Genomic DNA, 288,358 nt, shown 5'->3' on the forward strand with positions numbered 1-288,358 from the left:
TTTTTTATATTTTTATTCTCTGAATAAAGAAACAGTGTTGCCTAAAGGACACCCGACAGACACTTCAACCCATAACAATCAAGACAATGAGATATTCTCTTGACGTAATTGTCTGCTCAATTTGTAGAGCGGGGTTTCGGATTCTGGAGACCCAAGTTCAATTCCTACTTGGTGCGCTAGTGCCCTTTGGTATTAAAGGCATTAATAATAATATAATATTCTGCATTTATATAGCGCTTAATACATCGGAATGACGTCTCTAAGCGCTTTACAGACATATTAATCCTCATTACCTGGTCCCTCGGAGGAGACCTTAAGCCGTCGGTCCTCTGGTTGCTTGCTTACAAGCATTCATGCTTTCTTAGCAATCAGGTAAAAAATCACCACCATTTACCATAATTGCAGTCATAAACCAAAATGGTTCACTATAGTACATTCACTTCTCAGGATTTACATGTAGACGTAATACTAGTTACTACATGAATATACATGTACAATCATTAACATGATGTACTAGTACAAGAGGTGAATGCAAATCATACAATTTATGTGGGTTCAGAAAATCAATGTTGTATTAAAATGCTAGAAAAGATACATTTCTTGATGAGCAATCTTCATTTACAAAGAGTACAGGGTATTCCTTTGGTAATCATTGCTACAGTATGATACTCGATAAAATGGACTTTAAAACCCTTTATCATCTTCAAAGGGCAAATAGCTCTGTGAAAATTTGCCTACTGAAACTGAACATTTCCTCTACAGAGTCTATGGGAATCTGAAGATTTGATGCACCACGCGTTACTCCCCCCCATACCACATTGTTTAGCAACATCTCACGTCCACTCCAGTACATTCCTAGTCTTAGACACTGTTCCCTTTTCTCACTTCCTTCCTAAATCTAGTTTAAAGCGATCTTCCAAACCGGTAGAGAAAACCACCTCGCGATGTAGTTTTCAAGATCGCTTTGCCTCGTTAAACTGGTTTTAGTGTGAGGACACAACCGTTCGGGAAGCAATATTTGCACGTTTTGAGCGCCCTGCTCCAAATGACAGGTGTAGACACACAGCGGTTTCGAATTTCGCACAAAACGTGTCACCCCACTGATAGCATTTCCATAGCAACAAGATCACTTTATGTGACGTGATTTTGAAAACCACTTTCTGTGTGATCAAGTGGGAACAATAGCAAAGAGATCTATCAAACTGGTTTCCTGAATTGGTTTCCAGTAAACTAGTTTAAGAAAGCGTAGTGAGAACGGCCTCTTACGTATGCAGGGCGTGTACGTAAAATACAGAAGATGTCAAGAACGAAGAAAGTTGAAAAAACATGATCTCGTATTGGGAGACGTGCAGGCCACTGATGTTGTAGCGATTTTTTAGGAAGACGAGTGGCAGAGGGAGAAGGAGCGGGCTGATACTCATTATTTAAGAAAACAAGGGATTAAGGGATATTTTAACTAAAAAAATTGGGCACAATTGAATGTTGAAACAAATCACACAAAAGTAATTTTAAACTTTTTGTTAACCCATGTTACCAATTACATGTCGTCATTTAGATTTATTCCAACAACTTTAGTGATGTATTCGATTTTGATGAGTGAAAAAGGTAACAACTGCAACTTTCAGACCCTTTCATCGATCAAACTAAAATTAAATGTCAAATATTCTTATTCATAATATAAAATCAAAATCATCTCATACTTCATAAAAAGAAATAATTCCATTGCAAATTAACCAAGCCATATGAGCTGCAAGAATTGCTAAGATGCTATGAATATCATCCATAAATTACCATGTCTTAAAGAGCTTCATGGTAATATCCCCTTTCTTCTTAAGTACATACATGTAGATGCTTGTGTTGAAAGTGAGTGGGATAAGTGGTATTGGCATCATGTGACTCACTGTGGAGAAACAGAGTAAGACAGAAAATAGAAAATTATACTTATATATTAATGTTAATTAACCTTATAATACAATGTTATCATATTAGGTTAGTGGTTTCCACCTGCAAAAATCAGTCATTAATTAGTTTTTCAGAGATTATTAAAATATATTTTTTATTCATTTTATTATTCATTCATTTATTTACATATCTATCAATCCATCGTTCGATCCATCCATCCATTCATCCACCCACCCATCTATCCATCCATCCATCCATTCATCCACCCACCCATCTATCCATCCATCCATCCATCCACCCACCCACCCATCTATCCATCCATCCATCCATTCATCCACCCACCCATCTATCCATCCATCCATCCATCTACATGTATCTATCTATCTATCTATTTTTTTTTTTGGGGGGGGATATAGAGAGAAAGAGGGAGAATGCAACCATTATCCATTTCAAGAGAAAAACTGAACGCTGAGTGGGATTGTCCTTTAGGCCGATACGGAAAGTGTGCAGCAAGCCGTTGAAAATATTCTTATTTCAGACGCTACATGTAGCATAAAATACTGTACAGAAGAGTACAGCAGCCATTATACTGTACCACTGCATTGTTTTGATGGGTGATATCATGGAAGGATAATACAGTGAACATATATGAATTATTTTCAGAAATCCATAAAAGAAACCTCATTGCTTGTAAATATTGATTTTTTGCACTCAAATTAGCTAAATTATTTATCTTTAATTGAGTGTACTTTCAATATTCAGCAGCCATTATACTTTACCACTGCATGGTTTTGATGGGTGATACCGCAGAAGTATAATACAGTGAACATTCAATATTTACAAACAATGAGGGGTTTTTTTGGGGGGAGAGGGGTGGATTTTTCTAACAAAACAAACAAGAGCAATTAAATTTGTATGCATTTTGGTAAGATGGAGAGTGCGCACGAACTCCATGCATCTTCTGTGATATTACGAACCGGCTCAAACCTAATTCTCTGTCAAATTTTCAAACTTTATTTTTTGCATATTCTGAAAGCCCATGATTCACTGAATTGTTTTGATAAAAATCAGATCGAAATTTGTACTATTTAAAGAATAAGAGCGTATTTGAATTTCTTGCAAACCAGCTCAACCCCCCCCCCCAAACTATTCTTTGTGAACTACAACTAGATGCTGCACGTATGTGGTTTGTGCCTCTAAAAACATGCCCATTGCATGAATGATTTTATGAATTGGCTCAAACCGTGGTTTTTGCCATAGTTTGCATGGTGCATGTAATTTCACGAACCCGTTCTTTGTAAAAATTAGCAGCTCCTTTAATGAATACGTGTGCTTCATTTCAAATATTGAATGAATATGAATTGCGAAAAAATTTTGCATATCATAAAAGAATAGAATGTTTGCTTTGAATTGGTATACATGTACATATTGATTTGGTTTCTTTCAAAGCATGAATTTAAGAGTGTCTGAAAAACATCAAAACTTTGAACGCGATTATCTCGAAATTATATTTTGGAGAGCAGCCGAGGTTTGAGCCAGTTCGTAAAATCATTTCATTTTCTCAAAGTATTTTTGACAAAGTGGGTTAACCCCACCTATTGCACAGGATTATTTGGACCAGCAAAATAGCAGGGTTAACCAAGTAATTGTGGTGCTAGTGGACACTAGACTTCTTTATATTTTCCTACATAAGCCATACAATGACTCATTTCAACAAATTTTATCAAGATTTCTTCTAGTCTAAAAGTATGCTTATACTTGCCCTTCATTCGCAATCATTATCTAAAGATATCCCAAACCAAGATGGCCATCAGGATTGTAACATTTCCTTTACTTTCAGAACTAGATATCAAATAGGAAGTAAACAATACTCATAAGTAGCTCAACAATTCCCTGCACAATGTCAAATAGGCTATGTAGACCTACGTACTTATTAGGGCTTATATGTTTAATGCATCCCAGAAAAAGGAAATTGGGATTCCCATGTTTTTTTCTTAAATATGCATAGTCATATAATTAAATTATTCTTCTTTATTTTGATACCTCATATGTGATGAACACTTCATGCATTAATGAGCAAAACAAGTTTGAAATTTTAACCAGGTTGCGCAGAAATATTGGACATGATTAGTTTGTGATACGACAAATGTGCTTATTTGACGAATGGATCATTAGCATTTCTTTTGTATTCTTTGTTTAAGGTTCTCTCATTGATCCCTGAAATGCGAAAGTATTCAGATTCACACGAGTTTCTGCGAAGATCGTTTTTTTTCATATGCCTCAGTATTGTTTGTAATCTGTGTAAACGATTTGCTAAGCTGTTGATTTCAAATTAGAAATGGGATTCTATTCCTCTGCGATGAGTATCAAATTCATAGTACCGGTAAATACAATAATAATTGTGAAATCTGTCTTTGAAAACAGGTTTTCTTCTTGTGGGACGCACTGTATATAGGTGAGAGCTTGTATTTTCAACAGTCTCACATACATATAACCTAAAGTATATCCCACTTTAAGCATGATGCTAAGTACAAGAGTAAAACAGAAAGCAATCAAACTCCCAGGGCCAATCAAAGGGGCATTGGGGCCAGTCAACATGGTATTCACTTACATGGATTTTAATGGTCTTGGATTATTTAAATGAAATGAAATAATTTATTTCCACAGTAAAAGAAAACAATACAAATACTAGTATAGGCCTACAAATAGGCCTACAAATTAGGATACACAATAAAAAATATAAAGAGTAGGAGGCCGTTCTCATTACACTTTCTAAAACTAGTTTACTGGAAACCGATTCAGGAAACCAGTTTGGAAGATCGCTTTGCTAGCGTTCCCACTTAATCACACGAAAGTGGTTCTCAAAATCACTTCACGGAAAGCGCTCTTGTTGCTATGGATACGCTCTCAGTGGGATGACACGTTCCGCGCGAAATTCGAACCGCAGCGTAGGCATTCCACATACAATGTGTGGAGTAGCGCGCTCAAAATGTACGAAAATCGCTTCCCGAAGAACAGTTGTGTCCTCACTTACGCTAAAACCAGTTTAAAGAGGCAAAGCAATCTTGAAAACTACATCGCGAGGTGGTTTTCCAAACTGGTTTGGAAGAGCGCTTCCAAGACCGCTTCAACTGTTCTCACTACGCGTTAAACTAGTTTCCACTAAACTAGTTTTCATTAAACTATTTTTAGGAACGGAGTGAGAACAGCCTCTAGGAATAAAATGTAATACAAAGAATACATCATTGTGGGGGAGCCAAAAAGGAGACAAAAATAGTATTAAAACATGGCATCCAACATAAAGTGAACAGTAAACAATTTCTTAACAGTGCAAAGTAAAATCTGAGCCCTGTAGTTTAAACAGACAAAGTGATTTTGTGTCTCGCCCACTTATGAAAATAACCAGAAATACTGTGATTTGCGAGGGCACGCAACAGAACTGTATCGAAACTTCATTGAGAAATGACTGGGATGGAATTACACTTGTCATAAGAGCCTTGCATGTAAACTTTAGTGTTGACCTGAAAAATGACCTTTGACCTTACCATGTGACCTCCGACTGCAACATAACATGCAGGTTGCCTAAGTATATCTACCATCCAAGTTTTGTTGAAAACTAAAGTGACTGACGATTGCGGAGTTAGGTGTCATAAGAGAGTCTTGCATGCAAACTTTAACGTTGACCTGAAAATGACCTTTGACCATACCATGTGACCTCAGACTGCAGCATAATGTGCAGGTACCCCAAGTCCATCTACCATCCAAGTCTGGTTGAAAAGCGACTTACGGTTGTGGAGTTATGTGTCATTACAGGTTTGTGATGGACGGACGACGGACGACATTTGGATCGCTAATACCCTTTTCATAAACCTATCCTCCAATTAGCCGCCTAATACCCTTTTTACACAGGCTAAAATTTCCTTAACCCCGTACTATAGGTGGGGCTAAATTGCCATTTAGCCCCACCTATAGTACGGGGTTAAGCTTAGCCCACTTTCTTTTTACACAGCATTTTTGCAAAGTGGGCTAACCCCACCTTTAGTACGGGATTATTTGGCCCTGCAAAAAAGCAGGGTTATCCCACCAATTGCGGTGCTAAGAGCGATAGTACGGGGTTAAGATCGCTAGTTTTAAATGAAAGTGGGCTAAGCTTAACCCCGTACTATAGGTGGGGCTAAATGGCAATTTGGCCCCACCTAGAGTACGGGGTTAAGGAAATTGTAGCGTGTGTATAAAGTGTACGAGTGAAGTACTTGTACTACGAATGATCAACAAAAACCACTAGTCCGGGGTTAGAGAGTTTCGTGTGTGAAAAGCAAGCATTCCTTATCCGGGGTTAGAGAGTTTCGTGTGTGAAAAGCAAGCATTCCTTATCCGGGGTTTTCAATAACAATTTGGCATGTGTGAAAAGGGACAAAAAATAGTACGGGGTTAAGGAGGGTACGGGGTTAAGGAGAGTACGGGGTTAGCGATAGTCCGGGGTTAAGAAAATCCTGTGTAAAAAGGGTATAAGAGTAATGCGGATAATTCAATAAAAATTGCGTTCACAAACTCCGAAAATAAGCCGCATTATTTTTACAAGCGCCCGTCCTGAAAAAGGCAGATAATCGTCATGACAACTGGACACGCCCCCTCCGATGCGGTTGTGTTGGAAATGGGTGACCTTGCGACTGCACCATGGCAATTATCCGCATTATTTGGAAATGCGTTCATAAACTCAAAATCTTGTCCTGATGCTGCTATTATGTGGATAATAGCAGCATCAAAATAATGCGGATAACTCTGGTCCTCCTCCAATTTAACAACCAAATTATGCTGCTATTAGCCGCATAATTGGGTTTAAGAAAGGGGTATTAGTCTCGCCTTCACCTCTGGTGGGCAAGACAAAAATTAATGCCCTTGATACATTTACATTCACATTTAATACTGAGTGGCACAGTCTAACCAACAGTTCATAACCCCAAACAATATTCATTGCCCAACATATCACCATCGGGAGCACATGACTTTCATTGCCTGATGCATGTATGATAAGAAATAAGATTATCCTCTTTCATTTAAAATAAGCACTCTCTTCAGCAGGGATTAAAAAGTGTGGCCGGAGTGGTGTATGGATGTGTTATATTTTCTATTGTAATATACATGAACATAACACAAAATAGGATTTGTTTCATAGAGAGAAAGGTCTAAATCCAGAGAATAAAAAGTATTCTCTACAATAATTTTGCATCTTTTCAATCTTGCAATCTGTTTCTTTTTGTATACAATGAATTGATGCAAAAACAAATTTGGCAATGTTTCAGCCTTGATAATAAAAGTGATATTTATATGTGTATATGTACACATAGATACACTATCATCAAAGTTCTGAATATGTACATGTAGATGCATTTTTAAAAAGAATATGATTGTAAAACATCATGTAGTAACATATGGACAACAAATCAGTACATGTATGGTTACACAGAAGAAACTGAACATTTAAAACAATCGATACTGATAATTAAATACCAATACGACAATACACCAGACGGTGGCCTGTACTGTTTCCAGAAGAAGACGAAAAAAGAAATAATGCAAAAGACCTGCAATCATTCTTGCATCTGGTAGCCCTTGCATCTAACATCTGTCCGATGAAAGTAAAAAAGGGAGTAAATGATATTGGCAAAGCAAAATCAATGTAACTCTTGTGTTCTCATTGTGAGCGGTATAGACACCTACATGTACATGTAGGGCATACATAGATAGGGCACAAACAAAGAACATGACACCAAAGAGCTAACCTCTAGAAACCACTATGAGATCATTTGGAAAAAATCCAAAATTGTGCGGAAACATGGGTTAAAAAAGTTGAACAGATGGTAAACTTTCCCTGTGCTATACCATGGTGGGTAGTGCCTTTGTTGATTATAACAAAATGATAGTATACCGTAGGGTCACAGAATACAATTACCATCCATATCCACATAAATCCCTCTTGGCAGCATCGTATTTAGGGTTAATAAAAGACAAACCATATCAAACACATTTCACACAAAAACAAAAAATACATAATATTCATAAAGCACATTTTTAAAATTAGATATTCAAGGTGCATAAGAGCAAATTTTAGAAAGAAAAAATACATTACAGGTTGAACTTTAAAATGACGAAAATATAACTGAAATATCTGTCAAAAGCATGTATGTATATCTTGAGGTTGTCCCTGAAAGAGGTCACCGATGTCTGGGTTTTCAAACTCTGTAGAAGAGAATTCAACAGGATCAGATGCTAAATAAAAATTATTATAATTTTTATTAATAATCAGAGATCTAGGCAAGTATTCTGAACCCTACTTTAAAGTCTGGTCTTAAGTTGTGGTTTAACTAGTGGAAACCAATTGTGACAGGCATCTCTAACAGTATGAGTTCAATTCATCAGCTACAATTAGACCTTAAATCAGTCTGGAAAGGATAAATACTGTAGCTGTCTTCAAAATTATTAGGGAACAACTTGAAAAAAAAAACATTTTTCATAGTCTTAGTTAAACCTGACTTCAAAAATACAGGCCCTAGAGTCTAAAATATTCAATGATTTACCCGGAAAATTAAATTAGACAACTTCACTTTTTTTAAGTTTAACTTTTAAGTTTAATTTCTGTATTCAGAACCATGCTCAAATCCACATCATCAATTACAAGTATGCACAATTGTAAGGTAATGAAATGAAAAAAATGAGGGCAATCACGGTCAATTTCCTCTCATAGGCCCCAAATCAATCATTATTATGTGAGCTGTATGTTAATAGTAAACAGCACTGGATGTAGTGACAGAGCTGGGTCTTTATTAATCCATATAAAGAAAGCCATGATTCAAAGCGTTCCCTGACTACCAATGGACGTTGAAAAGGTTAATATGAACTTTCTTTAACACCCTATATTCATCATCAATGTTCATTGAACACATGTTCACGGGTTGCATGTAGTCTACATGTATCAGCGGTGTATCCATGGGGGCTTGAAAGAACTACATTTGTGTTACAAAATGCATTTTGTTTTGTCCAAAAGAAGGCAGGTTTAAAACGTGGAGGTTTATGGTTCACCATGTATAATGTAAAGGGAAGGAAATACAGGCAGAAAAGGCAGGTTTAACAAAAGAAGACACTGGGACCTGGAACTATGAAGTCCTTTCTTTTCAACTGTTTCTTTTTGCCCGTCAGATTTTTAGGAAGATACTGCCTATGCAGCCTACCCATCTTAAATTTGAAAACATTATTTTCATACTTTCAGGTTTTGGGGTCCAAGTAAAATATCAACCTATACAAGTCCATGGTCAACCATTTCTTTTTCTGACCCCTCAGGAACTCCCCCCCCTGAATTAACAAAATCCTGGATTTGTCACTATCATAAATATCCGTATCCAAAACACCTCAAAACCTTAAACATGATTCATTTCAATGAGATAGTTTCAGCACATACCCTACTAGCATAATGTAATTGTCGAGTTCCTGGGTTTATGATTGAACAATTCTCAACAAGAGAGGGCACTCTCACAGATTTCAGGAGAAAAATCACACAGTGCATCAAGTAGGCCTATAAACGGGTGGCAAAATCAACCGTACACCCCTAAAAATTCCATCCTGCATTCCTTGTGGGCACAGACTTTACTCGCTAGTCCACAATATGTGTCCAAGTCTACAAGTACACAACAAATGGGACAGTTACTCCTGCCACACACAGTCTTTTTTAAAGCAGCAAATAAGTTTCTTATTCCTTGATCAATTTCTTTAAAACTTTCACCATTGTTTATCTTATCTTTTCTCCTTTTAAATATAAAAATCATTTGTTTGTTGGGTGGGGGGGGGGGGCGCAAAGGTTTTACTTCCCCTTGGTATTTTGCACCTTCATTTTGAAGATGTTTGGATAATCAATAATGAATTCATTTTGGGATCATTGACATCCATTTTTGATGTCTTGAAATCAGATTGGGTGAAGGATGTGTCTATACATGATTGGCCAAAAGAGATACCCAAGCCTATACAGGATTTCCTTTCTCTTAGGGGGGGGGGGGGGTGTATGTAAAAAAAAATCACTGCAGAAAATTCAAAATTTATCTCCCAAAAATTTGAAATATGAACCCCTCCCCCCAAAAGGTCTAACATAAAAAACAAGCACTTACATAAGAATTGAAAATAAGTAAATTAAAGGGTATCAACCCTCGCATGATCATAAATTTCTTTCAAAAATCATCAGAAGGGCATACCTTTCTAAGGGGAGGGGGGTGTGTATCCTGAGAAAGATAACTGGAGAATGAGTAACTAGTGAGTGTTCATAAAGTGGGAGTGTCACCGATCAGTGGTGAGAATATCTACAATGTACACCACACTAGATCCTAACCATGAGAAGAGGCCATATGCCAAATATATGGCTGTTCCCAAAAGACAAAGAAAGTGGATGAACTAAAAATTAAATTGTAATAGCATCAAGGTTATATCAATCCTGACTCAGAAAGGGATTCACCATGCATAGTAACTCCCTGGTTCAGTAAATCCATCTTTTGTCTATGGGTGCATTTTAAAAGGAATGCAGCAACCAATTATTGTCTGCTACCAGCATCTCCTGTTGATATGTGGGATTTAGATAACGCCAACTCAAAAGCACAAAGATTGATAATAATTGATCACCCTAACCAGCCTAGATGTGGCCATACGGTCCTCACACATAAAATGGACAAAGGAATACAGCATTTGCTATTTTTGATGGGAGAATTTCATTTGCACAACATTGTGTTCACTGTATATGTGTGATGAAGCAATAAGGTTTTCTATTTGTCTCATAACTCTTTGCATACATGAACAATGGAAGCAGATGGTAGCTATGTGGGAGTCTTAAACAAAGGATATGGATGGTATTACTAGTAAATCAAATACGAACAAGGGTTTTTTAATTATCATTATCATTATCATTTGTTTGGCATCACCTGTGCCTGGGAGGCGAAAAGCAACCTGAATCACTGTGACCCACAGGTCTCTCCTCCCATATAACTGATAGGGGGATTGCAGGTGGACCACTACACCGGGGTTTCCCCTACTCTTATTTGAATAGTGCAGAGGGTTCTTAGCGTGCAAGGTGGTGACTCTCCTCTACATGGAGCCTCCACTTAACATCCTATCTGATGGACAGAATGTTTTCCACTGTCAGTCAAGGCGATGCTGCACCAGCCCAAGTTTGTTCAATCTTGAGATTTTAGCCCGATCGGCCCTCTTTGCGATTAATCTCGAGATTCAAGAAACCCTGTCTCCACCATCACAAGAAGTTCCCACACGAGCAATAAAATAAATAATCCTGAGTGCATCTGCACCTGCGAATTAGCGGGTAATTCGTAAAATAGCGTGCTATTTTGCAAATAATCCCAAGAGCACGATAATTGCGTAATAATATGAATAATCTTGAGATCGGGATAATTTGCCTGATCAGAAATAGCGCACTAATTTGAAAACTCGGGCTGGTGCAGCGACCCTATAGTCTGCATCTATGGAACAGGGGAGAGATGTTTACACACAATCGAACCCTCAACCTTTAGTTTGATAGGCAGACACTTTACTGACTGAGCCAACTTCGCTCTCAATAATTAACGTAATGGGGGAGGGGGGGTCATCTATATCCATAATTGGATTGTATTGGTAAGCAGTTAAAAAAAACACATGAGGAGGAAGTAATTATATCTTTATGTGAATATTTAATTTCTCAATGAGAAAGAAACCTGTAGGTAAAATGGAGAAAAGTCTCAATTACTGTATAAGCTGTTATTTTTGCGATCGGCCGCGAACTTAACAACTTGCAAAAATATTTACACATTTAGTAATTGGTGCCAATGTCCCCAACAGCAAAGCATTGCTATTGCAAACATCCTGTATAGTGAAAATATGGAATTGAGCACCTACAATGTATATAAAAAAACAAGTTAGAAAAAGTGTGGTTAGTACAGTAATTCAAAAAGTTGGAAAGAATTTCACTTTTTTATTTCTCAAAGAAAATCAGAGCCTAAATTATCTCCTGACATATGTCAATATGTATTCACTCACTGCAATATTAGAATGCATTTTCCATAAAATAATTTGATTTTATTGTCACCTAATTGACTCTATACACATGTATATATATATATATTGGCAGCTACATGTATTTGCATACATTAATATTCATAGGTCACATGACCAGAGGTTTTGTTCACAAATTCAACATTTTTGCACTGAAACCAACTTAAAAAAAAATGAATCTAATAAAAAAACACAACTTCCAAAGATTACTTTTACAGACCAAAATGTGACATGAAGAGTTTTCAGAACTAAAGGTAAGAAAAAAGGTAAATTCATGACAGTTTCTTCATACTTTGTAACTGTTTTTTTACAGGGACATATTTATGTACAAAAGACATGTGAGCATGGGGTTTTTGGGGAGCATATTTTTTCACATCTTTTGCACTATATTTGTTTCTGAAATGCTGTGAGTGTGTTTAGTACATCTTCTGATTGCGAATTCAACAACCCGCGGCAATGTCTGTACGCAAAAATAACAGCTTATGCAGTAACTAAAAAGACTACATGCTAGCCCCACCCCCTTACAATTTGAAATTTGAATTGGGAAAAGTACTGGTAATCTAAAGGTTACAATATTTTCCTTAAATCTCAAATAGCCATCACATGCCTTGTAAATATCTGATAATTAACATGATTCTTATCTCCTTTTTCCTACAAAGAGATACCAGTATTATTTCCCTAATAATACAGTCTATAAAATACTCAAATATACATTTGTGCTGGTACACATGTAGCCCTTATATTTAAATTTATATTTATCATGGCAGGGCTGGTTTGAATGGTCACTTTTAAACTCGGTACTGCAGAAAAATTATTACATGTGTTTGAGCACATTATACAATAAGCGAATAGGTATGAGCATAGAGCTGTTAGCTCCCGTGGTATGAGTGATGATGGTGTGAGATTTCACATGAGGTGAAACAAATACCGGTACCCTCTATTCAACCATAGGGTCAATGATTCAACAAAGCATAGCCAAGTTGAATAGTCTTTTTCTTTCACTGAATACAAAAAGTTGTGTCACTGCATGAATAAGAATCTTCGCTTTTTGTGTTGGTTAGCACCTTAGAAATTATAAAAAAACGTGAACAATAATCAATTTTCCCCACGTTAATCTACATGTAGAAAAATGAGAAAGATAATTGAGAGCAAAAAGTAAATTCTCTCAAACGCACATCTGATCTGCAGCAGTATGTGCATTTAGCTGGTAAACCATATGTGTTTTGCACTTGCACTTATTGCATTGTATTATGATGTTAAGACTGTGCAACAGTACATTTAGGATGGATCTTGTGCGATGTTTGACATTCAGCCTCTCATTTGCTTGCATACAACAAGCTAAGTAGGTGCTGTACAATATCCAATTGATCTGTTTTGTAAATGATTGTAAAACCCCATCTGTTAAAAGTACATTGCATTTGGTGACTTTTGGTCTAATCTCCACTTTGTCTAATCTGAGTATATACAGTTTATAAATTTAGATTTTCCAGTAGTTGACTAATGCATACAAAAGGTGATTTATTAATAATCAATTAAGATTTATCTGTTCTTGGTTGATCAGGGGGCCATTTAATTAAGCTGATTAAGTTAAGACAACTTTAAAAATGACTGGTGAACCTTTGTGGTAAATAGTATACACCACAATGTTCATTAGCGATGGTATAGCGCGTAAGAATAGTTTAAACCAGTCGTTTTTAAAGTCATTTTAACTTACGAACAACTTTATGAAACACCCACCTGGTTGTACATGTAAACCCCTTCTAGATTCCTTGAGGGCATACATGTAGACAGTCACGTCACTTAGGTGTTTACAAATACAATTTAGAGTTTTAAAAAACAACTATTCTATAAAAGTACAAGTGTGTTAAAAATGAAAGATAGAATAAAATCATTTAAAGGACAAGTCCATTTCAACAAAAAGTTGATTTGAATAAAAAGAGAAAAATCAAACAAGCATCAAAATCAGATGTAAAATAAGAAAGTTATGACATTTTAAAGTTTTGCTTTATTTCACAAAACAGTTATAAGCACATCCTAGTTGGTATGCAAATGAGGACTGATGACGTCGTCCACTCACTCATCAACCGACTCATTTGCATGTCACTGAGTTGTTCAAATATAGCGCACTTTCCATCTTGATTAAATGGCGCTACAGAGCAGAACAAAAACTTTACATAGGCCTATGATACATGTCTAAACAATAAGTCAATGTCTATCAAAAAGCACAAAGTGAAACACTGTGTGAATATTTCAATTGCATTTAGTAAGCATACTATCTTGGGTTTGAATAATGGTTTGGAAAGCTTTAGATTGTTATAATCATGAGAAAAAAAACATGGAGAAGATTTAATTAAACTGTTAAGGTTAAACCTGATGGGAGGGACAGTAGAGGCAGCGTGACCCCTAACAGAAATTTAAATTGAAAACCCTTTTCTTTAATACTTACAAGATTATTTTTTCCAGAAAGTGGTACTTCTGTAAAGGCGACTCCTTTTTTTAATTGTCAAAAAAAGTTTGCCACCCAAACGAGTTTCATGAAGTACACCACAGGTTAAAGGAATCAAATTTTGCATGATAAATGACTTGCATGATAAATGACTTGCAAGGAAAATACCTACAGGCTCAAGTAGTGATGTCACTACAAATAACCATGTTGTTAATAATCCTACTCTGAAATGAATTTTTTTTTTCTGGTGGTTAAAACCCTGAATGAAAAGCTGCCCTTAGCTGACCAAGACAAATCCAGCTAGGGTCGAATCTTTGAATCCCTCATGAAGACAAGATTGTTTCCTCATTCAAAGTGAGGGGACATTTGGAACAATGACTTAAAATGACTACCATAAAAAAGAAATAGTACCGGTACAAGATTATCACTATCAACATCCATTTTTGCTTTTTAAATGCAAAGAAAATGATTGAATATTGATTTTTTCTATAACATTTAAGTTGATGCAAGCCTCTTGAGAAAAGGTAATGGTAGATATTCGCTTCCATCTTTCCTTCTCCTCTTAACCCGTTCTCTTGATTATCTCACCCTCATTTCTTTCCTTGCTCTCAATGTATCTAGGCTACGATTATCTACGACAAAACCATAACTTACCAGTCTCTGCTGTATTTTTTTTCCATTTCTACTGTATTCCAATTTTTTTTTTTAAGGATTGAAAACTGAGTGAGATTCCAGCAGGAAGATGTAGCTCAGAATTCTAAGGTACCCGGTAGCTTTAGAATTACCCCCTAACCTAGTCCGACCTGTAGCTCCCATTGATTCTAAACCACTCCGTGAATATAAACTTACCACTCGTATTCAGCCATTGTTATCTCTCTGCAAACTGGTCTTCCGTAGATCTAGTACTTTACTTTTTAGTCTTTGATTCCTCAGATAACTGTTTGCAGAAAATCACTGAAGAATACTAACATTAAGGGTAAAATCAAGGGTACAGTCCAAGATAAAACTGTGAGATCTTGCTCACAAATGTTCAAAAAGATGGAGTCTCGATGCCACTATCTGCAGTAGTACTAACGTTAGTAGGCTAGTAGATTTAATGTTCATTTCAAACATTCAGTGTCCTTTCATTATCCAATCATTCATTCAGATCTCATTATTTTACAGACAATTAATGTATGGCTCATTGGCTGCATAAAAAGGCTGAGGGCATGCTTCATTCAAAGTAAATGAATTTAACTCTTCATTTCACTTCTACGATGTAGAAGAACTAGGGATCTACAGTCAATGTCTATGTCAATAAATTTTATTGCCAAATGGCTATTGTATTTCTCCGATTCCGAGGCAAGCCATACCGTACAGCTCAATGCATCCGGATCACAACAAACACAGCACAGCACAGCCACAGCCAGGCACAGGGAGTTCAGGCGAGAAATTCGATGAAACAACTATCCAAGACTGGAGAAAGACAAGGTCTCCCGATAAAGGACTGATGCAGGATTGATATTCAGTGGTACCCTCATGAATAGTCTCAAACGGATGATTTTAAATACCCCCAAAACTGAAAAAAAGGCAATCCTATCGATCCGGGACCGCCGCTTACTGGTGCCCATTTAACCTTTGTCCTATGTCTGCGCTGCCCGCGCATGACCTCCACATAATGCTCACTGCACTCGTACCGTGGAAGCACAATGCGCGCTCGGCCCATTGAAATGCGATTGTTTTGTTTACATCAATCAGCTGTGCCACATGCGAAACCTGTTATTTGAGCACCGGCCATCGTGGCCCGTATTCTAAACGGTATCGGGTTTAAATTAAACCCTGGTTTAAACCCGGGGGGGGGGGCACTTCCATTCACGAGTGGATACCATGCGCGACCATGGGGTCTCGAAAAGCACCTTACACTGTTAGAAAAAATAAAAGAAGTTCCTGCAGCAGAGTCTCGAGAACACCTGTAATCTTACCGAATTGCGTAATAATCATTCTGTAAATTCATAAAACAAGAATTTTTCTGCAATTTAACAGAACAGGTCTGTTTAAAAAGGGGAAAAGGGTGTTTTATTCAAGGAAATTTGTAAGATTCCATACATCAAATACCAATTCCCTGTAAGATTACGCAATTCGGTAAGATTACAGGTGTTCTCGAGACTCTGCTGCAGGAAATTCTTTTATTTTTTCTAACAGTGTAAACACGTAATTTCCATATTCTGAAAATGCATTCCTTAACAAGTATTGGCGTGTGAAACTCTACCCTTAACAAGTATTGGCGTGTGAAACTCTACCCTTAACAAGTATTGGTACAAAACGATACTCTTGGCAAATGTTCCCTGAAATGAACCCCTCAACAAGTACAGGAATGTTTTATTGTTACGGGTCCTTCGGCCGTCGGCTTTACCTTATTTAGTTTAGTACGACCCCACCTTCTACACCTCGCGCAAATCGGACTCTAAACACGAAGTGTTAGGGCAAAAACGATATCCTTTATAAAACATTTTAATTTTGTTTTATCATCCCCGCAAATTCGACCCTAAACACGTAATTTTCCTAGCGAAATGGATACCCTTTTTTTCATTATTTTTGTGTTTTTGACACCCTTATCACGTTACGTACGTAACGTGCCCCATCGTGAAAAAGACATCTTTTTACATGTTTTTTTGGTCGCGCATGGTATCCACTCGTCAATGTAAGTGGGCCCCCCCCCGGGTTTAAAGTTGTTATTTAAAGGTCAAGTCCACCTCAGAAAACTGTTGATTTAATTCAATAGAGAATAATCAAACTAGCATAACACTGAAAATTTCATCAAAATTGGATGTAAAATAAGAAAGTTATGACATTTCAAAGTTTCGCTTATTTTTAACAAAATAGTTATATGAACGAGCCAGATACATCCAAATGAGAGAGTCGATGATGTCGATAAAACATACTAGAAATAATGGGCCCCCAATAATTTTAGCTCAGTGTCAAACCTTGGTGGTAGTTAAACCTGACTTGTTTAAATCACAATTTGATTATTGTGAATATTTTCATATCCTTTTCATGATTTGAATCATAAACTTCATACTGGTCAGTGTTTTGGATTGTCAACCAGGCAACCTGAATTCACATCCATGCTCTCAATTGATTTCTGTGGCCCTGATATAGAATTATACTTGATTGGTTGGATAGCTGAACGGATGCTCTGGGCTGAATGAAAATTAAAATTAAGAGCAAAATGCTGAAAGCGAAGTTATTGAATATTAAAGTTTAGCAATATATTGTGAAAACAGTTCTATGCACGTCGTGATGAATATTCATTAGGCGGGCTGATGATGCCACACATTTGCGGCGGAAGCAAAAAAAAATTGTGTAACTGACATTTTGTGATGGACACATGTAAAAAAATTTGACAAGCAAAAAAAAAAGGTCATCAACCTAAATTTTAGGGGGGGGACAAGAGATATTTTAAGGGGGGTCACCAGAATTTAGGGGGGGGGGGCGCAGGAAACAAAATTGACAAGCAAAAAAAAAAAGGTCATCAACCTAAATTTTTATTATAGGGGGGGGACAAGAGACATTTTAAGGGGGGGGTCACCAGAATTTAGGGGGGGGGGACGCAGGAAACAAAATTGACAATCAAAAAAAAAAAAGCATAGGCGCTTCCGCCGCCTATGTATGATGCCACATCCCCACTTTCCTTTTTCTTATGTTCTTACATGAAATCATAATTCTTTCATTTTTTCATACATGTGTGAATATGTCCCCCTTATAATAAAATAAGTTGCAGCAATGAATATCTAATTCACAATTCATCACTTTTTATTCCAATATTTTTGGTTCTTGAAGGAAAAATTTTGAATAAATTTATTTCATATAAAATGAAATACAATTTTATCATGAAATAAAGATGAGTGCTACAATGATACCGACTATTCCAGCTTGTATTAGTCTGGGTAAAACAATAAATACTGGTAACTCACCCTAAATCATATCTCTTGTAACCACATATATCCGTTTGATTTGGCTGAAATTCAACTGCTAATATATTGATGTAGAAGAGGTTCATCATGGTGAAGGATTGAGTAGAAGAAATAACCAGTTGTCTCACGATGTATCAAACGTAGTTGGAAAGCGATGTTTCGTCTGCAAGCTGCTAGACTTCGTCAGGCAATGACAGCAGCATCTTCACTTATTGCCTGATGAAGTCTAGCAGCTTGCAGACGAAAAGTCCCTTTCTAACTAAGTTTTTACATCGTGAGACAACTGGTTATTTCATCTACTCAATGTTAACATGTTATTCACACACATCTTGCATATACTGGTCTGATTGTTGCGTATCATTCAACATATGGAAGGTCAACTTTTGCATAGCCTACAGTATACTTTTTTGCCCCTTGAAAAGATTTGAGACAAAGAATCATATATATGTAGAAGTTTATATATTTACTATACACATATGTATTTACCAACTATAATACAATAAGAGAATGATGCAAGATTTCAATATTGTAAAACCTTAAAGGGGAAGTTCACCCTGAAGAAATTTTGTTGCAAAAATATCAGAAAAATAATAGAAAATATTGGTTGTTGTGAAGTCATATACAAGCAGCTGCCCCATATGCTATCATGGACCTACCAGTCAGAATGGTAGGTCCATGATGCTCTGTAATGTATTTACAAAGTGCACAGATTTTGATATTTGTAAAGATCATTACAACTAATTTTTTTTCTTTTGAGGGCTGGGATGAGATAATATACATGTTGATATACTGATGTTACAATAAAAACCAGTTTCAAGTTTTTGAGAAAATTACATATTATTGATGTTTTACAAGATAATATATGGTTACTAACTGCTGGCTTATGACACCACAAATAAAAAGAATCAAATTCAAATAACTTTTTAAACATTTGATGGCTTTTCTTCAAACCTTCCATATTTTTTACTATTTCTTCTGCTATTTTCACAATCATCTTTTTGTCAGGGCAAGCTTTACCTTTAAAACTTACATTAATTAAGACATGAAATACGTTTATTAGAATCCATTCAAATAATGATGATAATATCATGGAGTTACTATACACCTCCATAATGATAAAATGCATTATTAATATAATGCTTACTACAAATCTCTTCACATATCATACAAGTGCCCTGTAATTAAAAAAAAATAAGAAGAAGCATGGAAGATTATGGGCCAAGAGTTCCTGTACATAATTTAAATCCATTAAGATATTACTTAGGAATACATATACAAGGCTTTTACTATTTCAAGTTAAAAACATGGAAAATCAGAGTATGCAAAGTTCTAAATCATCTATTAGTTATGCATCTAGTATATGAAAAATTACTATCATAGTAGATAGACATCATGGGGTAAAACAATTTACACTGTATAAGGATATTTGTGCCAAACTAAATGTGTTGGTTTCCAGTAACATTCTTCAAAATAAATTGGGTAGTAAGGTAGGAAAAATAATATTTTTCATCTCATCGTGAAATGTTATTGTTTCATTTCTTATGACCGAATAAAAGTGGAGTTTTCAGCACATATAAAGCCATGAAAGGGAGATGATTGTTTATGCTTTCATTCAGTGATCTCTAGATAGAACTTTAGCTTTAATAAGTCGACATGTAAAGTAAAACATTAGTTTTCCAGAAAGCTACTTTCACACAGGCGGGCAAAAATATACAGTATTTCATTTGAGTTCTTTTGCCATAAAATTTAATGAGTTGCACCTGCTTTATTAGGGTCAGACGAGTCACCGGAAACCTATATATATATATTATTTTTCTGCCTAAAATACTACATTTATAGATTAGTTTGAACTGCACATCTTTCTTTAATTTGAAAATTATTATATTTCTTCACAAGTGACATCTAAAGTGATGTAAAGGGGGAGATAGAATATGTCTGAAAAGAGAAAGAGAGAGAGAAAAAAAAGGGGGGGATCTATTTTATAATACAAACATAATTATTGTAATATATGATACGTTATCATAGCATAAAACATTCCATACATGTACCAATATATCATAAAAGAAAATAAATGAAAATAAAAAAATGCAAATTCTGAAATTTGATGCAACAAACATTGAATCCTGTGTTGTTCTAAGACATATTAAATATAAAAATATGATAAATTTGCAAATAGAGGAGTCTAAGAAAAAAAAAGGTTCCATTCCATACATGCACAGCAGAAGAATGGAGATAAAAAGCTTACACTACCAAGAGGTTTGATGAGCACATTTTCCACTGATTGCCTTTTTTAATGGGGGGGGGGGGGGTGTTGATATTAAGTCCATGTCTTTCTATTGTCTGTATTTGGAAAACTGGGGAAATATATCACAATTCTTAAGGTGAAAAAAAAAACATTAGAACAGGTGTAATCTATAAGTGGGTTCCACCTGTCACATGTCAGTCACATGGTGATGAATAATCTGGAACTGAATAATTCCAGTCTGCATGGAATAGCATCCATAGGAAGATATGGTGTATTAGAAATCAACATAATTTTCTCTTTCATTTCTAAAGGTTTGATGTTCTGAAGTTCAAATGAGTTGTCCAGAAGCAATGACTATTCATGCCATCCACAGACCATAGGTATGAACTTGATCATAATGATAGTATGTCCAAAAGAAGACAAGTATCAGAAAAGAACTTCATTTCTCATTATATCACTGTCAGGCTGGGGTGTATAGAAGATTATTCTGTAAAGAAAAGGATGGTATATAAATATGATTTGTTCACAGAGTAATACAAAAAAAAAATCAAGTGACAAATTAAGTGTTAGATATCAATGGGGTGTGTTAGAACTCATTCATATTAAAGGTAAATGCTAGTTTTGGTAACGATATCAAAATGAGTTCGTACAGAATCCAATGAAATGACAACCAAAGTGTCTGTTTGTATAAATAAAACGCATGTGCCAAAGGATTCTGGAAGAAATTGTGTAATTGCTGAGAAATCAGCAAATAAACACAGGATTCGGGTAGAGCGTCGGGCCCGACGCCCTAAGCAATAATTATACATTGTCCCACATGCGCTTATCTGTTTTGGTTATTTTCAGTGTGAACATTTTTCAGCGTAGATTTCAAGATTTCACAAAGTTCAGTTTATGTAACTGTACCAGATCTAGATCCTCGATGATATACTGACAATTAAGCCTTCTTTTACAGACTTTCTCATGAAATCAGTTTTTACTGCAACTACTGGAATTTCTCTTTAAGGTTTGTTCCTTGTCATAGAATATTCATGTTTTCACAACTACATTTTGTACAACTCAATAAAATTCTTTTAATCATTCACTTGCTATTCAATGTTTTACATGTTGACTCTGCCTTAGGCCCTTAGTCATTTATTTTATCAAATTATCTTAGTTTCAAATTCAGACCACAATTTCAAACATTTTCCCCATCCATCTTCTAGTAAAAAAATGATAAAGTGTAAATGCTAAGAAAATCAACTTACCCCAATTATGTTATCAACCGTCTTCGAAGGTAAGCCGTTCACTTTGTACAAATCTTCAATCTAAAAGACGAGAAAATGAAAAAAACATCACAATTAAACTTTGATTATGTCAATATTAATCTATTTAACAAATACACTCCTGTCAGGTCCCAACATTCATCCAACTCTGGTTCCCTAGTTGTTCTTAAATCTGTAAGGGCATGGGGGGTAAGGGCTTTTGCTCACACTGACCTTGTGTTCACTGGAATGATCTTCCCCTGGTTGTCTGTGAATGCACTTCCAACACATTTTAATGTTACCTTGAGATGGGTCTATTCAATGCTTCCTACTATTAATTGTTCTTTAACTGCACCTTGGGCACTCTGAAGAGTGGATTTGACGCATTACAAACCCCATCTATTATTATGTCAAGTACATGATGAAGAAGATGAAGATATTGAGTTTGAATTCTTCTTATATACAGTGAAACCTGTCTAGGACCACACAAGGGAAACACTAAATGTGGCATTTATATACAGGTTTGTATATCATTTTTAATAATAATCCGTTTTCATATAGTGCTTACATCGGAGCAACGTGTCTAAGGGCTTTACAGATTCATCATTACCCCGGTCATCAGATTCAATCAGTAACGCCCACACACAATGTATGGACATCCTCCACTCCCTGGGGAGTATCCAAGTCAGTCACCAGTGAGGCGCACACAGTACTGCACACAATGAATTTCACATCCTATCGGGTACCCATTTAGCACCTTGGTGGCAAAGTGTGGGTAACGCCTTGACAAAGGACACCCGACAACGGTGGAATTTTAAGACACGACCCTCTGTTTACAAGAAGAGAATCAGAACCACTACACCACAGCTCCTCCACCCTATAATGGTCACTATAGGCAGGTGGCTAAAAGGGGGTGGCTGCTAACAAAGAGCCTCACAGATGACTCCAAACTTGACACGATATCAATCGCCTGATGATAATTGACTCATCCCATCTAAACATAGCAGAATATGTCTTCAGATTATTGCTTATACTTCTACAGAATTGAACTCAAACTGAATCAATCTTGATGACATTACCTGAGTGTAGGCTCCAAAGGCTTGTCTCCAGCTGTAGATAAGCTGTGCTCGTTTCTCTCCGACACTCTGCAGTGATTTCAGCTGCTTCACTGTCCCTTCATTCAAAGTCTTCAAGATCTTATTCCCTGTCAAGATTTAAAGAAATAAAGTTAAGTTGGGAACCAGGTAGAGGTGACGTCAACTGTAAAATGAAATTAAAAATTTTAAGACTGATTTGGGATCTTCAATCGACTTGCAATTAATTGCATATATCTTGCAGCATTCCCCTCAGGCTACCTAACCATTCCCTCATGATGTTAATATAACAGATATGATTTAAATTGCACTAAGTCCACTCTGTGGTGCTCAATGCACAATGAAAGACAAGAAGAAAATATCAATAGCAAGAAATAAAAGAAAAGACTCAAGAAAGCAGCATTAAGTATGTACTATATAAGTGAATCAAGAAAAATGCAGTCTCATATAAGATAGTACTTCAATTCATTTTGAGTGTAGAGTCTACTGTTGTGCTCAAAAGTTTGTTAACCCCAAAATACAGTCCTTCATGCGAAGAGCTGATTGTACACAACAACACTACAATTTACGGCAAGCCAAGCGAAACAAACTTTATTGAATGTGATATTTTTATCATTTAACTTCACAATTCAAATATATAAAACATGACAGAACATGAACACTTTAGATATGTTCATTTTATGGTGGGATTCACTAAATTTTAAGCATCATTGTATAACTTACTGTGCTTGGCTTGAAACTCAGGATCTAATTTAAGATGCCACTGGTTCTCCGTCATCTCAGTCCCACCTGTTGAAGATGATGTCTGGATGAGAAAAATAAAGAAACAAAAAGTCAGTGCAGAATCATAAAAAGACTTGTGAAAAGAAAATCATACATGAGTTGAGTAAACTTTCTTAGTAACAAAAAGGTAGAATAAAGAAAATAACAGTGAAGTTTGTTGAAAGAAAATATACCAACCCTGTAGTGTGTGTAGATTAATATAATTAATATTGCATCAAACAAAGCTATGCAAGTTTTCAAATACATATCTAAAAACAAAACAAGGTAAAAAGCGAATTTGTGTCTCGCCCATGACTTACGGTTGCGGAGTTAGGTGTCAGAAGAAAGTCTTGCATGTAAACTTTAACACTGACCTGAAAATGACCTTACCATGTGACCTCAGACTGCAGCATAAGATGCAGGTTTGGATCCCTAAGCCTCGCCTTCACCTCTGGTGGGCAAGACAAAAAGTACTGCAACAACTATCAATAATCAGCTTTATTCGTACCATGTAATTTGATGCTTTCTATTTTATGAAATCGAGTTTACTTAAAAGAGTACCAATTTCACCTTTTGTGAGATAATTGATTCAGCTTTCTTATAAATATAAAGCCTGTTTGTTTTACAACTAAGTTTCTGAGATGGTCTTAATTAAAGGTTAATAATTTGAAATAAAAGCAAACATAACTCTACTCAAAATTTAATTTTGTTTTGTTCTAAAACATAATAAAAACACCAGTAGTTCTTTAATTAACAAAATAATGATATCACGGGTAATTTCTCAACTGAAACTATGAAAAATACATGAAATCATATAAGGAAATAAACTTACAGATTTAGAGACAGCTTTGACAAATTTGACAGCATTAGATTTATTAGATGACTTGGTTGTATTTTCTTTGTCTTGTATCATGGGCTTTGTGTTTCTATCTTTACTGTGAGATGGTGGTACATTACAGGTTGTTTGGCCAGTTGAAACTGTAGAGGAACAAACGTTAATCATTGTTAAAAGGTAATGAGATTCAACTTAGTGGTGTGTCATAAGGGCCATTTTATAAAACCTGAGGGGTGTATCATAAAGCTGTTTGTAAGTTGAGAGTGACTTTAAGAATGACTGGTAAACCATTGTCAATGATCATTTTGGTGTATACCTTTGGTGTATATCTTATCTTGTTACCACAAGATAGGATCACCAGTCATTCTTAGTCACTCTTAATGATACATCTACCTGGGGGCCGTTTCATAAAGCTCTTTCCTAAGTTAAGAACAACTTTACGAACAACTGGTGAACTTTTCTTACACGCTAAACCATTGCCAATGGTATATACTATTTACCAAAAGAAAGGATCACCACTCATTCTTAAAGTCGCTCTTAACTTACGAATAGCTTTATGAAACACCCATCAGGTCCTAGTCTACTAGCCTCTTACCTAGATGGTGGCTGCAGTTATTTTCTTTGCTGTTGCAATTCTATATTTTATTGTCCTGCTTGAGTTGTTGTCTTATTATCAATTGTCTGGTGGAAGTTTGTCATACAAATAATCTTCTCTGAGCCAGAGTAAAATCAAATAGTGCCCGAAGCAAGATAAGAGGGTACAGTTCATTCTGTTTATAATCATTTAATGCAGCAGCAAAGAAGCTGCAGCCTGAACTACAGGCAAGGTCCTGAAAAAAAAAAAGGTTGGGAACCAGTGTCCCTGACTGTAGCATTGCAGCACTATTAATACAAATGATATACAGAATAATCAGTGAGGGATTAGGGAGGATTAGTAAGAGGTAGTGAGAGAGAAAAAGATAAAGAAGATAATGTAGAGAGGGATCGAAGAGTAATAGTAATGGAAAAGGGAAGATACATGTAGATATTGGTTATTCTCCTCTACCTGATATTGGTTTGACAACAGCTTGAGGTGGTGCTGGTCTGTTTGGATCATTCAGTGTGAAGGTACTGCGTCTATCAGGTTTGATCTCTTTCTTCTGGTTCATACTGCTTAGCTCTCTCCTCATACTCTTCACCTCACTCAGTAACTTCTTAGATGTCTGGTGTCACAAACAAAGGAAATTGGAAGCCATGTCATGATTAACAATATACCATTCCCCTCCGACACTGTAATCTTGAAAGGGAATTAATAACAAGCATTTATTTAGCACCATCTATCTATATATAAGATATTTCCAAGGTACAATGCTCCTATCATCTAGGCTGGAGCTGCCACTGCTCAATGCATTCAAGGAATTACTTCCAATTCATCTCAACTTGGACGAGTAAATCGAAGTGTTAATAAATTTCTTGCTGAAGGAAAACATTCTGGGATTTGAACCCACTAACTTCTGATTGAAATATGCATGTTTATAATCATTACCCCAAAGAAAACACAATAAATAGTCATCACTCATTGAAGTGTTCTCATTTAATAATCAATGGAGTTTTTGCTTTGTACTTTGTATTACTATGCTGTCTCTTATTGAGTATTATTTTCTTTTTATTTAATGAAATAAAATAAACTTACTTTTATTTACAAATTTTAATATAATTTAATGCATGTTTTACAAGACTACATTATACTAACAACTTACTGGGGTTTTAGCTTGTGTTTTAGTTTTCTTCATTTGTTTTAGAAGATTCTGTTCAAGTGATTGCAGTCTTTGATGAACACTGGCCTCAAAGTTTGCTTGACGGTCTAGGAGGGGTCTGAAAGATGAAACAAGGAAAAATGTTACTTGGAGTTCAATTTTTGTATGAATAAAAATGTTTGAACTGGTAAACAAGAAGTTAATTCTGTCACAACAATCACACTGCAATCATAATATCATGAAGTCTTCAATCTTATATTATATTTGACATGTTTCGATTTCCATTTTACAAGGTTTGATGGAATAGAAGGCGGTTCAGACTGGATGAATAAATTTATCTAGTACATTGTTGTAGTTGTTTTAGCTTATACGGCGCGTATCATTCAGTAGTGAATATTTGCGCTATGCAGGTAAGGTAGTCTTTAAAATGTCTGTTTTTAAATCTTTAGATTTGAGTACAAGGTTCTTACTTCATAAACAGAGTCAGATGGGAAGAGGGCAACCAAAGAACACATGGAAGAAGCAAGTGGTTGAGGAGAATAGGAAGGTTTGGTTGAGGGAGGAGGATGCACTGAATAGAGTAAAATGAAGAGGGTGATTTCTCTGAGTCTGAGATGAATCCCGCCACCCCCGTTGTGGGGATTAAACCAGATATAAACCTAGATTATTCCGTCTATATACCCTAACCAGATTCCAAGGCTGCAATATTGAATGAAAATCAAACCGATTGCAATACATATGTAAAAAATAAACCTGCTTACTTGAGCATGGTGTCTTTGGTATCAGCTACTGGTTTGCCATTGACATCCAAAGCTCTAGTCTTGGTATTCCTGGATGATGATTGGACATCTTCATGTTGTCTCTTCCTAGACTGACCGGTGGTGATAGGTGGGGCAATGATCGTCTGTGTCGTCTCTCTGGTGAAAGGTTTGTTGATGATCTGCTTTGACTTGGCAGCAAAGTGTAGGGTAGTGTAGGTGTCCATGTAGTTCTTTTCCTCTGGTGCTATGTTGGTAATCATACAGGCATGGGAACTACCCCCAAGAGAGTCCTGAGGAGAAAGAGGGAGGGTGAGAGACAGGTTAGAAAATAATGTGATGAGTATTCAGGGATGAAAAAAAGAAAATATGATCATTATGAAATAAGAGAGGGGGTACAAATAGATAAAAGGCTATGAATTTTCAGGATAATGATTATCAGATTATCAACATGTAGTCTAGGGAATTGCCACGCATCAATATAAAGCTCACATTGCAATAAAGAGGATTAACATAAGTTTCGGCAGTTAAGATAAAGGAAACTTTTTGAATTTTGGAAATTAGGAGCATATTTATTTTTTGTTGTTGAAGGAAACCATGTATTTAGGTTCTGAATCTTGATCTCAACCCTAATATTGTAATTTAAGATTAATTTTTATTGGGATTCATTTCAAATATTCCAAGTTTAATTTTTGAATTTCACTTTTGTTAATGGACAATACCTTTAACATAATCATAACAACAAAGGTTGAAATATTGGTGAAAAATATCATTAGGTGAAATTATTAACTGATTTCTAAATTTTGCAATTGTGCATCAATGATAACAAACCTGAAGCAATCTTGTCAGTTTGCTGTCTCTGTATGGAATACGTGGCTGGATATAAAGAGAAAAATATCAAAGAAATATTTTAGAAAGGAGTTTGTCATGAGACATCACAGAAACACAGTCCAATCTAAAATAATTTTAAAGTTATAGCATTTTCAACCTTGGTATGTCTTCCTCCCATTTGTTTGAGTGAACAAGTCAATGGAATATCGTGCAAGATAAAAAAAGTCACTGACAATGGGGAAATATCTTTGCCAATTGGCTGAATAAACAAATGTTGGAAAAATAAAATTCTTTAGTACATTATACAATGTCATGAATCTGCATGTGTGACTTATAATAATAACAATATTCTCTATGTAGTGTAAAGTTATTTGTTACACGTGCAATTGGGATATTACTTGGCACTTTTGTCAAAGCAAAGTTATTTAAAAGAAAAATATATGGTCTTGATCCTGGGCAGAGAGCTAATTATACAAACAATAACAATATCAAAGTTGATATTAAGTGAGTGCTCTTACTGTAAGATAGAAATTTAAACATAATTTTAATTACCAGTCTCTGGTTGAGGGCATCAACAACTTGCCCGAGTACAAACAGAGATGTATTAATGGCACCACTCTCTTTCAATCTGTAACAATAAGAAATAGAATAGAGCCATATTACCTACCACTGCATGTTGTAATGTCTCTCAAAGCCTTGGGCAAACCCACAAAATGATTAACCTTTTTTGAAGTCCGAACCATTTCATTCTCCATTATTACTTCACTCTAAGAACTACTCGAGCCATGACAATCTTAGAAAAATACATTTTCGTGTGAAGTAGAAAACATAGAAAATCATTTCAGGAAAGTCTCACATATAGCATGTTGAACATACATAAAATTGCCCAATAGGTATAAAGGAGGGTTTAATTATCTAATTCATTTGGAAAGATATCATTAGAGAAAAAAGAAAAACCATAGAAGCATACATGAAAGTGTAGACAATAATGGACAAACAATAACAAAGTTATAGTGTAAGGATTTCAATCTAAATTTAATAAATCATTAAAATAATTATGATCTCCAATTCAAAATATGTGAAAAATATAAAACATCTAAAGGAATTTAACACACTGTTCCTGGAATTTCTGGATAGATAGATATCAAAATACAGTAACAATTTAATTTGTAAAAAATCCTGTTAGACACTAAAAGCAGGTCAAAATGCTTGATATAAAATATATCAGACTGGTATCATATTTACCTAATTCCCTGATTACCAGTCTTCTTGTTATTCTCACTCCCAGCAAGATCAATAAGGTACAGTTTACCAGTCTGAATGTGATGCTTTGATCCATCTCTTCTCTCTTTTATTATCTATAAAACAAATGCAATCAATCTCCCATTTCAAAATCATTGTTATATCTCGAGGAACATCTGATATAATTTTCAATTAAACAGGGAGCCGTATCAACTGTATAAATATCAATAATTGAAAACATTTATTATAACATTTGATATTCAATTATTGATGGTTTATGCTACAGATGAAACAAGTTAATTGGGTTTTATAGAATCATGTCAAAAATTTGCTGACATGCTTCACTCTAATATAACTACGTAGAAATTGAATAGCATATATGGTTTAGTCTAGACTGAATACAAGATTTCATCTCCTGTATTCAAAACTAATGACATAAAAAATGTACCAAAGTCATGGCAAGTCCTATTTTAACACAATTCTTCAACTGTTGAAGTTCAAAAGTGAATACATAGCATACATAAATTAAAAATTAAATTTGAGAGATGGGCCAAATATAAATTGGTCTAAACCAATAAATGAGTTTGATACTTTACTTAACTTGAGATTGATGTAAAAAATAATTTTCTTACTTTGAGAAGAAGAATGGAATGACTTCGACTTGAACGACTGTTTAGTTTAGTAGCTGCTGTAGTTCTGTAATGAAAACAAATAGTGACGGTTAGGTCAGATGTTAAAGGTAAATGCTAGTTTTGGTAACGATATCAAAATGAGTTCGTACAGAATCCAATGAAATGACCACCAAAGTGTCTGTTTGTATAAATAAAACGCATGTGCCAAAAGATTCTGGAAGAAATTGTGTAATTGCTGAGAAATCAGCAAATAAGCACAGGATTCGGGTAGAGCGTCGGGCCCGATGCTCTAAGCAATAATTATACATTGTCCCAAGTGCGCTTATCTGTGTTGGGGATCTTCGGTGTGAACATTTTTCAGCGTAGATTTCAAGATTTCACAAAGTTCAGTTAATGTAACTGTACCAGATCTAGATCCTCGATGATATACTGACAATTAAGCCTTGTTTTACAGACTTTATCATGAAATCAGTGTTTACTACAACTACTGGAATTTCTCTTTAACTAGTGAAACTTGAAAATGTCATACATTTCTTATTTTACTTCATATTTCATCAAATATGCTTATGATTTTTCTCCATTTACACAAATCAATTTTTCATTAGTAGACCTGACTGTCAAGATAATTTGTTTCATTGACAAGGCTGACAACCTCTGTGATTAAAAATATGAATGCCAATTTAGGATTACCAGTAACATCAATTCTTTCACACATGTTCAAGCAGTTCAATTGCAACCTTTCCTTCACAGCACCTCGGGCTCTATAGTCATCATATTCTACTGAGTTTGAAAATGTACCTGTTCCTACTAGCTGGTATGAAATACTTGGCAAACTCATTGAAGTTGTTAATTGTTTTCTCAGCTAGCTTTGGGATAAAGATATTCCTGTTCCTGTCCTCTCGTATTGTGAGGTCATGACCTTTTGGTTCGAGGAGATCATAGATCTGTAATATTCAAAGAAATTCAATTGAAAGGATGAATTGCATACAATGAAGATGCATTAATACCAGATTGTGTTGTGCACTATTCTAATACACAGTCCTGTTCTGTCCTGGTCAGTAACACTAAAACTATCAAGTTATAGTTTGCTTACTTTCCACAATCTGATAAAAATACAAGTATAAGAACATTCAGAAATACATTCAAAATACACAAGGGTACAACATAATAAATATAACATTTAATAACAGAAAGTGATAATAGAAGATTTGCTCAAAAATTAAATGGTGAATAATACTCAAAATTCTAATTTCTGTCTAATAAGGAGTTTTAGATTGTTCAGATAAGAACAGGATAGGAAACCCATCCATTAATCATGAAGTTAAGCAGCCTGACGCACTGTTGACTATAGATGAAAAGATCACTCTCAACAAATACGGCAACAGTAAACCATATGTGAATCATGTTTATAAGTTTTGAGAGCGTAACGAGGGAAAGAACTTAATGGTGACAGAAATGCTGTCACCATTGTAGGAATCCACTAAGCAAATAACTCCCAAATATCAAAGAAAAAGACAGCTCCTCTTTTCCCCCTTGATAACAATTTAGACTTCAGAGTCTAATTAATGCATTACCTTAGAAAATATCAATAATCAAATTTTTTCTGACTTATGATTTTCATACAGATCGAGCATACTGATCTTATGATTTTCATTACAGATCGAGCATACTGATCTTAAACAAATAGGAGTAATGCCGAAAATTTGTTAAACAAATCAAATTATTGTATCAAACACTGTTTTCCCATTATAGCACTTCATAAGACTGGCATACCTTTTCTTGGTAAATCTCCAGATATGAGAAGGACACTGCATACGTCCATGTTCCTTCTCCTTGTGGTTTGTCCTGGCTGATGACATTAAAGATATGATTCAATGACCTTGGAATGACACCTGGATCGTCTTCGGTTCCAAGCATGGTGTAGGTCTTTCCTGACATACGAAAAAAATAGAAATATTAGGGTTATATGATATTACATCTTTGCATAGTTTATTCCAGCTGTAAAAATCATATGGTGACTTATAAAATGGGTTCAATAATCTATAAACCAATGTTATAGACAGTGTGAATGCAAGTCAATGTGCACGCAATTTTATGCAAGCTTTCCGGCAGTGTATTTTTTGGTTGCAGCACGGTTCATTTATTGTACTTTACTTTGCATTTAGGGTGCATCATTTCCCCCCATAGCACATAAACACTGAGAAGCCATATGAAATATGAGTACTTTCTAAGAGAAGGCTACAAGGATTGTAATGTGCTAACTTAGGCGCACATACTAGATAGTAGATACACCTGTTAAGTCCATCCCAGGAATCAATAGAGAAAAATCAAACAAGCATAACACTGAAAACGTCATCAAAATCGAATTTAAAATAAGTTATGAAATTTCAAAGTTTTACTTATTTTTCACAAAATAGTTACTGTATATGCACAACTCAGTGATATGCAAGTAAGAGTTGATGATGTCCCTTACTATTTCTTGTTTTTTTATTATTTGAAACAATATTTCAATTTTCACAGATTTGACAATAAGGACCAACTTGACCGAACCCTGAAATGTCACAACAATGGTAATTCTACATGTTCAGAGAGGAATAAAACTTTGTTTCACAGAGCAACGAGGAGATTAGAATATTTTATATATAAAATACAACAGAAATAGTGAGTGGGTGACCTAATAAGTCCCTTATTTGCATACCGACCAGGATAACTGGTCAGGATAACCATGTAAATATACCGACCAGGATAACCATGTAAATGGTGAAATAAAGTGAATCTTTAAAACGTCATAACTTTCTTATTTTGTTTTGCAAAATTAAGTAAAAATTCAAAATTTCATAACTTTATTTCACATCCGATTTTGATGAAATTCGCAGTGTTATACTTGTTGGATTTTTCTCATTTTATTCAGATAAACTTGTTGTATATTCACTGCAGTTTCAACGTTACATAACAATATTCTGATATCATCATTGTTTCATGCAGCCATAGCAAATAATTACATGAAAAATCTTTCTTTAAATGCTAACCTGTGCCTGTTGGTCCATATGCAAACACACTAGCATTTTGACCATTCAGCGCATGGGAGAGTAGTGGCTTTACACATCTATCATATACTGTCTTCTGTGATGCCTTGCTATCCAGGTATGCATCAAAATCAAAATGAAGACTTTGTTCCGAGTCACGCCAATTCCAAATCTCAAGAGATTTATCAGAGACACCGCGAACACATGGCTCTTTACATTCATCTCCATGGGCCTAAGTAAAACAGAAAATGTTATAAAACATAAATGAAAAAACAAAATAAATTAGAGATGATTAGCTAATTTAGCTTTGTAAACATTAACATGACATAAAGAATTTGCAGACTGTTGAGAATAATATAATTTGTGAATAACAGATAAAAAAAATATTAATATGTTCATTAAAATACAAAATTAATTTATTCCAATTAAAATAGTAAATCCTCTTTCTATTCAAGAAAAGTAAAACTAGTTTACCTTTGATGCAGGTCTGAGACGAATAGCAACATGAACCCTGCTCCCTTGTTTGGAAGACATCGTCACTGGAAATCTTTGAAAGGGAGATAAAATAGATGAATTAATAGATGATTCAGGATTGTGATAGACATTCACAACTTTGTTGGTGATCACTGAAGATGTCAGTCCACAATGGACTTGATGGAAGACAGTACCATTACCATAAATAGAACAACAAAGACCTTGCATAACAAAATGGAAAATTTACCTCAATACCAATGGAACTTACAATAACAGTCTCAAAATTGGTGATTTAAAGCCATAAGTAACTTGGGGATCACATTCTTTATTCACAAGAGCACTCAAAAAATCTAATTTTGAACATTTTTGTGAAGGCTCTATTGGTGGAAAATGGCCATGAAGGCTTTATTGCTACAAAAAAAGTCTTCAGTACAATCAAGATTGCATAAGAGGTTTTATCTATCAGGGGACCATTTCTCAACACTGTAATAAGTTTAACTTCTTGACTAAATCAGAGATAGTGAGCTACTTGTCCGCTAACCGTTTCACGAAGCCCTTTATACCAATCTCGGGTACAACAACCTCACTAAATATTTATGACACCTCCAAACCTGTCATAACTTCTTTCTTAGTGACGTAGTGGCATCACGTGGGTAGACTACGACATGCAAAAGTGCCTAGAAATTTTAAAATTATAATCTTACGTAATCAATCATAGAGGTTGAAATTCATCACAAAACAAGTGAGATAATGCATTCAATGATAATTTTAGTACAAAGAAACTATAAAAACTGTTGGTAAACGCCACAAAACCATTCATTTTGAAATAGTAAAATAATCTAAATGATAAAGATTCTACCACATCAGGCCATCCATAACTGGACTAATATTTGTCCTTTTCAGACCCATATTAACATTTGGATAAATTCTTTCTCTTACTTTAATATGCATAGAATTTGTCAAATCGTATGTTTCGGTACCAAAGATTAAAAAAGTTTATGTTAAACTATATTTTGATGTTTGGAATCATAAAATACCAAATATCAATTTACAAAGAAAACCATAATGGTTTACTTTTGTAAACTATTAAAATTGGATATCCCGGGGTTACCCATCTCAACATCCACATGTGATTTTTTAGTCATGAAATTAATTATTCATTATGTAATTTTGTGACTAAGGCTACGTCTCGTCTGCTCTTTTCACCGATGGTATTGATATCAAGGTATTCTAGTTAGGAAGCCTTTCATGAAACAGGTTTAGCAAGATTGAAACTACCTCCGTGGTTGGTGGATTAAAGTCTAACTTGTCCAGATGTTGAGAAATGCGGGCCCCTGCTACATGTATTTTACCAGAAAAATCTGAAAATTCAGACACATCAAAGTCATCACCACTATCAGAGTCTACAACTGTCAATCTTAAAGTTAAAGCCTTAAAGTCAAGTCCACCCCAGAAAAATATTGGTTTTAATAAAAAGAGAAAAATCTAAATCTAACAAGCATAAAACTACAAATTTCACCAAAATCGGATGTAAAAGTTTTTTTTTACATTTTAAAGTTTCGCTTATTTTTCACAAAACAGGTTTGACCTGCGAACGATCGCGATCGCATGCGATGTTTTGAAATCGGCCGTGAATAATACGTATGAGGAAAAAGATACTGGCCCCAAATTACCAATTTTGAGGATAACTGGATATACGTTGTTCAGTTTTCTTTTAAATATTATTAGAATATTGTTAGAATACGTAAGACATGGAATAGCCTAAATAATAATGTTGTCACTGCCCCAAGTGTGCACAGTTTTGAAGCTGCCCTGGATAGATGCTGGAAAAATGAGCCAATAAAATATGACTACGAAAGCCCTGTTCCCGGAAGTGAGCCAGCCATCTTGAGGAGGAAAAACCTAGAACTGAATACAGACAGAGGCATAACATGCCTACATTCAGAAACTTCCCTAGGTATTATTAGGCCTACTAGTACTACTACCAGTACCAGTGTCACTACCACTACCAGTATGCTTCTCTTTGTTTTCAAAGGACATTGAGCAAATATTCTAATGAAAAAAAATATGATAAGGATGGATTTCCATATACTTGAGATTGATTGGATCAATCGTAACTCTTTGACTTTGTAATCGGGGCCCAGAGAATGCGAGATTAATGCGGCAGCGCAGCTCAGCCCGAATTAAGTGACGAGGTCCCCGGCCGGCCGCGGGCGAGACCAGAGACAGACGCTAACTTCAGCTTTCAGCTTCATCGCGGCGGCCTCAACTAAAGCTAAAAGCTGCAATTGCAAACGAAAGCAACGATCGATGTTCTGTCAATGACCAGACGATCTCTAACGTAAAACGAAATAACGTAGAAATAAAATCTACCTACGATATAGCAATGATACATTGGTATAATGTTTAAAAGCTAGCATGTCATATCATCACCGATTTCTCACCTGGCTGGGGCTCGGACAGAGAGGACTTGCTCTAGACCAGAGTTCAACTTCAAATTCACGCGGTATGCATGAATTGCGCATGCGCGGCATTGTGTTGTCGGTGTTATTATTGCCGCCACTATTGCCATCTCATGTATACCGGTATGTAATTCTTTTGCACATGTATCCTATTTGGAAATTACAACATCGTGATAGTGTAATTCGATTTATACAGGAGGTATATCACAGTCTTATATATTCGATCGGTCCTCTCGTGGTCGCAGGTCAGCAGTGAGTCGAGCTGAGATGTTGGTCGGTATCTCCTTGCTTGGATCTAAGAACGTTTGCAATTTGGCCTCCATCATATCTATGCTGAAACACAACAATACGTGGACATCTTAATGTTTATTGTTAGATGTGAGATCATAGTTTTAGCCGGGAAGACCAGATCGCAACTAACGTTACACTGCACTCTGCAGTCACATTTTTGTTTATGGTAAGACCGAGAACCTAGATTAGAAATTCAATGGGGGGAGGGGGGGGGGGGGCTGATTTCTATTTTCTGTGCGCCAATCAATCTAAATCATGATATTTTTCATTCCACTGAAAATTCTTCGCGTCAGCTACAGCTAGCGGAGCATAGATAGGGACACGCCATCGGATCAGAGATGCCAAGTTCATGAAGTTCAAAGACCAGCTATATGCGTGAGATTTTCTGTGAATTCTGAGTGAGATCACAGACATTGTGTACCTGTATGGTAGGGGGTCCTAAAGCTGCGCGGGTCCTAAAGCTACGCACCACTCATCGCGCGCGCATGCAGTTTTCAATGGCAAATGCGCACTCTGTGTGTCGAACTGTGACTGCAGAGTGATGAACAATTCCTATTAAATTTTTTCTACAGAGGCTGCAGTAAATCTCTAAATGCAGAGAAAACCAACAACTGTTAGGAAGTTTGGAGTTATATTCGCTTTAATTTCATTTTATCCTATAATAATTTGAATATATTTTAGAAATTGAGGCACAGGAAATACTATTTTTTTGCATGATAAATCGAGTGCGTAGCTTTAGGACCCCTTCTACATCGGGCGGCGAAATCAAGAGGTGTTCGAAAAACACGACGGGATTTTCGTATTAGTGAGTTTTGTGATATTTTCTACTTGGTTAATGATCTTTAGAATGTTTGCCACAAATTAGTGAAATATAATTTGTTGAAATATTAAAATTGGGACAGTTTTTATTGTTTGAAAACAAAGTGCGTAGCTTTAGGTCCCCCCATCATACAAATACAATGTATGGTAGGGGGTCCTAAAGCTGCGCGGGTCCTAAAGCTACGCACCACTCATCGCGCATGCAGTTTTTAATGGCAAATGCGCACTTTGTGTGGAATTGTGACTGCAGAGTGACGAATGATTCCTATTCAATTTTTTCTACAGAGGCTGCAGTAAATCTCTAAATGCAGAGAACAACCACAACTGTTTTGAATTTTTGAGCTATATTCTCTTTAATCTCATATTATCCTATAATAGTATGAACATATTTTAGAAATTGAGGCACAGGAAATTCTATTTTTCTGCATGATAAATCGAGTGCGTAGCTTTACAATGTAGGACCCCTTTAGGCCACAAGTTAGCGACAGATAATTTGTTCAAATATTAAAATTGGCATAGTTTCTATCGTTTGTAAACAAAGTGTGTAGCTTTAGGTCCCCCCATGGTGTATGGGGATAGGCTGTGATAGTTGTGTGAGACAGAGATTTGAGGGGATGAACAAGAGTCCAAAATGCTTGAGTCTCACGCATAATGCGTGAGACTTGGTAGCTCTGCACTCTGTCGGATGGACTGGCAAAGTGGCATGTTGATGTTCCTCTAGACATGATTGACAGTGACAGCGATTGAACTTTGAAGCTGTTGACACTTATTTTGAATACCCCGGTAGGCAAACTAACTTTAGCAGAGATGCCAAGTTCAAAGACCAGCTATGCGTGAGATTTTCTGTGAATAGTCAGTTTTGACTATTGTTGCCTTGTAAAATTGCTTTCCTTTTTTTTTTCAAAAACAGAATAATTTCTTTTTTGAATCTATTATCATCAGTTAGGAAAATAAAGGAAAGAGAGGAAAGAAAAGTTCCTAGGAAATCGTCCAACAGTGCAAGACCACCTCTCCTGCCCTGTACAGCACGTTATCCTGACAAGCCCGCTCGAGGTGCATTTCCAGGGCGTCTCAGGAGTACAAAAAATTGTATTCCCTCTCAAACGTGAGCAGGGGGGCGCACTATCCGATAACTCGTACTTCATTTGAATTTCCGCAAGTGAAATTTATGTCAAATCAGATCAATATCAATGTCACAATGAAGAAGAACCTGGCTGATCCTGTACTGTTTTTCATCGGAATTCGCTACACCAGTCAATTTCCTCTGTGTTAAAAGGCTGCTGAGCCGAGTTCCTATTCAAAATTTACCCATTTGGGGAGGATTTGCCATGGCTGCAAATGTAAGGATGTACCTGTATGGCGTAATTTCAAATGCATACATGTATATCCAGTTGTCGTGTGTCCGGACAGGTTGTGTGTCCGGACGATCAATTTTAGAAAGTCATTCGGAAAAATTTACAAGCAAAGTTTCATCAATTTTTAGTACAAAATGTTTGGAAATATTATAGAGAATAAAATAGAAGATGATTACAACTATTGAATTCATGTGTTTAGTGTAATCCAAAGACAAAAAAGAAGGCTTCAAAAATATTAAGTGTCCGGACACCCGACCCCCCATCCTACACAGGTTTGTGTCTCACCTTGAATGATTTTTCATTTGGGCAGTCATTTTCAGATTGAAAAAAATTGGTACCCCATGTCAGCGCACCCATTCACTTTGCACACGATTCAGGTATTTTGATTAAAAAGGCAGCATTTTGAGGCTGTCACATGAAATGCCCAAAATTCATTATTTTTCCATCATTTTGAGTCGTTTTCTTTTAATGGATATATGTCTAATGTGGTGCATGTGTAAATTTTGTGATCGTTGCATATCTTCTTTTACTAGAATCGCAAAGATATGCATGTGCGCAGACAAGGGGGACTGCGCAGACTAGGGGGAACTTGCCATACTATTTTTCAAATCACCACTATATTGATCTCTAACAGGTAGTCTATGATACTTTTATTTTTGACAATTACAGGTGAATTATTCTACTTGTCTGCCAGGTAAGAATGTCTGAAGCAGAGAAGTCTCCTGATACTCTTTCTCAGGAGCAGAAGAAGGAAGAAGAAATGAAATGTGACATGGCCCAGGAGAAAAGCACTTCTGATGTAGGTGACATACATGTAGAACATAAGAAAGAAGATGGTGTGATGACAAACACACAAGAGAAGGATGAGGCAAATTTGTTAGAGAAGTCTAAAGCAAGTGGAACAAATACAGAACAAGTTGCAACTCCAAGTGTTAATCTAGAGGAAGCATCAACAGTGAAAAGTGATTCTGGACAGGTCCATGGTACAGGTCCAAGCATCAAGGCTGAACCAAGTATTCTTAGTGATGGTGCAGGGGACTCAAAGGTAAAAGAAATTCAAGGAGACACTGTCAATGAATTGCCTTCTGAAAGCACATCTGGAGGCAGTACAGTACCTGTCATTGCAAAGGACTCCACTGATGAAAAGACTGTAGTCATAATTGATAAGATTCCATTGGTTGAAAAAGTTGAATCGAACATAAGAACAGATGCAGGGGATACAAACATAGAATCTACAAAATTAGATGAATTGAAAGGCAAGGACGCTCTTTCTTCACATGTTGAGCTTTCAGGATCGACCACCGAGTCTTTAGACACTGCTTCATCAAACCAACCCCTATCGAGTGAAGAAGTACGTCCTGCAATTGATATCAACAATAAATTAAAGACTAATGAACTCCCAATATCAGATGTGGAAAAGGAAAGACTGTTGACAACTGAACCAGAAATTGCTCCTGAAAACAAGAAAAATGCTGATACAACTAGTGATGCACAGAAAACAACTCCTGAAATTCCTGTGGCCAACAAAACTGATAAAATGGAAATTGATAATGATCCCAGTTCTTTGACTAGTGTTGTTTCCAATTGCAATTTACAAAAGGAAACAACTTTGCAAGCTCAAGGTAAAATTCAGGAGACAAATACTCCAAGTGATGTTAGTGTGCAGAACAGTGTGGTTCATCATGGTGAGCAAAAACTAGAGACTTCATTATCACATAGTTATTTACCACGGAAAGAATCAGCCATGGCTAATCTTCATAAGATGGATGTAATGCCACATGAGGGAACAAGCTCAAAGGCTGTGCATGAAATAATTGCTATGAATTATGGAAGGTTGGACACAGAAAGGATTGTTCCAACATCAGTGTCATCAGACAGACTAAATCTTGTTCATTCATCAGCTCCCTTGGTGGAAGGAGCCCCTGTTTCATCTTCTATTCAAACCACTGTCCCTGTTCCTCCAGAAAAAGACAGTCTTGTGTCTTTACCAGTCAATGTAGAACAGTCTGAACCTGTTTTTCAGCCAGATTTGTCAGTGCGTGCTCCTGGATCTGTTCTCACAGATTCCAAGATTGAGGTCCAGGAATCTCTGGATGATTGGGATATACCAGCATCTGATGAAGAGGAAGATGACGGTGAAAGTCAAACAGGTATGATTGATGTCATCATCTGGGCCCTGTCTTACAAATCCTTGCGATTGATCCGATCAGTCTCAACTGTATGGAAATCCATCCATACCATAATTTTTATACAGGAAATTTGCACAATCTCCTTAGTAAGCAAAGAGAATTATACACTGAATTTTTAAGAAACATTGAATGTATGAAAAAACATATTTTAAAACATTTTGAACAAACATTCATTTTTTTAATGTCGGCATTGTTGGCTTTTGGTTGATCGGATCAATCGTAACTAAATAGTAAAATGGGGGCCCAGGTCTGTATAATATTACATATTTTTTTTTTTTTTTTTTATTTCAGCTGTAAAACCAGGATATACAATGTGGCAAACTGGCAATACGTCCTCCCCAATGATTGTCAGACATCAAGTAATTTTCACATACCACTTTTTTCAGCTAGAACTTATAGATTTGAGATAGTAGAATTAAATTTTGATGAAAATACTTGTACCTTTCAAACATCAATGAATATATCATCTCTCATATTTATGGGAAAATAAGTTTTTAAAAAAATACCAGAACCAGCTCAAATGGCAATATCAATTATTAAAACCATTCAATAAATCAGTTAAATGACATTTACATTTCATTTCTGAATTAGATGGTTCGGAGAAGAAGAAGAGAAAGATTGTGAAGAGAGGTTACTGGGAGCCTCCTATCGATGTGATTGTTGATCTCTATAACAAGCTTGATAAAGATGGTATCCTAGAACTGAGTTGGAAGTGTCCTGGAAGAAGACCTCCTAGTGAAGAAGGTGATAAGGAAGAAGAGAAAGAACAGTTAGAAGATATACAAGATGAGGAAGCCATGGAGATATCTCAGTAAGTACATAGTACTACAAACTGTTCAAAGTAATTAAGGTTAATGCAAACATATTGGATGAACAGTTTATGCAGGGTATTTAAATTCATAATAGATTACAATAGAAATCACCATTCATAAAGTACATGTAATTAAATGGAATTCAAATTAAAAAGCAAATGTGAAATGACATTAAAGATGAACTACATGTAGAAAAGGAAAATACTAAAGAAGCTGAGAAGGGGTAAAAACCTCAGGAAGAAAGAATACAGTTAAAGAGAAATAGCAAGGAGAAACAAAAAGATATGACTTTTATGGCAATATTGTGAAACCAAGTCCAACTTATTTGTTTTTTTTTTCATAAGGTAATAAATCAAAAGGTTGATAATAGGTAATAATGGAAGTGCATTGATTGTGCATTGTGATCAATCAATTGTAAAAAAAAAATTATTCTACAATCAATTGCTAGGCTTGGTGTTACTGGTTCCTGATTAGCTTTTCCATATCAGGTTTTTATTAATGATAATTTTTAAATACATTGTTTCCTGTATAGGGAGGAAGACCCCACAGAGTTTGATTTTGACATGGATGTGGAATTAGATTCATCAGTACAAAAGATGACACCAAGAAGAAACATTGGTAAGCATGATTTATTTTACCAGGGGGGGGATGGTTCACAAAGATTCAAGCCTGACTGTAAAAGGAGTGGCTAGTTGAGATGTATTTTAGTTACCGTACGATGATGTAAATGTAGTGGTGGGTCTTCATGGTCATTTTTGTCTCACCTGCGAAGCAGAGTGAGACTATAGGCGCCGCTTTTCCGACGACGGCGGCGGCGTCAACATCAAATCTTAACCTGATGTTAAGTTTTTGAAATGATGTCATAACTTAGAAAGTATATGGACCTAGTTAATAAAACTTGGCCATAAGGTTAATCAAGTATTACTGAACATCCTATTAGAGTTTCATGTCACATGACCAAGGTCAAAGGTCATTTAGGGTCAATGAACTTAGACCATGTTGGAGGAATCAACATCGAAATCTTAACCTGAGGTTAAGTTTTTGAAATGTCATCATAACTTAAAAAATATATGGACCTAGTTCATGAAACTTGGACATAAGGTTAATCAAGTATCACTGAACATCCTGCATGAGTTTCATGTCACATGACCAAGGTCAAAGGTCATTTAGGGTCAATGAACTTTGCCGAATTGGGGATATTTGTTGAATTCCAATCATAACTTTGAAAGTTTATGGATCTGATTCGTGAAACTTGGACATGATAGTAATCAAGCATCACTGAACATTTTGTGCAGGTTTCAGGTCTCATGATTAAGGTCAAAGGTCATTTAGGGTCAATGAACTTTGGCCAAATCGGGGGTATCTGTTGAATTACCATCATAACTTTGAAAGTTTATTGGTCTAGTTCATTAAACTTGGACATATGAGTAATCAAATATCACTGAACATCCTGTGCACGTTTCAGGTCACATGACCAAGGTCAAAGGTCAATGAACTTTGGCCGAATTGGGTGTATCTGTTGAATTACCATCATAACTTTTAAAGTTTATGGATCTGATTCATGAAACTTGGACATGATAGTAATCAAGCATCACTGAACATTTTGTGCAGGTTTCAGGTCTCATGATTAAGGTCAAAGGTCATTTAGGGTCAATGAACTTTGGCCAAATCGGGGGTATCTGTTGAATTACCATCATAACTTTGAAAGTTTATTGGTCTAGTTCATAAAAAGTGGACATAAGAGTAACCATGTATCACTGAACATCTTGTGCGAGTTAGAGTAGTATTCAAAGTCAGCACTGCTGCTAAATTGAACCACGTGATGCAGGTGAGACGGCCAGAGGCATTCCACTTGTTGTAAAATGGCTCCTGATGCCGTTGCTCGATTGTGACCTGGTGCACTGATAAGAGATTAATGAAAAATGTAAATTGATTTTGATACAAACTTATTTCACTTTTCAAATGTTTGCATGATAATGAATTCAAACCATGATGAAATTGAACTATGGAAAGATGTTTTGCATTTGTTATTTCTAAATTTTCTTGTTTGAGAATTTATCGGCCTTTAAAATTGTCTCCTTTTCAGTGCAGGCCAATATGTTTCCTCCTTAACCTTTTATCTTCCCACGTTCTTCTTTTCCCCTTCCTCATATTTCTTCCCATGTTCTTATTATTCCTCTCTGCAATCCTCCCCTCCTAATGTACTCCTCTTCATCCTGATTCTCTTGATCCCCTATCACTTCTTGGGTTCATCCTCCTGATCATTTCTTTCTCCACACTGATCTTGTCCTCATTCTTTTTTCTTCCCATTTTTTCTTCGCATTTTCTCTGGTTTTCTCATCATTTTCCCGATCGTTATCACTTCTCTTCCCATCCTCCTCTTCTCCTCCAGTCCACAGCTTCATTCTTCTCACCCCGTCACTTCTTTTATAAATCATTCTTCTGTTTTTTGGTCTCACCTGCATAGCAGAGTGAGACTATAGGCGTTTTTGGAATTACATCATAACTTAGAAAGTATATGGACCTAGTTCATGAAACTTGGCCATAAGGTTAATCAAGTATTACTGAACATCCTATTAGAGTTTCATGTCACATTACCAAGGTCAAAGGTCATTTAGGGTCAATGAACTTTAAATAGGCCATGTTGGGGGAATCAACATCAAATTCTTAACCTGAGGTTAAGTTTTTGAAATGTCATCATAACTTAGAAAATATATGGACCTAGTTCATTAAACTTGGAAATAAGGTCAATCAAGTATCACCAAACATCCTGCATGAGTTTCATGTCACATAACCAAGGTCAAAGGTCATTTAGGGTCAATGAACTTTGGCCATAATGGGGGTATCTGTTGAATTACTATCATAACTTTGCAAGTTTATTGATCTGACTTTTGAAACTTGGACCCAAGAGTAATCAAGTATCACTGAATATTCTGTGCAAGTTTCAGGTCACATGATCAAGGTCAAAGGTCATGTGAGATCAATGAACTTTGGCCGCATTGGGGGTATTTGTTGAATTACCATCCTATCTCTGTAAGTGTATTGGTCTAATTCATAAAACGTGGAAATAAGAGTAACCAAGTATCACTGAACATCTTGTGTGAGTTATAGTAGTTTTCAAAGTCAGCACTGCTGCTATGTTAAATCGCGTGATGCAGGTGAGACGGCCAGAGGCATTCCACTTGTTTATCTTCTTTCTTCCCACCCTCATTTTCCAATCTTCATTACTCCAGTGTCCATCCTCATCTCTTGTCATCTTCTCCTGACCATGTTTTTGTTTTGTGTTTCTTTCCATCTAGGAGGAGGACAAGCCCAGGGCAGTGGTAAGAAGAGAGTAGCCAGGATGGACAAGGTCCTCAACGATATCTTCAGACATCGTAAGATAGACACCACCACCATGGTAGATCCTGAGAAGAAAGAAAACAAGGAATCTGACCAAGCAATGGATACCACTACATCCCCCATCCTCACACCAAACAGACCTTCTGATAAGTTTCACATCCGTAGTGATCTCTGATTGTACATGTAAGTCTATTGCATTGGATGGGCCAAGTTTCACATCCATAGTGATCTGTGATTGTAAGTCTTTTGCAATGGATGGGCCAAGTTTCACATCCATAGTGATCTGTAATTGTAAGTCTATTGCAATGGATGGGCCAAGTTTCACATACGTAGTGATCTGTGATTGTACATGTAAGTCTATTGCATTGGATGGGCCAAGTTTCACATCCGTAGTGATCTCTGATTGTAAGTCTATTGCATTGGATGGGCCAAGTTTTACATCCGTAGGGATCTGTGATTGTAAGTCTATAGCTATGTATGGGCCAAGTTTCACATCCGTAGTGATCTGTGATTGTAAGTCTATTACAATGGATGGGCCAAGTTTCACATCCATAGTGATCTGTGATTGTAAGTCTGTTGCAATGGATGGGCCAAGTTTCACATCCATAGTGATCTGTGATTGTAAGTCTGTTGCAATGGATGGCCAAGTTTAACATCCGTAGTGATCTGTGATTGTAAGTCTGTTGCAATGGATGGGCCAAGTTTCACATCCATAGTGATCTGTGATTGTAAGTCTATTACAATGGATGGGCCAAGTTTCACATCTGTAATGACCTGTGATTGTAAGTCTATTGCAATGGATGGGCCAATTTTCACGTCTGTAGTGATCTGTTATTGTAAGTCTATTGCAATGGAAAGGCCAAGTTTAACATCAGTAGGGATCTGTGGTTGCAATTCTAATGATAAGATTACAATGGATGGGCCAGGTTTCACATCTCTAATGATCTGTGAGTGTCAGTCTAATGGTAAAATGACTGTAAACTGAAAATTTGTTCACTTGTAGATTCATCATGCACATACTGTAACATGTGCGGCTATGTACCTGTTAATCTCCCAAATGACAGCAAACTATTTAAGCATTAAGGGGGTGAACCAACCTAAATTGAGTATGGTAATGTGCAAATATCTGTTGTTTCTATCCTCCATCAAGCCAAATGGCTCATATATTTATGTTTGAAAGGCTTCATTTTAGGAAAAGTTTGCCCCTGACACAAGTTTTATTTTCATTTAGAAAAGTACAATAAATGTATTACTGAATGTTTGATGAAAATCTATCTAATAATAAAATAGTTAATTCTAGTGAGATCTCATGTGAGCAGAACCCTATGTGTCATGTATAACTTCAATACATTCCCAATTTTTTATGTATTCATAATGAAAATATTTATATCTTAGAATCATGTATGTGTCTAGTAATGTATTGAATACATGGGTGATCTCACTTTTGATTTTTCTTGAAGAAAATGTAGATTTCTGAATATTTTATCAAATGATGTATCGGGGAGCTACTCTCATGTGACATCACACACACACACAAAATAAACCTTTAATTTCAAAATATGCTCTTTGAAAGACTTGTGCCAAACTGTCAATGTTTTTTTCAATTTTTGTTCCAACCGACATGACATCAGGATAGACCTCTCGTTCAATAGAGTAGGAATGTGTCAAAGAGACCTTTTTTTTAGTTGACTATTTGTCTATCAAGAAAGTTTTATGTGGTGATGAAAAAAGATCAGAGTTTAGAGGATATGAAATTGGTATCATAACGATTATGGGCTGACATGTTACCATAGTAACAGACGGACAGCTGTGCTTCGCTTCCAATCAAAACCAAGGAAAATTTTCAGATGAATGTTGATGAAACATGTTCATCCTTCAGGATAAAGAAATAAGCAAGATATGAAAAACTAAAGGATAATATATGAACAAATGTTTTATAATTTGCAACCCTTTGGAAGGATTACTTTAAATGTACAAAAATATATGTAGAAGTTGTGGTAAAAATACAGGTGTGTATGAAAAATCAAGCATTGTTCATAATAAGGGAGAAATTTGGCATCATCATGGACTTTGTCAACAATCCATTCATTGCCATTAAGTTATTGCCAGTGACAGCTTTCCTCTCCCATTGAATTCAAATAAGGTCAGATATTGGAATGAGCAAATTATTTTTCACTGTAATATTTCTGTAGTACATGTAGGTCATGTATTGGACTGAATGGTATTGGTATAACAATGTAAAGCCCTTACACAGACTGCTTTGTGAGTGCTTTCTATGATTTCATGAAACACTGGTTGAAGTGGGAAAATCATTATATCTAGATAAATAATAGTAAAATTAACAAAAACACTGAAAATTTCATCAAAATTTAGTAATAAAAACTAGACAATTTTGTTTTCAATATTTTCTACTTGTGCCTAAAGCAATCCCTTTGATTCTTTCCCTCAAGTATTTCACTCTGTTAACAGTTTGGTACCCCCCCCCCCTTTCACATAGACAGCCAAGATAAATTTCAGTTGCCCCTCCGTTATCTGACTTAATATCTATATCTTTAACTTTATGAGATCTTATTATTTCTTCAAAGATCTCTTATTTAATCAGTTTATGGATTAACATTATTTTGAGATGGTGTATAGTAATGCATATCGCCATTGTTCTCATGTTCACTAACTCTGTGATATGTTGTATTCATTTCTAGCCACTTGAATGATAATACATGCGTTGTGTGTTTGGCTAAATAAACAATTGATTTCAAAGTATTAAATGTGAAGGTTTTATTCTACAAGCCATATTCCTTCATGTTACACAAGTTGTGTACCATACAAGATGAGGTGCATAAAATGCCAATAGATTGATTAAATTGAAGATGTATTATAAACTCAATTGTAATTAATGCACCAGTTGTATTAATTTCTAAGTGTTCAGAGACAGTTGAAATTACTGGTCAACAGATGTAATTTTAAAATTGCAGATTGGTAATTCTTGTGAGCCTTTCAATGGAAAATCAGTTTGAGAGAGAGGGGGAGAGAAAAGCAAGAGAGAGAGGGAGAGAATGGGGAGGGGGGATGAGTGATGGGCAGGAGGTGGGGATTACGATGGGGGAGACAAGGAAAAATTAATCATAAAAGTTGGCCTGGAGGAGAAGAGAGGGAGGGGCAAGCCTCAATTTGATGCACATACAAAAAATATGTATAAAGGATAGGTTTTGCTTGTAAAGAAAGTACACACACTTGTTAGTGTGTTGAAATGCTAACAATTTGTTTCAAAATTAAAAACAAATAGGTTTCTGGATTTGATCGGTTCTCTATGAAGTTATTTTTTCCAGAGGTCTATTGATTGGTTTGGACTTCTGTGCAACAAAGAATGCTTAAATCAGGACAGGGTTGTTAAGTATTGTCTTGGGTTAAAACGGCAGGTTTGCTGTACCTTGCCAACTTTGTATGAGTTAAGCTTGTGTTTGGTGAAATAAAATTTTAAAAAATAATTAATAGGGCAAAAATTGCCAAATAAACACAAAAAAGGTTTTTTAAGTAATTTAATGGTGTAGACATGACCGCCCTTGAAAAAAAAATAGATAAAAGGAGAGTGTAGAGGAGAAGGGGGGCCGTCTTGAGCAACGAATCACAGGGAAATGATAACATTCTAGGGCATTTATTTCAACTTGTCTGCATTTCTGAAGTTTTCTCTTTCATCATTCCAATTGAATGGGCGTAACGAGTCAAACATTGTGAGGGGACCAAACATGACGTTATTAAGGCAATGATTTTTTTACCTTAATTATTAATTTAAAAATCGAATTTTCTGATAGACTTTGAAATACCATTAAAAGATATCTTATTTCTCCCCTTTCCTCATGTTCCCCTTTTTTCTCCCAGGGGAGCGTTTCATGAACGGACTTGTCAGACGTTTTATCCGACAATTACCATAGTAACAGTGCTTCTCAACCAATCAGAATCCAGGAAAGTTGTCAGATCTGACAACTTGTCAGACGAAAATATTGATGAAACGCCCCCCTGGTTATGATTTTTTTTTTGGGGGGGGAATGGCTGGTAGGCCATTTTGTTAGTGTTCTACTTTTCCCTCTTCAAGTGAACCTGTCATTTATACTCTCTCTCTAGATGTTATCATGGCTAGTTTTCTTCTCTCCTTCCCTTGAGCATGTTGAGTCTTTCCTTTTGTCCATAATTTCTCAATTTTTTTTTCACATTTTGTCAGATTTCCATTCATCTTGTCTTTACATCCATTTTATCAAGGCACGGGCTCACCCAGTAAAAGTTGGAGATGAGAATCGCACACCACCTAAAATATCTCCATTTGGGAGCACCCCCCCCCCCCATTTATTATTTTTTTTGCTCGCCAAAGTTTTCTGGAGACGATATGCCATTCATTTTGGAATGATTAGGCCTCCCTTTTCTTTTGGATTTTTTGTTTTGTTTTTTGCTCCTAATCGCCTATCGTATAGTCGTATCCCTGGTGGATCATATCTACTTTTTCCCCTCTCAATTATCATTTCCTGCTCCATTACCTAATTCATGTCACATATTTTATGTGATTTCTTAATGAAATTATAAAAAAGTAACAAGACACAAACCAAACATCTCGTGCCAAAAAGGGCCAAATTAAAAGGGGATTCAGCCCGGGCTTCGATCAGTCTATGGTCCCCGGTTACTGATGATTATGCATTAATTGTTATTTCCCAACATCCATTTTTATATAAATCATTCATGGTCTATTTTAAGAATGATTTGACATGGGAGACGCCCAACCTTATCATCAACAAAATATCGTGATTTTTCTTGTTTACTTTATGACTAATTTTTGAGGATTGCACGAAATACATCCTTTTCATTCATTGCCAAACTTTTTAGACTGTACTCCTTTTTAGTACAGACACGCGACTTCACAATGCATTCTTCAATATGCGAGAAGGGAACAGAATCAAGGGTGTGTGTGCGATACATGACGTCACTAGTAAATACGAGTTTATCGTATGTGTGGTAATGAGAAAACCGGAAGATGGAGTGACAAGCTGAATAAAAAGTACGATATTTCAGTATAAATTTATATTCTCGTTGTTTGACGGATGCTAAATGAAAATTCAACATTTATAGATGTCCAGTGTGCACCTTAGATCGTTTCACATCAACGAAAAAGACAATTTTCAACATTCCAAAATCACACGTGATGTCCGCCGACGCTGGGGCATCGGGCTCAACTAATAATGTAGTTGCTGCAACCAGCGGGGTGGTAGCGAATGCTCCGCGGCTCGTCCCGGGGGCGTGCTCCCCGGCGAATGCGGTAGCCATCGCTCCACCACCCTCCGTCCCGACCACATCAACTTGCACTGCTGCAGTGAAAATCAGAGGCGCACCAAGCAAGTATGTGAAATTAAACGTTGGAGGAGCGTTGTTTTACACAACGATTGATACCTTGACGAAGCAGGATAACATGCTACGGGCAATGTTTAGTGGCAGAATGGAGGTTTTGACAGATTCAGAAGGTGAGTTAGCATCAGCCATCACTAAAATTTAAAAAAATAAACATTGAATTAGAGGGAGACGTCTACTACATCTAGGTATGTTAGAGCAGTGAGTGGGTGGCATAATAATTGATAGAATGGATCTGCAAAGTCACATGTGTGCACTTGTACTCTGCAGCAATGATTGCCAGAGACATGACAAAATGCTTCTAATTTCAATTAAAATTATTAATACACAGCATTCAGCAATGAGAAGAAGAAGAGGGGGAAGGAAAAGCCGGACAAATGCCGGAGGGGGGGGGGGAGAAGGATACAGACTGAAGAGAATTAAGGAAGAGAACGTGGTTGAAGAAGAGAAAAAGGATGTGTAGAAGAAGTCTTCAAGTCGAAGGATAAATATTGAATCTTCCTCTTGTAAATCCTTGAAAACTGTTGCTATATTTAGTAATACTACAACTGCCCCTCATAAAAATTAGATTGTGTACTGTACACACAGTGTACAACTCAGTTCACTGCTCATTGAAGGTTAGCATTCTTTGCATCGGTAACTCTTTACCATCATTTCATGTACACAGGTTGGATCCTGATAGACCGAAGTGGGAAGCATTTTGGTATCATACTCAACTATCTACGAGATGGTCACATCCCATTACCAGAATCTGTACAGGAGGTAGAAGAACTTATGGCAGAGGCCAAGTATTATCTTGTACAAAGCATTGTTGAACAGTGTAATAAGGTCCTCCTCAACAAGAAAGATGAGTTCTACCCTGTCTGTCGTATCCCTGTCATAACATCACAACGTGAGGCACAGATGCTCATTTCAAACTCTGCAAAGGTATTATTATTATTACAGTGTATGGTCATATGTGATTAGTTGCTTTTGTTTTTTTGTTCCCCCCCCCCAAAAAAAAAAGGTTGGATTTTGAATCAACTGAGAAATCAAATGAGCATAATGCTGACAATTTCAGCAAAATTGGATGTAAAATGAAGAAATTTTTATTGTAAAAAAACAGTCCAGATACACAACTCGGAGAGTTGTCAATCACTATTTTTTTATTGTTGTAATTATACAAGTACTTCATACTTAATAGATATGACAGGAACCTCTTGATTGGACCACAAGTTGGGATAACAATGGTAGTTCCAGATTCCAGACATCATTGGTCCCTTCATTTCCATACCAACCAAGATTTGCATATAACTTTTTTGTGAAATTAAGCAAAACTTTAAAATGTCATTTTTATTTCATCTGATTCTGATGAAGTTTTTAGCATTAAGCTTTTATGATTCAAGTTTTGTCTTAAGGTTGGTTTGGCCGTTAATCAGTCCACAAGTAAAATGAACTTTTAATTGGTTCCTTTGTTTATTGAAGAATAATTGATTAGTTTTATGAAATGACAAATGTACATTGTTCTGTGCAAGCCTTGTGTGTAGCCAAAATTGTTACAGGTTGCCATTAACTGCTAACAGATTGCATGTAAGTCCAATTTGCCCACAGAAAAGATTCAAACATGCTTAAAAGTTGTTCCAGGTGAGCTAAACACGGTTACCCAAAGGGTCCATGCAAAATACCAGTAGAAGACAGATAGCCATCACAAGTCACACACAGTTAATCTGCTTGAAGTATGCAGAAACCTTGTGGATATCTAGCTATGTTTAAAATAAGTTATCTGAGGGCATTCCATGTCCATAATGCGAGTGAATTACCCGCAAGGAACAGTGTTTATATTGTGAACATACAGTGGTGCTAAAACATTAGTGAACTCCACCAGAAAATGAACATATTTAAAAGTGTTCAAATTCTGCCATGTTTTAGATATTAGATTATGAAGCCAGCCCAGGGGATATAATATTACAGTCAAAATTGTTTGTTTCTCTGGGCTCGCCGGACATTGTAGCATTGTTTATATTCAACACTCAGCATGAAGGAGTTCATTTTCTTGTGGGGTTCACAAAATTTAGCACCACTGTACATGTACATGTAGCACCATTGTGTATGCCCGCTTAAATCATGTTGAGTGTCAGAAAATCCCAGATTCCCTGCCAGCAACTCACCCATGTAGCTTACACAGAAGGATGTTACGGGGGCCTTTTAAAACTGTAATTTTTACAATGTGGAAAATTTGGGTTAGTGAGCTAAAATACTAACTGTGTAGCTGGGAACTTGATTCCCACTTTATGACACTAAATTTTTGCAGCACTTGTATGGAACAACTTATGGCAATTTGACATTTGACCTGCATAAAAGTGAAATCATACCTTCAGTACATGAACTGGTAATAAAACACCTCCAAATTTAACTTAACTATGGTGTAGTTGTGTTGAAAAAATACATTGTAATAATAATTTTTCCTTTATAATTGTATTCTTTTACAGCCTGTGGTGAAATTAGTTTACAACAGACAAAACAACAAATATTCATACACAAGGTGAGTTTTTATTTTGTATTTTGGGGTTCTGATTTCTTAATTGTTTTGCTATAAAAAAATAAAAATCCATGAGTCAGATTTCCAGGTCAGACTTCCTGGAAATGGACTACATCTTCAAAGTTACAGATCCATTTGATGTTTTTGGGCAAGGAATAAGGATGACATATTAAGCTAGACTAAGTGTCATACATGCATCTCTACATTAATTTCCTTCAGTATCTAGACATAAAGTTGATGTTGGTGTTCATCTAATTGTTTTTTTTTTTCAGCAATTCTGATGACAACATTCTGAAAAATATTGAGATGTTTGACAAGCTTTCTGTTCGCTTCAATGGCCGTGTGACATTTGTAAAGGATGTATTTGTCAATGAGGAAATATGTTGCTGGTCTTTCTTTGGGCATTCCCGCAAGGTAGCAGAAATCAGTTGTACATCCATAGTGTATACCAGTGAGAAGAAACAAACCAAGGTAAGAATGATTTACTTATTTGAACTCCTTAGCATGCTACCTTGTCTCATTTTTAAGGAAGAAATGCACATTTACAATGATGTGGTTAGACCTGGCACAAGTACTTTACTATTCTACCAAACTTTGATTGCTATTATTATTAGCCCCATGATAATACTGTATTGCTGGAATACATGAATGGTGCACAAGTCTAGTAGCTGCTTTTGTTTTTTTCACTTGTAACTCAATTCCCTTCAGTACTTGCTCACTTACATTTAGAAGATTACTAATCTTTACTGTTCACAGTTGTACCAAAAATGTTTCAAGACATAGATCGATTATCAAATGCTTCAATTTCTCTGATTGTAAAATAAAATAACTCATTTTTTATGTTGAATCAACAAACCATCAATGTGATACTGAAGACATAACAGTTGGTGATTGTACTGGATGGTAGCTTTAACACAGGTAAACCTACATGTATAAGTATAAATTTGAATGTACTACATGTTATTATAAATGACAAAAAGTTGGGTCAGAGACGATCACTTACTCTTGATTACCAAAATTGATATTCCATCATATTTTTTCAGGGTATTTTCAATGTGATACATTACTCATCTTTCAATGTAAATGAGGTTATGGCTAAACATATTCTCTCCTTTCAGGTTGAGTTTCCTGAAGCACGTATCTTAGAAGAGACTCTCAATGTGCTGCTCTATGAGAGACACACAGAAAGCGAGAGTGACCCTGCTATTTTACGCCAGATAGGCTCTCTGGTAGCGGTTGGAACGTCAAGCTGTAGTGATGAGGATGAAGATCATCCAAGGGATATACGTCTACGTAAGACATAGCAATCAGCCGCATGGGGCTGGAGATTGGAAAGCTACCACGACCGACGCAAATCATTGTAACGGGAATGAGTAGGATGAGTGACGTCATATAAAGCATCTATGGGAGAGATTTAAGAAAGCAATGGTCTGTTCAGTTGGCCCACTGATTTGCTGATCTATTTTATCATTTATGCCTCTTGCTGACATTGGATTTTCAAAGCTTGTCAGGATTGTTTGCATGTGATCAGAGTTTGACTCTTGAAGTCAATGTAACAAACCATAACAATGGGTGAGGATGTGATTTAATGGATCATTAGCAAACGTGGGTTGCTATGTCAAAAGACCATTTTTTCTGGGGGGAGCATCAGATTAAATGTTAACTACATGTAGAGAAATAAAAACTCCCAAAGTGAGGTTTGAATCATGAATTATACAAAGTGCTGCAAACAAAGTTAGGTGTATCAATCATCAATTCAAGGCTAGCCATAGTTTTTCATAGTATTATTTGCATGGATTTATCCTTATTTCTTATTACATGTAGTTTCCTTTTCTATTTTATTATTTTGCATGTATCACATATATATATTTTTTTGTGAGTGAAATTTGAAGAGGATCTTTGTCCTTCACTTGTACAAAATACTAAACAATGAAACAATACTATGTGAGGAGTTCAGATGTTTGTCTTAATGATAACTAGTTATCTGATTTATTTTACATCAATGCAATTAAAAAAAGGTTTTCAAGTATTAAGCATTATATCCTAACAGCATTTGCAGAATTATTATCGGTTTCTCACCATATATATGTAGTGATCAATATTTACAAGGTGGGAACTGGTCTCTAAAAAGAATTGTAAGGAAAAAAAGAAGAAAATTTAACCACCCCTGGATCATCTGAACTATTTTCATGCACAAATTAGTTTATTAAGAATAAAGAAGATATTTTGGAAAGTTGCAGTGATCATTTCAACTAACATAAATGGTAATGAATGATGGTTACTTACACATGTATATCTCTGCAAGAGAGGGAGAAATATGTATAACTTAATAATAGATCCAACAAAATAATGGTATTCTTTTTCAATCATTGCCTTGCCCATCAATTCAAAGCTCTTTATAGTAGAAGTAAGTCTGAATTCTGACTCTAGCAAGCATTTTATAAACATATGTAAGATAAAGGACTCAACAACTTAATTTGCAGATTGCAATCTATATTTTTGTTTGATGGCAGGTTTAAATTTTTGTCTTTCTAACATCAAATTTGAACATGCTCAATGTTGCATACCTCTTACAGCTATTTTCAGTATCTCTCTAAAAAGAAGCTATTTGATATCAAGGTGGACCTTTCCTTCATTGTGATATAAATTCATTTAATTTTATTAATTTCCTTGTTTCCAAAGCGAATAAAGAGAAAGATCCATGTTTTTATTCTTTTATCACTTTCAGCCTTATATCTAAAGTAGAAATTTTGTTACACTAGATCATTTACTCTCCATCATTAATTTAGCTTTTTCTCTGCTTCCTTCTTTCCTTTAATTACCTGTAATAATTTCACCCTTGCATGAAGTCATTCTATCTTCCTTTGGTGTAGTTTCATTTGATTAACAATTCATAGTCATTTATTTATATATTTTATTTAGAAGTACACCAGGCTAGCGTAGATAACATAGCAAGCACATTAATGATTTAATAATTCATAGGTATATATACCCACTGGTGGATCCAGGGAGGGGGGGGGCACAGCTGGCCCACGAGGCACAATTAAAATTTGTAATGTGAAGATGCTGTTTTAACACAGTGTGCCCCCTCTTGAAAACGAGGACCATTTTTTTTTTTTTTTTTTTTTTGCTTATCAAATATCAAATTTTCCTGGATCCACCCGTGTATGCCGTACATTAACATAATAGGGTGAGTGAAGATTATATCAACAAATGAGACGGGAGAGTAGAGAAAAGATGAACAAGAAAGACAATCTAGAAATATTAGTCACTATCAGAAGTTGGTTTATATCTCTGGCTCCATGCACATATATTTGAGAAAACAGGTTTAAAGGAACACCAAGAAATTATAAAAAGCCCCTTCTCCCTTTTTGCTATTGTTTTGTTGATGTGTTTTCAATATTTGTCATTTTGATACTTAATGTAACATGAGACATTCTCTGGTCAAAAGGAAATGACTTGTAAATTGTAAAACTTAAGATAAAATAAACATTACATGTACTGGCAGGATAATATGCATGAGATCTACCTTGCTGCATTTTATTGTAAAGAAAAGTATTAAATCAAGTCTCTTGTTGAATTCTTTTCATGATTTATAGACATTATGATCATAATACTTGTATGTTTGCAGTATACTATTTTGTATCTTCTGTAGAGGGCACCTTACTATAAATTTCTTGGTAGTTCCTTTAACCTGGTTGGTAGCATCATTTTAAGATGCTGATACATTGTATAAAGTTGTTATATAAGAAGGAAGAAGATGTTACCTTCTTTGTCATTCACATGTTTGTCATGTCTTGTTGAAGATTTTGTTTCACCATTGTCCCAACACCAAATCAAATCTTAACAGTCAATCATAATCCTACACATCACAAGGGGGTCTTATACCCCCTTCCTCAACATTTCCCAATAGCAACCTGATACATGTATGCATTTCTGAGGATATGGAACATTGTATGTCAATCCCAAAATCAATTAAAAACATGATTTCATGTACAAATGCAATTAAAAGTTTGTTTCTAACAAAAATTCATAAATGTATCATTCTTCTTCATCACAGGTGAATCTGTTCAATGGATGTCAAAAGTCTGATTTGTGATCTGTCCATTGTAATGTAATTAATATTGGTATTGATTGAACATTGTATATTGAAGTTGTTATGTGTAGGAACTAGTAACAAGCACGTATACACATTCACATTGTTACAAATATTTTTCTATCAATTTGTCAATTATTTGTAAGAAAATAGAGTCGGACATATTTGCTGATTTTCTTGGATTGAGTATTAGAAGAAAAGCATGAGAAAGTAAAAAAAACCAAAAATCATTGATTCTGAAAAATAAGGTCAACCATAGACTCCAGTCCTTTGACTTACGTGGAATTGACTCTAGCTTGGTTGATCATATGACAAGAATGATTGCTGAAATATAAAGCTCTTGATGATCTTACTAGTAAGACTGTACATAGATATTTGAGTGTTCATGGTCATTCAACCAATGACAATACAATGTATGTAGTTGGTCTTGTATTTTTTTAAAGCAAATGATTAATATTTCTATGGATTGGAATGGAGTCGGTTTTTTTTACAACTGAAGTATGATTTCTTTATGCTCTTTGTTATTAAGTATATGATACAGGAGAAGAAGTATACAAAAATCTGCTTTTGAGAGTACCTCTTCCCATTTTGGTGATACAGAGTATCTTGGTTCTTTTCATGTTATTGTTACAGTAATTACTTTCCCTTTACCTTTTATTTATTCTTGTCCTACTAACCCCCAAACAATATCTTTTAAAAATGGTTTCATGTATGTTAATTTTCCCTTCTTATGTCATCCCTATTCCTTACACTCATCCTAATCACATAACATGTACTTCTTTCCATTCATTATTAAATCTTTGAGAAAGGGGAGGAAAACATTAGATCATGACGTAAATAGAATTTTAGAATTATTTTGTTTATATCATTGATGTCACAGTCTCACAAAGTTCACCCCAAAAAATTACTTTTCACCAACTGATGGTATGTATCATGGAAATAACAATAGTTTTAATCAGTCTGGTGTCCGTTTTGCTAGTTCAACTTATACAAGATTCATCTAATTTTGCAGGCAGCATGATTATTATGAGTTCTGTATTGTTTATTCCTCCTTCCCTTTTTTGTTGACAGTTATTTTGCTCCTTGTTAATACAATCACATTTTATAATGTACACCCAGCCTTGCAGATATCAAGAAGACATCTTGTGTGCATGAAAAGTCTTTGGAAAACCCTTTTTTTTTTTGGTGTATAAAAATGTTTATGTTTAGTGATATATGTTCTATTGAATGTACCCAGCTTTCTCAAATTGAGAATATTGAGAGATATTAGTGTGTGCGATGTGTATCTAAGAGGATGGAATGAAAATGTGTAAAGATATTTCTTTTTATTAATAAAATGAATTATGCTTGAATATTTGAAAAGCAGTTTTTCCAGTTCTTATTTTTATTTAGATAGTTCATATATTTTGTTACTCAATGAGTGGTGATATGATACATGGATAGTACCAGGTGAATTTAAAGAGTGGAGCCTTCACTCCCCGATGACATTTCTTTTTTGCTTGTGATTTTTTTCTAGCAACAGAATTTCTCTCCAACAAGCCTGTGCCCCCCCCCCCTCCTTAGAGCCATAATCTAAATTTGTAATGTAATAATGTAAATAGCCCAGTTAAAATAGGATTAACCTATGGAAGCTTAAAAGTTCCACCGAGATGTTGAGATAATTATCTCGGGAAGTCGACATCTTGATAGCAAAAGATAAGATGACGAGATCCTGGATCTCATCATGTCGACATCTTTTAGAAGAGATGATGAGATGACAAGATCCTGGATCTCATCATGTTGACATCTTTTAGAAGAGATGATGAGATGACAAGATCCTGGATCTCATCATGTTGACATCTTTTGGAAGAGATGATGAGATGACAAGATCCCGGATCTCATCATGTTGACATCTTGTAGAAGAGATGATGAGATGACAAGATCCTGGATCTCATCATGTTGACATCTTGTAGAAGAGATGATGAGATGACAAGATCCTGGATCTCATCATGTCAACATCTTAAGAAGAGATGTTGAGATGACAAGATCATCTCATCATCTCTTCTACAAGATGTCAACATGATGAGATCCGGGATCTTGTCATCTCAACATCTCTTCTAAAAGATGTTGACATGATGAGATCCAGGATCTTGTCATCTCATCATCTCTTCTAAAAGATGTTGACATGATGAGATCCAGGATCTTGTCATCTCATCATCTCTTCTAAAAGATGTCGACATGATGAGATCCAGGATCTCGTCATCTCAACATCTCTTTTAAAAGATGTTGACATGATGAGATCCAGGATCTCGTCATCTCATCATCTCTTCTAAAAGATGTCAACATGATGAGATCCAGGATCTCGTCATCTTATATTTTGCTATCAAGATGTCGACTTCCCGAGATAATTATCTCAACATCTCGGTGGCACTTTTAAGCTTCCATATTAACCCTTTCTAGATTTGGAAATGTGACAGGCAATTTAAGTGTGCCCCCCCCCCTTTGAAAGCGAGGACCTTCTTTTTATTCTTTTCTTTTTTGGTGGTCAAATTTTCCATGGACAAAATGACCTTCAATTTTAGGTGAAAATGTGCCCTCACACCCCCTTTTGGAAAATGCTGGATCCGCCCCTGCCCATGATGTATTTTTCATGAGTCATTACATCATAAAATGAACCATTAATGTTACAATGTTCTAATATCTGAAGGTAAGTGCATCTGCACATCTGTTATTTTGTTTCTCCGTGTGTGAAAACTTAATAAAAAGTCGCTGAGTTTGTAATTGTCTCACCATATCTTACTGAGACATGAGAGAACGATAAGAGGGGGGGGAGAGGAAGGGGACAGAATTATAGTGTGTGAAAGATAGGGGAGAGGGTGATGACTGAGAGGAGACAAATGAAAGAAAATAAGAGAGACAGTGGAGGAAGGCTAATTGAGAGGTTGATCATCAATTTGTTTTCCATTCAATATATACATCATCTCACTTCTACATAAATATTAGAGGATGGGGAGTTGAGGAATTCATGTATGTATAATGGCTTATAGGACAGCTCCTGCTTGAATGTGACTTTACAAAACTTTGAAAGTTCATTCAACTCTAATATTCACCAAGTTGTTACTGTCCATGGATATTTTTGTTAAACATTTGAAGGTTTGGTATATAGGGGAAGGCGGGGTAAGTTGAGCATAGGGGCAAGTTGAGCCACCACCCCCAGGCTAATAATGAATGAGTCAGACATTGTGGTGGTGTCATGTGTTGATGACCCATTGCATAACCCATTAACCCCACCACTTTGTTTTCAACTTTGAAACAAAAAGTACTTTTCTAGAGGGAAAAATACAAATTTCAGCCAAAAAGTAAAAAAAGGTGTGAAATAGATACCGGTAAGTGCTTTTTACCCACACACGTCTTTAAATATATTATGGAAATAAGAACAATATTGTTAGTCCAGGTATGGATTCTCATTTTTTCATAGTCTTTTACATGATGAATGCATAAGAAATGTGTGGATGTGAAAATATCACAATTAGTTCGGACTGGGGTAATTTAAGCCAAATCAACATGGGGCAAGTTGAGCCATGTTGATTCTTAAGGTGATGTATAATAAAAAAAAAAATCAAAAACGTAAAAAGCCATTGATATGCAGGCAGAAAGTAGCAAATTCACATGACAGTTCTTATACTTTTAGATGTTAGTATTTATAGAGAATTAGCAAGTGAAAAGACTCTAAATGAAAAATTGACATCCTGGTTCTTCCCGCATACATTTTGTACATAGTTTTTGTGGCTCAACTTACCCCATACGGTGGCACAACTTACCCCATATATGGGGCAAGTTGAGCCATTTTACATTGTTTTTTTCAAAGGTCACAATGACTTTCTGTGTGGGGGAAGAATGTTATATATAGGTGAAAAACATTTCCCAAGAATCAAATTTAAAGGCAAGATACTTATTTCTACAATGCTACTATTCATATCAGTTCTAACATGCAAAAAGTGTCACAACTTACCCCGCCTTCCCCTATATGTTTGTGTGTGGGTGTGAGTGTATGTATGCCTATCAATCTCTTTTGGAGCGTAGTTGTGAGAGTAAGGCTGGTGACTCCCAGGAATGGCTCACATCATTGAAAATTGTGCACCACATAAATTATCACCACATAAATTATGCACCACATAAATTATGCACCACATAAATTATCACCACATAAATTATCAGCTATGCCACGGCCCCATTACTAAAATTTACTTTTATGGTATCTTTGCCTTCCAATGGTGACCACCGACTATGGTTACAATGTAGAACAGCCAATCAAAATCAAGGATTCCAAAGACCCCCCACAGACACACCCTCACCGACTCTGTCTTCAAAATCTTTAACACCAAAATATAAATGCAATATGAAGCTGAAATTAATTATTCATATCAATAAGTTTATATAAATCATTTCCCTTTCAATTGTAACATTACAACCACAATGACCAATATATTTATGATATAAAAATCAATATTTCTGCAATATAAAATAAAAGTTTACTAAAATACACTTTAGAACTTTAGACATTTACTCTGAGATCACCAAACATGTACATAAAATGTATATGACACAAACACTATTATGGTTTTAAGGGCTCAGTTCCCCCTTCATCGCATGTGTGTTTTTTTTTAATCGGTATAAGCATGTACTGCATATATAGTGGAGCTAAAATATACATCTCTAAATTTCCACAGATATTGCTCATTTTCAAAATAAAACATAATTCTCTCAGCAGAAACATTAATGCTACCATGATAAATCAAACAGATAAGCACATCAATGATCATGCTCTTTCTACACATCTTATTCTCAATAAGATTCATTGTCTTTTTAAAATACAAATGTTCACTTTAAAAATATGATAAAAACTTAATATGAATATGAACTCAAAAATTACAAAAATACAATTGTACCATTGAGCTATTACAGAGACAGTACATACACCGATACAAACATATTACTTTATTGCATGTCAATTTTACCAAACTCTAAATGGGAGTTGTTTTTCACGCAGACAACAAAGCTAAACATGAGCGTATTACACAGAATCAAGAGACAATGAAACTAGTAAAGAAGTTATCAATCTCACCATATATTCATCTGCTTTGTATTCATTCTCATGATTTCAAACAAATTATTCATGTTTTAAATTTCTCTCAACTACCAGAATAAAAATGAATGAAAGAGTGTTAGATTGTGTGGATGTGAACACAGTCTACTGATCATGTGTGTTAACATAGTGGGGTGTCTATATTAACTATGCAGCAGCCTAATATGTCAACATGTATATCCAAAAACATGCAATCATCATTACCGTCAAGTATCAGACTATAAAATCAATTGAATGTTCAGGTTTCTACTCTCCTGAAACTAGCAATATATTCACTCTAAATAACAAGTTGAACACCTCTGGCAGTCTTGCCTCATTACACGATTCAAATCAGCATTGCTGAATTTCAAAACGACTACACAATGTAGAATAATTTACAAAAAACACCATCATATGAAGATAAAATACTCTGTTCATTGACCCTAATTGATATTTGACCTTGATCGTGTGACCAAAGACTTGTGCAAGATGATCAGTGATACTTGATTACCCGTAAGCCCACAAAGTCCACATTTCATGAACTAGATCCACAAACTTTCAAAGTTACAACTGTATGATGGCAACTAAAAAAATATCCCAACACAGCAAAAATTCATTAACCTTGGTAATGTGACCTGAAACTCATGCAGGATATTCACCGATGGTTAATTACTCTTATGTCCAAGTTTCATAAACTAGATCCATATATTTTCAAAGTTATGACATTAAAAAACTTAGCCTTGGTTAAGATTTCAATTTGATTCCCTCAACATAAGCTAAGTTCAATGACCCTAAATAACATTTGACCTTGGTAATGTGACCTGAAACTCACAAGGGGTGTTGAGTGATACTTGATTACTCTTATGTCCAAGTTTCATGAACCAGATTCATAAGTTATGATGGAAATCAACAAATACCCCAACATGGCCAAAGTTCCTTGACCCTAGATGACCTTTGAATTTGGTCATGTAACCCGAAACTCGGGTAGGATGTTCAGTAATACTTGCATATCCTTATATCCAAGTTCAATGAACTAGGTCCATATACTTTCTAAGTTATGATGACATTTCAAAAACTTAACCTTTGCTTAAGATTTGATGTTGACGACACTGCTGTGCAGCTGTCGGAAAAGCAGTGCCTAACTAAAGTCTCGCTTTGCAATGCAGGTGAGACAAAAATGGCACCATTCATACAATTCCAGTGAAACAGGTTTTATACCTCAAACTGGGACACTGCATTATAAAAAAATACACAAAAAAAATATAACTTTTGAAGGTTTCCATGGCGAAGAAGAAAAGTGTAGTAGGTTTCACGGTACACCATGTATCTTTCTTGGGCAAATGTTGGTCCTGAAAAGGACCAGCCAATTGAGAATGGGTGCTCCTTTTCAGGACCAACATTTGCCCAAGAAAGATACATGGTGTACCGTGAAACCTACTACACTTTACAAAAAAAATGTTTACATGTGTACTACACTCTTCAAAACTAACCATATTAGTGTATACGTCTTAAGTAAGCCACTTAAATTTGTTAAATTCAGCATAAATTTTGAATAAAGCTTGAATTTCTTCTTTTGTTTTTACCATCTGGGCTAGACAGCATGTTCTGTGGAGCGTTGTGGCCCAGTGGATTAGTCTTCGGACTTTGAAACAGAGGGTCGTGGGTTCGAATCCCAGCCATGGCGTAATTTCCTTCAGCAAGAAACTGATCCACAGTGTGCTGCACTCAACCCAGGTGAGGTAAATGGGTACCGGTAGGAAGTAATTCCGTAAAAAGCTGTGTGCGCTATGAAAGCCTAGCTAAGCAGGGTAATATAGGAGCGCCTTGAGCACCTAACAAGGTGGATATGTGCGCAATATTAATACCCTATATTATTATTATTATTAAAAGTCAATTATTCTCCTTGCATATGACCATGTAAGTGAAGAGACATCTATATAATATGAGCATATAATGTTAGCGGAGTATGAGCAAATTATGTTTGCAGTGTACCAGTCTGAAAGATGGTGACAGGAAGCATTGGTCGATCACTAGTCAACCACTCAATTTGACTTGGCTCTACTACTCAGGATATACAATCCCAACTCTTAATTGACATCGGGCAAAGGCAAGACTGTAAAAAGTAAATGTTGAGTATGAGGTTTATATCATCACTAAGAGAATGCCCTATTAATCTAACCCTCTCAAGATTTGGAAAACACGTGACAGGCAATCAGTTTTGAGAAAAATTTATGATAATGAAGCAACCAACAGAGCTATCCCCGTCTAAACTTTTCTGAATAGGATCTCCTCAAAAATATTTACTCAAAGTAACAAATATCATATCAAATGTGATTATCATGGCAATAGGGAATGATTTTACAGGTATCATTGAGATTTCTTAAACCAGGACGTGTAACATCAAACATAGCAACTGATTGTGGGACTGATTTTTACAATTGATCATACACAATAATCAATGCAAACAAACCTAGAAATCAAACCAAGATAAATTACTAAGCTTCATGTAACAGGGCCCTAATCTGGGCAGCATTGTCTGGATTCATTCCTGAAAAGATTGAAGTAATTTCTTCTGATCTTCTTTTCCAAACCCAATGGATTCAAGATAGTTGGGAACACTGCCGTATCTGATAGAGAAACACAGAGATGGTTAATGGTTAGAGGTTTATTAACTTCAGAGTCATAATAAACGTATACCTGTATTTTAGAATCTTCCCAATGTATACCTTGGTATCTGACTGCTGAGAAAGCATGAATACTAGACCAGTGGGCTGTTTCATAAGTTATGCATAAATACGCCTTACTGATGTCTCTACATGTATCTTGTGCTGAATGAAATACCCCCCCCCCCTTTTCCCCTGTTCCAATATCATGGGAGTGAACTCTTGACAAATAAAATTTTTTTTGTATTTAATCTTAACAGAATGAATTTCAACTGTAGCTGTTGGGAAAAAAAATAATGAGAATCTAATGTAGCACAAAGGTCACCATTAGTGAATCAAAAATACAGATCTGAGTTGTACGAATTGGGATATCCTGTGGCCGGCCATGCAGTGTAATCAGGGATCATTTCACAGTGAGTATGATTCTATTACATATTTTATCTTGATAATCATGAATCAAATTTTACTTTTTCTTGCAAGTTGGCTATGTGTATCTGATTGTTATTTTCTTTTTAGTTTTCTCAACCGAGGCCCAGTGAAAAAAAAGATACAACCAATTAGTAGGTCTATGAAATCCCATTAAATTGATCGATTTAGGTAACAAGGCCCAGGACCTGTAATCAAGGTTGCAGGAGGAATCAGGAGTGGGTACAGGATTTACCAGAAGGAGGCACATTTTTATTTCAAATTTAAAAGCAAAGAAGAGAACAATTACCCTGTAACAAATTGAGGGAGATGTGTGCCTAGAGTACATTGAACTTACGTTTTATGAATGTATTGAAGCAGACCGTCCATGGTTTCTCTTCTAGCATGTGTAAAGGATTCATCCATTCTAGTTCGTCCTACTATCTCTTGATGAACTCTAGGCCTTATAGGATCTAATCCAATCTTTGTGCATAAAAACATATAAAAAAGTTGTTAATATGTATAAGGTAGAGATATGCAGAATTCAGTTTCAGTAACCTCCCCCCCCCAAAAAAAAAAATAAATAAATATATGTGTGTGTGTGTGAGAGAGAAGTTATACATGTACAACCGCTTTGGCTTTATTTAAATATTGTGTGAAATAAATGGATGAATAGAACAATGGTAGGCAATATATTACGAGACTATGATTTCCAATACACTCTAAACAATGCTTTCATCAATAGCCCTTGAAATCACTGTACTGCTCCTGTATCTCTATCTCCTCCTTCTTTCTCTTCTTCTTGTTCCTCTTCCTTCTTCTCTTTTCTCTAAAATAAATCATAATGGGGTACAAAATCGTAGAAGACAATACGTGGTGAAAACTACTCACTTCAGAAAGGGCATATTCCTCTGCAATGTAGTCATCAGATTTACCCAATAATGAAAGAACCATGGCAACCACAATTCCAGTTCGATCCTTTCCATGTGCGCAGCTTACCAAGGCTGGTAAGTTAGATGGGTCAGACAAGATACGAAGGGCTGCAAGGTGAAAATATTGGAGTTAGAAAATAGATCACAAATAAATCTGGCATCCATGTAACAACCAGTACCGGCCGCACAGAAGAAATGTAGTTAGCCTAACAGAGTACCAACAGTAAGCCCAGTCACACTTTCCTGATTGAATACCTTTATTTTATAACATGTTGTTGTGACATCAGGCACCGCTGCGACATTACTGGTTGTATCATGACCTCTGTTAGGCATTAGCTCTAACAAAGTTTCTGTACATTACAGTTTTAAAAGTGCTGTAATTTATCCGACAATTTAATTATTAAGCATTCAAACAATATCATGACAATACTGTACTCCATGTGATAGAAAGACAATCTGAGAAACCCTTCACTAACAATTGCCTTCAACCCAAACCAGGTGTAGCTATTTCTACACAAAAATACCAAAGTATTAGACACAAATGATACCAAGTTTGATGTATTAGTGAGTCAAAACCTAAGAAATAAGATTCAATTCAATCTACAAAGAAGTTCTACCTAGGCCTTGTGTAATCATTATTCCAGTAGAAGCAGTCCCAAAGCACATCTATAGATGCATAATTGCATACATCATGTACGTGTAGTTTTTGTAACAACTTGGAGACTCACAGGACATCCTACACTCCTGTGCAGATGACAATTGATGTCTTCTTTGATGAGAATAACACAAACTGGCATACCAGTAATACATAGAAGAGGGGAACTGTTCAAGGTACCAGGCCATACTAAAGCAATATTAAAAGATAATGCTGCATACTAGCGCAGAGAACTCCACAGGTTAATGGCATGTCTTGTCTTGTAAATACTGCACTTGAACGCCTCAAACAGGCTATAGACATACAGGCCATTCATGCAATCGCTGCCGCTAGATATTCCTTTTACTTGTTTTTGCTCAGCTGTTCCTTAAATAGCATACTACATACTAGTACACTACACCGTCCTCCTCCTGTGAAACAAGATTTAGTCAAGCAGAACAAATTACAAAAACAAAGACTGGAGATTTGGTCTAACTACACGATGAACACTATCATCATCATCATCTGGTATACGGGAGTGAGGTAAACCTGTAGATCTCCCGGTCGTCAAACGAAGTCATAACAGATAACAAATTGCAAAACTGACATATGATGCGTGTGTGTGGATGTCGTCATGGTACATAGAACTGTTTGCTTTGCCAAAGTTTATCCAAGCCATTTTTGAAAGCGACAATATTACGTGCAGATATAAGTGCTTCAGGCTTGGCATTCCACAAATAATATGTTGTAATAAAACATTGTTTACCAAAGGATGTTCATTCCACTTACCTAAACATATCTGTGTGCCACTGAGTTCTATCATATCTATGTAACTCGACAACAAACCAGCAGGATTGAGAGTCTCTTTGGCAAAATATCGGATGAAATATCGGAAATGGGTACGAAACAGAATATCCACAATGAGGTAGAGAATGGAGAATAATCTTTTATACAGAGGAATTCGGTTGAAAACCGTCCAAACAAAGTGAAGCTTGAAAAAATCCAGTAGAAATCTCTTCCTATTGATTGCACTGTGATTATCACTCAAAGTTTGTGAGTTCTTGATTTCCTTATTCTGGAAACCAGACAGAGATTTCACTGGCTTCACATTCACAGAAATTTGTTTTGTACTCTGTCCTGATCCTTTTGCTTTAGGAATAACAACTTCTAAAATGGTAGAATTCTGATCATAAATTTTGTCCCCATTCGCAACTTTGTATTCAGACTTGGAGCGAAAGTCAATCACAGATTGAATCCTCAACTCTTTGAGTTTCTCGGTGTCAGCGCGGCTGAGCAAGTCTTGTCTCGAAGACCGATACAGCTTGCCCCGGGAGTCCACCCGCCTGAGGTTTGGTAGTGTCTCGATGGGAATTGCCAAGTCCTTCCAAACTGGCGAGGTCACCGGTGGCAAATTTCCATTTTCGATCATGGTGCAGCTAAAGAAAAGGTGTTGAAAACATTCAGCAGAAATAGATGAAAATCAAAACCCAATCTTCTCACGTGCTCGAGAACATAATTTTTAGGCTAACGTTAGGCTTAGGTCTTGCGAAAATCAACTGAATGTAGGCCTACTGATAAATGAACTCGCATGATAATCAGCTGATCAGCTCCGGAAAAAGAGCCACGCCCTCTTACGTTTAAAGCACCGTAACGACAAGAAATGAGGAAGTTGGCTTTTCTAATATACAGGTATAATCTGGGAGAATTTCATCAACACTTTCGTCCGACAACTTTTCTTGATTATGATTGGCTGAATGACATTTTTACCATAGTAACTTTTAGATAAAACAGTACTTGTCGGATAAAACGTCTGACAGGTCCTTTCATGAAACGCCCCCTGAACCAACTATCAATGAAATCTTAGGTCCTAAAATATATTTTTTGAGGAGATGAGGCGAGGTATAGTCACTATTTGACCGACATATCTCGATTATGATAGCGAATCATTGTGAGAAAAAAAATATATCCATGAAGTTTATATTTTGAGATATCAGATACATGATGCAGAAAAAAGAGAGCCTTTGAAAAAAAATATACACAAAACTTTTAGTCAAAGAATGTTACATAAAACGTAATCCTTCATATCAATATATACCATGAACATGATGAACGATCTTTTCTAACCTGTATCATAATTTGTGATGAAACGAAATCTTCAGTATATCTGTTTCGTCGGTTGTTGAAATCTTCTACACATACAACTTGTGCATCAGTGAATGCACACCTCCTCCCCATATTATTATATTTGATATGTTAGTCATATTATTGTTTTGAGTTTGGTTCAGTATTCTCCTTCTTATAATATTCCTCATCTAATTATTTTTGAATTTCTTAAATTGTTTCATTTCTTTCTGACTCCCATCCCCTCTATTTTCGCTCCATCCCTGGAGTCGACTATTGCTCTATCCTCCGTCGTTTCTATTTCTCTGACATTCAAACAATTGTTTCTACTTCCAAATCTCGACTTATCACAAATTTCTCTTGAATTAATTTTTTTGTCGTACTCCTAAGTTTTGCTATTTTGTTTGTTTTATATCCATTTTGTTGATTGTATATTAATCTTATGAATATTGAGTTATTTTACTGATTATATTTTGTCCTTCAGGACCATGATGTAAAACAACCATTGTGCTGATACATGTTTTTATCCTGAATAAATATTTTGAAATAAATAAATAAATAAATAATGCTAGATCGATGTCTTAATAGACCATTGTCTAAATATATTAAAAAAGCATAAACAAATAGTATTTACATGTAATACAAATGAATGACAGGTTTGATTAATTGGTAAGGTATTATTGGACTTTAAACTTAATAGATTAATCTTTGAACTGAACGAATCCCCCTATCTGGTCCCGTTTTCACAAAATGGATTAACAGTTTCTTACGCAAAATATTATAAGCAAACCATACCTCTGACTTTTCAAGTTTAAAAACAGAAAAAGGGGGATTTCTGTAATAAATGTTACTTACAAACATTATGAAGGTTCAGTTGATGTATTCGTAAATAGAAGTACTTGGATTTGAAATTTTTGTAAATACTAAGAAGCATTTTATTGAGAAAAATTTCGGAAGTATTCTATTGTGAAAACAGGGCTTGAAATACCAGGTAATGTCAATATCTTGTAATTTAAATGCAAGATTGTTTGAGAACATGAATCAGTGAACAATCTCGTTCGGAGTAGGGTTCATGTATACGAACCTATTTTCCATGTTTTCTGTTAAAAAGTTACCATGAGAATACATACATCTTAGCATGATAAAAAGATTGAAATTAATCATGCATTTGATTTGGATTCTGGTTCATACAACTGCTCTTTTTAAAATTTCAAGTGCCGTTGAAGGGATCGTTTGCGGAACTGACGGTGAGCTCCTTTTTTTTTTTACAAAATAAACTTTGTGTTTCTTTTATTTTATCCCATGGATCCTTCCTCTATGCATGGTTCTATATTAATGATCAGCTGTACCACCATAAACACATTTTACCGTTAATGCACTACCTGTCAGATGGGGGCATATCCCCTCAAAGTTTCATAACCTTTTCTTTCTTAAAGATTATCACAAAATAAGATTTTGAAAATTTAAAATTGAAGGCATTTTTAATTTTGTACTGTCTAGTACAATGTATAGGCTAGGTTTCATATATAGGCCTGAAATGTTAGCATCTGTGTATATGTAATAGACTTTATTTTCGTTTTCTCGCCTCTGCTTTCTCGTAGCTTTTCAAAAATGATATACGCCATCATGACTGATCCACTATTTTTTTTGGCTCGTTACCTCACTACAACCTGCTTGTATTAATTCACTACAGAATGCTCACCGCCTATGGTATACGGGGGTGGCACCCCCACATTTACCCCAGCCTCTCCTTGCATAAATAATGGTACCATCATTAACGTCACGTGCAATGGGATACTCTTTGGCCAATCAGAATGCGCCTGTGTGGAATCAGACTATGTAGATCCACCACCAACGTGTGAAGGTAAGCACAGATGAGCGGGGTAGGGGACCGGGGGGGGGGGGGCAGTAAAGGGGGGTATTGGGAATGAACCGACTACCCACTACCGATCCCACAAAACTAACCAACCAACCACCCATCCACCGAATTTTAGTAGGATGTCCTGTGAGTCTCCAAATTGTAACAAAAACTACACATACATGTAGATCTGCAGTTATGCATCTATACCAACCAACCAACCAATCAATTAATCAATCAATCAATCAATCAATCAATATTAGTCAAATTATTAATCGAGTGTTCTCCAGATTAAGAACGAGGAGAAAAAAAATGGAAGAACTGATATGCGTGCACATGAGACGAAAAGGAAAGTACGTGAAACAACTTAAATTATAAATCATCTCCGATCTATTTGTTTTCCACAGAATATTACTGTTCCAAACCAGCCGCACCTGACCATGGATTCGAGATCGAACCAAATGATGAATACGTTCTTTACGATGTCGTCTCTTTCTCATGCGATGATGGTTTTATTTTAGGAGGAGCTCAGTCAGTAATGTGCACAGGGAATGGTGATTGGCATCCGTCCATCCCTAACTGCTATGGTATAACAATATTCTGCACTCTTAAAACAAATCAGTCAAATTGGATAGATCAACAGTCAGCTGGTTTTGGTTTACAACTATGTCTAGTCATATTCTAGTCAGAAATATCTTTGTTCTAGTAAAATACGACCAGATAGTAAGCAAATATAACAGTACACCGAGTAGCTCGTCGTTTTTTACTGATTTGTTTTAGAGTGTAAAGGGTAGGCTTGTAGGGTCGGCCCTCTGTTTTTTTTTTGCAAGGTGAATAATGGAGATTGGTCTATATCAATGTAATCTATATTAATCATGTCAAATCTAAAACCGAATCTGACTAGAGTTCTCAAGTGTACCCTTTTTTTCTCTGTCGGCTACACAGCAAAAACTGTGGTGTTAACCGGTGTACATATAGGACCACACCAGTTATTTTACACCGGTGTTAAATTGACAGTGTTAGTTTAACACCTATAGGTGTTATTACAACACCTTCGGTTGTTACATTTACACTCTTTGGTGTTATGTTCAATCTCTAGGGTGTGGTTTCAACACCTCAGGGTGTGGTCCTCTATTAACACCAACTGGTGTCGGTTTAACACCACAGTTTTTACAGTGTAACCTTGAGTCATTGACCATGTCTAATAGGTTTGACTTTCAAATTGAGGGACTTCATCAAAAGTTTGGCTGGATGAAGAATATATTCTAAAGAAAGTTGGATTTGGTAAACATAATTATTCCCGTTTTGTTGATAGATTATTGAAAATATGAGGCTGGTCTTACCAGTGAATAGAAATAGGACATTGTGTTAGTTTCGTCGTCGTTGTACAATTTTATATTTCAATATTATTTTTTCTCTTTTACAGAAGACTGTGTAACACCGTTTGTTGCCAATGGAAACACTAATGTAGCACCCGGTATTTCTGTCCATGATCAAGATCAATTGAATGTATCATGTGACATCAGCTTCACTCTAGAAGGAGTGAATCAGGTCACGTGTCATGATGGTGAATGGTATCCAGCTATTGGACACTGCTTCAGTAAGTTGCTATAATAATTGGAGCAGGGGCGGATCCATTTTTCAATAACAACAACGACGATGAAATGACTTGTCGCTGACAGTCGCTCAAGAAGAACGTATTTTTTGAAGTAGGCCTAATAGGTCGGGACGGGGGCCGCAGTTGGGCCCGCTCATATCCCTGGGTGGTGTTTCATTAAGCTGTGCGTAAAGTTACGCACAACTTTACGAACGACTGGAATATGTTCTTATACATAAGTCAGCTACATAGGGATATATCATATAGCACAAGAAAGGGTCACCAGTCGTGCGTAAAGTCATTCGTAACTTACAAATAGCTTTATGAAACGGGCCACTGGATCCGCCCCTGGATCGAGGTAGAACAATTTCGTGATTCATCCAATATTGACTAGCTGAGATTTTAGGTTGATTTCAATCATTCCACTCCAGGTTAGTGTTTCATTAACAGGGGCCGCGGAACCTGGGGGGGGGGGGCTTCATCCCCCCACTTTTTTTCCAAAACCGTGTACAAAAACGTAAAGTGACCATATGATTGTGATTTTTTGCATGGTCAGCCCCCCTCCACACTTTTGGCTCAGCCCCCACTTTGAAAACCGTTCCGCGGCCCCTGATAAAGCTGCAAGTAAGAGCGACTTCAAGAACGACAGGTAAATATTTCTTACACGCTAAATAATCACAAATGAACATAATTATCATTTACCACGTCCAAGAAAGGATGACCACGGGGGATGACCAGTCGTTCTTAAAATCGCTCGTAACTTACGAACAGCTTTATGAAATGGCATCCAGGCTGAAAATACTATCTAAATGAATAAAAATGAATAGAGTAAACTCTATTGAATATTTCATCAGTGGCGGGGGCTAGGGGCGAAAGGATATTTCTCCCTTACCCCCTTCATTTTTTCCTTTTATTTCTCAGAGGTGTAACTTTTCGAGGGGAGAGGCGTCTATAAGCCCCCAATCTATACGCCAGTGACACGTTGAATGGCACTTTGCAATTATCTTACTTTTCTGTCAACCATATCTCTACATACAGATAAATGTGAATCTCCAGTGATTCCCAATTCAGACCATTCGGTAAACCATGGTGACGTCGATCACGGCGACTATGAGATCATTACATGTAATACTGGATACACGTTTGGATCTGGTTCGGATTATTCTTATCCACTGACGTGTAATAATGGAACATGGGACGCATCAATTCAGTGTTCAGGTAATTACTCATCATGAATATCCATCCATAAAAATGAAATTAGTATAATGTAAATAAATATGGGCCTATATTAAAACTCTTGTCATATAGCGCAAACTTTCTTGAAATCTCTTAGCACTATAAAGTAATTGAAAAAGCCCGAATAATTTTCTTCTTTTTTTGTGTGTATTTTTTTGTGTAAGGCTGACTGCAAGAGGCGTGAGAGTGTGTGTGGGTGTGTGCGCGCGGGGGGGGGGCTGTTCAAAGGAGCAAGATAGCAAGTTGGCCTAGATGGATATTAGGGCATTTTGCCTAGTTTTTAGCGGCAATGTTCAAGGGGAATCGTTCCTTTGGGTAGATTTCTATTTTGCATATTTGCAAAAACAATAATAATATATATAAAAAACCTTTTCTTAAAACGATAGGCCTATGACTTGCAAACTCGAAAATGGATTGTTCTACCGTTCTAGGTCTGACTGTTTCTTATCATATCCAAGTTTATTCTGCCCCCAAAGTTTTTTCCTTATTTTGTCTGGGTTGGTTTGGTGGTTGAGAAAGTATAGATGTTATACATGTAGATTACTCTTCGAGCAAAAGTATGAATTTCATTAACGATTTTATTTTCATATAAGGAGGCGGGGCTAGCCACCAGACTCCACCCCGCTCTCACTCTCCACCCCTGGAAAAAATGTGAAAACTTTGATGGGGAAATCGTGATAGTATATCCTTTGATGGGGGTGGGCATCCCGGCGTCACAGATTTTGGAAGAGTATAGATCCTCTTGTGGGCTATTTAGTAAATTCTTTGATCTACCCTTAATCACACCTCCCTGATTATATCTTTCTTCTGATCTATCTTGTAGCAAATTGTGATAGTCCTCAATTTCCAGACTCCATGATGATTACCCCTGTAGCTCGAGTGGATGGGTCCTACTACCACAATGACGTCATTACAATCACTTGCGCTCCGAATCATGAAGTTATCAATGGACCACGATCTGCAAGCATGCCATGTGATAATGGACAGTGGACTCCTACTCTTCTACCTGTTTGTAAACATATTAATGATAGCTGAATTACATGGGCAGAAATCCCAGGGGAGACGGGGGGGGGGGCGTCCCCCTACCCAAAATAGTAGGGGGACACAATATAAAATGCCCCTCTACTATTTTGGTCTGTTATGATGGAAAGAAATACATCTTTCATACTCGAAATAAATCATGTATTTTGGTCGAAATGACCTAACATTTGTGGTGATAACCTTTTTTATTTTTTTGCTTGTCAAATTTATTTTGGTCGAAATGACCTTACATTTGGGGTGATAACTTTTTTTTTTGCTTATCAAATTTTCTAGTCATTGGTCCCCTACCTTTAGGGAGAGATTTCCGCCCTTGGCTAATTACCAGGTATGGATCAGGGGGGGGTAAGGGGGAGGGGCACATGACCCTCCTTTTGAAGAACTTTTTGTCTTATATATTAGCTAATTAGCTCTCTCTTCTTTGAAGCTGGTCAGTAATTGTTGTCCCTCCCCTTTTCAGGCAAATCGAGGATCCGGGTAATTACTTATTAAAAGCAGATATCTCAAAGGTCATGATATCTAGATCATTTTGTCAAAGTCAAGAGAGCAGTCTTGATTAATGATATTATAAGAGGACTGCGAATGATAGATCTGAAATCTAAATTCCAATCCTTACATTTATCATGGTTGAGTAGATTCTTTGAAAATGATAATGATGTACCGTGGAAGTTTATGTTTAGATATTGGATTGAAAAAAATTGTCCTTTTTTATTAATTTTGAAAACAAATTGTTTCAGTAAAGATATGTTGAAGTTGTGCGTAAAACAAAAGGTACCCGACTTTTATATAGACTGTCTCATAACTTGGAGTGAACTTAAGTATATTCAGTTTCCAGATATTGTTAATGTTAAAAATCAAGTTTTGTGGTATAATAGTAATATCACACATGATAGAAAACCCTTATTTTTTAAAAAATGGTTTGAAAAAGGCATTATAACGATTAATGACATTGTAGAAAATGGACGATTTCTGCCAAGAGAACATATTTGTCGAGTGCTTGGCTTAAATTCTTTGTTAATTGACTTTATGTATTCGAAACTGAAAAATGCGATACCAAAAATTTGGATCGAAAGAATTCTAGACATAAATTATGCAGATAACGATGAAACAAATTCACAATACGGAAGCGACGTATTCGAAATTAGAACGCTTGATTTTATTAGACTTCAATCAATGAAGTCTCGCAATTTTTATAGTTTATTGTGTGAATTTAAGAAAAGAGAACCGGCTGCTTTAGCATTCTGGGAGGGTAAATTGAACCTTGCAATTGATTTTGACTGGAAAGACACATTGAAATTTAAGTTTAAGACGTTGAAAAACAATAAAATAAAGCAACTCAACTTCAAAACTCTTCACAGGATTTTACCGTTTAGATACAACTTGTGGAGGTGGAAAATTGTAACAGACAACTTATGTATTTTCTGTAAAACAACAGAATCTTTTGTTCATGTTGTTTTAGAGTGCCCAAGCGTAAAGCTTTTCTGGAAACGTATTGTGGATTTGATTAATTTAATGTTTAAAGAAAAAATTATATTAAACGAAAAATTATTAATAGTTGGTTTTGATTTCACACATGAAAAGGCAACAGATATAAATATAGTCCTTGTGTATGCTCAATATGCAATCTATTTGATGTATATGATTAATTATTTTCAAGGTAAACCATACAACAGTTGTTCTATATGGCATGTGTTTAAATATGAAATTCTTTTAGACGACATCTCGGATGTTGTCTCTAAGACCCTGGATGGGCCTGGATGTTAATACATGTTAACTTGGCAATTGAATGAATAAAAAACCTCTGACACGAGGAAAAGAAAAAAAAAATCTAGATCATTTTGAAATATTCCCTTGGAAATTGCCCATTTACAAGCAATATTGTGACAATATCATGAGAAATAAGTTTTCAAACAATCATAACACACTTTATACTGTTGACACAAATTGAATCACATTCTAAAACAAACATAGTTATATGAGAAGGCTAGAAAATAGACCTTTATTATTTTGCAAATCATGGAATAAAAGTTCCAAATATCAAGTAATAAAATACAATTTCACGTACAAATCAAATTTATTTTCATACAATTAGCAATGTGTTCATAACCCTCATTTAACATAACCTTGAAGAAAAGGAAGAGTTGAAGTTCGTGTGTAGAATTTAGCATATTTATATATCACAATCATGGTTTAGTCGCTAGCATAAAAGTAACCTTGAGTATACAAATAATGAAATAAGTGCATTTATAACATGAGAAAATTTAACTGACCAGAAAAGAAGCGCCTGTCTTATGACTTTGTGACAATAAATATCCAAATATTAGTTATGTGCAACTGTTACTTTATCATAATCATTTGAATATTTTCTGGTAATTTCTATTCTTTTCAAATTTTCTTTAATTAGATCAGTGATTACTTTACTATAGATAATCATAAAAGAAACTATGAAGAGACACAGCAGACAGTATTGCAGGTAATAACAATTTGCATGAATGATCTGTTTAGGTGTTACACAGGTTTTACAGAATAATAAAATTGAATTTCCTTACATTTTGTTGTTATAAAGACTCATTACAATTCGTAACTGAATTCATAATCAGTATGGATATATGGATCAAAATGTCATCCATCTTCAAAATGATAAGTGAATACTTTGTAAATTCAACACTTTGGAAGCACCTAATTTCAGTGCTGATTGGGAGCACAATATGTCACATTCTATCAGAAAGTCAGCTCACTATACAAGCTCCTATGAGTGTAAGTCAAACTTCATTTTACTAATATGCTTAAGTGTAAATCTTTCTGTAAAGGATCAACATTTCTACTTCCTCAGCCAGGATGATCCATTTCATAATAAATCATTAATTTCATGATTGAATCAATAAATACACAAGAAAATGTTCAATGTATGTGTACTTCTTCCTAATTGACAAAATCTTGTAAGAATTTCCTTATGAATATCTAGTCATGGACTATCTTTAAAAAATAGGCAGTCTACAGAGTGTAATCATCTTATAAGTACTGTTACAACATACTGGTACTGAGCATGCAAAGATTCTTCATTTATAATTCTGAACCCTTTAAGAGAAGGCAACATATTTTGTAGAAAAAATAGTTTTTATTGCATATTTACTTTGGTATTTTTGTTGAATCTTCAACTGTTTAAATGAGGCACTTTCTTGTTTCATCAAAAGCAAATTCACAAAAATATTCAATACAATGCATTGACTAGACCAGAGAGATAGACCAGGGAGGAAAGAGAGAGAGGGAGGAAGAGAGAGAGACTCGAAGAGAGAGAGAGAGAGAGAGAGAGAGAAGATGAGAGTGAATACATTCTAAAAATAGAAATATGATCACCATTATTTCCTACTAAGATAGAAATATTTTATTTTTAACAATTAAATGATGAAAATATCTAATTTGATAATTTGTAATGCTATTCTACTCTTTGGTTGATATATACTGTTTATGGTACAAGGAAAAAGTGTGTCTAATTTGTTGAAAACATATTCCTTTTTTAAATTCATGTAACACTCATTTGGAACCCTTCAGTCGTTTGCTCACTAGACTATCAACCCAGGAAATCGACATTAAGTAGATGAAAAACACCTTGGATAAATGAAATAAGGGATTTTTTTCATACAATACATTTCATAATATTCTGAATAAAGTGCAAAACAAGAACAATCTATATCTAAATGACCTCTATTCTTGTTATAATAACCAATAGACTGATATAAAATCCAATGAAAAAATTGTTACCTCTCTGTCAGTATAAGAGGTTTGGTTGAAGTTGATCAATATCTATCTGATAAATGATTGACTTAAAATCAATTCGTATCTTACAATGATATCTGTGACCTTTCATTTTGTCATCCATAAGAAAGATAGGATGGACGGACAGACTATCTGACAAAATACAATTTGCCATCTAAACTTTTCAATAACTCTGTTTTCCATGTAAAGGGCATATTGTAGAATATCAATGGAAAATGATTGAAAAATATCCTATAAATGTGTAATATGAATGAGATGTCCTACCTGGGTATATAACAATGATACATACACTTTCCCATATATTTCTGAACTAAAAAAATAATATAGCTTTTTGCTGAGAGTCATGGTATTAACATTAAGTCAAACAAAATGTAATATTTCAGAAAAACAATTTTCTACCATGTTCAATCATTTAAACCATCTAATAGCAGGCTTGTCAAATAAAAAATATTTATCATAATAGCCTCTTTAACATATGACAGTTTGGTGAAATTATTGCTCCTTTCATTCTTAAAATGGTAAAAGGCACTTAAAAAAAGGTTAAAAAAACAACAACAGTTCTTCACAACAGTAAATCTGAAAACGGACAAATACGTACAACAAAAAACAAGCCTTAACTTTATTGCAATAAGATAATGGAAATATTTCAGCTAAAGACAAATCTATAATAGAAGATAATATGCCAAACATTAATATTTATTTTGATGAATGATATATGAGTTATTCTTAAGAAATTCATCCTTGTAATTTTTTGTAATTTAAACCCATTATCAAGTGATGAACAGAAAACAAATGGAATGACCTCAGTGGGTCTCATATACACAATTCTTGATTGGCAATAATCCTGGTTTTGTGAACTGGAAACTATGTCACATTCTTTGAAACAATATTCTGTACTTAGTTCATTATGCTGGTTACATGGAATATGAACATATAGGTTTTGTTTCAATGTATATGATGATAAAGAACTAGTCTACTGTGCTTAATACAGAATGTTATATCATTACCCCAGCTGTAGCTGCGTTAAAAGGAGCATATTAAGGATACCCTACTGTCAGATAACAATTAATCACCTGGGTTGAGAGCAGCACATTGTGGACTGATTTCTTGCTGAAGGATATGAACACCTTGTGTAGGATTCATACCATCAACACTGTAATTGAAAGAAAAGAGTCAGAACCACTACACCATGATCACTATTGATATTGCCTATATTTCACTATGCAGAAAAGACAAATATAGACATAACAGTTAACACTTATGACAAATAAAACGTTAGTGTGTTTGTAAAAAAGAGAATAGATGTATCAAAGGTATGCTAAAACTTTCTCTATTGAGTTAGAATAAACCAACTTTGAGTACATGTGACCTTCATTCTGTGGGTAGTAACACAGCAGTACTTAGATATTGAACATCATTGCTTGCATGGGAATTAAATCAGCGTCAATAGAATATGAGTTTGTAAGATCTTCATCATGATCATCATCTCGACTGGGTTTGACAGGTGGAGGGGTTTCCCTTGGTAATGGAAGATCACTTGGTGATGACGATCTAGGTGATGAAGAAGCTTTAGGTTTCCATGGTGATGTCATCACTAGCATCTCTCTTGTGGTGCTGGAAGATCGTGATTTAGATCCAAAGAACCAACTATCATTTTTCTTGCCTGACGTTGCATCATTATTATTATTATTACGACTTGGAGTGATATCTGAATGTCTTCTCGGTCTCTCAGCTTGGCTATCTCCTGGTGTAATACTGCTTTCTAATTGGACAGATTGACTAAGAGGATCTTGGCTGGATGCAATCAAATCATCCTCTTCAAGGTCTAGTATTTCCCATTTTTTCAATTCCTCCTCCACGTCTGTCTTGTCTTTCCCTCTGAATAGATTCGCAAAGCTGATAAAGAAAAAAATGAGAAAAAAATATAAGAGGAAAATGTGGTACATGCTCATTACTCTGAAGTTTTGTTTTATGTAGCCATCTTCAAAAAGGCTACAAAATGGCTATAAATGAACCCCTATGCTGCTTCATATCACTGCATAACTATTTACTTGATAATACACACAGGGGTGATACCAAAGAAGGGGGGATTGTAGCTCTACCATATGGAGGGAGAAAATGAAAGATCAAAAATAAGGTCTGGGCCATGTACAGTAATAATTACTAAAATGAGAAAAAAAATGTCGCCTTAAGTTGAAGGTTGCCTCCCCCTGGCAATCAATATATCATGGTAACCCCACTGTGTGTCTTAAAGATGAAAAGTCAATGAAGGAACTTAATATGTGTATACACGCCTCTGAGGTGTAAGCATCGTTTGTACATCGGTAATCAAGCTAATATCTTCCAGTGTATTGCCAAACAATTCATTCTTCAGAATACAAGCAAGTACAAGGAAATAAAAACTAGATAGCTTCAGAGAAGGATGATGTCAAATATAAATATGATTGATTCGAGTGCCCCATTAATGATTGTTTCACTTTCAAAAAGTTCTCTCTGAACATGTGAATATTGTAATAGCAATAGTCTCAATATACATCAGTCTATCAACACTACTAGTATCATTATCAAGAATATTCTACAACCATATAATTGTATAACATTCTTGACAATAATAATTTATCCCAATCATTATTAAACTGTGCCTTTGTGACTACTAGCAAGACCTAAAACTCATTTCATTTTATTGTTCAATAGTTCAAGCATGATAACCAAATCCAAATAACAAAATAGTACTCGTATTAAATAATTCTAGCAATAATAAAAACAAATAAATAATTAATGATTCCTTAAATTTAATCATAGGGTTATCACATTCCTACATGCATCATATCAATTAGTTATCTCTTGCAAACATTTATATCAATCATGCTCAGACAGGAATAACATCTGTGGGGAAAACCAAACCACATGGAAAGAAAACCATGAATCATGAACAAGCACTGGAACCTACAATATGTTTGTCACGTAATCACAGACTGTGCTGTGTTTATAAGCTAAATCTAAAGTTAAATTCCTTTAAAACAGAAATATTAAGTTATTATAACATGATTTGACAGATTAAATTTATCAGTATGTTCACCAGTCAAATGGTTAAATATATCACCTGCTTTAATAGAAACAAAATATTCAAATCTCTGCAAAACTATTTTAAAAGTGAAACAGACAGAAATTAGCACTTTTTCTTCTTCAGTATATGAAAACAGCCCATTGTTGTTCTTTCCGTGAACAGATTCCCAATTCATTATTTTTTATTTGCACATTGGACCTTAAACCCACTTAAGTATTTACTTAACTCCTGCAGCTATTCTGCCCTAGTTTGACAAAATGAAGCATGTATACTAGCACCAAAAGCATAATATTCTCTTAAAGACGGAAATGTGTTTATGATCTTCATGAGCATCAATATTAGCACAATGTTTAACCAGGATTATCTCATAACAGTATCAGTGATTCCTTATAAGATTGTGAGATAAAAGAAAAAATCAATTTGTAAAATGCAAGCACATTATAAACACAATTTCAGTAAATACCTCACTTACTCCCTGTTGTCGAAATAGGGCAGTATTTATAATTATTCTTTCAAATTCTAAGCAGATAATCATGGAAAAAAGCCAGTAACAGACCTATACTGCTTTCACTTAATAATTTTTATCATTGCTACATTCAAAAGACATGTAGAATTGATTTCATTTTTTTGTTATTGTCAATTGACACCACATACTGTTATTGAATTAACATAGAAAACCTAGTTTAGTTTATGATTTAATTTAAATAATACAAACTCATCATGTGACTGAAAGTAAAACTACTGACAATGATGTAAATCAAACACTATAATGTGAGAACTGTGACTAATGAATGCAAATGAGAGAAAGTGGGAAACCCACTATAAACAAAACACCATGAAACGAATAAATCCTGTCTATGCTGTTGTTATGGTGTGTACATTGTTAAAAACATAATTCTATTACGAACATCATGAGATTGGTAGCCTTAGTGCCAGACACTCTTTGTGATATTCAATAGAATTACAAGATCAGGAATGTTCCTTTCCAAATTATAATAGTTATTTAAGTTAAAGCATACATACATGATGACAATAGAATAAAGAATCATTTCATTAGATCACATTTTAAAGGCTAATCACCGTTGTTTTCGTAAATGCATAAAATAAAAATATTAAGAAATGAATATTATGTATTGAATATCTTTGAAAAAGTTGCAGCCTTCTGATAGTTACAGATATTCAGAACGTAATGTTGCAAAAGTTTTTTAACATGTCAACTAAGATAGCTTATCGAGTACTTGTGAAAAATTCAATGAAAATGAGTAAAATAAAAATCAAATCATATTTAAGAGATTAAACATCTTAAAGTACAGCACGTTTCAAGCTAGCTCTATTAGATTATAATGGCAATCTCATTCCCAAATCAAACACAAATCAACTAACTGAAATTTAAAAAAAAAACATAATAGCACTAAATAATAAAGAAAGGTAGCAAGTACATCTTGCAGAAGATAAACATGAGCTTTTTCATCGAGAATCAAAGAACTAAGCCACGTCTAGCCTGCATCAATGCAGCAACAAAAAATTATGGATTCATAATTTACAGCGCCACCTATTGGCCATTAGTGAGCAATCAATTTGCATATGATCTGATGCATGCATGATAAGTTCTATTGGCTTCAAGGGTTCAGAGTGCAATTTGGTCTGTTCCTAAATATTAATCATATCATCATTGACCCCTCTGGGATCTTTTTTTGTAAGTATGTGATTAGCAGTAATCATTAAATCTTTTTGCAAAGATTGGACATCATCTAAAGTTCTTAAATCCCTGCTTGCAACTAGTGAAACTGTTAGTTTTTAATGCACTATGAATTATACATGCAGCTGTCTGGTTAGAGCAATGGAAACAAATCTTAAATTCATTTTTTTTTTACCCTTACACTGAGGAATAGATTTATTTTTTGCCAAGAATCAGTTTATCTTTGTGATTGATGTACATAATGGCTTCAGCAAATCTGTTCATAAAAAAGAAAATTGTTATGTTACACAATTGTGTACGTGCAAGTACAATACTGATAAATACTACATTCCAAACAATCATATCTAAAAATATCTGTCATACCAATAGTTTCTCTTGAGTCATGAAGTTGAAATTCCATCAAGTATGCTCTATAATAAAATTCTAAACAACAAAGTGAAAGTTTTTTTTGTTAAGTTCTACAAGCTTGAAACATAAATTAAGCCTATATCCTATGATCTCTTTTTGATATTCTTCAAATTATCATCACACAGAGTGGTGTAAATAATGAAATGATGTTGATCTCCAGGATGGGGCAAGGGGAAGACGAGGGAAGGGGGTCAGGGATGGAAAAGGAAAGGTGAAAGGGAAAAGAAGGGGAACAGAAAAGGGGTAAATGAGAGAGCGGGATAGGGGGGGGGGGGCATATCTGGCCTGTGCCCTCCACCCTTTTGAGAGCCATAATTAATATTTTGTGGTAAATGTTGGGCACATGCAAGTGAAGACTTTTTTCTTTATTGCTTGTCAATTTTTTGTGTGACATAAATCACCTTTATATGGGAGTGAAGACATTTTGTCCTTTTTTGGAGGGGGAGGGGAGAAGGGGCTTTTCAAAATTTTCAGAACAAAAATGCCCCCCCCCCAGAAATCCTTGATCTGCCAATCCTTAAGTGTATGCTTTCCAAGTATTCTTCTCTTTTATTACTGCAGAATTTCATTAAATTTTCATTTCTTTCATATTGCTGGTCTTTATATCTTTCATATATTAGTTGGATTCAGCATGTTACCAATTGCAAAGGAACTTTTATATTTACATTTGTTTTCTGTTAGTATAATTATCCCATTCAATACAACTGGCATGTCAGAGTTCTTATTAATGTGAACTGAACTCACAGATAATTCCAATGGCTTTCAGAGACATTAATCAATTTTGTGCGGTATCTCTGTGCATTTTGAAGTGCTTTGAAAATAAATGATACTGTGTTCTCTTATTTCATTCATACAGTGCACAAATAATCAGCAAATCAACATATCATGGTTATTCCTGACATCTTCTTTTACCTAAATCATGTTACTGTCTATGGCTGTATCATCAAAATTACACGATGATTCAAAGCGATCCAACTGACTTCTCATGTTTTCATATACAAAAAAATCATCAAAAGAGAGAGTAGGTCTATACTCATGGTTCAAGCCCAATCTAATTATATGTACTCATAAAATAAAGAAGGAATATACGTACAATTTTCTGATTCCTGATGGCTTGTTTTTGCCAGAGTTTTCTTCTTGATGACACGATGAGGGAGTATTTGCCATGGATCCTGTCTGGTCTTCTTCAGATCTGTAAAAAACATTAAGACGCACACAACCAAACAAAAGAGAAACAAAAAAAATGTTCTGAATATAGTCTCAAAAGACTGAAAAAAGTCTCTTTTCCTCCGCAATACAACTACTCAATCAGAACAAAGTAGTGGAATCAACTTTGTAACTAGCCTTTTCAGTATTATTCTAATGGCGCATTTAGATTGACGACATCTGAATTACAGACTCTACTTAAAATCTAAAAGCGGAATTGCAATGAAGAAATAGCAATTTGGAATGTGGATATCAAGCATGTTTCTATGCCAAAGTTCCTTGCAAATGCTACGTCTCAATTGTGTACTAAGATGCTAAAACTAGGTAAGTAAATGAAATGCATTTTAGAGCGAAATATAAGAAGGCTGTTTTACAGAAACTCCCACCAAAAATGGTAATACCAAATAATGATATGCAACATTTAGATAGCGGTTGATACATCGTTTCTACGCACTGCATATTATTACTCCAGCTTTAGCATTTAATTAATTCCTCCAGTGTACCCATCAATAATTATCTCACCTGGACTGGGTGTGACAAATATATTTAAAAAATAATAATTATTAAAAAGATCTATCATTGCGATTTGAAGAGGTTCACTGGAACAGATGGCATAATCATCATTTCAACTTCAATAGTTTAATTAGGTTTATCAAAATGAATGAAAAATGAATCTCACTTGTAACTTTCCAGTTCTTCTTCTAAAGCTACTACTTTAAGATGCATCTCATCTCTCTCTATAAGAACCTTCTTGAGTTCATTCAAAGTGAAACGAGGTCGATCAGGATCCCGAGGATCAAAACACACCTTATTCTCTCCGTCTTTATTGTCTACCTGTAAAGGAAATAAAGAGTTTATGAATGTGATTAATTATTATGTATTTAACATCTTTAATTGAGTTCATGATTTTGTCTCTGTTAACATTCATATTGTAGGCCTATAAATATTCAGATTTCTGAAAGAAGATTCTTTAAAAATATAAGATTGAGATTGAGAATAAACTGGCTGAAACCATTGAATTCTAATAATATAATTGGTTTAAAGGAAGATACTTTGACTTCAAATCCAAGAAAGCAATGGAATAAACCTCTTGCAATTATACGCTTTCGTCAAGTTCTGTAATTACAATGATAATATACCTATCATTATTTTATCATTATTTTTTTAATATTCCTTATTTTTGTTATTATCATTATTATTAATGATAATAGTCAGTATACTATAGCCATATCACATAATGTAATTATGTCTATATCCATTTCAGAATAAAAAGAAAAGAGGTATTAATGAAAGTTCACTTTCTTAGATTTAGGTGTGTTTTTTAAAGTAAGTCTAGAGAGCGTTTTTGAATTTGTTTAGTGTATCAATTTTTTAGGGAATATGGAAGGTTTTCTATCAAACCTGTTGTGATTTTAGAATGTAAGGATACTTTCTCCTTGACATGCCTGTAGAATATAGAACCACTTGCCTGAGGAGTATCCTTCATAGTGCCATCAATATCATCAGTATCTGCCATAGTCTTCTGTTCTATCAGGTTCTTATTAAGTCTCATCACATCGACCTGTAGGGTGGACTTCTGACGGATCAAGTTCCTTGAGTGACTCTCAACTAGCTCCTGTTTCCGTCTCAAGTTGCTATTTACTTTGGCAAGTCTATCAACCTGTTGCTGCAACTGTGGGGATGAGGAAAAAAGAGAGGGGGAGGAGGGAGAGAGAGGGGAAAAGGGGATAGGGGAGAAAATGAAGGGAAAATCATTGGGGGAATTAAGGGTATAAAGAGATAGAAAAGAGAAAAAGAATAGAAGGGAAGAAGGTAAACCAATAAAATCATAATAATATCTTGGAGTTTTTTTTCCCAAGAAAAATCTCAACTTATTACTGCAACAGTGAAAAGAGCATATGCAACAATATACCAAGGATTGATATAAGACATCCTTATTCATGCACTTTGTCTCATTCCTTTTTAAAAACACAAAGACTTTTAAAAGTAATTTTTGGTGTGTTGAACATCCAAAGAGTGATATGCAGTATGGTAAACTACAAAAAGCTACCCTTTCTATCATATTTTAGCAGGAGCACATTTAAAGAGCAATAAAGTTGAGTCCCTCAGCTTTTACTCTCTAAAAGGTCCTGGTAGGTTTTTTTTATTGTATAGGATATTAATTTAATAGGCCTACAGGAAATTAAAGCTTGTCTAACTCTGGTAGAGCAATATCAATTTCAATTATATTGCATTGTCATCCAATTTCTACTTAAAAGTAGTGGCCATAATTTGTTTAAGTCTTCCATTGATTCTTTGTGAAAATAAGGATTTTACATTTTAGGACATTACTTGCCACCCCTCTGTAATGTTTTTATTTTCATTCTAAAACACTTTGTACACTTATCTTAAAAATTTAGTGACAGTCGACATCATAAAAATGAAGAGCAAAACCAGAAAGCAAAATAAAAATCATGAAAACAGAAACAATTAAGATAACAAAACCTCCATGCCCCTGGAATAAACTAAACCATAGTACTTTAAACATGAAACTGAAAGATATTTCGTCGCATGCACCACGAACCGTCCTCTCTGCGCAGATACAGTGCGCTATCGCACCTCGCGATTTCACCACGAACCATCCTCTCTGTTACGATGCCCACTGTGGCGTAAATAATTAACTTGAACAAAATGTAAAGATACGAGATGAAACTTTGGATCCTGAAGTATTGAACAAAGACACCAGTAAATAATTTGCTCTCCTTGTAGGTGCACTTATTGCTGGTTTTAAAAAACTTTTTTTTTAATGCGTTCTCTGCAAAACTAACTTTCGCATCGAAGTGCGCAGAGAAGACGGTTCGTGGTGCGTGCGACGATTTGTCTGGGAGCATGTTTCACTTGTATTAGTTCTAAGCCATGACAGACTAACCAGTATAAAACCCCCTTCGGAGGTGCATTTACACTGCAGAGAATAAATATTCAATATCAGGTATATTGAAAACTGAGTATTGTGATATTTTCAAAATGAAAATATGAGAAAATGAATTTTTACACTGAGGAATTGATCTCAAGTTTATCTTCCGGATAAAAGAAATAAAAGAAGGATATTGATCGGGAGGGGGGGGGGACTCAGGTATAAGACAACCTGACATATTTTATTTTTTCCCATTGAATATCAGGTTAAAAATAAGTCTTAAATCAGTAATAAATCATGAAAAGACAACTCTACACAAGTCATAAATTAAGCTGCACTGTGGTCTTTCAAAGACACTGCAAAATATCATTGTTGTGGAGTTTGCTGGAACATAGTTTAAAGTCCAAAACATATGTACTGTAGTTTATCAAACTTGTACGGTACAAAGTTTAACTTCTAAATTCCTCTAGTAAACCTGGCTAAATTTCAAACATGCAAATTGAAAGTCTGGGCATATTTCCAAATTTTCATATTCTATACAAAAACAAAATCTGTGAAGTATTTATGGCACATTTCAAAGTGCTTAAACTTAGTGATATTTCAAAGTGTACCCACTCATCAGCAATTATCAAATTGTGAATAAATACTGGGTTTTCTTTTGGGGGGGTTGACAGAAGAGGGGTCTGATAATTAATTTTTTACCAATCTTAATTGTTTAAAGGAAGATAGAAGATGTACTTGTTGATCACTATCTTTAAGATCTTACCTGATACCCAACCAATGACCTTTATAAACAATTTGATTAGGGTTTAATGACACACATGTATATCTCATTCCACATCAATCCTATACAACACAGATTGGTATACACATCTATGAATTTCACTTCATGGCAAGTAGCAAGATAGCAGCGGATCAAGGATTGTTCAGCAGGGCAGTCAACAAAACACAAAATACTCTTTCTTCCAAAAAATTGTGACTATAAAGGGTCAACACTACTACACTCCTTCCCCCAATAAAACTAATTTCTGATCCGATGTCTTCATTTTTCAATCATATTTTAAGTTTTATGGGGAGGGGATAGGATTCCTAGATCTGCAACAGTATACAGAGAAATAGGCCCTAACCTAAATGGCCTACAGAGATTGAATGTCATACAATGCTCATATTAGGACAAGACAATTTTATTGGCAAATTATGTCAGCATTTCACAGCATTAATATGTGGTTTTGGAAAAATTATATTTTTTGTTAAGTTATACTTAGTTTTCCTATTCGAAATTGGCTGTTTTCTTCTTTGTGGTTTTTCCGGGGGGGGGGGGTCACTTCCATTGACGAGTGGATACCATGCGCGACTATGGGGTCTCGAAAAGCACCCTTAACACATATTTTCCATATTCTGAAAATGCACCCCTTAACAAGTATTGACTTGTGAAACCCTTCCCTTAACAAGTATTGGAAACAAAACGATACCCTTGACAAGTATTCCCTGAAATGAACCCCCAAACAAGTACAGCGATATATCATGGGTCCGTCGGTCGTCTGTTTTACTTTTACACATCATTTGGTTCAGTAGGCCCTATCTTCCACATGTCGCGCAAATCGGACTCTAAACACATAGTGTTGTGGCAAAAAGGACATCCTTTATAAAACATTTTAATTTTGTTTTATCATCCAAATTTGACCCTAAACACGTAGCTTTCCTAACGAAATATTTTTCATTATTTTTGTGTTTTTGACACCCTTATCACGTTACGTATGTAACATGCCTTATCTTGAAAAAGACATCCTCTTTACGTGTTTTTTGGTTGCGCATGGTATCCACTCGTCAATGTAAGTGGCCCCCCCCCGGTTTAAATAAAAATATTTTGCTTAATTACGGATGTGGGAAAAAAAGACTGAATACAGTACTCCATCGTGAATACCAAATTTGGTACTTGTTCCCTCACATGGTTTTATGTTCTGCATGTTGACTGGGTCTCCAACAGGTTAAATATGTGATACTCCAGAGTCTCTGATACCGTGTTTACACATTGACTCGGCTCGCGTGTTGAATCCGCGAGCCGGGTTGAAGACTGCGAAGAAGGGATCAGAGATCGCGTTCATAAATACATATGAAAAGGCGAGTTCAACACGGCTCGCGGATCTCGAACGGAAGAAGAATTATGACGTCGCAAATTAAAGGCGGGAAATTCACCGCCGGAATCAAATCTTGTCCGTGCGAACAACAACAATGCCAAAAGTGAAAGCGCGCGCAGTGACCTAGGTCAAGAGAGTTCGACACGGCTTTCTGTTTACACACGAAAAAATTGCCGAGTCTGACTCGGGTCGTGGGTTGAAACCTTCGATTTTGTAGGATCGATAAAGCCGTGTTCGACACGGCTCGCGGATCACTCTGATCGCGTTTACACAGCATAAAATTGCCGTGTTGAGCACGGCTCTCGTGTTCAACCCCTGAGCCGAGTCAATGTGTAAACACGGTATGAATGGAGTTCATAGATAGACACACTCCCTGTATGGGATGGTCATTAAGACCAAGATGACCATGGGTCAATTAGTCTCTAATTGAATCAACAGTGCAAGAATGAAATCAATTAGCCCACTACATGCTGCTACTACTACATGCACTACTACATGTACTACTACTACTACTACTACCACCACCACCACCACCACCACCACCACCACCACCACTACTACTACTACCACTGTCACAACTGCTGTTACTACTGCCACTACTGCTACATGTACTACTACTATTACTACTACTACTACTACTACTACTACTACTACTACTACTACTACTACTACTACTACTACCACCACCACCACTACTACTACCACTGTTACCCCTGCTGCTTCTACTGCCACTACTGCTACATGTACCACTACTACTACTTCTACCACCACCACCACCACTACTACTACCACTGCTACCACTGCTGCTACTACTGCCACTACTGCTACATGTACTACTGCTACTACTACTACTACTACTACTACTACTACTACTACTACTACTACTACTACTTCTACTACTACCACAACTACCACTGCTGCTATTACGACAAGTACTACTGCTACTATTCATTAATCTAGATTACTAGTACTCTGTCATTAGGAAATAGGCAAACAAACCATCTATAGGCAAAGGAAAGTCCAGGATTACCATGGGGGCCAGAGCAAAACATGACAAAATATTTTTAGAATCCCTTCAAAGGGAACATTTTCTTGCAAAAGCAAATAATAAATAAATAAATAAGGAGGATCTGGATATGGACTTGATGGGTAACTGCAGGGGATGAATTCTGATGTATCAATGATTCAGGTTATCTTCTCCAAACAATGCATCTCCTTCCTGCACTAAGCAAGGTTTTTAGCAATTCATTTCCAAGCTGATCTAATCTACTCCAAATAGCTTCCTTTCATTTCCCTAAAAATGGTGTGAAGTTGTCTCTATTTTGACATCAATCAATCAGTCATTTCCTGATCGACATTACTCCCTGGTTATTGATTTCATTGCATTTGACACTTCAAACTGCCCACCCATTTTCCTGGTAATCATTAAAATTTCAATATGAAAAGCCTAAATCAACTGGTCAAATTTCAATGCATTAAGTACAAAGCTTTCATAAAGCCAGGATCAAATCTTGTTTCTCCTCATAATATAAACAATCATTCATGCATTTATTTTCTGAAAAAATTATATGCATAAAAATAAATTTCATTTATTTTTAGTCAACTGATATGCAGAAGTAGTACAGGAGCCAAGATAAAAATGATCAACTTTGTTTGAAACCCGATAATAATATTTGAGGTTGATAAAAACTGGTTAATTGGTAGAATTGGAATTGTCATTCATTGCCATTACTGTATAATACAGGTTCTAATTAACCACATCAATGATGCTGTCAACATGTATTAATAACCATGGGAAACTAATGCTGAATTCAGGTGGCTTGGTATAATGAATGATTAATTGGCTTAATGAATATATACATGTGGTCACAGTGTGTTCTATAGATAATCTACTATTAATGAAAAGGACGTTTTTACCAGCAAAGGCTGCAATTGTTATTCATTCCACACACAAAATAATCCAAATAATAATTGTGTGTGTATGCCACATGATGTAGGCCTACATGTTGTGCTTGGGTATATGGGAGAAGATTTTATTCTTTTATATTTAATTCATTTATTTATTGAATAGATGTATTTTTCAGTTTTCCAGTATTCTTTTTTTCTTCATTAATCTATTCATAAAGAAACCACAGCCTAAATCATCGGAATTACTACATAATCCTAATTTCTTTCCAGAAAATATCCTTAAAAAATTGAAACAATATAATTTTGATCAATTACCCTATTAAAGCTTAATCATTAAGATTAAATCTGAAAATTTTATAAAACCGATGATAGGCCTACAGCTAGGTATAACTACTAGAAGAATAAAACAGTTATATTAATAAAAACAATTTAATAAAAGAAACACAGACACATGAAAAAAATGAAAATATAATTAACAAGGTCACGGTATCGCAGAAAAATAGAGAAAATATTGTAAATATTTACACTTTACAAAGTTTGTCAAGTGCATCAATGGTATTTGAGGGTGTATACATATAAGCACTAATTAAATGCAAATTGTCTCAATTATTCTGTATTCCCATATTCAATCTCACCACAAAACCACAAATAACGTCAATTTGTACAAAGCAATGAAAAACCTGTTCTTATTATTCTGTGGTACTCCAAACCACAAACATCTGACAGCATAAATAATTTGACTACAGTTGAAGATCCTGCTTGTATTGCTTATAGTAATATGCATTTCATTGTGTCTGTTTTATATCTCTATGAAACTCTCATACAATGCCTGAATTGACCTTTGACATTTAAGTATATGCATGGAGAGGTAGAGTAGAGAGGTGTAATGTCAGAATCAATAACAGCATTAATCAAAACATAGGTAAACCAGACGGTATACCACTCTAACCCACTCTATAGGGAGCTAATAGCTTGTCAGCATGTTGGAATCTCATCTCTCATTGGTTATTTACAGAATGATACTGTATGAATGCTGCTCCAATATAAAGAACAAACAATAAGTAATAAAGTATATTGTCAAGGCATGAATACTGAAGTCATGGTCACAATGAAAATTGTCAGATGCTGCATGTTTATTTTCAGAATATATACAAGAAGAGTCTGTCATCAGCTATGTTCTCGTAACTGTACATTTAAAAAAATCTTTTCTGGAATAAATTGGACAACTTCGTATTTCAAAAAGTACCTCATCCATTCAACCTTCTTATTCATTAGTTTCTATTTCTCTTATCTCTAATACCTTGGTCACATATGCTCTACGGCGGCCGTACGGCGGCCGTAGATACATGAATTCGAGAGATTTCTGCGGCGGCCGCAGTAAATTTTCGGTGGCCGCAGGGTCGACGTACGGCGGATTCCTACTTTTTACAGGCCGTAGGGGTGGCCGTAGAATTTTAACTCGGAGTTATAACATTTTTTCTTTTCTACGCTCGCCGTAGAAATTAGACTAGCCGTAGGCATGGCGTAGAACGGTCTACGGCGGCCGTACGTTGAGCGTACGGTGGCCGTGCGGCTGCCCTCGTGTTTTTCTTTCCTCCTTTCCCCTTCTCCTATTGTGTTATCTGCTCGGAAGCCACCAGGCGCGTATTCAGAATTTTGCACCTCGGGGGCCCGCCCTATAATTTTGGCCCATATGCATGTGTACTTTTCGGAAAAAAATGGTGACCCCTCCTCGTCAGGCAAACAGGTGCCTTAAATGCATGTTGAATTATCTTATTTCATAATCACATGAAAAGGACAACTGCAGACAACTTTTTTAATTATGACTTAATAAAAAGCAAACTATCCATGAATATGATATACTGTAATACCACTTAAAAAAACAAATGTGACCAGGAAGCACAGATATTGCCCTTTCACTAGCGGCTAACTTGGGTAAAATATCATGGTGAGTTAAATGCTGATTTTTGTTGTTGTTTCCTAGGGTGTAGTTCTTACTTAAGACTAACGTGTTTATTAACATCTTAACTTTATTCATACAAACAAGTTAACATGGTTATAGGGAGATTTATTTCATAAGTCCAAATAAATAATGCGAACGCGATTTTTGATAGCTTGTGTATAGACCTGAAAATAGAATATTCTGAGAAGTTTTGTAAGCATGAGCAGGATGGGTATCTATCTATCTGTCAGGGCGAGCTGATGATTGTCTATATTCCAAAATGACCCAAAGTTTGGAAATTCTAAGCATTATTGGTAATCATGATCAGGATGGGCACTTAAAAATTATTCGATTATATTCCGTTCCAAAACTAGACATTCTAAGGAATTTAGGTAATCATTAACATGATGTCATCTAACTAATCATTCGATGCGAGCGCGAATCACTACAAAGGTCGAATTGCCCCCCCCCCCCTCCCTTCCTAGGTCGAACATATAATATTCAGATCAGTATCAAACATTAATTTGGCGACCCCCTTCCTAAGTCGAACATCAATTTGGCGCCCCAGCACTTTTATTACTCCTCCCCCTTTCCCTTTTTCTCTTCTCTCCTTTTCCCTTCTTGTTTCCTTCTCTCTTTCTTTTCTCCCTTTTCTCTTTCTCTTATTTCCCCCTCCTTTTTATCTCCCTTTTCTTTCCCTTTCTTTCCTCCCTCTTTATGGCGCCCCCTTTTCGCCTACCCGAGGCCCAGGCCCCGAACCCAAACTCCCTCCCGCCCAGAATACGCGCATGGGCATGGTGCGACACTTTGAAAACTTTCTGAAATGAAATGTCTAATGTAAAATATCATGATGGTATTTCTCACTGTATAGTCCCCCTGCGGCCGCCGTGAGGGCGCCTTGCGGCCACCTTGCGTCTGCCGTAGTATTTGTCAAAAACCTACGGCCAGCGCAGGGTCGCCCTAGGGCGACCGTACGTCATGATTTCAAGGGCTACGTCAGCCGCAGATTTCTTTTCTCCATAAATTAAAAAATACGCCGTGCGGCGACCGTAGCATATGTGACCGCTAGAGTAAGTGGCCGTGGAAATTCTGAGGCGACCGTAGAATTGCTACTCGCCGTAGAAATTTTAGAATCTACGGCGGCCGTAGCAAATGTGACCATGGTATTACCAGACCAAACAAAATCCATTACATTAATTCCCATGACATACTGTCAGCTGGTTTAAATGCTCCATTACTTGAATTCAGATAATAAATCAATAAAAAAAAACTTACTGCTTCAACATCCTGATTCCTTGATCTGAGCTCATTATCTTGTGCTCGTATTGTATCTCGTTGGTTATCCACCGTCTCTTTTAACTTTAACAACACCTTAAATGTCTCTTGCTCCATCACTAGAAAAAAGTATTATAGATAATTTAGAAAAAAAATAATTAACAATGAATTACAAATATGCAAAATGAAATTGTGATAAATTAATATGTAGAAAAACAGGGGCTGCGGAACAGTTTTCAAAGTGGGGGGGGGGTCGACCATGCAAAAAATCACAATCATATGGTCATTTTTACGTTTTTGTACATGGTTTTGGAAAAAAAGTGGGGGGGGGGCTCCCGCTGCCCCTGGAAAATTACTATCTTGTATTAAGCAAGATCTCGTATAAAAAAATTGAATACACACTCAAAAAAAAGAAACACAGCATAGGAAAGGATAGTATCTTCAACTCAAGCTAGGATGTACTACTGATCAATGGAAGGTGAGGTTGTGGTAAGAAAAACTTTATTTAGTTCTTGATCTACAGAAAAGGTTTGTTTCCTGGTTATTGTTACACTAATGACGGGGGAAATGTAATTTTAAAACATGCATCAATTGACAGTAAGATTTAATCTTAATAAACTTACATTTCATACAGAAACACAATACTCACATTGAGAGGAAAATATAGAGATGGGAGAAAGACATGAGGGGGTGGAGAAGGGGAAATAGATAGAGAGAGAGAGAGAGTAAGAGGGGGTGGAGGAAGAAACATATTTTAACAGAGTAATAACAACAGTATTATACGTCATGCATTGATACCAACTCTTGGAGTCAATATGTGCATCACTAGGATGTGTTTATTTCCTATTCACAGGATTTCCCTCTGATAACAGATACATGTTATTATTTGTGCAGTAAGTCTGACCTACTCAATCAAATAAAGCGTGACCTACTCAATCAAATTAAGCATGACATATGTCTAAAATGAATTAATTAGAACTACATATGTTTTTGCCAAATTTCTTTCTATGAAACTAAAAAAAAATTCTACAGTTGTTGGATAATGAAAATTGAATCTTCCAACTATCAATGATATTGCTTTAAAGTAAATAATTAAGCCTTACTAAAAATTATGCTGGTTATTGGTCACATCATTTTAAGAATCAAATTTGTTTTTAATGTTTCCCAATATTTTATCAAACCAATAAATCTATTCAAATACCATGACCAAACTAAATCTTAATAAATTCTGTGAAACTGTCTGAAACCATATCTTTTATCCTCCCCGAACCCAAATACATTTAAATGATATGAATGCACCTTCACCTTACAGTGTAAAGTAATTTTGGTTGAATCATGTAAAGAGAGATATGAGCCTTGGCAATGCTGTATTCAATGTATATGATTGGATGTGATGCCAAGTACTTTGTCAATTCAACAAGTACATGTAACTCAAACTTCCTGATAGGTAACTAGGTAAAAAGATTCAGGTCAATAAATTATGTTCCAGATGAAGATTTCTAATTTGATTTTATCACCTACAGACCAAATACATAAATACCATTAAAATATATATTCAACAACATTCAGTACATTTCCTTTTTTTAATGTTTGGTTTGTCTCAGTAAATTGGTGATGATGATGATAATAATGATGATGATGATGATGATGATACTAGTAATGACGATTATTATGGTGACGATGTTGATGGTGATGATGATGGTGATGATGGTGATGTTGATGATGATGATGTTGATTATGATGTTGATGATAATGATGATAATGATGGTAATGACAACGATTATTATGGTGACGATGTAGACGGTGATTATGATGATGATTTTGACGATGGTAATGACGATTATTATGGTGACGATGTTGATGGTGATTATGATGATGGTGTCATGGTGATGATGATGGTAATGACAACGATTATTATGGTGACGATGTAGACGGTGATTATGATGATGGTGATGATGATGTTGACGATGTAGATGTTGATGATGATAATGAGGATGATGATTGATAATGATAGGATACATAAAGGGTGTTCTACCTTTATCTTGTTTGACTTGGCCTTCCTTCTCATTAACTTGTTTCTTTAGTTCCTTGTTTTCTCTCCTTGCCTTATTCAGGAATTCCTTCCATTGCTCTAGATCTTCAAGATTCCTCTGCTCCATCTTTTGCAAATCCTGAGGAAACATAGTTTGGAGCAGAATATCAACACACCCCACACATGATTCCATACATGATTGATTCACAACTATTCCAAGGTTTATTGATCAGGCTGCTATAGATGACCATGTTCCACCAGACAGTTGAACATGATATGCACTATACAACAACTGAATTGTTATCATTACTATCATTAAATGAAAAGTCCACCCAAACAAAAAGTTGATTTGAATAAAAAGAGAAAAATCCAACAAGCATAACACTGAAAAGTTCATCAAAATCAGATGCAAAATAAGAAAGTTATGACATTTTAAAGTTTCGCTTAATTTCACAAAACATTTATATGCATATCCTGGTCGGTATGCAAATGAGGAGACTGATGAATGTCACCCACTCACTATTTTTTTTTGTATTTTATTATATGAAATATATAACATATAACAACTTCCTTCTCATTGTCAAGTGAAACAATGACTAAATTGTCCCTGAACATGCAGAATTAGCATTGTTTAAAGGAAACCAAAACCCAAGAAGAGAAGTAATCTTATTGGAAAGAGTAAAACGAGAAGAACAATTTAAAAAAAGTTTCATCAAAATCGGTTATGAAATAAGCAAGTCATGGGATTTTGAAAACTCTTGTTTTACTTTCTATGGGCATCCTCAAATTGGCAAACGTGCTTCAAAATGGCTGATTTTGTGGACAACTCTCCATTTGTTTTATACACAAATTTTCAGATTTTCCTCATTATCTTTCAAATTTCATCTTACCTCCTTCTGAGCACAACATATGTCATGGGAAAATATAATCCACACCATATATGTCAAGGTCATGAGGAGATAATGTGAAATATGTAAAATAAAGGGGAAAATCAGAAAATATGTGTACAAAACAAATAGAGAGTTGTCCACAAAATCAGCCATTTTGAAGCACGTTTGCCAATTTGAGGATCCACATAGTAAGTACAAGACTTTTTAATCGCCCATTTCATAACCGATTTTGATGAATTTTTTTTTTTAATTGTTCCTCTCATTTTACTCTTTCCAATAAGATTGCTTCCCTTCTTGGGTTTTGGTTTCCTTTAATACTATATAGTATACAGTATGCCTATGATTCAGTAAACTTGGTCCTTATTGTCAAATCTGAAAAAAAAATTGTATAATTCAAACAGTAAAAAAACAAAAGAAATAGTGAGGGACATCATCGAATGTCTCATTTGCATGTCAATGAGTTGCGCATTTCACAGATCTGTGAAAAATACATAAGTGAGACTTTGAAATGTCATAACTTTATTTTACATCTGATTTTGATGAAATTTTCAGTTTGTTAGTTTGATTTTTCTCTATTTATTCAAATCAACATTTTCTGGGGTGGAATTAACCATTAATTAAAGAGAGGATATGGTAGAAATAAATTTGTGATTGAAAATCAAATTTACAATTGACAGATATATTTTAATGAAATCAAATCAAAATTATCAAATGTTTTCTGTTGCAAGCAGACCACCAATCAAGTGAGAATTTGACATTGCAAAATAACAATTCATTAAGAACTAAAAAAATGATTATAAGTACTGCAATTGGTGTCTAGCTCACACACTTGCAAATACATGTATAATGTAATTAGATATTTTGCAATTATCCATTTCAAGTTCTCAACACATCATCAGTAGAATATTATACTTGAAATAAGAAGGAATCAATGGAGCAAAATTAAACAAAACTGATAGATACTTCTATCCCAAAACAAAATCGCTCAGTTATAATTATTCAAAAATTATACTAAAAATTATAAAATGACACTGTCAACTAAAATGAAAGAGTCCCATGAAAAATGTACTGGACATTATATACTCACTGCCTGTAAATGAGCATTTTCCTCTGTTCTTCTTGACAATTCATTTTGGCAAACAAGAAGTTTTTCATTCAGTCTGCTCACTTGTTTCTCAAGTTCTGTCTTCTCGTTTACAAGAAGTTCCAAATGTTCCAAGATTGAAATGATTTTGAGCGTGACATTACTCGCACTCTCCTCCCCAAACTGTTCGATTAGCTGTTGACATTCCCTCCCCGCATCTGCGGCGAGCTCATACACCTTCAACACAGTCATCTCATCACCACCCGGTCCCGTAGTGTTATTATTATCTAAAATCTCAGTCATGGTTGCTTGTCTTTTCTTCCTCTTTAATCACCACAAAGAAATCTGAATTATTAAATCATGCTCTGGCGAAGGTCTACGGATATTTCCATTGGTACATCATTGAGTAAATCAGGCCAAACTTCCACTAAAAACAATCAGCTAGCTCCAACTTCTGAGTCCAAGCCAAAACGAAACAACCAAATGAATGTAACAAGTTAAACTGATACGACAGACGAGGGTGTGCTGTTTGAATAACTTTTTGGTCTACTCCTAACTTATTCTGCTGCTAGCTCAAGTTTAGTGTACTGCAAGTTGTGGTCCTAGTATTAATTCGGTGATGAAGTGGAAGCTTAAATGCGGGCCTAAATGAAAACTTCGCCAGTCACTTCCCTATGATTGTAGCTGAGTCAAGCTCTCCGCCAAAGTATTCTCTCTGCAGTTTTGATCTTTGCGCGTACTGTGTTATAATACACACGATAAAATACCGGTGATAAAATCAATAGAAAGAGCGAGCGACCTTGTATAAATCACGTGCACCTTTGTTTACCTTTTCCTTATTGAGTTGCGCAATGACATCCAGTGATCTCCCACTTGTCTCCCTCTACCCACCTCTCTCTCTGAACGTGTGTGTTTCTCTCTCACACACACACCCTCCCTCCTTCGCACTAAAACACACACACTCACGTACACACCCCATTCAGATTATAGGGCCTATCGTAATTCGCGAAATAAACCAAATGAAATACAAAACAAGTCCCAAATAGACATCCATAAATACATTAGAAGACATTATTAGGTTAGACGACAGGCACATATAATTTCATTAATAAAATAACATACAAAATTATGATAAATCATATCAACTTCTGAATAGAAAAAGATCGCAGTAGTTTGAGTTGATTTTTAAAAGTTTTTTGTTTTTGTTTTGCCCAGATGAAATGCAATTTAAGTCGTTTTAGAAAAAATACAATGTAATATCTCGAAGATAGAATAAAATCTAACATAATTAATTTTCACAGCCTTGAAATCAAATGAAATTTGATCACTCTTTTGTCTCCATTTGTTTTATTTCTAGTATAAATTACATTTTGAAATAGTATATTAATTTATGTAATTTATTCATTTATTCATTTATTCATTTAATCACTAGTATTGATTCGGCACTTCAAAATAAATATTAATGTCATTTCATAAAGTAACATAGAACATCATATATGTACAAATGCAGTATTTGCAGTCCTCTCTGAGTTCATCAGCTAGCGGCCAGGAAAGAGAATAGCAAACTTAGTTCAAGTTTATTTCAATTCTACAAAACATTATACATGTCATCAATGAAGTAACAATGAATTAACAATGATTAGAATGCAGAAGTGAGGTGATCTATCAAAAAGCACAGCTAGACATAGATCACCTGTAAAACATAAATTATATACGTTGCTAAGATACATAAGACATACACATCAGGGAATAGAATAGGAGAGAAGAAAGTGTAGGGGGCAGAAGTTTAACCCTATCTATGCCGGGGTATTTTGGGAGTTCATATGGCCGGGGGGGGGGGGGCTCCCAGGCCCCCCTTAAGATCTCGGCCATGCATCGACCGCGCGATCGCGCCGAAAATTGGCATGCAGGTTACCTCGGACATTATCTACAAGATTGTGTAGTGATTTATTTCATGCGAATCGCTAATATGTGATTATGCTTATTTATGCGTAATTAGTATGCAAAATCATACTTTTTCCTCTAACTCCCTAAATAAAGCTCCAAATGTACTAATTTTTGGCATAGAAACTCTTTGTGGTGTTCTTAGCAAGTGTAAATAAAAAAAATGCGATATCAAATCATTTTCTTATGTATTATATTGTTTTGTGCAATTTCTTATGTATTTCTTTGTTTTTTTACCTTTCGTGTTTCATTGGTTTTTTCAATGAAATTTGTTGGGGACACTCTGTGATCATAAAAAGCATAAAATAAATGCATTTAGACCAGCAAAACCAAAAATAATCATACATTTATGAATTTTGGTTGAAAACACAATTTGCATTGACTTTGTACACGAAATCACGTTTTTTAGCTATTTACGGTCTGACATGCACTTACATAATGTTGCGTAATTTCGGAACCAGGTACCCGGATGACGTAAAAGTTGGTCTCAAAAGTTGCGCAAGGCTTGAAAGTAAACAGTCAGCCAGCGGCGCGGTCAAAAAAATTCGCGCGGCGAAAATATCGTGCGATTCGTTGGGGGGGGGGGCCTCGGAGCCCCCCCCCGACCTAGATAGGGTTAAGGAGTGGATTAAAAGAAGACGGCAGAGCTAGGAGGTATATCGAAATAATGAAAGTGGGGAGGAGAGCCAAGAGAAGAAAGAATGAAGAGTGACGATGCATGGGAGAGTGAAATAATTACAAATGTTCAGGATGTACCTAAATTCACAAAAACACGCGCACATGCGTGTAATAATAAACATGATCACTGTCATCTAATGGTCCCACATCCCAACCAACCGATGCACTGGGAGCACTGGTTTGAATATAGCACGAAATCAAATACGGTGACAATTTTAAAATAACAATTTAAAAAATGACAATGCACTAATGCACTGGGGACATGGGTAAAAATATAGCACGAAGACAAATAAAATGACAATTTTATTATATGGATTATTATTTACAATTGCTCTTTAAAATGTATTTATAATCTTCATAATCTATAGTACGTCTTCTTTCATGTACCTATTTGAATTGTAATACTTTTGCTTTTTATACGTAATAAACCATAAATTGAACTGAATTGAAATGAGCTGAATTGAATCGCAGTTTAGCTCTTGATTATACAAGTCAAGCAATGATCAATAATCATTCATGTCGAACGAGACCGATAGATGGCGTATATTAACATCGTAATTATCGTTAAAAAAACAACATCTTTCCTGAAGGAAAAAAAAAACTTTCCTGAAGGAATCTCATCAGTGGCTTTTCATTTCATTATTCACATTTCACAAACTATTATAGATAACGTGGGAAGCCGATTTGGAAGCACCCACAGGATATTGTCTGATTAATGTAGCTAGAAGACGCGACACAAACAGTTACTTTGACACGGTTGCCCATTTATGAAACACTCCATTTTTTCGTCGCCGTCAACCCCCTCTTCCTTGCTATCAGTTGCTATACGTAGAGAAATATATCATTTTCACCGTTTCTCCTTTCCTTTTTATTTCTTTTTCTCCCTTTTTGCTTTGGTCGACAAACAATGGGGGGCCGGGGGCGGGGGGGGGGGGTGCCCCCAATCCCTATCTGTACTCAAACGTATATGCAAAGGCTTTATAACGATATCTGTCTATTGTAAGTTCATCACTGATACGCCCGCTGACACTCCAAGAATTACAGGTAGGAGGAAAATCAACAGGTAATTCATTGTCGCTGAGTGGCTCGTATTTTGAAAGGTAGTGGGTTTACTGTCAGACCAGTCGTACCATCCATGGTCCTTGGGACGTCGTCGTCGAGTTCGATGACGAAACGGTGGAATATGTGAGAGAATAAGATAAAGAGCTCTGTGCGAGATAATTTCTCGCCTGGGCATGCACGACGACCTGTGTGGAAACAAAAATAAATTATGTCAGTACAAGGGATGAGCTTACTTCCTTCTCTGAATTGAATCAGTTATTTAAAAAAATATATATATTATTATCACCTTATTTTTTCCTCTTTTCCTTCTCTTCCTTCTTTTTTCATCGCCCTCATTCTCCTTCTTTTCTCATTTTTCAAATTCTTTTGATTTTCTTTTTAATTATTCTTAATTCTCCTTCTTCTTCTTCTACTTCTTCTTGTTTCTCTTCCTCTTCCACCACCTTCTCCTTCTTAATTTTCTTCCTCTAAATTCCTCGTCTACTACTGATTCAACCAATAATAGTGATACCAATGGTGGTGACGATAATGCGTATTAATAATATCGATGATAATGGAATTGTTTGTGTTGGTGTTTGTGTTGATGGTGGTGGTGATGATGATGATGATGATGATGATGATGATGATGAATTGATGATGACGACGACGACGATGATGATGATGAAGAAGATGATGATGATAACTTGATGATGATGATAAATTGATGATGATGTTGATGGTGATGATGATGATGAATTGATGATGATGATGATGTTGATGGTGATGATGATAATGATGATGAATTGATGACGATTGGTATTGGTGGGGACAGGGGATGGTTGTGGTGACGATGACGCTGTTGATAGTCATGAAAGTAGTGGAGATGATAATGTGATGTTTGATGTGATGGCGGTGATGATGGATACTGATGATGTTGGTGGTGGTGATCGTTATTATGTTGACGATATTTGTTGTCTTTTGAATTCCTAATATATTAGAGTAAAAATTGCGAGACATGATAACAGATGAAAGGTCCGGAGAGAAGAAAGTGTTGATTGTACAACACTCCAATTGTTCTCAACAATGTCCTCTGTAACCATAGCAACATATTACAGGAACAATATTGGATTGAGTGAATTTGTATTGTATTTTATGTTGGAAATAGAGTCGAATTTTTATTTGAATTTTGACATCTGTCAAAATGTCATAATCATTTATGTGTTGAAATTAGGGGTTCACTGTATGAGCAATACTGACAAAGGTTTAGAATCCTGATAGCCATACCATCACATCTTAGAATGAGTATTATCTCAATAAATTTCAGCTCAATCGAATGAGATTCATTTATTTATTTTACTTACCAACACCAAACTCAACGAGACCAGCCTCTCTCTTTCGATCAAACTCCCCATCCTCATCAAGAAATCTCTCAGGTCGAAACTCCTCAGGCTCATCCCATAGTGTTGATGATGAACATAAGAAATGTGTATTTGACGCCACATAAGATCCTTGAGGGACGCCATATCGTCCAACTGTTACGTCACATCGTGTTCGATGTGGAATCTGTATCGGCAAGAGGCCACTCAGTCGATAGCATTCGGCCATGGTGGCGAGGACGTATGGTAAAGATCCTTGGTCGCTGAGCCCCGGGAGACGGTCTCGTCCGATAACTCGGTCCAGCTCTTCTTGGACTTGGTGTTGGACAACTTGATGCTGGGAGAGAATGAATAGGTACCAAAGGATGGTAGTGTTTGTTGTCTGCCATCCTCCTATCAGTATGTCCCAGGTGAACTGAAGTAGATTGATGTCGTCAAAAACACCAATATCCCCCTTGATAGACAAAGAGATAATTATAATTTAAACATGCTAACTGAACATTCTTCTTCTCGATCTGAGTCCTCAATCATATCCTGATGGTGTCATTTCATTGCTGGATATCTAGCTGATTGACTGCTCAGGCTTGTTGATCTATCTGTGACTATGATCATTGTATTTCATCTTTACACAGTGTGTAAACTACTCTTTTCGAATACAAATATCAATTAGTGATTAATATGGCTAAAACTCTGATATCATTAATTTGTTTTATCTTGTACATGTTGTTTGTATATTGTAATTATTGTAATTCATCCGTCTGGACTGCAAGAATTGATATTTTTTCAAGAAAATCTTTTAATCAATCATTATCACCATCTTATTCATTATCATCACTGACTCCTACCACCACCATCCTAAGTAGCTCAATGGTCGTGCCAGGGAAGTGGGAGTTTGATTCCCTGGTCGGCCTGAATCTAATAACTTTTATGAGAAGTGCATGCCTCTGCATTCTGAATTAAAGTTTATTGTCATTGCTGCAACTCATTATTTTTCTAAGATTTTTAAAATAAATATGTTATATTCTAAGAAACATATTTAGATATCTAAGTAGCAACTACATGCACTGTAAAAGCTGTGGTGTTAAAACTGACACCAATCGGTGTTAATAGAGGACCACACCCTGAGGTGTTAAAATAACTTCCTAGAGATTGAACATAACACCAAAGTGTTAATTTAACAACCATAGGTGTTGTAATAACACCTATAGGTGTAAAACTAACACCACCAATTTAACATCGGTGTAAAATAACTAGTGTGGTCCTCTATGTACACCGGTTAACACCACAATTTTTGCTGTGTAGTATTCGGTAGTGGGTGTTCGGCACCCTGCATCAGTATGAATTAATTTGTCAGTAGATTACAGAAGACTTCCCATGTTAAGCGTTATAGTAAGTATTTTAAGTTCGTTTTTTATGACTTCGTCTATTAGAAATAATATGATTAAAAGCATCCGTACCTTTAAACGTCGTTCATGTTGCTCTAACAAAAAACATTCGACCATATCACTAGGCTCCGCGTTAGGGTCGAAGTGTTTCCGATGATCCACGACTGACTGCCGAATAAAATCGAACATTTCGGCAACCGCTTCGTCACCCCTCTTACTGCCTGCAGACGGTAGATATGAGAGTTCTGGAACAAGTGAAAAGATGGCCCCTGTCCCAAAGTATTCAAAAGTATCATCAGCTAGTTGAGTGAGTCGGAGAAACTCTTTATCATTATAGGAATATCTTTTCCCCATTGTCAATCTGGTCGTTATGTTTGCGACAGCGATGTTAACAGCATTCATTGGGTCAAAGAACTCGTCATATTTCGAATGGAAATTATCGAGCAGCCTTTTGGCTTCCTCAGCAGCGAAGTTCTCAAAGCTATTTGGACCAAGTTTCATTTTTCGCAAAATAGAGATCAAAAATCTTCTTAGATCCTTCCATTCAGGTCCCTCACTTGCAGCAATGATGCCTACACCTAGTTGTAAACAAAATGAAAATAAAATGAAGAGGGTATCACTGCAAAGGTAAAACAATTTTTCAAAAAAAACTGATAATTTCTTTTACGAAGTCACATGCGATCCACTACAAACTACATATTTTTTAAAGAAAATTTGAACTTCTTTGACCTCATATCATCAGACACATCTTTATTCATATTTGATTCTATGATGAAATTATTTTCAGTTGTCATGAACCATTGAAAATGGGAATTTATTATGGGGTAGCTTCTTATACATGTCACATAGATAATAAAAAAAATCACAACTCTATTCTTTTATCAGTTTATGGGTTTCCTTCAACCTTCATTGATAGTTTACTTCTTTTCGTATAAATAATTTATTGCCACTTAAGACTTTCCTTTTCTATCTTATGATATCAATAGTAGCTTGCGGTTGGTGATTTTTATTTTGATTCCTGATGAAAAGCTACAAACTTTCTTTAATTCTGAAAAAAGGGAAATGAAGAAAAACCCTTGGCTAGCTCCCAACAGTGAGGAAACGCTATTATTTTGTTTCTACCTTATACATAAATAAAAAGCTTTTATTTCATTTTTTGTTGTTGTTGCTGTAGAAAACTATTGATCTGAATCTTGTGCTTTAATTCATCGCTTCATGATAATAAGGACATGTTAAATCAATTAAGATCATGCTCTAATATCGTTTTTGTTAGCTTCTTAAAAATCGATTAATATCAAATTATCTAAGAATGTTACCTTTATCTTGATGTATACCCAGTGCTTTATTACACGGTGGAATTGTAGCCATGTCATTGATATCTGCATTCTGAAACGTTTTCCGGATCACAGGTAAACTACTTAGAATCACGAATCTCGTCGAAAATATCCTAAAAGTAAAAACATCTCCAAACTCATTGGCCCATTCATTGATGATTTCATGTTGTTTCTTTGATGTTAATAAGAACTGATGAAGATTTCCGATGATAGGTAACCCTCTTGGCCCTGGTGGAAGTTTTCCTTCATTCCTAACACCTCCTTGATGATGAGAGTATTCCGAACTACGTTCATTAACATCACAGTGGCCATTACATTTTCTAACTCCTGATGATAACTTCGATAGATAAAAACGTCTTGAAATGTAGGTCAGGCTAGTAAAAATTGTTAAAGCTGTAAGAACAAGAGTCAACATATTTTTCTCCAGAATTTACAAAATTATTGTTATAAACACAAATATGTATCTAGAAAAAATAGGACAGATCGAGAGGTATCATGCAATTGAAATGACCAGTAAGAAATAATCACTACCTGTATATTATTTGATTGTTTGTCTTTTAGTTTTAAGACATGATCGAGCTTCATGGAGCGGGCTTACCAGCAATTACTGTAGACGAATTTTTCCAAGATAGGCAATAAAGACCTAACACCATGACATAACAAAGTGAAATAGATCTTGTTCAGGGGTTTATCTGTATTATTCTCCCTTGCATAATGTAGCCTTTTATTATATATAGCACGTTTCGTGCATGCAACATGATTTTCTGCTGGTGAATTTTAGATAAAAGAATGAATTTTCAATTGTCTACCAGCCATTAGCATGATAATTATGGTGTTTTAAAAAATTTCTCTCATATAAGTGGTTTAGTGGTACGCTGAATTTAATCCTTAGGCATATTTAAAAAACGAAAAATGTATTTAAAAGCCGCATATAAGAATTGATTTATAAAATGATTTCTCAATTTCAGTTAATCACCTGTTTTGTTTCTGCTCAGCTCTCTTTAGTATTGTTCTCCATTCTCTTCCATTAATTTATCCCCCTTCTTCTTCTTCATCTTCGTCTCCTTCCTCTTTTACTTTAGTTCTTCTCCTTTAACCCCTCGATTTTTTCATAAAAGAAAAAAATAACAACAATTATGGCATATGAGTTTTGCAAAGTGCAGAAGAATTTGGCTCTTCTTCTTCTGTTACTTCTTCTTTTTCTTTTCCTCTTCTTCTTCTCCTCCTCCTCCCTCTTGACATTATCAAACAATGTCTAAAAGCTACCACGATGTCGTTAGTTCCTTCTAGCTTTGATCTTCTGCAGAAAGTGCGGGTGTGCAATAATAAGAAGGGTTATTGAATAATCACACTTCTTAATACACTTATCATTGCCCATGAGTTTTTATGTTCTTATGAGATGAGCATGATTATATAAAGTGCCCTGTTTCATAACGCTTTAGTAAAAAAAAAAATATCCTAAATAGGAAATGTCAAGTGATGATTATTTAGACAACCCAAACGCATTTTTAGAGGCTATCACCACTTCTGAAGTTTTCTTTTATTAGACCATCCTTGTCATTGATTGAAATTCAACAATTTACTCCCTCTATCAGCGATAGACTCCAAATCACTGACGACGGTAAGTCAACTAACGATGTTAATTGATATCCATTTCAATGATTGGAAAATTATCTTGAAGTTGAATTCTAGAATGTTAATTCTGGAATTCTAACTTATTTGTTTTCTCCTCGCTCTGCTTTTCAACCATTATCATTGTCACTGCAGCAGTGTGCAGTGAAATTAATGTAATTTTTTCCTGTATATATGTTCGATATTCGATATAATTCAGATTCTTCGTGATGTTTCATTTTTCACTTTGGGTTTTTTTAATCCTTTTCTACACACACTCCCATAGGGTTGATGTTGTGTATACAATCATTGACGCAACTATAATGTATTCAAAGTAATGTTTTGCACGAAGAGTTGGTACCAGTTTCTTTTTAATTCCTAATTAATAGTCTGTCTATTGCGATCTGGCTTGATCAGAGTCCTTATAGAGATAGGAATATATAGAGCCAAAAAGTTCAGTTCGTGATAAGTTTCCAGCAAGTGAACTCCCCAGTCTTAAAGCCTCCAATTCGTAAGTTCTTTAACAATTTCTCAATTTTCTGTTTACTTATTAAGAACATGTAGAAGATGTATGAATACTATACAGGTCTATGCGCATTATATATTTTTACAAGTCATATACATTTACCCAATAACCTGGAGATCCGTAATTTCTTGATTGCATCAATTTATCTTGGTAGTTTAGTGGTTTATAAATGTCAAATATTGTGTCATTAGTAGTGAGAAGTTTGGCTTTACAGTTATTTTTCTTGGTAAAGTAGTATAGTCCAATATCATAAGTGAATGTCCTATTTAGTCATAGAGTTTGATGGCAGTGACATTTTTTTCTTAATGCTGTGATGATAATAAACTGTAAATTATAAGCATATTTATAATCTGTCAACCATATATTATTCTTTCTTGATAATTTACTGAATCACCAGCATGATCATGATTAGAATCTTATTCCTAAGTTCTTCAAGCTACACAGCAAAAAATGTGGTGTTAACCGGTGTACATAGAGGACCACACCAGTTATTTTACACCGGTGTTAAAATTGTGGTGTTAGTTTTACACTTATAGGTATTATTACAACACATTTTGTTGCTACATTTACACTCTTTGGTGATATGTTTAATCTCTCGGATGTAATCTTAACACCTCAGGGTGTGGTCCTTTATTAACACCAATTTGTGTCAGTTTTAACACCGTCGCAGTTTTTTTTACAGTGTACATGTATTTAGCTATAGCATCCATTATCATTTGGTTTCTCAGCTTAAGTTGTGGTTATTCTTTATAGCTATTTATAATACAATAGTAATTTTACAAGAAATAATTCCACGCATGTTGGTTTTGTAAATACATAGTGAATGTGAACTTATCAGCTTGTATTTCTATATGTGAACATGTAACTCAAAGTTAGTTTTCTATTTTTGTTTACAGTACATTATCTTGGGATTCGGATGGAATGTTGGAAATAAAGATTTTCGCAATTAAACATCGATCCCACAAATAAATTTCTTGTGGAGGGAGTGTTGTATTTTGAAACACCTCACTGCAAACCAAGAGGCGTAGTGAGGCAGTCACAATCATTATAACATCATATAGCCATTCGATTCGGATAGGATCATGAAACTTTTTTTTACTGTGCAGTATTAGATCTTGCGAATTTTCATATTTAAATGCAATGATTTCTTTTTCAGCATTTTGTCATTTATCTGTTTCAAATCGGTGCAACTGCATGGCCCAAAGCCTACTTCTACTGAGCAAATGAGCAGTGCTAAGGTTCAGTATCGACATGTAAAAATGCACTGGGTAGAATGTTGAGTTACAGTTTTCATGGTGAAGCTTATTTTCTATATAATATATTATGTGCTATAGTGAAAGAAGAAAAGGAGAAATACTGCGCTTACATGACATAGAATGTAGACTTTGCACTTTAACTAAATAATGTTTGATCCTATAACAATTATAACATTTTTTATGATGAATTTTCATTCACTCCTGCTGATTTCACACAATACTGCTGGAAGAAATGAAAAGGTCTTTTGAAAAAAAAAATATGCCCATGAGGTAACCACGAACATAGATTGGCAGAACTCTTTATAATTATCTCCACGCTCAGAAAGGATGAAAACATTATATTTTAGTCTCCCGTGTTACCAACAAAATAATAAAAACAGAAGAATATAATCATGATCCGATAACGTATAACACTTCATATTACATCCTCTTTTCTCATGTTTGATATAGTACACCAATATGAGTAATAACAATAATCTACCCGCTGGCCTGACGAGTATTACAGACGATCTTGAACGATACACAGATACTTTCATGAAAGGCTTCTGGCCAAATTCAAGTGATGTCGCTGTCATCCGATCGTGGCTCCGGGATGAGCTCGATGATGCGGTCATAGACGACATCGCTCAAAAGTTTTCACCAAGTCACCAGATTAATGTGATGGGCGTTGGGACTGGAGATGGTATGTAGATGTCAATGACGTATGTTTTGGTATTTGGATTCCATATTGTAGTTTCTTTGCAAAGAAACTTTTTTTTTTTTGGGGGGGGGTAAGAAATTTAATCCTTTATTTCTAACTTCTGCCTCTTGCCTTATATACGCTCAAAGGATGGACCTTCCTTTTCAGTTGTGCGGGGGCTAGACTCAATAAGCTTTGCCTTTTTTCTTTCCAGGTGACACTATTATAACGGTTTGATTATTGTTGTGTTCAGATTTTCTTAATTAGGATATGCCACTCCCAAATCAACAATAAGTCGCCCTACAGTATTTTCAAGATTGCTATTGAACTTGAAAATGACATCATAAGCTTTGAAATCATATAGAACTTGTCAAAATTGAACAACAATACCCCACACAAGTACTAAATTTAGATTGATGTAGAAGGCAACAAATGACAGTCTAAAAAAAGTGCAAAACTTTGAGCAAAATCGCAGGGTAAGAAAGCTTGGTCATTTATTACCCAACGATGGATAACATTTATTAAACCCAACTGTTTATTTTTAAGAGTGTAACTTTCAATAGCTTTAATTAATATAAAATCAATAATAATCATTATTTCCGGTTTCCTGTTCTTCATGTTCTTGCAGGATCAATGGATAGTATCATCATCGGAAAATTTCGCGAGGTATTCGGAAATCTTCGGTACACCGTTATCGAGCCCGGTAGTGTCATTGAGCAATTTAAGAACACTGTGCATTCGAGCGACGAAATGAAGGAAGTGACCTTCGACTGGAAGAATAAGACACTTTCCGATGTTTGCCGAGATGATGCCATGAAGTTGAAGAATAAATTCGTATTCATCAGTGCTATTCATTCGGCTTATTACTTTGACAATCTTGTGGATTCTTTGTCAAATCTTCTTGACTTTCTGGTGGATGGGGGATCTTTGATGATCATAGTTAACTCAGGTAAGAAAGACAGTAGCCTATACAATGCAGCAGGCCTATGCAAAGTGTTTAAAGGTCAAGTCCACCTCAGAAAAATGTTGATTTGAATCAATACAGAAAAATCAGACAAGCACAATGCTGAAAATTTCATCAAAATCGGATGTAAAATAAGAAAGTAATGACATTTCAAATTTTCGCTTATTTTCAACAAAATAGTTATATGAACGAGCGAGCCAGTTACATCCAAATGAGAGAATAGATGATGTCACTCAATCACTATTTCTTTGGTTTAATATTGTTTGAATTATACAATGTTTCATTTTTTACGAATTTGACGATTAGGACCTCCTTGCCAGAAGCACAAAATGTTAAAATAATGGAATTCCACGTGTTCAGGGAGGAATGAAACTTCATTTCACATGACAATGACGAGAAAATAAAAATATTTCATATTTAATATAACAAAATACAAAAGAAATAGTGAGTGAAGTGATGTCATCAACTCTCTCATTTGGATGTCACTGGCTCGTTCATATACATGTAACTATTTTGTTGAAAATAAGCGAAACTTTAAAATGCCATAACTTTCTTATTTTACATCCGATTTCGATGAAATTTTCAGTGATCTTGAATTTTTCTCTTTTTATTCAAATCAAGTTTTTTTGGGGTGGACTTGTCCTTTAAGATCCAGATCTACATACGACGATTGGAACAGACCTATATACGACGAATGGAGTTTCCCATTACCGGAATATGGATTCCAGAGCGCATTTTTAATTTTCGTTCCGATTTTGTCATAATTATCATTACTTATATAGGCGTCCAATTTTTCTTAGTGGTTACAACTCCTGTCTTTCGATAAGAGGGACATGGGTTCGAATCCCAGCCATGGCGTGTTTTCCTTCTGCAAGAAAGTTACCCACACTGTGCTGCACCCAACCCAGGCATGGAGGTGATTGGCGCCTCATCAAGGTTTCATTAATCATAAGAACAGAAATAATATCTTAAGGATCTTATGCAGGAATGGTTTATCTCATGATTATATGTCATATAATGAATAAACAAACATTACTGTTCAGCTTTTACACTAGATTGCACCCTTTCTTATTGTATGCATATATCTATAATCTTCATATTTATCTAACTAAATATTAATCCTGTTCAATTTTATAATTTCAATATGTTTGCAAACAGATGATAACACACTGGTAAAGTTCCTCAACAATCTGTCCTGGAGAGAAAATAACACGCAATCTCGATTGGCCGAAAAGATTGCTCAATTCGCCGAATCAAAAGATCTTCATCTTGTGACCTTTAACCTTCCAGCCAGAATCAACGTCACTTCCTGCTTTGACCAATCATCCACAGAAGGTGGGAAACTTCTTGATTTTCTAACTGAAGTGGCGTATTTTCGAGAGACAGCATCAGACGATATCAAGAAAGAAACGCTGTCTGTGATGAGATCATTATCGACTCAAGATGAGGATGGAAAACTCTACTTTGGAACAAATTGTAAAGCTATGATCTTGACTAAGAATCGTACCGTTCATTATTGATGTTTCAGGGAGTTAACATATTAAAACCATAGAATCTATAGACTTTATCAGAACTCTCAAGTCGTTATGCAGAGCAGACGCGCTTGCGCGTTTCAAGGAATATGAAGACGGGACGAACTTTGAAAGAGTGAAGAAGCTTATTAGAAGCTTAATTTGCCTACTCTTGTTTATAGACGAACTAGGGGTGACATGATAGAGACCTTTAAGATTCTTCACAATTATGACCCTCATATTTCCCCATGTCTGTAACTCAATTCTCTCATCAGTACAAGGGGCCATGCGCACAAACTTTTCAAGATTAGAGCTAATACGAATGCACGTAAGAACTTTTTACATTTAGAATCTGCAACTTATATAGTCTTCCTGAGCTTGTAGTAGAGTCTAAGGATGTATTACAATTTTAAAAGAGGGTTGATTTTTGGTGGCGTAATGCAGAATTTAAATTGTATTACCCCTGGACTGCGCCAATTATTTAGACGTCACTGTTTATCACCAGGAGCTGGACATAGAGGAACAGAAAATCCTGTGTCCAGGACTGAAACTTATATAACCTTAAACAACCTTATACAATCAGGAATATTTATTTATTTATTTATTAGAAAATATTTATTCAGGATAAAAAGATCAGCTGAATTACTGTTTTACATCAATGTCCCGATGAATATCTTACCGGGTATCCATTTACCTCACCCGGGTTGAGTGCAGCACAATGTGAGATGTCGCTCTGCGTGTATATCAAGATGGGACAACACCTAAGTAGTCATGTAGAGTACCAATGTGTGATTTCAGTCATATTTTGGTAGCACCAGTGGCGTAGCTAGGATTTTTTTCCTGGGGGGGGGGCACTGGGGGGGTCCTTGATTTTTCAGGGGGGCACCATTTTTCCGGTTTGTGTGTATGTGTCACAAGGGCGGATCCGATTTTCGCCAATAGGGGACGGGGCCCAAAATTATCTTCACCTATATTTTCCCCGATCAGTCACTTCTTAGTTTTATTCTTATAAAACAACATAAACATACAATAATCTCATAAGCCTTATAAAAAGTGCGAGCGCGAAGCGCGAGTAATTTTTTTAATTCCGTGTATTTTGTCCTGAAAATTTAATATTCTGGGCAATGTTATGTGTGATCCTGAACAAGATTTGTATGTAACTAGATGGTTACTGCGAATGCCAAGCGCGAGCAGAAATTTTTCAATATCGAAAACTCTTCAATATCGAAAAGGGATTTGTTAAGGACTGCTTACAGTTACCCACGTAGACGGTATATATTTCAATAATGCGAGCGCGAAGCGCTAGCATTTTTTTTTGACATTCTGACCTAAAAACAGGTCATTCTAAGCACTTTTTGTATTTATAAATGGGATAGGTATGTAATTAAACATTTCCTTCAGCAAGAAATTTATCCACATTGTGCTGCACTCGACTCAGGTGAGGTGAATGGGTACCCGGTAGGAAGAAATTCCTCGAATGCTCGAGCGCCCGATCAAGGTAGCCGTGCTAAAGCCGGGGTAATAATAGCAGGGCCCGCTGGGAGAACAGTTTTCGGAACAGAAGTGGCTACCCTGGGTAAATATGCCGCTATTATTATTATTATTAAACAATTGATGCGAGCACGAAGCGCGAGAGGAAGAAAATTGAGATTTTAGACCTAAAAGAGGGACACTCTTCATATTTTGTAAATCATAAATAGGATATAGTTAATTTCGTTTCATTGATAATGCGATCGTGAATCGTAAGCAAACAATTCTTGATATTCTGATGTGAAACTGGATAATTAAAGTACATTTAAATAAAGAGCATACAGGCTATCGCGCATGTTTTAGATTTAGACCTAGAATCTGGGCATTTTTTATACATTTGTTTAATGGAACATTATGGAATACACGTAGACAATATGAACTTAGCAAATCAAACAATGTGACCACGCAGCGTGAGCTAAAATGCTGATATGTAGACCATAAAACTGACATTTTACAGCTGTATAGCAATTAAATTTGTAAATGTCCGAGCTAAAATATGTTTTATAATTTATATTGACTTCAAACCTGGCTCCATATCTGCCTATTGAGCAAGATATGAATCTCATCGAACAGGCAATTCTGGCGCGATGCGCAAGCAAAAATTTTATATAGTAACATGAAAGATTTTTTTTTTTGCAAGTCTTCCCTTCACATTATTTCATTCACTCGTCTTCCTCTTATTTTCCTCTTCATTCTTTCTTCTTCTTTCTCCCTTTTTTTTTGCTCTGCCAATTTTTTTTTCAGGGGGCACCTGGGGGGGGGGGGCACGTGCCCCCAGTCCCACCCCAGGAGCTAGTCCACTGGGTAGCACAATGATTAAAACTTTCACACATAAATTTGACTCGTTATTTATTTTGCATTTATTCATCTAATGTACAGAGAAAGCAATAATGTTGATAAATCACAAATGCTATAATGCATGAAGACCCAGACCGGAGCTAAAAGTGAAATTGACAAAATGGAAATAAATGACGTAATATACTACACAATACAACAATACATGTAGTTATATGCCTATTCACCGTTGATAGCTGACTATTTTTTCTCCTGCCTCAAGACCGTGACGTCATGTTGTGATTCCATAATAATATTTGTACACATAAAAGCTGGGTGCTTTTTTCGACTATCATATTCGAAATTCTTTTTAATTTGCAGAAGAAAATGGCTCTGACTATCATTCGGTGATCAAATGGTTGGAAACCTACAACTCTTCACCTGTTTTTGTGCCCGGGTTTTGTGCCTAAAATTGGAAAATTTGAACACATAATCTGAATGCAGATATAATTGGAAAGCTGGGCCAAATAAGCACAAAATAAAATACCTCAAAGGTAGTCCAAATCTGTCTATAATATTAGTTCAAGCTTGCAGGGAAATTTATGATAATCTCTGTGTGATAAGTGAAGAAAATAAAATACGTCTTTTGAAAACCAGAAAAATCACCCAGTTTTTCTGTGCATAAACCTAAGGAATCACAACGCTTCTAAGAAGTTCTAACACAACATGATGTCACGATCTTTAGGCCGGTGAAAAGCACATAAAACTTATTTTAGAAACACGATTATTGGAGTTACTGTATTCTTAAAGGGATGATCCGGGCTGAAATTATTTATATCTTAATACATAGAGTATAATTAACTGAGCAACATGCCGAAAATTTTATCAAAATTGGATAACAAATAAAGTTATTGAAGTTTAAAGTTTATCAGTATTTTGTAAAAACAGTCGTCATGAATATTCATTAGGTGGGCTGATGATGTCAAAGCTCCACTTTCCGTTTTATTATCTTATTACATAAAATCATAATTTTTTCATTATTTCATATTTGTTGTCACATGGATATACTCAAATAAAACTCACATCAAACTTGTGCCATTCAGTATGATATTTACAATTTATTTCAGTTAATTTTGTTTGATTTCCAATTAGAAATAAAGATGGTTTCTCACTGATAAAATTCAGGACAAAAAAAAAATACGATGTAGATTCTCAAAAAGAGATATCACTTATTTCCACTTCAAATTTTACCTTGTCTCGAGATACCCAAAACTGATAAATATCTCTACAACTGCCTTTGATCGACCTGTTTCAATGTTTCATTTGTCTATCTTCAACATACCTTCAAAATACCTTCAAAATAATTGGTTTGTTTTGCAATATCACAACTCACTCTATGAAGGATCCTGTACTGATCCACTCATAACCTGAATCACATTCAAATATAATATAATCAATATAACACTTAACTCCAACTTCTCGACCCTTTGTTCTAATCACCTATCAATATTAAACATTTCATTTTCAAAACACTGCGAACTCTAGTCTTGAGGACGCAATGATGATGATTTTTTTAAATATGTCATATATTTCTTCATCATGAAGAAATATATGACATATTTAACTCCATGCAGTTTACCATTTCACCAAAAACATCATAAATTCAAATATAATCAACTTCGCTGTTATCATCAGAGTTTTCTTTCTAAAACTGTCTTCTTTTCCTCTTAAACATCATTTGCCTCATCTCAACACTAACATCAACTGTGAGGATCCTGTATTGATCCATCCACGAACACAAGTATTTATATTCAACATCAGTCAAGGACTGAGATAAAAATAAAAAGCAACCTATGTTGAAAGTTCCTCTATAAAATCAAGTTTCTAAAATAACTTAACAATTAATGTCCATCGGACTATCATTCTCATCAGTGTTCATAGTTCTATCAATCATTCCTGCTTCAGTTCGACAAACAATCACGTGTATACGTCACCAAAATCAATGGTATCTCTTGTTCGTTTACTCTCGGTGAATCTCGGGGAATCTCGTTGTCCTTCGCGACTTTCGGAAATGCTCGGCTTCAATGACTAGAAGTCGTCAGGGAATTACGTCCCACCTTGGCACCATCTAAAATTTAAATAAACCAAAAGCTTTTCTACAATATATCCTAAAACAAATATTTCTTCTCTTACTTGTAATTAACATTTAAATCCAATTCAAGCTTGTCTGATTTTCATACATTTATTTATCTCAGTTTTTCAAAACATTTGATTACTAACTAGTATAAACTTCAACTTCAAATGAAACTTTTCAACAACATTAAAGTCTCTATAAACCCAAGAAAATGTATATTGATTTCTACAAAGCTATCACAATAAATCACATTATATTATACACGTTATTTTTCTTCTTCCTTTTTCTTTTTGTATAACAAAAATTTAAGGATGGAAAAGTCATTTACACTCACCGATGACTTTCAGCAAAACAGGCTCAAAAAATGATTTAAATACTGCTTTCTGACCTCATGCAGGTAATAATGATTAGCAGCTCACAAACTGGAAAATAGGGCTGCTCAAAAAGAAAATAAGCCTAGAGATATGCCTTCAGAATGGTAAGGAAAAATTGTAATTTCTCTACTGGCTTCAAAACTGCACATAAGCTGTGTGCTCACCGAAGTTAAAAATGGTGTCTGCCAAAACCTAATGGAAAACTACTGCACACACACCCTTGCCCTAAACTATCCCAAGCAGCTGGTCAAAAGGAATGGATCCCTGCCTGGGACAAAAGGGACCTATCCAAGCACGGCATGGAAAAATCCACTGCCCTGGACAAAAGTAACTATTTCAATTAGCTATGGTCATCGATGGCAACCTAAATTAAAGAAGCTCTGCTCAGTGAAGAATAAAATCAAATTCCTGTCTCTTTGCAACCTGGCTAGAGTACAAGATAAGGTTAAATAGTATTGCTAAAAAAAAAAGGGACAAATAAATAAATAAAAAAATGTATTTTCAATGTGACATTTGTGTGAATAATATGACTCCTTTATAATGAGATAAGTTGCAGCAATAAATATCTAATGCACTAAATCAGTTGTCAATCCAAGTTTTCTAGTTCTTGGAGGAAAAAAATTGAATAAACCTCATTTCATATAATAAAATACAAAAGAACAAGTGGAGATGTGACATCATCAGTCCACCTAATTAATATTCAAGACGACTGTTTTCACAAAATATTGCTCAACTTTAAAATTCAATAACTTTGTTATTTGATATCCGATTTTGATGATTTTTTTTTTGCATTTGCTTAGTGAATTCTACTCTATTTATTAAGCTATACATACTTTCAGCCCGGACCATCCCTTTAATCAAAATACTTAACTGGTAAGCGGTGAAATAACATTGCACAAATCTTGCATTTCAGTTTTAAGTGGTTTCTAAGCTTTCGATTGGTAGATGATTTGTCAATTTCATTTTTGGGCTCGGTCTGGGTCTTTAATACTTTATAACGTTCCAGAAAAGAAAAAAACGTTTGAGGGAGCGAAGCCCCTGAGTTCCAGAAAATTGTATTAGCGCAAAAGAACTTAATTTCTTGTGCATTTAAATAGGCACATAATTTGATTGAAGTGCGTCATCACACAATGCTAACATAGATAAAACTCAGTGCAATGAGCATAATGAGGGACTTCTATACCATTATTGTCAGTTACCATGGTAACATAAAGTTGCATATTTAGATCACACTGATGGGTTTGCAGACTATTTTTATCGGTTCTGATTTTTTCTTTTTCTCTTTTACGTTTTCTGCGACCAATCAAAATGCCGCCCCCATATTTTACATTCATCTAATTACCAAATTAATGCTAAAACTGTGGACTGCCATAATGTACTCGTCTTGAACAAATGTAAATGGGGGGGGGGGGGTCTTCTAAATAGTATTATTTTTCTTCATTTAAAAAAATGTAATGTCTGAATAAGAGCCTTATCCACAAGCATTCTGCTACTAAGCATTCCTCCACATTTCCGTTTCGTGTAATTATTCATGTAGCATAATTATGATCATATTAAGTGAGAGTGCTTATTATTATCACTTCATATTCGAAGTATGCACGTTAAGGTTGTAATTATATTAAAGTTTTGTAACGTCTTCGATATGTGTAAATAAAACCTAAATAAAATGAAAAATTAATTCTCTCTTGATTTTTTTGTTTGTTTGTTTTGCGTCCCCTCAAAGTGCCGCCCTTGCTCCCAAGGGCAATTATACCCTTTCCCCCCTATATACGCCAATGAAAGGTTTGTGGTGGGAGCAGCGAAATATAGGATTACGAAACGTATGCCTAAAATCATGCAGTAAGCAAACAATTTCTTGAAAATACAAACATTATTTACTTTGTGGGAGTGCCGTAATGACCACCCCCATCCCCTAAAAAAATGAGGGGGCACAGCATCGCACGCCTGGCAAAATTTCTTAAGGATGACTGTATTCCTTTTCCTTTACTTTTTCTTTCTGTTATCCTACTTTTCGATCTGTGTGCATGGCAGCAAGCAGCGGAATGCGGAAAGGGCAGTGCTTAACATAAAATTTACAAACCTAACATTTTAATATTTTACTGAGTATTTTCACAAAATGAACAAATTTGTGCACATAATCTTTCAATTTTACTTTAAAAATGCAAAGCCAATAACAAGCTTGGTCGGTACGCTAACTGCCTATCGAGTTTCTTGCCCCCCCCCCCGAAAGATCTTTCTGCGTATATGACCAGTGTGTGCATTGCAATATGGGGTTCTATAGCTGTGCTTTCACAGTTATCACCTTCCATGCCTTCTGTATATTGTATTTTGTAACCAACACGAATGTCATACTGTGATAAATGATTTGAAAATAAAATTGAATTGGATCTTGAACTCACATGATTTCGCAACGCAGACTAAAGGTTAATGAATGACTGAATGGATTACATCACTGCTATTTTGAGAGAAGTGGGGATTCCCCGTATCCATCAACGGTGCTTGTATACTAGTAATACGTGCATGTGGCGTTGGCGTCATTGGTATTGGTGCATCCACATCAAGGTACCATCATTGGTAAGTAAGAGGGTGATTAGGCCTATATCTATTATTTTATTTTATACCATGTTCACATTTGTTCTACGGCGGCCGTACGGCGAGTCGAAAACAGCCGTTTTAACATTTTTGTACCAGCTAAATGTAGGTGGCTTGAATAAAAATTGATAAAACGGCTATTTTCGACTCGCCGTACGGCCGCCGAGAGCAAATGTGACCAAGGTATTACAATCACACGTCTTTCTCGTGATAGGCCTGTTATGTTTATGCTTTACTTCTAAAATCTGCTTCAATTTTGTAATTATATACATACAGTGGCGTAACTACGGGGGGTATGGGGGCACGTGCCCCCCCCCCCCAATCGGCTGACCCCCCCCAAAAAAAAACGGGGAAAAGGAGAAAAAGAGGAAGAAAGGAAGAGAAACTTATGGAAAAGAAGACATTGTTCATTATAATGTTATATCATATCATAATTATGTTATATTACATAAGAAACATTTTTTCATAACTTTATTTGCATAGGGCCTATGTCTTCATTGTTCCTGGTGCTCGCATTGTCTGTTTACCGAGATATATAATCCTGTTATACTACATAAAATCTCCCGTTTTCAAGTCAATATACACCAAACTGCCAAATGTATTTCCTCGCACTTCGAGTTATTATTGTTTTATGTACAATAGTATGCTTCTTTTTCATGACTACTTAAAAGTGATGGCCCCATTTAAGGTCTTAATATAAAACATTTACTGTCCGTGCTTACGTTCGCAGTAGTGGCTTTGTGAAATATGCCTGCTCTCCATGAATTCCTAGAATCAGTCCTTAAAATGTCCCTTTTGCTGATCTGAATATCAAAAATTTTCAACTCGCGCTTCGCACTCGCATCATAAATTTGGTTAGTGAACTACGTGTGGTCTTCGTGAATTCCTACAAATAAGCCTTAAAATGCCCCCTTCAGGTCTGAATTTTCTAAATTTTCACTGTATATTTTACATATTTTACCAACGTTTTGCCTAAACTATGCAACGCTTTTCTTACTTTGACCGTTTTGTGTTTCTGTTATACACGTTCTCTATTATGGAAGTAATTTGTGTATGATACCAGGAACAAGACTCGTACAAAAAAGTGTAAACCTATTTCATGTACATGAATGATGGTCATTGAATGAATGAATAAAACTTTGACTTTCGAATTGTTTTCTGAATCAGGACTGCATTCATTTTTATTATTGGAGCGTATCTGTATATACTTCAATTATTTACCCCGTGCAATTCCAAATTTTATCGGCATAAAAATTAACTTCAATATATATTTTATTGTCATCTTGTTAATATATAAAATTCCTTTCGTATATCGATTGAAGTTTACACTGTTATATTGCTTTTGTTTCCTGCTACACTACTTTTTAATGATAACATTTTTTGTATGTATTTGTGTGTGCTTTTTTACAAAAATATTTCATGTGTATTTGTTGTCTTTATTATACAGGACCAAAATTCAAAACAGTAACTTATTCTGATCTCACTGTCCAGCTTGAATGAATTAATGAATAATGAATAAAAATGAAAATATATGGAGTGTGTGATATCTGCACGGTTAGATATGACGGGTATTATTATTTATCATGAGTTGGGGATTCCCCATATTATCGTGCGTGGTCTCCATGAGCGAGCGATAAACTAATAGGCTGGCAATGTACATTATATTTTGCCTGCCGTCAACACATTCAAATTTGATCCGCATTGAAGGTTCAAACCTGAAAAAACTACTGGAATTCACCACACTCAGCCAGGCGAGCCGGAACACTTCAAGTTTTTTTTTTTTTTTTTTTTTGGGGGGGGGGGCAAAATCCCGAAGGGGGCACAATATTTTTGACAGCGTGAGATACCGAAGCGTTCGAGCGGGAGAGGGTGTGGCGCCCCCACGGTAAGGACTTTGTGTAAAAATGGTGTATAAAAGTTGCGTTTCCAAGAGCATTCAAAAAATAAATTTCTTGAGAATTAAACATAGAATTCACTACGAAAGACTATACCAATAATTTATGAGAACCTATGAAATCTACGCGCAAAACGATCGCTTCGGAATGTGGTTTTCATGTCTGATCAATTAAATTACATATTACGCTTATACTGACTCAAAATAACAGAAATGACATTTTTCATGCAATATCCTTTCAGAAACATTTATTTATGTACATTTACATACACGGACGACGCGAGAGAGCACAATCATCATTAGTTTCAAGTAATTCATGTCAGAACAAGGAGTGTATTAAGCAGAATAAGCGTAACAGAAACAAAAGAAATTCTAATGAATGTCTTTTCAAATTCAAAATGTCATACTGTTCTGAGGTGGCAGACGTCGATAAGCACTTAAATCTCCATTCTATGCAAATCATTTCTGACATCAGCATTGATAGTCCCTGATTATCCATGCAAAATCTTCTTTTTTCTTTACATAATTTCTGGTGAAAATGTGACCATAACTAGGAAATGATGAATATCAAATTCCAGGAAATGTTCACTTGTAAATTATCATGAACTGATTAACAAACTACAGCAGTTCATAATGCACATTATGTAACATTATTTAGAAGAAAACAATTACATTCCAATAGCGGATGTTGTTGACGGTACACCATGTGGAGTATTCGAAAAAGTGGATAGAGGAAGAAGTGAAATTGATAGGGGAGTGGACAGTTGATAGTTGAGTATTTTTTTGATTAAATGAGCATCGTCCTGAAAAAGACAATAAACCAGAAAAGGTTGAAGATTTGAAGAGGCTTGAGTAGTTGATAAATGAGTACTCCTCCTCTGCACTCAATTCGCCGACTCAAACTAGCATGTTCTCATTTATCCAATAATCCAACTACTCAAGCCTCTCTAACTCTTTTACAGTCATTTTCAGAACTACACACATTTTCAAGAAATATTACTCTAGGACCTACTCTCAGTATTTATCTTCCAATTTCTCGCCTATCAAAATTTGATGATTGAGAGTATGTCCTAGAGTAATATATGACGACCTCGAGATGTTATGGTATCTGGGCTTGACAGCTATGACATAGATTCCATATTTTGCTAGCGTTCAGGCGCGTTAGTGATATCGGGTCCGGTCTGAGCGTTTCTGGGCGACCGCGCGTTTGTTAGCCGACACAGCCAGCATGCATTGGAAAACCACTTTTAATTTGCCATTCGGTTTTAGTTTGAAATGTATTCATAAAAGGTTAAACGTTATCACACTGTAATATGATGGACAGGGGCTTATCAGAGGTATGTTTCACAGAAGGAAATGTTCGTCATAAGACGCGAGGCTTACTACGATATGTAATTGTAATATTGTAATTTCATTTTTTACAATGGAAATGACAATTTTTAGGCAGAAAAGTGCCTTCATCGTTTACTTTTGTCCTTAAACATGTTAGATAATTTATCCTTTTTAGGGGGGCACATGGGGGGGGGTAAAATCTCGTTTTGCCCCCCCAAAATTGTATGGGGGGGCAAGTGCCCCCCTGCCCCCCGCTTCTGGCGCCTATGCACTCAGCAGTGGCGTACCGTGGGTCACGGCATGGGGGGGGGGCAACAGCAAAATTTTCGAATCACTTAGGGAGCGCGCAAAGCGCGCTCAGTTGCCGTGTATACTGACCTAATAGAGACATTTTTAAGGACATGCAGTGCCATTAAACGGATATGTATCTCACTGATGAAATAATGCGAGCGCGAAGCGCGAGCTGAAAATTTTTGATATTCAGACCTAAAAGGGACATTATAAGCAATTCCCCTCATTTCCATTTCCATTTATGCTCTATATTATACTGTTGTTTTTTTTACGAAGTAAGAATGCCCTTCTGTAAAATTGTATTTGATTTGTATTGTTTTATATTACTTTGTATTATGTTTTGAATGGAAATGAAATAAAAAAGAATTGAATTGAAATTGTAATCATGACGTACCTGTCTCGCTAAACAAACAATGCGAGCGCAAAGCGCGAGCTGAAATTTTTTGTATATTATTTTTTACTGACCCTAACTTAGGAATCTATTAATAGTGTACATATCTCAGCATTGTCATCTAATGCTAGTGCCATCCTTTGCTGATTTGTTAGAATTACATCTAAACTCATTAAGCACTTTTTGTAGTCATTGTAATCTAATCATACGCATCTCACCAATCAAATACTGCGAGCTGAAACCGGGCTTGTTTGTAGTAATTCACTAAGACCGTTTTTTTTTTTTTTTTTTTTTTTTGGGGGGGCGTGCCCCCATGCCCCCCCGTACTTACGCCACTGACACTCAGTATCGTTGTCATTGCATGTAATTCAATCATCAAGGAGATGTCACTCCGTTTAAAAATCGTATTAGAGTCTCATAATCACATTGAACTTTATATTCTTAACAAATTTTCAATTACTTCGATTACTTTTTCATTTGAATATATGTTTATTCTATGAACCAGTAACCCAACTGCAGTAACCATGGCAGCCGATTCCAAAACGATACTTGACGGCATCTTCAGGTTAGATCGTGGATCTGATCTAACTCAAAAACAACGAACTGATCTGTACAGAGCAATGTCACCTCCATCACTGGTAAAGGCATTCTTTAATGAGGATTTCACTAATTTCAGGTAAAAAGGAATATTCATGTCGATAATAGTACAAGGGGAAGTACTGCATCATGATATTAACATTGTTTATTGGTAACACTTCCTTATAGCAGATGCAGGTTTCTCATCATTAGGAATATATTTCTTCTTGAACGAAAATAAACTCAGTGAAATACGTCAGTCTTAACTATTCATGATAGAGAGGAGTGTTTGCAAAGTGCAAATAAATATATCTAATTAGAGAGTGACATCATTATCAACGAAGATGTGGTTGAATGAAGTCGTTGATTCCTTAAAACTTCATCCAAATGCACCTTCACTTTTTTTAACATAATGGGCATTTTAGAACGATGGGAATTTCATGCCTGCATGGTGATAAGAGTAAAATACACTCTTTTATGAATCAAACCTTCTAGTAGCAACAACAGTGAAATATTCTTTCGATCTTAAAATTACAAATGTAGTTGTACTTTTTTTTGTTTCTCGTGCATTTTTGTTAAAAACATTGAATCATTATCAATTATTTTGTGTACTTAATCAAAGTATACAAAAGGCAGTAGGTCCCTTCGTTCTATCAATAAAAATGTCTTAACTGACAAAATAAGCAAAAAATTATTTATTTTTTCTTTCGTGATAGCTCCTTTTCAAGCTCTGCCCCACGTCTGTGGAATTTTCGTCCACATTCCTTTCGTTCTATTACCAACCATCATTTAGATCCAATTTAAAGACCTAAAAAAAACATGTTAAACCTAACTCCATTTACAGTGGCCTTGATATTTGAAGTTTTTGTTATTTAATTTATAATTAACTTTTTTTTGTATATTTCAAATTTTCTAGAATGCAAAGCGCTTTTATAAGACTATAAGTAGTTGTTATTATTATTACGAGATTGAAATGCCCTATTCCATGTCAAGGCTTCTATGAGGGGTCTCCTGTCTCATAATTATACTAATTCATGAAAACATCAATAGCTTAGGATCAGTAAATTATAAATACGATTTGGTCTGCAATCTATATTCCTTATCTTGGAATACCAAACATCGTTGAATTTTATGACATCCCCTAAATATACCAATGAAAATGTGCTTCATAGTAAATAAGGCAAACCAAACAATGGATCGATATTACTTCTTGTTTAAAAATCATAGATTTTCAGGGTTTCGTCAAACTTTTTTCAATTGATTTCATGATGATTGTAGTCCGCTATTGTCTAATTGTACATGGTCTTTTATTTCAGAGAAAAGTATGCAGGAATAAACATAGAATCACTGAAAGAAACATTCAAATTACTTGAAGGAAACATCAAACTCCAAGAACAGGTACGAATAATCCTTGAATATCAAAATAAAGGGATAACGAATAAACTATATGTGTACTGGTACTCCTAATAACAACAACTACGACGACGACGACTATTACTATACTATACTACTATACTACTACTACTACTACTACTACTACTACTATACTATTACTACTACTACTACTACTACTACTACTACTGCTGCTGCTGCTGCTGCTGCTACTACTACTACTACTACTACTACTCTACTACTACTACTAATAATAATAATAATAGGCATTTATATAGCGCCATCTATCTAGAAATATTCTATTCCGAGGCGCACAAGAAAAGAAAGAATGAGAAAGTTTGGATGAGTGTCAAAGTGCCAATAACTAATACTGTTAGAAAAGATAAGATTTCAGTTTGGATTTAAAGGTCTCCAGTGATTGTATAATTCTTAAATTTAATGGCAAATTATTCCAGAGAGAAGGTACTGAGGCAGAGAAAGCTCGTGCACCATATGCTACACGTGTCTTGGGAGTCTTAAGAAGTTGCTGGTGTGATGATCTCAGGCTTCTAGCTGGTGCATAAGGCGTGACAAGGTCTTGTAGATATTTTGGTGCCAAACCATTAAACACTTTCCAAGTGAGAAGTATTTTAAATTCTATACGCTTCCGGATTGGCAACCAATGTAACTTTTGGAGAATTGGTGAGATGTGTTGATATTTTGATGTACCAGTTAAAACCCTGGCAGCTGTATTCTGAGCATACTGAAGTTTATTAACATTGCGTGAGGTTATATTAAAAAGAAGAGCATTTCCAACATCTAATCGAGATAGTACAAATGAGTGTATAAGCATAGCAGCAGACTTATGGTCAAGGACTTTCCTAATGCTGTTAACATTATGAATATTATAGTATACTGATTGACATATTTTCTTTACTTGTGCATCCATAGACATATGTTCGTCAAATACGACACCGAGATTTCGAACTGATGACAAGGCTTTAATCAAGGAGTCCCCAACCTGTATAGTCCGGTCCTTAATCAAATGACTTTGTGATTTAGAACTAATAATCAACAAGTCTGTTTTACTTTCATTTAATTTCAACTTATTGTTTAGCATCCATGACTGCATATCATCTATTGTATTTTGTAAACGAAGCCTGGCAGACAACTCACTAGCAGGGTCAGTTGGATCAAATGACACATACAACTGTGTATCATCCGCATACATATGAATGTCTATGCCATGTTTATGCGCAATTTTTGCAACTACTGCTACTACTTTTTTTACTACTGCTACTATACTACTACTACTACTACTACTACTACTACTACTACTACTACTACTACTGCTACTACTACACTGTTAAAGCGCGGTTTGAAATTTTAAGCAGGTTGTTTAAGCCCGTCACTCTGCAGGGGCGGAACCAGCATTTGCCAATAGAGGGGGGAGGGGGGCGATTTTTTTTTAGCCATGAGAGTGCGAAATTTGTTACATTTATGGCCTGAAAACTTGACATTTCAAGCACTTTTTAGTTAGTATCCCCCGTGTGTTTCTCGCTTGTTTTGTATTGTACTCATTCAATGCGAGCGCGAATTGCGAGCAGAACTTTGTCATTGCTAAACTATCATGAAATGTGGGTTTTAACTAGTTTGTTATAGAATTAAAATTGAGATCTACATAAATTACCAATCAGAATGCGAGCGTGCAGCGGTAGCTGACACGTTTTGAAAATCAGACCTGAATAGGGATATTTAAAAACTTAATAAGATACACGAAAATAATATGTACCTTACAAATCAAATTTTGCGAGCGCGCAGTGCGAGCAGAAAATATTTTTGATTTGATTTGATTTGAATTTATTTCTGCACTCAGCATAAATATTCAACATATCATCTAGGTGATACAATTGAGTTTTACAAAACAAGTTAAGAAATAGTCATAACAAAGCAATGAAAAATTCATATAAAAAAGTAGCAATATTCAATGAAAATAAAATAACAGTTTAAACGAATGCAGGAGACCGCCATCGTGAGCGGTTAAGCTTGAAGATGATGGCGGCCTCGTAAAATGGTACATAAATTTCTTTCATTGATCAAGTGGGTGCAATGCAGGTGCAGGTGCGGGTGCAGTAAAGGGCAGTTGAATAATTAACTTGAAGAGGGGGATGCATATGATTCAATGGTTTTTCTTTTAATAGTGGCTTTAAATGAGTATATTGTTGAACATGACTTAACGTTGTTTGGAAAGTTGTTCCAAATGTCGGGACCATATTAATATCCAAACCATACAACTGACATCTTTACAGAGCACTTCTTTAAAAATCTATCTGTAAATCAAACAAAATAATGAAAGTTCGATTTCCGAGGTGAAATATGTTTTGTATATCGTCTTCCAAAATTGATATTTTGAGCTCCATACTGAGCAAAATATGTAAATCCACTAAACAGGTAATGCGAGTGCTTAGCGCGAGCACAAATTTTATAGTGACATGAAACATTTCTTTGTTTTCCAAGTCTTCCCCTCATCATATTTTGTTCTCTCGTCTTCCTCGTCTTTTTTTTCTCCTCTCTTTTCCCTCCTTTTTTCTATTTCTTTCCCCTTTTTGCTCGGCCAATGGGGGGGGGGGGCATCGGCGCCCTGGATCCACCTATGCTCTAACATCATGGTTTAAATTTTGAAACAAGTTGCTAATTTTTCTCTAAACAAGATGTTGGAAACGTTTAAATAATTTCCCCCAAAAGTTTAAACGATTGTGTAAAAGTTGAGAAAACTTGACGGGTTTGAACAGCATGATATTTTTTACTGTGTACTACTACTACTTATCTGCATATATTCTACTGTTATCCTTAATGTTTATTTCATGATTAATTGACTGCAATATATATTTTTATTAGTTCATTTACTTCTTAGTATTTGATTGTGAGAGCCTATAATAATTTATATATTTTTGACCAATTTTGTAACAAATATCATTATTTCGGTCAACCTCGCATTAGGTTGTATTTGCATAATTATCGTTTTCTTTTAACAAAATCGTTAATGTGATAACAAAAAATGATATATATTTTTGCCAGTTGAAAATTTTTTTGGATGGATTTTTATTTTTCATTTTTATTTTTCTTCTTTATATCTCAACCTTTTTTCTTGTCTGAGTATAAAGGGGAAAATATTGCCGATTGTTTTATACAGGTAGCAGAAGTTATCCTTGTACACCTACGAGATATGCGACCAAAACTCTGCAAGGATGAAATCGAATCCGATCTTTTACGATTTGTTCCGATTGTACTCGAGTGTCCAACTTTCGACAAGCCAGATGAAGAGTGGGGTAATCGTATCATCGAAGAATTGGCGGTTACCTTGATCTACATGGATGACCGGGCGAAGACCAACTTTAGTGTACTGGGTAAAACATATCTAAAGTTTGCTTGACTGCAGCATTGGATGACTAGTTATACACTCTAAAAATATTGGGCAAAAGTGCTCCATTAGGGTAATTACGTGTCCAACCAACAGTGGGCATTTTTATTCATCCAGTGTGAGGAACATTAACCCCATTCTAAAGTAATTGCTGCTTATTTTTAAAACTTACTAGACAATATGCTTCCCGAATTGGGTAAAATACTGCCCCAAATTGGTTGGACACATTACCCTCGTGGTGGTAAAAATTGTACCCAATATCTTTTTACAGTGTATAGCTGCAGACCAATGGCGTATGAAATGAAAAAAAATGTCTTCAAGAGGGATAAACATTATACCCCCCCCAAAAAAAACAAAAAACCACACATCCCCATTGAAAATTCAGAAAGCTAATAAAAAACGAAGTCAAATGTTACCGTGAGTTAAAAATAATTCAGACAAGCAAACAAGGGCAAGTCAGACTCTGGCCACCCCAAATGGTACGTTAATGATGTAGACTGAATCAAAAATTTAAAATAAACCTGAAAATTGTAATATTGATAAAGAATTTCACAAAATAATCGAAATTTTGATTTTTTAAAAATCTCTTTTCATTCTTTACAGTGCGTTGGTGGGAGAATGATTCTGATATGTTAGCTAGAGTGGTCAAGGTCTACCAAGAGGCATACATGAATCTACTCAACAATTTTACAATGGACATTCTTGATTTGAGGCAGAAAAAAAACATACATTTTGCCGCATTGCGCATCTTGTACCAGGTACATATTTTTGGAGAAAAACTGTAAAGTTTCAATTTGAATTTGAATCAATTAGACCTATTGACTAACCCGGCGCAAGTCAGTCCGAGAATTATTTTGATGCGTTTTGCAACAAATTATTATCATACCAATTTCCTGTAATTTTTATTATGTTGTCATACAACGTGTTAGCAAGATAAAGTACAATGACGACACATAAGACGACTTGGGAAAATAACGTGCCTCTTCATCTTAATTTCGAGTTTTGCTCGGCGACGTAAACCGTAAAAAAAACCCTGATTTTACAGAAAAAAAGAAGATTTTGCAGAAATGAATAACAGAATCATTCTGTAAATTCATAAAACATGAATTTTCCTGCAATTAAACAGAACAGGTCTGTTTAAAAATGGGAAAGCGGTGATTTATTTAAGGAAATTTGTAAGGTGCTATACCCCAAATACCAATTTCCTGTAATTTTACATGATGTAATGTATAAAGATTACGTAATCTGGTAAGATTACAGGTGTTCTCGAGATTCTGCTGCAGGAACTTTTTTAATTTTAGGGATAAATTTTCTATGGAGGATTTAAGAACAGATGAAATTAACCACCCCCTATTATTGCTCCTGAACGCAGGCTAATCCTCTGTATTCAGCTCTAAATTATAAATTTATTTATTCGGGTTGGCTGGATCATGTATACGTCGTTGAGCGAAAACTGGTAGATTGGTAGAAAAGTGTTAACTGTTTAAGCTTCCGTGAATATAAAAAAAGTCATCGATCAGAATCGCCCAACTTGACTGGGACAAGAGATGATATGGTTCTATTTAATACACGATGCTTTTGAAACTATTGACAGTCACAACACACTCCAGCTCTATCAAATCAATTATTATACCATCGGTCGGTTCGGAGTACAGGTTTTGTTAAAACACGAAAGATGGCTCCTTATTTTCACTTACAGGTGAATAAATCACTTGGTTACAAGATTCCAGTCAATCTATTCTACATTCTACAAAAAGATACTGACAGGAGGATTGAGGAGAGCTTTCTACAACGGAACTCTTTGTTGCACATGGTACATGTATATAAATGAGTCTATAATTTAAAGATTTACGTTGTAAAAACCGTGTTATATGCTACCGTTGCATGATCAAAGAAAATGACTATTTATTACTATGTATTATTTATGTACTTTGCTTTTCTAAGAATGGTCTAAGCGCTAGCAAAATAAAAAATACAATGTTACAAGTATAAAATGAAACCTGATAACCCTAAAAGTGTGGATTGAAAATAGAAATATTTCAAGCTCTTATTAAAATAAAGAGAGAGACGGTGATTAATTGCCGGAATGGCATGCATGGTATCCAATATGGAAGCGGCCGGCCAGTTCTGTGTTATCTAAAATAGATGGCATGTTTCACTGATCTGGCTTCATTATCATATATTTCATCAGATTTTCTCCGTGCATTATGATGTTTTTTCAATTCTATTTATTTTGGTTTACCTTTTGTTTTCTTGAGAACAAAGGGATATTTACTTTATTATACACTTAAGTTTCGCTTGATGTAACTTTGTCTTTCTCTTAATAGGTATTCTTGGCTAAAAATAATCATATCTAGATATGTAGAATGAAAATTTAACTAACAAGTCTTGAAAATTATATGCATGTCGTCATTAATATGCCTATTTATTAGGTTGGCCGATGATGTCACATCCCCACTGGATGAAATCTTGAAACAATAACTAATGCATTAAACATGTTAAATAAGTTGTTAGTACATTTTATTTCAGTACATTTTATTTCTTGGAGGAAAAAAATGATAAACCTAATTTGTAATAAAATACAAAAGAACAAATGGGAATATGACATCAGTTTGCTCATTGAATATTCATGAAGACATGCATAGAGATGTTTAACTGAAATAATGCAAATCTTTGAAATTTCCTAACTTTGTTTTTTTTTCTTTTGTCCGATTTTGATCAAATTTTTAGTGTTTTTTTTAAGCATAGAGTACCCGCATTATATTCTGCTCATGCTTATCTGACGACAAATTCTGTTTTCTTTATATTTTTATTTTCAGGGTCAATTTTCATTTCTACTAGATATACAAAGGAAGTGGAATATGATGCGTATGCACTTTGATTCTACATGTGGGGTAGGATAACACCTTCATTATATTCTTTATCTGTTATCTCCTATTTTTGAATGAAATAAGAAAACGTGTAAATATTTGCAGGCATTCGTCATACATTACTATATACGTTTCAGAACAGCTTCAATTATTTTGATTATCTATTTTAATTAATCAATAAGAAGAAAGTGTTAGAAAATATATAAATATCGTCCTAAGGGCTGGTTGATTAGCTTAATAGTGCAACACAAGTAAATATGTAGCTACCTGTTGTTGTTATTTTACTTTTGTGTGACTAACCTATATTATTCCCTAGAAAAGAAGTTTATCTTAATTTCTAGGGACCACACTTTAATAAATAACTTTGTGTCACGAAAATTAAATCACTATCTTTTCCCTTTTTGTGCACGAATATCTGACTTCATGAAATCTGCACAAGACAGATATTTTCATTAGTTTGTAAAAACAAAGAGAGAGTAAGGTTCCGTTTTAAACAGATTAACTCCTGACAATTTCAAACACATTTCCTGGCACCATTATTTTGTTTCTTCATCCTACAGCGCCACCACAAACAGATTCTTTTAAAGATCAGACGGGAGTTCGAAACAAGTTTTGAACCAGGATCAACTTTGTGGTTGGAAATATTCATTTTACCTTCTCTACATCTGAAACCGGCACACCTTCAGTTCGAGATAGACATCGAAAAGATTGTTGAATCGGCGATCTCAAAGATACAAAATAAGAGAGAAACAGCTCTCTTACTCCCATTCGAAGTCCATTTCAAGGATAATGTGTCATTGGGAGTAAATGCTGGTGGACCAATGAAAGTAAGTAAGAAAGTGAGAACCATGCAGCCCAAATGAATAGATCGTCACAGGACTTTTGATCCCTTTATCTAAATATCATGGCGCCAGTCCTGAATCGGTTGGCCGAGACCATGATGGGAGGGGTTAAAGGGGTCTCATTATCATGTTGTCAGTTTAGATATCAAAATTCAAAGGGGGAAGGGATTCATCAATTTGAAAAGATCGGTGACATGACCTTTCTTTCATCTAACCACTGAGATGTTTCAGTAATTGTGGATTTTCTTTTATAGAAATATAAAAAACAATAATAATAATAACTTTTATTCATACAAACTATTTCAGCTGTAAGCTAGGATTCTTTCAGCAGGTCCTACATAATAAAACATGTCACAGGGCCGCGGAACGGTTTTCAAAGTGGGGGGCTAACCATGCTAAAAATCACAATCATATGGTCATTTTTAGGTTTTTGTACACGATTTTGGGAAAAAAAGCCCCCCCCCCCAGCCCCCCCCCATTTCCGCGGCCCCTGTGTCATTTTTACCCTTCCCCATTCCCATAAGTCGCTGAGCGCCTTACAAGAAGACAGAAGGTCCCATTTTTTAAGTCTTTTGGTATATAGCAATGGTATAAATTTTAGAAAAATGACATTTGTCTGATTCGATGTTTTTCTCATCTTCTATAGGAATTATTCTGGCGGTTCTTTAATGAAGAGTTATTTAATACTCAGAAGCACATGGTCTTCAAGAAACTCACCGACTCTCCATCGTCTACTACATTGTGGTTTAACAAGGTTAGAATGAAATCATCTCTGAAGCAAACTTTCCAATATGCCCCCTGTTACAACCGATAATGTCGCAGCAACGCATAATGTCGCAATCTGCGACATTATGCCAAGAGCGTCCGACGCATAATGTCGCAGTCAACGCATAATATCGTTGTTTTTCTAACGCATAATGTCACATGTCGCAACGCATAATGCCGCAGCAAATCGTCAACGCATATGATGTCACATGTCGCAACGCATAATGTCACAGCGGTATTTTATTCAGGACTCGAGCTACAGATAAGATATAAAACATGCTTTCACTTAGTATTTTGAGACACGAAAAAGAGAATGAAATTATTTTGAAATCAGGATTACTCTTTGTATGGATATTTGTCGCTTTATTGCCATTTCGTCTACTGCCTTTTCCCCACTATCGCATGGTCTGATATCATTTCGTCTACCATTAGTCGACTATCAACATAGTCCAATAACCATTTCGTCTAATTACCATCTCGTCTAATAGCCAGTTGGTCTAATAGCCGTTGTGTTTATTATCATTTAGTCTAATTGTATTTTTTTCAGTTGGTCCAATATCCATTTTGTCCAATATCATTACGTCTATTACCTTTTGGTCTAATAGCCAATTGGTCTAATAACCACTTGGTGTACTCTCATTTTCGTCCATGTTCCATTTGGTCTAACTTCAGTTGGTTCGCTATCACTTTGTCTAAACCCATTTCGGCTAACAATCATTTGGTATCGTTGCCATGGGTCCAATCACCATTAGGTCCTATCACCGGTTCTAGGACAATTACCCCCCAGAAAATCACCTTCCGGACAACCACCTCTTGACATTTAGCCTCCGAGGACAATTACCCCCCCCCCGGACAATTACCCCCTGAGGACAATTACCCCCGAGGACAATTACCCCCGACAATCACCCCTGGACAATTATTTCACAGACAATTACCCCCCCCCCCCAGCAAATGCCCCGAGGACAATGATTCCCCAGACAGTTACCGCCAAACCATTACCCCCCGGAAAATCCCCCCCACCTTCTCTCTGGCATCGAATCAAGCGTGACCCCCAGGGGGAAGGGGGCACTCGACCAAAAATGTGGTAGGGGTGTGCCGCGGGCAAGACAAAAAACGGGGTCCTTGGAACGGATCGCTAGCGTGTCAGTGCTGATGCATCCCTGTGGAACGGACATGCGTGCATGATGTAGCTAGCCCGGCGGCACGTACGCCGGGTGCGCTCGCGCAGAGTTGATGGTCGGACAGCGCTCTGCGGCCGCATTTCACCAAAATTGCAGCTCATTGTTTTTTTTTTTTTAGTAATCTTTTATTCTCTTCTCTCATAAAACAAAATTGAACATAGTAAAATATAACATTCATTACAAAGTTTGATTTGAACTTACAAATATTATGGTTACATTTGACAATTCTTAACAAAAATAATGTCGTAAATAAATTCTAAATCAATTCAATTTGTTGTAAGTGTCTGATGTACATTCTTTTCTCTTACATTTTTATATATACATAATACATATGTTAATTGAAGAAAAACAAAGTGCAGCCTAAAATCGAATTATTCACCATTTATCACAAAGAAAACTCTGTAAAGAAACCTGTAAGTTTATCAAAATATAGGATTTATGAGAAAAGATTTACTATCTTCGGACCTTCCTGCACACTCACATCCCACCCCATCACACTCAAAACCGATTCACGCACAAACACCCCCTGCCCACACACCCTAACACACACACACACCCACACCCGCACACACACCCTCACACACACATACCTCCACCAGATCAAATGCATTTCATCTGTCCGCATAAGTGTTAAGGCAGCTGTCATGAAAATAAGTGCCATGCATTTATTAAAAACAAAAACAAATGGATTCGGAGTGCCTCGTCATCATGAAGTATGAAAATTGTCCCACTTCCTCAGGTGACCGGATAATTTTCCACGTGCCTCTGCTATTCTTTTTTCCTCCTTTTCATTTTCCAATATCTTTTTCCTTATCTCTTGAGGGGTTGGGGGTCTTCTTTTAGCCTTACTATGCTCAAATATCATAAATTTAATTAGAAAGATAATATGATTTAGTAATTGTTCCTTCCCTATATCAAAAACCTTAACTCCAATATGAATATCCTTCCAATTAACATTTTCTATTTGACGTAATTTAAATGAACAACCACAGTCTTTTCATAAAGTTTTTATGTATTCGCAGGTGAAGAATATGTGCTCGTATGTCTCTTCACATTTTCCACAGAACGAACATAGATTATAATTGTGTTGATAATTTAAATCTAAACAAATATTTTTTAGTATATACAAGTTCATACAGCAATTTAAATTGAAACTCCCTTAACTTGCTATTTAAGGTAGCTACCATAGGTCTTAAAAATATTGTATCAGTATCTTTTTCAGAAAAGTCATATATTCTTTCAATGTTTTTAACAGCGCCTGACCTCTCAGATTTCATGTTTAACAAAGCTTTATAGATTTTCTTTGATGTAACATTAGCTATTGTGTTAACATTTCCATGAAACATAAATTCGAAATTTAAAACTGTGTCCCTGCATGTGTCTGTTTTCTTCAAGAGACATTTCCACGTTGCTGGAATATTTTCATATACTGTGTGGAGATATTCTATCTCATCTTCTTTTAATCCCATCCTCTGGAAGGCTCTAGATGATTTAAAATTACCCCTGTCATCAACTAAATGATGTATTTTATAAATATTTTTAAGAAATAAGCTTTCTTCAAATAGCATATTTCCGTCCAAACGAATAAATTTATTATTGAAGAATATCTCATTTCTTTTTGACGCATTTCCTTTTTAAGCAATATTTCTTTCGTAGCACCCCATATTTCCAACATGTTTATGTAAAAGCTTGGTAAGGACAATCTGCACAAATTTAAAGATATGTTACTAAAAAGTATTAGTAAACCTCCAAAATTACGTGTCCTATTTATAAAAAATCGTTTCCATCCTATTTTCGAATCTCCGAGTATGAGTCTCTTTAACCACATAATCCTTTGTGCAAATACAAATAAGTGAAAATCTATCATTCTAAGCCCTCCTTTTTTCGTAATCCATGCACATAATGTTCCTTTTTATTTTGTCTTTCCCATTCCATAAAAATTCAAACATTAACGTTTCAATATCATGAAAAACCCAAGGTGGTACTGGGGTGAGTGACGATACAAAAATTATTTTCGAGAGTGCAAATGTTTTCAACAATTGAATTTTTCCCATTAGAGTGAGATCTCTCTGTTTCCACCAATTCAACAAATTTTTAATTTTGCTTAAGATCTCTTTATAATTTATCCTTTCCTGTACCTCCACATCCAATGAAAAAGTTATACCCAATATTTTAATGACTTCTACTACTTTACCAGAAGGCATTCTAACGTTTTCTTCGGAGAGGGGGCCTAACAGCAAAATAAAGGTTTTGTCTTTATTTATTCTCAAACCTGATATTTTTTCAAATTTTTCAAAGGTTTTTTCTATGTTATTTATTGATAATGTATCTTTTATGAAAAGGGTCATATCATCTGCATAAAGTATTTGTTTAACTTCAAAATCACCAAAGTGAATTCCACGTATATCGGAATTTTTACGAATCGAATGAGCTAAGACCTCGATACATAAAATAAATAAGGAGAGAGCGGGTCCCCCTGCCTTACTCCCTTTTCAACGCAGAAATACCCTGTAGATATGCCTCCATTAAAAACACAGCTTGAGGCTTTATTATATAATGTTTTAATCCACCTACACCAAGATGCTCCAAAACCGAAATGACGTAAAACATTTTGTAAAAATAAGTGGGACACAGAGTCGAATGCTTTTTCAAAGTCTATTGCCATTAAATAGCCAGGAATATTATTCTGTTTCGTAAAAAAATCATGTCGTCTATTAACCTTACTGCCTCTCCTATATTTCTGTCTTTTATATATCCAACCTGATCAATATAAATAATTTCATGCAATACTTTTTTAATTCTTATTGAGAGAGCTTTTGCTAAAATCTTATAGTCGACATTCAGTAATGAAATTGGCCTGTAATTCTTAGTAAACAAAGGGTCTTTTCCGTCTTTCGCAAACATAATAATAACTGCTTGTTTTTGATGTGCCGAAAGTTCCCCCTTAGAAAAAGATTCATTCAAAGCGTCTACTATCAAATCTCCTATTATAGACCAAAATACTAAATAGAATTCAACACTAAGCCCATCGTTTCCCGGTGTTTTATTAAGTTTCATTTGTTTTAAAGCTTCCAAACATTCACCTTGAGTAACTTTTCCTTCACAAATGTCTCTTGAAGCCGGTTCTAATTCCGGTATATCTTGAAAAAAGGTATCTTCCATAATCTCGTGTTTTTCGCCTTCCTGTTGCGAGTATAATTTACTGTAAAATCTTTGCATTTCTTGAATTATTTCATTTTGATTAAAACTGATTTTTCCTTCTATCATTAGTTTACGTATTACCGTTTTTCTTTTATTAGATTCCATCAGTTGAGTAAAATACCTTGTATCTCTTTCACCACTTTCATAATATGATGCTCTAGATCTTACCTTCACTCCCTCATTTACGTAATTATAAATTGCTTTTAATTCATTTTGTTTACCTTCTAATAATTCTATTTTTTGCCTGTCTACCTTTCCTAAAAGATCGTTTTCTAAAACCAATATTTCTTTCTCCAATATCTTTATTTTTTCTTTCCGTATCTTAGCCTTTTCTTTAGAATATTTTCTTGTAAACTGCCAATTTTCATTTTTAGAAAATCCCAGAGAACTCTCTTATCTGCAATTTCTTCTTTAAATTCTTCCTTCAATCTTAAAATTTCTTCTTTCATCTTTTTCTTAAAATCTTCATCGTTACATAAACTATTATTGAATTTCCAGTAAGAACTTTTAAATTTTAAATCAGATGGCAGATTATAGCAATGCAACTGAACTGCTGAATGATCTGGTGCTAAGGATGGAAGTATTTTACAATTTGAAATAATCTCTTCTAAAGTTTCTGATACAAACCAATAGTCCAATCTACTTTGCATGAAAGGGTTCATTTGTTTGTAGGTATATTGTTTTTTAATTCCATTTCTTTTCCTCCATATATCTATCAATTTATGTTCAATCAAAAAATCATTGAAAAGAGATTCAAATTTGGAATTCATATTTTGTTTACAAGTACCCCTATAATCTAGGTCTTTATTTCGTATCGTATTGAAATCTCCTCCTATTATTATGGGGTAATTATTCTCATTTATTCTTTTTAATGTTGTATTGAGCTTCCTCAAAAAAGTTATTTGCTCCGATTCTTTCCCACGAACTGGGAAATAAACGTTTGCTAAAACTAAATCAAACCCCTGTATGTTGCATTTCCAAATTATAAACCGACCTTCTTCATCAGCAATGACTTTTAAAACTTGGGCATCTAGCTTAGCATCTACAAGTATACTAACTCCTTTACTATGACTCGTATACCATGGCTGAAATATATATTTCCAACCCATTGTTTTTTCCACCTCTCTTCGATATCTTTCGTACTAAATGTCTCCTGTAAAAATACAATATCTGAACGTTTATCACGACACCAATCAAAAAATTTTCTCCTCTTTGATTCTTCTCTTATCCCTTTTACATTTAGAGAGACGAAATTACAATCCATGGATATCTTACTAGTGCTACACTCCATATAAATTATTTATAATAATATACTTGTCCACATTTTACTGCTTCTAAATACTGACGGCGAGGCACTTTCAAATACACATCTGCTATCCTTGATCCTAACATCATTTTCACTGAGACGTCCACACCCATGCGGACAGAGAGATACATAAAAAACAATAACCATACCATCCCCACAAAGACACACCTCCCAATTCACACACAACAAAGGGAATCGCCATAGTGTCGTAAGCATTAGAACTTAACCTATAATTCCCGTATTCGCCGCCCCCCTCCCAACACCTAGGAAAATGAATTTAAACAACAAAACGAAAAAAAACCCATTAAAATGAAAGGAATCAAATGCCAAAATGTAAAAAAGAAACCAATGCAAATATATGAGACATAATAAAGAATTGAAATTAAATACCAAAATGATTTGAACTAATATCAAGTATCTTTCATTCTTTTTTTTCTTTTATATATTATTTACAATATCTTTAATAAACATGACATGCACGTTTCTAAAAAAAGAATAGATTTCATTTTTTTCAAAAAAAGGGCATCAGACCCGAGAGATTATGACCTGCACCCGCTAACGATCCCTTTCCATTCTCACTATAAACCCCATGTCAGGGACTGCTTCCCCTTTAATAATTGTATCCCATTAAAAATATTTTCGATACAATGATTACCTTTCAAAAAAGCACAATTTTAAATAGACGACATCTTCGCATTCATGAAAGTTAGTTTTCCCAGGGTAATAATGAGGCGAAGTATTAATAAAGAATTAATTATAAACAAAAAATAAAACAATGCACCTTTACGATTGAAAGGCCGTTTTGTCAACGGTTTCCTGACTATATCTTAATCGAAATATAGGACATCCCCCTACAATAAGCTTTTTTATCAACCATCTTATCTGTTTCCTTCCTTTGTTATTGAGATATATCAGGAATATACAAAATAGTTTAAGCGGCTACTATTCGACATACTTCATCAGTATGCTTAGTTAAAAAAAGAAAAGGCTAACCATTTGTTTACCATTTATTTCCTCATTAAGTCAGCTCACTTGCCTAAAGCCCCCTTCCTAACGAATCATCAGGACCAAGGTTTGTTGTCTTCATACCGGACTTAATCTTGTGAAAGAGTAACAATATCACACCCAAGGGCCCAAGTATCTATTTATTCCATTCTCAAAAATCTGCTTCAAAATGTTAAGTATCTATCTCGCGACCAACAACAGCACATAAGAGCCTACTCAAGTTAAATTAACAAGAGGGTATTAAGGTATAATACCCCGGCATAATACAAAACAAATATTTTCCGACCCACCCTTGACGAGTGGCATGTATATGAGGTACACAATCATGACAATATATTAACTTCAAGCATTGATCTTCAGTTTTGAACGACCATAGTGGCATTCCGATGCAGTATATCAGACCACTCGTAACAATGTGGAATTTTCCCAGTCGAGTGAATGCAATGTGACTATCACTTAAAAAAAAACAATTAAGATGAATTTATACCCTTTGACAATCCACTCTGAATAATATGTTCAAAACTGTGGAAATACGACAGTATGCCTGATCAACTGAGTGTTGCAAAGTGGCATGTTTAAAAAGTGTAACGAGTGATCAAACAACCGAGAAAATATGCCTAATCAATATAACACTTGACATAGCAACGATACCATTTATCTTGATTAATTCAATCAAGTTCAATAACCCATTAGGCATTATAAGGCATGATGCAAAACAGTCGTTTTCCTATTCACCCTTGCCGAGTGGCATGTGTGAAAGAGGTACACATTGTATTAACCTCAATCATTGTAACTTTTAGAATGAACATAATGGCATACCGATGGAGTATATCAGATCCACTCTTACAATAATTGGGATGTGAAATTCTGGTGTACAAAGTATATACGGTATTGTGTCAAATCTTTTTCTAACCGACACTCCACCCTGATAACTGTGAAAATTTGGATGAATAAAAAAAAATGATCATTTAGTTTTAGTTAATGCAAGGCATGCACAATTTGCGGAATGGCATGACTCTGTATAAATTCCGTTGGCCAATGTTTAAATGACCAAAAATAATCAGAGTAACAATTCCCTTTACAATAATGTGGAAATTTCCTTGTCAAGTGGAATGTAATGTAAACTATCATTAAAACAATTAAAGTGACTTTATACCTTCTGACATTCCACTCTTAATGAAAATATATTCAAAACTGGCGAAATACGAACAATATAAGGTATACATGTTCAACTGAGTGTTGCCAAGTGGCATGTGTAAAAGTGTAACATGCGATCAAACAAAAAAGTGCCTAATCAATGTGGCACTTGACATAGCATCGATTTCATCGTAATTATTTCAATCTTGAAGTTCAGTAAACAGTCAGGCATTAAGGCATGATGCAAAACAATGATTTTCCTATTCACCCTTGCTGAGTGGCAAGTATATAAGAATTTATACAATGTATTAACATCAAGCATTGTAGCTTATGTTTTTGATCGAACATAATGGCATACTGATGCATGATATCAGACCCCCTCTTACAATAATTGAGATGTGAAATTCTAGTATACAAAGTATAATACAGTATCGAACGAAATCTTTTTTAAACCGACACTGTACCCTGATAAATGTGGAAGTTTGGATGAAAAAAAAAAAAAAAGAAAAAGAGAAAAAGGGTCATTAATTTTAGTCAATGCAAGGTACACATAATTGACTGACACTTGCGGAGTGGTCAGTAGCGGACCGTGACCGGGACGAGACAAAGCACTGGGGGGGGGGGGGGCACTGCATTGTCTGTGAACAATGCCGCCCCCCCCCCAATGCCTCGCCTCCTCCGGGCCACGGTCCGCCACTGAGTATAAACTCCGTTGGACAATGCTTGAATGCAAGCTTTTATGACACTCTTTAAAGCCAATTTATACCATCTGCTATCCAGCACTCCGCCCTAAAAATGCATGCGTATTCAATTTTGGATGGACCAAAATAATCAGCATAACAATTCTATTCACAACAATGTGGAATTTTCCCTGTCAAGTGGAATGTAATGTCGACTATCATAAAAACAATTAAGGTGATTTTATTCCTTTTGACATTCCTTTCATAATGAAAACAAATTACAAAAGCTGGCGAAATATGAACAGACATTCAGGTATGCGTGATCAACTGAGTGTTGCCAAGTGGTATGTGTAATAGTGTAACACGCGATCAAATAAAAAAGAACCTGACCAACATAGCACTTGACATAGCATCGCTTTCATTGATCGAAATTATTTCAATCAAGTTGAGTTCAGTGAACAATTAATCATTAAGGCATGATGCAAAACAATCATTTTCCGATTCACCCTTGCCGAGTGGCTTCTTTTGTTATTCTTCTGTAAACCAATACGAATTGAGATTTGGTATGAGAAGAACTGCTATAACCATGTGCCATTCATTAAACTAGCATGATACGTGATAAAGGAATGAAGGGAAAATCAATAAAATAAATGGTAGAATACTTAAGATTCCATATAAAATAGCGTCGTTTTAATCAAAACAACTAGAACAAAATAGAGTAGATTTCTTGCCTCTCAATTAGCTGGTTACTTTCAATAACGTTAATGGAGCTATTCAAATTGCCCATGCTAATTTGTTTAGAGCCATTGTAACACAGCTATCCAAATAATGTTCTCTGCCAATTAAAGCTATCTGCCTGAAGCAAATCTTTCCACTCCTTCATTTTTTTTTGTTTCATTGAATATGTAGATCAATAACCATTAATAAAATTTCAAACACTCTAATTGTTGGAAGAGTCATCCTGTGTGCTTATTATCATTAAAAACAAACAAACAACCAAACAAAAACAAAAACCTGGGATGTGCGATAGAAAAAGACGTAATACACAGTCACCAGCAATGATGCAAAATTGTAAATGCACACAGAGCTATTCATCCTGTCTATTACCTTCTCTAGCAATATTTATTCTTTTATGAAACCGATTTAAGGTTATGCATTTAAATTAGACTGAGAAGATTTACTGTCATGTGCATTCCATTCCTTTTTTTTCTTTCTACCCCCTTTTTTGGGGCTAAAAGTGGTTAAGTAAATGAGCCAAGAGCTCCTTGAGAAAACCCTTCCTACCTTGCAAATTCACGCTCAAAATTAATTAATTGTAAGTTAGGTAATATTTGTGTACCTATATATCTTTTCCACAAAATAATAAAGAAAGGGTGATTGTTCCATCAACGTCTTCTAGTTTCTTCATTCTAGATTCTTCTTGTTGCACGATTATAATATATCTTTAATAATCAAAATATAAGCCCTGTTGCTTTTCACTTTTGAAACACTTCATCTCCTTTCCTTCCTTAAAAAAAATAGTTTTTAGTATTAAACTCGGTCTCCATCCAGCAGTGATCCCAGTTGATAAGAGTACACAATATTTGTTCTCACCCACGCTTTAGTTATTGCTGTTATATTTTCCTGTCTTCTTTATCCTGCATTTCTCTTCCTTTTTTGGTTTGAATAGGAATATACCATTCTTCAATCATCCTCATTGCATCTTCCAGAAATAATGAAACAATTTTGCTTTCAGTTGACTCGCAGTTTGTTATGAAATATTCATCAAACCAAATTCTTATCAGTTAAACAGTTTAAATGGTGTTTAGAAGGGTCTCACTTAGCGAAAACCTCTTTAACTCCGTTGTCTAGAAAATTAAATGCTTAGTGTAAGCGAATGTAAACATAAATGATACTTATCCAAGCTTTTCTCCTTGCAATCTTATAGCGCCAGTTGCTTATTCCGGGAGATTATGCTCTGCACCAGCAGCTACCTGAAGACGTATTCCTGGGTTACCGGGATGTGTCTCCGTAGGAAGTGGCCGAATGAACGCATGTTGTCTCTCCCGTCATGCCCGTGGCACATAAACTCGATCGATGTACAACTTCCAAGGTTCGCTTCGGGAGAAATATGCCATCTTACCTGAAGACCGGGCTGCCTTTAAAGCTTGTGTATAGTTTTGGTAAATCCACCAAAATGCACCTATCACTATTCCAATTCATTGCCAGCTAATATGAATGGATATGCCCTATAACAGTTATGATGTGGAGGATATGAAATGAAAATGTGTTTTACAGGATAAATTTTGTGATTTTACATGGAAATTTAATTTGATCGGGACACCCGATCAAATTAAAATATCTGTGTGTTTTTGTCTTTCAATTAAATCCTATTCCAAATCATGGAATGGGCTGAAACTTTCAAGATATGTTCTTTGTCTGTAACTTTTGGATATCTTATCACTAAATTTATAAGATAAGTGCTTGAATGCCCATTTTTTAATTTAAAACAAGCATCGCCGAGAGAGGGCGCTATATATCCAAGATTTGAATATTTGAAATTTTCTTAGAGAAGAGCAGTTGAAAAAATATCTAACGGTCTCTACGCTTCATATTAGATATATATATATATATATATATGTGTGTCATATTAGATGATATTCGATTATCAATCACATTATTGATTCTTTACCAAAGCTATACACAAGCTTTAAGACTGGCAATTGAGCTCGTTGACGTTCTCTTATTCGCAGTGGGAGATCCTCTGTAATAAACATGTGTGAACCTTTCAAATTCTTCGCCTTTTGAAACACAGCAGCGCGATCTTTATATCTTAAAAATCTTGCAATGATGGGGCGCGGTCTTCTGGTAGAGTTGATCCGATGGGCTCGTTGAAATTCAATCCTATCTGCAACCGCTCTATCAAACCTAAGGTGCTCCACAAAAAGTCCCGTAAAAGGTTCTCCACATCTTCCTCTTGATTACCTTCTGCTATTCCGTGGAAAAGTAAATTTTCCCGATTAATGTATAACTTGAGACTGTCAATTTCCTGGTTGACTATTTCCTTATCCTCCTTTATTTTCTGCTGAAGTTCTGAAATACTTTGTTCATTAAAAGTGACCGAATTCACAACATCGTTAAGTTTTTCTTCAAATTTCTTTATTTGGCTTCAAAGTTAAGTTCCAAAACTTGAATTCTATCTAGAACCTTTCCTATCTCCTCTGCTAACAGATTCTTAATGGCAGGCAAGAGAGCAGGTCCTTCTGGAATAGAGCCGGTAGATGGTCGGGGGCGTTTCCCGCCTTGTTTCCCTCGATGACCGCTCGACATTTTCGTAGTTCCCGATATTTTTTTCAACTTCAAATTTCCACGTTACGCAGTGGCGGCACCAAGGGGGGGCATGGGGGGGCATTTGCCCCCCCACTCAGAAGCTTTGCCCCCCCAGAAATTTTGAGGACTTAAAAGAAAATTATACAGTAATTTGTAAATAAGTAGATGCTGTCGTACTACATATTCAAGCTCAGCTGTGAAGTGCTCTAAAATACCATTTTCTGCTCTTCAAAACTTGAAAATTTTCTCACTTAGTCGCTGTTGGCTTCCTCGCACACTATTAGTTTGTAATAAGTTTATATCGCTTGTTATATCTTGCATTAAGGCAGACATTTCAATGTGTGATACACAAGCTAATGTAAGTGTTAAACTACAGTACATGGCGTGTATTCTGTCGTCAGCAATGTTTATTCTTTGGGGGGGGGGCGTGGAGGACAAATACTCAAAGTCTGCCCCCTTCCTTGAAATAAATATGCATCTACTCATGTAAAATTTGGATTAAACTCATCGATTTGCTTCATTAACAAATAAGAATGCTTGAACTCTTCGTTCATAATTTGTCACCGTCATGGTTTTTAGTGAAAAAGTAAATAGGCTATGTAAAGATGTGCAATCTGCGATGGGTGTTCTGTCCCCTCCCTCTTAAATTTTCGACCTTTCCACGAGGGGAATGTCTGTATTCATTAGGCTATATTCTCATAACAAGACACCCAACTATAGTATATTTGAAAATAAACTTTACCCTGTGTATTAAAAACTTTCCTGTCTTCGGAAGAAAATTATTAGGCCTATGTATGAAAAAAATAAGATATGAAAAAGAGAACAGAAATTAAATATTGAAGTCTTTTACAATGCGATCAGCATTCTTCAATGGTACATACAGTTTGTGATGAAGGCTAGTCAAGAGTGAAATGTGGCTAAACTACTGAACTACACACGTGGCTGTACGTGTCAGTGTTTACGTATTGACTATCTACTGAAGATGGCAGCCAGAGAATGCGTTGAAATTTCATGGAATATTGTGCATTTTTTCTGATGTGATACAAAAATGTAAAAGTAGAATAGGTCTACGCCTTAAGATTACATATATGTAAATGTTCAGTTCATGATCTAGTTTTGATCAATAACTTTGCTCCATTAAGCATTACCTGATTTTACAAAAATTTCTGTTTATATCAAGTGTAACAAAAAAATGTTTATTGGGGCCACTAAAACTCGCGCTTCGCGCTCGATTTTTCCACACATGCAAAAAAATTTTTTGACTGCCCTTGCCCCCCCAATATTTTCTTTTGCCCCCCATTTGCCCCCCCACTTTGAAAATCCTGGTGCCGCCACTGACGTTACGTAATGGGAGAGAGGAGGCGAACCCGCAATACGTGTCACTCTCTCCGACGAACATGATCCGTCGCTAATGTAGCAGATCAATGCGACCGGAACGGCGTAACGAAAAATATGACAAGCTTTGGAGCGGATTCCTTTCTTCTTTTTTCTCGATAAGAAGAAAATGTTTTGCCTTGGAGCGGCTTTCTTTGTTCTTTTTCTCAATAAGACAAAGATGCTATGCCTTGGAACGGAAATTTGAGTGTAAAAATGGGGGTCCCCTCCGCTGCACATTATTATATACTGAGTGCCCCCCCCCGGGCGTGAACCATTATAATGGTCTGGGTCGGTGGCACAGGTTTTCAAAAAAATTTCTACTTTATCTTATGTTAATAATTTTCTCTCTTATATCGCTCTTTCTCCTTTTTTCTCTCTCCCTCTTTCTCATTTTCTTCTTTTTTATTTTTTCTTCCTTTTCCGCCTTTTTTCTTTTTTTTTGTTTAGCAATGCCTTCTGCATCATGAAAAATGGGGGTGGGGGCTTGCGCTATATAGCTACGCATATGTACATCAGAAAATGTGTAAACTGGCCCACATACTAAGTTTTCATAGAACAATTGAACATTCATGAAAAGACACGATTAGACATAATAATCACAAATGCCTAATTTCTCTGATTCCAACTGATCTGATTTTTTCTTGATTCATTTGGGGTTTAATTTCAGGAAAAAATCAGGAAAATAGATAAAACATTAAAAAGACACCTTCACAGATAGAAATATTGAAAGTCGGTAACGCAAACCATCAACACTACTATTGACAAGAAGAACCTATAAACCTGTTATTTTAAAACAATTCATCTAACAAGAAGCTAAGAATTATGAAACAATTGGTGCACATTCCAGATTAAGATGTGGCTTTAGTTTTATAAGCAAAAAAAAAATATGCAAAGATAATATACACAAGAACGCCTTGTAATTTTACTATTTAGGCCCTAACTCTGTGCACTCCCTTTGTCTAGGGGTTATTGTCCCCGGGGCAGGGTAATTGTTCCCGTTGGTAATTGTCCTCTGGGGTAATTATCCGGGGGTAATTGTCCTCGGGGGGGGGGTTAATTTTCCTAAGAGGTAATTGTCCGGGGGTAGTTGTCCGTGGGTAGTTGTCCGGGGTAATTGTCATCGGGGATAGTTGTTCAGGGGGTAATTGTCCAGGGGGTAATTGTCCGGGGTGTAATTGTCCTCAGGGGGTAATTGTCCTCGGGGGTAATTGTCCTCAGGGGGTAATTGTCCAGGGGGTAATTGTCCTCGGGTGGGTAAAATTGTCAGGGATTAGTTGTCCGGAAGGGTGATTGTCCGTGGGGTAATTGTCCTAGAACCGGTGATAGGACCTAATGGTGATTGGACCCGTGGCAACGATACCAAATGATTGTTAGCCGAAATGGGTTTAGACAAAGTGATAGCGAACCAACTGAAGTTAGACCAAATGGAACATGGACGAAAATGAGAGTACACCAAGTGGTTATTAGACCAATTGGCTATTAGACCAAAAGGTAATAGACGTAATGATATTGGACAAAATGGATATTGGACCAACTGAAAAAAATACAATTAGACTAAATGATAATAAACACAACGGCTATTAGACCAACTGGCTATTAGACGAGATGGTAATTAGACGAAATGGTTATTGGACTATGTTGATAGTTGACTAATGGTAGACGAAATGATATCAGACCATGCGATAGTGGGGAAAAGGCAGTAGACGAAATGGTAATAAAGCGACAAATATCCATACAAAGAGTAATCCTGATTTCAAAATAATTTCATTCTCTTTTTCGTGTCTCAAAATACTAAGTGAAAGCATGTTTTATATCTTATCTGTAGCTCGAGTCCTGAAGAAAATACCGCTGTGACATTATGCGTTGCGACATGTGACATTATGCGTTAGAAAAACTACGACATTATGCGTTGACTGCGACATTATGCGTCGGACGCTCTTGGCATAATGTCGCAGATTGCGACATTATGCGTTGCTGCGACATTATGCGTTGGTGCGACATTATCGGTTGTAACACCCCCTACCGATATCTTTTTTTCAATAATAATTTTGATTATTACGCTGGTCTCTCAGGTTTACATACATCATTCTGTTTATACAATTATTTGTATGAATTAGTTAATGAAGAATGAATTTATACTTGATATTCCGAAGGCTCGTTAATCTGAAAAGAAGTATAGTTTTCTATTCGGAAGATTCGATGGTCCGAAAATGAAAACAATGGAATATTTTCTGATTAATGAACCTTCGAATTGTGAATTTATTTTGTCACAACAGGATTATAAGGATGTTGACAAATTACGATCAGTCGGCAAGATGTTCGCTCTGATGTTCTACAATAAGGTCATTGTTACATTGCCATTTCCGTTTCTATTCTACAAGAAACTACTTGGAAACAGGTTGGTATGACACATTAAAGCTCCCCTGACTCGCTCTCTGCGATCATCATATCGCTCGTTCAGGTGGTGGTTCACGGTTAATAATTTTGCCGCCTAAGTTCCAAAGCAACCAGAACCCTTTCTATTGTAGAGATTGGTAAATTTACAAAGTCTCGCAAATTCTTTGGAATTGTGCTTGCCTAACAAATCAATACACGCCTTGTATAACCCCTTGAAAACGAATTGACCAAATGACAATAAAGGGTTTGATTGATTGATTTTATTTGTCAGGTAACTGTGAACAAGTACATGAAAATATGAACAGTAGTGTATACCTTGACAGGATTGCCCATGAAAGCCGAGATGGCTTATATCCAATGGGGTCCTTGACAACAATGTACGTATATGAAAAACACCTATAGAAATCTACAAACTACATCAATTAAGTCTAGACCACTAAAATTACACGAAAAATTGTAAAACTTAATATATAAAAAGACAAAAACAAACAAGTTTGCCATGAAAACCATTTACGCAAAATATGATTAAAATAATTGTAAAACAGGTTGAGTAAACGATCATTACCTCAAGGTTACATATGAAAATTATACTATAATCGGTTTTTAAATAGCGCTAAATGCATCGTAACTAATACAAGATTCATGAATCGTAAAACCTAAGATATGAAAAAGTACAAATAAGTGTGACATCAAACTTTCACGCAAACAACAAAAGATGATGATTAAATGTAAAACAAGTTGATTATTAAAATAAATCATAACTAAATAGTTATATATAAGACTACATGATACACATGAAATTAGAAAGAATATTTAACATTACAGAGTGGGGACATTTTTTAAGTGTTGTTTCAATACTCTTTTAAATTGTGTAAAAGTCTTAACCGATTTAACATGATTAGGGAGGGAATTCCAAAAATGTATACCATTATAATAAAATGTGTTGCCAATTTGACCTTTTCTCATAGGTACAATAAAGTTAAACAGACTATTTCTTGTTTCATTCCCATGAATATTAGATGACCGTGTAAAGTTTTTTGAGATGTAATGATATTCGTTTGAATAGAAAATTTTATGAACATGGTGAAGTATAAGTTGTTGCGACCTCAAGTCTATGCGAAGAAGGCCAGCTTTTTCGATTTCATTCTTCCCAACATGTGTTCTTGGGTGAAAGCAAGTAATAAATCTAACAATCTTATTTTGAATAATTCTACACTTTTTTTATCAACCTTTCCAAGACTGCAGTACCATGCTACATTAGCATAATCAAATAAACACTGTATTAATGAAAAGCTTAAAATGCGTCTGGATTTCGTATTCATGCAATTTTGATACCGGTATAGAAATTTCAAGCGAGCATTAGCTTTTTTTTTTGCATCCAACCGATCAGCGCCTAAAAAGAATAATTGAAAAAAAGGCTGGTGTTAATTTAACACCAGCCTGGTATCTACTCTGAAAAAAATCCGGTGTTGATTTAACACCAGCCTGGAATCTATATATGTCCACACCATTGAAGTGTTAAACAACACCAGTTTGTTGAAAGGTTTTACGGTAAACATCGTGTATGTTTGTTATTCTTTCTTGAATATGTTAGCTCTGAAAAGAACTGTTATCGACGTTTCGACCAGTTTGGTTTGGGTATTAAAACAGCATAGATTTGATTCCAAAGTGGTGTTAGCAATACTTCGCTCGTGTGGACAGATATATATTCAGGACTGGTGTTAAATCAACATCGGAGTTTTTGCAGTCATCGGTCCACATACCATAGGATGTGAAACAACACCGGTTTGGCGTTATAGGCTAACGCCAATTTGGCATTTTTTTAAGCAACACCAATTAGTGTTAAACCAATATCGGTTTGATTCTTAACTGGTGTAGTTGTTTCAACACTTCTCTGGTGTGGACCGATTTAAATACCGGGCTGTTGTTAACTAAACATTTCAATATTCGTACCAATTTTCAGCCGATCCAGTTTCGAAGATCTGGAACTACTTGATCCTGATATTGCAAAGAGCTTGGGAACCTTACGGGAAATGAATGACGATGACCTCTCCGATTTCAGTTTCACGGCAGACGGACCTGAAAACGAACCGGTGATCGAACTCAGACCTGGAGGCAAGGACGAGGTGGTGACCGCTGCTAATGTGTGAGTGCATAACAGTGGCGTAACTACGGGGGGGGGGCATGGGGGGCACGTGCCCCCCCATCGGCTGGCCAAAAAAAGGGGGAAAAGGGAGAAAAAGAGGGAGAAGAAAGAAACGTAGTGGGAAAGAAGAATTTATTGTACATTATAATGTTTATGTTGTGTTATATTACATAAGAATTATTTTTTTCATAACTTTATGAAACATAATGTGCTCAGGGCCTATTTGTTCATTATTCCTGGTACTATAGCATTGTCTGTTTAACGAGATATACCTGTACAATCATGTTGTACCAAAACGTCCTGTTTTCAAGTCAATATGCACCAAATATATATCATCGCACTTCGAGTTATTATTGTTTTATGTAGTGACATATGCTTCTTTTCATGACTACTTAAAGTGATAGCCCCATTTTAAGGTCTGCATATAAAAAAAATCGTGTTCGTGCTTACGTTCGAATTAGTGGATTGATGAGATAATGTCTGCTCTTCATGAATTCCTGAAATCGGTCCTTAAAATGTCTCTTTTTTTAATGTAAATATCAAAAATTTTCAGGTCGCGCTTCGCGCTCGCATCATTTGTTTAGTGAAATACGTATGGTCATAGTAGATTCCTACAAACAAGCCTTAGAATGCCCCTCTTCAGATCTGAATTTCCTATATTTTCAGCTCGCACTTTGCGCTACTGAGATGCGGATGATAATCATGATTACTATGACTATAAAAAGCTCTTCATGTGTTTGAATGTGATTCTAACAAAATCAGCAATCGCTTGGCACTCGCATTGGATGACTATGGTGAGATATGTATACTCTTAATGGATTCAAAAAAAGAAATAGTCCTTAAAATGTCCGGTTGGGGTCAATGTATACAAAATTTTCAGCTCGCGCTTCGCGCTCGCATCAATTTGTACGTGAAATACGTATGGTCTCCGTAAATTCCTACAAGCCTTAAAATGCTTCTCTTCAGGTCTGAATTTCGCGCTCGCAATATTTGATTAGTGAGATGCGTATTTTAATCATGATTACAATGACTACAAAAGGTGTTTCATGTTTTCTAACAAAATCAGCAAGCGCTTGGCACTCAAATTAGATGAGTATGGTGAGATATGTATTCTCTTATTTGATTTCTAAAAATAGTCCTTAAACTGTCTCTGTTTGGGGTCAATAAATACAAAAATTTCAGCTCGCGCTTCGCGCTCGCATTGTTTGTTTAGCGAGACAGATACGTATGTTTTTTTTATTTAATAGCATATTTTGACCCTTTTTAGGTATGCATTTCAAAAATTTTCACATCATTTGATCAGTGAGATACATTACATATCCGTTTAATGGCACAGTCCTTAAAATGTCTCTATATATAAGGTCAATAGGCCTATATCTGGTAATTGAGCGCGCTTTGCGCGCTCACTGAGCGACTCAAAATTTTTGCTGGTGCCCCCCAATGCCGTGACCCACGGTACGCCACTGGTGCATGATGCTCATTTCTAAGAACATCGGACAGTCCTGCTAGATGCTATACTTTCGCATTTCAGCCTTCACAGTGAAATTGTATAAAAATAAATTTGTTATGTTTTTGTTGTAGTATGAATCACTTAAAATGATTAAGTATATTCTAGAAAAGCGATGTTCTAGAATCTAGATCTTTACTTAATAATAGTGCTATTATAGTGCTCCCAATTAAATAATAAGATATATGCCACCAGTGAACAGATGGCCCCGAGATGTTTTATGTCCAATGAAAAAAAGAAGAGAAAAAGAAAAGTTGAAATACGCTGTACGAGATCTTTCTGTGGGTATTATAATTACGCGAAAATATATTATATACCTCAAAATTCGATTTAGGTACTAAAAAAGTCGAAATGTTTGCTGGGTCGCAAATTTGTAGAAATCTTGCCCCATACCCCATATTTGGCCTATTATATACTGCGATAGTGGTGTACACTGCAATGATTATTACTGTCTGTATATTCCAGTAAATATGTGAATTATCTTCTAGGGTTGATTTCAAAGTGTTTGCATAGCAATGATGAAATCTCGAGTAGGGAATATTTTATCTGCATTGATGGTATGACTCATATTCCCAATCATGAAGTACCTATTCACTTGTTTGTGGTTTTTTTTCGCTTTTTTGTATTATTTTGTTACGTCCTTTTATTTTTCTTGTCATTTTTCCCCAGCTATACAACGAGAAATTTTTTGCCAAGAAGAATCGCCTTTTGCCAAAATGTTCCACGGACAAGATGAAATGTTTTTCTGACTACCCTCCAAAAAACATTTGATAAACTTTGTAATCAATTTCCGCTTCATTTTTAAGTTCCGTCGTTTTACAATACAGTCACACTAATCGATCGACTGTCCATGCTGTCAGTGGCGGCTCCAGGATTTTTGGGGTTGCATGGAAATAAGTTGATAGCTTCGGTTGGTCTAGAGTCGGTCACGTGACCGTGGTATTACATCTACTTCATTTCCTTCAGAACATTTGTTTACTAGATATCTCGTGTAGAATATTGATGAATTGTATGTTCTTTTTTATATCTTGTTTATTTTCAATCGAATTATGTCAAACCAAATGAAACATTCTCGATTCGTGATACGTTTAATTTACAAGTCGCACTAAATCATTCCTTTACTTCAATTATTTGAATTAGTTAAAGTTTTATCATTATGTTTGGAAACGGAAACGAAAGAAATCACTTTTTTCCCCAACCCTATATAGTGGAGAGTACATCGAGCTATATGCCAGATACTACACATCATCATCCCAATTCGATGCATTCAGTGAATGTTTCAGGAGTATGCTCAGTCAGTTTGCCATTGATCAGGTCTTCACACCACAAGAGCTTATGGCTTTATTCCAAGGTGGAAAATATGATTGGAAGGCATTCCAACATGTGAGTTTATTTCTATTATTCCACTTTTAAATCAACGTAATACAATGAAAGAAATGTTAAAACAACATCAGTTAAGAATCAACCGATATCGGTTTAACCAGGGACGTGCTCCCTCTCGTGTCCCTAGTTTAACACTTATTTGTGTCGATCAGGGTCCCCATCTTACAAAGAGTTACGATTGATCCAATCAATCGTAACTCTAAGGAAATCCATATTTTTTCTACAGGAAATTTGCACAATGTCCTTTCTACACAAAGAGAAGCACAGTGCATTTTCATGAAAACAATAAATGCATGAATATACATCATAGTTGAAAAATAATTTGAACAAACATGCATGATAGATGTTGACGTTGCTGGCCGTCCATAGTTACGACTGATCGAATCAATCGCAACACCTTTGCGTTTTTAGCTGCGTATTGCTGCGATAGCCGAACGCAGCCTAAACGCAGCCTTAAGCAGCACGACGCAGCAAAACATTCGGCAGCCCTCACACTGTTGCGTATGGAGCTCGTTATAGCTCGTACATTTTTTCGAAAAATGACCGCTTACGGTCGCTTTAGGTTGCGTTTTACCTCGCTCTAGCTCGCTTTTGCTCGTAGCAGTACGATGCAATACGAAGTTTGCTCGCCACGTTGCGTGTTTATCTCGTTAGCCACTCGTTTGTTGCTCGCTAGCCGCTCGCCCTACCTCGTCTCGCCTCGACTCACTGCTCATTCATTCGCTTTATCTCGACTGCTGCTCGTTCTGCGGCGTAACAGTTCGCTCTGCTGCGTACACGTGTGGTCGTATATTGCAGCGGTGATGATCATTTTGTGGTACTAGTCATAATCTTTTGACGAATCTACAGGCAAACATCGCTTTGTGAACTATGACTTCTCTGCAAAGCTCTTCTATACAAAAAATTAAGCTTTTGCTTCAGCTGGAAGAGGAAGAGGCCACTGACGATTATGCGCAAGGGAAATTTCTGCTTGAGTTGCATCGACGAAGTCGTATCCGGCCTCGAAGTTGTTGGATTCGGTCTTGGATCTGCAGGAGGAATGAGCAGGGCCATTTCAACCAGCTGATGAGGGAACTAGAAGCTGAAGACCAAGAAGCATTCGCAAACTATTTGAGAATAAGTCCTGCAATGTTCAGTGAGTTAGAACAAAGACTCCATGGGAGACTGGAGAAGCAGGACACCTTCTTCAGGGAAGCTCTTTCACCTGCACTAAAGCTAGCCGTCACCCTTAGACACTTGGCCACTGGGGACAGTTACAAAACGCTCATGTATAGTTTCAGGGTAGCCGATAACACAATTTCACTCATAGTCCGTGAAGTGTGCTCTGCCATCATCGAGGAGTTCTCAGACGAGCTTGTTAGGTGCCCCACCAGTCCTCAAGAATGGAAAACGGTTGCACAGGGCTTCGAAGATCGGTGGAACGCTCCTCACACCATTGGAGCCTTGGACGGCAAACATATTGCCATCCGATGTCCCGCTGATAGTGGCTCCATCTTTTACAACTACAAGGGCTTTTATTCACTAGTTATGATGGCCTTTTTATAGTTGATGCCCAGTACAGGTTCCTGTGGATCGATGTGGGAGCTGAGGGATCTACGTCAGATGCGCAGCTTTTTAACTCTTGCGAACTAAGGCAACGCCTAGAATCGGACACCCTTGGAGTACCCCCTCCAGAGCCCCTGCCAAATGACGACGAGAACACCCCTTACTACATCGTGGCAGACGAGGCATTCCCGTTGAGAACATGGCTGATGAAGCCATATGCTAGAACAGCTATGGCTAGAGAAGAGAGAGTTTTTAACTACAGGCTCTCTCGGGCTAGGAGAGTGGTCGAGAACGCTTTCGGAATTCTCGCCAATCGATTCCAGTGCCTGCTTTCCACTCTCCGCCAAACCCCTGCGACTGTCAGATTAATCGTTCAAGCATGTGTATGCCTCCACAACCTGATGAGATCTCGATACCCATCCATTCAAAATCCAGCCCTTGACATGGAGGATGCCGAGCACAACCTAGTGCCCGGTTCATGGAGAGGAGAGCAAACACTGGCTGGCATAAGACAACCAACTAGAGGTCGCCCGATCACCCAGGCAGCTCAGGCCCAAAGGAATTACATCAAGGCCTACTACAACAGCCCTGCTGGTTCTGTTCCTTGTTGTGCGACGATACTCCGTGGAGGTTTATGCACACTACTGGAAGAAGAAGAAGGAGTCAAAGATTTGAATGAGTCATGCAGATATATGCTCAGGATTTTACCAATGCACAGGGGGTGGAAACTCCGCTTCTGCATCCGGTCAGACATGGGGAATTTTTGGAAGGTCAAAAGTGCACACTGCTCCCATTTTTCGCGTACAAGGCTATGGACACCGCAACTTCATGGCACACCAGCGAAACAGAGGCGTGGTCATAAATTGGCCTGCGCGCACAGCGTAAAAATATGCAAATAAGCAAATTGTCACTAATTAGCATAATACGCGACGTGATTGAATATGAAATGTATAAATAGAGCTGCGTCTTTGGTAAATTCATGTCATTGATCATTCCCGTTCACCCCCCTCAAGGTATTCAGTTGTTTATTCATCTTTTCTTGTTTACATAATTTTAATTCTTTCGCGATTATTACTACATCAATTAATTCAATTATTTATTTGCTAGATATTTCCCTCGAAGACATTTTGGAAGCTTACAAGAGATCCATTAGTAGGATTAAACTTAGGGATCTGCTTGCTCTATTCATCACTGCCCATTATTTTCATTACACATCATGAATAGCCACAAATGTTTATTATCTTTTTTGGGGGGGTGGGGTAAATACTTAAAATGATCTGAGCAAGAGAGCAATCAGGTCATTTTGTCTTTATTTTGAAATTGAAATGAACAATCTGGTGCAAATCTTATGAAGATTTTTTTTTTAAGTCTGAGTTTGGGATGGGAGCAAAAGAGAGCCCAGTACCCCCCATGTATTTGCTCTCATCAAGGCTATCTTAAAGGTCACTTCCAAATAAAATAAAAAATTTGTACCTGTCCCCCCCCCCCCTCTCTCTCTTCCAACACACACACATTCAACATAATCATGCGAGCAAACAATATTATTCTCATTTCATTTTTATTTCTATCCCACTTTTAAATCAAAGTCATTCATGTCTTTAATTCGGCTGCACCAGAATGTCACAGTATGCCCTGCTGCAATGGCTTTTATGGGCTATCTTGCCACACATGTTACTTTGATACTAAATACCTGTTGTATTAGTATTATACCCATGGATACACGACATACAGAATCAATCAATCAATCAGTAGCACCATCATATTCCAATCATAAAGAAGTAATCTTTAGTGCCATTTCATCACAACACAGTTTGGTAGCAATAACATCATCATCACATATCTTTCACGCAATATAAATTGGTGGATTAAGTAAATCACGAATATCAAGATTAGAAAGTAATATTTCAAATTAAAATCTTTATTAAATAATAAATTTTTGAATACATGATAAAAATATTTTTTCTCTTTTTTCTCACCAAGGCATCATATTACATCAGCAAAATGCCTATAATGAGTGCAACAGAAATTGCAAGGATATTACGAGGGGATGTATTTTTTTGGTAAAATCTAGAGAAAAAAAAGAAAAAAAAACAAGTACGTATATTCAATTACATAGTTATTGATAAGCTTTACATAGTCAATATAAGGGGGGGGGGGGGCAACTGAAGGATGCCATTAATAAAAAGATTATCGATATACCTCTCTCTCAAAGTCAGTTACTCAAATATCAAATCATTTTTTCAGCATTTGCTGACAAGAAATAGCATGCTAATCTAATCGGGGACACTTCATAAAAAAGGGGAGCACATTGCCACATTTCTCTAAAGAGTGCCTTCCCAAATCTGCACATTAGTAAATCAGTAACAAAGTTGCTTATTGTCTATTGTTGTGAAGTGCTGCTAGAGCTGTGTTCTATTTTCAACAAATTATTTTATTTGCAGAGCTAATCTAGTTCATTATACGGAACATCGACAATACAGTGTTACAAAAACAAAGAGATTTTTAAAAAAAAGTGCAACTTTTCACTTCCCCCAGAAAATGAATTCAACAGCTTAATGTCCAGCAATACATACAGTTTCTTGTTTCAAAAGGACTTCAATTATGGTAAATTGGCCCCAAATGTAACTAGCATGGGAACCCCAATTTTTATCTGTTGCTTTAATGTTTCCATAGTAATTACCAGAATTTCAAAGTTAGAATAGTGGTTAGTCTTAATGAATTGGGGTCCAGGACTGAGAGTGATTTCTTCGCCCTTTGTTCTGTCACATTGTTTTTATTACGCACATTTTTTTCAATGAAAATCCATTATTTTTTATCACCTTTTATATGTCTGTAGGCATGTATGTTACATAGCCCAGACCTCAGTAAAGGCCCATACTGCATTGTTTAGATTACAAGAATACAACCTATCCCTTTCAAACTACTAATATTATTCAAAGTGCTTTCACTACTATAAGTACTACATGTAGATGATTAGAACATTAATAAAGGGGGGGGGGATAAGTGTGCCCTTTGGAAAAATATTTTAATCTTGTGTGAAACCTATGGACCTAAATATCTATACTCCATCTAATCCTTTTTTTCAACAGATGTGTAGTTTAAGCAACATACAATACGTATTGACACATTTATTTAAATTCATTCATTTTTTTAAAATCTGTAATTGCAATGAAGTAACTGCTTGTTATGAACCTGGCCTTCATATTTCTTCTTGATGTGCCCTGGTGATACTCAAACTGCCTGTGAAACCTGCATAGTAAACAAAAAGAGAAAGGAACAAAATGAGCTGTTGATATGAATTATTCTTACTCACCTAGTCCAGTTTATTTAGAAGTTTTAAACTTTTTATGAGCCCCTACTCTTCCATGGCATAATGCAATATTATTTAGAAAATGCACATGTAGTAACTTATGTTGCCAGATAAAAATCATAGATCACTATTATAGATCATTATTCATACAACTTTTTTTTTATTAAGTATGGAAACCCATTCAAATATATATATCGAAAGATTAATCTCAATATTTTGTCCTTTTTTATTTCTGTCTTCGGAGTAACTGAGTTTTAAAGTGATTTTATATATGATTAATATAGCTAAGAGACATGGACAATAAGTATGCATTGATGATAATGGAAATACTGGTGAATCTGAATCCAAAAGAATATTATCTCATCATGGAGCTTTATTTTATGGGATAACATGATTCAGAAAAATAGTTTTTATGAAAACAAGCATACCTGGCAAGCTTTTAGATATCCTGTTACTCATCAGATTGTACCTCTTGGTGATGTGCAAATGGTATTTGACTTTGTACTTCTGACTAGGCTGGGACTGCTAAGAACTGGATCCCATTGGATCTGCAATTCAATATACATACAATACTTTACAGTTAAAAATTTCAAAAGTGATAAACAAAATTCCTCTCTTAAAACAATTTTTTCAGAGTTTCCAGCTTTCACACTTCCCAAGTAGAAAAAAAGCAGGTCTTGACCAAAAACTAAATGGTTCAAGCATACGTGGCCTACTATAGTGAGGTCTTTTGTCAATCTTCAATATAAATATACACCAAGCCAACTTGGACAGATGTAGGATAATTATCATTTGTGTGATAATATGGCTCTTGCTCATTCATCAGTGCGAGACAATCATTAAATTTTTTGCACTCATCTATAAACATGTCTGATTTGAATCTCTATGTCAAGTGAGTTCCTCTTTAAGTTTGATTTTTATCTTAAAAAGGGTTAGCTCACTTGCTGGCATGTTTAAATGACCCTTTCCCTTTCACATCAAGTGAGGACAATAAAGATAAATCAATTGGATCAGCCACTCTCTCTGCTTAGCCTTATACTTAAAGAATTCAAAATAGGGCACTATAAATTTTCTCAACCCTTCCAAAAAACAATTGAGAAGTTTGAACCCTGACAAATAAATGTTGCCCCCCCCGAAAAAAAAGAATCATTAAACTCCGTTGCTAGGCTAATTATATTTTAGTCCAATGGTCCAGCCAGGAACTAAAATAAAGTGAACTTAAATCTTTGTAGAAAAAAAGTCAAACCAGACAGATCTAGAATTTTATTTTTTTAAATCTATATCTAAGTTAGACCTATCCTAGGGCCTTACTTTTATTTAAAAAAGGAAAAACGTTAACATCTGTGACTGTCTCAAATCATTCCGTGACCATGGCATGGCATGCCAAAAATCTACCAATATCATTCCAAACAGATTCAGTTCATTTAGATTTAATTTCGTTTCATTTTAAATAAAGATAATTATATTGAAATAGCGATGTCGAAAAATCAGTACGAGGCCCATGGCCTATAACTTGAAATTTCAACTCAAGCTTGTTTGACAATTAATTTCCAACACCTAATGACCTAACCTACATCGGTAATTTCGCAGCCGGCTGGCACCGGCGATATCAAAGTCCGCATCCCGCTCTGGCTATATATTTGGCTTAATTTTGATGCAGCTTTGGCTTTGCCGTTAAACAAGTCCACATCTACCCCTGATATTTGACATTAAGAACTGAAATACAGATTTAATAAGGGCGGACATGAAGCATCCCAATTAACCAACTTAGTTCTACGAAAAACTATATTATTTTCTGAGAAAATATGTCAGTCAGATTTCAGACTTATTTGGGATCAGGACAGGAAAAAGAAATGGAAATATGGAAATTGTGGTTTGCATTGTAAACTGCACATAAAGCCATGCATGCGACGCCGAACCCCAGCAAACACATTACAATTTCAACTAAGATCAAAGTAAAAAATTGAACTTAACTTACTTTTATTCCTATGGAATGTCATTAGATTGATATTAATGTTTCCTCCAAGATTTTCTGCTCCATTGAAGTTCACTCAGAAATCATGATTTCGAACATCAATTCTAAAAACAGATAATTAGACTTGCTATTGTATTTCAAAAAGTTGAATTTCGCAGAATAAAAAAGAACGACACTTCGCACAGATATCGTAGGGAATTGTGGGACGGAAAAAAATGTTTAATGCATGAGGACATGAATAAAACATTAGCGTTTTATCCAATCATACAAGTGCATTGTGCGTATTTTGACGTCATTACTCATGAATTAAACATTGACCTTCCAAAATCAACCTTCCAAAATCAACCTTCAAATTGGACAAATGGCAGCCATGTTTGTTATGTACAAAACCTATGGAAAATAAAAAACGCGCAAAAAGAGTTGCCTCCCGTTGCCTCTCTAGCTCCCTTCGGGAGCTTACGTATACGTAAGATCGTATCTCTGTGCCAATGCAATACCAGAGCTCCCTCTAGCGGCCATTTTGCTGATAATTTGTCATTTACAGCAATCATTTTATGTGTATTAAATTTTGATCTTATTTCCCGGTGTCCAGAGAGAGAATGCTGCATTTTTTCAAAAGATTAATAAGAACATCTTCAATCATACCGAAACTATACTGGGGCTTTAATTAATTTATTCCATTTCTTTTTCAATTTAAAACATACATATCAGTATAATAATAATAATAATGATAATAACAACAACAATAATAATAACAAAAACAACAATAATAATAATAATATAATAATAATTATTATTATTAAATTAATAATAACAAGAAGAAGAAGACAGAAGAAGAAGAAGAAGAAGTAGTAGCAGCAGTAGTAGTAGCAGTAGTAGTAGTAGTAGTAGAAGAAGAAGAAGAAGAAAAAGAAGAAGTAGTAGTAGTAGTAGAAGAAGAAGAAGAAAAAGAAGAAGAAGAAATGCAAATAAATAGGATATCATATACAAACAGTCTGGACTGAGCTGTAAAGAATATCTGTCAACGATCTCACAAATAGTTTCTTAAGTACTTATAGCATGGTTGGAGAGGCAGCTCTTGCTTGATTTATATGTTAACGAGATCGAATATACATGTTCTGTTATCATATTCCTCCTATTGCATTTTGTGTAACAAGTTTGTTCTTTTGGAAACATAACTGATTGCCGGTTGCACAGTTGGATACGATCATTAGCCTATAATTGAGTTTGATGATAAAAATAAAATCGACATTCCTAAACGGCTATATTTTTATTCAAGAGTCATGCTGTCGTGCCGTTGAAGTGCATTTCATATATTCTGCAATAAAGAATGAATGAGAGTATGATGAAGATGAATACGAATAATGATATGATGATGATGATGATGATGAGCACAGATGTACTCCGCAAAGGGGGGGGGGCAAGCTTTTTCCGAGCAACAATACTTCCCCCATCTTTTGCCTCCACGGAGAGAATCGACGCCAATGTGATAATGATGATGATGAAGGTGGTGGTGGTGGTGGTGGTAGTGATGATAATGATGATGATTATGATACTCATGATTATGTTGAATGGAATTATCACTGAATAATAATTCATGAGTGAGGGTTCTCTGTCAGAGGCAGATATCCGCAGTGCTGGTTAGCCAAAGCGAGCAGGAACGAGCTAAAATGAGCAGGAACGAGGTAAAACGAGCGAAAGACGAGCTAGACTCGCAGTTAAGATCCAAGACGAACGCAGTGCACCGAGCTACATCCGTAACGGTCCTTGTTGTTGCGAACAGCGTGCGAGGTATAGCGCAACGAGATACGCGTTGATGCGAGCTAAAGCGAGGTAAGTCGAGGTAAATCGAGCCGGTAACGCAGCTTTAGGCAGTGAAACGCAGCTCAAAGTAGCGCTGCGTTGGCCTGCGTTAAGCTGCTCGCTGTTGCTCGTCCTTGCTCGCATCAGCTGGTTGCCACTCGTCTTTGCTCGTATGGATTTTTCTCTTGCGTTCAGTTGCGGAAGTTTGAAAAAAATTCAAACTAGCGAGCTAGAACGCAATGCCTCTACGTTGGTCTGCGTATTGACCTCGTATTAGCTCGTTTAATCGCGTTGTGTTGCGTTTATCTGCGTTCGGGCAATACGCAGCTGAACGCATGCTAAAAAAGCAAAGGTGTGAGCCGGGCTTAAGACGGGGTCCTGGTGTTTAAAGCCGAAGCGGTGCTGTGTTGGTAGATATGGCGATTTCTAGAGTTAGAAATTTCTTGAGTTAACGTTTAGTAAAATAGATTGATAATTATAATATTTGTAATTATTGTTTTCTTTTGTCTTTCCTTATATCACATTGTAGAGTTTTAGATATGAGAAAGGTCTTACCTCAGATCATCGTGTGGTGAAGATGTTTTGGTCGGTATTTCAAGGTGATCTTACCAACGTTCAAAAACAAGACTTTCTAAGTGAGTTTTATCAATATCTTATAGATTAATCCCTTAAAAGTCATTCCATTCACATTATCAATATCCCGAGGCAAAGAAACCTTATATCTTCTGGGGATTATTTTTCCTTTCTCATTCTAATGTGCCTTTCCAATCATGGGCGGGGTAATATTTCAAGAAATTTCTGGTGCCTTTAGCTATTTTGTTATAGCAGAGGAATTATTGTCATTATTTTCATGAAGTTTTTCAAACATGCAAAAATACTTCGGAGGAAATACGATATGTAGTTAGTCATAAAAAAGAAAAACCATCCGGATTTTTTCGAGCCCACAGAAGATAAAGGTGTCTGTTGTCAGTTCTTTCCAAAACAAGAGCTAAAAAAAAGTGTTGATGTTCTTTCCGTTTTTACAGCCAGTTCTATATTAGCAATTACCGGTTACCAATTACCCCTTACATTACTACCAATTTCGAAACTTAAAGGTATTGTTTAACTTTGTGAGCAGCCGATTTAAAAAATTCTCAAACCAAGATGAAACATGTGTACAAGTGCATGTATTAGAACTAATAAACCCTGAAAACAACCATTATTGAGAATGAAAAGCTAAAACTACAAGGCAAACCCCGATTTTGTAAATAGGCGTCTTATAGACACCTAAATAGTACACATAAGTGTATAGGATGAAATTAAGATGGTGTTTCCGGTCACTTTATGTTTCAATTTTTGAAGCACTAAATAATCATTTTCGAAAATTTTTTTTTTCTAGGCTTCATTTTTGGAACATATCACAGACACAGGTGACAAGTGTGACCTTCTAGCTCAGATAGTAAAAGTCAAACCAATGTTAACCAATCACTTTAAGTTTCTCTTGTGGCCAAATAACTTTTTTATTGTCGTAGGCCTATGCGAAAGGGGGCAGGTGAGACACATTTCAGCTACAATTTACTGCAGGGCATATCGGGGTCCACACAATCATGTCAATAGACCTACATTATGCCAATTTACGAGTGTCACAGAGTGTTAAAGAAATGTCGATTTAGAAAAAATAGTTTTCCGAATATACTCATACTAAAAGAGATTGATACATGTAATTTTTAAGAAAATTTATTCTGAAATATTAATCCAAATAATGAATAATGTCAATATCATCGAGAGGACCCAACTTTATTATAAATAACCAACAAAATATGATTTGATTTCAGGAGTGATCACGGGTGCAAACCATGTTCCCCTTGGAGGATTCCAGGAGATTGGAGCTAGAATATGGCCTATGGGAGATCGTGAAGGGCAACATCCAAAGGATCTGTGTCCTGAAGTCAATACATGTCATGGTTTTGTTGTACTTCATCTTCCGATGTATGATCAGAGAGAACATCTGAAAGAACGACTACTCAAACTACTAGAGATGAAAGGACATGGATTTTATAAACCTGCACGATAGGTGTTGATAGAAACAGATTGATGATATACGAAGTCTAATCTATAGAACTCAGTGACATCAATACAGAACGTTCGAATGCTAATTGCATATAAATAGCAGGTCAATAAACAGATTTGTGATCGAAGAGTTTCTGTGATTATATAAAATTACGAATTTATTCATATTTGCCATGCACTCTCCATCCCGGTTTCATTGGAGTTCAGTGTACTAAATGCAACCAATGGCGACATATCATTTGTGCTGGTATTCCTGAAGAGATCTACAATGACAAGTCAGAGAAACTTTTTCGGTTGGCAATGCAACATTTGTATTTTTAAAGACATGTCCTTCTACATGTATAATGATTCGGAACTTATCACTATCCTAGAGTCATTTAATGCCTGTACAAATACTACCAACCGAAGCATTTATCATTCTATACATGGTTTACCAAGAATTACGTGATAATGGAATCAAGATTGCCCATTTAAATGTTAACAGCCGACTGAGACACATTGAAGAAGTGAGAACATTTGCTAAGACTAGCAAGGTTCAGGTATTCGCAGTTAACATGGTTAGTGCAACCAAAATAGATGAATCTATCTATGATAGAGAAATCATGATTGACAATTATAATTTGATTCGTAAAGACAGAGTTCGACAGGGTGGTGGAGTAGCTATTTATCTCCACAAATCATTGCATTTTGAAAGAAATAATTCATGAAATCAGTGATGATTTAGAAAGGCTTGTTATTAAGATTTATCTCAAGGTTTCAAAACTTCTCATCGTATCAACTTGGTATTAATAGACCACCATCTTCATCAGATATTGGAATTTGTAATTCGTACGAAATATTTCTTACCGTTATTGACGCAATGAATTATGACATAATTAAAGTAGGTGACGTAAACTGATATCCTACCTAAACCCTTACACTGTGAAAAAAAGAGTAAATTTACGTTGGTCATTTTTTTGTTGGGTAATATATACGTTGGTTATTGTTTTGTTGGGCATTATGTGCCCAATACTTAGGCAAATTTTTACTCTGCCGCTGCCAAAATACAGATGTCCAATTGTTGGGCTAGTAATTGCCCTGCTGAGTGGTAAATGTTGCGAAACTTTACGATCACGAGTTGAGCTTGCAGCATGCTACACACGGTCGATAAGATATGGAGGAGCTTCTAGATGACTGGGGGCTGGGGAGCCTCGCTGAATCTTTCATAGATGAGTTGCTTAAACGTTTTTATAATTTTTTTATTTTGGACTTTACGTTAAGCATAATTTGTAAGGAATTTGTCAGAATAGGCCTACATACATGACATATATCTGACGCTGTTTTGTTTTTGCTTCACTCACTTGAGATATGCACTTGCACTTGTATGCAGCGTTATTGTGCATGCAAAGCACTTTCGGATAAGGTCTCCGGATCGACACGGACCAGGTACACGAAGTGAGTGTAGGCCTTGCCCAGATGTTGGGTTAATAACTTTATTAAAAAGTTGGGCAAATTAATGTCCCCCAAAATGTAGTTCAAAATATTACCCAACAGTTGGGCACATTAATGCCCCAACAACGTTGGGTAAAATATTGCCCAGTAGTTGGTAGGGTTGACTATCGGCCCAACGTTGGGCAAAATATTGGGTAAAATATTGCCCAATTTTTTCACAGTGTATCAAGCATGACCAAGAAATATGTTTAATTCTCTGGTTCAAGTCAATACCAAAGTAGTAACAAGAATCACAAATGTTTCTGAAGATCATCTATTAACAAACAACAACCAAAATCGGAGTAAATCATGGTGTATTTCATAACGGAATGAGTGACCATTCGATTAGCTTCCTGACCTGGAACTCTAAGATTGTGCTCAGCCAAAATTTATCATTCTCAAAAGGTTGCAGCAAGCTCAATAGTGATGACTTTAGAAATTATATTCGTAACCAGAATTGGGAAAGTATAGATCAAAGTAATTCAGTTGATGATGCTGTCGAATTGTGGGAAAATATGTTTATACAAGTTGTTGACAAACACATGTCAAATCGTTCAAAAAGAATAAGTACAAAGGGTTCATCTTAGATGAATGCAAATATTTATAAACTCATGAGTTTAGAACTGAGTTAGAACTGAGATTATGATCTTACCAATAAGGAAATATAAGACTAAGATATTGCACAATGAATAGTCGATTAAGAGAGTTTCAGTATAAACTCTTGCATAATATTATGTAAATCAACCACCACATTTTACGTTTCAGTCGGTTTCAACCAATTTATGCTCATTTTGTGAAAAGGAACAAGAAATGTATAACTTTCAATTTTATACTTGTGAATTTTCAAAATCACTTTGGGATCTGTGTGCAAGAAATTTAAATTTTGAAATAAATAGATTTAGTTGGCGGATATCCTTTTCGGGAAGGAGGAGAGAAGTAAAGGTAAATATCAATTAATCAATAATGTTTTGATTTTAGTTAAATATCTTATTAAAAAAAAATTAAAAAAACTTTAATTTAATGAAATAAAAAGAAAACAGTATTAGAGGGGATCAAAGAGAAGAAAAGAAATTGGCAACAAAGAGGGAGACAATCCATTTCTATAAATGGGAGAACTTCAATCATGTATATATTAGACCATTAATTGGAACCCAAAGCCAAATATCCACCGGAATAGGGGATGGGGGTGTTTTAGTGAGGGGGGGGGGGTAGTATCCAGGGCTGAGCTTGTTGTTGGGAGAGAAATTATCTGAGTGAAGCGGCCGAGGCGTTGATATTTGTTTTTTTTAGAGTGCTGATGGCTTCAATTCAGTAGCGAACCTATGATTTTCCACAAGGAAAAGCAATAAAAAAGGTCTTCGACCATAAATAAAGAAGATTTCGTACCAGAAAAAAATTAGACAAGCAAAAAAAAAGGTCTTCGCTTTCAAACTCGTCAGGGAGGGGGCAGAGATACGTCCCTTGCATAGGTTGTGACTCGTCACACGTTTTCATGATTTTTTTATGTATTTGGAAAATCTCTTTTCTATGTTAATATTTGACACTCGGAAAAAAAATGAATTGAGTATGTTGAATTTATTGTAGAAGTTCATTCTTAATGTATGTTATTATCATCAATGTTATATATTCTGTATTGGAAGATATCTGATATTGTGTTTCATTGTAACAGTTAAGGAAAAAAATAGTGTTAAATTTATGAGTTGTCAAGGTATTCATCAGTTTGGAAAGAAATCAAACTTTTATTTGATATATGTCTTTTAATTTGTATATGAATTTAAGTTGTCAATAAATACTACTTCATAAAAAAAACATTTGGGACCGTCTTCCTCGATTTAAAAAAAAACATTCGACACCGTAAATTGTGATATTCTTATGAAAAATAAATAACTTAAGTATTTCTGGCACACCATCTTTATTGTTTCGAAGCTTTTCTTGTGCATGCCCACTCATTTTGTTCATCTATATTTTTATCATTATGTGCCAACCATTATTTTATCATCACCACTATTTGTTTCAGTTATGTTCTGTTGATACCTTTGCTTTGTCTTATTTTGTTAATATTTTCTTTGTGTATATATACTTTTGTTCTCATTTTGTTCTTCTTAATAAATTTGGAAATAAATACTGATTTAAATTGAATTGAAGCTCCATGTCGATCCGGGTCTGTACGACTCTGATTTTTCTGGAACTCTCTCAAAAATCAGTTAATAATTGTAGTGTGCCCCAAGGATCACTCCTGGGGCCACTGCTCTTTATATTATTAGTGATATGTATTAAGACATGTCATATCCAATTGTATGCGGATGACACCGTTTTATATTTTTCACACCCCTAGATAGAATCAACGAGGCCCTGAACTCAGATTTAGAAAATATGTACCAATGGATGTGCCAAAGTTAAGTGTTAACTGTCAAAAAAACCCAGTCTGTATATGCTCATCGGAAGCAAAAATTTGATTTCCAAACAAAATGTAATTCATGTTTCCTTAAAAAATACCCTATAAGAACAAGTTCATCATAGTTAATGATTATTTGAAATTTAATTTGCATGCAGACAACAAGTTGCAAAAAATAGGTCAATTAGTCGGCTATCTTGGAAGATTGCAGCGAGGCAGCGATCCTTAAGTGAATCGATTCTGAAATTAATATTGATTACTATTAATTTCTAGTATTTTGATGTATAATTTGTATAATTAAATTGTAATGGATTTATCGTATAATTTATAATTATGTTTCAAATAGTTTGTACAAATTGTTTATAGAATGTGGTTGTGTATTTTGATTTGAGATAATATAATAAAACATCCTTTAAAAAAATATTGATCCTCCCCTACTTTGATAATGGTGATATTGTTTAGATTATGCATTTCCAAAATCGAGATTCGGGTTTATTCCAGTGTATAATACGGCCTGCCCTGTTTTGTAGTTTCTGAAGGCGGTCTGTGTACATGATCAATCGTAATTTACGATGGATCATACAGACCGCCTTAAAAAACTACAAAAGTAGTAGTAGTAGTACTACTACTACTACTACTACTACTACAGTACTACTACTACTACTACTACTACTACTACAGTACTACTTCGACTACTACTACTACTACTACTTCTACTACTACTACTTCAACTACTACTGGCAGGGGCGGATCCAGCTCATTTTCATCAACATTTTTCTCGATTGGCCGCTATAATCTGATTTTTTGTTGTTGATTTTCAGGGGGTAGTCCTAACTAAAGACTGAAGTTTTAAATACATGTTAGTTTTTATTGTTATAAACAAGATGCGAGTGCGAAGCACGAGCTAAATTCGTTTGATATACTGACATGATAAAGGAGCTTTTTGACAAATTTTGGAAAGAATTTCCAAGGAGGATAGGTATCTCACAAATCAAACAATGCTAGCGCGCAGCGCGAGCAGAAAATTTTGATATAACAAAATGAGCAATTTTTATAATTAGAACAAAGATAAGTATCCAACTAAACAATGCGAGCGCGATATAACAATAAATCAAACAAAATAATGAAAGTTTGACGTGCAAGCTAAAATATTGTGTGCATATTGATTTCAAAACTGGATATATGAAGTGTCATTTAATCCTCTTGAATGGGATTCATTACACAGGCAATGCGAGCGCGAAGCGCGAGCGAAATTTTTTATAGAAAGTCTATTTTCCAAGTCTTCCCCTCACCTTTTTCTTTTTTCCTTTCGATGCATTGGCGGAAATCCCAGGGGGGACGTGTCCCCCCTACTCAAAATAGTAGGGGGGACATAATATCAAATGTCCCCCCTACTATTTTTGGTCTTTTATGATGGTAAGAAATACATCATTCTAAATCGAAATAAAACATGTATTTTGGGACGAGATGACCGTACTTTTGAAATGACAACCTTCTTTTTACTTGTCAAATTTTCCCTCCCCTTGTCCCCATAGGCGGATCCAGGGGGCCGAGCCCCGCCCCTATTGGCGGAGCAAAATAAAGAAAAAAGGGAAAAGGAAAAAATGAGGAAAGGAGAGGAGAAAAAGAAGAAAAGGACGACAAGTGCATAAAAATAAGATGAGGGGATGGCTTGGAAAATAAAAAGAATCTTTCGTGCCACTATATAAAATTTTCTCTCGCGCTTCGCGCTTGCATTGCATGTTAGGTGGTTTATGTATCTTGTTCAATATGGAGCTCAAATATCAAGTTTGGAAGTTAATATACAAAGCATATTTCATCTCGGAAATCTTTCATTATTTTGTATGATTTGCAAATTGATTTTTACAAATAGCTCTTTAAAAATGTCAGTTTTATGGTCTGAATATTATTGTATCAACATTTGCTGCTTGGGCTGCGCGCTCGCAAATTTTGATTTTTCAGGTACCTATCATATTCGCGTATTCCATAAAGTTTTCAAAATATCCCTTTTCAGGTTTGATTGCCAAGACGCGTCAACTAGCGCTGCACGATTGCATTTTGATTGGCGAGTTATGTATGTTTCAATATTGATTATACAACAAACTACTTAAAATCCCATTTTCATGACAGATTATCAAAGATTTTAGCTCGCAAATTGAGCTCGCATTAATGCTTAAAATATGCATCCTATTCATAATTACAAAAGCAAAATGCCCAGTTTTTATGCCATAATATCATCAGATTTTTGCGCCCTCATTAGGCATTAATAAACATGATATTGATTTAATGATTAATTTGTCCCTTTTGTTTCATCTCGCGCTTAGCAAGAGGAATAGGAAGATATATAGCCATCATTTTCATGACATGTCGTAAGGATGTCCCGGTCCTGTCAAAACTCAAAGTAATAATAATGAAAATTCTAGCTCTTTTTTTAAGTGCGATCCATATATCTACCTTACAATTTTCCTACAAAGTGCTTGAAATATAAAGCTGTAATTGACTCTTTTTTCAGATCGGAATTTCAAAGTTTCATGATTTTCACGATTAAAAATATATTTAGAATGCCTAGATTCTAGGTCTAAATACGAAACACGCGCGCATGTTTATTAAAATACTCAATTTGTTCTCTATTCAAATCATTATCCAGTTTCAGATCACAATTTTTCTGCTCGCACTTTGTGCTCGCATTATTAATGTAAGAAGACCCCTTATTACTCATCCTTTTCATGATTTACAAAACACGAACATAGTGGCCCATTTTTTTTTGCTCGCGCTCGCATCAATTGTTGAATTATATAGCTATCCTAGACACAAAAATTGATTTTATAAATCCATTCTTTCTTTAATAATAATAATCCGCTTTTATATAGCGCTTAATCCATCAGAACGACGTTTCTAAGCGCTTTACAGATATAGATAAATTTCTTTAGATATAGATAAATTTCTTTAGAAATTTCAAAAATTTTCAGCTCGCGCTTTGCGCTCGCATTTTTGATTGTTGAAATATGTAACGCCTTCATGGCTAAGTGCAAGCAGTCCTTAACAGGTACCTTTTCAACAGGTACCAGTTCCAAACGTATATAAAAAAGCACACATTATTAATACTCATCCTTTCATGATTTACAAAACATGAATAGAATTTCTCGTTCAGTAAATATTATAGGACTAAATCTCGAAATTTTCCGCTCGCGCTTCGCCCTCGCATCAATTGTCTACTTATATACCTATTCTGCTTGAGTTACAAAAAGTGCTTAGAATTTCCATTCTTAAGGTGAAAATTCCACCAAAAAATCAGCTCGCGCTACGCGGTCGCATTATTTGATTGATAAATGCTAACTGCAAGCAGTCTTTAACAGGTATCTTTTCCATCAATTCATTTCTGCTCGCGCTTTGCGTTCATAGTAGTTATTAAGTTGCATACACATTTTTTCAGGATAACAAACATTGCACAGAATGTCCAAATTTTAGGAAAAATGCATACAATTTACAAAAAATTGGCTCGCGCTTCGCGCTCGCATCATAAGTATTATATATTAATTCATAAGAATAAAGCTAAGAAGTGACTAATGGGGACTACCCCTTCAATGAAACAAAAAAAAATCATCTTCGAGCTGCCGATCGGGGAAAATATGGCTGAAACAAATTTCCGCCCCCCTCTATTGGCGAAGGCAGGATCCGCCCCTGTGTCCCCCTACCTTTTGGGAGAGATTCCCGCCCCTGCATGTAGCATAATTATGATCATATTAATTGAGAGTGCTTATTATTATCACTTCATATTCGAAGTATGCACGTAAAGGTTGTAATTATTTTGTAACGTCATCGATATGTGTAAATAAAACCTAAATAAAATGAAAAATTAATTCTCTCTTTCTCTCTTGATTTGTTTGTTTGTTTGTTTTGCGTCCCCTCAAAGTGCCGCCCTTGCTCCCAAGGGCAATTATGCCCTTTCCCCCTATATACGCCAATGGAAGGTTTGTGGTGGGAGCAGCGAAATATAGGATTACGAAACGTATGCCTAAAATCATGCAGTAAGCAAACAATCTCTTGAAAATACAAACATTATTTACTTTGTGGGAGTGCCGTAATGACCCCCCTCCCGAAAAGAAAATGAGGGGGCACAGCATCGCACGCCTGGCAAAATTTCTTAAAGATAACAGTATTCCTTCTCATTTACCTTTTCTTTGTGTTATCCTACTTTTCGATCTGTGCGCATGGCAGTAAGCAGCGGAATTGGGAAAGGGCAGTTCTTAACATAAATTTTACAAAGTTTTGTAACGTCATTTAAGCTTAGGCCCATTTTGACTCTCTAAAATTTTACAAAACTAACATTTTAATATTTTACTGAAAATTTTTACGAAATTAACCAACATGTGTGCACAAAATCTTTCAATTTCACTTTAAAAATGCAAAGCCATTTACAAGCTCGGTCGGTACGCTAACTTGCTTTCGAGTTTCTTCGATAATCCTATCCGCCTTGCCCATGGTCTTGCCCCCCCCCCCCCGAAAGATCTTTCTGCGTATAGGACCAGTGTGTGCATTGCAATATGGGGTTCTATAGCTGTGCTTTCACAGTTATCACCTTCCATGCCTTCTGTATATTGTATTTTGTAACCAACACGAATGTCATACTGTGATCAATGATTTGAAAATAAAATTGAATTGGATCTTGAACTCACATAATTTCGCAACGCAGACTAAACATTAATGAATGACAGAAGGGATTACATCACTCACTGCTATTTTGAGAGAAGTGGGGATTCCCCGTATCCATCAACGGTGCTTGTATACTAGTAATACGTGCATGTGGCGTTGGCGTCATTGGTATTGGTGCATCCACATCGAGGTACCATCATTGGTAAGTAAGAGGGTGATTAGGCCTATATCTATTATTTTATTTTACACTCACACGTCAACCCTTTCTCGTGTAGGTCTGTTATGTTTATGCCTTAGTTCTCAAATCTGCTTCATTTTTGTAATTATAATACATATTCTACCAACGTTTTGCCTAAACACTATGCAATGCTTTTCTCCCTTTGATAATTTTGTGTCTGTTAAACATGTTCTCTATCATGGAAGTAATTTGTGTATGATACCAGGAACAAGACTCGTACAAATAGTGTAAAACTATTTCATGTACATGTATGATAGTCATTGAATGAATGAATAAATGTTTGACTTGTGAATTGTTTTCTGAATGACTGCATTCATTTTTTATTATTGGAGCGTATCTGTATACTTCTTCAATTATTTACCCCGTGCAATTTCAAATTTTATCGGCATAAAAATTTACTTCAATAGGCCTATATTTCATTGTGATTTTGTTAATATCTATTTTCCTTTCGTATATCGATTGAAGTTTATTGTTATATTGCTTTGTTTCCTGCTACACTCCTTTTCAGTGATAACATTTTTTCATGTATTTGTGTGTGTTTTTTCACAAAAATTTCACGTGTATTTGATGTCTTTTTATTATACGGGACCAAAATTCAAAACAGTAACTTATTCTGATCTCACTGTCCAGCTTGAATAAATAAATGAATAATGAATAAAAATGAAAATATATGGAGTGTGTGATATCTGCACGGTTGATATGACGGGTATTATTATTTATTATGAGTTGGGGATTCCCCATATTATCGTGCGTGGTCTCCATGAGCGAGCGATTATCGTATCTAGGCTGACAATGTACATTATATTGTGGCTGCCGTCAACATAATCATAAAGTCATCCATTCAAATTTGATCCGCATTGAAGGTTCAAAAACTGAAAAACTACTGGAATTCACCACACTCATTATCGTTGTCATTGCATGTAATTCAATCGTCTAGGAGGCGTCACTCGGTTTTAAGATCGATTTTATATAGAGTCTCATAATATACTTATTTCTATATCACGTTGAACTTTATATTCTTAACAAATTTTCAGTTCCTTCGATTAATTTTTCATTTGAATATATTTATATTCTATGACCCAGTAACCCAACTGCAGTAACCATGGCAGCCGATTCCAAAACGATACTTGATGGCATCTTCAGGTTAGATCGTGGATCTGATCTAACTCAAAAACAACGAACTGATCTGTACAGAGCAATGTCACCTACATCACTGGTAGAGGCATTCTTTAATGAGGATTTCATTAATTTCAGGTAAAAAAGAATATTCATGTCGATAATAGTACAAGGGGGAGTATTACATCATGAAATCTACACTGTTTATTGGAAATATTTTCTTACATGCAGATGCAGGTTTCTCACCATTAGGAATATATTTCTTCTTGAACGAAAATACATTCTTATAGCTTGTATAGGGTGAAATTCGTCAGTCTTCAATATTCATTATAAAGAGGAGTGTTTGCAGAGTGCATAAATATTTCTAATTAGAGAGCGGCGTCATTAGGGGCTAATGAAGATGTGGTTGAATGAAGTCGTTGATTCCTTAATTTTTCACCCAAATTCACCTTCAATTTTTTTAACATAATGGACTTTTTAGAATGATGGGAAATCCATGCCTGGTAATTGAGTAAAATACACTCTTTTATGAATCAAACCATCTAGTGACAACAATATTGAAATATTCTTTCGATCTTAAAATGATAAATAGTTCTACTTTTTGTTTATCGTGCATTTTCGTTTAAGAATTGAATCGTGATCAATTATTTTGTGTACTTAATCCAGGCATACAAAAGGCAGTAGGTCCCTTCGTTCTGCAAATAGAAATGTCTTAACTGACAGAATAAGCAAAAACTGATTTTTTTTTCGTGATAGCTCCTTTTCATCTCTGCCCCACGTCTGTGCCGGAATTTTCCTCCACATTCCCTTCGTTCTATCACCAAGCATCGTTCAGATCCAATTTAAAGACCTAAAAAACCCCACATATTTAACCTAAATCCATTTACAGTACGTGCCCTTGATATTTTTAATTTTTGTTTTATAATATCTAATCAACTTATGTTTGTATATTTCAAATTTTCTAGAATGCAAAGCGCTTTTATAAGACTAAGTAGTTATTATTATTATTACTATTAAGAGATGAAAATGCCCAATTCCATGTCAAGGCTTCGAACAGCTGATTTACGGTAGGAGGGGTCTCCTGGTTCATATACTAATTCATGAAAACATCAATAGCTTAGAATCAGGAAATTATAAACAGGATTTGGTCTGCTATATATATATTCATCATCTTGGGAGACCACACCTCGTTGAATTTTATGGTATTCCATAAATATACCAATGAAAATGTTCGTCATGTTAAATAAAGCAAACCAAACATGATGGATCGATATTACTTCTTGTTGAAAAATCATAAATTTTCAGGGTTTCGTTATTTTTTTTTCAATTGATTTCATGATGATTGTAGTCCGCTATTGTCTAAATGTACATGGTCTTTTATTTCAGAGAAAAGTATGCAGGAATAAATATGGAATCACTGAAAGAAACATTCAAATTACTTGAAGGAAACATCAAACTCTTAGAACAGGTACGAATAATCCTTGAATATCAAAATAAAAGGATAACGAATAAACTATATGTGTACTGGTACTCCTAATAACAACAATACGACGACGACTATTACTACTACTACTACTACTACTACTACTACTACTACTACTACTACTACTACTACTACTACTACTACTACTACTGCTGCTGCTGCTGCTGCTATACTACTACTCTACTACTACTACTACTACTACTACTACTACTACTACTACTACTACTACTACTACTACTACTACTACTATACTACTACTACTACTACTACTACTACTACTACTACTACTACTACTACTACTACTACTACTACTACTACTACTACTACTACTACTACTACTACTACTACTACTACTACTACTACTATTACTACTACTGCTGCTGCTACTACTACTACTACTACTACTACTACTACTACTACTACTACTACTACTACTACTACCATGACTACTAATACTGCTACTGCTGCTGCTACTACTACTACACATCAAAAACTGTGGTGTTAACCGGTGTAAATAGAGGACCACACCTGTTATTTTACACCGATGTTAAATTGGTGGTGTTAGTTTTACACTTATAGGTGTTATTACAACACTTATGGTTGTTACATTTACACTCTTTGGTGTTATGTTCAATCTCTAGGGTGTTATTTTAACACCTCAGGGTGTGGTCCTCCATTAACACCAATTGGTGTCAGTTTTAGCACCACAGTTTTTAAAGTGTACTACTACTACTACTACTACTACTACTACTACTACTACTACTACTACTACTACTACTACTACTACTACTACTACCGCTACTACTACTACTGTTACTGCTACTACTACTACTACTACTACTACTACTACTACTACTACTACTACTACTACTACTACTACTACTACTACTACTACTACTACTACTACTACTACTACTACTAAACTACTACTACCACTACCACCACTACTACTACTTATCTATACGGTTATTCTGAATATTTATTTCATGATTAATTGACTGCAATGATTTTTTTTATTCATTTAATTCTTAATATCATATTGATTGATTGAGAGGGCCTATATCACTTTATAGATTTGGTGATCATTTTTTGTAAAAATTCATAATTTTGGGAAACTTCGCAATGGGTTATTGTCAGGGTCGGCGATCCTGGGGCCAGGGGGCACAGTGTCCCCCAAAAAAATTTTTTGAAGCGCTGCTTAAAAGCCCTTTTTACGCAGCTTTTACGAAAAATGCCACCCCCTCACGAACGCGTACTGTGCCCCTTTCATCGGAAGAGGATCCGTTTAAGTTGTGACCATGTGCCCTTACTCGTATAAATGCCATTTTCCTAAAATATCCCCCTCACGAAAGTGTTCTGTGCCCCTTTCACCCGATCAGGACCCACCCGTTTTATGTCTGAACAAGTGCCCACTTGCTTTCTTTTAATTGCCCTTTCTCGAATCAGTGCCCCTTTTTACCCAAGAAAAGTACCCCTTACGAACATCTCCTGTGCCCCTTTCACCTGAGAATGATTCGTCTATGCCGTTAGCAAGTGCCCCTTTGCCTTCTTATAGGTGCCCCTTTTACGTACGTGTTCTGTGCCCCTTTCACATGAGGACTTGTTTCATGTGTTAACGAGTACCCCTTTGACTTCTGATAGGTGCCTGTTAACGGCAATGAGCGTTGTGGCCCAGTGGATAAGTCTTCTGACTTAAAAACAGAGGGTCGTGGGTTCGAATCCCAGCCAAGGCGTAATTTCCTTCAGCAAGAAATTTATCCACATTGTGCTGCACTCGACCCAGGTGAGGTGAATGGGTACCCGGCAGGATTAATTCCTTAAATGCACTGAGCGCTGAAAGGCAGCTCGAGCTAAAGCCATGCAGGGTAACAATAATAATAACAACGCGCCTCGGAATAGAATATTTCTAGATAGATGGCGCTATATAAATGCCTATTATTATTATTTTCTTCCAGATTAGTTGTCCTTAAACCCCCACTTTTTGTGCCCTTTCTAAAATATATAATCTATTTAACGCCGTTATGCTTCCTTCCGCAAGTGCATAATGAGTTGCCTTAAGTTTCAGGAGTCATGTGGGTGGGATAGATTTTTTTTATCTTTGTTTTAAGATCATTGCCGTACGCAGCGGATTTTCCAGATTTTCACAAAATTCACTAAAGGTATTCACAAAATCCATCAATTTCACATAACAAAATGCAAAAGGGCCTCAATGATATTAAGGTCGGTCACTTTGTTCCCTTGCTTTTGATTTTTTTCCCAAAAAGTTTATGCGTGCTGCTCCCCAGTGAAAAAATTCTGCATACGGCTATGTTTAAGATAGTGCCCTTTTCGGAAAGAAGGTGTTCCTTTTCCCCTGTGCCCCCTTCCAACTTTCAACTTCACTCCGCCGCCCCCTGGTTGTTGTTACATAATTATCGTTTTATTTTTTGAAATTTGTTATAATGATAAAAATATTGACAGATACTTTTGTCAGTTGGATTTTTTTAATGGACTTTTTTCATTTGAGTTTTTCTTCTCCATACCTCAACGTTTTTTTTCTGACTGAGTAATGAAAGGGGATTATATTGTCAATTGTTTTAAACAGGTAGCAGAAGTTATCCTTGAACACCTACGAGATATGCGACCAAAACTCTGCAAGGACGAAATCGAATCCGATCTTTTACGATTTGTTCCGATTGTACTCGAGTGTCCAGCTTTCGACAAGCCAGATGAAGAGTGGGGTAATCGTATCATCGAAGAATTGGCGGTTACCTTGATCAACATGCATGCCGGGGCGAAGACCAACTTTAGTGTATTGGGTGAGACAAATCTCAAGTTTGCTTGATTGCAGCATTGGATGACTATAGCTATACACTCTAAAAAATATTGGGCAAAAGTGCTCCATTAGGGTAATTACGTGTCCAACCAACATTCATCCAGTGTGAGGAACATTAACCCCATTCTAAAGTAATTGCTGCTTATTTTTCAAACTTACTAGACAATATGCTTCCCGAATTGGGTAAAATACTGCCCCAAATTGGTTGGACACATTACCCTCGTGGTGGTAAAAATTGTACCCAATATCTTTTTACAGTGTATAGCTGCAGACCAATGGCGTATGAAATTAAAAAAAAATGTCTTCAAGAGGGATAAAAATTATCTAACCCAAAAAAGAAAGAAAAAAAAAACATCCCCATTGAAAATTCAGAAAGCTAATAAACGAAATCAAATGTTACCGTGAGTTGAAAATAATTCAGACAAGCAAACAAGGGCGAGTCAGACTCTGGCCACCCCACTGGTACATTTATGATGTAGACTGAATCAAAAGTTCAAAATAAACCTGAAAATTGTAATATTGATAAAGAATTTCACAAAATAATCGAAATTTTAATTTGTTTAAAATCTCTTTTCATTCTTTACAGGGCGTTGGTGGCAGAATGATTCTGATATGTTAGCCAGAGTGGTCAAGGTCTACCAAGAGGCATACAGGAATCTACTCAACAATTGTACAATGGACATTCTGGATTTAAGGCAGAAAGAAAACATATATTTTGCCGCATTGCGTATCTTGTACCAGGTACATATTTTTGGAGAAAAACTGTGAAGTTTCAATTTGAATTTGAATCAATTAGACCTATTGACTAACCCGGCGCAAGTCAGTCGAGAATTATTTTGATGCGTTTTGCAACAAATTATTATCATACCAATTTCATGTAATTTTTATTATGTTGTCATACAACGTGTTAGCAAGATAAAGTACAATGACGACACATAAGACGACCTGGGAAAATAACGTGCCTCTTCATCTTAATTTCGAGTTTTGCTCGGCGACGTAAACCGTAAAAAAACCCTGATTTTACAGAAAAAAGAAGATTTTGCAGAAAGCAATAACAGAATCATTCTGTAAATTCATAAAACATGAATTTTCCTGCAATTTAACAGAACAGGTCTGTTTAAAAAGGGGAAAACGGTGTTTTATTTAAGGAAATGTGCAAGGTTCCATACCCCAAATACCAATTTCCTGTAATTTTACATGATGTAATGTATAAAGATTACGTAATCTGGTAAGATTACAGGTGTTCTCGAGATTCTGCTGCAGGAACTTTTTTAATTTTAGGGATAAATTTTCTATGGAGGATTTAAGAACAGATGACATTAATCACCCCCTATTATTGCTCCTGAACGCAGGCTAATCCTCTGTATTCAGCTCTAAATTATAAATTTATTTATTCGGGTTGGCTGGATCATGTATACGTCGTTGAGCGAAAACTGGGATATTACGTCGAAATGACAAGATACAATCATCTTGTCAAGTAGATTGAACTTTTAACTGTTTAAGCTTCCGTGAATATAAACAAAAGTCATCGATCTGAATCGCCCAACTTGACTGGGACAAGAGATGATATGGTTCTATTTAATACACATTGCTTTTGAAACTATTGACAGTCATAACACACTTCAGATCCATCAAATCAATTATACCATCGGTCGGTTCGGAGTACAGGTTTTGTTAAAACATGAAAGATGGCTCCTTATTTTCACTTACAGGTGAATAAATCACTTGGTTACAAGATTCCAGTCAATCTATTCTACATTCTACAAAAAGATACTGACAGGAGGATTGAGGAGCGCTTTCTACAACGGAACTTTTTGTTGCACATGGTACATGTATATAAATGAGTCTATAATTTAAAGATTTACGTTGTAAAAACCGTGTTATATGCTACCGTTGCATGATCAAAGAAAATGACTATTTATTACTATGTATTATTTATGTACTTTGCTTTTCTAAGAATGGTCTAAGCGCTAGCAAAATAAAAAATACAATGTTACAAGTATAAAATGAAACCTGATAACCCTAAAAGTGTGGATTGAAAATAGAAATATTTCAAGCTCTTATATTAAAATAAAGAGAGAGACGGTGATTAATTGCCGGAATGACATGCATGGTATCCAATATGGAAGCGGCCGGCCAGTTCTGTGTTATCTAAAATAGATGGCATGTTTCACTAATCTGGCTTCATTATCATATATTTCATCAGATTTTCTCCGTGCATTATGATGTTTTTTCAATTATTCTATTTATTTTGGTTTACCTTTTGTTTTCTTGAGAACAAAGGGATATTTACTTTATTATACACTTAAGTTTCGCTTGATGTAACTTTGTCTTTCTCTTAATAGGTATTCTTGGCTAAAAATAATCATATCTAGATATGTAGAATGAAAATTTAACTAGCAAGTCTTGAAAATTATATGCATGTCGTCATTAATATGCCTATTTATTAGGTTGGCGGATGATGTCACATCCCCACTGGATGAAATCTTGAAACAATAACTAATGCATTAAACATGTTAAATAAGTTGTTAGTACATTTTATTTCTTGGAGGAAAAAAATGATAAACCTAATTTCATGTAATAAAATACAAAAGAACAAATGGGAATATGACATTATCAGTTTGCTCATTGAATATTCATGAAGACATGCATAGAGATGTTTAACTGAAATGATGCAAATCTTTGAAATTTCCTAACTTTGTTTTTTTTTCTTTTGTCCGATTTTGATCAAATTTTTTGTGTTTTTTTTTAAGCATAGAGTACCCGCATTATATCCTGCTCATGCTTATCTGACGACAAATTCTGTTTTCTTTATATTTTTATTTTCAGGGTCAATTTACATTTCTACTAGATATACCAAGGAAGTGGAATATGATGCGTATGCACTTTGATTCTACATGTGGGGTAGGATAACACCTTCATTATATTCTTTATCTGTTATCTCCTATTTTTGAATGAAATAAGAAAACGTGTAAATATTTGCAGGCATTCGTCATACATTACTATACGTCTCAGAACAGCTTCAATTATTTTGATTATCTATTTTAATTAATCAATAAGAAGAAAGTGTTAGAAAATATACAAATATCGTCCTAAGGACTGGTTGATTAGCTTAATAGTGCAAGACAAGTAAATATGTAGCTACCTGTTGTTGTTATTTTACTTTTGTGTGACTAACCTATATTATTCCCTAGAAAAGAAGTTTATCTTAATTTCTAGGGACCACACTTTAATAAATAACTTTGTGTCACGAAAATTAAATCACTATCTTTTCCCTTTTTGTGCACGAATATCTGACTTCATGAAATCTGCACAAGACGGATATTTTCATTAGTTGGTAAAAACAAAGAGAGAGTAAGGTTCCGTTTTAAACAGATTAACTCCTGACAATTTCAAACACATTTCCTTGCACCATTATTTTGTTTCTTCATCCTACAGCGCCACTACAAACAGATTCTTTTAAAGATCAGACGGGAGTTCGAAACAAGTTTTGAACCAGGATCAACTTTGTGGTTGGAAATATTCATTTTACCTTCTCTACATCTGAAACCGGCACACCTTCAGTTCGAGATAGACAACGACATCGAAAAGATTGTTGAATCGGCGATCTCAAAGATACAAAATAAGAGAGAAACAGCTCTCTTACTCCCATTCGAAGTCCATTTCAAGGATAATGTGTCATTGGGAGCAAATGCTGGTGGACCAATGAAAGTAAGTAAGAAAGTGAGAACCCAAATGAATAGATCGTCACAGGACTTTTGATCTCTTTATCTAAATATCATGGCGCCAGTCCTGAATCGGTTGCCGAGACCATGATGGGATTGGTACTTAGGAGGAGGGGTTAAAGGGGTCTCATTATCATGTTGTCAGTTTAGATATCAAAATTCAAAGGGGGAAGGGATTCATAAATTTGAAAAGATTGGTGACATGACCTTTCTTTCATCTAACCACTGAGATGTTTCAGTAATTGTGGATTTTCTTTTATAGAAATATAAAAAACAATAATAATAATAACTTTTATTCATACAAACTATTTCAGCTGTAAGCTAGGATTCTTTCAGTAGGTCCTACATAATATAACATGTCACAGGGGCCGCGGAACGGTTTTCAAAGTGGGGGGGGGGCTAACCATGCTAAAAATCACAATCATATGGTCATTTTTAGGTTTTTGTACACGATTTTGGGAAAAAGTTGGGGGGGCTGAAGCCTCTCCAGCCCCCCCCCCATTTCCGCGGCCCCTGTGTCATTTTTACCCTTCCCCATTTCCATAAGTCGCCGAGCGCCTTACAAGAAGACAGAAGGTCCCAATTTTAGTCTTTTCGTATATAGCAATGGTATATATTTTAGAAAAATGACATTTGTCTGATTCGATGTTTTTCTCATCTTCTATAGGAATTCTTCTCGCGGTTCTTTGGAGAGTTATTTAATACTCAGAAGCACATGGTCTTCAAGAAACTCACCGACTCTCCATCGTCTACTACATTGTGGTTTAACAAGGTTAGAATGAAATCATCTCTGAAGCAAACTTTCCAATATGCCCCCTACCGATATCTTTTTTTCAATAATAATTTTGATTATTACGCTGGTCTCTCAGGTTTACATACATCATTCTGTTTATACAATTATTTGTATGAATCTATATAGTTAATGAAGAATTAATTTATACTTGATATTTCGAAGGCTCGTTAATCTGAAAAGAAATATAGATTTCTATTCGGAAGATTCGATCGTCCGAAAATGAAAACAATGAAATATACGAACGAAATATTTTCCGATTAATGAACCTTCGAATTGTGAAAATCTTCGGAATAACAAAAATAACCACTATTTATTCTTAAGTGTCACAAAAAATAAATCTTGAGTATTCTTTAAATCGCACTTAGATAAAACGTATTGTTTTTTGCGGGAAAATACAGGCTCTGTTACTGAAAATGAAACTATAAGCTAATTGTTTGCTCTGATTTCATGCATATTCTTTGTTTTATTTTGTCATAACAGGATTATAAGGATGTTGACAAGTTACGATCAGTCGGCAAGATGTTCGCTCTGATGTTCTATAATAAGGTCATTGTTACATTGCCATTTCCGTTTCTATTCTACAAGAAACTACTTGGAAACAGGTTGGTATGACAAATTAAAGCTCCCTTGACTCGCTCTCTGCGATCATCATATCGCTCGTTCAGGTGGTGGTTCACGGTAAATAATTTTGCCGCCTAAGTTCAATGCAAACAGAACCCTTTATATACTACAGAGATTGGTAAATTTCAGTGAGTATATAAAATTTCGCAAATTCTCTTGAATTATGCCTGCCTAACAAATCAATACACACCTTGTATAACCCCTTGAAAACGAATTGACCAAATAACAATAAAGGGTTCTGATTGCATCAACTGATCAGCGCCTAAAAAAAGAATAATTGAAAAAACTCCGGTGTTGATTTAACACCAGCCTGGAATCTATATATGTCCACATCAGTGACCAGTTTGGTTTGGGTCTAACGCCAGATATATGTTTATACAACACCAATTAGTATTAAAACAGCATAGATTTGATTCTAAAGTGGTGTTAGCAATACTTTGCTGGTGTGGACAGATATAGATTCCGGACTGGTGTTAAATCAATTAACACCGGTGTTTTTGCATTGTTAATGTTTCAATATTCGTACCAATTTTCAGCCGATCCAGTTTCGAAGATCTGGAACTACTTGATCCTGACATTGCAAAGAGATTGGGAACCTTGCTGGAAATGAGTGACGATGACCTTTCCGTTTTCAGTTTCATGGTAGACGGACCTGAACACGAACCGGTGATCGAATTCAGACCTGGAGGCAAGGACGAGGTGGTGACCGCTGCTAATGTGTGAGTGCATAATGATCATTTCTAAGAACATCGGACAGTCCTGCTAGATGCTATGCTATCCCATTTCATTCTTCATAAAGAAGTTATATACAAAAATTGTTATGTTTATGTTGTAATATGAATTCTTAGAAAAACGAAGTTCTAGAATCTAGATCTTTCCTTTAAAATAGTGCTATTAGACTTAGAGCTGTTTGGATTTACATTGTATAGGCTCCCAAAATAATAATATGATGTATACCAACGGTGTACAGACTTGGGAGCCATGTGCCCCAAAATTTTTATGACCAAGGGAGAAAAGAGAGAACGAGAAGGGGGAAAAAGGTGAAGTACAATATCTTTCTTTTTGTATTATGCGTAAATATACCTCAAAATCGACTTTGGTACTAAAAAGGTAAAACACTTTGCTAGGTCGCAAATTTGTAAGAATCTTGCCCTATACCCCAGGGCCCCACATCTGGCCCCTCAAACTTTTTGGCTTATTACGCTATGGTGTACACTGTAAAGAACATTCCTGTCTGTAGGCATGTATTCCAGTAAATATGTGAATATTTGTATTGTTGTCGCATCTGCAGGGCTGATTTCAAAGTGTTTGCATGGCAATGATGAAATATCGAGTAGAGAGTGTTTTATCTGCATTGATGGTAGCTTTCTTTTTATATGACTCCTCTCCAATCATCAAATAATAATTATACACTTGTTTGTGTGTTTGTTTTATTCATATTTGTTATTTATGACCATTCAGAAGATTCGTTTACTGGATATCTCGTGTAGAATATTGATGAATTGTATGTTCTTTTTTATATCTTGTTTATTTTCAATCGAATTATGTCAAACCAAATGAAACATTCCCAATTCGTGATACTTTTAATTTACAAGTCGCACTAAATCATTCCTTTACTTCAATTTTTTGAATAATTTAAAGTTTTATCATTATGTTTGAAAACGGAAACGAAAGAACTCACTTTTTTCCCCAACCCTAAATAGTGGAGAGTACATCGAGCTATATGCCAGATACTACACATCATCATCCCAATTCGATGCATTCAGTGAATGTTTCAGGAGTATGCTCAGTCAGTTTGCCATTGATCAGGTCTTCACACCACAAGAGCTTATGGCTTTATTCCAAGGTGGACAATATGATTGGATGGCATTCCAACATGTGAGTTTATTTCTATTATTCCACTTTTAAATCAACGTAATAAAATGAAAGAAATGTTGAAACAACATCAGTAAAGAATCAACCGATACCGGTTTAACCAGGGACCGTGCTCCCTCTCGTGTCCCTAGTTTACACTTATTTGTGTCGATCAGAGCCCCATCCATAGAGATATCTCTATGGCCCCTCTTACAAAGAGTTAAGGAAATCCATCAGTGTCATAATTTTTTCTACAGGAAATTTGCACAATGTCCTTTCTACACAAAGAGAAGCACAGTGCAATTTCATGAAAACAATGAATGCATGAATATACATCATAGTTGAAAAATAATTTGAACAAACATGCATGATAGATGTTGACGTTGCTGGCCGTCCATAGTTACGACTGATCGAATCAATCGCAACTCTTTGTAAGACGGGGGCCCTGGTGTTTAAGGCCGAAGCGGTGCTGTGTTGGTAGACATGGCGATTTCTAGAGTTAGAAATTTCTTGAGTTAACGTTTAGTAAAATAGCTTGATAATTATAATATTTGTAATTATTGTTTTCTTTCCTTATATCACATTGTAGAGTTTTAGATATGAGAAAGGTTTTACCTCAGATCATCGTGTGGTGAAGATGTTTTGGTCGGTATTTCATGATGATCTTACCAACGATCAAAAACAAGACTTTCTAAGTGAGTTTTATCAATATCTTATAGATTAATCCCTTAAAAGTCATTCCATTCACATTATCAATATCCCGAGGCAAAGAAACCTTGTATCTCCTGGGGATCATTTCCCCTTTCTCATTCTAATGTGCCTTTCCGATCATGGGCGGGGTAATATTTCAAGAAATTTCTGGAGCATTTAGCCTATTTGTTATAGCAGAGGAAGTATTGTCATTATTTTTATGAAGTTTCACAAACATACAAAAATACTTCGGAGGAAATATGATATATAGTTAGTCATGAAAAAGAAAAACCATCCGGATTTTTTCGAGCCCACAGAAGATAAAGGTGTCTGTTGACAGTTCTTTCCAAAACTAGCTTAAAAAAAATGGTTGATCTTCTTTTCCTTTTTTACAGACAGTTCTATATTAGCAATTACCTATTACATTACTACCAATTTCGAAACTGTACTAACAAGTTTCTCTTGTGGCCAAATAACTTTTTATTGTCGTATGCGAAAGGGGCAGGCGAGACACATTTCAGCTATAATTACTTAGGGTTTTTTTTGTTCCATACTGCAGGGCATATCGGGACCACTCAATAGACCTATCATGCCAACTCGCATTTACGAGTGTCACACACAGAGTGTTGAAGAAATGTCGATTTGAGAAAAAAAATCCGAATATACTCATAGTAAAAGAAATTGATACATGTAATTTTTACGAAAATTTATTCTAAAATATTAATCCAAATAATGAATAATCCAAATGTCAATATCATCGAGCATGCCGAGAGGACCCAACTTTATTGTAAGTAACCAACAAAATATGATTTGATTTCAGGAGTGATCACGGGTGCAAACCATGTTCCCCTTGGAGGATTCCAGGAGATTGGAGCTAGGATATGGCCTATGGGAGATCGTGAAGGGCAACATCCAAAGGATCTGTGTCCTGAAGTCAATACATGTCATGGTTTTGTTGTACTTCATCTTCCGATGTATGATCAGAGAGAACATCTGAAAGAACGACTACTCAAACTACTAGAGATGAAAGGACATGGATTTTATAAACCTGCACGATAGGTGTTGATAGAAACAGATTGATGATAAGCGAAGTCTAATCTATAGAACTCAGTGACATCAATACAGAACGTTCGAACGCTAATTGCATATAAATAGCAGGTCAATAAACAGATTTGTGATCGAAGAGTTTCTGTAATTATAAAATTACGAATTTATTCATATTTGCCATGCACTCTCCATCCCGGTTTCATTGGAGTTCAGTGTACTAAATGCAACCAATGGCGACATATCATTTGTGCTGGTATTCCTGAAGAGATCTACAATGACAAGTCAGAGATACTTTTTCGGTTGGCAATGCAACATTTGTATTTTTAAAGACATGTCCTTCTACATGTATAATGATTCGGAACTTATCACTATCCTAGAGTCATTTAATGCCTGTACAAATACTACCAACCGAAGCATTTCTTCTATACATGGTTTACCAAGAATTACGTGGTAATGGAATTAAGATTGCCCATTTAAATGTTAAAAGCCTACTGAGACACATTGAAGAAGTGAGAACATTTGCTAAGACTAACAATGTTCAGGTATTCGCAGTTAATGAAACCAGAATAGATGAATCTATCTATGATAGAGAAATCATGATTGACGATTATAATTTGATTCATAAAGACAGAGTTCGACAGGGTGGTGGAGTAGCCATTTATCTCCACAAATCATTACATTTTGAAAGAAATAATTCATGAAATCAGTGATGATTTAGAAACGCTTGTTATTAAGATTTATCTCAAGGTTTCAAAACTCATCGTATCAACTTGGTATAGACACCATCTTCATCAGATATTTGAATTTGTAATTCGTACGAAATATTTCTTACCGTTATTGACGCAATGAATTATGACATAATTAAAGTAGGTGACGTAAACTGATATCCTACCTAAACCCTTATCAAGCATGACCAAGAAATATGTTTATATAGATAATTCTCTGGTTCAAGTCAATACCAAAGTAGTAACAAGAATCACAAATGTTTCTGAAGATCATCTATTAACAAACAACAACCAAAATCGGAGTAAATCATGGTGTATTTCATAACGGAATGAGTGACCATTCGATTAGCTTCCTGACCTGGATCTCTAAGATTGTGCTCAGCCAAAATTTATCATTCTCAGAGGTTGCAGCAAGCTCAATAGTGATGACTTTAGAAATTATATTCGTAACCAGAATTGGGAAAGTATAGATCAAAGTAATTCAGTTGATGATGCTGTCGAATTGTGGGAAAATATGTTTATACAAGTTGTTGACAAACACATGTCAAATCGTTCAAAAAAAATAAGTACAAAGGGTTCATCTTAGATGAATGCAAATCAGGGGCGTAGATAGCGGGGGGGATGGGGGGATGCATCCCCCCAGAATTTTAGGTGGGGGGATGGTGTGTACAATCATCCCCCCCAGGTTTCTGTGGGGGAAGAAGCAAAACTATACAGTAATAAAGCAATGAATGCTAGTTAAAATCAATCAATAATAATAGCAGTAATAATCATAACGTACAGCAATGACAAACATGATCAAAATTGGACTTTTTTTCAGAGTCAATCATCTTATATGCATTTACAACTTGCAAGTTTTAAGTAATAACAACTGTCTTGCGTCGTCATATACATTTAAGGATCGTTATTCAGAGTTTCACCAAGTACATTTCCTTATAATAATTATGTATTTGCAAAGGAGATAAGTTCAAAATATTTCATTACAGATTTAAGAAAGTGTCGCTTAATCACTCCCTTTCAGAGCAATTGCTTTCATAACACATTAACACTGTTCAAACGAATTAATAAGAAATTACCTATACACATACACTGACCCTTTTCCCTGCTGGCCATGTCCTCAACCCCTACTTTGCAAAGGAAAGGTGAAAATTTTCAGTCTCTAAGGAGCGAATTAGTAAATGAATGATTTTGGAATGAAAGTGCAAATTTTGGATGGCCTCAGTGATATCCGAGGTTTTTTTCACTCAATATTCACTCTTTCATATATTCACTCCCAGGAGTATGTTCCTTTCGAGCGTGTTACCTGATACTGCCATATGAAGCATTAGTATGCCTGTTTTTCCTTCATGTTGGGTATTATAATCCTTTACTGTTAAGGACTGTTATATTGGGTGAAAATAAACGTCTTCCAGTTTCAAGAAGAAGTAAGTCGAGGCGCAATGTATTTTGGAATTACTTATACCAGTGATTTTTGTACGTGCGCAGTTTTCTAGGTTTGAAGGTTATAAACTGTTACATTTCCTTACCTATGTTTTTATCATAATCATCATAACAAGGTACATAATAAGAAATGAATCGAAATTATAACAAGTTACTATCTATACAGTTTACTTCCGACAACCCGGTGAGGTTTATTTCATTTCCATACTTAATTCAATCAAGCCTTTGTAATCATGGTAATTTTAAACAGAGTGTGCTTATCATTTTAGTGTCCGCATATCTGCACGTGGATAAGAAATATAATGTTGAGCTTTTTTTATTTTACCCCTATTACTATAATTGTAATTGATATTTTTTTAGTTATTCGGCTGTTTATTTGTTTATTCCTTTAGTTGTTGATTCATTTGATCATTAACAATATCGCTACTTTTAAAAGAGTATACTACTATACTAGTAAAATAAGGAATACTAGTTATTCTAGATCATGTTTAGCAGGACTGTCATGACCAAGATGATAACTAGACATCCGACAAATGACATTTCTCTTATGATCATCTTTACTCATTGTCATTAATCAAACAAAAGATTACTGCCATGAAAAATGTGCAAGGAAGTTTGTTTATTACTGGATGACCTGTTTATTGCTGAAAGCAAAGTGATTAAAAGACACACGAGATAATCCATGAGGCAGATCGTGTTATTTTGTTATCTTTAACTCGTCTGCTTTGGCCCATGATATTTTGTTTTTATCGAGTAAGTTATCTCCTTCATTCTTTATATTTATATATTAATTATATATATATATATATATATAAAGTATGACCCAGCTAGGGATCATCCCCCCAGGTCTAAGGACCTGTCTACGCCACTGATGCAAATATTTATAAACTCATGAGTTTAGAACTGAGTTAGAACTGAGAAAATGATCTTACCAATAAGGAAATATAAGACTAAGATATTGCACAATGAATAGTCGATTAAGAGAGTTTCAGTATAAACTCTTCAGGCTAGGGCACTCAGCTACGCACCTCTCATCGCGCATGCATTTTTTAATACAGAGAAATCCCACACAACTGTTTGGAATTTTGGAGTTATAACATCACTTTAAATAATTTCAAATATCGATTTATCCTATAAATAATTAATATGAAAATTGAAATTATTTTAGAAATGAGGCACAGGAAATACTATTTTTTTGTCATAAATTGAGTGCGTAGCTGTAGGACCCCTTCTACATTGGGCAGCGAAATCGAGAGGTGTTCAGAAAACATGGCGGATTTTTGTATTATTATTAGTGAGTTTTGTGATATTTTCTTCTTGGTTAATGATCTTTGTTTGCCACAAATTTAGTGAAAGATAGTTTGTTCAAATATTAAAATTGGTATAGTTTTATCGTTTGTAAACAAACTACAAAGTGCGTAGCTGTAGGTCCCCTATCATACTAACCTCGCACTACGAACATGTCTACGCAGTGGATTTTTTAGAACTTTTCTAAGTTTTGTTGGTTAACATTTCTCTTATGATCATCTTTACTCATTGTCATTAATCAAACAAAAGATTACTGCCATGAAAAATGTGCAAGGAAGTTTGTTTATTACTGGATGACCTGTTTATTGCTGAAAGCAAAGTGATTAAAAGACACACGAGATAATCCATGAGGCAGATCGTGTTATTTTGTTATCTTTAACTCGTCTGCTTTGGCCCATGATATTTTGTTTTTATCGAGTACGTTATCTCCTTCATTCTTTATATTTATATATTAATTATATATATATATATATATATATAAAGTATGACCCAGCTAGGGATCATCCCCCCAGGTCTAAGGACCTGTCTACGCCACTGATGCAAATATTTATAAACTCATGAGTTTAGAACTGAGTTAGAACTGAGAAAATGATCTTACCAATAAGGAAATATAAGACTAAGATATTGCACAATGAATAGTCGATTAAGAGAGTTTCAGTATAAACTCTTGCATAAGTATTATGTAAATCAACCACCACATTTTACGTTTTAGTCGGTTTCAACCAATTTATGCTCATTTTGTGAAAAGGAACAAGAAATGTATAACTTTCAATTTTATACTTGTGAATTTTCAAAATCACTTTGGGATCTGTGTGCAAGAAATTTAAATTTTGAAATAAATAGATTTAGTTGGCGGATATCCTTTTCGGGAAGGAGGAGAGAAGGTAAATATCAATTAATCAATAATGTTTTGATTTTAGTTAAATATCTTATTAAAAAAAGAATTAAAATAACTTTAATTTAATGAAATAAAAAGAAAACAATATTAGAGGGGATCAAAGAGAAGAAAAGAAATTGGCAACAAAGAGGGAGACAATCCATTTCTATAAATGGGAGAACTTCAATCATGTAAATATTAGACCATTAATTGGAACCCAAAGCCAGATATCCACCGATATAGGGGATGGGGGTGTTTTAGTGAGGGGGGGGGGTAGTGTCCAGGGCTGAGCTTGTTGTTGGGATAGAAATTATCTGAGTGAAGCGGCCGAGGCGTTGATATTTGTTTTTTTAGAGTGCTGATGGCTTCAATTCAGTAGCGAACCTATGATTTTCCACAAGGAAAAGCAAAAAAAAAAAGGTCTTCGACCACAAATAAAGAAGATTTCGTACCAGAAAAAATCAGACAAGCAAAAAAAAAGGTCTTCGCTTTCAAACTCGTCAGGGAGGGGGGGGGGGGGGCAGAGATACGTCCCTTGCATAGGTTGTGACTCGTCACACGTTTTCATGATTTTTTATTTATTTGGAAAATCTCTTTTCTATGTTAATATTTGACACTCGGAAAAAAAATGAATTGAGTATGTTGAATTTATTGTAGAAGTTCATTCTTAATGTATGTTATTATCATCAATGTTATATATTCTGTATTGGAAGATATCTGATATTGTGTTTCATTGTAACAGTTAAGGAAAAAAATAGTGTTAAATTTATGAGTTGTCAAGGTATTCATCAGTTTGGAAAGAAATCAAACTTTTATTTGATATATGTCTTTTTAGTAGAGCGGATTAGCCGAACAATTGTGCAAAATTTGACTAAAGCATGAAACTTTCACAAGTATTAGTATATGCCGTAAGATTTATTTTAAAGATGGGAGGTAAATTTAAAAATGCAATTTTCGGCCGTTGCCATGGCAACGGAATAATTTCTCAAAAATGACATACATTCCCATGTAAATGGTAAATAAACATGATATAGATGAATAAAATGATAATTTTCAAGCTTCTAATTAAATATATATAAAATTTAGAAACATTCAAAATCAACAAGATAGTTCCATTTGGTACGTTGCCATGGCAACGGCTTGTTTTTCCCCAGAAAAATAAAATTTTGATTAAAAAAACGTTGTAGAATATGATTTATCTTTAATTTCCCCTAATTTTACAGTGTTAAACAAAGATATTTTGGTTGCTAGATGTATAAATTATATCTCAAGCCATTGCCATGGCAACCAAATAACAACTGATTTACAAAAATAACATGGTTGACAAGACAATGGGCAGGTGGAAAAATCAACTGGAATTGACTTAATCTGTATGCTTTAGTTTTGACCCCCTCATTTGAACCAAAACTACAGAAAGTGTTCTGCAGGAGTTCTTTATAAAGATAAAACTTTATGTTGCATTGGTAATGCTTGAATTAAATTTAAAAAAAAACAATGTTGCAAAGATCCCGTTGCCATGGCAACAGCTTATTTCCCTCTAGTAAAGTAAAAATATTGATAAAAATGTAGAATACATGTATGATCATCAGTCCATTTTCAACCATTTTTGAGGTACTAATCGGGATATGCTTGTGACTAAATTTATAAATATAACATCTTAAGTCATTGCCATGGCAACCAGATAACAACTAATTAAAAACAACAACAACAGGGATGACAAGGTTATGGAAAGGTGAAAAGTACAATAAACATTAACTTATATATACATGCATAAGGTTTGACCTACTCAATTAATTTAGGGGAAATAATACAGTGAGTGTTCTGCATGAACTAATTGGAATGATACAGATTGATGTTGCCTTGGTAATACTTGAATTAAATAAAAAGAAACAATGTTGCAAAGAACCCGTTGCCATGGCAACAGCTTATTTTCCTCTAGTAAAGTAAAAATATTGATAAAAATGTAGAATACATGTATGATCATCAGTCCATTTTCAACCATTTTTTAGGTACTAATCGGGATATGCTTGTGACTAAATTTATAAATATAACATCTTAAGTCATTGCCATGACAACCAGATAACATCTAATTAAAAACAACAACAACAGTGATGACAAGGTTATGGAAAGGTGAAAAGTACAATAAAAATTAACTTATATTTACATGCATAAGGTTTGACCTACTCAATTAATTTAGGGGAAATAATACAGTGAGTGTTCTGCATGAACTAATTGGAATGATACAGATCGATGTTGCCTTGGTAATACTTGAATCAAATAAAAAGAAACAATGTTGTAAAGAACCCGTTGCCATGGCAACAGCTTATTTCCCTCTAGAAAGGAAAAAATGATAAAAATGTAGAATACATGTATGATCATCATTCCATTTTCAATAATTTTTTAAGTACTAATCGAGATATGTTTGTGACTAAATTTATAAATATAACATCTTAAGTCATTGCCATGGCAACCAGATAACATCTAATTAAAAACAACAACAACAGGGATGACAAGCTAATGGAAAGGTGAAAAGTACAATAAACATTAACTTATATATACATGCATAAGGTTTGACCTACTCAATTAATTTAGGGGAAATAATACAGTGAGTGTTCTGCATGAACTAATTGGAATGATTCAGATTGATGTTGCCTTGGTAATACTTGAATTCAAGGATAAAAATCAATGTTGCAAATGGCCTGTTGCCATAGCAACGGATCATTTAGTACCAATTTTTATTAAAAAAGACTATAGAATCTTATTTTTCTTGCATTTCCCCTAATCTTAGTGTGTTAAACATCGATATGTTTGGTGCAAAATGTTTAAATAACATCTAAAGCTATTGACATGACAACCAAATAATATCTAATTTACAAAAATATTAATTTGGATGACAATATCATGGACAGGTGGAAAATACAATATAACTCAATGTGTGAAAGGTTTGGCCAGTCATTTAATTTTGGACAAAAAATTTACTAAGTATTCTGCAGTTAATTAGAATAATAAATTGATGTTGCCTTGGTAATACTTGAATTTAATGATAAATATTAGTAATTCAAATGTTAGTAATTCAAATGTTCCCCTCCTCCCAGAAAAGTATAAGCAACTTTGATAAACAAAAACATGGTAAAATTTGATTTTTCTTTCATTTCACCTAATTTTAGGGTGCTAAGCATATGTGCTTCTTGTTAATATGTAGATAACATCTTCAGCCATTGAGATTAAGATGTAATTTATAAATACAAAAAAAAATACACTGTTGAAATGATAATGGTCAGGTGGAATGTAAAATAAAATTTTACTTAATCTACATAATGTTTGAACAGTCATTAAGTTTTGAACAAAAATTACAGTGAGTGTTCTGCATGAGTACAATAGCATGATAAAACTGATGCTGCCTTGGTAACGGTTGAACTTAATGATATCAATGTTTGCAAATGTGTGTTCGGTTGCCATGGCAACGGATCATTTTTCCTCCAGAAAAGACCATCTTTGATTAAAAAATACCTAGTAGAATCTTATATTTCATTTATTTTTACTAAAGTTAGGGTGCCAAAGATACGCGTACATTTTTGTTGTTTATAAATAACATATTGAGTCATTAATATTGCAATAACATAACATTTAATTTACCAAAAAAAACTATAGCTGACAAAATAATGGACAGACGGAAAATACAATAAAATTGACTTAATATGCACAAGATTGGACCTGCTCTTTTACATGTAATTTTGAACAAGAGTTACATTAAGTGTTATGCATTGTTCCATTAGGTTGACAAAAATACTTATGTTTTGGTAATGCTGAACATAAAGATGAATATTAATGTTGCAAATGGCTCCAAAAAAGTACCAATTTCGATAAAAATATGTTTATTTATTTATTTTTTCCTCTTTTAGGGGGGTGCTGAACATAAAAATGCTAAATGATAAGCACAATCTTGTTTCATTATACATGGCATCGAAATAAGACCAACAAAACTTGTATCAGAGTTTTGTGGGCTCAAATAAATGCCCGAAACTCGATGCTGGACAATTTCGTTCAAAGTATTCGCAGGCGGCCATTTTGAAGAAGCGTCTTGGGGTGATATGTGTTTTAAAGCTGTTCAACATATCAATATATAAGGGGATTATAGGGGTTGATAACTCAAAATCTTAGGTCTATGTAAGGAGTCGACATGGTCTTGATATCCAAATCAAGGTAAATACAGTAAATCATCTTTTACATGGAGATCATTGAAATCATGCCTTGTCTGACTGTTTTAGCATACTTGGCTTGAAATATGATAGCAAAGCACTATTAAGCATCATCTGCCAGGATATGCCTATTTCCTGCATATAAATATCAGAAAATTGTTACTTTTTGAAAATTCCCATCATCTTTTTTTAATTCCTGAAAATTGCCAAAAATTAAAAAAAATTCCCACAAAAGTCAAATTTATTCCCATGGAAAGTTTCCATCAAGAAAATTCCCAGTAATTTAGCAACCCTTCTCCCCCCCAAAAAAAAAATCATTACTAAAAAAATAAAGAGAAAGTGAAAGAGAGATGGATGAAATATTATTTTACGAATAATGTACCCAAAATGAAAAACAAAATGAAATTTTTTGCTTTGTCGCTGGCTCGGTGAGAACATTTTAAAGTAAATTTTGCTCGATACGTCATATCTGGCCCCCTCAAAATTTACACTGCTGATTTTGACGAAGAAAATTTTGTAATACTGTGATAATTTTTAAAGTAACGTTTGAATCTATTCAACACGAAGTTTAATCTATTCACTGGTTATTTTACATGAAAAGTAGTCTGGTCAAATACGATAAAAATACCCTTACTGGTTGAAAGGTTAAAAATAATTTAAGCACTCAAGGGTGTTCCAAGATGATGCCCTCACTGGCTGCCGTGAGCTAAAAATCCACAATTTATCCATTACTTGATAAAATGGCTTTAATTTGGTTTCTATTCATTGGTTTTAAGGATCAAGTAGTACATTTGGCCAAATACAAGGACAGCCAGTGGTTTGGAATGTCCAAAAATCCAAGATGGCTTCGAAAAATTGAATCTAGAATGGTTGCTGATACCTAAAGCGTACATAGCTCATTTCATATTGGCCTAGAGGATGATATATTGGTGTCTAAATCATTGGTTTCAAGAGTCTAACAATATTAGGACAAGTTACAATGACAGGTGTGTTTGAAAATCCAATATGGCTTCCAAAAACTATTCTAAAACGGTTGCTGATACTTGAAAATGGAATAGCTCCTTTTATATTCACTTGTGAGATATGATTTTGGTGTTGAAACCATAGCTTCAAGAGTCAAATAATAAATTAGGATATAGTTTGCTCAATATCTGTCTGGGGAATATGATTTGTTATTTCAAGGGTAAATACATAAGGACAAGCTACATGGACAGTCAGTGGTCTAGTATGTCCACATTTCCAAGATGGCTTACAAAAAAAGTTTTGTAAAACCATATCTAATGTTACTTACAAATAAACATTGGTTGTTCAATATCTGTCTGGGGAATATTATGTTGCTGTCTAAACCATAGTTTAAAGGGTCGTGTAATGCATTAAGACAAGTTACAAGGACAGTCATTGGTCTGGTATGTAAAAAAACGCAAGGTGACTTACAAAAATGGGGTCTAAAATTGACTGTTTTTAATCAAATCTGACGTAGATCATTCTATATCCGCCTGTGAAATGTGATTCTGGTGTCTAAACCATAGTTACAGGAGTCAAATGATAAATTAGGACATAGTTTGTTCAATATCTGTCTGGGGAATATGATCTTGATGTCTCAACCATTATCATAAAACCATTTTTTAATGCATTAGAACAAGTTACAAGGACAATCAATGGAATGATATGTTAAAAATCCAAGATGGCCTACAAAATGGGGTCTAAATTGACTGTTGTTACTTCAAAATGGACATATAGTTCATTACTAATACACATTGGGGATATGATTTTGGTGTCTACAGAAGTGTTTCAAGGGTCAACTAATACTGTACATTGTGTCCAGTTGAACAGACAGGCGTCAATATGTGTCCAAAAATTCAGATTGTTTGAAAATGGGGGTTTTAATGTTACTTAAAAGTGGACATAGTACATTAAATACACATTGAGATGTTGTTTTGGTGTCTACACTAGGATTTCAAGGATCAAATGATACGTTGGAACTAATTGTCCATTTTGCCTGAAAATCCAAGATGGCTTCCATAAATAGATTCTAAAATGGCGACTGTTACTTTGAAGTGGATATGATATCCACTTGTGAGAATCTACCTTGGATTTTGGACAAAATTGAAAACTAACCATCCTTGTTACTTGTCCTAATGTAATAATGGACACTTCATACCATGTGTAGACACCAAAATTGTTTCTTACAGGTTTTATGAACTCTGATAATTTTTGAGTGATAGAAGTCATTTTGGATGCCATTTCGGAAAACCCCTGTTGGATTTTTAGGCAAAATGGACAACTGGATATCATTGTAACAAGTCTAAACGTATCTTTTAAAACTTGAAACCAAAGTGTGAACACCAAAATCAGTTTTCCTTGGTGGATTTAAATGAACTATGTCAATTTTTAAGGAACAGGCTCCAATTCAATAGACCCCGATTGTTTGAAGCCATCTTGGATGTTGGAACATACTGGATTACTGACTTTCCTTGTGTCCTTGTAACTTGTTCCAATGTACATGATGTATTTACTGACTTTTAAAACCATGATTTAGACATCAAAATAATATGCACTTGGCAGATATTACACGAAATATGTCCATTTGTTAGTAACAGGGGCTATTCTATATTCCATTTTTTGAAGCCACCTTGGATTTTTGGACATACTTGAACACTAACTGTTCTTGTAACTTGTCCTTATGTATAATTTGACACATTTCACTATGGCATAAACTTATTCCAGGATATTAAAGAAACTACGCTTTTTAATGCAGCAACAGCAATTTTAGACTCCATTTTCAAAGCCATCTTGGATTTCTTTTAATATACAGGACAACTGACTGTCCGTGTAACTTGTCATAATGTACCATTGAAACCATGGTCTAGACACGAAATCATATAATTATCCCAGACGGATATGAAGTGAGCTATGTCCATTTATATATCAACAGCCGTTTTAAACTCCATTTTTGGAAGCCGTCTCAAGGTCTTGGACACATCAGACCACTACAGTTTTTTTAATCAAAACTGGTACTTTTCTTGGGAAAATGAGCAGTTGCTATGACAACAGATCATTTGCAACGTTGATATTTATCATTGAATTCAAGTATTACCAAGCCATCATCAATGTTTATCATTCTAATTAGTTCATGCAGAACACTCATTGTATTGTTTCCCCTAGATTGAGGTCAAACCTTATGCATGCACATTAAGTGAATTTTTCACCTGTCCATAGTCTCCATACCCTTGCCATCCATGTTGTTTTTGAAAAAAATAGATGTTATCGGGTTGCCATGGCAATGGCTTAAAATGTTATATTTATAAATCTAGTCACAAACATATCTTGATCAGTACCTTAAAATAATTGAAAATGGAAAGATGATCATACATGTCTGTATTCTACATTTTTATCAATATATTTACCTTTCTATAGGGAAATAAGCTGTTGCCATGGCAACGAGCCCTTTGCAACATTTTAAAAAGAATTTAATTCAAGCGTAACCAAGGCAACATAATTTTTTATCTTTCTAAAGAACTCCTGCAGAACTCATTCTATACTTTATGTTCAAATGAGGGGTTCAAAACTTAAGCATATACAGAATAATTCTAATTGCATTTTCCACCTGTCCATTGTGTTGTCAACCATGTTTTTTTTTTCAAATTCGATGTAATTTGGTTGCCATGACAATGGCTTCAGATATTATTTGTATGTTAACAGCAAACATATCAATTCTTATCACAAAATTAGGAGAAATGAAAGAAAAATCAGAGTCTATAGTCATTTTTCTAATCAAAACTGGTACTTTTCTTGTGTAAATGAGCCGTTGCTATGGCAACAGGTCATTTGCAACATTGATATTTATCGTGGAATTCAAGTATTGCTAAGGCAACATCAATGTTGGACATTCTAATGAGTTCATGCAAAACACTAACTTTATTATTTCCCCTAAATTAATTGAGTAGGTCAAACCTTATGCATAAAAGTTATTTTCATTGTATTATTCACCTATCCATAACCTTGTCATCCCTGTTTTGTTGTTTTTTAAATTGAATGTTATCTGGTTGCCATGGCAATGACTTTAGATGTTTTATATATATATAAATTTAGTCACAAACATATCTCGATTAGTACCTAAAAAATTATTGAAAATGGACTGATATGATCATACATGTATTCTACATTTTTATCAATAATTTTACCTTTCTAGAGGAAAATAAGCTGTTGCCATGGCAACGGGTTCTTTGCAACATTGTTTCTTTTTATTTAATTCAAGCATTACCAATGCAACATAAAGTTTTATATTTATAAAGAACTCCTGCAGAACACTTTCTGTATTTCTGGTTCAAATCAGGGGGTCAAAACTAAAGCATACATATAAAGTCAATTCCAGTTGATTTTTCCACCTGCCCATTGTCTTGTCAACCATGTTATTTTTGTAAATCAGTTGTTATTTGGTTGCCATGGCAATGGCTTGAGATATAATTTATACATCTAGCAACCAAAATATCTTTGTTTAACACTGTAAAATTAGGGGAAATTAAAGATAAATCATATTCTACAACGTTTTTTTAATCAAAATTTTTATTTTTCTGGGGAAAAACAAGCCGTTGCCATGGCAACGGACCGATTGGAACTATCTTGTTGATTTTGAATGTTTCTAAATTTTATATATATTCAATTGGAAGCTTGAAAGTTATCATTTTATTCATCTATATCATGTTTATTTACCATTTACATGGGAATGTATGTCAGTTTTGAGAAATTATTCCGTTGCCATGGCAACGGCCGAAAATGGCATTTTAAAATTTACCTCCCATCTTTAAAATAAATCTTACGGCATATACTAATACTTGTGAAAGTTTCATGCTTTAGTCAAATTTTGCACAATTCTTGTGATTTTTGGAGCTTATCCGCTCTACTATTTAATTTGTATATGAGTTTAAGTTGTCAATAAATACTACTTCATAAAAAAACATTTGGGACCGTAAATTGTGATATTCTTATGAAAAATAAATAACTTAAGTATTTCTGGCACACCATCTTTATTGTTTTGAAGCTTTTCTTGTGCATGCCCACTCATTTTGTTCATCTATATTTTTATCATTATGTGCCAACCATTATTTTATCATCACCACTATTTGTTTCAGTTATGTTCTGTTGATACCTTTGCTTTGTCTTATTTTGTTAATATTTTCTTTGTGTATATATACTTTTGTTCTCATTTTGTTCTTCTTAATAAATTTGGAAATAAATACTGATTTAAATTGAATTGAAGCTCCATGTCAATCCGGGTCTGTACGACTCTGATTTTTCTGGAACTCTCTCAAAAATCAGTTAATAATTGTAGTGTGCCCCAAGGATCACTCCTGGGGCCACTGCTCTTTATATTATTAGTGATATGTATTAAGACATGTCATATCCAATTGTATGCGGATGACACCATTTTATATTTTTCACACCCCTAGATAGAATCAACGAGGCCCTGAACTCAGATTTAGAAAATATGTACCAATGGATGTGCCAAAGGGTCTGTATATGCTCATCGGAAGCAAAAATTTGATTTCCAAACAAAATGTAATTCATGTTTCCTTAAAAAATACCCTATTAGAACAAGTTCATCATAGTTAATGATTATTTGAATTTTAATTTGCATGCAGACAACAAGTTGCAAAAAATAGGTCAATTAGTCGGCTATCTTGGAAGATTGCAGCGAGGCAGCGATCCTTAAGTATAATTTGTATAATTAAATTGTAATGGATTTATTGTATAATTTATAATTATGTTTCAAATAGTTGGTACAAATTGTTTATAGAATGTGATTGTGTATTTTGATTTGAGAGAATATAATAAAACATCCTTAAAAAAATATATTGATCCTCCCCTACTTTGATAATGGTGATATTGTTTAGATTATGCATTTCCAAAATCGAGATTCGGGTTTATTCCAGTGTATAATACGGCCTGCCCTGTTTTGTAGTTTCTGAAGGCGGTCTGTGTACATGATCCATCGTAATTTACGATGGATCATACAGACCGCCTTAAAAAACTACAAAAGTAGTAGTAGTAGTAGTACTACTACTACTACAGTACTACTTCGACTACTACTACTACTACTTCAACTACTAGTACGACTACTCCTACTACTACTACTACTACTTCAACTACTACTGGCAGGGGCGGATCCAGCTTTCGCCAAAGTAGGGGGGGGGGCGAAAAATATTTTCATCAACATTTTTCTCGATTGGCCGCTATAATCTGATTTTTTGTGATTTTCAGGGGGTAGTTCTAAATAAAGACTGAAGTTTTGATATATGTTAGTTTTTATTGTTATAAACAAGATGAGAGCGCGAAGCATGAGCTAAATTCGTTTTATATACTGACATGATAAAGGAGCTTTTTGACAAATTTTGGAAAGAATTTTCAAAGAGGATAGGTATCTCACAAATCAAACAATGCGAGCGCGCAGCGCGAGCTGAAAATTTTGATCCAACAAATGAGCAATTTTTATAATCATGAACAAAGATAAGTATCCAACTAAACAATGCGAGCGCGATAAAAATCAAACAAAATAATGAAAGTTTGATGTGCGAGCTAAAATATTGTGTGCAAATTGATTTCAAAACTGGATATATGAAGTGTCATTTAATCCTCTTGAATGGGATTCATTACACAGGCAATGCGAGCGCGAAGCGCGAGCGAAATTTTTTATATAAAGTCTATTTTCCAAGTCTTCCCCTCACCTTTTTCTTTTTTCCTTTCGGGGTCGGGCCGGCCGTTACGAGGCTGTAAATTACACATCATGGGTATACCTCTTTCTGTTTTTCGTAGTTTCTATCAAGAGAAAGAGTACAGTTTTTTATGCATGTTGTCAAAAAATAGGGGGGGGGGGGGGCGGGGACGCCTCGGCCCCCTCCTGGATCCGCGCCTGCCTACTACTACTACTACTATACTACTACTACTACTACTACTACTACTACTACTACTACTACTACTTCTAATACTACTACTTCTACTACTACTACTACTACTACTATACTACTACTACTACTACATACTACTATAACTAGTACTATACTACTACAGTACTACTCCCGGTGGGGTCACTCAGCCGCAGAGGGGGACACGTATGACCGTTACCACAAATGCAAGTGACCCCCTATTGCAGTCAATTTCAAGGACATTTTGTGAAATTTACCCCCCTATTTTCACGCAAAACAAGGACAAAATTGCGGTAAAATGGCACCTTGAAACACCCCTAATTATAAGATTGTAAGGACACTTTTGCCCATTTCGCAAATTTACCCCTATTTACGTATTTCAAGGACAGGGCATTTAACACCCTTTCCTCATTAGAGGAAATTGCAACACAGGCGTCAGAGTGCTCAGTCCTTAAAGATGACCAAGAGCCAAGTCATAATAATCCAAAAGAACTTTATTTTTCTTGAAAAATAAGAAAAGTAGAATTCTTTGTAAAAATAAATGTAGATTTGTCCATATAAAGATACAGAGCATGATGCGCGCACCCTCTGCGGCTGGTGACTCGGCGACGGATTTTACTTCCCGTAATCGTTCTCCCCTTTTTCCTGACCCCTATTTCCATCAGATCGAGGACAGTGAGCACCCCTATTTTCACTACTTCGAGGAGAGTTCTGTCCGCGGACGTTCAGTGAAATTGACCCCTTTTCCCGCGATTTTGGTAACGGTCATGCGGTCCCCAAGTCATATTGAGTGACCCCACCGGGGTACTATTACTCCTCCCTACTACTACTCCTAATACTACTGCTGCTGCTGCTACTACTACTACTACTTTACTACTGCTACTAAACCACTTCTGCTACTGCTGATGCTGCTACTACTACTACTACTACTGCTACTACTACTGCTGCTGCTGCTGCTGCTGCTGCAGCTGCTAGCTACTATTGCTACTGCATGATAGCAAATGCCGGGTATACCAGTCCAGATCCAAAACAAATATCCCGATATTCAAAGAAATTTCCTGAAATTTTCAAGTTCTTTTTTTTAATGGACACTAAAAGCAAGAATCCTTTAAGTAGTCACGTTTAATTGTTGTTTAATTTTAATTTTCGGATTTTTTTTTTCATTTCTCGAACCCGAGTTTCTGGAAAAGTCAAAATTTCCCGAATTTGTGGGCAAGCTCAGCAATGAAATTGACCAATCAGAGAGCTCTCTCAAGATCTTTAACTTTGAAATCGGTTACTTATACCTGTTGACTCTCAGGCCCACCATCTGTTTCAATCGCAGACGACAAATCACTGATAAATTATCATATTTTCTGTGGTTGTGGTTGGACAACGAGATTGACCATGGCAAAAGGTACGTTTTTATTTTTTGTGTAATTATCGTGAAACTTTGCACTTTTTTGTAACAGCTATAGAGAATTGCCAGCACCAGCCGAGGCCGAGACGACAACCTCGGCTCAGTCTCAGTCCCACACGTTTCGATACAAGTCATGTTAAGCAGTATCAGTAACTTGGCCTGGGGAGCCGGGAGGGAGGCATAATGATATAGTGGGAGCCTGGAGGTAGGCCTATAGCGCCTAGGCTTTGAAGTTCAGGCTAGGGCACTCAGCTACGCACCTCTCATCGCGCATGCATTTTTTAATACAGAGAAATCCCACACAACCATGACAACTGTTTGGAATTTTGGAGTTATAACATCACTTTAAATAATTTCAAATATCGATTTATCCTATAAATAAGGCAGTGTATACAGCCACACGCGTGTGTCTTTACCATCCAGCCACACGCGTGTGGTTATATCCAAAACACCTATCTCAGTATCTGTGGATACCGCCACACGCCACCATCAGTAATAACATTAACAGTAAAACACGTATGTAGGTCTGACCGTCTATATCACGATCAAAATAACTAATGTTGTAAGTTAGAGCAATTACGGGATCGGAGTTCGGTTCGGAAGTTTTGCTCCTAAAATCGGAATCGGTTCGGATATCGGATCGGAAGATATTCAAAAACAAAAAAATACATTAAAATTTGTATGTGGCCGGCGCGTGGACAAATGCGGCACGCTACACTGATGGCAGAATTTGTTTTGATCTCCGACAAAAGCGGAGGAAGAAGATGATGAGTTGTTTTGATCTCCCTACATAATCGGAGGAAGGAAAATAAGATAATGACATTCCAGCGCGCGACACTACCGCCGATCAACGATAGGCCTCTTCTCTATAACATCGTGGTGATGGCGGAGTCCGTCGTGAACTTTTAGAGGCCGCATTACTTACCGAAAAAGACGCACTATTATCCAAAGTTGTTTACGATGATATTCACCTTCTCTACAACATCGTAGTGATGGCGGAGGTAATCGTAATTTCAAAAAGGTCGCATGACCTCCCGAAAAAGACGCATTATTATCAAGAGTTGTTTACCGTGATATTCACCTTCTCTACAACATCGTAGTGATGGCGGAGGTAATCGTAAACTCTTAAAGGTCGCATGACCTTCCGAAAAAGACGCATTATTACCCAGAGTTGGTTACCATGATATTCACCTTCTCTACAACATCGTATGGCGGAGGTAATCGTAAACTCTGAAAGGTCGCATGACCTCCCGAAAAAGACGCATTATTACCCAGAGTTGTTTACCATGATTTTCACCTTCTCTACAACATCGTAGTGATAGCGGAGGTAATCGTAAACTCTTAGAGGACGTATAGTCAGATAGTCGTAAATATTACCGCGCATGTCAGCGTGTTCAACTAAATCTTATTTGCCTCCGCTTAAGATCAAAACATATCGTCTTTTCGCTGTTTTTCTTCCTCCATTCTTGTCGGAGATCAAAACAAATTATCACCAATTATCATCATCATCGTTTTGTTCTTCCCCGATTATGTAGGAGATCTAAACAAATCATAATCTTCTTCTCCACCTGCCTTTCCGCTAATATCGGAGATAAAAACAAATCATAATTTTCTTCCCCTTTATCTTCTTTTCCTCCCACCGCTTTTGTCTGAGATCACAACAAATCACCAGCGCATTTTGACGGCAAACATGTCGCCACGTGTTTTTTTTTTTTGTCTTGTTATGTTTTGGTTTTTCCGATCCGATTTTTTCCCCACTGGTCAAAAATCGGAGTTCGGAAAAATGTAGAAAAAAGGGGAAAATCGGATCGGGAATTGGAATAAAAATCGGTTACAGCATTAAAAATAACCTCATTTCTTCATTAAATTCTTACATTCTAAACCCCTTTGATATCCTTAGATCGTTTCAATTTCATTCTCACCGTCTTCTCTCCTTGCTTTTCTTGTCTTGTTACAAACGGTCGTCTGTTTAACAGCAAATTCTCTTTTTCTACTTGTGTCGATTCTGGCTTCCTTCGCAGTGGCAGACCCATACAGCGTTAGCGCAGCGCAGTAGTAGACATACACAGTTTGGGTTTCGTACGTACGCGCACATAGCCTAGAGTCAGTAGAGAATCGACACAAGTAGAAAAAGTGTGGAAATTTGCTATTTAACAGGCGGCCTTTTGTAACAAGACAAGAAAAGCAAGGAAAGAAGACGGTGAGAATGAAATTGAAACGATTTAAAGAAATCAGAGTGGTTTAGAATGTAAGAATTTAATGAAGAAATGAGGTTATTTTGATCGTGATATAGACGGTCAGACCTACATACATACGCGTTTTACTGTTATTTATACTGGCGGCGTGTGGCGGTATCCACAGATAGGTGTTCTGGATATAACCACACGCGTGTGGCTGGATGGTAAAGACACACGCGTGTGGCTGTATACACTGCCTATAAATAATTAATATGAAAATTGAAATTATTTTAGAAATGAGGCACAGGAAATACTATTTTTTTTGTCATAAATTGAGTGCGTAGCTGTAGGACCCCTTCTACATTGGGCAGCGAAATCGAGAGGTGTTCAGAAAACATGGCGGATTTTTGTATTATTATTAGTGAGTTTTGTGATATTTTCTTCTTGGTTAATGATCTTTGTTTGCCACAAATTTTGTGAAAGATAGTTTGTTCAAATATTAAAATTGGTATAGTTTTATCGTTTGTAAACAAACTACAAAGTGCGTAGCTGTAGGTCGGATAGGTCCCCTATCATACTAACCTCGCACTACGAACATGTCTACGCAGTGGATTTTTTAGAACTTTTCTAAGTTTTGTTGGTTAACATTGCGTCGATTTATAACGCAAATATATATGCATTAGAAAACGTACAAAGAAGGGCAACAAAATTAGTCCCTGAAATAAGAAAGCTTTCTTATCCAAAATGACTTAAACAGTTAGAAATCCCAACTCTGGTGTATCTCACTCATTCAATGAACAAGGTTATAATATAACCTTGTTCTCAGTTATATCTCCATGTGTGACAAAATAAGGGTGGCAATGATTGGCTTATTTTCTCTTTATCTTTGAGGCAAATGCTTGATTTTTTTACACTGACAGTTTCCATTAGTCTTGTTAATTCATACTGCTTGGCTCTTATTTAAATTTGATTCTTTATATCATTTTTCTTAATTGAAAATAGAGATCAAAAAATGAAAATTTTCTTGCCATATTACTTTCCACCAATAGAGGGCTTACACAAAAATATGCCCAAAATTCAAGTTTTTGAGCGCTCTGGTGAATAAAAAAATTATTCCCACATTACTAATGATAAATAAATTAAAACTGTATGAAAATTAGTAATTTTGGTCACAAAAGTGATATTTTAATGATTTTTTAGAGTGTGTGCTCTATACAGCATTGGCATACCATAGTCCTACCTGTAGATTCTCCACAGGCCAGATGGTAGCAGTGAACAAGTGGTGTATCTCAGAGATAGGGGTGATGTGATTGAAACATATAAACACTTTAATAATTAATTTACAAAACTTAATCTAGAAGAAAAAAATAATTTAGTGAACGTACTAGAGGTCACACTAGCTTTTCCTGGTGAAAAGCATTCCATTTTCAATTTTTTAAATATTTTTTTATATAAAAAGCACATGATAAACTAAAGAGCAAAAGTGACTTTGCATGTTTCTTCGTCTTCGACTGAAATAAAAGGAAGGTGGCGCTTATACAATTTACAACCTTAATTCAGCTTGTCAGTACTTTTTAAACTAAATTCTTGATTGTATTGTATGCGCAAGTCCAATGATTGTTTGATAAAATAGAGACACCAATAAATGTAATAACTTAAAAAACATAATTTTTATATTATTTTGATGACGATAATATTTTTTGGAAAATATTCAAAGCGATGACAAATTAAACAAATCCTATGTACCTTGGACAAAGCCCTGCAAGTGCTACCGTTCGTTTGTCAATTAACATTCCACCAGTCTTTACAGTACAGAGATTGGACACTTTGCCGACTTTGCGTAACGCTTTGTATCAATTTACGTGTGAAATAGTTTTTGTGCCTAGTCTCTCCCTTGTAGTCTTTGATATGAAGATAAATCGCACGCCCTCTTTAGCTCATTAGACAAAAAATTTGGGAAATCACAAGCTCACTCCGTATTTTGTCAACGAGAAGAAAATTCAACGCTTAAATGACGCTATTTGAGGGATATTCATCATATTAGGGGGAATTGACTTCACATTGTTCGGTAGGTTTCGTAGGAGGACTTGATTCAGTAAAGCCTCTTATAAAATTTGGGGGAGTTTGTTGCAATTTTGCATGCGCCGTGCCTTCAATTTTCCTGTACATGGTAGCAGTAATGCACCTGTGGGTGCTCCTCTGAGGCCCTAGACCACTCAAGGCCAGGGTTCAATACATGCCGCCGTGCACGGTAAAATCTATCTCAAGCGATGTTCGTGCAGGCTCCACTCCACTACCACTACACTATGCTCCACCTACCCAAACATAGAGCTCCAAAACTCGCTCTGATACTATGAGTGGCAAAGGTCCTGAAGGTGGGAAAAAAATGCATATTTATTGGAAAAATTCCGCATCTAAACTAGCTTAACAAGAATGAGAAGCTTAATTTCTTACTTTGCACCCTAATTTCACTCCAAATCCATCCTTCGGTTAGCTTAAAAATTGGTGATTTAGAGCCAACTTGGCATACGGCCACCATATAGCATAAATATAGATGTGACTGAGGTATTAATAAGGTCAAAACACATTATTAACCTCATAGGAGACAATAGCGCATATATACGAGGTTGTGCATTTATAAAAAGTTGGCACCCACGGTAACACACAAATGTATGCTTCGTGCGCTAAACAAAAGAAAGGGTTATCTGTGACGTTGAGAAGGGGAATTCCCTTTGTTTGTTCCATGCAAGTACACATGGGCCCGTATTCTGAGAACAGGTTTAACCAAAACTCAGGTTTAAAGTTGTGGTTAAGTATGGAGAGCCAATTGTAACATAAATCACTAACAGTAGAGATATCATACTTTAGCTCATTTGGCTCTCAAATCATTCATAATTGTGTAGGAAGTATATATAGATGATTGTCTTCACCATCGATGAATCAAGAAAGAGCACTGTAATAAACATAAGAAACATACAAGTTAATAAAAATTTTGATACTTTTGGCTTGCCATACTTAAACCACAATTTTAAACCTCAGTTTAAGTTAAACCCGACTTCAGAATACGGGCCCTAGACTATATACATCAAGACACAAGGATCTGCACTGAAGATTAATAATTCTCTACTGCCAATAGAGACTTTTAGGAGCAGTGAACGTGAACGGCGTCGCAGTCCTCTGATCGTTTAAATCAACGTCGTCGTCTGCCCTTGTTCACTACAGATGCGAACATTTTAGATTTCACTCGACTGGTACGTGTACGTACGTCCACGTGAAACAGCATGATAACCAGCGGGTCATGACACGCTGCCCGACCCGGAAGATCTGGCGTACCATCGCCTGGCGACCCGGTCGGGTGATGCGAAGGTGCAACTTGTGCACACTTGCCCTTTCACTCGCTTTGATTCCTTTTTACGCGAGTTAGGAAATATATCGATATATATTTTGTAGATCAGAAAGCAATTTCAAATATGGTAAACATAATGCATCGTACAACTTACATTAATTTTGTAAAAAGTCACTGAAAACTGTGTTTTAAAAGGGAAAGGTTGATCTTCATGCTGAGCTTGAACGGTTAAAATGACGTCACTCACGTGCACGTCGTCTATGATTTAGGAGAACCGCAAAATGGATGTGGCGAGGTTCTCAATTCTGATAGTGGACGTGTGTGAGGACCTGAGGCATATGGCAGGCCAAAAAATGACGTCATCTCGTACCAGTCCACTACGTGGACGTACATTTCTAAAAGTGCTTAATATCAACTACAATGTTGCTGCTGACTGCACACACACTGCCTGATAGATGTACGCGCACATTTCATCTTTGCAATGATCAAGTAGTTCTGTTGGCACTTACATTTGACTGGACAAATGATTGTTTTGATGGCTTGATTTCTATTCCTCTCATGTATACCTGGGCACTGTCTTACAAAGACTTATGATTGATTTGATCAATTCAAACATGCATAATAGATGTTGACGTTGCTGGCCGTCCATAGTTGCAATTGACAATTGCAACTATGGACGGCCAGCAACGTCAACATCTATTATGCATGTTTGATCAAAATGTTTTCTAGCTGTGATGTATATTTATGCATTCATTGTTTTCTTGAAAATTAACTTTGCTTCTCTTTGCATACAAAGGACATACAGTGTAGTGCAAAAATTATGACACTGATGGATTTCCATAGAGTTACAATTGATTGGATCAATCGTAACTCTTTGTAAGATGGGACCCTGATTTTATGGTGTTTGTGTAATTTTTTTTTTAATCATCCAGGTAAAGGTCATAAGCGTGGCAGGAAAGCTAAGAAGGGTACTGATCTTGTAAGTATAACAATAAGTACAAAGCCTTCTCTTAAGATTCATGTATTGTGGATAAAACCTTATGATATAGGCCTACAACCATACATAATTTAGAATTAGCCCCATGGTTAATATACCCTGAACAAAAAGTAACATTTTCTCAATTTCCACATAGATTATAATTATTATCTGTGATCATTGATTCCAAGCTTTTTGTATGGAACCCATCAACCTATAAATGGAAATTTAAGTGAGCTACGTGTATGATTCTGTTTCAGGGGCTGAAAATTTGCCTACATAAATTGCTACCGGCTCCACCCCCACCCCTCTCAGCCAATCAGATGCAAGGATTTGCTGCAGTTTAAATAACATCTGCTGTCATATCATTAAAAATCACTGACAAACTTTTTATGAATGTCAGACCTGTAGAAAATTGTATCAAACGGAATGAATTGAAATTGAAATCTCTTAAAAAAAGGAATGAATCTTTAGTGGATCACCGGAGCAAGGAAACTTGCAAGCTCTAAAGTTAGAAGTACCAATAATTGCTTAGGGCTAATTCATATATGCATATACTTGTACCTGCTTGTTATTATGGGGCTTTTGGTTTCTTTTATTGTCAGTAATTGTGAAGTAATATGTAGATGAATCATACATATTTCCTTTTGAATAATAGGCAAATGTATCATCACCCCAGCATAGCTCAGAGAAGATTACAAAATATATGTCAAGTCCTACAGCCAATTCAGGAGCTTCTACTACAATGGTTTTTGTTGATAAAGACAGATCTTCCCCAGTACAAAAGGGTAAGGCTTACAAGAAGATTTGTATTTATGTTGACACAACATTATTTGCATATTTACTTCATTAAGTTCTCACAGTTATATTTTAATTTGATCATCATTGATAATCTATCTATGCTAATCCTAGGACTTCTAACAAATGATACTGAGATGTGGTGATTTGATCTTCTTTGTAATTTACCAAATACATCAGTATGCATCAAGAATCAGAATGCCAATTCCTTTGATCAATATCAAATGCTATTTATGTACTTCAAATCCCTCAGTTATACTACATGTATATTAGTTTGGGTTAGTCCATTTGGTACATTGTCATTGTCAACCAGGTAAGATCTCCTCTTATTTAGTTGCTTTATCTGTAGAAATTTCTCTCTTACATATAATTTTACTTGAAAAATTCACATTGATTAATTTATATTTGTAACAAACAAATTAAGTATGGTAGTACTAAAACTTTCTTGAAAGAGTATTCTTATTTTTTGTTTAAACATCCTGCAGATCTGCTATCAGGCCTTATTACACCAGAAAGTACCCCTACTAAGTCACCCGATGCCTATGATCAGGACAACTCCCCATCCCCTAATAGTACACTGGTCTACCCATTGGAGTCTGATTCTCCTGCAGGAGCCATAGCAGGAGCAGATGGAGGAGGAGATGCATCCACACAAGTAGCAAGAGCTTCCAGGATAGTTCATTGTAAGACTGAGGGAGATGTGCAAGCAACTGAAGTGCTTGGTGAGATTGCAAAAAAAATGTAGCTCCATTCAAAATAAAACAAGAGTAAAAATAAAAAAAATTTAATTCGTCATGCGGACGAATTAGGTGGTCTGTCATGATTTTTCATTCAGAGTCGGCTAATGTATAAAATGAATAATTTAGATATGATTGATAATCTTGATTCTAGACATCCTAAGAATAAATTTTGACCATTGCTCAATGTGATTATTAATGTTTCCCATAGACTTTACACGTAAGCAATTTTGAGAATTACAATTCCAATATTGCAAGTGGAAAACGGGCATGATCCCGGCATCTGATCAAAAAGTGGAGGGACCATTACCGAAAGCCCAGAATCTCAGCTATAACATATTAAAAACTCCGGCAAAACTGACAAGAAGAAATGGAGATATGGCTCACGAAATAGAGGAATGTTGAATCTAGTTTTGAGAAAAAGTCATGTCCCATAGAGATTACACACAAAATACATGTGATATGAAAAAAACAATTATAATCTGTTTTATCTTGCTAAATTTTAACTTTCATACCTTTTAATTATCATAAAGGATCATGTAAGAGGTGGCAAAAAGAAAAAAAAAACGAAAAAAAAATCATCTTTTCTACCCCAGGAATCGAACCTCCGCCCTCGAGAAAGCAAGTCAAATGCGTTATCCATTGAGCCACGATATTCCCCATAGAGATTACACGTAAGCAATTTTGAGAATTACAATTCCAATTTTGCAAGTGAAATACGGGCATGATCCCGGCATCTGATCAAAAAATGAAGGGCACACTTCCGATAGCCCAGAATCTCAGCTACAACATGTGAAAAGCTCAAGGAAAGCTGACAAGAAAAAATGGAGATATGGCTCACGAAATAGAGGAATGTCGAATCTAGTTTTGGGAAAAAGTCATGTCCCATAGAGATTACACGCAAAATGAGGAAAAATGACATGCCTCTTTTCATCGCTGTTTTATGCAATGATGCGTTTCTCAAAACGAATATTCATGTTAACTGAGGAGAAAGAGTACATTCTAAACTACAACATATTGAAATCTGGGCGAAAAATGATCTATATTCGAGAAGTTACAGCCAAATTTGCATAAATTTGATGACGTCATTTTTGAAAAAAAATGAAATTTTTAGTTTGGGCGCCTATTTGATGACGTCACGATATAATTTAGGGACAATGGTGACATGAAATCAAATCTACAACTCATACTCTATCGATATATGAAAAAAAAATTGGGGGTCAACGGACTTTTTAAAGAGCTACAGTGAATTTACAATAGGCATGTTTTTGCCCATATATGGCCTATAGTGAGAGCTCGCGCGCACACGTGCTGCAAACTTTAATGGGTGTTAATTTCTATATTAATGGTTGTAGAAGGTTGATCAAGGTATCAAATTGCTCAGAATTTTATTAGCAATGCAATGATATTAAAAGAAACGGTTTTTTCTGCGTTGTGTTAAGGTGTAACGCGCGGAAACGCGCATACGTGCGCGCGCGCAAATTTTTGAAATGCTTAAAATGACCTGAAACGTACCCAAAAAATTTTATAGGTCATTTGGACGATTTTTTTACCTTTGACGCGCGCGTACGCGCGCGTCATGACCTGTACATGACCTTTGATGACATTGACAGTTGACCCTTGACATGAAGTTAATGTCATGTAAATATTGTTAATTTTTGATAATTGATAATGAAGATATGATCAAATGAAGAATTTTACAAAATGGCGCGTAGATGACGTCATCATTACCATATGACCTTGAAAAGCTTATTTTGCCGTCTCTATGATAGATTCTATATATGACGAAAAAATCAGTAAAATTGATTCAGCCAATTTCGAGAAAAGTTGGCGACAAACATAGGTGCCAAGAATAAAGAAAGAAAGAAATAAAGAAATAAAGAAAATTCTGACGAAATCAATAGGTGATCTGTCAGAGACAGACCACCTAAAAAAAATAAAAAATGCAGTTTGTATACTTTTACGTATTTTGTGATGAATGAAAAATTGTATGCATCAGTGCATGAGCACTAAATGATTTAATTGTAAATAGAGATTTCTTATGTGGAACCTTTTGGCTTGTTTTTTTTTTAATTAATTTTTGGGGTGTAAGATCAAATTGTAAACTACATATATGTAAAAATTGATAATCTTAGGTCATTTGTAGATCATTATGATATTTCTTTGTTCAGCTGCTTATGGTTTGTTTTATGCATGTCACCAGGAATGTAAAGTGCATTTGCTTTGTCTTATGATAAACGGGAAGGTTTTGAGATTGATACAGTTATGAATTAATTGCCAAAAATGATGATATTAAATGTATTCTTACCAAAAAATAGATAAAATGCTAGTCCTAAAGATCCTCTTTTGATTGATTTAAAATTGATTAATGTTTGATTTTTTTGTGTGTTTAAAATTAATTTGTTAATTGGGCTCTGTAAAAACACTATAATTCATTCATTTTATTGAATGAATATTGTATTTTCTAGATACACCTACCAGACACAAGATGCAGTTAAATAAAGGAAGTCATAGAACCGTGAAGACACGTAAGAATGCTGATGTTCCTCGGTCACTCAACGGTCATCTTGAAGATAAAGCCAGCCCAAAGAATGCTCCTAAGGGCCAGGCTAAAGGAAGGAAGAAAGGAAAGTCAGCTGTAGATTGCAACAATAGTGGCAAACCCTCATCAAAGTTAGTTGAAAAATCATGTACATATGACTTTATAAAATGATAAATCAAATTAAGGAGGTCCCAATTATCACTTCTTCACTATTGGAGCCATGAATATTTGTTTGCAAAAATATTCTATAAACAGATAACATTTATTTGGATACATGTGTAACTGGAAAAACACTCTTTGTATTAGGCCCGTTTCGGGTACACAGGTACACGTGTACACGCACGGTCAAGTCAGTGCACATGTACAAAATTCCATCACCGTGTACACGGTAGCATCTGCATAAAGCTTGCGTGGGACTGTAAAATCAGTGAACAAGCTTACAGCCTCACATTAATTCTTAGTTCTCAGACACTGCACATGATTTAATCACTAATATGTCAATATATTTCAATTAACCTAGAGTGAGTTTACTTCCAAAATCGCCGATTTAATCCACATTTATTCTGAAGACTCAAGTTTTTGTACCACACGAAATGGGTATGCTCCGGTCAGTGCAGAGCCCTAGTTAGCGCCGACGTTCGTTGGATGCGCATTTTGCATACTGTACCGTACATGCATGCACAGATCGCTGCAGAATTGAGTGTAACTGAAGTTATCGATTGATTTTCATTATTTTATTGCCAATTTGAGGAGCGTGTGTTTGTAGGCTTGTAGCACATGTGTATGAGCGTATAACACGTAACTGGAGACTCTCGAAAGCGTTCTTCAATCACTTTTAGAGCCAATTTGAGAATCACCAATTGCGACAGCGATCATTGCTCCAGTTACGTGTTATACTCTCATAAACATGTGCTACAAGCCTACAAACACATGTTCCTCAAATTGGCAATGAAATAATGAAAATCAATCGATAACTTCAGTTACACTTAATTCAGCAGCGATCTGTGCATGTATGTACGGTATAGTGAGTGATTGTATTACCGACCGGCCTTGTATTACCGAACGCGCGCATCATATGCGTCAGAAAATCAAATACGTTCAAACCTTTGCAACTTCCTCCCAAAGGGAACTTAAATAGAAAAATGATGAAAAAATATCAAAAACACAATTTCGAAGTCTTTATATCCTCAAAACAATAAAATATGGTCAAAATAGCTCATCAGTGACTTTGTTGTTTTCCCAACTTTTTCCCATAGAAAACACACGTTCAGTAATACGATACCTTTTCAAGTGACCAAATTCACTTGCAAAGAGGGGTCCGATTGGAAGCTGATGTCGTAAAAATGAAAAACAATTTCGGCAAAATCTCTGCATGTTTATATTTTGTAGGTATTTGTGTATTTATGGTGAAAGTTTGGTGAATTTTATTGGAATAATGTGTTTGATATGATCAAATTCATGAAAAGTGTTCGGTAATACGATCCACTACCATACAGTATGCAAAATGCGCATCCAACGAACGTCGGCGCTAACTAGGGCCCTGCACTGATTTACCTTTGCATTCTTTATTAATTTAATGCGCTGCTAAGCTGAGTAAACTTTTTAATTGCACCAATTTTTGTGGATTGATACTTCTAACTTCTCAGGTAAGCTTTAAAACCGTGACTTAGGCTACATGTAGGAAACACTGAAAAAATACCGTAACTCACTCTCACTCAGTGTTTACAACGTGTACACGACCAAAAAACACGTCGTGTACACGTGCATCAAAAATGGACTTTCAAACCGGGCCTACTTTGTATGAATTCCCAGCCATACGCACAGAATAGTCTTCATAAGATTAAACCTAAATGTCTTTAGGTATAAACACTACTAGCTTGTTGCTGTATTAGGAAGAAAGCAATAATATATATGAAAATAAAAATAAATTGTGGTAATTTGACACTGTAGAATTGAGCTTTAATAGGAAGTAAGATATATCCATGTATAATGTACTCTAATGTATTTTGTTGATTATGTAATTACTTTTAATCTATCTTGTCATTTCATCTTTCTCTAGAACAAAGAGTGGACCAGTCATGAAGACATTGACAGATTTCTTTCCTGTTAGGAGGAGTGATAGAAGATGTAAATCAGTTGTAGATGTAAGTATTCACAGCTAGAAGGGGGGGGGGGTAATCCACTTCATCCCAAGGGGGATGGGGGGGAGAAGAGCATAAAATTATACACTTTGGCCCTATTACTCTATAATACGTTTATCTGATTGAGAGAGAGAGAAAGAGAAAAGAATAATGTCAATGTTTTTTTAGCCGTTTTACTCCCCACTAAATTAACACAGCACTGCCCCTTTTTCATGGCTTCCCTGTGTCAAAACGATATGTACTGCCATCTATTAATTCAGTATTTGCATTTTATGTATTTGTAAATCATTGTGTTACTGATTGGTCATTTGTAAAAGAATTCCTGAACAACAATGAATTAAATTGATCAGAGATTATAAAAACAAAATATACACAATAACATAAATACCAAAGCATTGATCAATGAACTCTATAGTGATTAAATGACTTTTTAGCATATTGATGAATTTTGTACAATAAGAATAAATGAAAGGTTTTACAACTTGATTTTAGGCTTTAACATTTATTTCTTTCTCAATTCTGTAGGCTGAAAGGAAAATGGAACTTGAAGAGGCTATCTTATCACAAAGAGAGGAAGGCATCAAGGTAAGAAAATAAATGATTTATCAAAAGAAAATATTTTATTTATCATCATCATCATCATCATCATCTCCATTATCATCATCATCATCATTCATCTTCATCATCTTCATCATTATCTTCATCATCATCCTTATCACCATTTATCATCATCATCATCATCGCCATAATCATCTTCATCATCACCATCTTCATTATGATTATGTCATTGAGTTCATGATCTTTTTGTTAATTTTGGTTTCATATTTTTTGTTCAGCAGATAGTTTGTTGTGAAATATCCCATTAAAAAATAATGAGTAACTGGTAAATGAAAGTTGAATGAGGTCATCATTGGGGCTGTCATGGTCTGACTCTCATCTTTCAAAGAGAGAGAGGCATAAGCTCTGATCCCAGTCATGGCACGTTTACTTTTAGCAAGAACAATTATGCTTCACTCAACCCAGGTGAGGTGAATGGATACTCAGCAGGATCCTTGAATGCACCAAGTGCAGAAAACAGGAGCTGGAGCCTAAATAGGAATAATATATGAACAGTCAATTACATTAACAGTGTTTTATAACAGCTATTATATGTTTCAACCTTTATTCCTATTCTAATGACAGGTTGAAGAGATTACCGGTAAGGGTAGAGGTGTTATATCTACCAAACCGTTCAGAAGAGGTGACTTTGTAGTGGAGTACTATGGTGATCTCATTGACATCAAAACTGCTAAGGATAGAGAGCAGAAATACAAGGCTGATCCAAACATTGGCTGCTACATGTACTACTTTGAACACAGGAATAGAAGTTATTGGTGAGTTGATTGGAATTAACATGTTGACTCTTGAATGCTATAGGTCCCATAGGAACAATAAGAACAAGGTTCAAGTACATGTAGACAATGGCGAAACCTTGTACATAGTGTACATAGTTCCCATAGATTTAATAAAGGGACCTCAAATTCCAGTAGACGATACCTTAGGTGAAGTAATCTCTTTTCATTAAAAAAAAAATCATAATGACTACCACTAATAAACCATGATTTAATAATGTGACAATAGTAAGTAGATGGAATGTGTAGTCAGCCCAAATCAATTATAACCAGGGGCCGAAGCCACTTGCTCCTTGAACTAAAACAGGGTTTCCTCTTTCACAGCCCGTACAGATGCAAGCTGGGGTTGTCATCCCCAAAGGGAGCCTGGTCAGCTAGGAGCCAATGTAGACAAACTAGTAACCTTGACTTCTAACCTCCCCTAGCTTTAAAATACAGAAAAATCAAATAATCTTCATGATGAAGATTGCATCAATGTTGGATGGAGGATTGTAAATTTTACTTTATTTACACAAAAACAGTTACATGCACAACTTTGGTGGTATGCAAATGAGGAATATTGATCAAAGTTATGAAATTTTAAAATTTGCATTACAGTATTTGGATGAAACATTTCTTTGCATGTTTTCATGAATATGCCATTAACAAACTGATGATGTTGTCTTTGTGTATATTATATGAAATTATCTTTGTTCAACTTTGTTCCTCCAAGAATAAAAAAAAAAACGTAATCTCCTTTCACCTCTTTTCACCCAGGAGATGTACATGGGCACTTGACATGATTATATCCTTTGAAATGCTTTAGAGCAGCCTATAGTCTGGAATTTCTAAAGCCTAGGTTGTAGTGTCCAACTCCTTTGGAAGTGCATTTGTGTTAAACAAGTACAACATGTATGTATTATCAGTTTCTGGGTATATTGTACTTTTATTCTGATTTAAAAAAGGAAAATAAAGGATAAGGTATATTGATTATTTCAACTGTTTTTTCCTCATTTTACTCAGTGTGGATGCTACGTCAGAGTCTGGTCGTCTTGGTCGACTTCTTAACCACAGCCGTCAAGGAAATTGCTGCACAAAATTAGTTGACATTGATGGGCGCCCTCATCTTATCTTAATTGCCAAACGAGACATTGGTGTCAATGAGGAGTTATTATATGATTATGGAGACAGGAACAAAGAGACAATTGAGTCACATCCTTGGCTGGTTTTATGATCCTCAATCATTGAAGATACTTCAATTCCATCATTGAACTCTTGTGCCAATAAACATGGAAACTCCTATGGATTTTGCTATTATTGTTGCTGAAATTATTAATTTCATTAGACTCTTATGTGGGCAGTGACTCTCGGTGAACCAGAGTAGTATTTTATAACTCAATAGCAATTTTCAAAAAAATGTTTTGTTCTTCAGGAAAATAGTGTATGTCTGAATTTGATTGAGTTGGTCTCCATCGAATGCAACGGTGGCATTTGAAATGAAATATGACTTGATTGAATGTGTTCACCAGTTTTTGTCTCTATTTCCAACGAAAGACCTATATTGTGAAACTTGGACATCAGGGTAATCAAGTATCTCTTATGGTCTTGCACAAGTCGTAGGTCACATGATCAAGATCAAACTTCATTTATGGTCAATAAAAATGTCATCATATGAATGTTTTTGTGAATAGTTATTCATTGTTTTCGAAGTAAGCACTGCTGCACTATTGAATCGCAAATGCAGGCAAGACTGCCAGAGGCTTTGAAGTTGTCTGTATTTTTTGTTCAAAGTTTATCTCAGTAGAATTATAGCCCATGATAACCTTATCAAAATATTGTTACCTCTAACCAAGAAGCTCAAGTATAAATGTTCAGTGTGGTTTAAATGCCATCTTCATCTTAATCCATTAGTTACTAAATCTGCATATATTTTGCCTGAGGTCTTTGGAAATGTGCACAAAATAACTTAAAACAGCTTAAATCTAATTTATCTTGGTTCCTTACTAGATGTACACTAGAAAAATAGGTAGGTAACACTTTGGCGACTAAAAAAATCTCTTGCACAGATGCAGGAGTAAAATGACGCTCAAGAAATTATGCAGAATTGGAATTGTTTTTTTTTTATTTGCATGGCATCCTGTTGCTTTAAAAACTATGTTAAAAAATCCCAGTTGTTAGAATTCTGTTGAAATGATTGAGGAAACTATTTTATAATCAATGTCACGCCAATACTGGGATATACATATTTTTTGTCTTCTAGGTATATGATTTTTTAAGAGGAAAATGTAAGTGTTTATTATCTTTTTTTATATTTGTTTTTGTTGGTGCTACTGCTAATTGATTTAATATATTTTTCTGTGGAATACTGGATGTTTATTACTTGTGTAAGTTTTAGGACCATAGTTGTGCTCATGTTAAGCCCTGCACTCGCTACACAATCTGTTGTGATTTGGTTCTAGGTTAAAAAAAAAAATAATGTAGCATTTGAAATGACCATTCTAACATAAAATCAAAAAAATTTTAAATCTTAGTGACATCATAGCAATTTTGCAATTCGGTGCAAATTGGAGCCAATTTGGAACTTCACTCTGACCAAAAGGCCTGCAGTTGAGCACAATTTTGATTTTTAATTTCTAGCATTGTTATGAAACTCAAATTAGATTGTATTACTTTTTAAAACTTTTCTTAATTTTCATATTTAGTGTGAATTGTGATTTGTTAAAAAATGTGGTACTACAGTATTTGGATCATATAGGGTGCTTTTTCTAAATTAATAAGTTGAAATGTTGAACATTGCAATTCATAGAGGCCGTTCTCATTACGCTTTCAATAACTAGTTTACTGGAAACCGATTCAGGAAACCACTTCAGAAGATCCCTTTGCTAGCGTTCCCACTTGATCACACGAAAGAGGTTTTCAAAGTCACTTCACGTAAAGCGCTCTTGTTGCTATGGAAACGCTCTCAGTGGGGTGACACGTTTTGCGCGAAATTCGAAACCGCAGCATAGGCATTCTACACCTGCCGTGTGGAGTAGCGCGCTTCCTGAAGAACGGTTGTGTCCTCACTTATGCTAAAACCAGTTTAACGAGGCGAAGCGATCTTGAAAACTACATCGCGACGTGGTTTTCCAAACTGGTTTGGAAGATCGCTTCCAAGACCGCTTTGACCGTTCTCACTACGCGTTACACTAGTTTCCAGTAAACTAGTTTTAGGAACGTAGTGAGAACAGCCTCTTAGTCTGCAGGGGTGTACAAAGTTTTCTGAAGGTTTTGGGGCTACTCGTCCACCTCTTCCCACCCTTGCCAATGTGCCAAACAGACTTAAATGACTTTTAAATGAATTGAAATTATTAAACTTAGCCCAATTTGACTGTTAATGAATTGCTTTTGAAAGTTTTGTACACAGTTTGGATGGTGGATTCAATGGTTGGTTAAATTTTATGTTAATTTAATTTATGGTTGTAAATAATATTTTTGTAAGTATTGTACAGTTTTTATGTTAATATGTGACATAAAGTCAATTGCAGACATTCCATCCTTTGTTTCATTTTTCTCTTTCATTCATTCATCATTTCATCATTAATTGTAGATGATCCATATTTTGGTAATAAACCATTTCATAATTTACTCCACTGGATATACACATTGGCCACTCGACAGTGATTTTACAATATGATGGGCTAATTGAATTGTCACTGGGTTTACACTCCCTTTGTCTCTTAACCGATCTGGGGTCTGTAGCAGAAAGATTTAAATATGACTTAGAGTCACACTTAAAGGACAAGTCCACCCCAACAAAAACTTGATTTGAATAAAAAGAGAAAAATTCAACAAGAATAACCCTGAAAATTTCATCAAAATCGGATGTAAGATAGGAAAGTTATGACATTTTAAAGTTTTGCTTCATTTCACAAAACAGTTATAGGCACATCTTGGTCGGTGTGCAAATGAGGAGACTGATGACATCACTCACTCACTCACTATTTCTTTTGTATTTTATTATATGAAATATTTTGATTTTCTCAACATTGTCATGTTAAATGGAAGTTTCATTCCTCCCTGAACATGTGGAATTCCATTATTTTAACATTTTGTGCTTCGGGCAAGGAGGTCCTAATCATCAAATTCGTAAAAATTGAAATATTGTATAATTCAAACAATAAAAAACAAAAGAAATAGTGAGTGAGTAACATCATCAACTCTCTCATTTGGATGTAACTGGCTCGTTCATATAACTATTTTGTTAAAAATAAGCGAAACTTTGAAATATCATAACTTTTATTTTACATCCGATTTTGATGAAATTTTCAGCATTGTGTTTGTCTGATTTTCTCTATTGATTCAAATCAACATTTTTCTGAGGTGGACTTGACCTTTAAATACCAAGTTGCGTAAGGTATGAAAGGCTTGACAGCATTGGTCAGATCGTGTCATGAGCACGCACACTACTGCTTGTCTATCAATAAGCTCGCGCGTTCCATATCATGTACGCGTAGGCATTTAAGTGCGACTTGAGTCATACTTAAATCTTTGTGAAACACCCCCCTGGTCTAATCATAGTTCATCTACAAGTAGCTATTCTACTAAACACTTGGTCTAATTGGCTCTTATTGTTTACAAATTTGTCTAATTTCCAATTAGACTGCACCTATTATGACTACCTACTGGTAATATCCACTTGGTCTAACATGAAAGTCAAAATCATCAAATGAATCGGTCAGGAACCAAATTTTCAATGGACAAAGTGCAAAAAATGATAAGGAAATGAATAAGACCACCTGTACTGACTGCACAGAAATGTTGTTAGCGCTAACGGTGCTCCATCAGAGGCTCTGTTACAATTGGTAATGTTCAGTGCAGCGAGGCCTAATGTTACAACAATGCATTGCTTAATATTGAAATAAATGACTTAACAATCCGAAAGATGTGACTGGGCTTACTGTTAGGCGCACTCTCGCAACATTTCTCTGCGGCTGTCATTGGGCATTAATAGGCTAAAAGGAGAGTAGTAGACTTAGTGAGTGAGTGTTTGATCAAATGGTACATAATTACAATATACTAGACCAACCCAACTTTTCTAGGCTTAGCTGGTTGTGCTTATCTGCAATATTCAGATTATAACACCAATAAAGTTGGCTTATCTTTTCAAATTTGTGCCTTTATCTAGTAGAAATTTTTAGGCCCTAGTGAATTTTGATATGTTTCAGAATGAGATATTTAATGTTGAAGCTTTCATGAAAGCCAAGAATTTTGGGTCAGACAAAAGTGGCTTCATCACAAATGCATTTCTTTTTTAAATATTCACTTGAATCTGACCTATATACAGCAAAATTCAGTGTCTTATCATAGAGGAAGGCGTTTGTGGTAGATCATCAAACTAATAATTGGATTATACAGCGCTTGTTGCCGAGGATAAAAAGCCCACCTAAAACCTATTGCTTTAATTTTTACTCTCATTTTTTTTGTGTGCTTCATTGACTTGGTCTACTGGCAAATATGATGATCTAAATGAGATGATCATGGCTATAAAACACACACCTAATTATTCTGTTACATCTTGATCACTGCCATATTAGAAATAATGAAAAACATAAAAAGATGTCTTAGCAGTAAATGAATGAGGGGGGATTAAGGTGAAACAGAACGGCAATATTCAAAAGAAACAAAATGGGTGTATAAGAAAGATTCAAATAATAGATAAATTGAGAGAAAGTGTAACAGGAAGAAGATTTCCATGAGGATCGAGTTAACAAGAAAATTGTGTTTTCAGTCCATTCTTCGATTGTACTTTAGTGCAGGCAGAGAGCTGCTAGAAGACGACACCCCTTCAAACCATCGGGGTCTAGAATAGATTCTGACAAGACTACCGCAGTATCACTATCAACGTCTTCGCTCGCTCTCATCTCGCGCACGTGAAGCAACAAAAAGTCAACATGAGCCGCATAATTGTGAAAAACCTGCCATCTCAGGTTGGTATTGTTCTTTGTAGTCATTGGATATTACACGTAGATTACTTTAGTGATGCTACCCTTAGACAATAGATTGGAATTGGAGTTTATATTCTTGGATTTAGATCCATGTGAGAACTTTTTTTCGTGCAAGTGACTATACGTATACTCTATTATAGTATAGTCCCATACGTTCATTTTTTAGTGGTTGTACTACTATCCTTTCTTTGGCTTTGCAGAATTGCAGAATTGTGACCGAATCTGAATCTGTGAAGTTCCTGGTCCTGATCCTCAAGTGGATATTGATGACCAATAAGAACGTTAGCGATCGAGAGAGCTCAATATTTTTAGTACATTTTGGAGTTGAGTCCCACCACTTTGCAATTGACTGGAGGGACTATAGGCCTAGTAATTATTCCTTTCACGATAGTATCCCACAGTTTATTTTTGAATGTCTCAGGGGTCTTGGAACAAATAACATCAGGAGGAAGAAGGTGGAAGAAGGTTCCAAACCGAGACTGAGCTGAGCTAACTATTTAAGGTCAAAGGGATGGTCCAGGCTGATGTATCAATAAATAGAGTAAAATTCACAAACAAAATGCTGAATATTTAGTCAAAATCGGATAACAAATCACAAAGTTAAATTTTAAAGATTTGCATTATTTCCGGTGATCGTGAACTAGAAGCAAAGACGAAGGTCAAACATTTTTGGGCAGTTCTAACTAACTGTCACGTTAGGCATATCTTTATCTACCTTGAGCGAAGTTCAAACAGGCTCCACTTCATTACCGCTACACTACCATGACTACACTCCACCTACCCGAACTTCGGGATGGTGAACTCGTTCGGATACTCCTAGAGCAAAGGTGGGATAAAATGCTGCAAGCCTCTACCTCATGTACAAAATTGAACACAGGATGGTAGCAATCAATGCAGACCACTACACAGCTCCTATGGATAGCCAGCAATACTCGGCAATATCATCCCAAGAAGTTGTTGGTTATTCCATGCCGTACCCAACTACACCAGAACTCCTATTTTCCCAGGACAGTGACTGCGTGGAATGCGCTTCCCAAAACCATCCTTAATGCTCCTTCATTGGAGGCCTGTTTTCAGGGGTGCGCTTCCAACCAACATTTAAACCAAGGAATAGATTTTTACTTGCACAAACAGCACAATGTTTTATAAGCACCAACAAGTATGCACTGCAGCACTTGTTCACTGCTACCATCTGGCCTGTGGAGAATCTACAGGTAGGACTATGGTATGCCAATGCTGTATAGAGCACACACTTTAAAAAATCATTAAAATATCACTTTTGTGACCAAAATTACTAATTTCCATATAGTTTTAATTTATTTATCATTAGTAATGTGGGAATAATTTTTGTATTCACCAGAGCGCTCAAAAACTTGAATTTTGGGCATATTTTTGTGTACACCCTCTATTGGTGGAAAGTAATATGGCAAGAAAATTTTAATTTTTTGATCTCTATTTTTAATTAAGAAAAAATGATATAAAGAATCAAATTTAAATAAGAGCCAAGCGGTATGAATTAACAGGTCTAATGGAAACTGTCAGTGTAAAAAAATGAAGCATTTGCCCCAAAGAAAAAGAGAAAATAAGCCAAACATTGCCACCTTTATTTTGTCACACATGGAGATATAACTGAGAACAAGGTTATATTATAACCTTGTTCATTGAATGAGTGCACTGCAGATGAGCACCCAAGATATTTCCTTAGCACTACATCCTGACTTATGGATCCTGCTGAGTATCGTCGTAGAAGTAGAAGTAAAAAATTTACTTATTGTAAAAATTGTAGAAAAAAAATATAACAAAGGAAAGAAAATAGCTTGATTTCTTACTCTACACCCGTATTTCACTCCGTGTCTATCATCTGGTTATCCTAAAAAATTGGTGATTTTGAGCCAGTATCTAATTCCTCACACGTTTTATTTCATGGCCGATTTCAAAACGTCGCATGCGATTGGTCGCAGGTCAAACAGCATAAATATTTATATTATATTGGATGACTCAGAAAATACCAGAAATATTTAAGAGTTTAGAAAAATATTCCACAAATTAGTGGAATATTTTCCCAAACTCTTAGAATATTTCTGATTTATTTCAATCTGACGTAGCTTCGATGAGCTATATCACGAAGTGCCGTTTTGAAGAATAATTCGTAGATTGAAATGATCATTTATTACAATTTAAATATTGATTGTAAATAATTATTATTATAATATAACTGGAAAAACCTACCTAGCTCAGCTGCCAACACCAAAGGAATAAAACTAGCATAATTCATTAATTAAAAAATCTGATGATTATGGAAATATAAACTATAAAGCCTTGTAGATTACATCCCACAACATCATGCCAATTGTCATGGCGTTCGCACAAAATACGGCCAAGATCTCAAGGGGGGGGGGTGATTCACCCTAATGACTCTATGAATAAATCATGTGTAACAGCTCCACCCTTGTGGATTAGTGACCTTGTGACACATGAACTGCTTTGGCTGAGCTACAGAAGTAAGCTACAATCAAAAATGTATTTCTCACTGTATTTTCAATTTGTCAGACACACTTTCTTTATTTTCTCCATCACAGATAAAGGAAGAGAAACTAAGAAACACATTTTCAAGTAAAGGTGATGTGACAGACATACAGCTTAAGTTCACTAAAGGTGGCGTGTTCCGAAAGTTTGCTTTCATCGGATTCAAGACTGAAGTAGAAGCTCAGAATGCTGTAGACTTCTTTAATAAGTCTTTTCTTGATTCATCAAGAATTCAGGTAAAGATCAGGATTTCAAAAAAAAAATAGTTTGAATATTTTCATGTACAATCTTTATTAAAAAGATATAAATCTATTAAGATCCATTTATATAGAACTCCCTTCTGATATAAGAAATTATAAATCACTAAATATTATAAAAAGGATATATTGTAAATTTCTGTTGGTCAAAATTGACATCTGTAAAGGTTCTTAGGTACTAAACTATAATCTAATTAAGACTAGATGAGAATACTACAGGATTTTTTAAAAACTTTTGAACCACCAAATTTTTGTAATCAGGGGTGTGAGAGTTCAGATTTTTTTGTTTTGATTTTCAGCTTAATTTCAGCTTATTTTTGGCTTTCCTCTTTACAAAAAGTATGGGAGCTCTTTCTCTTTCAGTCTTTTTCAACACTCTTCAGCTTTTTTTAGATCTTTTATTTGTTACCACTCACACCCCTAATAATGCATTTTGTATTCTCTATATTTGTCCTTTGTTTATTCTTTGTATATTCATTATATTTGCTATGATTTGATATGTGCTTATATTGTAAGTTACTTTTATGGAAATGTGGAAATCTAATTTTTACTTTGATACAATATTATGAAGTATACGGTCAATATCAAACAAAACAAAAACAGTTTCCATCTCTCAAAACAATTTTTTTGGAAGTACCACTGTACCAGTATTCTATATTCCAGATTTGAATTTACTTTTATTAAATGAAAAATTGTTTCATCCTTCTATATGGGAAAAAGGTTGAACTTGCAAAAAATCTAGGAGATGCCAACCTTGCTCGTCCTTGGAGCAAATATTCAGAGAAGAGTTCGGCTTATCAGAAGAAGCAGAAAGCCAAGGAAGAACAAGAAACCAAAGATGGCAAGAAAACCTCGGATACAAAGGTAAGAAAGAACTGTAATCTTCTGATTGCCCCAAAATAATTCAATATTGTTAAAACTGTTTGAATTTAGGTATTCATTGGTGAAAAAGTAGTAAAATTTCTGATGATCTTCAGACATAACCATCAAATTAAGAATGTTGTTGGTCCGTTGGACTAGTGCTAAAATTGAAAATTCTTTTTATTACAGGCAAAAGATAAATAATGAAGATATGAATAAATATGTTTCTAGGTTAATTTATATTTCATCATTCATCATCTCTGTTTCATTTTTTTTTCAGAAATACTTGTAGTTTATTAAATAACTTATCATTTTTTTTCTTCATATTTTCAGGATATTTTGAGCAAGAAAAGGAAAAAGAAGAAGGGTTTAGAAGGCCTAGATGATGTAAGTATTATCTCAGAATGATACAAGAATTGGTAATGGCATACTGTGCTTTGTTTATTCTTTGTTTAATGATATGATACAAATTTTTAAATGACAATAGTTTGATGGTTTGTTATATATTTTGATTGCGTTATATATCAATTTGGTCCTAAGAATGTGATTATATCTAATTCAATCTACATTGTTATATAATTCCTTTAATAAATTGTTCCATGTCTCGCATCTCCTCCCTCTTTCTCTCTCTTTATCTCTCTGTCATGTGTCTTTGATGAAAACAATAAGTTTGTGTTATTTGTTTTTGTATTGTTATTTTCTTATTTCAGTTAGAAGATGATCCCAAATTTCAAGAGTTTTTAGAAGCTCACAATGTAAAGACAGATAAAGGTATCTGGGATAATGATGCAGGAATCTCTAAGACAGAAGGAGGATTGGATGTGATCCCATCAAAGAATAAGCAAGTCACAGGTAATAGTTAATAATTGATAAAGCTTATTTCTTCTGTTTTAGATGATTATTTAGTCAACAGAATAATTATCTGAAACTAATAACTTGTTAGACACATTCTTAAAATGATGAAGCTTGCATCATTACTGGAAAAGCTTACTTAAAGACACTGGCAAAATGCCATTGTTAGAATTTTATGCCATTGGAAAATAATGTAACAAACTTCAAAAGTAATTTTGAAATGATTCTGATTCAAAGTGTTTTATTTATAGCTTCTGGCAAGAAGACTGCGAGTGAGGAGGAAGTTAGTGATGATGCTGATGAGGACGATGATGAGGAGATGGAAGATGATGTCGAGGATGATCAGACTGGAAAAGAAGCAAATAAGAAAAATCTCTCAGATATGGATGTGAGTATTTACTATATTCATTTCATTGCCTAAAGACACAAGAAATGGGAAAAATCTTAACAGTTTTGCAAACAGTGTTGTCATATGTTCTCTGTAACACCCAACATTTAATCAGTGATATTACAGTAACGGTAATATTGTTTGCAAAATATGGGAAATATCTATGTTCTGGTACCATATGTCAACTGATGACATCCTATATTTTCTTCTTGATTCTTATTTTTGTTTGAGATTTCTTGTGGAACCTAATGAAGATAAACCAGGTGGGTGTTTCATAAAGCTGTTCGTAAAGTTACTCACAACTTTACGCACGACTGGAACATGTTCTTAGGTCATAAATCAATTATATAGGGATATCACATAGCACAAGAAAGGATCACCAGTCGTGCGTAAAGTCATTCTTATCTTACGAACAGCTTTACGAAACACCAACCAGGGCCTTTGTAATAAAACTGATATTGAAGGGATCTTTACATTTGTTCATTATTTGTTCATTCTTCTCTTTTCTAATGCTGTATACAGTACTTAAAATCAAAGATGGTAAAAATACAGACAGAAGATGAAGGAATTCAAGATGGAAGCAGTGAAGACGAGTCATCATCATCAGATGAGGAAAGTGAAAAAGAAGAGGATGAGGAAGAGAAGAAGGAAGAGAAGAAGCAAGAAAAAACAGAGATAAAAGAAGTTCCTAAAGCCAAGCCATCACCTGCTACGGAAAGAGTCCGGAAGAATAAGGTATGTTGCTTTTCAATAGTGCTCAACACCATAATTACCGTCTGGGATAATTTTCATTGGACATGTACTTTGAAGTTTTTTGTGTGGAAAATTTACTTTCATATTTTAGAAATAATCCTGATCTCTTTAAAAGATGTGTCAAATTGTAATGGTTTATTAAAGATTGTGTTATATGATCTTTTTAATGAAGGCAAAATCATGAGCAAAAAAAATACAGTGCATTCTGCTGCTAGCCCAACAACAGTTCTTTATTACATTTCTTAATATATTGTAGTACTTAAACAAAGTTGAAGATATTTGCACCATCATTGTTATTTCCCTCTTCATGTTTTGAGGCATTGTACTCTTCTGCTGCACCATTCAACTCTGGTTCTAAAACAAGATCTAAAACAGAAAGCTAAGTTGGTTCATGCTTCACAGGAGCTCTTGATATTCAAGACCACCTGGATCATTTTATGTAGCTGTTACTTGCTGCGTCGATTATGACCATATTACACTACAAAATACTGCTCTATGCTTTTTGTTCTTGCAGGTGAAACTGATGAGAAGTGTCAGGAAAGATGAAAAATATGAGAGAGGAGACTTCACTATTAAAGTACGAGGGGTGCCTTTCAATGTTAAAGAGGTAAAACTGATTTATGTTGATTGATTTCAATATTGCATATTTAAGTGATATTTCTTCTGTTTGTGTACTCTAATATGAAGTAAAATTTAAAAAGCTACATATTTTCTTGAAAGCTTGTCTAATTTTGATATCTTATTTTGTGTTTGCTTTTACAATTTCTTTTTAATTTTAGGAAGATGTGGTAAAATTCTTTGCTCCGCTGAAGATAACGACCATTCGAGCACCTCTGAATGAGAGAGGACAGAGGACTGGTAAATAATTTGATACTTCACAGTTCTATTGTAATGGTTGTAAATGCTTTAAATTTATAGGGTTCATTATCTTAGAATTGTGTTAAAGTGAGTACCTTTTATTTACCTCTTATTCAAATTTTATGTTTTCTTGACAAGCGTATGATTGCAGTTTAAAATCTACTGTGTACCTTGAAGAAGTAATCCCCAAGGAAGTTTTTCCAAGCTAATCTTGGATGGGATGTGCTGTTACAGTATAGGTGGTGGTGCAGACAATTTTATTGGAATTCTATTTATAATAAAATTGATGAAGTGCAAGTGTATATATTTCATACTTGTAATTTTAACTTTGAAATGATTGGAAGTAACCTTGATACTTGAACCTTAGATTCTAATATGTGATATGTCAAGAGTATATCTATTCTTCTAAATGTATAAGTATTTGTAATTTTTTTGAATCCTAGGTGTAATATTTGTTGAGTTTTCTTGTGAAGAAGACACCACTAAAGCTATGAAGAGAAATAGAGAATACATGGGTAAGTAAAACCTAGAAAATACTTTACTTGGCGATCAGGGCTGGTATTCAATATGATACTAAAGCAAACGTTTGAAGTATTTTACTCTGTAGCTGGGACTGTAGTCTTACTTAAATGATGATTAATTTTGAAGAAAAAATCGAAATATAACGATGCATGTCATTCTATAAAAAAGTGTAATCTCTTTGAGAGATGACTTTTCTTAAAAGTGGATTCTGTATTTCTGTCTTTCATGAAAAATTTCTTTATTTGAATTTTCTTAGGTGTAAATCTTTGTCAATTGTAGGAATGCATATTAGAGCTTGATTCTAAGTAATGAAATCAAGAATTTTTCAATTGCCATTGTACTGTCTGCAGTACAGATTCCTTTATCCCTTGACTCTGAACTCATTTGTTTGTGTTCTTTGATCACTTAGGAAGGAGATATGTGGAGTTATTTCGTGAAGAAGCTTGGAATAAGAATGCATATACTAAACATCAAGAAGATCCTCCTTGGGCTAAACAGGTTGGTTTATTCCTGTGTGCTGTATCCCATCTCTGATATATCTCTTTGCATGCAGTTGCTGTGACCTGGCTTTTAAAAAAAATGCTAAAGCAGTCTGAATTTGAAGACTATTGAAGAGAGAATTGGGATTGTGCACTGTAGCTTCTCCAACCTGACACACTAAAGTCGTCATTTCAGTGCTAGAATGCTCTTAACAAAGCAATTTTGTGCACTGCATCGGTGCAGAAACATCCTTTCGCAATGCACTTAAGTGCACTGCTAATTGTGTTCTCGCGATCATGTGTGGTGGTTGAAAATTAAATTTCTTCCCATCAAATGATTAAAGGGAAAGCAAGATGCATTACAGGCATGCAAGCTAAAAGTGTTATAACATAATAGTATTGCTCAGGTGCATTGTGACCTCCTGTTAATAAAGACAACTGTCTATATAGATTATTTTCTATCTTGACCAATTGGTCTCTTTACATTTGTTTTATTGTGGTAAATTTCAAGTAGCATGTCAAAATAAAGAAATAGAAATTGCAAATATCACTTCTATTGTTAACAAAGTTGATATCTAGACATTTTGATTTTTTTTGGTGAACTATTTTATTTGATTTCTATCAATCTCTTTGAACAGGCTGCTGAGTTGGAAAATTCAGAAGATACTATTGCTGAGGTATGTAGTAGTATCCAATAGAAATGAGTACACCTCTCGCAGTTATAGTGCAAGCTTTTCAGCAGAACTGATCACCTAAAGACTTTTTGAACTTAAAGTAATAATTAATGAATATAAAAGAACATGATACCTTGGTTGAATATGTTGAGCATGAAGTTCCTAAGAAAGCTACACACAGAATTATTCTTGGTGATTAACATATCCTTGAGGGTAACATCTGTTGGATCATCTATGTGAGAGTGAGATCAAGAGAAGGAATACCCATGCTAAGATGGTATTTATTCTTGGTCCAATTAGGTTGGCAACTCTTCAAATTTTTTTATCAGAGGTATACTGTGCTGATTCATGGAAAGGAAAGCCTGTACATTTTGTTTCAGTTGAGTAAATGAATCCCTCTTGTATTGTATTTTATTTTATCTGTATCTTGTTTCTTCTGTAGACTGGACGTCTTTTTGTCAGAAATCTTGCCTACATCTGTAAAGAGGAAGACCTAGAACTTTTGTTTAGTAAATATGGTAAGACAGTTAATTAAAATGCATTACCTTCAAAATATAGGAAATGATGGATTATTGTGAAAAAATACCAACACAAAACCAACTTCCAGTCCTGATATGGTGAAATGTTTATAGTTTGAATAAGGCACCTCGTTTTGGTAAGAATCTATTACAGATTTGATATATTTTGTGACCAATCTTTTTTTTGAGATCCAGTTTTAATACTACCATAAACAGTTTTTATTTATCCCTTTTAATGAATTGAACCTCTGTGTACATCCCAACCCAATATTTCTCCATTTTAACTTCACTTCATTAATACTCCATCTGTGATGATTCGAGCAGCAAGCACATAGCAGAGACAAATTATTGCAGAAAAATTCCAATGTACAGTGCGTCCCACAAAAAAGAAACTGAGAAATATCAAAGATTTATTCTCTTAATCACAAATACAATATACAAATGACATATCATTGTGAAGCTTAGAGTATACTCTTTATACATCTTGTATAACTTAGTTGATTCCTCTTTAATGTATGGGTGAGTTCCAACAAGTAGAATAAAGGATTCCAAGACGTCACTTGTGTACATTATTTGAATTTTACAAATTGTATGTTCAATTAAACGTCTGAATGAAAATGCCCATTATTTTATTATACCATTCACATTGACTGTGAATAGACAAAGGAAAATTGACTTGAGTCGTATTCATTTGAAAGAAAATTTATCTGAGAGTTGTTGCATCATACATCACTGCTATTGCCTTCAATTTTATTTCATTCATCATAAAAATAAAAACAGCAAGAGCCTTGAAGATATAAATACAAAAGCAAATAAAATGAAGACAAAATATTTCAGATTAAGAATGATGGTATGCTGAGAAGACAAAGTCTCATAATTCCTGAACATATAAATATGTAAATATTTAAACAATAAACAAATATGAGAGTAGTAAAACATGTGTTCATATAAATATGAAAGTATAAGATTGAAGAATTCATTATTTCCTTTCCCCTTAGGTCCTCTAACTGAAGTGAATCTTCCTATAGATACATTCACCAAGAAGATCAAAGGCTTTGCTTTCATTACTTACATGATGCCAGAACATGCCGTCAAAGCTTATACAGAACTAGATGGAACCAGCTTTCAGGTAGGTGTATAGGTAGGGTTGGGTCACATCAATATGCAACCATTGTTCTTCATCTATGAGAGGCCCACATTCCCTAACAGGTTAGCAACATTTTCCATGATAGTGTATGCAATGAGTGAGATATATTTAACTGAATGATGAAAATCAAGGGTATGGAAGAACAATCAATCATTAGAATTATAAGATCCCAGGAAAACTACTTACAAACGTTTGTTATCACTTGTGGGAGATGAACACGTTGAAGGTATTTATTACTCTGTTGTCAACCAATCTCACTAAATGAACATGAAGAGTGATGTGACAATAAGGGCTTAACTTGTGTACAATAATTAGAGATGACTTGATAGTGAAATATTTGAATTGATTTGTGTTTGTCAGGGTCGGATGCTTCATATCTTACCAGGGAAGGAGAAGAAGGTGGAAGAAGAGATGCACAAAGAAGGTTCCTCTTTCAAGAATAAAAAAGCAGCAAAAACCAAAGCACAGAGTGGAAGGTAATTATCCTTGTCAACATTACAATGATGGAGATAATGGTGATGATGGTGGGGATTATGGTGATTGTTAGGGTAATGATAGCAATGTTGAAGGTGATGGTGGTGATGATGGTGATAATGGTGATGATGGTGGGGATTATGGTGATTGTGAGGGTAATGATAGCGATGTTGAAGGTGATGGTGGTGATGATGGTGGGGATTATGGTGATTGTGAGGGTAATGATAGCGATGTTGAAGGTGATGGTGGTGATGATGGTGATAATTGTGATGATGGTGGGGATTATGGTGATTGTGAGGGTAATGATAGCGATGTTGAAGGTGATGGTGGTGATGATGGTGATAATGGTGATGATGATGGTGATTATGGTGATTGTGAGGGTAATGATAGCGATATTGAAGGTGATGGTGGTGATGATGGTGATAATGGTGATGATGGTGGGGATTATGGTGATTGTGAGGGTAATGATAGCGATATTGAAGGTGGTGGTGGTGATGATGGTGATAATGGTGATGATGATGGGGATTATGGTGATTGTGAGGGTAATGATAGCGATATTGAAGGTGATGGTGGTGATGATGGTGATAATGGTGATGATGGTGGGGATTATGGTGATTGTGAGGGTAATGATAGCGATGTTGAAGGTGATGGTGGTGATGATGGTGATAATGGTGATGATGGTGGGGATTATGGTGATTGTGAGGGTAATGATAGCGATATTGAAGGTGGTGGTGGTGATGATGGTGATAATGGTGATGATGATGGGGATTATGGTGATTGTGAGGGTAATGATAGCGATGTTGAAGGTGATGGTGGTGATAATGGTGATGATGGTGGGGATTATGGTGATTGTGAGGGTAATGATAGCGATGTTGAAGGTGATGGTGGTGATGATGGTGATAATGGTGATGATGGTGGGGATTATGGTGATTGTGAGGGTAATGATAGCGATGTTGAAGGTGATGGTGATGATGGTGATAATGGTGATGATGGTGGGGATTATGGTGATTGTGAGGGTAATGATAGCGATGTTGAAGGTGATGGTGGTGATGATGGTGATAATTGTGATGATGGTGGGGATTATGGTGATTGTGAGGGTAATGATAGCGATGTTGAAGGTGATGGTGGTGATGATGGTGGGGATTATGGTGATTGTGAGGGTAATGATAGCGATGTTGAAGGTGATGGTGGTGATGATGGTGATAATGGTGATGATGGTGGGGATTATGGTGATTGTGAGGGTAATGATAGCGATGTTGAAGGTGATGGTGGTGATGATGGTGATAATGGTGATGATGATGGTGATTATGGTGATTGTGAGGGTAATGATAGCGATATTGAAGGTGATGGTGGTGATGATGGTGATAATGGTGATGATGGTGGGGATTATGGTGATTGTGAGGGTAATGATAGCGATATTGAAGGTGGTGGTGGTGATGATGGTGATAATGGTGATGATGATGGGGATTATGGTGATTGTGAGGGTAATGATAGCGATATTGAAGGTGATGGTGGTGATGATGGTGATAATGGTGATGATGGTGGGGATTATGGTGATTGTGAGGGTAATGATAGCGATGTTGAAGGTGATGGTGGTGATGATGGTGATAATGGTGATGATGGTGGGGATTATGGTGATTGTGAGGGTAATGATAGCGATATTGAAGGTGGTGGTGGTGATGATGGTGATAATGGTGATGATGATGGGGATTATGGTGATTGTGAGGGTAATGATAGCGATATTGAAGGTGGTGGTGGTGATGATGGTGATAATGGTGATGATGATGGGGATTATGGTGATTGTGAGGGTAATGATAGCGATGTTGAAGGTGATGGTGGTGATAATGGTGATGATGGTGGGGATTATGGTGATTGTGAGGGTAATGATAGCGATGTTGAAGGTGATGGTGATGATGGTGATAATGGTGATGATGGTGGGGATTATGGTGATTGTGAGGGTAATGATAGCGATGTTGAAGGTGATGGTGGTGATGATGGTGATAATTGTGATGATGGTGGGGATTATGGTGATTGTGAGGGTAATGATAGCGATATTGAAGGTGATGGTGGTGATGATGGTGATAATGGTGATGATGGTGGGGATTATGGTGATTGTGAGGGTAATGATAGCGATGTTGAAGGTGATGGTGGTGATGATGGTGATAATGGTGATGATGGTGGGGATTATGGTGATTGTGAGGGTAATGATAGCGATATTGAAGGTGGTGGTGGTGATGATGGTGATAATGGTGATGATGATGGGGATTATGGTGATTGTGAGGGTAATGATAGCGATGTTGAAGGTGATGGTGGTGATAATGGTGATGATGGTGGGGATTATGGTGATTGTGAGGGTAATGATAGCGATGTTGAAGGTGATGGTGATGATGGTGATAATGGTGATGATGGTGGGGATTATGGTGATTGTGAGGGTAATGATAGCGATGTTGAAGGTGATGGTGGTGATGATGGTGATAATTGTGATGATGGTGGGGATTATGGTGATTGTGAGGGTAATGATAGCGATGTTGAAGGTGATGGTGGTGATGATGGTGGGGATTATGGTGATTGTGAGGGTAATGATAGCGATGTTGAAGGTGATGGTGGTGATGATGGTGATAATGGTGATGATGGTGGGGATTATGGTGATTGTGAGGGTAATGATAGCAATGTTGAAGGTGATGGTGGTGATGATGGTGATAATGGTGATGATGGTGGGGATTATGGTGATTGTGAGGGTAATGATAGCGATGTTGAAGGTGATGGTGGTGATGATGGTGATAATGGTGATGATGGTGGGGATTATGGTGATTGTGAGGGTAATGATAGCGATATTGAAGGTGATGGTGGTGATGATGGTGATAATGGTGATGATGGTGGGGATTATGGTGATTGTGAGGGTAATGATAGCAATGTTGAAGGTGATGGTGGTGATGATGGTGATAATTGTGATGATGGTGGGGATTATGGTGATTGTGAGGGTAATGATAGCGATGTTGAAGGTGATGGTGGTGATGATGGTGATAATGGTGATGATGGTGAGGATTATGGTGATTGTGAGGGTAATGATAGCGATGTTGAAGGTGATGGTGGTGATGATGGTGATAATGGTGATGATGGTGGGGATTATGGTGATTGTGAGGGTAATGATAGCGATGTTGAAGGTGATGGTGGTGATGATGGTGATAATGGTGATGATGGTGGGGATTATGGTGATTGTGAGGGTAATGATAGCGATGTTGAAGGTGATGGTGGTGATGATGGTGATAATTGTGATGATGGTGGGGATTATGGTGATTGTGAGGGTAATGATAGCGATGTTGAAGGTGATGGTGGTGATGATGGTGGGGATTATGGTGATTGTGAGGGTAATGATAGCGATGTTGAAGGTGATGGTGGTGATGATGGTGATAATTGTGATGATGGTGGGGATTATGGTGATTGTGAGGGTAATGATAGCGATGTTGAAGGTGATGGTGGTGATGATGGTGATAATTGTGATGATGGTGGGGATTATGGTGATTGTGAGGGTAATGATAGCGATGTTGAAGGTGATGGTGGTGATGATGGTGATAATGGTGATGATGGTGGGGATTATGGTGATTGTGAGGGTAATGATAGCGATGTTGAAGGTGATGGTGGTGATGATGGTGATAATGGTGATGATGGTGATAATGGTGATGATGGTGGGGATTATGGTGATTGTGAGGGTAATGATAGCGATGTTGAAGGTGATGGTGGTGATGATGGTGATAATTGTGATGATGGTGGGGATTATGGTGATTGTGAGGGTAATGATAGCGATGTTGAAGGTGATGGTGGTGATGATGGTGGGGATTATGGTGATTGTGAGGGTAATGATAGCGATGTTGAAGGTGATGGTGGTGATGATGGTGATAATGGTGATGATGGTGGGGATTATGGTGATTGTGAGGGTAATGATAGCGATGTTGAAGGTGATGGTGGTGATGATGGTGATAATGGTGATGATGGTGGGGATTATGGTGATTGTGAGGGTAATGATAGCGATGTTGAAGGTGATGGTGGTGATGATGGTGATAATTGTGATGATGGTGGGGATTATGGTGATTGTGAGGGTAATGATAGCGATGTTGAAGGTGATGGTGGTGATGATGGTGATAATGGTGATGATGGTGGGGATTATGGTGATTGTGAGGGTAATGATAGCGATGTTGAAGGTGATGGTGGTGATGATGGTGATAATGGTGATGATGGTGGGGATTATGGTGATTGTGAGGGTAATGATAGCGATGTTGAAGGTGATGGTGGTGATGATGGTGATAATTGTGATGATGGTGGGGATTATGGTGATTGTGAGGGTAATGATAGCGATGTTGAAGGTGATGGTGGTGATGATGGTGATAATTGTGATGATGGTGGGGATTATGGTGATTGTGAGGGTAATGATAGCGATGTTGAAGGTGATGGTGGTGATGATGGTGATAATGGTGATGATGGTGGGGATTATGGTGATTGTGAGGGTAATGATAGCGATGTTGAAGGTGATGGTGGTGATGATGGTGATAATTGTGATGATGGTGGGGATTATGGTAATTGTGAGGGTAATGATAGCGATGTTGAAGGTGATGGTGGTGATGATGGTGATAATGGTGATGATGGTGGGGATTATGGTGATTGTGAGGGTAATGATAGCGATGTTGAAGGTGATGGTGGTGATGATGGTGATAATGGTGATGATGGTGGGGATTATGGTGATTGTGAGGGTAATGATAGCGATGTTGAAGGTGATGGTGGTGATGATGGTGCTGGTGGTAATGATGATGATGGTAATGGAGATGATGGTGATAATGATGGTATGGTGATGATGATGGTAAGGTCATGATGATGGTAATGGTGATGATGGTGATGATGATGGTATGGTGATGATGATGATGATGGTAATGGTGATGATGGTGATGATGATGATGATGGTAATGGTGATGATGGTAATGGAGATGATGGTGATGCTGATGGTATGGTCATGATGATGGTATGGTCATGATGATGGTAATGGTGATGATGACGATGGTTCTGTTGATGGTGGTGATGGGAGTGATGGTGGTGGTTATGGTGTCCGTGGTTTGTGATGATGGTGGTGGTGGAGGATCATGGTGATGATCACAATGGTGATGATGGCAGTGATGATGATAACTCTGATGATAATTGTGAGGATGACGACAACAATGCCAATGATTGTTTTAATGATGATGATATTGATGTGGTCTTTTCTCTCTCTTTAGTTCACACAACTGGAATACTTTGTTCATTTCTTCAAATGCCGTAGCTGATGTCATGGCAGCCAAATATCAGACTTCAAAAAGTGATGTCTTAGATACTGTAAGTTAGCTTCCTTTGATTTTTTTTCCATTTCTTTATTGAAATTTTGATAACTTTTACAGCTACATATGATGTTTTATAAGTGTCAAAGTAATATTTTCTGTGCTAATATTGAAAACTATGCTTCAGAAATCATATTGACAGAAAAGTAGTAAAGAAATACGTAGTTCATTATATGTTTAGAAATAAATGTTATTACTGTCTGTATGATTATATTTTAAGAGATTAATATTAAATGACTTGAATATATTGTGAAAAGATATATACATGTGTATTTTTTTACATTTCACCTCTTTTACACAGGAATCTAGTAGAAGTCTTGGGGTGCGTATGGCCCTCGGGGAGACACAGATTGTAGCTGAAACAAGACAATTCCTCCTAGACAATGGGGTAGCATTAGACTCATTCAGCCAGGTATGTCATCACTTTTATTTTTGTATTGTGAACATTCTCATATTGAAAAATATGCACCTTTTTGTCTTGCCTAAACAAAGTTTTCCTGTTACAAAAATATTCAAGTTTTTTTTATTTAACTTGCTCTCATTTCTAAATTTTTGCATCAATCATGGTCATACCAAATGATCCTTGGGTAATAGTACATAGATATAGATGGTGAGGTCAAAAGTCATCTAAGGGTCAAAAGGTCAAATGATGGGAGGCCATGTGCATCATTTTTCTTGTTACGAGAATGAAAGTTTTGTTTAACTTTCTCATTTCTTTATTTCTGCATAAATTGTGCTCATACTTAGTACAAATGATCCTTGGGTAATATGACATTAGTAGTGGTGAAGATGGTGAGGTCAAAGGTCATCTAGGGATCAAATGATCAAGCATATCCTCATTTCACTATATTTCTATAAATTTTGTTAAAACTTTGAACAAATGATCATTTGGTATTGTCACATATACTTACAAAGTTTACATCAAAGGCCATCTTAGGGTCACTTTGCATGTTTATTAATTTCAAAATCAGAGACTCCTTGTTCGGGAACCACTTGGTTATTCTGAGACTTTTTCCCATTCCTAATATTCTGTAATAGTACAGCATACTTAGTGGTATGGTATACTTCACCTAAGGTCCAATATCCTGAACCCTGAAATGAAATAGCTACTTTCTGCTGCTTGTCCATGAAGTGTTTGTTTCTTAGTATTCAAACTTGTATACTGGCCACTTTTTTCTTTCAAAGGCTGCTGCGGCAAGAAGTAAATCAGTATTTCTTGTGAAGAATCTTCCAGCAAGTACTGCACCTGATGAGCTTAGAGAGGCATTCGGACAGCATGGCATGCTGGGAAGGGTACTACTGCCCCCTGCAGGGGTGACGGCCATCATCGAGTTCATAGAACCATCAGAAGCCAAAGCTGCTTTTTACAAACTGGCTTATACTAAGGTTTGTAAAGTTCTTTTTCTAAGTGAGTTTAATCAGAACCAAAAGTCCAATGAGTTTTGTGGTTGATATGTGAAATTCCTAATGCAAATATAATTTACAATTGTTTTATATAGACTTCAATACTACTGGCACTTCATCTACATGTACATGGCATAGCCTGCAGCTTTCCCTCAACTTTTCTTCCTCTACTTTCCTATCACGCATTGAGACCTTTGAATATCAATATTATTGATATTATTATCATTAATATTCAACTTTCATAATTTTGATAATCAACTTCCAAAATGGCATATAGATGACAAACTCTTTTATTATTACTGTCCATACAATGTAGTTCAAGCATGTTCCACTGTACTTGGAATGGGCTCCTATGGATGTGTTTGGAACATCTACAAAGAGCTTTGAGAAGGATACAAGTGTTGAAGAAACAAAGGAGGAGAAGAAAGAAGAGAAGGAAGAAGATAAGAAAGGGGAACCTCCAGAAGAATCAGGTACGAGATCATTAAAAATGTCAAATGACCTTTTTTGATTTGATATGGTATTTGATACGCCTATAAAGAAGATAATTAAGCTTGCTGGACTTAGCAATGTGAAATTCAAACTCTTTAGAAGAAAAAAAATTGCATGAACCACCTTACTAGACCTCTAACACTGATGTCTTCAAGACAAGTTATTCTGTAAAACTGTAGAAAAGGAGATAACTAATTACACTTTATTTTAAGGGAATGATAATTGCAATACATCTTTAATAACATTTCTGTCAAGAGCTGTGCTTTATAGCCTTTGTTAAAAAAACAAAAAATGCATTTAAACAGAAAAATGTTATTGAGAATTTGGACAGCTTTAAATTGCATTACGGTATGTCAAATTTATGTTGTGAATGTTTCATCATAATGCTTTCTAAGAATATCCTCTATGCATTTTTTTTTAATGTCTATTTTTCAGAATCTGATGAAGATTATCAAGTTCAGGAAGGCAGTGTACTCTTTGTCAAGAATCTGAACTTTAGCACTGATGAAAGTATACTTAAAAAGGTATATTCAATATCAAAGTTTAAAGAATTGGATCAGGAATTTGCCATATTTACTCATTGCCCAATGGAAATTGTTGTCCCTTAGACAAAGCCTGTTGACATGACAGGAGTTGGTACTGAACAAGTTCAGTTGTAACAATGGATGAAAAGTACTTCCAAACTTTAACAGATAAATGCATATCCCCATCAATTTTAAAATGAACAGATTTTGATTAATGTTAACTGTATCATTGCTCTGTTTTGTTCATTTTATATTTTGTTAAATTTGTACAACATGTCCTACAAAAAATACCTGATCTACCAAAACACTTGATGAAAAAGACAATTTAATATGAACGTATGGTGAAGTTTTTTTGTATGTGTAACAACTCAGATCCTTGTCATAATGCCAATAGGAAGATGTGCATAACACCAGTGATTTCTACAATACTCAAATAGTTATAAATGTTCTTTCATCAATTCAGTTTCTCTCATATTGTCATTGACCTGTTCTTTGATTTTTTTTTAAATTCAATTTAATTAGTTTCAGTGTTTCATTCTCCTTTAAGGAAAGTTCTGAAATCATTATTTTATGGCACCTACAAAACGTTTTATTACTGTATACCTGAATGTCGGTGACAATGTTTTGGATTTTGTTTTCAGGTATTTAAAAAGTGTGGTTCTATCAGGAATGTGACAATTGCAAGAAAGAAGGATACAAAGAACCAAGGTAATAATTGTTTTGATTTTTATTTTCTTGCTGGTTTAATCTAAAACAAGTATCTTGATAGATTATGTTCATGGCAACTTCCTCATTTAAAGCAGATTGATGTCTAGAAATTATTGTCCATACAAATATACTGAACATTCAATAATTATATAATCTGTCTGAGATCTCTGCTCTGATACCATGTTAAAGACAAATAACACATACTATCTTCTATTCCACAAAGTTGGACTTATGTTTTTGTGAAACTTGGGCCTCTGACTATCATAGGGCACTGAAACAACATGTTTACTAAATATTTATAAGAAAATTTAATGTGCTATATCTCTTGCAGGGCAGCTGTTATCTATGGGTTATGGCTTCATTGAGTTTGAGAAACCAGAGTGGGCTCAGAAAGCACTGAAAGAATACCAACATGTAGAGGTGGAGAGTCATAAACTTGATCTTAAAATATCAAACAGAGCTACTGTCCAGTAAGTATAATAACAGATTCAGATTTCAAAGTTTCAATACACAAATATAAACTATTTCTTCCAGTTTGAGTGCTGCTACATGGTGCTGATGATGAACACAAACTTTTACCAAACATTTACCAACCTTTTACGAAACAGTTACCAATCTTTTACCAAACATTTACCAATCTTTTACCAAACATTTACCAATCTTTTACCAAACATTTACCAATCTTTTACCAAACATTTACCAAACATTTACCAAGCATTTACCAATCTTTTACCAAAATTTACCAATCTTTTACCAGATTTTACCAAACATTTAGGTATTCTGCAGACAAATTCATTTCATATAATTATTAAAAAGATTGTAATCACTGCTTCCCTGTTCATATTTTTCCTCCTTGCAGAACTCAACAGACTTCATCCAGGAAGAAACAGAAAACCAAGAAGCAGACATCGACCAAGATTCTTGTCCGTAACATTCCATTTGAAGCATCATCAAAGGAGATCAGGGAGCTCTTCATGTGAGTAGACAATATACATCATGACTGATAATCTGAATGCTTAGTTTAATAAGCCATGGTCCAAAGTTTGTGGTAAAATTATGGAGATCCCAAAATATCAAAACTTTGTTTACTTAAAGTCCGACTTCTCTTGTCCGGCCTCCCCTTGTCAAGATCTTTTTATTATCTGGACGCACACTTTCCGAATTTATTTATTTATTTTTTCAATCTAGTACATGGGGAAATGATATTTCAATCTAAAATAAAAAATTCCTATGCAAACTCACTTTGATAACATGCATTTTCCAATAGAATCTACCTATAACCACATTATTTTTATTAAAAATATCTCACCCAAATCACTGAAAGAACTTAGACAGGATAATTGTCCAAGAAATCAGGGCACAGTGCAATTTTTTTTAGGGGGGGGGGAACAACAACACGCTCAGGCTTCATCTTATATGGACAGCACCATCTATCATGTTTAAGCCTTCAGTCAGTATAACAATGGCTGATTTTGCAAAGCTGCGATGATCCAATTTTCAAACTTAGTTTCATTGAGTCATTCTCTTTCTTTTGAGGTATGCTTGATGTATTCCTCAATCATTTCACCAAGTAAACTATCCAAGAGTTTTGGCAACCAATTGATTTTATTTCCATAAAAAACTGTAAGTTGCTCTGACAGCAGTGAAATACTGTCTATGTACGCCCACTACAATAGATAACATGTAGCTACCATTGGGGAGGCAGGTGTGTGTATTTAAGATTGGGTCTCTCAGATCTGGATTGGTGCTGGTCCCAACGTGTTCGGATAAGAGAGGGTCGGACTGTATTATGTTTTGTATGTCTGTGTTTTTAATGTTTTAATAGTGAAGAATATAATTTTAGTTATGAGGCTCACAGAAATGGAGGAAAAGAGAAATACTGACAGATTATTTAGATGATGATAATAGGGATACTGATGATGATGATGATGATACAATTATAATAATAAGAATGATGATTAAGATGAAGATTATTATATCTCATCATGTCATGTTCTTCTCCACCTTCAGAACATTTGGTGAAGTAAAGACAGTCCGCTTGCCCAAGAAGATGAGTGGAACTGGATCTCATCGAGGCTTTGGCTTTGTGGATTTCCTTTCAAAGCAAGATGCAAAGGTAAACTCATAATTCTCTGAATTTTTGGGTGATTACTAATTTAGATTACAGATTCAGTTACTGGGTATGTTTTTAACGTGTAGAGTATTAAAAATAATGTATTTCCTTCTAGAAAATTTTTCTACTTTGTGTATTGAATGAATATATGCATACCTGCTATTTGCACAACTTTGATAATTTTGTTATATAACAGTTAACTGACAGTAATTTAATTATTCCATGACTCATTTTCAGAGAGCGTTTGACTCCTTATGTCACAGCAGTCATTTATACGGGAGACGTCTTGTCTTAGAATGGGCAGAGAGTGAGCAATCAATTGATCAACTCAGAAAAAAGACTGCCGATCACTTCTCAGATGGTATGTTTTTGTTTTAAACAAGTTTGCTATTAGGATTGTTGGTCATTATTTTAAACATATATATTTGATCATATTACATTGTTTTATTCATAAGCGCCTTTCTACTTCATTGAAATTATAAGAAAGATAAGATCATAGGCAAAGAAAACTTTGCATTTTCAATCGTACCAAGGGTTTTGAGCCATGATGATACTCTCTCCTTCCAACCATACCACTTTCTTCTCCAAATCTTTCCATTTGATATTTGTTCTTTCTTTTACTCTTTATAGTCATCCATTAAATCAAATCTTATCTTGAGATTTGCATTGTGAAGTGGAATTTGTTTAATAGAACAATATCATTGGGACCTGGCAGGGATATATTCCTTGAAATGCCAGGGTGATTATGCTGTGTTATTTGAGAGTGCTTAGGGACATTTGAGATAGAAGTTGTTGGGGATTTAAGATAGGTGTTATAGAAGCACTTATGATTTCAATTGTTAATTTTTAGAATCCATTATATCATTTCATGCTTTCTGAAGTGAATTGGCTATTTGATGAACATTTAAGATAGTAATGAATTTGTCTTTGTCAAGATATGATGAATGAAATACATGAAGTAGAAAGAAATTCTGAGAAGAAACATATTTTTATAAATGAAAACCAATTATTATAATCAGCATTGACATACCCAAATCTGTGTAGATATACTTACGTAAGAGGAATAATGCAATTTGAAAAGTTACGTTAAGCATACATTCCTATAAAGTGATTTTGAAATTTGTGTTTTAGTTTGGATCATATTTTATGATAAAGCCATTTTGTCGTGACATCAGTAGCATATCATTCTCCTTCTTTCTTTCATTGATAGGTTCAAGCAGTAAGAAGCTGAAGAAATCAGACTTGATGGATCATCTGACGTTATCAACAGTTGAATAGCAATCCCACAATACCCTTCCCTTCCTGTATGTAGATTAGGGGTAAGGTTCAACCTCAATGTAATGCATGCTTTGTTTACGTCACTGGGTTTATTATTATTATTATTACACTCCCACAGGGGTTCATAGGGACAAAAATTTATTAGTTTTCAGGGCTTGAAGATTGAAGACATTAAGTTTCACATAATTTTTCTCTGTTAGCATGGATATTATCTGCGATCGGGCTGGTTAGATATTATATCGAGTGTGGCTAACAAATTACTTTTTACTACTACTCTAAGATACACATTTTAGTTGCTTTAAAATTAAATTTAGATAAACTATGCTCTGATAAATTATGAATTTAATTTACTATTTCAAGATGTTTTGTCTGTCCTTGTGCAATGTCTTCCGTTTGATGTATGAAGATGGCCCATTTTCTGGGCACGTAAAACTTAAACTTAAGATTTAACATTAATTTCTGTTTTATTCCACAAAATTTTTCAGTTGAAAATGTGCCTTATATTCTTATGAGTAAGTTTGCAAAAAATCTCATAAAAATTTGAGAGAAATGTTACATTCTTGGGAAAAGTCTCTGCCAGTCATTTTCAGATTGAACAAAATGATGGTGCCCCATGTCTGCGCATCCATTCACTTTTCACATGATTCCGGGTTTTGATGAGAAAGGCTGCAATTTGAGGCGGTCGCATGAAATACCTGAAATATAATATTTTCCACCATTTTGAGTCTGATTTTTCAAATGAATATCTGTCTATATATTTTAGGTGTAAAGTTTGTGGTCGTTTCTTCTTTAATTACAATCACACAGATACGCATGTGCACAACTAAGGGGCACTGCGTAGACTTTCGATACCTTACCATTTTAATTGTTTAATAATGTTTGTACTAAATTGTCATGAATATTCTCAATTCATCTCCATTTTGCTTTATTGAAGGTTTGTCAAGCACCGAGTTTGAGATTTGATGCATAATGATCACCCTAGATTAGTAATAAGTAAAAATTATTATTATGGGATGTATTGACTGTTGGTTCTTGTAGTAGAACAATAGTGGTGAAAGTAAACGATAAAAGTTGAGAGCTTTTCTAATAACTTCAAGAGAAAAGAGTCAGTTTTAATAAATTAGTGATATGTTCTTAAAGTATAAAATGAAAACATTCAAGAAGAACTACCTTTTATGATAGCTTTGTAGTGAATAGATGTATTTTTTTCTTACATGCATTTCAATATTTTAATTCATTCTTATTTAAAAACAAAATATTTTCCATCATTAATTCTTTACAATGAGAGAAAAAGTCATGGAGTTGTCTCATATAAGACTTTTGGAATTTCAAAATGTGTTCTCTATTTTTTATGAATTGGGAAATGAGCTGAGGCTGGCTTACACTCCATCCACCATAGATAGCGCCAGACGAATTATATTTTCAGGTTGTCTCTCTAGTTTTTTGTTGTAATAACTGAAGAACTATTTCACAAATTGACTTCATATTTGGATCATATATGCCTCTAGGAGTGGCAATGAGCTAGAGTAGCTTTTGAGGTATGGAGGTCAAACATTCAAGGACACAGAGGTCGTTACACACCTTAAAACGCTCTGTTCTTATAATAACTCAAGAGACCTTTCGGATTAACTTCATATTTGAATCATGTATGCCTGTAGAGTTACAATGACCTGATAGATTTTTATGAAATGGAGGTCAAAGTTTCAAGGTCACAGAGGTCATTATATACCTTAAAACGGTTCCATGACTTGTGCTTCACTGACAATTTGCTCTGCTGTTAATTCCATACACTAAATAAATGATCAAATTCAACCAATGAATAAGATTGCAGCAGGAATTGAACCTGTCATCTGGTGTTCCTTTCACTCATGCACCATATAATAAGTGCTTTATTCATCTGATTTTTGTTATGACTTTATGACACTCCTTCATGGATGATAGAATGCAATGCTACCCTCTATTGGTAGGAAATAGAAAGTTATAAACATATCCATATGTGTAAAAACATATGCATGATTCAGTTTGTTTGCATCATGAAAATTGATGGTATGCTACCCTCTAGTGGGAAGATATATTTAGTCATGAATTCTATGGGGGGGGGGGGGTTCTCACTGAAAGAGATATTTTCCTTCTAAAAAATTTCATTTTGTATTATTCAATAACTATAATCTAAATACCTGTATGATATTAAATTCATATACCTATACATATGTAAATGTCAAAATCTATGATCATGTTCTTTTATTTTGTTGTTTACCCATTTTTTACAACAATTTACCCAAGTACCTTTCCTCTTCTATAAATGAGAAATAATCCGTATAGAGGGGAGAGATGGGGATTGTATGTGTGATAGAGAAGAAGACTGAAGGGCATTGAAAGCAGTGGTTGGGAGGAACGGTTTCAAAAAGAGAGTGGCTTAAAGAGAAGACAGAGAGAGAAAGAAAGAGATTGCAAGAGAGAGGGATAGATAGACGTATAGATAGACAGATAGATAGACAGACATGATAGACAGACAGACATATAGATAGATATACATATAGATAGATAGATAGATAGATAGACAGACAGACAGGATAGACAGACATATAGATAGATAGATATATAGACATATAGATAGATAGATAGATAGATAGACAGACAGACAGGATAGACAGACAGACATATAGATAGATAGATGGATGGATGGATGGATGGATAGACAGATAGATAGACAGACAGACATATAGATAGATAGATGGATACAGATATAGAGAGAGGACAGAGAGTAAATGTTAATACATTCTTTGCTTGCACCCAGTAGAGGGTGTATGAATGAGGGTATAACAATCAAGAAGCCGGGGGGGGGGGGGGGGGTTGTTACCCGGTGAAAGAAAAAGAACGATTGCCCCCCTCTATACCTCCATTAAATTCCTTGTTTTTTTTTTTAAATTTAAAACCAATATGATAATCTCTTTTTAGTAAGACAGATGCGACTGCCTGTAGCCTTGTTTTGCACCACAATAGTTATGTGGGAAAATAATTTTATTTACTATGTGCACTCACAAAATATTGTGCACTCACAAAATGAAAAGAAAAATTACCATGGCATACAGTATGATGAAATTCAGGATGATCATCATATAAATTGGTTCATGTTATTTCTTGTCATGTTTGGTGTTTCTCATCACACCACATCACCCTCGATACCAGTGCAATTCGTGTTTTGTAATTGAAAAGACCATATGGTTGGAATAGTATCTATTCGTGATAGACAGACCATGTTAATTACATTTATAGCTATTCACCCTTTCATGGAAATAGGTGATATGTGAACTTCAATGAGGAAGAAAATTGAGATCAAGCACTCTCAATATGAGCACAAAGTAATAAATAATTAGACACCTTTTTTTTCCAATTTAAATGATACTCAAGAACTCACAAAGATGTACCTAATAAAAGATATCAAGACCCATTTTTATTGAATCACATTATAGAATGATGGAATTACTCTGTTCTGTATTATGTTTAAATTCATATTCATGTTTTCTTTGTTTCTAATTTTATAATTGAAATATTTAAAAACATGACCATACTTGACTTGTCTAGATGTAAAATCATTTGTGCAGATTTCATTTCATTAGGCATTTGAAAACTTGTTTTCCATTTGCATCCATTCATCCTTGTACATAATGACATTCCTTTTTTCAGGCCTTTCTTTGATGAGTAAATGTTAGTTTCATTTCATTCCTTTCCACAAAATGTATAAATGATCAAAGCATAATCTTATATTGAATAAGTGAAAAATTGTTTATTCCCTTGTCAGCAAAACAATAAAAAAGGAGAAACTGTTCACAAAAAGTACACTTACAAATTTGTTATCAAATCACTAGTGACCCATTTCTTGGAGCTACCCTTAATCCAAGTAAAGAGTTTTCATGTACATGTTTAATTTAATCTAGCCTACCCCCATTGAGCAAGTGATACAAGAAACAGAACATATGTTATAAATATATGATAATTCAACAATGATAATCTGGATGTAGACAGAAGTCTTTCTCTTTTTGTACATTGCTATGTTTTTGGTTTTCTTTTCAATTCATAAATATTTTTACATTAAATCATTTAAGTAAGAATAAAATAGTTATATTTTTGCAGATTATAGTGGTACCAGTATTGTATACATTTCCATATTTTATTTTTGTCTTTGTGATTTATACGATGTTTGTAGGAACCCTTGTAACTTTTTTATTAACATATTTTTCTTTTCTGAAATGAATTCTGTTAGTTAATACAAGATCACATTGCTAACTTTCTACCCACTTTTCTAGATTACAATGACAAAATAGACCACAAGGCGTGATGACATGCATTTATTCTTCACTTAACTTTTAATTCAATTTATTCTTTTGTAGTTTTGGATTACATTTTCACTTTTTTTTCAAGAGAAGCATAGACCCTTGTCACTATAACTTGATAACCTTCAGGTACACAGCTTTCATAAGATAAAAATTGATCCCCAAATTGGCAGCAATTATTAATTTTCTATTCATCTTTTACTTTGAAAACATTAAATATGGATATAACATCAGTGAAAATGAGTGGTGATAGTAAGATTTTATCACAAAGTTACCAATTCACAATTTCAAACATTGATTTGGTTCTTTCATTTCATCGGTAATTGAGAATGTTTAATGATTAGTCTAAGTAATACTGTTTTCAGTAATTTTTTGGTCTGCACCAGGCCCGCACTAAAATAATTTGCACCGCAAGCATTCAGTAACTACATAGCAGAGCAGAATTTCTTCTACGATCACCCATTTAAATACTTGGGCACATATTGCTGCTGGTCTGGTACTGCTAATAGCAGCATCAAAATAGCACTGGTCTGGCACAGGCTATTTTAGCATGCGGCATTCATAAACTCAAAATTTTACAACTTAGCCCGCAGCTGGTCTTGACCAGCAAGTTGTATAAATCAGTTTTGATTCAGGAAAGTCACTACAACCTGCACAGAATGTGGCATCAACTTTTCAGTACATGTTTCTCTCTCTTATCATATATCATGTGTGATTACTATTACCATTCAGGATAAAGATGAGGTGTAGGTCTACTAATGAATCTAACTTGGTACTTATTTACTTCTTCTTGGTCAAGTGCAGAGTAGTGGAGACAAACTTCTTGTTCCGGCCAACCTAAAGAGGAGACAGAATTTGGATCTGAATACAGAGTCTTACACTGTGTTCATAAGCATCCACAAGTATGTTATTGACATGTTGCTGTTGCCAATTGGCACAAATAATATGCACTTATCCCATAGAGCAGGCCAGCATATTAAGAGCTAATAAATAAACTTTTTAAATCATTCAATTTTCTTCAAACTAAGGCTTATCATTGTAAAGAATATGACTTTCCTTTTTTATCCAGATCTGTGTGGGATTATATAAAAATAAGATGTACTTTGTGGAGCAGTACCATAGATTAATTGAGGTAAACAAAATTTAAAATAATTTATACGATAATATCTTGGTAAGCATGGGAGTGGATTGTGATTGTGTGTGATATCTCTATTTGATACTCTGATCTGATTATTATTTTTGCATTTATACCCAGCAGCAGTGGCATAATAAAGGGGGGGGGGAGATGGGGGGCACGTGCCCAGATTGCAAAACAAAATGTAGGAAAAGGAGAAAAAGAAGAAATTATTGTACATTATAAAATGTTACCGGTATATTATATTGTTATTGTTATTATATTACATAAGAAATATTTTTTTTGTAAATTCATGAAACATTATTTTGTTCAGGGTGTATGTGTACATTGTTGATGGTGCTTGCATTGTCTATTTAACAAGATATATGATCCTCTTGTATGGTAATAAAACAGTACTAAACATTATGTTTTCAAGTTAATATACACCAAATATGTTTCCTTGCACTTCGAATTATTATTGTTTTATGTAGTGACATATGCTTCTTTTTCTTGACTACTTAAAGTGATTGCCCCCTTTTAAGGTCTTAATATAAAACATTTTTAGTCTGTGCTTGCGTTCGCATTAGTGGATTGGTGAGATACGTCTGCTCTTCATGAATTCCTGAATCAGTCTTCAAAATATCCCTTTTTCTGATCTGAATATCAGAAATTTTCAGCTCGTGCTTTGCATTGGAATCAATTGGCAAGTGAAATACGTGTGGTCTTGGTGAATTCCTGCAAATAAGCTTTAGAATGCCCCTCTTCAGGTCTGAATTTCCTAAATTTTCAGCTCACGATTCATGCCAGCAATATTTGATTAGTGAGATGCATATGTTAATCATGATTACAATGACTACAAAAAGGTGCTTCATGTGTTTTGATGTTGGTTGGTGGTGATTTTTTACCTGATTGCTAAGAAAGCAAGAATGCTTGTAAGCGAGCAACCAGAGGACCGACGGCTTAAGGTCCTCTCCGAAGGACCTGGTACTGAGGATTAATGCCTTACCAAAGGGCACTAGTGCACCAAATGGGAATCGAACCCGGGTCACTGGAATACGAATCCCCCGCTCTACCGACTGAGCTATCGCGCCTTCCAAAAAATCAGCAAGCACTTGGCACTCGCATTAGAGTACTATGGTGCGATATGTATATTCTCAATGGATTTCTAAAAAATAATTCTTAAAATGTCTGTTTGAGGTCAATATACAGTGCGTCCCAGAAAAAACGAAACCAATATTTAGCGATGATTTATCATAACTTAATCATTGATAAAATAGACAAATGACCTACCAATGTAAAGCTTAGAATCTCTTCTTTCATCTGATATTACTTAGATTATTCCTCATTCACGCATGAGTGAGCAAAAAACAATTTGAAGAAAGGATACCAAAAACTCATTTGGCAGGGGTATCTGAATTTCAAAATAAAAACCACATGCCTAAAAAGTTCAATATCTGCTCTTTTATTTTATACCTTAATCACAGAAAATGGTAGTAAAAAAGAAGTAAAAAGAAGTAAAAAACTTATGCTCTCTCAAAACAATGCTTGTATTTCCATAATTTCATTAAATAAACTTGTTTTCACCAATTTCCCACAGAAGCTATCGCACGGTAACAAAAGAATTAATGCATGGCTGATCGTCAACAAAACGGAGTGTCAAGTGAGTTTGAACGCTAGCCTGTAAAACCTCTTCATTTTATGACATTATTGAGATTCAAGCCTTATTTCAAATAGCCAGAACTTTGTTATTTCTCGACTATTTTTTGTAATTGAGGTATCAAATTAAAGAGCAGATATTGAACCTATTGAAAATGTGGTTTTCTTTTTGAAACCCAGATACAGCCCGCAAAAGGACTTTTTGGTATCCCCTCTTCAAATTGTTTTTGCTCACTCATGCGTGAATGAGAAATAATCTAAGTAATTCCAGATGAAAGAGGAGATTCTAAGCTTTAAATTGGTAGGTCATTTGTCTATTTTATTAATGATTAAGTTAGGATAAATCATCAATAAATCTCGGTTTCGTTTTTTTTCTGGGACGCACTGTATATACTGAAATTTCAGCTCGCATTGTTTGTTTAGTGAGACAGGAACGTAGCATGATTACAAAAATTTTGCTCATAATGTCCCTTCTTAGGTCTGAATATCAAAATTTTCAGCTCGCACTTCACGCTTTCATTTGATCAGGTCACTACAAAAGAAGCAATATTCTGTGAATATTAAGATAGTTGTAAGGAGTTATATCAAAGAGAGAACTTATTTTAGTTGTATTTAATTGTTGGTCAGAAAGAAAATGCATTGACATGATTCGATTGCAATTCGGGTGATCTGCTATATACTGTAGATATTGATCTACATTCAATCAATACTTTTGACATCAAATTTTATTTGCCTAATGCTAAAACCTTTTCTATACTAATAAAGGTTTAGCACATCATGTATCTTACAATCTTACTAATCTGTCCATACACTATTGATGAATTAAGTAATTAATGTTACATTTTATTTTGGTCTAAGAATTCCCTTTTTATTGAGTGTATAAATTGATTTTAACTTTGCTTTTTGATATTTTTTGTTTATAAAAATGGGTGTGTCCTGGTAATATTTATTTCTGTAATGCTTGAGCCGTAGTCATAGCATCATGTTACAACTAAATGATTAAACGGAGTTATTCATTTCATCACCAATATGAAAACAGATGCAAGGCTAAAAACATGATCTAATAGTAAAATATGAAAGTGAGTATTCTTTAGAGCAGAACATATGATATTAGCTTAGGACTATCAGAGCATACTGTTAGTACACGATACTAGCTCATTCAGACTGGAAACCAATGATGCATACAATTAATATAAACCGATCAAGGTATAAGATACGGTAGTATCATAATGATGGTTTCATTGTTTCAGTGCATTAGAATCAAATATGGCCTTGTGGATTGCAAAGATTCCTGTAACATGATTGTCTTTAGTAGAAATGTCTTGTATCAGTATTAGAAATGGTTGCATTGATTGGTATTTTGCTACTTAACCTAATTAAGAACACAACCTTCTAGGAGACAAGGCTTTTTTATTGGAAAGACCATTTGACAAGAAATAGAACAGCGGATTTGGAATCATATACTCAATTGACTCATCCTATTGAAAGTTATATATTCAGTGTTGAGATCAATGGGGTGATCTTTTTCTTACACACAATGGAAAACAACCAATTTATTATATTACAAGTTCCAATTACTTGGAGGATCAAAACAAATACCAATTATATGGTTGGTTGCAATCCGATTCCATGATATGTGGTTTGTGGTGTGTAGGTGATGAGAAATTATTTGTGAAATTGAAATGGTGTTATATAGCTTAACTCTTCTACTACCAGAATGTCTACAAAAGCATATAATTCATATGATTTAATGCTTGCAAGATTGATTGAATGGTTGGTTAGCAGGGCTGTTGATGATGATTTGAATTGTTGGGGAAAACGTGTTTGAGATATTTTTGGTGCACTCTGCGTGCAAAATACAGAATTTTGTGTGTGAAAGGCGCAAAAAACTGACAATTTTGTACATTTAAAAAAATAGTATCTATATATATCTTCATCAAAAGAATTCCTAGATGGAACTTTATGTCAATTCCATATGCATTTTGTGAAAGTTTAGAATGAGGATATTTCTCACTTTTGTGTGTCCTGTGGCTTGCAAATTCTTTTCTTGTGCGGATGTATAGTATCACAAAGTTTGAATTGATTTGGTCGTTGATTAGTTTCACAAGACTCAAGGGGAATTATATCTTAAGTGTTTCAGTGTTATATATATTTAGACTTAGAGTTTAACTTTATATTAATTCAGAAAGTGTGAGATAACGAAAAAGGAAAAGTAGGCCTGCATTTTCGGATATGATATTGAAAATATGATCGTTGATTGCCAGCATTGGTTGCATATGTTTTAAGTTAGATTCAGTTCAATACTAGTGAAATGGAATAATGAGTGTTAGATTTAATTTCAACTTATGGTGTACTTATATTCAATAAATTTTCATATTTTGTTTTATATCCATCAATCTGATTCCATTGCAGTTTAATTTGATTAAACTCTGAGACATGTTACAGAGGATGATTTAATCCAAGGCTGTGTCTCAAGCCATCATTTGACTGGTAGAAATATGTCTTTACTATTCCCAGACACGAACTCTAGAACTGCTCTGAAGATTCAGATGTATTCTGTATGAAAATTGTGGAAAGTTGTTTACTCAATAGAAGTTTAGTCAAAATGATATGAATACATAATGGCAAAGTTGACTTCATTCAATTATTTTACATTCAACATTTTGCTAACATTAAATATACATTACATGACATACATGTATCAATACAAGGTATCATACATGTACTATTATTAAGTTACATCATGAAATTACATTAATTACAACAATGCAAATAAATGGGTCTTGATAGATTTCTTGAAATTGGCTATTGAGGTATTAAAAAAAGAATTGTGCAATTATTACTATTGAAAGCATAAACTAGCATTATGAAATCAACAAGCAGTATGACCTGAATTTAAAAAAACTTCGAATTTAAATATTTTATGAAAATTTATCAGGTGTGAGAAGCAGATACTTTTATTCATATATACTTGTGTAATCATGAAAAATAAATGAATAGTTAAGTCAAAGCTTATATAGGTATTTTAAATAGGTTTTATAATAAATTCATAGATTTGGAGGGGTGTGGATAATTAAATGCAATTTTACAAGTCCATAAAGGTTGAAAGTTTGTGATGTTATTTCTTCAGTATCAGAACGGTTGCAGTAAGTAATCCTAGTAAGATTGAAGTGGTGTGATGAAAGTTAGATATAGATATATATTTCACTTAACGTACTATGAATCTTGGAAGAAGATTTATCATAATCCTGGGTGGGTCCTTTAAAGCATTCTGATACCTTGAAAATCATCTCTCTCAGTAAGAGGTCCTAGATTAAAAGATTGCAAGTGATCAGGGATTTATATCTCCAATGTAGGCATATAAGGCATTATTGAAAGTAGGTCTTAAATCCTTTACATCCAACTGCATTAGACCATGTGTAGCACATATCTGATTTGGTGAAATAGTTAAGAATAGTGATGAAAAATAAAAATCATTTTTACCTTGTCTAATAAAAGAAAATAGCACAGAAAATATTTTCAGAATGGGAATGCCAAGCATGATATACTACTAATAAAATAAATATAATACTGGGGGAAGGAGCATTAGATATAATCTACAAAAGAAGAGTAAAGGACATTAGACCAGGAGAGAGAGAGAGAGGGGGGATTCAGATGGCGTTATCTTGCCAGGAAAGCCCTAAGGCTATTCTAAAAAAATTATTTGAAGCAATATAAGTTGAAGAGCATACTTTTATCTCTATATCTCTACTATGGTATTTTTGCACTAGAAAATGACATTCAAGATACTGTTGGTTGAATAGAAACTCAGTATTTAGCACCAAAGGGAAACATGATATCAGTAATTGAGTATTTATTTAATTAATTCTCTGCATACTGGAACCTGCTCACCCCTGTATACAGCCTATGTGAATCACATAATCCAATATTCAACAGGTTAACCCACTGCCTACAATATTTGTACTTTAAGATTATTGATATGCTAAAACATATCTGTGTGATTAAAGGGGAAGTTCACCCTGACAAAAAGTTTGTTGTAAAACTTAAAACAAAAAATATACATATATATGTATATAAATTGGTGAAGGTTTGGGTTGATTTGTTTATGCTGCTTTTTATTATCATCCAAATGTGAAGTATATGTCCAAACCATTTTTTTTCTAATTATGTAATATGATTATTTTGTATACATTATGGATTATTTTTGTATATTGCAAACAATGTAAATAATTTTTAATAATGTATTGTGAACGCAGAAATAAAATCGATAAAACAATTTAAAATTGTTGATTTGTGACATCATATGTTGGCAGCTTCCCAATTTAGTATGTAATATAAAATGGTTGCTATGTTAATGGTTCATGAAGACTAAACTTTTTCCTGTTTCAGGAGTGGGTGTGAAAAAATTGTCTTTTGATATATTGAAGATTGAGAATGAAATACATTTAAATTTTTCTGAGAAACTGACATTTCATTGATTTTTTTTAAATTCATGATACATTGAAAGTTGCTCATTATATGATGTCACAAATAAAAAAATGAAATTTTAATAATGATGATGGATTTTCCTCAAACCTTCACCAATATTTTTTTTCTCAATTTTCTGCTATTTACAATAAACTTTTTGTCAGGGTAAACTTCCCTTTTAATCTATTTTACTACAAAAACTAAAATTTAGAAGGCTTTTCCCATTTGAGTAGGTTTTATATTTTTATGTTGCTGATAGATAATTGTAAATCATAAAATTCATAAGTATTTTTTAAAAATACTTACCAGTTTTGGGGCAGTTCCGTATGTGTCGTACAGGACATTTTGACAATTTATTGTCTCTTAGATAAATGCTTGACCAATAAAACCTATTTTTGTCAATAATAAATTTAAAACGGTTAGTGATGTGAAAAAATGATAACAAAAAATTGTGAAAATATGTGATGTACAGGGCTCAGAAATGCCCCGTACGACACACAACATTTTTACCCCTGATTCATCAATGGAAAATCTAATTTTGTTGGTTGTCCTTTTTTTACATGACTTACCAGTAGTACTTTGATATTACCACAAAATTAGAAGTTTCCCATTTATTTGGACAACAGGTTAAAAGTGTTTTGCCAACGGCTGATTTGTCTAGCATGGAATCACCCATCAGCTTGTGAATAGGAATGCCCAATGTTGCTCATTATAGTAATCCTTTTTCCTTCAAATTTCTACTCCTGCACTTGTAATGGATACCTATTAATAGCTACTCTTTTTACTTTGGAGATTTGATGAGATTAAAATGGAGATGACAACCCAGTATTCATTTTCTGCTTCTATTCTTATTGCAATACATTGACTGCAACCTTAATTCCAACCTTTTTGTTATGATTAATTCATACTGCAGACAATTTTCAATGTTTTATTTTTATAATTTGTAAATAGTGTATTGATCTGTCTAATTTCTTCTTTTAAACCTGTAATTTCATTTTGCAAATGTGCAATGATCAATTTATTCTGGTATATTGACATGTTCTGTATGTATCTAAAATCAAATGAGAAATAATATTTTCAATGTCTCATGAACTAGAAAAAAAATTCATGAAATGATATTTGCAAAAATGGTGCCATGGTGATTTGTACCAAAGAATGTGGTGTTGTTATATTACCGTGGAAAAAAACAGACCTACTAAAAATCTCATTTGCACTTGATAATCTGAAGATGATGATGGCAACTGATGAAGTATTGTTGGAAATGTGAGAAAATTAACCTTTTGTCTTTTTTACCACGGATGTAGTCTCCTTGACCATAAGATGAGGGGTTAAAAGAAATCTGGTTGTATCTTATTTATTTGTGTCTAAGATCTTTGTTCGGAGTGCTAATGAGGGGATGTAATAGAAACATAGCTTACTTTCAAATTGCAAGTCAAGAAGGCTTGAGAGCCTGTGGAACAAACTGTTTTTCTCTAACAAATAGTTATTTTCATTATGCTAAAAAAACAATGATTGAAATATTGGTTCTTCTTTTGATTGTGTTAACCTTCAAGTTATGTTTCTTTATTTTACTTCCATTTGGAAATTCTCTTGTGATCTTTGTCTTCTTATCCTGTGTTTTATCAGGGATTTGGTATCTTTGTAACATTTGTTTTCTTTAAGAAGAAAGGGGAAGTTATTAGAAGGAGTAAGAGAAAGAGAAGATTAGGAAGGAGGAGAATGATAATTATAAGAAGTACTAGTAGTAGAGTAGTAGTAGTAGAAGAAGAAGAATGGAGGAGAAAAAGAAGAATGGAGGAGAAGGAGAAGAAGGAGGAGGAGGAGGAGGTGACAAATAACATACATATATATTTTTTTACAATTTCATTTATTTCTGAAGTGTGATTTTTGTTTCATTGAAATGAGAGATGTTTGAGGCAGATATCATTTTGAAGGATAAATATGATGTTGACTCACCTTCTGATGTTTGCTCCTTTTAACCCAAATCTACTGCAGATGTCTATTCAATAATTTTCAAAAAGTAGAAAGAAGTAAATCTAACTTGTGTCTTCCAGGCAGATTTCTTGGATGGTTACATGCTTTGAAAAGATGGATCAAGGCTGGAATGCCCTGTGGCCTAAACAACGATCACCACACAACTCATCAGCATAATTGTATTCATAGAATTTGTCCTCGGGTCTAACTTCTTGAAGGCACGGTGCTAATTCCCCCATCGGCCTCTCGCAAGCCCCGAGTGAGGCGACTCTAATTCTGCAAACTTCTCACGGGAAGATCCTTATGATTTTCTTTGTGCAATTTGAGAGATGGGTGAAAAAGAGAATAAAAATCAGGATACATGACATAAAAAAAGAGAAGATGAGATTGGGGGTAGACTGAGGAAAGATAGGCAGAAAGAATAAATGGAAAAGTTTGATAATACAATCATCAAAAATACTGTCCAAAATGAAAGATCAAAGAAGTAGAGTAATATTTATAAAGGAAAATGAAGACAATGTAAATGGGAAAATGAAAAAATATGAATTTGCTATAGGTAGGGAATAAAGAGAGCAGAATAGCAAAGGAATTAGCAGATGATAAAAGTAAAAATATATATGTAAGGGTAGAGCATGATATTAGAAATAACTTACAACTCCAGTTTTATGCTGAGCCTGTACTTATTACCTTCCTTAAAAGCTTCTTTTTTGTTCAAGCCTTTTTAATCATCATGTAACAACAAATCACTTTGTTTTGAAAATGTGTCATGATTATTTACATATTCTTGTAAGTCAATAATCTATGTTTTTATCAAAATTAAGTAATGGAATGGTAAAAAAATTTTTTTTTTCTTATTCTCCCTTATATCTGCAAAATTCAAAGTGTCTTCATTCTGCAACAAATTATAGAAAGAAAAAAAATATATGAATTGTGGCTTTTACCTTCTTTATTCTCCATGATAGCATTATAAAAACAATGTTGTTGTGTATTATGAAGATATTGGAAACAATTTGTATCACTCTTGGAATCTCCCAATTTACTATATGCCTTGCCTCGCGTTATCTTATTTGTATACTCCATGAGAGGCATAATAGGGAGATTTACTTACCCACAGCAGTCGGATATTAAAAGTTACTTTTAAAACTAGAAATACAGTTACACCTTGGCAAGGTTTTATATAATATGTTTTATGGTCATTATTATTGGAGTATACTTGCATAGTGCTAAAGCTTGTGACAATTTCCATAAATCCCCAGATATCTCCACCATAAAAGGACAGCTTTTGGATTAACTTCATGTGATTTTTACTTGGGAGCATACTTCGTATATATTTCCACATAGTAGAACAATTCCCTTTGTTGTTCAAGATGATCTCAGAAATATATCGCTTTTTTGCCTTTCATATCATATCAGTAACAGTATTTCTAAGTTTTCTGTATAATATCCAGTCACTGTCAGATTTTGAAAATTTAGCATTTTCTAACTATTTATTCATTTCCTTTATGTTGATCAATATGTCACTATTTAGTCATGGAGTTTCTTTTTGTCACACTCTTCTTTTTCTAAGAGGTGCGTGTTTACTCAAAACTGAACAAAATTTACTGGAACAAATTTCATAGGCAATTCAGATACATTATCATTTTGCAGATTGTATTCAGAGAGGATGAGAGATTTCCCCATTTGTGATTTTTTTAAGTCATCCTGCAACTTGGATTATGTTCAAGGATAGCTATTTTCTCTGAGAGAGAGAGCAAGGTAATATATCCTTCATGTGTGGGTAAAATCATTACAAATGTGTGTATCACTTTGACTATAAATTATGCTTTAGGGCCAATTCTACTATCATCACGAAATGTGTGTATAGTTTTGACTGTATGCAATATGCTTTGGGGCCAATTTTACTATCTTCTAATTTGCATAAATTCAGAGATTGTGCATTTTAATGGTTTCTTTGAAAGTGGTTGATAATCATAATTTCTTCTGATCTCTGAGTATGATTGAGAGATAGAGATGACTTAGTAAGCTTCTCAGAGCTTTTCTTTGATGTTGCCATCGGCATCTAGCAAAGCAAGATCAACGGATGAAAATAGGATTTGGATAAAAGCTAGCTCAGAAAATTACCCAGATCTGGGGTTTTTAGCTGTTCTGGTGAAGTTCGCAGCCAACTACTTTGGAAAGAAAGATCTCACACATTCTACATGGTAAAAAAAGACTTTAACTTTGAAATCCATACATGGACAAAATCTTGTTTATCCTTTTTTTACTGATCAATCTTGATTGTTCACTCAAGGTACTTCAAAGGAAATACAGTATGTCTAAAAAAAAGTTTACACTTAGAAAAAATCCCGTAAAATTATGCATTTGTAATATCCTGAAGATTTTGCCACATTTTAACATTGGCACAGATCCAATATAACTGTCAAAATTATTTCCGCTTGAGTGAGCACCACTTTCTTTTGAAAAGTTAATGAAAAATTATTTTTGCAGAATGTTGAAATAGTTATGCGAATAAAAGTAGACCTTAATCATGAAGAACACATGGGATTTAGTTATAATAGTAAAATTGATTTGAAGATATCTTTTACATTTTTTACCTTGTTTCCTTGCCTAAAGCACTTCAAAGAGTGCATTGCACCCCACCCCACCCCCAGACACCGAGGCCATCATGAAGATATTTGCTTTACACTGAGCTGTGATTTACTTTATATGATGAAAACTTCGCGAAAAATGCTGGAGATGTTTGATATAAACTTTTGTTCAGATTCAGTTATGTCCTCAGATCCAGCTGCCATAAAAAAGTAAAGGTTGTGCTCTCTTGTAAAGCAGTTTTGTACTGAAGAGACTACCCTGGGTCAATAAAACAAAATAAATAAATGGATAAAATACTAAGTGTTGAAAATTGAAATTTCAATTTGGGTGGCAAAATTGTTACAAAATGCTTGAATGTATTCGTTTTCTTTCAGTTGACTAAAATTGAAAGGGAAATGTATGAGAAATGTTTCGCAGGGTAAGTTTCTGATCAGTGATCCCCTGTTAATATAATAAAAAATAATATGAACATTTGTAATGTGCCGGTATCCATCATAAAAATATGCTCACGGTGCAGTAAAGAAAAGAAAAGAAAAAGACAGGAAGATAGATAGAAAACGTACTAAAAAGAGGGGGGAAATAACGATTACCTAAAAGCCTGTGTGAATAACCACAGACATGAATAATTATATCTGAATAATCTGATTGATATATGTCTGTTACATCCTTATAACACACTCACACTCTCTTTCCATAGATGGATTTAAAGATGTTTGTGTCCATGTTATCTTGAATTGTTAATTAAATGTCAGGTAAAGGCCTCTAGATGGAAGATGATTTTATTGCTTTTATTTTGTTTGTTATTCAATGTCAAAAAATATTTTGAAAATTCCTTTTCTCAATTATTTTTCTGGAGAAAACGTTATATTCTGATCTTCAGTGGGGAAGAAGAAATCCTAATTTGATTTCTATCTAACAATCTCTTTCTCAAAAGACTAGAGGGGTATGATTTCAAAATAGTTGGATCAATTTTTGAGAGTATTATCTTTCCTTTTTGAGGGTTTGCCAGAGGTGTTATAAGACATCATAGATCCATGCAAGGATGGATGGAGGAAGGATGTATGTTGGATCAAGTATTGTATGGATTAGCTGTTGGCAGAAATCTCTTGTTTCTTTTGATTGTAGAATAATTGGACTTAAAAGATTGGTGTCCACAGGGAGATTGAAAGCATAACAAGTCTGTGTTTCTCTAAAATTGTGTAATTACCTTGTATCAGCACCTAGAAGGGGATACATCTCAGCTAATCTGACCAAGGTTTGTTCATCTCATAGACCTATATCTTTCCTGAACTGTCTTGGTATTTTAATTCTATTCTTTGTTGCTGAGAAGGGCTTAAATACACAAGTGAATTTTGTGAACATACAATTTAAGGAAATCCCAATCAAGATGTAAAATGTAGCATACATATTATACTATGGGATGCACTGGATGTACTGTTTATATATATATATATATATATATATATATATATATATATATATATATATATATATATATATACAAACAGTGTGCCCCCCAAAAATATATTTTTACTATAAATTTATATATTCATTTACTCACAAATTTTTTAACCTACAAACAATAACAAAATGGTTTTTAGAACGATTGAATGCATTATTTTCAAACATTTAGTGTGGGCCCTGTTTTAGAAAGGTTTACAATGGATAGCAATTATGAAAGAACAATTTTGAATGGTTTCTTACTTATCCTAACTCTGCATGTAACTATCTTCTTGATAGGTCATTACCATCTAGCAATCAAACCTATGTGTTATGGGGCCTAGATTTTCAGGATTTGAACATATTTTTCATTACTTTTAAAGCTTGAGACATTCATATTCAAATCATAACTGGTATGAATATACACAGTTCTTTGATGATGAAGTTAATTTTTCAAATCTGATGAGGAAATTGAAATATGTGTCACAAGACCAAGAGTTAGAAATTAATATTAAATATTTTCAGAATATTCAGCTACAACTAATACCCCTTTCATAAACCCAATTATGCGCCTAACAGCGGCATAATTTGGTCGTAAAATTGGAGGAGGACCAGAGTTATCCGCATTATTTTGATGCTGCTATTATCCGCATAATAGCAGCATCGGGACAAGATTTTGAGTTTATGAACGCATTTCCAAATAATGTGGATAATTGCCATGGTGCGGTCACAAGGTCACCCTTTTCCAACACAACCGCATCAGAGGGGGCGTGTCCAGTTGTCATGATGATTATCCGCCTTTTTCAGGACGGGCGCTCGTAAAAATAATGCGGCTTATTTTCGGAGTTTGTGAACGCAATTTTATTGAATTATCCGCATTACTCTTAGGCGGCTAATTGGAGGATAGGTTTATGAAAGGAGTATCAGTTGTCTAACCATTTTTCTTGTTTCGGATTAGGCTTTATGACATAACCCAACATGATGGCTCAGTGGTAGAGCTCCCACCTCTTGAATGGGAGGTTGTGGGTTCAATCCTTGGCCAATTCTTACCAAACACTAAAATGGGACCTTCTGTCTTATTGTCAGGCAATTGACATACGCTGAACCTGCAGAGAGTATAGTTTATTTCAGCTGACGTGGCTACCGTGAATAGATGAGAATTATTGCTATTATAGATTATCTCTAAAAAGCTCATATCACATTGCACTGCTACGATATATTCTTTTCCAAATCTAATGAACATAATATTCATATCCTTACCACTGGAAATGACTGTGGTCAGATCCTGATATTTTTTTTTTCATTTTCATCTTCAGCAATTTTGGATTTTATATTATTCTGCATAGTAAATTTTAAAAAAATTTAATGTTCTATATTTTCTCCAGAGGTTGACATTGTCAAAGAGTTCAGTTTCTCTGATGACTTATTTTATGAAATCCCCATAAGATTTACATCACAACATAGCAAAGATAATAACAATTCATGTTTTGTTCAATTCTTACTTAAATTATTATATTATTAAATTCCTTGAAAGATATTGTTATTTGGGGGGTCTTGTAAAGATTATGGGAGGATTTTGACTACCTGAAAGGGTAATCTAATACATCCTTTGAGGGGTGTGAACTGACCCTTAAAGCATCTCATCTCAATCCCTATGACCCAAATCTTTATCAACATTCTTCTTCCACCTTTCGATTCTAAGCCAATACACATTTTAAAGTCGAGATTTCTTTCTCAATAAAATTGATATACTAGAAGGGACTCCAATCATTTGCCGATAGTTGTTATGATCCTTGTTGTTATTGCTATCTTTTTATTTGATTTGTGATCTTTCAGCTTAGCCAAGAAACATACAACTCATTTTTTTCTTATTACAGTCTTAATTCTTCTGCAGTTAGAGCCCCCCCCCAAAAAAAAAATCTGTATATCTACTATGTGCTTACGATGCATAACTCATTATCTTAATTCATATAAGTCCTGATTACCTAGCCCTTATAACAATAAGATATAGCTGAAATTTAAGTACCCTGATTCATTGGATGGTGTTTTTTGTAACTGAGTAAATTACTATGTTTATCAAATTGAAAGTTGAAAGAGATACTCTATTGGTGATACAATGTTTTTCCCCTGAGAATTGATGTAGACTGGCTAGTTTAAACACAGAGCAGGTGTGTGAACATGGTTCTGTTTAAATTGCCATTAACAGACTTTATATTCTAAGAGAGTGTTCAACTCAAGTCAGCTCCTGTTCTATTTTGATATCTCTCTCAACTGCTTCATGATGACATCAAAAAGTGCATTAGCACAAGATCTTGGTCAGGTTCAAGGACTTTGATCTCTCTTTTACAACTCGGACTGCTCAAACTTTAAAGGTGAAATAGCCAGGAAATAGATGTCTCTTTTACAACTCACATTTGCTCAAACTTTAAAAGTGAAATAGCCAGGAAACAGATTTTCTTTTACAATTCAGTTTGTTCAAACTTTATAGGTGAAATAGCACAGAAATTGATGTCTTTTTTACAACTTGGACTGCTCCAACTTAAAAGGTGAAGTGAAATAGCCAGAAAATAAACATCTCTTTTACAACTTGGACTGCTCAAACTTTAAAACAGAGATAACAAAAAAATAGTAAGATTCCCCTTTTTACAGTCTTCTCAGATATTAAGTTGAAATAGCCAGAAAATAATATCTTTCTTTTACAATTAAGACTTCTCAAACCTTAAGATGAAATAGTCAGAAAGTGATTCAGTTATCAGTATTTTGCTTACTACCTATGCTAATAATCTTGAATCTTGAAATGGTCTGTATCTTAAAATTCAAATATGACAAGTGTTTCTTGGAAAGTTTATTCCATGCTGAAAACAATTGAATGCATTGGAGATATCTTATCATCAAGTTCAAAAGATGATGCAGGTCAAAATTTTGAATATTGTAATGTTGGCTTAGTTATGGTGCTTCAAGTCTGTTGCCACATTCATGTCTGGTTTGGTTTGGCAGGTTTCAGCATTTTTCACCCGAATGTTGGTTCTGGTTAACTACAGCACAACATACATTTTGTGTAATCACTGAATTAAAGCATGCTTTACATAATTTTAGAGAACAGTTCAACAACACTTAAATCAGTTGGGGATAATCAGATGATAAAATTTTCAATCTTCTACCAACTTATATCTTTAGAGTACAAATTTCATCCTCTGCTATTGACGTTCCCAAGCCAAATGATAAGCATTAACTCTCTTGCCATGATGGATAGTTGGTGTTCTATTCTTTGTAGATCCCTTCCCTTCTTTGCTTAGAGTGGGTCCTTGTAGACCCCTCCCCTTAGGGTGGGTCTTTGTAGACCCCTCCCCTTTGCTTAGAGTGGATCTTTGTAGACCCTCCCTTTCTTTGCGTAGAGTGGGTCTATGTAGACGCCTCCCATTCTTTCCTTAGGGTGGGTCTTTGTAGACCCCTCCCTTTCTTTGCTTAGGGTGGGTCTTTGCAGACCCCTCCCCTTCTTTGCTTAGGGTGGGTCTTTGTAGACCCCTCCCCTTCTTTGCTTAGAGTGGCTCTTTGTAGACCCCTCTCCTTCTTTGCTTAGGGTGGGTCTTTGTATACCCATCCCTTTCATTGCTTAGAGTGGGTTTTTGGAGAACCCTCCCCTTTTTTGCTTAGGGTGGGTCTTTGTAGACCCCTCCCTTTCTTTGCTTTGATTGGGTCTTTGTAGACACTTCCCCTTCTTTGCTTAGAGTGGGTCTTTGTAGAGGCCTCTCCTTCTTTGCTTAGAGTGGCTCTTTGTAGACCCCTCTCCTTTGCTTAGGGTGGGTCTTTGTATACCCATCCCTTTCTTTGCTTAGAGTGGGTCTTTGTAGACCCCTCCCCTTCTTTGCTTAGAGTGGGTCTTTGTAGACCCCTCCGCATCTTTGCTTAGAATGGGTCTTTGTAGACCCCTCCCTTCTTTGCTTAGAGTGGGTCTTTGTAGACCCCTCCCCTTCTTTGCTTAGGACGGGTCTTTGTAGACCCCTCCCTTCTTTGCTTAGAGTGGGTCTTTGGAGACCCCTCCCCTTCTTTGCTTAGAGTGAGTCTTTGTAGACCCCTCCCTTTCGTTGCTTAGAGTGGGTCTTTGTAGACCCCTCCCCTTCTTTGCTTAGGGTGGGTCTTTACCCCTCCCCTTCTTTGCTTAAAGTGGGCCTTTGTAGACCCCTGCCTTTCTTTGTGGAACTTACTCCAATACTTTCAGTTTTAAACCTTTCCATCTTGGTATCCAGAATTAAGTCTCCAGATGTTAAACCTATGAAGCATTATTTGTATCAAAGTGAAATCAATTTCTACGTTTACAAATCAGACACATTGTGGCCACAACATGAAAAACAGGTTTGATAACAGAAAAGCCAGGAAGCCTTAAAATTCAATTAAACATAAAATCATCACTTTATTATTCATGTTATTAGGGAAAATAATTGGTAGTAACTTTATTTATTTATTTATTTTTTATTTCTGTAGTCTTTAGACAAGGTGGTCTCTTCAGCACATACAAACTGCTTCTCAAGAGAGCCATGAAAACTTGGTGTCTGCTTCAAATTGAAAATTAAATAGTTTGTTTATTTTACAAGAATCTGCCCTATTGTGGTATGACTGATGAAGATTTTGGTATGATTATAGAGTAAACAGGTGTTGATTTTTTTTTATAAAGTATTAAAATATAAGGAAAATTGAATCATTGAAACAAACATTAACTCATATATTTGTATGGACTGTTCCAGGGGGGGGCAGTCAAAAGTGTGACCAAACATGTTTAAATGGGTGTATTTTTTAGTTTTGGATGCGGGTTGTACTTGCATTCGTAAAGGGTATCAAAAACATTGATTTTCAAAAAGGGGTGGTTTTGAAATACTGGTCAATGGTCAATCGTAGGGTCAAACGTATTACGGTATTTTTCCAAAGCTTTTTTTTTAAAGACTAGCCAAACGTGTTTAGGGTATGTTTTCCCTAAGCTTTTTCTCCGGGGCTTTTTCCTCCTTGTTTCTGGAAAGTGTTCGGGTTCTTCCCAATTGTAAGCAATGAACCTCGCAATGGGCCTGGGAAACGGGAAAACGTTCATGAAATTCGTCACCTCTCTGTCCACGCGGCAACTTGTTTAGGGGTCAAAATGTGTAAATGAAGCCTTTGAAAACCTTGTTTAGTCAGTTATTTTGCACACAAAGAAAAACTTGTTTAGGGTGTGTTTGGAAATAATTTGGTCACACACATGTGTACAGCAATGCATTTGACTGCCCCCCCCCCCCCCCGGGACTGTTGTCCTTTTCAGTTGTTTACTGCATCTCCTTTGTATGTATAATAAATTAATGGTTCAAAAAATGATATCAGAGTCATTCTTTAAATATTTGCAGCTTAAAAAAAAGAATTCATCCCTTAAATTTGTGAGGATCATGAGATATGATCATGTCTATCATGTAGTAGTCCAACGCTTGTCTTCTCCTGTTACAGGCATACCAATGTCAACACAGAGACCAATGACAGACTGGATCAGCCTTTACTAGAAGGTCTTAAATGGTTCGGCTTAACTCCCTCCCACTCTCGGCTCTCTCAAGAAACACAAGGAATACTTATGGATAGTTTGTGTTTAGTCCGGGGCAAAAGCATGCCGTGTTTATGTTGGGGCGGGCGGGAAGCTTCTGCAAAGGCATTTGAAAGCGTGTAGGGGTAAAGCAAAGAGATGGCTCTAAGCAGGGTGATAACTATTCAAGGTTGGTTGAGTGTAGGGAGTAAATAAAGAAAGTGGAGTATTAATTGGTCTTGTTGACATCTGGAAGAGGACCAACTGTATCAATGGAAGTAGGGTGTTAACTGCACTTTGTGAGCCACTAGCCAAGAACTTGATCACTGATGACTGGTAGGCTTCTAAATAACAGCAAGTAAGACTCTTATTTGTGAGAGGGTGTGGGAGAGAGTGGAGAAGAGAGAGGGAGAGATAGTAGCGGGCAATTTAGAAGACCCTTGTAACTGGTGAGAAGTGCATGATGAAGGAAAGGGGGTAACATGAATAATGACATTTTATTCTTCTTAACACTATGATTTGATTCCAAATAAATTGTTTATCACTTTTGGATTTGGCTCCATCATCTGGTATAAAATTCTTTAGTACATTGGAGAAATGATCACTCCAGGTACCCTTTCAAATATTGACCTACTAATGATGAATATCTTTGGTGAAGAAGTTAGCTTGAGATTTGAACTAATGATCCCATAATTGAGATGCCAGAGTCAGAACCACTACACCATGATGTCTTGTGTGCATGGAGGTGAGCATGTAGAGATTAAAAAAAAGTACTATTGGCAATTAAGTAATTATTGACTAATTATGAGGGTGTGCAATACTAATGAGAGAAAATGAAGGCTTAATTTCTTTATATTGATGGATCATCAGGGTTTTTAAAATTTTGTTCATTCAAATTCTAGTGAAAAATAAAGAGTAAGTAAATCAAAATAGAAGACCGAGCACATTCTAATATTAAGTGATATTTACAAGCACTGGCATACAGATTTGGGAGGGGGGGGGCTGCCCAAAATAATTTCATGACTGATTAAAAAAAGAACAGGGAAGAAATGGAAAGAGTGAAATATTCAATCATTTTTAAAATGTTATGGAAAGTCTAAACAAAAAATAAAAAATTATCATAAAGGTGAAAAGGCTCATTATGCCACTGTTGACAACTGTGATAAAGGTACAGATAATAGGAGAGTCAGCATAGCAAATTGACTCTAAGTAATTAACTCTAAGTAATATACATTTTATTGATTGCCCCCACAAAAAGTAATAATAATAATAATAGAATAAAATAAAATATAAAATAAAAAATGAAAATAAATAGATACAAAAAATAAAAATAAATGAATAGAATAGAAATAAAACTAAAAAAGAAAGCAAATAAATACAATAACATTATAATAAAAATAGGTGCATATTACATCTATTTTCCTATTTATTTACTATTTTAACAAATAATTGTATGCTTTTCCTTTTGCATTTCTGGTGTTTATTTATGTGGAACTCATCTCTATAGTCTTTCCTGATAGAAGTCCCCATTCCACAAACTCTTCACTCCCCTCCCTTTCTCTCATTAATGCATTTTAATACTTTATTTTATCTTCAGCTTTTGCTTCTTAAAAACTTATTTTTTTATTGTATTAAACCTTTTTTACGTTTAATATTATTCATACTCACCACTAGCGTACCTACAGGGGGGGGGGGTAGACTGCCCCCCTGACGAGTCACAACACATGCAATTCCTGCCCCCCCCCTCCCCCCGACGAGAACTTGAAGACCTTTTTTTGTGCTTGTCAATTTTTTTCTGGCACGAAATCCTTTATTTGTAGTTGAAGACTTTTTTATTTTTGGTCAAATTTTTTTGTGGACGATTTTGCCCCCCCCCTGTGGAAAATCCTACGTGCGCTACTGACACTCAACATTCTTCTACAGCTATCTTTTCCCCTTCTCCCATTCTAACCCCCTCTTTGTCCTTCTACGTCATTAGGGGTTAATCATTAGCTGGTCAGAACTCATCATCTCTTCTAGAAATGAATGATTTTAGAATCTTTGGTGATGCTATCCCAAAGGGGGTAGAAAGACAAAAGACCAGACACCATCATCCTCTCCTCCTCTGGGTTTCACACCTTTCTCCCCTCATCTTTATTCCAGATATTTGCACTTTTTATTTTGTTGTGCATCTCTGCTCTGAGGTGTACAGCCCAAGTCAGGGTCTGCTGATGCTATTTTATTTCTTGCATTTAATATTCATCAACCTAGGGGGAAGAAATTATGAATTGTCATGGATCTAAAAAGTGCATCTACACTTAAGTTGAAATTTTGTGTAGTGATATTTTTAAGATGAGGTCTGTTATCAGTAAACTTGACACTTGAATTATCTAAATAAATAAAATTCCTGACAATAAAGACCCTTCCTTAATGACAAAGTGTATTATGACAATAATCTGGGGAGTGATATTGGAGATAGAAGTATTTATTTGCGATGTAAATTTGTGCAATTTGTAGATTGGTCTTAGATAATTCTTCATTCAAAGTCTCCTGGGCCTCATAATACATAGAATTTTAATAGATTTGACTCAAATCAAACTCAAATTATGAGTGATCTAACATACGTATGGGATAGAAATTTAAGATAAATAGCAATTTTAGTTAAATTGATGTATCGCAAGTATTTGTGGGATCCTGATTTTTTTTAATAATATTTTCCTGATGTGTTTGACTTTTTGTGAGAAAAAAATGAAAATATTAAGTCAGAATATGGAATGACTGAGTCCTGTATACAGAGAGTTTTAAAATGAAACTCAACAATGGAAATTCATCACAATCATGATTCTTTATCTAATAAATGTAATCATGGTTCCTTTGGTAACAATGAAAAACACTACAACTTGTCAAGACATTGGTGGATATGTTAGTATATATCATATTCAAACACTTTGTATTGATGTATGCATTAAAATGATGCATTGATAGCTTTTATATTTGCAATTTTTTAAATCAGTTTCACCTGTATGTAGGTTGGGGACCTGATTTGTTTTGGTTTTCCTCGAAGAAAATATTTGGTCAAAACAAAACATGTATAGGCTCCCGTTTCATTTGTGATAGCTTGAAGAACCAGCAAGCTTGCATAAGTCATTATTATAAAAGAAAAATTTAATATAATAAATATGATAAAAACTCTTAACTACATAATGAAGCATACATAGGCTTTATTATAGAAAGGAGCATATTGTATGTACACAATTTTTAAGTGTCCAAATTGTTTTTTTCTATTAAGCACGTCTCTGTTCTTCACAGCGTTACCATCCATTTTATCAATTTAGTCAATGTGATCCAAAAAAGTAGGAAACAGACAACAGCCACCTATATTTCTTTTAACAGTGATGATATATGTCTTCCACATAATACATAATTGGTCCACTGTTTCCCATTACACTAAATATATGCATTGGCCTGTCCAGTATCTCATGTTATAATTTGTGACTGAATCAAGCTTCAGAATTCCCTTTAATCATGAAGGCATGGTAAATTGTTTTATATCAAGCCATGTCAGAAACAAATTACTGAAGAAAAAGCAATGTTTGTATTCTACCAGCTTTTCTAGTTGATATTAGTTTAGATTTCTCACAGGTTGTGTTCAGTTGCCTCCATTGGGCTATAGACTTCAAATCACTCATGGAGGACTGCTCATAAATTATCCTCAACTCATCCATTTTTTATTTTGAGTAAAACCAGGTAAGAAAAGATGAATCTTGTCTTGGAAGGCTTATTCCCATTACCATGCTGACATTGATTCTCGTGCTGTATGGATAGTAGACCTGCAAAGATGATAAATATATGCAAAACCTAAGGATTTAAGAAAGGTATTATCTAATGATTATTATACTTTGTCCTTTAATGATAATGATAATAATAAAAATACATAGGATTTATATAGCATCTTTTCTATTTTGATTAAATGTTCGAGGCACTTAGAAGAGAGCAAAACATATGTAAAGAGAACTTAGAGAAATACAAGAATAGGTACATTATGAATGTGGAAAAATGTCTGTCTTCAAACCTAGTAACTGCTGGTAAACAAATGCAAGTTTAGGTTGCCCTTAATAAAGGATGTTACTTAGTTTGAGTTCTTAAACAAATGCAAGTTTAGGTTGCCCTTAATAAAGGATGTTACTTAGTTTGAGTTCTTCAGCTCCTGTGGTAGTAAATTCCCACAGGGCTAGTCCAGAATGAGCAAACGCTTGATTTCCCCAAGATTTGTAAGAGACTTGATTGGAATGATCAAAGTGTACATAGAGGTTGATATAGTAGTGTATAAGAGACTTGTAATCGGGAGCAGATCCATTGATAATATGATAAACCAGAAGTGGAATTTTGAAAACTGTGATCCTTTATGGGCAACCAGTGGAGGCTTATCATGGCTTACCATGTCTTATCTTATTTATATTTATTTTTGAATTCCTTAATTGTATTCCTGACAAAAAGTATTTACAATGGCCTTCATTATTTTCAATACAACTGCAGAGCTTGGATGTAAAACTTTTAAAATTTACTTTATTGAGAGTAGCCTCTCACTTGGTGAAAGTAACATAAATATAGTTTCAGTTACGAGCACCTTATCATTGAAACTAATTTGCTCCAGAAAAGAATATAATGCTTACCCCAACTAAAATTTATTGTCTTAAATTCAGTGATGAATTAAAATAACAAAATAAAAGTTCTTAATATTACTGTTACCTGGAAATTCTGAATATGCCAGATCTATGAGAGCAGTGTGAATTGACCAGAAAGGAGAGAAAATCACGTCTTTCTCCTCCCGTAGTGAATAATAAAAGAGTTGAGTTATCATCCATTCTGCATCCCATTGGGTAGTCATTACTGCTTCATTGACAACACTATGAGCTCCTACTCTCTCATCCTGGATAGAGAAAATAGAGCAGGAGAAAAGATTATTCTGTTATAATATTAATCAATGATTGAATAATATAAGTAACAAGGTGCAAGTGTACATACTAATAGACTAAAACCTGAATGATCAATGTTGGTTATGTGATTTATTTCAGCAATCATCGTGTTATTTGATATCATGAAACAGAATTTAATATACAACATCCATATTATTATTCTTACCACACTGATAGTAAATGAGCTAAATAAAAAATTCTGTCAATGGCTTAATAAGAGATTCTTTGAATAGCTAAATAAAAATTCTGTCATTGGCTTAACAAGAAATCATTTCAATAGGTAAATAAGAAATTCTATCAATAGCTAAGTATTAGATTCAGACCACTATCTTAAGATTAATGGTCAGGTGATTGGTTAGATTTAGTGGTCAATTTTCTGCTTCATAGCATCCATATATAAATGTCAAGGTTGATATCCTAGGTATAAAGTAAAATAATCCAAATAAATTAAGCATTATCCTCTTAGAATAGACCCTTGCTATCTAATTAAGATGTTAACACATTTTTTCTAGGTATTCTATTTCTTGGGGATTTTAGATTTTTAGTAATATGATGAATACTTAGGTATAATGACCCAACTACACATAAGCCATTTATGATTTTATAGGTTATCCTGCCAAGGTATTTGATAGTCCAGTTATTGTATTTCTTGAGTTATAAATATCTGACAAATACAATCAATTCACTCAATCAAACTCTGTTTATTTTATTTTAAACATCTTCATCTTGGTGGCTTACAGGTTTCAATAGCATGAATGATGCGTTATTATGATACATTTGTTATCAAAATATACACCAGGAAGGGATTCTAAATGGTGAATAGTAATTAGAGGGAAAAATTCATCAAATGGTCAAATTAATTTTTAGATAAAAACTTCCCCTAAACACAAGAGTGGGCTAGAATTTAATGTAATGATTTATTATATAGTTGTAGAAAAATGATGTCAATAGATTTTTAAGAAGAATTGGAGTTTGATTTCAAACAGTGGATGTATTAGAGTCACAGCTGTCACAGGTTCTTCTCTGTGTGGTCGCTATCCATCTCTCATTAGCCTCTTTGCTAAGCTGTGCTTGACCGATCTTACGCATCCCTCGTATGTCAACCACCACCGCATCTTGGCCATCTCTTGCCACCAAAATGTAAACAGACTCCTCTCCCTTAATATCAGATATCAATTATTGTTCCCGTGTTGGTCGTCTTGATAGTTTTAGTTATTAAATGATTAAACAGAGATCAGTGATGCGTAACCTTTTCCTGCTGTGATTGATTCCCATAGTGTGTTTTGGGCCCTGTTGTACAAAGACTTACGATTGATCTGATCAATCGTAACTCTATGGAAATCCATCAGTGTCATAATTTTTTCTACAGAAAATTTGCAAAATGTCCTTTGGAATCAAAGGAGAACACTCCAAATTGTCAAGAAATCAATGAATCTATGGATATGGATTCATATCTAGAATTTTTTTTGAACAAACATGCATTTTACAAGATGACTTTGCTGGCTTTCCATAGTTGCGATTGATTGGATCAATCATAACTCTTTGTACAACGGGGCCTTGGTCCCTGGTTCTGGTGAGAGATTTATTCAGGATACAATGTCTAACCATGGCTCTCTTTCATTGAAAGTCTCATTATTGTCTGACTGCTAAACTCTTATATTGTATCTTCTATGCTGACTGTGGATGGCATCTCAAAGATCTTTTCTCTCACATAGGTTTTGATGTCTGGAGGAGGAAAAGGAATTCATGTAATTAATGCACTATTGCATAATGCCTTATGATTTCTTATAGATTAAGTATTGAGTGGACCATTCTTGTGTTTATTTTTTTTATACAAAAAGTATTTTTGTTCAATGGGTTAATAGCACTATTTTATCTAATTTCTCCATCGAAGAGAAAGAGAGGTGAGAGAAAAAGAAATTATGTTTTTCTCTAACCTCTCTCTCTCTCTCTGTCATCTTTATGTCTCTGTTTCTGTATTTTCATATTTCTTCTTGCTATTTGTAACTTGTTGAAATGCCTTTGAAAATAATCATTTACTTTACACCAATTATATTGCATGTCAATTCATAAAAAGCACTTCTTTATGATTTAATAAGTAATGAACAATGATATAAACATTGGGAAATCCATTTATATCTCAATTAAATTGTTTTAATGCCTCAATAAATCTATCATCATGCCCATGTTGCCATAGTTCCCACACTGACATGTATTTATAACATACAATTTGTTTATATAATGCATATAACACAATTTTAATGAATGCATTTTATTGTCTTCTGTGTCTTAAGTTCTATGCAATTTACTTATTTTTATGTGATGTTACGTTTTTGTTGTTGTTTTCTGCAAGGGAGAACCTTGCGTAACAAGCATAAAGCTTCTTGAGGAGCTATTCATTTGTTAATCTATGTACATTTTATATTCATCTGAAAAGGAATAGTTAGATTGTTTTGAACATTCATGTGACCCTATAACATAAAACAATGTGCATGTATTACAAAATGAAAAAAAATACAAACAAGATGATATCGTCAAGTATAACAGACTAAGGAAATTAAAATCCAAATTATAATCATTTCTGAATCTCTCTTAGATTTACATCAACAAAAAATATTTTAAATAACTCTTCACAATTGTGTAATTTCGCATCAATGACATGACTGAACGATGAACCCTTTTACTAAAGATAAAAGAAGAAAAGAAAGGGAATTTTCTTTTTAAGATGAAGAATGGCAAATGTGCGAGGGGGAGAGGTAGAGGGCAAGATACTGTCAGTATCAAGTCAGAGGGGAGAGAAGTAGGAAGCATTAGTATCTTACTGTCTACTATCCTACCATCCCTCATCATATCACCCAACCAGTCTGGTGATGTCATTGGAGCGTATGTCTGCTAATAATTGTCATCAGTTGTTTATAATGGAACGTCTGATGTGTATTTTAGTCCAGATTTATAGACCACACTGACAGTTATCCCACCACTTGTTTAGAAGAAATAAGATGTGTACAGTAAAATGATTGCTTGATAGTAATTATTATGGATGCCATTAGTATGTTTATTGCACTCCTCTTACCCTCATTAACGTGAGGTCACTGATGAAAATTGAAATTGCCATTTAGACGTTTGTTATTAAACGTAGAATGTGACCTCTTGTATTCATCACCCATTGGTTATTATATGTCAAACAACAATAATTATTTACAGTTAGGTGTATTTTTCTTTGTAACAAAATGAAACTACAAAATATGAACTGAGATAAATTGTGAGATATTATGATAAACTACATAAAAAAGGAAACGTGCTTACAAGTTTTAAGTTACTTTCTCATTTAACTTAACGGAATGTCAGAAATTTCAATCGTAGTTTATGAAGTAAAGAATATGTTGTACTGTATTCAATAACAAAAACAGGAATAACAACATGCATTCTAATCAATGTTAGAGTAATATACCAGTAAGAGTAATTGGACACAGATTTTTACGCAATCTGCAATCTTAATCAATACTGCAGTAATATACCAGTCAATGTTTCCATGTTGGGGGCATTTTGACAGAATTACATCTAATGGCATGTTAGGTGAGGAGCTGTTAAAAGCCTTTGAGGGCTCAATAAGACACTTTCAAGAGTCAGATTTTGAAAGCAGACAGGTTTCCCCTTCTTAACATGTACGCAAAACAATCTAAGACAGTGTGAGGTCTGTAACACCCATGCATCAATTGATAGTGTGTAATGTATATGGGGTGGTGTGTTGATGAGAGGGAGAGGGTTAAGCAGTGAAATGGAACAGATGCTGGATTTAGCTGGAAGTCAAGAGAGAAAGGGAGGTGTTAAGATAAGAGTGGCATAATTCAACGGGGCGAGGCCAACGTAGAAGGTGTTAGCTTTCCCATTAAGGACTGGAAATGGATAGAGGGAAGACTGATATGATAGAACTTGGACATCAAGATAGAGAGAGAGAGGGATTGAGAGAGAGAGAGAGAGACAGAGGAGAAAAATTGAGGTTTGGTATGGATTGGAGAGATGAGGAATATAATGAGTAATGCTACAAACATAAAGATAGAGAGAGAATGTTTGTGTAAGCTCATTATTTTAGATATTTGTTTATAGTTGTTTTGTATTTCTGTATTTCTGATTTGCATGTTGAAAAATGGATATAGTACTTAAAATAAACCAATAAATTCAAACCTCAAATTCAAATTCAGGGAGAGTATAGGGGGGGGGGGTTGAATAAAAGGGGGAGAGGAGGGGGATTTACAAGAAAAAGATAATGTTTTTTAGAAGATATAAAATGAGCTAGGAACTGTGAGTCACACTCCACTGTTTTCTTAAGAATAGTAGAAGAGTTGGAAATGTTGAAATTGGAAGAAAGAAAGGGCAAGTTTCCTAACCCACTCTCTCTTTGTTTTACTTGAATTTTATGGTAATATGCATTCCTTAAAAAGTGAATTATGGTAAAAAGCAAAGAGAAAAAATATTAGTCAAATAGTTCTTTTTAAAAATGTCTTAGAGGAGACTGTGAAATAGAGGATAAAGAGAAAAATTAAACAAGTAGAGTGAGAGTCTGAAGTGAGAGGCATGAGAAAGGAGAATTGTTACAGGTGAAAAGCACAGAGTACGTTATGGATAACCACTTCGCATGGAAGAAGAAAATCTTGGAGAATGACAATAAGAGATAGAAGTAGTAGGGAGAAAGATGATGAGTGAGAAATTGGAAGGATGATAAGCGAGAGGAGGAATAGTGAGCTGAAATGGGTATTTGGTTAGGGGTGTCAATTAGTGCATCTTAGGGAGGCATTTAGGTGAGCTCAGTGCGGGGATGCAATCCGTTCTTCCAGCCAACCATCTTGGGACGGCTATGGCTTGAAGGAGAACCTAGGTGTAATTAAAACTTGTAATCTGTTACCCTCATGAGTGCATGCTCTCACTCTCTAAAGTGCCTCTTACCATCTCAAAATACCTAAATATTTTCAGTGATTTCACCCCTTCCTCACCAAAACTATTCCCTTGCTTTACTCATCTGACAAGATATTGACAGCAAGGAAGAATCTGAAAATGTCATGCTCATTTCTTATTGTTATAGTAGTGGGTCTTATTAAAGAGATTTATCTCTCTAAATCTTGAGTCTTTTATTTTTATCATTGGTGTATATTTTTTTCCCCATGAAACAGATTAGGCTGATATTTACTATTTTGTCAGAGAGAATAATTGCTAAATGAACACTTAAGCTCCCAATTCCAAAATCTTATCTACCAGCAGGTTTTTCATGCATTTTTATTATAGCATCATTAATCTTTTTACATTGTTATATGTATGCATGCGATCAATAAACATATTCACCTTAATATCGTAAAGTCTTTTTGATCGTGTGAATATATTCTAGTGAATGATGGGCTTAATACCTTACACTATTTTGATGAATCTATATTGATCAGTATGCATAGGTTTTCAAGGGGAACCATCAAGCAGGATATATCAAGAAATTATAAACTATGGGGATATGATGTATGTTGTAGATAAATCTTACTCCATAGCACTGTCACATATGGTGGCTGTGATGTGGGGGGGGGGGGCGGGGGCTTACAAAGAAGAACAATTACTTCCAATGGGTTATGCAATTATTTAATTCTGGTGCTATGTCAGTGCATAAGTTAACATTTGTTAGGGAAGCATTAACATTAAAACAGCACCTAAACCAAACTGGATAAAAGTAAGATGTATACCATGAAATTATAAGGAGGAACAGGTAGGTTAAAGAAGCCACAAAGAGAAAGAGACAAGAGAGATGGAATGAGAGGTAGGGGAGTAAAATGAGAGATAGTGAGAGAAAAAGAGAGGAGAGAGAGGATTTTAAAAAAGCAGTAAGAATAGTGGTATTAATTAGATAAAAAGAGGGGCAATTAGAAAAGGAGAGATGGAGATAGAGAGAATAGAAATGGATGAGAGTATGGATATAGGTATGAGGTACTTGATAGATAGAGAATGAATGGAGGGGGGGGGGTAAGGTTAGCTTACGCATTCTATGTACTTGATGTGCTGGATGGGATCAGATGTTTGCTTGTGGTCATTCATTAAACACTGAAGGTGAGAGGGTGAAAAGAAATGTGAATAGAGATAGGGACATAGACAGACAGACTGATAGATGGATAGATACATAGATAGATAGATAGATAGATAGACAGACAGACAGACAGACAGACAGACAGACAGACAGACAGATAGATAGATAGATAGATAGATAGACATACAGACAAATAGATAGATAGACATACAGACAAACAGATAGATAAATAGACATACAGACAAACAGATATATAGATAGACATACAGACAAACAGATAGATAGATAGATAGATATATAGAAATGAATAAAGACAGAAGGGAAGACACAAATGCATATATAAGGATTGTGGTCACAATTCTTGCACAATTACAAATAAATCCATTTTTTATTTTATTGTTATTATTTGTTTGGCATCACCTGTGCTCGGGAGGCGAAAAATGAAGGGAATCACTTTGACCCTAAAATCCCTCCTCCCGATATAACTGATTGGGGGGAGTGCAGGTGGACCACTACACAGGGGTTTCCCCCTACTCTTATACGAATAGTGCAATGGGTTTTTACTTATTCTAATAGAAGGAAACGTTGTAGGATTAATCAACTCTGCACTGAGATATATATAAATATATATATTTGATATATGCATCAACATTGTGTATATGCTGATAAAAGCTGTCAATGTACTGTATGCTTAAAATGGAAGCTCATGCATTGAAATTCCTTTTTTAAAGTTGATGTCCAGTTTTTTTTTTATTTTGTTTTGCTTCTTTTCCCCAAAACTTCTATGTACTTCTTTGTACAAAGTATGCAATCAATGTATATTTATCTTGGAAACTACATAATATGGAAAATTGATATAGTGTCAAATGATAAACCTGTATTATTTTGCTAGATTAACAATGAATCCATCCTTTAACTCTTATTCTGTTGTGGAGAATACATTGCTAATCCTAATGGTTTTCCAGTGACAGGAGAAGAAGAACGATGATGTTTTTAGGAGTAGTTATAACATGATATATGGGTGTTTGGTGATGTAGCGGGACAGGGAAGGGATATTCCTACATGACTTCATACCCTACCTACATAACCAGGTGGTCATGAATATTCATAAGGCCATTAGCTGAGGTTAAGGTCTGTTGATTCCAGCAACTGGCTACTCAATCATGACTAGATATGTGAAGACAGAAGGGATGTAGAATGGAGGGGTATAGATGACCAAGGAGAAGGAGGAGTAGAATATCCTCTCTGAAAGAAAAAAATAGAGATGGAGGAAAAGAGTGAAAGATTAATGAAAAAGAAAAATTCAGATTGAAAATATGTTTGTTTTTAGATCATTGAGTTTAATACTATGGGTACTGGAGGTGAAAGCAAATTATTGAGAATGAAGGCTGATGTATGAATGGATGAATAGTAGATGAAAGAAGGAAATTATATATGATAGAAAGAAAGAATGGTAAGAGTTCAGAAGAGAGGAGACAGGGAATAAACGAAGTTACATAAAAGGATGATTTAGAAAAAAAGTGTTTGATTTAAGATATCAATATACAGTTCTTGTGGAAAAAGAATGTAAAAAATGTAAAAGCTAAGAGTAAGTACAAATGTAAAGGAGAGAAAGAGAGAGAGAGAAAGACAGACAGAAAGAGGCAACAATTTTTATAATTAAATAGATAGTCAAACCATAACCTAGATAGTTACTTGACTATTATACTGGATAACTCAAAGAGCTGATCTGGTAGATTTATCTTATCTTTGAAATATTTTATTTGCATAAAAGGATTAATGAAATCAGGTCAGTGATTATTTTGAATTGGTGAATATAATTACAAGTTTCCCATCTTTCTGAACTTCTGAAACCAATATTTATCTAAGACAGTGAAGATTATCAAACCAATCAGAAATTTCTCTTTATGTCGTATACAAGAACTAGTTTCACATCAACAGTAGATTTGGAAATTGAGACTAAATAATTTTCATTTTCTTATTTCTTTTTGACAACCAATTAATAAATTTTGATTTTCTATATTATTAAAGCACACTTATGAGTGGCATAGTTAATTTCTTATAGGAAACTAAAAATAATTAGCCTTTTTATCGATAATTGTAATGACTGATGGATATTTATTTAATTGAATGAATATAATTTACAATGATAAAAAAAGTATTGAATAAAGTCTCTATATAGAATGAGGGAATGAAATTTGAACCATTAGCATAATAATCATATGAAAAATAATGCTATATCATATCAATGATGAGTGTAAAAGAACAACAACAATAAAACACTAACAACGGTGATAATAATAATGATAATATAACAACAGCCACAATAATAATAATAATAGTATGATTATAATTACAATAATAATAATAGCAATAATAAGTTTCCTCTTCTTCTTATTCTTGTTATTGTTCTTCTTTTTAGTCTTCTCCTCCTCATCCTCCTTCTATTCATCTTCCTCTTCCTCTTATTCTTGTAGTTGTTGTTGTTCCTCTTCTTTTTCTCCTACTTCTTTGTATTCTGTTTTTAAATTAACCTAATCTTTTCCTCCTCCTTCTTCCACTGCTGCTTCTTCCACTTTGTATTCTTCTTCTTCACCATCTCCCTCCTACCCTCCCGCCCTCCTCCTTTTTGTCTCGCCCACCAGAGGTGAAGGCGAAACTATGGGATCCAAATGTTGTCCGTCCGTCAATTGTTCGTCACAAATATGAAACATTGCTTTGCAACATGTCACTTTTCGACCAAACTTGGATTAAAGATGTACTTAGGGGACCTGCAAATTATGGTGCAGCTGCAGGTCACATGGTAAGTTCAGAGGTTATTTTGAGGTCAACGTTAAAGTTTACGTTCAGGTCAATTCTAGAGTTTACATGCCAGACTCTCTTATGACACATAACTCTGTAACCATATGTCACCGCTTTTCATCCAAACTTGAGTTATAGAAGTACTTAGGAGACCGTCATGTTATTGTGCAGTTGAAGGTCACTTGTTAAGGTCAAAGGTCATTTTCAGGTCAAAGTTAAAGTTTATGTGCAATTCTCTCATGACACATAACTCTGCAACCATTAGTCACTTTTCACCCAAACATGGGTTGTAGATGTACTTAGGAGACCTGCATGTTATGCAGCAGTCAGAGGTCAAATGGTAAGGTCAAAGGTAATTCTGAGGTCAAAATTAAAGTTTATGTGTAAGACTCTCTTATGACAAGTGTTATTCCATCCCAGTTATTTTACAATGAACTTTTGATATAATTCTGTTGCGTGCTGTTGCAAATCATGATTTTTCTGGTCATTTTCACAAGTGGGCAAGACACAAGATCGCTTATGCCTTGTTATTTTTCTTCTCCTCCTCCTTCTATTTATAATACTACTTCTCCCCCTTCTCAAGGAAAAGAAAAATAACAAAGGTACCAAATTTCATGATACAATACAGGATAATAAGACAAGTGATCTCAACCCTTCTTTCATGGAAAGGGTCCATAATTAGCATTCCAGTGGATGAAATGTTTCTGTGTATATTGACTATTAAAATCAAAATGAATTGAATTGATCTTGTTGATAAAAGTAATTGAAACCTAACCCTTGTCCTTCCTACTGGGTGTGTTGATGTACCCCTACTGTGATCTCAAGAGGGTATCCAACCCCATTCTTCCTCCTGACCATGTGTGTTGATGTATTCACTCTGTGATGCATGGTATGATATGTTTATAACATGAAGAGTAAAGCAAACATTAACAGCATGATATTGTTGGCACTCTTCATGGAGTTATACCACTGCACAGGCAGATTGAAGGCTCTTTCCCTCAAACTTTCATTTTCTAAGCTGTGTTTCTTACATGTATATCTACTTACCATTCTGTTATGCAGTTATGTTGGTGATGCCAATTTAACCTCATACACCACCAGTATTTATTCAGACCTTACATTGTGTGGAAAATAGGTTGTCATACCCCCCCCAAAAAAAGTAAACAGATATTCTATTTTGATGTGGCACCTGACCAAAACTAATTGCCTGTGTACAATCACAATATTTATCCAATAAAACACTCCTGAAAATAATTATATATAGTTTTATGCCAACCACATTCATATTATCAGTAATAATTTGGGATAGTATTGGCACGGGGGGGGGGGGGTCCCTACTAAAACCAAATTTAAGCTTACCATTGACCTCTTACTGTATATATAGCTAAACCCAATAGTCTGCCATATATTACACTTTGTTCAGTAGTTTACAAGTTGTAATGTATGACCCCAAATGAAAGTATTTCCCCCAGGAACTAAAATGGTTGAATTAAGGGGGATGTTCACCCTGACAAAAGGTTAATGGTAAAATTAGCTTAAGAAACTATAACAAATATTGGTCAAGGTTTGAAGAAAATTCATCAAACATTAACAAAAATAATTCTAATTTCTATTTTTTGAATATTTTAATGAGTATCCAAGCAGCTTGACCATATATCATGTAGTGAATAAATCAATCAAATGTCATTTTCTAAAAAAAATGATTTTTTTTTACTTTCAGTATATCAACAGAAAAATAATTTCACACTCTCTTCTGAAAAAAAATCTTATGACCCATAATAAATATGACATTTGCACATTTAAGATTACTTAATATATGGATCAGTTGCCCTTATATGATGTCAGAAATAAAACTTTTTTAATGTTTGATGAATTCTCCTCAAATCTGCACCAATGCATTTTACTATTTTACAGGTGTTTTTATAGCAAACTTTTAATTAAGGTGAACTCCCCTTTTAATCAGAATCTAAACACACTTGTGAGACTGCTTTAGTGGCTTTTCTTAACACTACGTTATGCTGGTGGAGACGGGTGGTGGTATAATAATGTCAACTTGATGACATGTCAATATTTCATGGTCAATATGTCAATTAATGCTAATTAGCATCTTGAAATGTAGTTATAACAAGTAGGGGTGCCAGACAGGGGTAGGTAGGTGTCCCTTCTCTACCGGTATCAACCAGCCACCTGCTACCATGGACATCGTCATGGTATACTATATGTATAATCTTCCTTGAGTATGTTGAAGGTGGTATACATTTATATCATATTGGATGGCTAGAAATGAAATATCAAAAATATTCCATTGGTAAGGGAAAATTACATGAATCAGAGATGATTGTAGTATTGACCCAAAATGAGTTAAATATTTTTTGTAATATCATGAATAAAATGCCATCCAGTATATCATAATTTCTAATGGTGATTATTCATCAAAATTTGGAATATGGTATGATATTGCACAATAAGTTTTTTATACTTTCCAATAATGATAGCAGGGCCTGCTGGTAGAACAGTTTTCGAAACTGAAGTGGCTACCCTGGGTAAATATACCTATATTATTATTATTATATTATAATGCAAATTCATCAAACTTCAATGCATCATACAATATGCTCTTATGCTGCACTGGCAAGTCATGCAGACCAAAATATGCATTTTAATGCATTGCTAAAAGACCTGATACAGATAATAAGAATCTTTCCGAGATGGAATTTGGGGTTCACCATTCCTCTCACTTTCCTGAATGCTTGTTAGCTACATATTGCATGAATTATGAATTTATTTCATTGTTTCTATATTTGTATGTTGATGTCTTTATCACAGTGTTAACAAAGTGGGTAAATATGTAAATGATGGTTTCTTTCTTTGATGAAATTTTAGTAATGATTATAAAGAAGCACATATAAAACATGATGTGATCCAAGGTGAAGTGTAGTATTTCTTGCATAGCTTGATGTAAATAATTTATTCTGTTGTAGAAATGAATATCATTTACAGACAAGTCATTTGTATAATATTCCTGTTTGAGTATCTTGGTATTAACCCTCTCTGTAACTCTTTTTTCTCTAGGATGTTCTGAGAGAGCTTGGAATGAAGTGGGGTGTAGGAGACTCCTCTTAGACTCCATTGGTTCACCAAGTACTTTAGACTACTTGAGACAAACCAAGCATCCACCATGTCAAGAGGATGGAGAGGAAACAAGAAGGACAGGCTTGAAATGGGCAATGATTATAAAGAATGCTTCTATTGTAGATTGATCAAAAGCCTTTAATCGTCTTCCCTTCTGTGTGTGGGAAGATGCAGAATCTCTAGAGGGAATTGGTACTTATGACAATTTGCATGCGAGCGATGGTGTGCATTCAATGTAGCCATTTAAGACCGACAAAGGAATGGCGTGTAATCTGCTTCCAGTTTGCTTGAGGTAGAGAGCGAGCTCGTGCCCTAACCGTCAGCCATTCGGGAGGGGGGAAAGGGAGGAGAGAAAAAGGAGAGCAAAACGGAAGGGTAGAATAAACATCGTTGTGGATTAGACTAGTCGGCCATCTATGTTACGCAAGGTCTCGGGGGAGTATGGGGAGGGAGAGAAGTGGGATGGTTGATGGTTTGAGCGGGATGAGAGGGAGAGGGGAAGATTGAAGGGATCGGGTGGAAAGAAATCCTGACTACACAGTTTGATGGACGCAGAGTGCATTAATTATTGAAATCCCAATTTGGAAGGGATTGTGGGGCATTACTCACGCGTTGAAGGCTCGGATCCCGGGGATGTAAGGCTAGCAAGCAAACGAGGAGAAACCAAATGAGACAGCGCCCTAGAATGGAGACCGGATGGGATGTTGGGATCGGAAGCCAGGGGGCATGGAAGGGGGTTTGTTTTTCAGCAAACGACGGCGTTTAAGGTTAATGGCGAAAGTAGGATAGGAAAAAGGAGGGCTAGTGATAGCTGTTCTCATGGGAGACTACACCCTAGAATGGACCATCTACATACCCACTCTCTACTTCTGTTTGCTTGGCTAAACACACTTTACTATGTTTCTCTCTTTTCAATGCCATTAAGTGCTTGTTATTAGCCTCCTATGCTTCAGTCAACATTGACTTTTCTTTCCTGCATGCATGCTTTTATTCATAATCCTTCACCGTTCACCTCTCAAAATTCAGAAATGTGACTCTCCCTCACCATCTCACAAAGCC

At 35.2% G+C, this 288,358-nt stretch overlaps 12 protein-coding genes and 1 long non-coding RNA gene across 20 annotated transcripts; 8 read left to right on the forward strand and 5 right to left on the reverse strand.

The window, feature by feature from the left end:
- Nucleotides 1-20,676: 20,676 nt before the first annotated feature.
- LOC121409314 (kinesin-like protein KIF22) lies at nt 20,677-35,742 on the reverse strand. 4 transcript variants are annotated; one of them, XM_041601240.1, is made up of 17 exons: nt 35,702-35,742; nt 33,258-33,330; nt 32,787-33,015; nt 31,531-31,688; nt 30,556-30,701; nt 29,758-29,821; nt 29,129-29,241; nt 28,436-28,511; nt 27,884-27,928; nt 27,056-27,345; nt 26,298-26,412; nt 25,604-25,760; nt 24,556-24,701; nt 23,685-23,766; nt 22,947-23,071; nt 21,871-21,930; nt 20,677-21,110 (listed from the first exon to the last, which is right to left on the reverse strand). In XM_041601240.1, exons 2-17 carry the CDS (start codon nt 33,315-33,317, stop codon nt 21,084-21,086), a joined length of 1,893 nt encoding a protein of 630 aa, XP_041457174.1. In that variant the 5' UTR covers nt 33,318-33,330; nt 35,702-35,742; the 3' UTR covers nt 20,677-21,083. The 4 variants fall into 4 exon arrangements, with proteins under 4 accessions (XP_041457174.1, XP_041457177.1, XP_041457173.1 ...); XM_041601243.1 differs by having other exon boundaries at nt 35,691-35,712; XM_041601239.1 differs by lacking the exon at nt 35,702-35,742 and adding an exon at nt 35,631-35,692.
- Nucleotides 35,743-38,857: 3,115 nt separating this feature from the next.
- Nucleotides 38,858-47,411, forward strand: LOC121406991 (the record flags this gene model as incomplete). The annotated part of the gene is made up of 4 exons (XM_041597864.1): nt 38,858-40,334; nt 40,965-41,184; nt 41,718-41,803; nt 44,485-47,411. Coding segments are annotated over 4 exons (2,001 nt in total), but the record flags the coding sequence as incomplete, so codon positions are not given.
- Nucleotides 47,412-49,493: 2,082 nt separating this feature from the next.
- LOC121409315 (BTB/POZ domain-containing adapter for CUL3-mediated RhoA degradation protein 3-like) lies at nt 49,494-55,021 on the forward strand. The gene is made up of 5 exons (XM_041601244.1): nt 49,494-50,028; nt 50,583-50,842; nt 52,384-52,436; nt 52,706-52,904; nt 53,552-55,021. The coding sequence occupies exons 1-5, from the start codon at nt 49,713-49,715 to the stop codon at nt 53,735-53,737; spliced, it is 1,014 nt and encodes a 337-aa protein (XP_041457178.1). The 5' UTR covers nt 49,494-49,712; the 3' UTR covers nt 53,738-55,021.
- Nucleotides 55,022-64,032: 9,011 nt separating this feature from the next.
- LOC121409660 lies at nt 64,033-67,846 on the reverse strand. The gene is made up of 4 exons (XM_041601570.1): nt 67,057-67,846; nt 65,593-65,741; nt 65,060-65,184; nt 64,033-64,260 (listed from the first exon to the last, which is right to left on the reverse strand). The coding sequence occupies exons 1-4, from the start codon at nt 67,694-67,696 to the stop codon at nt 64,176-64,178; spliced, it is 999 nt and encodes a 332-aa protein (XP_041457504.1). The 5' UTR covers nt 67,697-67,846; the 3' UTR covers nt 64,033-64,175.
- A 1,370-nt stretch (nt 67,847-69,216) lies between these two features.
- On the forward strand, nt 69,217-74,636 carry LOC121409317 (complement receptor type 2-like). The gene is made up of 6 exons (XM_041601246.1): nt 69,217-69,635; nt 70,082-70,252; nt 70,654-70,833; nt 71,673-71,846; nt 72,882-73,061; nt 73,903-74,636. Exons 1-6 carry the CDS (start codon nt 69,527-69,529, stop codon nt 74,112-74,114), a joined length of 1,026 nt encoding a protein of 341 aa, XP_041457180.1. The 5' UTR covers nt 69,217-69,526; the 3' UTR covers nt 74,115-74,636.
- A 3,137-nt stretch (nt 74,637-77,773) lies between these two features.
- LOC121409316 (RILP-like protein 1) lies at nt 77,774-99,247 on the reverse strand. The gene is made up of 7 exons (XM_041601245.1): nt 98,440-99,247; nt 96,466-96,601; nt 94,431-94,549; nt 85,743-85,946; nt 84,954-85,108; nt 84,162-84,260; nt 77,774-79,790 (listed from the first exon to the last, which is right to left on the reverse strand). The coding sequence occupies exons 1-7, from the start codon at nt 98,737-98,739 to the stop codon at nt 79,295-79,297; spliced, it is 1,509 nt and encodes a 502-aa protein (XP_041457179.1). The 5' UTR covers nt 98,740-99,247; the 3' UTR covers nt 77,774-79,294.
- A 1,559-nt stretch (nt 99,248-100,806) lies between these two features.
- Nucleotides 100,807-106,720, reverse strand: LOC121409318 (cytochrome P450 2F2-like). Its single transcript, XM_041601247.1, has 4 exons — nt 106,177-106,720; nt 104,933-105,438; nt 103,461-103,929; nt 100,807-102,305 (listed from the first exon to the last, which is right to left on the reverse strand). Exons 1-4 carry the CDS (start codon nt 106,607-106,609, stop codon nt 102,127-102,129), a joined length of 1,587 nt encoding a protein of 528 aa, XP_041457181.1. The 5' UTR covers nt 106,610-106,720; the 3' UTR covers nt 100,807-102,126.
- A 925-nt stretch (nt 106,721-107,645) lies between these two features.
- LOC121409319 (histamine N-methyltransferase-like) lies at nt 107,646-113,594 on the forward strand. 2 transcript variants are annotated; one of them, XM_041601249.1, is made up of 4 exons: nt 107,646-107,815; nt 110,038-110,269; nt 110,895-111,215; nt 112,389-113,594. In XM_041601249.1, the coding sequence occupies exons 2-4, from the start codon at nt 110,047-110,049 to the stop codon at nt 112,748-112,750; spliced, it is 906 nt and encodes a 301-aa protein (XP_041457183.1). In that variant the 5' UTR covers nt 107,646-107,815; nt 110,038-110,046; the 3' UTR covers nt 112,751-113,594. The 2 variants fall into 2 exon arrangements, with proteins under 2 accessions (XP_041457183.1, XP_041457182.1); XM_041601248.1 differs by lacking the exon at nt 107,646-107,815 and adding an exon at nt 108,177-108,316.
- Nucleotides 113,595-120,033: 6,439 nt separating this feature from the next.
- On the forward strand, nt 120,034-165,257 carry LOC121409321 (probable E3 ubiquitin-protein ligase HERC4). The gene is made up of 14 exons (XM_041601250.1): nt 120,034-120,127; nt 124,559-124,729; nt 125,946-126,027; nt 129,194-129,407; nt 130,025-130,179; nt 131,121-131,234; nt 132,241-132,315; nt 132,852-133,118; nt 133,780-133,887; nt 149,371-149,492; nt 151,455-151,637; nt 154,353-154,527; nt 163,690-163,795; nt 164,975-165,257. The coding sequence occupies exons 2-14, from the start codon at nt 124,578-124,580 to the stop codon at nt 165,211-165,213; spliced, it is 1,992 nt and encodes a 663-aa protein (XP_041457184.1). The 5' UTR covers nt 120,034-120,127; nt 124,559-124,577; the 3' UTR covers nt 165,214-165,257.
- LOC121409322 lies at nt 158,580-161,399 on the reverse strand. 2 transcript variants are annotated; one of them, XR_005969140.1, is made up of 3 exons: nt 161,361-161,399; nt 159,811-159,930; nt 158,580-159,321 (listed from the first exon to the last, which is right to left on the reverse strand). It is a non-coding gene; the product is annotated as an uncharacterized LOC121409322 (long non-coding RNA). The 2 variants fall into 2 exon arrangements; XR_005969139.1 differs by lacking the exon at nt 161,361-161,399 and having other exon boundaries at nt 159,811-160,519.
- Nucleotides 165,258-173,577: 8,320 nt separating the features above from the next.
- LOC121409323 (probable E3 ubiquitin-protein ligase HERC4) lies at nt 173,578-189,378 on the forward strand. Of its 3 annotated transcripts, none has more exons than XM_041601253.1 (14): nt 173,578-173,941; nt 175,049-175,219; nt 176,468-176,549; nt 179,149-179,362; nt 179,966-180,120; nt 181,092-181,205; nt 182,209-182,283; nt 182,818-183,090; nt 183,772-183,876; nt 184,378-184,499; nt 185,055-185,237; nt 186,222-186,396; nt 186,962-187,067; nt 187,883-189,378. In XM_041601253.1, the coding sequence occupies exons 2-14, from the start codon at nt 175,068-175,070 to the stop codon at nt 188,119-188,121; spliced, it is 1,995 nt and encodes a 664-aa protein (XP_041457187.1). In that variant the 5' UTR covers nt 173,578-173,941; nt 175,049-175,067; the 3' UTR covers nt 188,122-189,378. The 3 variants fall into 3 exon arrangements, with proteins under 3 accessions (XP_041457187.1, XP_041457185.1, XP_041457188.1); XM_041601251.1 differs by having other exon boundaries at nt 173,581-173,929; XM_041601254.1 differs by lacking the exon at nt 181,092-181,205 and having other exon boundaries at nt 173,584-173,929.
- A 15,466-nt stretch (nt 189,379-204,844) lies between these two features.
- Nucleotides 204,845-221,577, forward strand: LOC121409324 (N-lysine methyltransferase KMT5A-A-like). The gene is made up of 9 exons (XM_041601255.1): nt 204,845-204,977; nt 211,436-211,482; nt 212,138-212,267; nt 212,763-212,999; nt 215,483-215,687; nt 217,616-217,700; nt 218,223-218,282; nt 218,880-219,070; nt 220,091-221,577. Exons 1-9 carry the CDS (start codon nt 204,968-204,970, stop codon nt 220,299-220,301), a joined length of 1,176 nt encoding a protein of 391 aa, XP_041457189.1. The 5' UTR covers nt 204,845-204,967; the 3' UTR covers nt 220,302-221,577.
- A 3,341-nt stretch (nt 221,578-224,918) lies between these two features.
- LOC121409325 (probable RNA-binding protein 19) lies at nt 224,919-249,698 on the forward strand. The gene is made up of 26 exons (XM_041601256.1): nt 224,919-225,036; nt 227,634-227,816; nt 228,558-228,701; nt 229,032-229,085; nt 229,409-229,550; nt 229,802-229,938; nt 230,461-230,673; nt 231,206-231,298; nt 231,471-231,549; nt 231,993-232,064; nt 232,481-232,569; nt 233,189-233,227; nt 233,667-233,742; nt 234,741-234,871; nt 235,250-235,365; nt 240,625-240,721; nt 241,025-241,135; nt 241,909-242,109; nt 242,444-242,600; nt 243,055-243,143; nt 243,785-243,851; nt 244,183-244,321; nt 244,711-244,827; nt 245,862-245,967; nt 246,202-246,325; nt 247,175-249,698. The coding sequence occupies exons 1-26, from the start codon at nt 225,001-225,003 to the stop codon at nt 247,240-247,242; spliced, it is 2,880 nt and encodes a 959-aa protein (XP_041457190.1). The 5' UTR covers nt 224,919-225,000; the 3' UTR covers nt 247,243-249,698.
- Nucleotides 249,699-288,358: the final 38,660 nt, after the last annotated feature.

This window comes from Lytechinus variegatus, chromosome 2 (genome assembly GCF_018143015.1).
Source record: "Lytechinus variegatus isolate NC3 chromosome 2, Lvar_3.0, whole genome shotgun sequence".
Lineage (NCBI taxonomy): Eukaryota > Metazoa > Echinodermata > Echinoidea > Temnopleuroida > Toxopneustidae > Lytechinus > Lytechinus variegatus.

Bases quoted from the DNA above. Each gene is read 5' to 3' on its own strand.
- LOC121409314 (XM_041601239.1), bottom strand. From the start codon at position 35,677: ATGCTAGCTTTTAAACATTATACCAATGTATCATTGCTATATCGTAG. The intron at 24,702-25,603 runs GTAGAGGAGAAT...GTTCCTCTACAG, and splicing joins TGTTGTCAAACCAATATCAG to TTTCAACTGGCCAAACAACC. The intron at 21,111-21,870 runs GTAAGTTGATTT...TTTTCTTTACAG, and splicing joins CGGTTGATAACATAATTGGG to AATAATCTTCTATACACCCC.
- LOC121409315 (XM_041601244.1), top strand. From the start codon at position 49,713: ATGTCCGCCGACGCTGGGGCATCGGGCTCAACTAATAATGTAGTTGCT. The intron at 50,843-52,383 runs GTATTATTATTA...ATTCTTTTACAG, and splicing joins TCATTTCAAACTCTGCAAAG to CCTGTGGTGAAATTAGTTTA. The intron at 52,437-52,705 runs GTGAGTTTTTAT...TTTTTTTTTCAG, and splicing joins AACAAATATTCATACACAAG to CAATTCTGATGACAACATTC.
- LOC121409660 (XM_041601570.1), bottom strand. From the start codon at position 67,696: ATGATCGAAAATGGAAATTTGCCACCGGTGACCTCGCCAGTTTGGAAG. The intron at 65,742-67,056 runs GTAAGTGGAATG...TTCACCTTGCAG, and splicing joins TGGCACACAGATATGTTTAG to CCCTTCGTATCTTGTCTGAC. The intron at 65,185-65,592 runs GTGAGTAGTTTT...TTATGCACAAAG, and splicing joins AGGAATATGCCCTTTCTGAA to ATTGGATTAGATCCTATAAG.
- LOC121409317 (XM_041601246.1), top strand. From the start codon at position 69,527: ATGATAAAAAGATTGAAATTAATCATGCATTTGATTTGGATTCTGGTT. The intron at 71,847-72,881 runs GTAAGTTGCTAT...CTCTACATACAG, and splicing joins AGCTATTGGACACTGCTTCA to ATAAATGTGAATCTCCAGTG. The intron at 73,062-73,902 runs GTAATTACTCAT...TCTATCTTGTAG, and splicing joins CGCATCAATTCAGTGTTCAG to CAAATTGTGATAGTCCTCAA.
- LOC121409316 (XM_041601245.1), bottom strand. From the start codon at position 98,739: ATGACTGAGATTTTAGATAATAATAACACTACGGGACCGGGTGGTGAT. The intron at 96,602-98,439 runs GTGAGTATATAA...ATGTTTCCTCAG, and splicing joins AAAATGCTCATTTACAGGCA to GATTTGCAAAAGATGGAGCA. The intron at 84,261-84,953 runs GTGAGATTCATT...TGTTTTTTACAG, and splicing joins GAAGAACTGGAAAGTTACAA to ATCTGAAGAAGACCAGACAG.
- LOC121409318 (XM_041601247.1), bottom strand. From the start codon at position 106,609: ATGTTGACTCTTGTTCTTACAGCTTTAACAATTTTTACTAGCCTGACC. The intron at 103,930-104,932 runs GTACGGATGCTT...TTGTCTATCAAG, and splicing joins AACATGAACGACGTTTAAAG to GGGGATATTGGTGTTTTTGA. The intron at 102,306-103,460 runs GTAAGTAAAATA...GTTTCCACACAG, and splicing joins TCTCGTTGAGTTTGGTGTTG to GTCGTCGTGCATGCCCAGGC.
- LOC121409319 (XM_041601249.1), top strand. From the start codon at position 110,047: ATGAGTAATAACAATAATCTACCCGCTGGCCTGACGAGTATTACAGAC. The intron at 110,270-110,894 runs GTATGTAGATGT...ATGTTCTTGCAG, and splicing joins GGGCGTTGGGACTGGAGATG to GATCAATGGATAGTATCATC. The intron at 111,216-112,388 runs GTAAGAAAGACA...GTTTGCAAACAG, and splicing joins GATGATCATAGTTAACTCAG to ATGATAACACACTGGTAAAG.
- LOC121409321 (XM_041601250.1), top strand. From the start codon at position 124,578: ATGGCAGCCGATTCCAAAACGATACTTGACGGCATCTTCAGGTTAGAT. The intron at 129,408-130,024 runs GTAAAACATATC...CATTCTTTACAG, and splicing joins GACCAACTTTAGTGTACTGG to TGCGTTGGTGGGAGAATGAT. The intron at 131,235-132,240 runs GTACATGTATAT...TTTTATTTTCAG, and splicing joins GGAACTCTTTGTTGCACATG to GGTCAATTTTCATTTCTACT.
- LOC121409323 (XM_041601253.1), top strand. From the start codon at position 175,068: ATGGCAGCCGATTCCAAAACGATACTTGATGGCATCTTCAGGTTAGAT. The intron at 179,363-179,965 runs GTGAGACAAATC...CATTCTTTACAG, and splicing joins GACCAACTTTAGTGTATTGG to GGCGTTGGTGGCAGAATGAT. The intron at 180,121-181,091 runs GTACATATTTTT...TTTCACTTACAG, and splicing joins CATTGCGTATCTTGTACCAG to GTGAATAAATCACTTGGTTA.
- LOC121409324 (XM_041601255.1), top strand. The intron at 217,701-218,222 runs GTAAGTATTCAC...TCAATTCTGTAG, and splicing joins GATGTAAATCAGTTGTAGAT to GCTGAAAGGAAAATGGAACT. The intron at 219,071-220,090 runs GTGAGTTGATTG...CATTTTACTCAG, and splicing joins CACAGGAATAGAAGTTATTG to TGTGGATGCTACGTCAGAGT.
- LOC121409325 (XM_041601256.1), top strand. From the start codon at position 225,001: ATGAGCCGCATAATTGTGAAAAACCTGCCATCTCAG. The intron at 232,570-233,188 runs GTTGGTTTATTC...CTCTTTGAACAG, and splicing joins ATCCTCCTTGGGCTAAACAG to GCTGCTGAGTTGGAAAATTC. The intron at 233,228-233,666 runs GTATGTAGTAGT...TTTCTTCTGTAG, and splicing joins CAGAAGATACTATTGCTGAG to ACTGGACGTCTTTTTGTCAG.